The sequence below is a fragment of the Leucopleurus acutus genome, assembly GCF_964270905.1.
Source record: "Leucopleurus acutus genome assembly, chromosome: 11".
Classification (NCBI taxonomy): Eukaryota; Metazoa; Chordata; class Mammalia; order Artiodactyla; family Delphinidae; genus Leucopleurus; species Leucopleurus acutus.
Window position 1 is genome coordinate 46,143,354 of NC_139152.1, and position 281,743 is coordinate 46,425,096.

At 45.2% G+C, this 281,743-nt stretch overlaps 14 protein-coding genes across 33 annotated transcripts; 7 read left to right on the forward strand and 7 right to left on the reverse strand.

Annotated features, from left to right (window-relative positions):
• Window positions 1–1,342: 1,342 nt before the first annotated feature.
• Window positions 1,343–9,007, reverse strand: STAC3 (SH3 and cysteine rich domain 3). Its single transcript, XM_082850411.1, has 13 exons — window positions 8,983–9,007; window positions 7,346–7,547; window positions 6,537–6,597; window positions 6,013–6,274; window positions 5,672–5,769; window positions 5,386–5,458; window positions 4,407–4,504; window positions 2,975–3,041; window positions 2,743–2,792; window positions 2,373–2,458; window positions 2,137–2,188; window positions 1,910–2,047; window positions 1,343–1,731 (listed from the first exon to the last, which is right to left on the reverse strand). Exons 3-13 carry the CDS (start codon window positions 6,594–6,596, stop codon window positions 1,633–1,635), a joined length of 1,083 nt encoding a protein of 360 aa, XP_082706537.1. The 5' UTR covers window position 6,597; window positions 7,346–7,547; window positions 8,983–9,007; the 3' UTR covers window positions 1,343–1,632.
• An 86-nt stretch (window positions 9,008–9,093) lies between these two features.
• Window positions 9,094–158,577, reverse strand: R3HDM2 (R3H domain containing 2). Of its 16 annotated transcripts, none has more exons than XM_082850402.1 (26): window positions 158,523–158,577; window positions 116,308–116,370; window positions 54,068–54,267; window positions 51,184–51,207; window positions 49,332–49,373; window positions 47,185–47,271; window positions 46,577–46,703; window positions 45,228–45,306; window positions 44,514–44,573; window positions 43,820–43,960; window positions 43,280–43,388; window positions 40,420–40,515; window positions 37,496–37,527; window positions 33,017–33,249; window positions 30,547–30,713; window positions 26,208–26,309; window positions 23,512–23,754; window positions 22,839–22,965; window positions 21,785–21,945; window positions 21,163–21,317; window positions 19,855–19,955; window positions 14,422–14,591; window positions 13,278–13,425; window positions 11,979–12,076; window positions 11,544–11,628; window positions 9,094–10,641 (listed from the first exon to the last, which is right to left on the reverse strand). In XM_082850402.1, the coding sequence occupies exons 3-26, from the start codon at window positions 54,230–54,232 to the stop codon at window positions 10,301–10,303; spliced, it is 3,093 nt and encodes a 1,030-aa protein (XP_082706528.1). In that variant the 5' UTR covers window positions 54,233–54,267; window positions 116,308–116,370; window positions 158,523–158,577; the 3' UTR covers window positions 9,094–10,300. The 16 variants fall into 16 exon arrangements, with proteins under 16 accessions (XP_082706528.1, XP_082706529.1, XP_082706530.1 ...); XM_082850403.1 differs by lacking the exon at window positions 158,523–158,577 and adding an exon at window positions 157,944–158,211 and having other exon boundaries at window positions 116,308–116,375; XM_082850404.1 differs by lacking the exon at window positions 158,523–158,577 and adding an exon at window positions 101,308–101,363 and having other exon boundaries at window positions 116,308–116,820.
• LOC309968898 (BOLA class I histocompatibility antigen, alpha chain BL3-7-like) lies at window positions 113,323–114,245 on the reverse strand. The gene has a single exon (XM_082850412.1). The coding sequence runs from the start codon at window positions 113,822–113,824 to the stop codon at window positions 113,345–113,347; it is 480 nt and encodes a 159-aa protein (XP_082706538.1). The 5' UTR covers window positions 113,825–114,245; the 3' UTR covers window positions 113,323–113,344.
• LOC309968939 (putative hydrolase RBBP9) lies at window positions 120,589–121,152 on the forward strand (the record flags this gene model as incomplete). Its single annotated transcript, XM_082850450.1, is given in 3 exon segments — window positions 120,589–120,609; window positions 120,612–120,629; window positions 120,631–121,152. Coding segments are annotated over 3 exon segments (561 nt in total).
• Window positions 158,578–162,185: 3,608 nt separating the features above from the next.
• INHBC (inhibin subunit beta C) lies at window positions 162,186–172,445 on the forward strand. Its single transcript, XM_082849728.1, has 2 exons — window positions 162,186–162,691; window positions 170,442–172,445. The coding sequence occupies exons 1-2, from the start codon at window positions 162,379–162,381 to the stop codon at window positions 171,185–171,187; spliced, it is 1,059 nt and encodes a 352-aa protein (XP_082705854.1). The 5' UTR covers window positions 162,186–162,378; the 3' UTR covers window positions 171,188–172,445.
• A 3,577-nt stretch (window positions 172,446–176,022) lies between these two features.
• On the forward strand, window positions 176,023–177,763 carry INHBE (inhibin subunit beta E). Its single transcript, XM_082849963.1, has 2 exons — window positions 176,023–176,526; window positions 176,775–177,763. The coding sequence occupies exons 1-2, from the start codon at window positions 176,229–176,231 to the stop codon at window positions 177,530–177,532; spliced, it is 1,056 nt and encodes a 351-aa protein (XP_082706089.1). The 5' UTR covers window positions 176,023–176,228; the 3' UTR covers window positions 177,533–177,763.
• Window positions 177,764–183,738: 5,975 nt separating this feature from the next.
• Window positions 183,739–190,617, forward strand: GLI1 (GLI family zinc finger 1; the record flags this gene model as incomplete). Of its 3 annotated transcripts, none has more annotated exons than XM_082850338.1 (11): window positions 183,739–183,838; window positions 184,069–184,161; window positions 184,425–184,620; window positions 184,875–185,019; window positions 185,372–185,461; window positions 185,552–185,689; window positions 186,003–186,152; window positions 186,773–186,937; window positions 187,441–187,671; window positions 188,184–188,451; window positions 188,873–190,617. In XM_082850338.1, the coding sequence occupies 11 exons, from the start codon at window positions 183,739–183,741 to the stop codon at window positions 190,615–190,617; spliced, it is 3,321 nt and encodes a 1,106-aa protein (XP_082706464.1). The 3 variants fall into 3 exon arrangements, with proteins under 3 accessions (XP_082706464.1, XP_082706465.1, XP_082706466.1); XM_082850339.1 differs by having other exon boundaries at window positions 188,187–188,451; XM_082850340.1 differs by lacking the exon at window positions 184,069–184,161 and having other exon boundaries at window positions 184,455–184,620.
• Window positions 190,618–190,968: 351 nt separating this feature from the next.
• On the reverse strand, window positions 190,969–196,458 carry ARHGAP9 (Rho GTPase activating protein 9). The gene is made up of 16 exons (XM_082850295.1): window positions 196,187–196,458; window positions 195,859–196,083; window positions 195,558–195,671; window positions 195,243–195,347; window positions 194,951–195,012; window positions 194,732–194,822; window positions 194,386–194,526; window positions 194,190–194,288; window positions 193,820–193,961; window positions 193,610–193,717; window positions 193,167–193,265; window positions 192,917–192,994; window positions 192,716–192,769; window positions 192,334–192,468; window positions 191,873–191,978; window positions 190,969–191,238 (listed from the first exon to the last, which is right to left on the reverse strand). Exons 2-16 carry the CDS (start codon window positions 196,063–196,065, stop codon window positions 191,067–191,069), a joined length of 1,713 nt encoding a protein of 570 aa, XP_082706421.1. The 5' UTR covers window positions 196,066–196,083; window positions 196,187–196,458; the 3' UTR covers window positions 190,969–191,066.
• Window positions 196,459–202,128: 5,670 nt separating this feature from the next.
• MARS1 (methionyl-tRNA synthetase 1) lies at window positions 202,129–220,242 on the forward strand. Of its 2 annotated transcripts, XM_082850951.1 has the most exons (21): window positions 202,129–202,269; window positions 203,083–203,173; window positions 203,334–203,412; window positions 203,491–203,625; window positions 203,973–204,048; window positions 204,296–204,468; window positions 204,648–204,754; window positions 208,748–208,864; window positions 209,007–209,210; window positions 209,960–210,161; window positions 212,184–212,258; window positions 216,068–216,238; window positions 216,409–216,504; window positions 216,643–216,760; window positions 217,451–217,664; window positions 218,404–218,535; window positions 218,643–218,747; window positions 218,839–219,025; window positions 219,574–219,645; window positions 219,883–219,975; window positions 220,075–220,242. In XM_082850951.1, exons 1-21 carry the CDS (start codon window positions 202,161–202,163, stop codon window positions 220,219–220,221), a joined length of 2,703 nt encoding a protein of 900 aa, XP_082707077.1. In that variant the 5' UTR covers window positions 202,129–202,160; the 3' UTR covers window positions 220,222–220,242. The 2 variants fall into 2 exon arrangements, with proteins under 2 accessions (XP_082707077.1, XP_082707078.1); XM_082850952.1 differs by lacking the exon at window positions 208,748–208,864.
• A 213-nt stretch (window positions 220,243–220,455) lies between these two features.
• Window positions 220,456–221,052, reverse strand: DDIT3 (DNA damage inducible transcript 3; the record flags this gene model as incomplete). Its single annotated transcript, XM_082850953.1, has 2 exons — window positions 220,456–220,824; window positions 220,915–221,052. 2 exons carry the CDS (start codon window positions 221,050–221,052, stop codon window positions 220,456–220,458), a joined length of 507 nt encoding a protein of 168 aa, XP_082707079.1.
• Window positions 221,018–224,480, reverse strand: LOC309969257 (DDIT3 upstream open reading frame protein; the record flags this gene model as incomplete). Its single annotated transcript, XM_082850954.1, has 3 exons — window positions 221,018–221,072; window positions 221,819–221,866; window positions 224,418–224,480. The coding sequence occupies 2 exons, from the start codon at window positions 224,478–224,480 to the stop codon at window positions 221,825–221,827; spliced, it is 105 nt and encodes a 34-aa protein (XP_082707080.1). The 3' UTR covers window positions 221,018–221,072; window positions 221,819–221,824.
• A 1,974-nt stretch (window positions 224,481–226,454) lies between these two features.
• MBD6 (methyl-CpG binding domain protein 6) lies at window positions 226,455–233,890 on the forward strand. The gene is made up of 13 exons (XM_082850594.1): window positions 226,455–226,786; window positions 227,813–227,876; window positions 228,055–228,191; window positions 228,485–228,587; window positions 228,717–228,879; window positions 229,109–230,164; window positions 230,339–231,000; window positions 231,280–231,433; window positions 231,617–231,786; window positions 231,917–232,330; window positions 232,437–232,489; window positions 232,713–232,776; window positions 232,922–233,890. The coding sequence occupies exons 3-13, from the start codon at window positions 228,079–228,081 to the stop codon at window positions 232,994–232,996; spliced, it is 3,027 nt and encodes a 1,008-aa protein (XP_082706720.1). The 5' UTR covers window positions 226,455–226,786; window positions 227,813–227,876; window positions 228,055–228,078; the 3' UTR covers window positions 232,997–233,890.
• A 165-nt stretch (window positions 233,891–234,055) lies between these two features.
• Window positions 234,056–248,622, reverse strand: DCTN2 (dynactin subunit 2). The gene is made up of 14 exons (XM_082850595.1): window positions 248,480–248,622; window positions 247,513–247,581; window positions 238,984–239,080; window positions 238,768–238,829; window positions 238,338–238,436; window positions 237,554–237,714; window positions 237,212–237,362; window positions 236,796–236,861; window positions 236,542–236,580; window positions 236,286–236,363; window positions 236,125–236,196; window positions 235,787–235,889; window positions 235,579–235,670; window positions 234,056–234,498 (listed from the first exon to the last, which is right to left on the reverse strand). The coding sequence occupies exons 1-14, from the start codon at window positions 248,513–248,515 to the stop codon at window positions 234,412–234,414; spliced, it is 1,212 nt and encodes a 403-aa protein (XP_082706721.1). The 5' UTR covers window positions 248,516–248,622; the 3' UTR covers window positions 234,056–234,411.
• Window positions 248,623–251,501: 2,879 nt separating this feature from the next.
• Window positions 251,502–276,611, forward strand: KIF5A (kinesin family member 5A; the record flags this gene model as incomplete). 2 transcript variants are annotated; one of them, XM_082849805.1, is made up of 28 exons in its annotated part: window positions 251,502–251,630; window positions 262,513–262,600; window positions 262,695–262,768; window positions 263,165–263,269; window positions 263,522–263,570; window positions 264,009–264,064; window positions 264,313–264,400; window positions 264,689–264,813; window positions 265,321–265,425; window positions 265,750–265,898; window positions 266,005–266,153; window positions 266,426–266,601; window positions 267,380–267,448; window positions 267,810–268,016; window positions 268,321–268,467; window positions 269,078–269,266; window positions 269,632–269,749; window positions 270,124–270,188; window positions 270,298–270,407; window positions 270,765–270,866; window positions 271,373–271,433; window positions 271,683–271,754; window positions 271,917–272,021; window positions 274,640–274,856; window positions 275,088–275,241; window positions 275,558–275,640; window positions 276,049–276,076; window positions 276,533–276,611. In XM_082849805.1, the coding sequence occupies 28 exons, from the start codon at window positions 251,502–251,504 to the stop codon at window positions 276,609–276,611; spliced, it is 3,099 nt and encodes a 1,032-aa protein (XP_082705931.1). The 2 variants fall into 2 exon arrangements, with proteins under 2 accessions (XP_082705931.1, XP_082705932.1); XM_082849806.1 differs by lacking the exons at window positions 262,513–262,600; window positions 262,695–262,768; window positions 263,165–263,269.
• Between the last annotated feature and the right edge of the window lie 5,132 nt (window positions 276,612–281,743).

Below are 281,743 nucleotides of genomic sequence, written 5' to 3' on the forward strand. Positions count from 1 at the left end.
GCGACCCAAGCCCTATCCGTCCCTGTCCCCCGCTTTGGTGGTAGGTGGATCGTGAGGAGGGATGGGGGCAAAGGTTTGATTTGTGTGCAGCGGTGGAGGGGGGCCTGCGATCTGATATTCCAGCCCAAGCGTGATTCGAGGGGGCTGCCTGATCTTCCCTTTATGACCCCGCCGCCGCCCCGAGGCGTCCGGATCAGTCAAGGGCAAAGGGAACAGGAAACCGAACCAGGTTCTGAGGCGAGTCTTCTCGAGTCTTCTCGTGTGCTTCCCTACCCCCAACACACCTCAGCTTTCTGGAAGGAAGGGGGGCGCTCCCGTCCCGGGCCCTCCTCTTCCCCAGCCCAGCTGAGACTCTGCCCTCCCCCCGCCAGCAGCAGATGGTGCCCGGGCTCCCGCTGCCAACCTTGCTAGGCGGTGCCAACCTCAGGCCTGGCTGACAACCGGCAGAAGAGAAGAGGATCTCTTGACTGGCCAGGCTGACCCTCCCCCACCCGCCATCTAGCTCAAGACCCTCAGCCAGCCCCATTCCAGCGGCCACCCCAGGCTGCCGCTCCCTGGTCCGCTCCCAGGTCCCTAAACTCCTCGTCTCCTCCAGCTCCCTTTCCTACACCTTCCCGCTCCCCGCCACCTGCCACCGCGACCTGGGCTGGTACATTTGCATATTTGCATATGCAAATATAATTTACATACGGCGCACCGCAGGGGGGGTCTCCGCTTGAGCTGCTTAGCTGTCTGCCCCGCGCCCTCTCACTTGGTACCTGTCGCAAAGGGCTGGGGCGGGCGCCGCGCGGGAGGGGTCAGGCCCCCACCGCCCCCCCCCCCCGTCTCGCTCGCTCAGTTCCCGGAGGACTTGAGGAAGTGTTGCCATGGAGACGGCACGCACCCCACCCCCTTACAGGACCAGGGTCTCAGGCTTGGTGTCTCCGGTTCTCTCCCCCCGCCCCCCCACCCCTGTCCCTCGCACTTCAACCGAGATCTTGCATCGCCCTCTGGCGGCCTAGCTCGGAACTGAGCCAGGTTCGGAAATGCAAGGGGCTGCCCACGGCGAAATCACTAAGAGCTAGTGGGACCTACCCTGCTACCCGATCCTGCTCCCAGCAGCAGGGGCGCGGGGGACGTGACCCCAGTCCAGCTCCCCTTTCTTCATTGACGACAGAGGCCTTGCCTGGCGGACGCATCTGTCTCCCCACCTCGCACCATGGTAGTGAGGGGAGAGCTGGGGAAGATTCGCCACCCCTTCCCAGGCCCTCTCTCCTCCCTCTCCCCTCGGCCCCCAGTTAAACGGTAAACTTTTCTAACTTTTGTCAAAACTTTAATAAATTCGCAACATTCGATGGTTCGCCTCAATGCCCCCTCCCGTCTCCCTAGTGGAGACGCGTTCTTTTTCCAGATCTCAAAGGCTGGACCTGAGGGGTTGCGAGTGAGGCTGCTCCCGGCACCAAGTATCCGACGCCCTCGGCGGGGGAGGGGGACGGGAACCAGTCCCTTCCCGGAAGCACCGTCACGTTCCGGCGGGTCTTCCCATCTCCCCCACCCAGCAGTATAGTTGCTTTCGCCCCTTTTCTCCCCAACCTCCACTGGGCCTGCCCAGAATGGGGTTTGGTTATCTCCCGCCAGCAGGCGTCTTCACGCCTAAATCTCCTCCAGGAAGTCGGTGGGAAACAGCCCCACCTTGCGGCCGGTGTAGACCTTGACGTAGCCACCGGCTTCATCTCCTTTCTGCACCACAATCTAAAGGATTAAGGGACGAGGGAGGAGGGGAATCAAGAGAAAACAGTAGAAGAGCTGAGTAGGGGAGTCCAGAGTTATGGAGGCCCAATCTAGCCCCATTAATGGGTTAAGATCTGCAAGGAGTGTAGTTTGCAGAGAAGCCTCTGGGCCTGGGGTTGAGTTGGGGCACCAGAGCTACCTGGTCCTTCTTGAGAGTGATCTGCCCTATCTCGCGGTTCCCCACGAAGGATCTCGTTACGCGGTGCACACGCTCTCCAGACCGGACCCGAATGATGAAGTTTGGAGGGAAAAATCCGACCTTCTCCCCTATTTTCCCCTAAAGGAGATGGTAGGCATAATTAATCTCACAATCTCTGGTTCTAAACTCAACCCATGTCCCACCCGAGTCTCAGACATTTCTCTTACCCGCCACCACTCCTCATTGGAGTCATCAATGACTGTGATCTTCTCTCCAGGCCTGGGAGAGGAAGGAAGGGGCCTCTGAGATTTAGGAACCTTACACATTCAGTCCCTTGGCTGTGCCCAGGTCCAGCCCCAAATAGGCTCCATGCCTGAGTCCCCCCTTTTCCTTTCCCATAGGGAGCTGGGCTCTCCCCTCTCCACTCCCAGTACACCGCCACCCCAATCCTAAGGCCTCTCACGGGAAATCCAGATCGTCCTTCTCCAGGGCTTTGAATCGATAGAGAGCCACAAAGTAATGAGACTGCTGGAAGCCAGGCTGCTTGTGCTGGGGGTGAAAGGGGGTGATGAGTCTCAGGGCACCTCTGTCCCAGACTGAGAGGCAGGAGGCAAGGCCAGGGGTATTTTCTAGACACACTACATTCCACCTCTCTTTCATGTCCCTGAACTAAGACGAATGTGTTGGCTGTGTGAGGTGGTGGAGAAGACAGGTTAATGATTGGAACCCATGGAATAAGTGTGAGCTTCTGCTGAGGCCGTGAGTGGCGTGAGTGGTGTCAGACCTAGGTTGGGGAGAGGACTGGGGTCCCCACAGGGAGAAAATATTCTCACTTTGTCATCAGGTGTCTTCTTTTCAGCTTTCTTATCCCCTTCAGGGTTTCCTGGAATGGGAAACACCGACAAATTGTCTCTGGCTTCTGGAGTGTAGCCCTCAATCCCTTACCTTTCTGTTCCAGGGCCTCTTACCTCCAAACCTGGCATGCTCTTTGGCCCTCCATCTCCTGTGCCACAGCTGAGCCCTGACCCTCCTCCATCTCTATGGATGGAGGTGGGTGTTACTCACCATCCTGGGGTTTGCCTTCCTGTAGTCTGGCAGACTCTGGCTCCTCTTCCATCATGGCTGCTAGAGACTGGAGAGGGCACTAGAGTTAGGAAGATGCTGTCTTGGAAACCCATGCTTGCCCTGGCTCTCAAGTCAGGCCAGAGAACTAGAGAATAGGATCTCAGTGTTGGAAGGAGCCTTGGAAGAAGTATCTAGTCAACCACCTGCCTAATGGAGGGACTTCCTCTGAAACAACATGGCAGGTGACCACCCACTTTGTGCTTGAATGTAGTTGACAGGAAGCTCACTACCTTGCAAAATCCATGTCCTTTACTATAATGTCTGCCCTTAAAAATACTACAGTGTGTAAGAGAAAAATGGGCAGCACAATTTTTAGAATTCCCTTAAGAGAACAGAACCCGAGTGGGCTAGCCTTTCTGGAAGCAGTCAGATCACATTGATAGTGCCTTATAAGTCACAGCTCACTCCAAGAAATCCCTAATTTACACCCAACTTTCATATCAACTACTTTGAGGCCAGATCTCTAGTTCTGTTTTTGTGCAGTTGATTTTCATTTTTTGATCCAAGAACAGTTAGGTATTTTTCCTTACACAATTTTGGATGATTAGTTCTTGGTCTTTCTTCTAGTCTGTAAGATTTTTGAATATATTATTCAGTGTATGAGTTTTCCCTCCTAGGTTTCCCACAAACTTAATGGGATATATCATTTATATCTTCATTTGTATCAGTGAGAAAAATGTCCATAGGTGAGGACTAAGGACTAAATCATGTCATAAAGCATCAGAAATCTCCCTCTAGTTGGAAACTCCCTAAAGGACCAGAATCCTTTGGGTGCTGTCATTCAACCAATTTTAGGAATCCATCTAACTGTAACCATTATCCACATTAGTCCATCCTTGTTGTCCAGAAAGATATAAGGATATGCTAACAAATTCCTTGCTGAACTGAATACGTCTATTGTATTACCAATCTAGTAACCTATTACAAAAGGAAATGAAGGTGCTCTTGGCCACAAGCTTTGTGCCTCAGTTTCCTCATCTATAGGATAAATGGGTCAGATGAGATTATCTTCATGGACCCTTGGGGGGGCTCTAGAATTCTCTGATTAGTTGGCATGACAAGCTCTCCTCTCCAAATCCAAAAGCATAGCTTTTCCTCTGTTGCCTGGCAATGCCAGGGCCCTGGGGCCTAGCCTTTAGTTAGTTATGGTGGTTTATCTGACAATTTCAGAAGGGAGTTCCTGGAGTAAACACATGCTATGGCAGGAGTTGTTAAACTGAGGCCTTTTAAAATTGCGTGCAAAAATTTGTCTGTTGGGTTATGTGCAATTTTAGGGGAAGAGGATTCCTACTTCTGTCAGCTTTCCAGAGAGGAGACAGGACCTGCTCCATGGGGTCTCTGGAAGGCCTCAGTAGGAAAACTGGGTGCTCACATTTTTTTTATCTGCCTGTCCCTTCTTCCGTTCCTTGTTTGCCATGATCACCCCACTGCGAAGGGTTTCAAACACAGGGTCATTGCGATTGGCAGCAGCTAGTTGGAATGGGAGAAGAAAGGAGACATTACTGGGGAGGGAGAAAAAGGCTTAGAGGAAAGAGAGACCTCTTAAGTAAGGGAGAGATGGGACTGAGTAGGTGCGTGTGTGTTTAGAATTAGCAAAATGTCAGCTGGGTATACCTAGGGTCATCAATTTATAAAGAGCTCTAAAGACATCACTGGAAATGTGATGGAGAAAAATATTTACCAGCACTCCTTCCAGGCAGAGCATTATATGATGTTGGAAAGACAACTCTGCTAATGAGTTGCTTGGGAGTTGGGGAATGCTCAGAATCACTATTTTCCTTTTAAGGAGAGTGGTCCTTTAACTGCTGGCTTTTGTTCCGCTGAGTGCCATGTGCAAGCTGGGGTACTACCACCAGTGGGTTCTTCTTTCTCCATCCATGCTCCTCACAGAGTTCAGCCTCTCCTCCAAATAAATGTTGAGCAAATTGTCAACAAATACACTTTTAAGGGTTGCCAAATTATGAATCTGCCCAGGATGCCCACAGCTCTTGGTCTGGCCCTGAGTCTGGCACTATGCTCTAACAAGGATGAGGACAGTCTGCTTCATGCTTAGAAATGGTTTTGCATATGAAGAGCAGAGTTTGAAGTCAGGCAGATGAAGGTTTCAGTCTTGGTTCTGTCTCTTTCTTATCTGTCTCTTTCTTACTGTACAAAACCCGTGCTAAATCTTATCTCCCTCTGTTATAAAACAGGGGAATACTGACTCTGCATCCAAGATGGCTAAAATATTAGATTGAGCGAAAACCATGGGAAATAGAGTCTGTTTCAGAATTTGGCTTCCCAATCTGGAGATCGTGCTGAAACCATCTCTAGGCTTGCCCATTCCCTCAGGTCCCGTATGGGGCACTTACAGAGATCTTTGACACAAGCGTACTGCTGGTTGCTGTAGAGAGGGGAGCTATAGGCCCGACGGAAACCAGGGGGCTGTAGGATTGGATGGGAGAAAGCATTAGAGATAACAAGGTAGGGCCCAGAACCCATCTCTCCCGTGAGTATTCACCCCTTCTTGGAGTAAGAGATGGGTTGAGGGAAAAAAAGCGGGGAAATGGGTGGGATGATTTGAGGAGGGACTGGCAAGGAGGTAGCTGGCAACGCGTCCCCTCCCTTCTACTTTCTTGCTCCCCAGAGCCTACTCACGATCTTGCCGAAGCATCTCTGCATCTCCACATAGGACTGACAGTGTTCGTGGATGTTAGTTTTGCAGTTCTTACAGCGAAGCCCAAATTTGTTGTTGACTTGGGAGATGGGGAGAACATCTGGGTGAGGTTCCTGATTTCCCTTCCCCTTTGTACCATTGCTGCTACTCTAGCTCTTAGGTCCTTTTTCTGTCTGGGACCCAACACTCTCAGTCTGGAATAGTATTTTCTTAAAGCCAAATCTTACCACAGCCTGTCTGATATACAAATACTCCTTTCCTAAACCCTTTCCCCCACCCCCTGCCTTCGACATCACACTCTCCACTTCCCTTCATGACTCACGCACAATCATCCGGGCACAGACATCACAGAACTTGGGCTTCTTGAAGAAATGATCTTTGAATTTGTGGGGCTTATCATTAACAAGCTTAGGAGGTTCTGGGGGTGGCTCCTCCTCCTCTTCTTCCTCCTCTTCCTCATAGATGTAGTAGATGGGCCCACCCCCAGCTCCCACTGCCTCCCCATTGGCCTGGGGCTCTGGGGGAAGCTCCATCTCCTTTGTCCCTGTAGACTCCTTCCTGAATAATTGCTTCAGCCGCTGTAGCTGAGGGAGGGAGTGAAGGAGACCCAATGTTAAAAGAACTGTCTTGCTTTCTAGAGTAGGTAAGGCTGAAGCTAACTACATTTTTCTAGCCTGGGGCAAGGGGCACACCCCAGGATTAGGGGGTGTCAGGGGCTGTGGGTGCTAGCTAGCGTTTTAACAATAAATGAGTCATATACAAGTGAGATCAATTCAAGCACTTTTCTTCAAGGGCTGCAGCGGTTTCCCAGCTCCCCCCACCCAGTGGTCAGAAGCCCAGACTCACCCCACTTTGCCGAGTCTCTGCTGGGAAGGAGGAGGACTCCAGCACCTCCTTTTCTGTCATCCTGCAAGAGGTTGGACCCCAATGTGAAATCTAATCCCTGACTGCCATTCTTCCCTCCCATATTCCTGTCCCTTGCAGTGGGGTGGTCCTTGGAGGGGAGGCTTTGGGAGAAATTTGGTTAAACAGAGATCCTTCCATAAGGCTTATGAGCAGAAAGATTCTATGCAAGTCCAGAGAAAAGCCCAACAGACTAAAGACCTTCCCAACCAGTTCCTCAAACCAATAACCATACTTCTACCATGAGGGGCAACCCCAGAGTTTACACCCCCAAGACAGTGCACAAGGCTGTGTGGTTTAGGGATTTTCCTACAGGTACTTTGTTTCTCTTGGGAATCTGTGGGCAATAGAAATGTGACACACACCTTCCCAGATCCCCTTTCAAGAGGTTTAATGTGTGTGTCCACAAGCATGCAAGGAGGGATGGGCTGGGGACATTTGTTCTCCTCTACCTCTCTCTTGAGCCCTGGGGGCCCAGTGCCTAGTTCCCAGCCTGCCTCAGGCCTCAGCTATTTTAAGTTTTCAGAGTAATATGAGCCTTTCCTTCCCTTACTACTCCATTCCCCTGATCCCACCCCCACCCCACCCTCTAATCCTAGCTCTTGTCCTGGAGTAGAATAATAATAATTTTATTCCTAAAACCCAAACTACTCACAGACAAGCAGAGAAATGAAGAAGCGGAATAGACTATGGATTGGGGAAGCTTGGGTGAGCAGTCCTGGAAATGGAAAGAGGATGAAGAGGCAACTTACGTTTGGAATTCCCTAAGTCAGTCCACAGCCTGTGGAGGAAAGAGGGAGCCCCTGGGATCTTGACGGTGGTGCTGGGGGAGGGCTGGTCTTCTTCCTTGGGGGCTAAGCCCCCCCAGTACTCTCTGTACTCACACCAGCTACCCAGACGGTGTTTGTAGACCTCCTAGCCTCTCGCCTTGGTGTCAGAGCTGAAATGACAGGGCTGGAGGAAAGTGGACAGCTGAGCGACAACAGCTGACACAGAGAAATTGGACACGGGGAGGGCTGGACCCTAACTCCTCCCATCCCCCCAGAGCTGCTGTTGCCTGGTTTTTCATCTATGGTGTGCAGGTCAGAACTGGCTAAATTCAGGAAGGGACATACCGCATACTCATATGGGTGATTTTTTTTTTTTTTGGTCACACTCTGTGTGTGTGGCTTGTGGGATCTTAGTTCCCCGTCCAGGGATGGAACCTGGGCCCTTGGCAGTGAAAACGCGGAGCCCTAACCACAGGACCGCCAGGGCATTCCTTCATGTGGGTGATTTTAAATGACTAAAGGTGAAGATGAATTATAAACAGGCTTCTCCATCCTTTTCCCAAGGTCCAAACATCTCTCCAATTCTACCTTCCCTGGATCTACTTTAGGAACTAGCCTTCGATTTCTCAGCCACCATCTTCTTGTGGCCATGTTTTTTTTTTTTTTTTTTTACCCTCAAGCATCGATCTAGCCTCCAATCTTTAGGAAGGAAAGGGCTTGGAAACTGGTGAAGAAAGGAACATTCGAATTTTCAGAGCTCTCCTAACAGCCAAACTAGATTGCTTTCTTATCCATGGGTAGTTAGAAGGGTACCTTGCTGCTATCCTGTAAAGGAGTGAAGAACATGTAGTACTGCTTTGTTCCCTCCAGCTGCCCCCAGAGATATCTTTCCCCTATTCCTCTAAGATTTTGTCCGCAGGGTGAAAGGAACTCTAAGAGCTATTAAAAAAGGCCAGGCTGGGACTTCCATCTGAGGGGTTCTGGGGGAGTGAGGGTCTAATGATCACGTACAGATTGTTTTGTTAATATTGGACAGAAGGCAATAGCTGTCACACATGGAGTTTTTATCATCTGTAAGTAATGTCCCCTTTCCCATGGGAACTGCAGACTCTTGGAGGTAGGATGGCCAAGCCTCAAGCTTCCTTTATCATTCTGATTCCCTGATTCCATCTCTTTCTTCTGATGCATATGATCTGATGGGTCAATGAGGTATCTGGCATTATCTCACAGGGATGCAGCCTTTTCCTAGTCTGAGCTGTGACATGGCTGAAAAAGGAGATACTCCCATCTCAGAGCAGAGCAATTTGGAGGTGGTAATGTCGTGCTGCTTTATCCCTTGTATCTGTAAGAAGTAAAGGATTATGTTGGAGGTTGGGCCAGACAAGCTTCAGGGGAGGCTGGCTAGAGAGATACTGCTACCCACACACAAGGGATTTCCAGGGCAATGTGCTATGTCATTTCTGCCTACTGTTCTTTTTTCCTTAAGGGGTGGGTGACATTTTTCAGCAGGGGCTGCTGGATGGTTCTGGGTCAACAGGCTCTTTAATGGCCCTCGTCTGACAGGCTGCACAACAACAGGGCTAGCTTTGGGAAGACAGAGGAAAGCTCTATTATCTTACAGGCAAGTGACTTCTGCTCTTCACCTTTCTTCAGCTGCACAGGACAGGGACTGCTAAGCACACCTGGATAGTATGACATCTTGGCACAGCAAGTTCAATTGATGTAGCTTTTATTGTAAGAAACATGCGGTTCTGTTCCTGCCAGGTAGAACCCAATCCTCTGGCTTTGGGATTAAAGAAAGGCCCAAGTCCTCCATCCCTGAAGAGTTTTCAGAATATGAGATGGACAGGTATGAAGCAAGCATCTCGACCCAGTTTTGGACGTCACTCACACTCCTCTGGCTTAGCTACCAGGGCCCTAAATGTGTATCACAGAATTAACAGGGTGGAAGGAACCTCGGAGGTCGCCTAGTCAGTCCAAGTCTCTTATTTTACTGGTAAGAACTCAGAGGTCCAGAGTTGAGAGTGATGTGCTTGATAAACCACCACAGTTAGTGGCAGAGTCCCATTACAGACCCAGCCATTTATCAGAATTATTTGTAAGGAGTAGGACAGGATGCAGGGAATAGTGTTAGGAAGATATGTGTGCATATGCCAGAGAAAGCCATCCCAGCCCGCATCAAATCCCTCCGACCCCACCCATACCAGGGTGGCAACAGAAAACGGACTGATGTCCAGTGACAGATTTTCTTTTTATATTTAAAAACAAAATCAACCCCCCCCGAAGAACCCCCCAACAAACAAAAAATCAGATTAAATAAAATTTACAGTGACTATACCCAGCAAACATCTGTATGTGCAATTAAATACTGTGTCTGTTACTGCAGCACAAACCTCAAACAAACAATATACAAGTGTTCTGGGGGGTGGAGGGAGGCCCAAGTTTTAACTCTGTGGGGTTTGGGGAGATAAGATGGGGTGGGAGAAAGGGGAAATCAATTTCATTTTTCTTAATTCTGTCCATATAAATATATTCATAAGGACCAAAAAAGAAAAGGGAGCTTGGGATGGTGAGGAAATAGGAGAACATGGGAGTGTGGGACCCTCCCAATTCTACCTGACCAAAAAATATGAAAGAATTAATTGCATGGTGAGAGAAGAGATAAAAAATCATAGAAGAGGATGGGAAGGAGAGGGAAGCAGACATGGGGCCAACCAGGGAAAAAGAGAGACCCTTGGCAGGGGAGTGAGAAAGAGTTCAGTGCCAGTGTGAGTGTCTGTCTCTGTTTCCGTCTTCATCCCTACTGTCTTAGGCTCCAGTTTAGTGTCTGTCTGTGGACCTTACCTTACCTTCTGCCTCTGTCTGTGGTCTGACAGGACCCCTTGACCCCTCTACCCTGCCCCACCCCTGCCATGCTGGTCCCTTCTTCTCCTCCATTTATTGGGAGCTGGCTCGCTCCAGGATCCTCAGGTCATAGTTCTTTTTGGCCACTCGAAGTTTGAAGCGACTCACAGAGTTGTTGAGGCGAAGGGAGGCATTTTGGGCAGCCAGAGGGCTGGGGAACACAGCCACGATGGTGTACAAGGCAGCAAGGTCCGAGTGGCGGCCATTCTCAGCAGTCCCACCGTTGTCCCCCACACCCCCACCAGGCAGCCCCTGAGCATCCTTGAGCCACTGGATCTTGGCGCCAGACATGGCAAGCTGAGTGAAGAGTTTGTCCGCCTCGGTACGGGTGATGCCCTCAGGGAGATCTGTCACCTCCAGCACCCGTCCCAGGACTGGAAGGGGAGGAGACAGGACATGGTTGTAAGAGGTATAGAGTAGGAAGGACTGGCCAGCAGCCCAGCAGAGGAGCATCCAGCTGACCAAGTCTGTATACAATGTCCTCAAAAGCCCAGCCTTTCTCACTTAGTCCTTTCCTCCCTCCCCAAATCAACCCAACTCCCTACCATCCAGACTCTGATCAGGGCAACTAGGAGACACAAAGGAAACTTTCTCTTCTCCTAGCCTAGAGATGTAGGCAAGAGGAGACTGGGAATCAGAATCCCAGATTTAAGATCTGGAAACCTATACCTCAGTTCTCTCACAGGGTGCAATTACTGTGAAGGAAGTGTGGCTTTTGGTTATGTTATTTCACAAAGTTAATAGCTCAGTCTGAAATATGTTCCATTCCCTTCCCAGAGGCTGGTCCAGGTAGATTCCTCTTTCTTATCATCTAGGGAAGTCAGTTTCCCTTCCTTACCTTGTTTAGCAAACTGCTCCAGTAGGCGAAACCCCAAGAGATCTTGTTATGCCTAGTATGGAAGGTCTGCAGGAGGAAAGTTACTCCCCCATATTCTCTTATCAAGCCTCTCCTAAACTGGGTCTAGAACTACCAAAGGTAGACATCCTAGATCAGCGTCAGGACCACTTCCACAAGGTTGTCTGTTAATAGCAGGCTCAACAAGCCCCATCATTGTGTTATTCCAAATTTTCACCCTCATCTTCCCTAGGACTTGGAATGGCTTGGTAAGGAGGACTGAGACACCTCACTTCTCCAGCTTCTCCTTGCTTTTGAGTACGAAAAGGTCCTCTTTCGACTCCCTACCCTAAGCTGGCTTTTCTCACCATCCTGGGCTGGTAATGCAAGGCTGGAGGGGTTAAGCACCTTCTTTTGGGAATTCAGCATCCTGTCACTCACCAACGTCTGTTGTCCCCAGGTCAGTGGAGGCAGATTTGAGTGCTTGTCTCTTGCTCCGGTTTCCATGCTTCAATCCACTCTGTCCCTTCAACATTCGAAAGATAACTCTCATTCCAGGTAAACAATGACTGCCTTACATCCCAGTCTGTCTGAGAGATTAAGGAGCAGTACCCAACCCTGAGAACCCCATCCCACCAGGCAGTCAGATTGGCCAGAGAGTGGCCACTGAGAAACAAAGAGCCTCTCCCTCTTGGCAGTGGGGAAGGGGTGAGAGGAATGCGTACAGGAGTGGGGTAAAGGCTCTTCCCACTTCGTCCATTCTCTCTGTGTTGTCTCTCTTGTCCACCCAGCTAGTTGAGGTGGATGGCTCAGAAGCAGGGGCCTGGATGAGAAGGGGACTCTGATGGCCCTAAGGCTGATAGGAGACACCCTTACCTGGTGCACCGTGTAAGTTGACTGGCCATGGAGCAAGGGAGGGCAGATGGACAGATTGTACTGTAATGGCTGGCCCAAGAGGGAGTAGTGACCATCACCTAGGGAGGAAGAGCAGATGGTTTTCTGGGAGTTTGAACTACATGGTATTACTTTTATGAGACTTCATGGGGCTTTGGAGATGGACAGCAACAATGCATACTATTCCTACTTCATCTATGATAGGAGTGCCCATGTCACTGATTTAAGAGTTGTCTCTCTTCCTAAACCCCTTGGCTTTCAGCTGTAGCTCAGACAGAAGGAGTTATTAGGTTCCTTCACCTTTGAAGAAGGGCTCTGTCCATTGAAGACAAAAGGCCCTGGAGGAAACCTACAGACCCTTATGACTGTCTTTTATTTCTCATATAGTTTCTTCTCACCTTAAACCCAGGGCTCAAGTTTCTGACTCACATGAGAGGCAATACAATGCAGTGGAGAAGAACACAGACTTACAGCCGGACTGCCTAGGTTCAAATCCTGGCTCTGTTACTGAAAATGGGATGTTGGGTATGTTTTCCTCTCATTAGCACTGCTGAGGTTAAATGACTGTAAGACACTTATAGCACCTATAAAGTAAAGTACTTATAAGTAAAGCACTTATAGCAATGCTTGATACATATTAAGTACCATGTGTTACCTACTATTGGTGATAAATACTATATTTCAGAGCACTCTGAAGTTTTAAACCATATTTTCATGTTATTTTTATACTGCTTTTGATAGCCACGGCAGAAAGCAGATAAGATTATTTCCATCTTATGTGTGATTAACCTCATTTTATATATTAGGAAACTGAGGTCCCATTTTAAGTTTAAGTAACATGTTCAACATCACAAAGCTAGTTAGTTGTAGAACTAGAATTTGAACCCAAGTCTTTTAACTCAAATCCAGTATTCCCTCTTCTAAAACCATAACGTTTCTGACAAATACCGTTTCTGACACCACCCCATATTCCCAACCCTCAGACTCAGTACTGATGGATTAAACTCTTGGTTGTTCATTAGAAAGTTCAGTGAACTTCTTTTCCCTGGCTCATAGTCACCAGGGACTTGGAAGTAAATACTAAAAATCTAATGGAGATCTAGAGTAAATTAACTATGGGCAGCACTAAAGAGGGGCAGGTGTCTTTGGCCTGAACAGGGCCAGAGTTGGATGACCAGCCACACCGCTTCCCTGCCTGTTGCTGCCCTCTCGATCTCCCCACTTGGGAATGGGATGCGAATGGTGAATTTGACAGCAACCAGCCCTTATCTAACCCCTTACCCTGTGCTGGACCCGCAGGACGGGGGAACTGTGTGAGGACAGGAAGGGGACTGAGTCCTGTGCAGACGTTGCTGAGGCTGGTGACAGGAGAGGGTGCTGGAGACTGAGTAGGAGATGTGACAGGGCTGCTGCTCATTTGTGTGTTGGCCTGTGGGAGAGAGAAGAGTACACATCATACATACCCCAAACATTACCCTCTGGATATTCCTGTGGCTTGGCTTAAAAGTCACCTCTCTCATGGGCTTCCCTGGTGGCGCAGTGGTTGAGAGTCCACCTGCTGATGCAGGGGACACGGGTTTGTGCCCCGGTCTGGGAAGATCCCACATGCCGCGGAGCAGCTAGGCCCGTGAGCCATGGCCGCTGAGCCTGCGCGTCCGGAGCCTGTGCTCCACAACGGGAGAGGCCACAACAGTGAGAGGCCCGCGTACCACAAAAAACAAAGTCACCTCTCTCAAAACAACAAAAAAAGTCACCTCTCTCAGGAAACTTCTCTTGCTGAACTCTGTCAAAGTCAGACTGCTCCTTCAAACTAGCCCTAGTCCCTAATTAGTTTGTGTTATTATTATTTTAAAATTTATTTTATTTTTGGCTGCATTGGGTCTTCACTGCTGCGCAGGGGCTTTCTCTAGTTGCGGCGAGCGGGGGCTACTCTTCATTGCGGTGCGCAGGCTTCTCATGGCGGGGGCTCTAGGCGCGTAGGCTTCAGGAGTTGTGGCACGTGTGCTCCATAGTTGTGGCTCACGGCTCTAGAGCGCAGGCTCAGTACTTGTGGCGCACAGGCTTAGTTGCTCCGTGGCATGTGGGATCTTCCTGGACCAGGGCTCGAACCCGTGTCCCCTGCACTGGCAGGCGGATTCTTAACCACTGCGCCACCAGGGAAGCCCAGTTTGTATTATTTTAACATCCACTTTTTGACATACTGTTTTAAGTATTCCCTTAGCATTTTCAAGCATGTGTCCCATCTGCTACCTTAAATCTTAGGTTCCTTGAAAGAAGATGCTCTCCTCTATTTCTTGTGTTTCTTCCCAAAAAGTGCCCAGGGAAAGATAAGTAACAGAGGTTGCTCAGTCAATGGCAAAGATTACTTCCTGAGAAGAATCTGGTTACCTCCCTGCTAAGACAAAGCTGGGTTGCAGGGACTCACCTGGGGGCTACTGTCAGGACTGTACAGGTCTCCAGGTTTCTGCCCCCGCTGGTCCATGCTGTAATATTTACAGTGACTCCACTGGACCATGGATGGGTTCTGGGGGGGCTGGGGTCCATTAGGGACATTCAGCTGCATGACCACCACACCTGGTCCAGAAGGTGACACTCCTGGGTGGCAGGAAAAAAGCAGTTGGTTGTGCATTCAAACTACATTTTAGGCCTGTCAGCTAACCCTAAGTGCGAAAGCCAGTAAGCAAATCCACCTACGGGCTTCAGGGTCACTTAAACTGTGTCCTGCCAGGAATCTGAGATAGTTGCTGATTTGGTCTCTGACTCTCTCTCAGACCAGCGGAAACTTCGAACCAGTGGAAGTTTGAGTGGAAGATGCCAATGCCCTCCTGGCCTTCACCTGGTGGGGGGTACTTTGGTATGCTTGGCAGAAAACTACTTCATTTCTGTCAAAGTTCCCAGGTCAGACTGCTCAAATGTCTGGGCATGGTACAGGTCCCAGTCTGGGGCCTGGGCCAGGGCTGCAGGCACGTGCAGGCTTTTCTGGTAATGGCTGCAGATAAGTCAGCGATCTCTGGTTGTTCTGGAGAAGATAAATGTGCAGGATATAATTCTTGGGCAAGGGTTGGGTGAACTGGGAACATTTCAAGTAGAGGGAATGGCATAGAGATGTATGTCATGCTCAGGAAATGACAAATAATTCAAGGTGCTAAGGCACAGGGGCTATGTAGGGGAAGTAGCAGGAGATGAGATACATTTATTCATTTATTCAACAAATGTTTATTGAACATTTGTCTATGTGCCAGTTCCTATGCTGGGCACTGGGTATACAAAACAAACAAACAAAAAAGACTGGTCTCTACCCCATGGAATGAACAGTCTATTAGGGAGTCAGACATTAAACAAATAGCTGGTGTCAGAGTTTGAAGCACATTCTGGTAAGGGTTGTATCCTGTAGGTGTTGGGAACAGGACTTGTGTTTCAGAGAGCTAACCCAAGTGGCCGAATGTAAGATGGCTAAAGGGAGGGAGAGACTAGTGACCAGAAGACTAGTTAGGAGGCTACTGAAACAAAACAAAGTGATTATGAATTAGAGCAGTGACAGCAGAAATGGAGTGGGAGGGTGAGACTCTCTGAAGGTTTTACTGACAGGTTCAAGGTGACTGACTGGATGCAGCCCTGAGGTTTTAGCCCAGGCAACCATAGATATGGTCTTACCCTCTCACAGTCTGGGGGAAGGAAAGGGCTCAATGGGAGGAACATTAAGTCCTGACTCTTCCTCATGGTGAAAAGCAAGGTAAGGGGTCAGGGAGAAGCAGTTTGATAGACAGTTTCTGCTGGGAGAGATGAGCAGGAGCTCTGCTTCCCCACGGGGGACTGTCCAGCATGAGGCTTTGCCCTTGACCCTCCAGACTATATTTCTGTGGATGGACAGGCTGAGTTCATGTGTGTGTCTGGTGGTAGAGAAATGGGACTGAGGGTCGCTAGCTTGAAAACCTGCTGCAATGCTGCTGCCTTCATGGCTCAGTGCTCTGGGGCTGCCACTGCTGCCGCCATCGCACTGCTTCCTGTGCTGGGAAATGTTGCAGCCTCTGCCCTGGGCACCAGTCATGCTGGGAAGTGAGCGTGATTGCTTTTCTCAGGTAGCATCGGTCAAAGGAAAGGAAAAGAAACAGTGGGAGGTCTGAGAGAATAGCTCAGTAGACACAGCATCTGTTGTACCCTATTCCCCAGTTTGTGCCCACCCCCATCCTCTAGGGCTCATATAATCAGACAGCACAAATACTCAGAGTGACAGGCTCGACAGGCTCACCTCTCCCCTTCCCCTGCCAAAGAGGACAGGGTATTCATCAGCATGGCTTGTAAAAGGGCCACAGGAAAATTGTACAGTTGTGAGGTGTTATGCATTTAACAACTCCCCCTTTACTATAGTTGCTCTGGGCATTGTACTTCCCCACCCTAAGAGCTGCACCTGCTCCCATATTCTTTACCCACAAAACTGCGACTGATCTTATTCAGACAACTCACTGCTACCTGAGGGGGCCAACGTAAAAATAATCAAATGTATAGCTTTTCTGGAAGGCAGCTTATAACCTGAGCCTATTGCCCTGGGCCAGGAAAAGGTAGAGGATGTGTGAGTATGTAGGGTGTGCGCATAAGCAAGGCAGTAGAAGTTCTTTCTAATACCAACATGTAGCTGTAAGGAGCTATTAGGGGGCTAAAGTGGAGGGGGAAAGAGAACAAAGTCCTCATAGTATTTTCTCTGATCGCAAGGAAAGCAAAGGCAGGGTTCCTAGTTGCAGCCTCATTCCTGAGCTCCTCCCCTCACTGAGTCCTCTCCGGCTGGCCTGGAGTGTTGTACCTTCACTCAGCTGAGGACAGAGAGCACTACTCTGCTGATGAGATGACTTTTATGCTTCTCTTCCTCAAGCCAGAAGCTGGTGGCATCCATTAGCAGCTGAACTGTGGCTACTTAATGCATGTGGCAAAAAAACCCCCAAATCTCCCAAAACAAAAACCCCCCACAGCACTGCCCAGTGACAGCGCTTCCACATAATCACGTTGGGGGAAGGAGCCTGGGTTGGAGTGGGAAGGGGGAGAAGGGAGTTGAATAAGGAAATCAATTTCAGCTTGAAAGCTCTGAAAGGAGAGGGAACGTGTGAATGGCTTTTTAAGTGGCATCATTAAACCTGGGCAGAAAGGTCGATTGGGCAGAGCAAACCGCATAAATATAAACAGATGACATTTATGTCTGGCAGAATTGCTTTTGTTTAGTTTTTGCTTTTTTTTTAAATCGCTGAGGTAGAAAACTGATAAGGCTTCTTCCTTACCATCTGAAATCAAATCTATGGAAAGGAATGTCCAGAGAAATAAAATCCCACAGGCATCTTTCCCAAATTACAGGACAGAATCCTACAGTATCTTCGTAGTTTTCCATTTTTTTGGTGGGGGAGAGGGTTATCTTCAGGGAGTGGGGATTGAAAAGAGTTAGTCTCAGCTTTGGAAAGCCCTCAGCTACAAAATGAGCCAGTAAATAGGTGAGAAGCTATTTCTGTATGTACCTCACTCTGGCCCTGCTGCTGTGTCACTGTGAGTTGAGAGTCTGTGCATAGGTTTCACTGCCATTTCATGTCTGTGTGCCTCTTCCCCAGACAAGCATCCCTGTAAAAACCTCAAGGGACCTGCAAGTCACTATTTTAGTGGGAAGAAAAGTATTTCCTGAGGTTATGGTTATATCTAATATCATAGTGGAGGAATTAACGTCCAGGCCTGGGGGTAAACTGGGCAACTACAAAACTGTATTAATAAACTGGAACAATTGCTCTAGGAACAGCCAATCCTAATCCCTACCTTTATTTTTGGAAAAGTGACCATGTTGCTACATGGGAGAAGGGCGGGTGACTGTCCTCTGAAGGTGACATAGCAGCCCTTGTGGGGAGTGCCAGCCTTCTATCTTTCCAGTAAAGGGAAAACTGGAAAGGAAGGTGTAAGAAGCACTTTTTCTTTTCTTCCATTTCCTCTTAAATTCCCATGAGCAGGGATTGAAGACTTTTAAGATTGATGCTATGGTGAATAGGTCTCTTAGATGATGTGGGTGGAAGAGAGGGTCCCATCATCTAGGAAAAGTACAAGGGGTCAGTCAGAAGCCTAGGGTCAATCAGGGTAGCCAGAAGGAAAGGAAATAAAACAGAAAATTCTAAAGCAGCAAGGAAATCAGATGATGGAGAGGGTTTTGTCTATTTCTATTAATTTGGGAAAAGCCTAGATTATCTCCTTCCAATCCCAGTCCAGATCTCTAGTGCTGCCAACTTTCAGAACAATAGCTGTTTCAGTTTACTTAATTAACCCAGCACTAGGTCCAGAGTAGGTACTGAAAAATTATTCTCACTTGATTTGTTTCTAATTCATCTTGTATTTGCAGATGAAGAGACATAACTGCGGAGACCCAACAGATATACTGATATACCACTAAGGATATATACAAAAATTCACATACAAGTATACCCATATGCACACACACACACTTATTTTAACAAACAGGAGAGAAAATGCCCTGAGGTGCCAAGCACCACCACAGGCTACAGCAGTTCTTGGAGCTGGTTTCTATAATTTCCATACCCCGCTGGGAATTTCAAGGTCAAGTGCCCCTGGCGGACACTAGGAGAAACAGCTAGAGAGACCAATAATGTAATGAAGAGTAGTAAAGGTTGGTGAATTTTAAAACCTCATCCTGTAAGAGATCCATGGTTGGTCTGGATAAAGGAAGAAGTCGTTACATTGAAGGTAAGAACTAATCATGTCTTGTAAGCAAGCTTAATTCTGGAATCTACTCCAGAGCACCTAACATAGAGTACAGAAAATCTTATGTGAAAAATATTCCATTTCTAAAATGAGAAAAATTGGCAAAATACCTCCTTCTCACCAGAAGAGGGAACCCTGACATTCCCACAATAGAGCTGCATGGGGATGGCTGGAGGCTACCTTAACCTCCTCCCCTCCAGAACCCGTGAAGTCTACTTAACTACAGCGTAATGATATGTCAGGGTTGGGTGAAAGGGAAACAAACAGGAGCAGTTGTACTTGGTGTATTGGGGGAGTTCTTGGCAAAGACAGATAGTGAGAGGCTGCAAGGCATAAGTCTATTCACCTGGGATAACTGGCCCCTCCAAAGAAGGCCTTTAGCTATTTAACATGATATCCATTTATTTCCTACTGGAGGGAAAGGAATAGAGTACAGAAACCTGTTGAAAATGTGTTACTGAGGATGCAGCATGGGTTATAGAAAGTGAAAAGACCCAAGTTCAAGCTCTAGGACTGTGATCTTAGGCAAGTCATTTATTCTCTTTGAGTCTTAAATTTCCTCTTCACTAAGTTGTAGTGAGAATGAAAATGACACAGTATATCCGAGCACATATGAAAAACCACTAAACAAATCTAAGATATGATTTTAAAAGCATTTTATGATAAAATGCTGATTTTATCAGCATTTTAAAAGCATTTTATCAGCCTCCTTCCTTGTTTTCTCCCAAGAGAAAAGAAAAGCTGTTTACAGGAAGAATGAGTGCAACAGACAGAAGTAAGCACTCTGTGTTTCAAAGGCATGTGAGTGGTGAGTGTAGTGCTGGATTCAGCAAAGAGGGAGAGGGAGAGGGAGAGGGAGAGAAAACAAGGAACTCAATCGACATGTGACTCCCCAGGGATAGGGATCAGGCAACCAACCTCACCTCTTGAGGGGTCAATTTCAGCACCTCTGGAAAACACCAGCCAGCTAGGACTTTGGTCTTCCCTCATGATGGGGTCACAGCTGGGGACAGAGCCAATCCCTGAACTCTCTTTGTCCTTCCCAGCTCTAAAGCACAAGTCCTTCAGCAGTGTTTGCTCTCACCAGTGCCCAAGACCCCTCAATTCTTTATCCTCTTACCTGAGTACTGCTGTGGCATCTGTGGTGGACTGCAGGGAGAGGGAGACTGAGGCATCTGGTACTGCTCAGAGCCAGGAGGTTGCAGAAACCCCACAGAAGGGCTGGGGAGATGGAGAAGAGAAGAGTGGTGAAGCGGTAGAGGGAGGAACGCAACTCCTGGCAGACAGCTGTTGCTTCCTGAGCTTCCCCTGTGGGAAGTCAAGGCAGCTCCAAGCCATTCCCAGACCAATTTGCCATGCAATTTCTAAAATCACTCATCAGTTCAAAGTTAATTATATATATTTGTACTTGATCATCTTTCAATTAGGAAGCTGTTAATCAGTGCTACAGATGGAATGTTAGTAACACATGCTCTTCCCAACAGTGTAGAAACACCAAACATATACACGTGTGCGTACACACACACTACACACACACACATACACACACACACATACACACACGCTCTGAGAAACACAGCAGAAACACGAAGAGAATGCCAGAGACAGACACACAGGGCTAAAGTGCTAGAGAGAGATGGGCAAAAATAACTAAGGAGATTTAGGATATTTTCTCAATGGCAAACACATATAGTCAACTAAAGACAAATGGGGAAAAATCTCACAAAACTCAAGACAACGTGGAGACATACACATAAAAAGACAGAAATGTGGACACTGAGAGAGATACAGAAATACATCGAGGTAGGCCCAGACTTGAGTTCTAGTCCCAGCTCTGCTTCTACTAACTACTTCTGTGACTTTGGGTAAGTTTCTTAACATCCTTAGTTGGAATTTCCTCATTTATAAAAGAAGGGAGAAAAATAAAACAAGGGGAGTGGACTATTAGACACTTAGAAATGTCTAAATATTTAGACATTTCTAAGGTAACTTCTACCTCTAAAATTCTATTAGCTATGAGCTATACTAAGATATATATAAATAGACATATAGAAAGAGGCTATCTCAGATTCATCCATGGATATAGAGGTACACAGAGAAATTTACATATGTATACTCCAAATTGCTTTTTTAAGATAATAAGCTGTCTCTATCTCATAGTTCTGAATCCCACTGATTAAAAAAACAAAAAATGGGGGAAATTATAAAGCCTCTGTCTCCGAAGCAGGAATTTTTCCTGCTGATGAATTCTTACGCAAATATCGAAATGACAAGGAGAAAAGGAGAATGAACTCCCTCATGTTCTACCTGCTTTAGGGTATCACTGGGATCTTTACCCCTGCCTTTCTTTCCCAGTGCAAACAAAACCATGGTGCAACAGTTGCTAAGGTCTGTGGGAGATGCACCCCAACTCTCTGGGAGTTCTCACCTTGTACCGTTCTGCTGAGCTGGAGGGATCATGCTGTAATACACTGGTACGCCCCCTGCTGGGAGGCCCCCTTGCACAGATTGGCTCGCAGGGACCAGCATGGGTTGCTGGAAAGGCGGCTGGACCACATTTTGCGAGTCATTACCCACTGTGACCTGGGTGGAGACAAGAAGAGAATGACCACTCTTACTCCCAAAGAGTTCATCCAAAGAACAGCCTCTAGTCATCACTAGACCAGGACACTCTAACCTCCTTCCCTACCTTTAGAGACTCCTATTCTCCTTACCTGAGTAAAGGAAATGCTTAGAGCTACCTCCATTGCCTTCCTCTCCAAACCTCACCCATGGGCATGTGATGTACAGGAAGGAGCCTAATTTCCTCTAGATCCTACTTTTCTGGGCATATACTCGTTTGCATGGCTATATAAAAACCAAACAATTTAAATAAAGACTGTTCTCAGACTCTCTGGGCCTTCTCTCAGAGGAAGAAAACCTAAAAATTCCAGGGGTAAAGTGAACAATGTTTTAGTGTTTGAGTTGTCAGACTGGAGGATGTGGGAAACTGTCCTCCTTTTCCTCATCCCAAGGACTGGGTGATCTTTCCTAGTACAAAATGCACCCACTTGGTAAGAAGGCAGTGGAGTGTACTGAACCACCAGGCCTTGCATCTGGCCCCCCATGCTGCTCCTCTGGCTGCTGAGCAGGCCCTGGTTCTGTGGCTGCTGGACCCCAATCATGCCTTGGTAAGCCGCCTGCTGCTGGTTAGGCATCATGGGCTGTAAACCTAGGGATGGGCAAAGCAGAGGAGACATTAGCATAGTATCAACAATGTTTAGGAGGTCACACTCTCTCAGTAATTTTCCTTCTATTTTACTTTTTCTTTTTCTGGAGATCACGGGTTCCTCTTCAGGACCCTAATCATTCCTGCCGCCCCCGCCCCCTGCACCCCCTGCTTTTTACTTTATTTATTTATTTTATTTTTTTATTTTTTTACTTTATTTATTTTTAAAAATAAATCTATTTTTTTTTTTTTTTTGGCTGCATTGGGTCTTTGTTGCTGCGCACGGGCTTTCTCTAATTGCAGCAAGCGGGAGCTACTCTCTGTTGCGGTGCGCAGGCTTCTCACTGCAGTGGCTTCTCTTGTTGCGGAGCACGGGCTCTAGGTGCACGGGCTTCAGTAGTTGTGGCACGCAGGCTCAGTAGTTGTGGCTCATGGGCTCTAGAGTGCAGGCTCAGTAGTTGTGGCACACGGGCTTAGTTGCTCCATGGCATGTGGGATCTTCCCAGACTAGGGCTCGAACCCGTGTCCCCTGCATTGGTAGGTAGATTCTTAACCACTGTGCCACCAGGGAAGTCCCTCCTGCTCTTTGATGAGTTTTTTTTTTTTTTTTTGGCAGTACGCGGGCCTCTCACTGTTGTGGCCTCTCCCGTTGCGGAGCGCAGGCTCCGGACGCGCAAGCTCAATAGCCATGGCTCATGGGCCCAGCCGCTCCGCGGCATGTGGGATCTTCCTGGACCGGGCCATGAACCCATGTCCCCTGCATCGGCAGGCGGACTCTCAACCACTGCGCCACCAGGGAAGCCCCCCCCTGCTTTTTAAACAGCGAAGGTAATTCTCTTTCCCAGTCTCCCCCCTTCCCTTACTCACTACCTTCATACATCAGCGGTTCCTCTTACCAGGTTGCTGGGATGGCTGAGGCAGCTGTTGACCACGTTGGGGGCTGTAGGCCACCGGGTGAGAGAGAGGTCGATATTGCTGGTTGGAGTTAGGATACTGTCCAGGGGGATAGTAAGAAACCTGGATCTATGGTAAGAGGAAACAGATGTATCAGAAAGTCCCTCAAATTCAGCCTCAACATCCCCAAACTATTAAATACATCACGGTTAATTCCCAGAAATCTGTAAACGGAGCTATTTTGGGCCTGCAATTGCAGCATTCGTATACAAGTTTGAAACAGAACAGGAAGGACTTGTGTTATTTGAAAGATGGCCTTCTGACTAGAAAGAAAATTCTCAAGTCAAGGTGGGGAAATGGAGGTAGGTAGGGGACAGTTATCCCCTCTGATCTGTCTAAACTAGAGGAAGAAAGAAGGATTATAATACTGGACAAACTGAATTAGTGATTTATTTTTTTTTAAATATTTATTTATTTGGCTGCGCCGGGTCTTAGTTGTGGCATGTGGGATCTTTTAGTTGCAGCATGGGGGCTGTAGGTGCAGCATGTGGGACCTAGCTCCCCGACCAAGGATCGAACCTGGGCCCCCTGCATTGGGAGCACGGAATCTTAACCACTGGACCACCAGGGAAGTCCCTGAATTAGTGATTTAAACTGGGAACCCAAGCCACTCACCTGCTGAGGGGGCTGCATGTAGCCCTGGGGTGGCAGGACTTGCTGAGTAGGTGGTGCATGGTTAGAGGTGGAATAGCTGGAAGTAGGGAGGGGCTGTCCTGTAGAAGCCATGATGAAGCTAGTCTGCTGAGGGTGCTGGGAGATAAGTGGGGGCTGGAACAGAGCTGAGGATGGGTCAGCTGCTTCGGTAGAACCTTGGCGGCTAAGGCTCATTTGTCCAAAGGGGTTGCTGAGATCATCTGTCTGTTGAGAGAGTGAGGGAGACCCAAAGACTGAGGTCATATCAAACCCCAGGTCTTTGGTTTTATCACAGACAGACAGAAATAGTAGCCCTCTCTACAGCCTTCCTTCCTTACACCAATTTGGGACACTCCTGCATGTGTGCCCTAGGAGACGCTTTTTAGCCCTAAGCCTCTGTCATATGGTGTTTTATTTATTTATTTTTTTCACAAGTGTTTTTTTAAAAATTTATTTATTTTTGGCTGTGTTGCGTCTTGTTGCTGCGCGCGGGCCTTCTCTAGTTGTGGCGAGGGGGGGCTACTCTTTGTTGCGGTGCGCAGGCTTCTCATTGCAGTGGCTTCTCTTGTTGTAGACCATGGGCTCTAGGTGTGTGGGCTTCAGTAGTTGTGGCACGCAGCTCAGTAGTTGTGGCTCACAGGCTCAGTAGTTGTGGCGCATGGGCTTAGTTGCTTCACGGCATGTGGGATCTTCCCGGACCAGGGCTCGAACCCGTGTCCCCTGAATTGGCAGGTGGATTCTTAACCACTGAGCCATCAGGGAAGCCCTCATAGGGTGTTTTAAATTGTCATGAATTGAACAGCTGTTTGAAGCCCAACTCCAGACCCAGTCTCCCTACCACATATGGGGTAACAATGGTCACTCTGATTATGATCTTTATTAGAATTAGTCCTGGGGAGATGGGAGCAATGACACAACTTCTATATATAGAGAAAACAGGACAAATTAGTAGGGAAAAAACCCTACAAAATCTTTCCATTTCCTGTCTTCCTCATGCCTCCAACCATACAAAGGGCCCCTACATTGTCATAAATCTCGTTTTTATAATAAAGGACCCAGACAACACCTTGCGTGGATTATGGGTGGGTTCATGTGGCTCCCCAGCTCTGCCTATGCAGTGGAAAGACTGGTGGGCTCCCAACGCCTGCTGCTCATCTCCTTACTCCCTCTTGCAATCATTTCCACCCCTGTTCTCTGACACTTGCCTAGAGTTCTCCTGCCCTTCAGAAACCACTTCCAATTCTCACCTCTGCAAGGAGGCCAGGGTGAGTGGCCAGCTGGAGGGCGAGACTGACTGGCTGGTCTGTAATTGCCTTCTCTCTCAGCCCTCTTCTCTAAGCAGAAAGAGTGAGGGTGTTCCATCCCTCACTTGTATGGTGATAGGTTAGTCTTTTAACTTCCTCATCTTTTTTGCTCCATGGACAGTAATCAAAATACACATATACATACACACGCAGAGCAGAAGTTCTTTTGCAAATGAAACTAGTAGAAACAAAAGATAATGCTTTCCTGTGGTTTCACTCACTTTTCAGGGATATGATCTTAGCTATTTTGCTACCTTAGTGGGCAGGAATAGATGACAGGAGGACTGGACTGCAGTTACTATTTTGAGGTTCATATTCTAGAACTTTTCAGAATGGAGATAAGAGATGGGAGGAAAGAGGGGTTTCTAGTAAAAAAAAAAGCAGACAGGTGTGATTAACACAAAATTAAAAAAAAATCAGGGCTCCTATAACCATGATAGAAGTTATCAACTATGAGACAAATCAGATCTTCAGAGGATTTGTAGTCAGGGTACGAACAATTTAAACAGCATGTGCTATTCAACAGAAGAGGATATTTTTCATGTAAAATAATATAGTAAAATAGGGGAACATTTTAAGTTTTTACCAGTCGTGCCAGAGAAATCTGCAACTATTTTAAAAATAAATTTATTTATTTATTTATTTATGGCTGCGTTGGGTCTTCATTGCTGCGCACGGGCTTTCTCTAGTTGTGGTGAGTGGGGGCTACTCTTCGTTGTGGTGCGCAGGCTTCTCATTGCAGTGGCTTCTCTTGTTGCAGAGCACGGGCTCTAGGCACGAAGGCTTCAGTAGTTGTGGCACGCAGCTCAGTAGTTGTGGCTCTCAGGCTCTAGAGCACAGGCTCAGTAGTTCTGGTGCACGGTCTTAATTGCTCTGCGGCATGTGGGATCTTCCCGGACCAGGGCTCAAACCTGTGTTCCCTGCATTGGCAGGTGGATTCTTAACCACTGTGCCACCAGGGAAGTCCCTGTGTTTTTATTTTTAAAGGAAACTATAAAGAATCATTCTGTACAGAATAAACTGGGTTCCTCAGACATGTCCTGGGAGCAGATGAGATGAAGGATGCACATGGTAGAGAGGATGAGGAGCCCAGGTTAGACCAACATCTGATTTTGTTCCCTGTCCTGAAACTCAGGGGAATTCAGTGTTCTTCTCTGTCTTACATTTAGGCATCTTTTGATGCCTAAAGTACTGTTATGAGGTCACTAGAATGAAGTATAGTTCAGCCTGTGCTGGCCCCTCAAGAAGAAATACCTTCTAACAATGGTCCTCTAAACAGCACAACTGTTTTGCACGGTTGTCACAGACTGACCCAGACATGCCCAGACACAGGCCACACACGGACAAGACAAAAAGGGGGAATGGAGTTTATACCATGTTGTACTGCTGGGGCGGAGAGACTGGCAGAAGGACTTGGGGACAGGAGCCTGGAGAGAACTGAACAGGCTGTGGAGAGGGCTGCAGAGCCGGGACTGGCTGTGGACCAGCAGAGAGACATGTGGAAAGGGAAGAGAAAAGGGAGGTACAGGGAGAGGCATAGGCAGGGGTGGGGGTGGGGCAGAGATGGGGAGGGAAAGGGAAGGAACAACAAGGTTAATCATAAAAGAAATTTCACATGAAAAGTAAAGCTTCTGAGCAGACTGGAGACCAAGTCCAGGACAGCTCATGGTTTTCACATCTCTGACAAATAAGCAATCTCTCCTGTAAGTACAGACGCACTGCGCACTCTGCCCCATTAGCCACTCAGAACTCTGCAGCTGTTGTGAGCATCTCAGAGCCAGGGTCTGCCGCCTGATCCCAAACACAGCTTTTTCCCCAAGCATTTTTCCTGAGCATAGGATTCCTGGGGCGCATAACCCTCCCTGAATGCCCACGTGAGAAGGGATTCCCGCTTCTGTAGGGTCATCCAAGGTCTGGCTCGGCTCTCCCAGGCATGCTCCTGATTTCACACCACAGCTTTCCTGAAGGAAGTGCTCATTCACAAGGATCATCAGCCTCCCAAGGGCAGAGAAGGAAAAATAAGCCAGTTCACACCTACTTCCTCCTGCTCCAGTGATTGTTCTATGCTCCTCCAGGCTGTGAGGGCAGTATGAAAAATGCTCCCATAAGCAAACATGGAGGGATTTAAGAATAAAATATAAATAGCCTAGTTTTAGCTTTTGTTCCTTCAGTCCCTTCACTAGCCTCAAGCAGGAGGACTTGCTTATTAGGAACATGGTGTGTTCTAAACCAACTAATGGGGAGTTATTTTTTTCTCTCTCGTCTTCCCCTCTAGCTATTTCAATCACCTCATCGGTTCTCCAGTCATAGCCTCTGGAGAAGCTATGAAGAGAAGGGGAAATAACACTGATATACATTGTCTCACTTACATACATTATCTCATTACAACCTCACAATAATCCTATAGGGAGATAAGATAACTTGTATCTGCAGTTAAGATAGTAAGGCTCAGGGAAATTAAATCATACACCCAGGATCACACAGCTAATGCAGCAGAGCAGGGATGGGAACCTAGTTCTGCCTGACATATGTTCTTTCCACTCTAGCAGTAGGGAGGAGGTAAAGGAAGAAGTCAAACAAAATTACATAAACATCTTTTTGTTTGTGTAACTCTCCTTCCTCTTTCCAAAGCAGAGTATTAAGAGTTGTGGGGGACCAAGGTATCAATACTCTCCTGCCACATATCTCCTGGGACAGGCTTTCACAGAGGGGACTAACAGTTCCAGAGGCAGAGAGTCCAGGAATTAGAAGACATCCAAGATGGAGAATACTCCTGATATCTGCATTAAATAAAATGTAAGTCATCTTGGCTAGGAAAAAGTTACTGAGAATCCACTGTGTGACGTGGGAGAGAGAATGCTACAGCCTTGAAATAAGCTCTCGGCTCTCCTGGCACACCTATTTTCTGTAAGCCAGTGGCATTCCAAATATAACTGCTGGCCAAGCTGCTCAGCCTGAGCTACTTGTGCTGGTAACTTTTAGACCCATTTTCTATTATCCTAATCCACTTCTTTCTTCGGGGAGGGCCTGCCATACTTCAGGCCTTACATTCTCTGGGGGACAAGGGGAGGTCTTAGGGACAGGGAAGTGGTAAAACAACTCTGCCTGTTCTTCCTCCCATTTGTGAGTTCTGAGTAAAAAGTGAAGAGAGAAGAAAGGATGCTCCTCTGTTAGTCCTCTCCCAACTGAGGAAGGGTAGTGGTAAAGGCAGGCGTCTCAGTGCTATTTTTAAGTTATTCTACCACTACTCTCAGCTACAGTTCTCTTCTTAGAGAGTCTCGAACACCAGTTAGGGAACTTCAAAAAACCACGGGGAAGCCAAAGACTGGCCCTGAGGGATGTGACTGCCACCTACTGGTGACTTCTGGGCTAGATCACTGGCTCTTTGATCCTGACTGGACTCCATGGAGAGGCTCAGCGGACTCCTTCTCAAGAGGTCTACTCTAAGTTAATTGTGCAAAAGGTAGCCACTGGTCCTTTAATCCTCAGTCTCACCCCTTGGCTTCAAATGTTCTACTGATATGTGATATGGAGGCCTACTCTGACGGCAGAGGCCTTCCAAGAAGAGAAAGAGCATAGTTTAGCCAGCACTGACCCCAGGCCTGGAGCAAATGCTTTTTGCTACAGAGCTAAAGGTTTTTCTTCAAAAGGAAAACCTTTAGAGTAAGCACAGTAGTATATGTGTGTGTGTGGTCACTTCCTCCATCTCTTCACTGTTACGTACCATTTGAGAAACTAAACAGTAAGTATTCTGGGGCTCAGCAACTTGAGTTTGGAGAGCTACCAGTGCTGAGAGACAGGGAAAAAGAGAAAGGAAGGAAGAAAGAAAAAGGCAGTAGGAAGAGGAAGAAAGGGATAAAGAGAATATAAAGGGATAAAGAGAATACCATTATATAATAATATAATGGTATTATATTAGCAGCTACCATAAGTGCTTCAAAGACACCAAAACTTAACCAAGCATAAGATTTTTTAGTTTGGCATTTGTGATCACAATTAATTGCAAGAATAAATTTCTGAGATCTCTGTACCAAATAATTTTCCCCTGTCCCCAGTCTATAGGACCTAACCTAGCACTGTACTGCCTGTGGATGATCAATCAATACCAAGAACTGACCCACTGACCCTCATGATTCAGAAGCAGGGACAGAATCTGAGTAAAAGTTTGGGATTTAGGGCCGGTTACCGGAACATTCTATCTAAAAGCTTTTCAGTCCCCACTGGTTAGTCTCTTTACTTATCTCTTTATCCCCCTCCCACTCTTGCTGTCTGTTTCTAGATATGGATGGAAGGAGGAGACAGATGGAAGACTAAGAGGGAGAAAAGGGAACAGAACTGTATTAAAATACACACATTTCAGAAAACTCAAAAAAACACTGGAACCTTAAAAAAGTGAGACACTCACACAGAAACAGTAGGGGATGACTGGAGGGAGAAGTTCAGAGTTTACTCACAGGTCTGAATTAAGACACAGACAGGGAAAAAAGCACACACACATGCTATGCTTCAGTATGGAGCGAGGTAAGCTAATGTGAATGAGACTTAATGAGGTGGTAGACAGATGGTGGTAGAATAAGAAAGAAAGTCAGGACTACAGAGAAACTGATTTAGGGACTGAGATGAAGGACTTGCAATGATCGACATGTGTGTTACGTTAAGCCACAAAGCAGAGTTTCCTACATCTTCACTGTTCTTTACTTTAGCTTCATTTCCCAATGTATGAATGGGGTCGTAATGGGCCATTCTGGGGTGTTTCCACTCCCTGGGGTATCAGGGCTTAGGACTTGCTTCTTGTACCTATGGAAGAGATATATCTGAGGCCAAGCTGGACTAACTGAGCAGGGAGATGAGGGAGCCTGGGAGGTGAAATGAGAACTTAAACTGCAGCAGAAAAGAATATGGACATATTGGCTTCCTGACTACCAGAGAATAAATACTTCAGGATAAAGTACAGGCTCTATTCATAAAGCGCTCTATTCATGGAAGAAAAGAGTAAGTGAAGATCTCAGCATCTCTCCTCAGAGTATTAAGGAGACTTTAAACCTAAAACACCGAGGAGGTTCCAGCTTAGAATAGGATCTGATTCTTATGCTGATGACTTGCATGGTCTCCACAGAAGCAAAACTTAAACCCTAGTTGGTACCAACATCTAACAGGCCAGCAACAGAAGGAGAAAGAGAGAGCTCTTTTTCTCTCAGGAAACAAAGACAACATTGGGGGGTTTTGTGCTTTATGGCAGGGGTTTTAATGAGTGCTATTTCCTTTCCCCCAAACGCCAACATATAAATATTTGTTTATGGGCCAACAGCCATATGAATACACTCAGCTAGACTATGGTAGGAGCTGTGATGTTTTCAAGCTCCATGTATGGATATAGGGAGCAAAATCGCTTTGCTAATTACACAGGATAGAGGGAGACGGAGTACAGTAGAAATGTGGAATAGGGTAGAAGGTCCCACTGACAGTTCTCAGGAGGAAGAGAAGGAAATATAAAGCAAAACAACTCCCAGGGTGACGCTACTAAGAACACTTTGGCCAAACCTCTGCCCTTCCTCTTCTCTCCCCACAACTCACATACAAGAGGTGGGGGAGGGAGTGGCATATCTCCAAAAACAGATCTTTCCTGCCACCCACAGCACAAGAGACATGACTGTACCTCCAGAGCTTGCTTGAATCAGAGCGGAGGGGGCTCTGGCACCGAGTGGTGACTCACCTGTGAGATCATGTGATTATTCAAGGGTGGCTGCTGCTGAGGCGTGGGTGGGAGAGCAGGAAGTTGCTGTTGCGGCTGCTGCTGCTGGGCAGTACAAGGGAGAAGGCCCCGGACAGACTGGGATGAGGTGACCTGGCTGCACACTTCTGGGGCACCTAGCACCATACCTAAGGCAAAGAGGAGACCCAGCAAGAGTTGTAAGCACAAGCCATGAACATACCCTCCCCTGGGGGAGGGGAGAGGGCTTTCCTCTTTCCTTGCTGTTTTCCTTGTCATCCCTCTTCTGTCCACTCCCCCACTGTCTTGGGCAGATCCATGCATGAGCACAGATGCATTTCAACAGTCCTGCTGACGGGAGTCCTCATCTTAGCAGGTTTCTACTCCCCGGGGACAGTAACCACCTTGACTGTTAATGTTTGGTTCTGGAAATAAACAAAATGTGAAGCTGCTGAGGTACCTTCCCTGGAGTGCCTAGAATCTATCCATCATGATTAGACAGCTGAAAACAGGAATGTTTGCTTCCTGGGAAAATATAGATTCCTAGTCCCTTAAGAAACTTGTCTTCTCTTTGATTTCTTCTCAACTTGCAGCATCTCATAAAAGTTGCTGAAGGCAACCTTCAAGCACATGACTGTGCACACAGCCCCACACACGTTCATCCAACTATTTTCATTTCCAGGCTCTCCAAGTCATGTATGCATTTACACAAAATACTTTTACTGAATATCTACTATGTGCAGGCATTGTATGATGAACTGAGGACACAAAGGTAAAGGGAACGCAGTCCTTGCCCTTGAGCAGCACAGGATCTTCCGACAGGAGATGGACATCCACACAACGATTAAATTTGGTAAGGGATGCATCAGTGATATGAATAAAGTTGTATGAAAGCAAAGATGAGGAAGCATAACTCTTGGGAGGATTAGAGGGAAGAATTTAAAGAGGACGTGGCAGGAGTGATGGGTTTGAAGGATGAATAGAAGGCCTGTCAGACCAAGAGGAGACAAAGCTAATGCCATATTCAAAAAATGGTTGGGAACTCCCCTGGTGGTCCAGTGGTTAAGAATCCACCTTCCAATGCAGGGGACGCGGGTTCAATCCCTGGTTGGGGAACTAAGATCCCACATGCCGCGGGGCAACTAAACCCATGTGCCGCAACTACTGAGCCGGTGTACCACAACTAGAGAGGCCGTGTGCCACAACTACAGAGCCCATGTGCTCTGGGGCCCGTGCACCAGAACTAGAGAGAAGCCCGCACACCAGAACTAGAGAGAAGCCCGCGTGCCACAACGAAAGATCCTGTATGCCGCAGCTAAGACCTGACATGCAGCCAAAAATAATAAATAAATAAATATATAAATAAATAAAAAGAAATGGTTGGAGGGTCAGAGGAGGATGGACGTCTGGAAATGAGACTGAGATGGCAAACTGGAGTCAGGAAGTTATGCTACACTAAGTAATTTGGATTTTATTATGCAGGGAATGCAGAAACATGAATATTTTTAAGAGAGGACTGACATGGTTAGATCTATGTTTTAGATTGGTAAACTGGCTCTAAAAAGGGCTGAGAATAGGGAATTCCCTGGCGGTCCAGTGGTTAGGACTCCACGCTTTCACTGCTAAGGGCCCAGGTTCAATCCCTGGTCAGGGAACTAAGATCCCTGCAAGCCGCACAGTATGCCCTGCCCCCCACCCCGAAAGAAAAAAAGGGCTGAGGATAAAGCAGGGAAACCGGCATGGATAAAGGCAGAGGCAGTGGGGTTAGAAAGGAGGTAACAGAGAAGGGCAACAGAAACCTAACAGAGGCAAAATCTTTACCACTACTGATGTCTTTTGAGGACAAGACCTACAGAACTTCTAGGACGAAAGTCAAGCAATTCTTCAGAGGCAGAAGGATGGTGAAATAGAGGCTCGCTGGGTAAAAAGAACTAAATACTCCTCTGCTAAGAGCACAGCAGAAATATATGGAGAAGGTTACACAGTAGCTCAGGAGAGCTGAAGGGTGGTTACCAGGCTGGCATGTGGAACATATGTTCCTTCTCAGTGACTGGGCTCCAGAGAAGCAACTGCAGCAGTGTCTCTTAAAGTTCTAGCCTATTGGCTGCTACCAGTTAATTACAGTATTACAAACTCTAAGGTTCCCTCTGCTCTACAAACCCTCTTTATAATCTCAGGGGCCACAGAATGAAAGCAGCCATCATCCTTATTTTAGTACATAACCTGAACCTGGGTTGATAGGGATGTCCCACCTCGGTCAGAAATCAGATAAAATAACCTAATCCCAATCTGTTTTTTTTCTATTAGGAAAGAAGGTTTGAAAGAAAATCAGAGAAGGGACTCAAAAGGACAATGGATCCAAGAAATCAAATTTCCCGTCATCTGGCTGTGTTAGTGTTTTGTTAAAAGGAAATATCAGTGATGTTTTGCAGAAGATAAGCAAGAAATGATGGAAGGAGAGAAGCTGTGTTACCTGGCCTGGAGATCCTTCCTGCACTGCCACCTTTACTGCTCCCGATGCTGTCACCCCGGGTGAGGATAGAGATTCCACTGAAGCTGCTGGCTTTGGTGACAGGGGGCCGCATGCTCCGGACAGAGCCATCAGAGTCCGTGCTGCTCCAAGGCCGTGGCTCCAGGGATTTGAGTTCGCTGTCTGTGCTGCTCTGGCGGCTGCTTGAGGTGCGGCTCAGCCCCTCACGGTTCCCCCTGCATGCAGAGATCGCAGTTGTCAGAGCACCCCTCACCTACCACTTCAGCAGAAGGGCTACGAGAGAGTTCATTTCTATTCTCTCAGTGACAAAGGAGGGGTGAGGGTTGGGGGAGGATGGACACTAACTTCTTGTTAGTTGGCTGGCCAACCAAGACTTGATGGGAGCAGACACAACAAGATCCAGTACAGTAACAAAGAGCACAGAGGCAAATCTGGAAGACAGTGAACTGGCAACTAATTCAATACATCAGACCAGAGGTGGACGGGAAACCACGTACATGATGCTGAGATTGGCTGTGGTCTCTTCCCCTGGCCCTTCAGGGATCCCACACATGCAGTAAATAGTGGGGAGCAGAGGGGTACCAGTTCCTTCCGAGAGTTCTTAAAACAAAAGGACTCCTAGAAGTTACTATCGCTGGAAGGCAGGAGTAGCCAATGACATGGATAAATCCTACAATAGGTCTTCCATATAACACATATCTGAGCCAGCAGAGGTGCTGCTTACGGTCACTTTTTCAGGATTGGGAAGAAGAGTACAGTGGACTAAAGGGGCACTCAGTCTGATAAAGAGAACTCGGTCTAAGAGTCTGGAATCAACCCAACCTGTTTTGTGGAAGTTTTGTGTTAGTATCTGAGAACAATTGGTTCCAGGGTCTCTAAAGGCTGACATCCTCAGCAAGATCAAGCAAACATGCCCTTAGGAGTCAGGATGGCAAAGAGCAGGGGGCTGACTGCGCCTAGATGCTTCCATATTAATAACCCTATTGCCCTAGGCAAGGCACAAGGCTATTGAGAAAAGTGATTCATCCTCTCTTTCTTTACTCTGGAAACATCAGGGTTATCCTGATGCTAAAATCACTGTTTGTGATTCTAAACAGCTGTACTCCTCAAGATATAAGAGGCTAGCCTGAAAACCCTAAGTCTTGTTGAACTCTTACTGCTTCTTAATCAATAAGCACACAAGAACCAGGAATTCTCCTTTCAGATCCCCCACCCTCCAACAACTAATGACCTAAGAAAACCAAATGACAATTATAAAGATTTTGGTATGTATACTGGGGGGCAACTGAGCAACAATCATAGTAGCTTGGGTTCCCTCCTTTCCACCACCATCCCACCCAAAGCAAATAGAAAACCCTATCCCAACCCTGGTAGCTTCCAAGACATTAGGCTCAGAGTTATTCTACTAAAGAAAGGTATTTTTCTTAAGGGACTAATGTTAAAGAAAATACCTTTCTTTATTAGAATATCTATTCCAAAGGTACTGTAGGGAAAATGGGCAAAATATATGCTAGGATCACTATTTTAGTTTTTAGCCAATCACGGTGGGCTAAGAACACACTGTCATAGCTGGTTAGGGACATGCTAATTCTCTGAATCCCAAGTAGATGTATATATAATCTCATTGCTTCTCTATGTATAGTTAGAATAGAGGACTGGAAAATACTTTACCCCTTTCTCTTGGGGATGTCAAAAGTAGAATGCGAAACAAGAAATAAGTATAAATCAGGGACTCTCCAGTTGTAGAACCGACCTGAAGTGAGAGCCAATGGCTCAAGTTTACTGAGCGGACTCAGTAAAGATGTGTGGGTTTGTGTGATATGGGGATACAGCAGTAGCAATGAATGAGGCTGCTCATTAGACATTAGAACTTGAATTTTGCAAGACAAGCCCTAATGGCCTTTTATACCTAAATCAAACATTTGGACAATTCTGCCATTTACTTTCTTCTTCTACCAGGGATAGACAGGGAATGAGTCAACTTTAAACCACTCTGGGAAACTTGAGCCAAAGTACTGATCCAATTCCCCGAAGACAGTAATGGCCAAGTGCTCAAATGTGGATTGCCTGATGATCCTGTGACTTACCTGGGTTAGTACACTACACCCCTGAGAATTAGAGAATCTGAGTCTGGGCTAGGAAGAGAGATCAGTTCTCTTTCTCTTGCTCTACAACTAAACCTAATCTCTAGTCATGGTTTTGTACTTCACTAAAAATAAGGCAATTAGGGAAAGTTTACCAGATTTAATTCTGAGCAGTGGATTGGGTTGTGTTATGGAGGTGAAGGACAGAGGACATTCACACTTCACAGTCCTATGAAATCAGGAGCTGACTTTGTTTCTACAAGTGAATTTAGTGCTGGTGAAAAGTCCCATTTATTGGGTCTGGGGTAGACAGGCCTGTGGAAGAGGTGACAATAAATATCAGTAAGCCTCGGTGTGGCTTATTTATCAGTGGAGTAGAATCTTCCAAAGAATAGGGAAGTTGCCATAGTTACTGCCAATGTGGATGATGGAATCTGGTGTTATGAGCGTTTGTTTCACACACCTGGGAAGAAAGGTTTAAAGCAGTTAGAGAAGATCTGCTTCTAATCATTTGAATTCTGGACTAGTACCCAAATAGAGGAAGAAGTTACCCCCTTAAGAGTCAATGGAGCTACAGTTTAGATGACCTAGATCTTTAATCAAAACTCAGTATGGAAAGCAGCCACTTAAAAGGAGGTCTGCATAGGAGAGGACTGCACCTGCTCACTAGATCCTTCAAGCTATTGTCTGCACAGTTTGATGTAGTTTGATGCTCCATGGCACTAATAAGGCCATCATTCTCAGCAGTGAATTAATTAGGGGTGATGTTTGTAGGGAGCTGGTGTAGTGTGGCGAAAAGAACACGGGACAAAGAGTCAGTCTCAGTTTTGCCATTAATAGCCATGTAAACTTGGGTTAGCTACTTAATCTCTCTGCTTTTGTTTTCTTACATGTAAACCAGCTTACCAAATCAGGATACTGAGAGAATTCAATCAGATACAGTATACTTCGGCAACCGTAAAGCACTGTGCATTGTCACACGCAGGAGTTAATTTAAAACTTCTGTTTACTATAGGTATTCTGGGATGTTTATGGAATATGATTGTTTTTTTTAAGGGGGACTCCACTATCTATCTTGACCACCACCAACAATGCAGAGCCCTTCTGCCTGGGCTTTCAGATGGACCTCAGGGCAGCCTGCTCCAGGAAAAAGAGTTCAGAGATGTGGAAAGGGAGATAAATCCTCCATCCCAAGAAGGGGAAATCTTGCTATCCCAATTTCCACATGATTTAACTAGCTTTAGAAAGGACAACAGGGAAAGGACTACTAAAGTACTGGGAATGAGAGCTCTAATATGTGTTAGTCAGCTCCTACCAAGCTTAGGATTGAAAAAGAGATAAACCCTTTGAAAAGGGTGAGACCTGAATCCTAGTATTAAATACTCAGGTTTCCTGTACTCTATAGTTTTTCTATTGGTAACATGGAAAGAATATACTTAAAATGAGTTAGTGCCAGGATGCGGTCCTAAAATGCTTCTCTCACCACTGCCTTGTGTAATTGTCTGGGGTGGGACTGAGAGACTGAGAGGAAAGGGTGATTCTCATGACTGCTTTGTGGAAAATGGAGAATATGAGGCACTGGAGAGGTTAGTACAGCAGTCTTCACCAACATTAAGGATAAACCATAGACAATCATATAAAAGACATGCTCTAAGTCCATTCTAAGGCAGACAAGTTCTTTCTGAGATCATCTTACACATTACATTGTCCCAAAGAGAAAACTACATAGACAGAGGTGTTTGTATGTTCTTTTATATGGATGTGTGTATTATTCTTTCTTAAGGATACAAAACATTCCCTATGCCGGGTCAGGGATAAACTCTTCACATCTTTCCATAGATTCGGAAAAGGTAGCCAGAAGACACCCGTTCTTTTACCTCAATATATATATATATGTTGAAATCCTCCAGAAATGCCCAATTCCAGCAAACTTCTGGGATAGAGCAGTACCTATCCTAGACATACTTATTTGGTCCCCTTCACCACCTATCCAGGACTTACAATGAAATCAGCAACAATAAAAATAAAGTCATTGAGCAATAGCCATTTCTTTTCTAATGGGGAAAAATATCCAATGTTGCAAATACCACAAATTGACTTATTCCACAAGCAGCCATGCATGGAGCAAACTCACTCCGCTGAAAAGATTAGAGCAAAACAAAATAAAATTAAAAAAACAAAACAAAACAAAAAAACAAGGAGAGATATAGACCAAACAGAGGTACCTAAAAATTTGCCTTCTCTTGTGAGAGCTAGAAGAAAAGGCTTCTTTGGAGAGTCTGTTGGTTAACATCAAAGAAAAGCATCATTACAGGATTATATTAACCTCACTGACAAAGCTCAATGAGAAGCAGGGAACATGCTAAGTGGTACTAACCTGATGTCATTTAGATATCCGTTCTGGCCAGTCTAGGTGAAGGGGAGAAAACGGAAAATAACTTATAAGAAAACAGCATGGCATAACCAAAAAGTGTGTCCATGATGCTATGAATACCCAAGGTCCTCAAACCAAGCTCAACCCCAACAGGGAGAGAGGGAACAGCGACAGGATGACCCACACCCACACACCCAGTCTGACTTCTCACCTTTAATGGAAAAGAGCATTCGGCATTTTTAGCCTTCCCACAGAGTGTTTAAAAAGAGAGGTCAATAAAGGTAGGAGTATGGAAAGGAGAAAGGAAAGTATTAACCTAACTATTATTTCTTTTTTAGCTCTAAATTTACTCTCTCTAGAGGTAAGTTGAGCATAATAATTGGTGTGCTTGGTCCTAAAGAGTGTATTCAAAGGAAGGGAAACGGGACACAAGAGAAAGAAATTTAGTTTTTTTGGAAACCATCCTCAATGACTATCCCACTTCTGTCCTCTACACTGGCCAAAATGAAAGACATTCTGACCTGAGACCCAAGGGGAGTAAGAAATTGGGGAAGCAGGTACTTTTCAGAGCCTAGAAAAAATGAGAAAATTAAAAGCCTGAAACATTCCTTTTGGGGATCATTTCCTGACAAGGCCATTGAGCTGCTGAGTGAAGTGAGCATTATGGTGGACTCCTGAGCCTTAGAAAAAGGTAACAAGAGTATTCAGCTGCTGAGCACAGGGGGCTCCATGCAGAGCAGAGCCTATGTGGGGCAGCTTTCCCAATATACAGCTCAGGCTCCAGAGGAGGCTGCAGCAGCAGCATTTCCATCCAAACACCCTTCTTGCCACTCCCCTTTTATTTGGACCGCCTCTTCCTCCCCTCTGCTGCAACCTACAACTCCACCCTTAAGCAGTTCCCTTTGACTGGCCAGGTTCTTTCCTCTCCACATGAGAATCTTTGGCATATAGTGGGCTTTGGCCATTTTTCCTTGCCTCGACCTTTTGAGATTCCTGATACCTCTACCACAGCAAGGGTTAGGAAGTGCTGAAATGAAAGTGATAAATCCATAAGGACTTAACAAAGAATACATATATTAGTAGAGGCTTGAGAGACTAGATATCAGAGAAAAAAGGAGAGAAGAGCTAACTTTGACTTTGTTATGGTTGTAGATAGATATATTCCAGTGTTGTTCATAACAAGCACTAATATCCTATTAAAAGTTGCTTGTGCTTTCAGAATGGCTTTGCTAATGGCTGGCATGGTGGGAAAGTCATTTTCCATGTGTCAGTGAAGCAGAGGAGCATATCACAGATAGCTATGCTATGATGTCACTGGAACTTCTTAATCTAAAGAGCCCAGAGCAGAGCAAGCTATTAAGAGGTGGTTTACTTTAGGGGTTAAGAGCGTGGACTCTGGAGCCAGGCTGCCTGAATTCAAATACCAGCTCTTTCACTAACTAGTGGTGTGATCTTAGGTTACTTAACCTCTCCATGCCTCAGTCCCTCATTTATAAAATGAGGAAAATAATGTAACCTATCTCACAGGCCTAGTGTGAGGATTAAATAAATTAATGTGCACAAAGTGCTAAGAACAGGGTCTGAAAGATAAAAAGCACTATATAAGTGTTTGCTATTAACATCCACCATCCTGCCCTGTCCACAGTTTAGGGTCATCACCAGCCGTAGTCATGTACAAATGACCTCTCTCCTCTCATTCCACTCAACTGATTTGCAGATAAAGTTAGAAAACCGTCTTTGGGCTATAGCTGGATAATTTGGAGGATGGATTTTTCTGACTCAGAATGGAAGACTACAAAACATAAGATAAGAAGATTCCTTCTCCTTGGACTTTGGGCCAGAAGGTTTGTTGTGTATCTGTCCACAGTGAGGCTCCTTGGAACACCTGGGTCTCCTGAGACAATGGAACAAGTTCACAGAGGAGTTCAGTTTTCTAGAAGTTAGAGACAATATTTTTCTGAACTAGGTGATGATGAGAAGATATATATATTTTTGTCTTGATGAGGGAGGGGAGAGTGGGAAAATGGGAGGAGAGTAGTGTCTATCTAAGTATATTGATTAGAACTGGCCATCTTTTGATGACAAAGGGAGGCTGGCTCTTCTTCCTCTGTTTGCTACTTTGACTCTAAGATAGTGCTGCTATCTGGATCATACATTTTCCGGAGATTTGTTTCTCTCTTGACCTTCCTGAGTTTCTCCTATACTTCTGTTCAGTCTGGTAGGCAAAGGCCACCAGATACAGGGGTACCAAGTATATCTGATATGGCCCACAATTCTTAAGAATAAAGTTGCCTATAATAATCCATGTTGCCTTTTGGCCCACGGAGCAGTCCTACTCTAAGAAACAAGGTAAGAAATATAGGAAGGAAGAGACTTCCTATTCAGGTCGAGACTGTAGGCAATAGTGAGTGGTACCCTCTGTGCATGTGGAATGTGGAGCTCAGAGAATGGATGCCACATCTGTGCTCTGATAATCACCAACATAGCCTAAAAATGAGCCTGGCCAAACAAGATGAATGTATAGGCTGTGTGGACACTAAGTCTTCCACTTAGAAGCAAAGATGCCTAAAATGGACAGCGGAAGTGAACGAGGGTAAGCAGGAGGGTTTGACGGGCAAGATTCAGGGCCCTTCCATAAGCCCTGCCAAAACCATTTCTATTGTCAGTCTAATCATATCTACCAAATTCAGCCACTCCATTTGTTCTCTTTATATGCCACATGCATTAAAAATAGTAAGAATAAAAATCTGCAGCTTCCTAATAAGCCACATTTAATTTTAGAGATCAAATATGGGACTGGCTGATGTTGGTTAAAAACAAAAGCAGAAAAAAACAACAAAGCATTTATGGAGGTTTCATTCCATTCACAGTTCCAAAGATTAAGAGCTAAAAGCTAGGGGCTGACAACTCTCAGAAGCTACACTTACCTCTCGGGCAAATATTCTCTCTCGGACCCTTTGATATTCCTCCTCTCTCTCTTCTATTGACTTGCTCCTCCTTCCATCCTGCAATGGAACTCTGATCTAGATCGATGAGCAGAATTAAGCTAGTTAAGTTCTCCTCGTACTGCAAGCTCACTGCACACCAGCAAGGAAGAGAAACCGGGAGAGTTTATAGTTGCCATCAAAAAAATGGAAAAAAAAAAAGAAATAAAATTTCCAGTGTTGGACAGGTTTCACTGGGTACATCTGACCATGCAGTTTGGGAGATCAGGTTTTCTGGATGGTTGGGGCCTCTCCATCTCCCCCCCCCCCAACCAACCAGAGTATCAAGAACAATAACTTTTTATAAGGATTGGGTTGCTTCCTTGTGTAATCAGGTACTCTCCAATCAGTAAGGATGAAGAGAATAGCCCAGGGAATAAACAACATTGCTTTGGAGGGAAAGCAAGGGATAGGAGGAAGCTAGAGAGGGAGAAGAAACAGGTATTTAGCAGAGCTAAATTTAGAAGAGTTTTTACAGAACTAGCACCTGACATTATCCCTTTTTTAGTCACTAACGCCATGGCCTGTAGAACCAAGTCACACACAGCTCAGCAAAGAGGGCCTTGGAAGTGAAATCCCAAGGGCGAAGCTAAACTCAGAGCTTAAGCATTTTTCCTCATCTTAACTATAGCTACTGGAGGGAGGGAAAGAGAGAGAGTTTACAGAAATAGAGAAGAAAGAGAACAGAGCAACACAAAGAAGAAAAGAGAAAGAAAAGGAGAATAGAACAGAAAGAAGGATGGACAGAGAAAGGACCAGACAAATGAGATACGGTAGAGAAAGGGGAGAGGTAGAACGACAGAAAGGGATAAGAAGTAAATGGAGGACAGAGAACCTTACACTCTCTGAAAAATGCAGTGAGGTGACTAGAGGGGATGGCTGGCCAGACCACCACCTCTGGCTAGCCTACGACCCAACTCTCCACCACTGTCTTTTCCTCTTAGCCTGTGAGTTGTGAGCACTGTCCTGGTTAGGATGTTATAGTGTCCTTTTCCATACTGCTCTTTAAGGCAAGGTGCTCTGAGGGAGATAAGTCATTAAATGCATGTCATCAGGTTATAAAAGATTCTGACCTTCCATCCAGAGGCTTTCAAAGTTTCAGATGAAGCAACCAAGGAGACTGCTCCTCTAGGCTGATCTTCCTGGACTTCACCACTCTCCAGAGGAAAGCATAACTTCAGGAGTATCAACTTTTGACTAGATGTAGTTCTCACTAGCCTAAATAACCTAAATTCTGCTAAACGTCCTTTTACAAATCCCATTCCAAGAAGACATAGGACCTCGAGGTGCTTTACTGTCCTTAGCCCCTAGCACTGGTAAACCAATGGCAGAATAGGAAGAGCGTTGGGCTTTGAGGTCAGGCAGAATCTAAGCTCTGCTACCTCTGAGTAATGTCACTTAAGGCAAGTAACTTAACATCTCCTAGCTCAGTTTTCTTATATTTAAAGTGGGGCTAATAACCCCCATCTGAATTGGGTTGTGTGGAGGATTAAAAGAGATAATGCATATAATGTGTTTAGAACAGAGGCTAGTTCAGGGAAAACACTCAATAAAATAGCAGTTACTGTGTTTATTATTAATATTATCGACAGACAGTGCATAGAGCCTATCCTATTATGGATCAAGCCTGAAGCTGAGAGATGAAAAGTTCACAATAGGGAGAGTTTCCATTCCACCCCAATATGCCTCTAGGCCTGAATAATTCCTGATCCACAGAAAAAGGGTTTTGGGAAAATGGAGAGAAGGGCATCAGGATGGAAAGGCTCTTTCTTGTTTTTTAAATTTTATTTGTCTTTTTGTATGTTTCATTGTTTCCAATCTGACCCAGCATGTTTGTCCACGATAGATAATGGCACTTTTCTCAAAAGGACTCCCTCAAATACTCAAGTAGCAAGCAGGAAAAGTCCTGGTCTCAAGACCATACAATATCCAGAGAAAACTAATTTTGACTCTAGAGGTAAGATATTATTATAGTTATTATTAATTAGCAAGACTAATTATTGGCTTTACCCAACCATATTCTTTAAACCTTAATCCTGGTTCTCTACCTAACCTCCTTTGGAGGCTAAGCAGAAGCAGGCTGGATCTTAACCCCATGAAGCTAGGAAAACTAACCCCCAAACATCACTATCTGAAGGATGGGCTAGAAACCAGGGCAAAAGCCAGGCCCATAAATGAAGGGATGGGGCAGACTTTTCACTTCTTATTCCCACAGGAGTGGATCAAAAACCTGCCTGAGGTTCCCAGCATCAAAAGCCAAATTAACTCACTCACCTTGGTGGAAGAAGTTGGGAAAAGAATAAGGAGTTTGCAGAAAGGGATCAGAAACACCTTTACAAGTGGGTAAATTAGATAACAATTTTGCAAGTTCAAGGCTAGCCCTGAGATAGGAAGAGTGGAACTGGGATAAAGTAGCTTTGGGTGGTTCCCAAAGAAATCCAGAACTATTAAAGAAAAAAAGAAGGGAGCCATCAGCTGAATCAAGGCTGAAGCAGGGAGGGACCTTGCTTTGTCCCAAAATGAAGTGGAGTTAGAAGTCAGTGGCAGAACCAGGGAGTTCCAGGCCAAATGAGAAAACCCAGCAAACCTCAGCACCATGTCTCTCTGGGGCTAAGAGGGTGGCATTTAGCTCAACAAGTGCAGTTAGTCCTCAACATTAAGCCAAAGCCAACTCAGTATAGCTCAACACTTTTTTCCACACTGAGATATTACGAGTTTTCTCCATCCCACAAAAATTCTTCTCCCCTCCCAGTTTCTCTTACTGCAATCTCTCTGTATAGACCCAACCCTTTCCATTCTTCACCTGGTTATCATCTCGGTCCATACTGGCATCATCTCTCTTGAGAATGAATCTCTGCTGAAATTCTGTATTCTTCTCATCCTTTATATGTTCTGAGAATCTCTGTTCAGGGCTGGGATTGGGAGAGAAATGTGGAAGGAAGGGAAGAAAGACTCTTGTCAGGAAGCAGACCTCCTAGTATAGTTCTCTTAAATTCTACAACCCCCACCCAGGGGATTTCTGAAGTCAAGGATCCAAAAAGTCACATGAAAGTTTTAAAGAAATCCTCTGGGACTGTTCTTTACACATCTATAACTTATCTTCTTCCAAAATTTTACCTGTCCTATCACTAAAGGTGAAGAGAGGCCAGAGCCAGTCTTCACAAAACGCTAGTGCCTCTAGCATCTGTTTCCAAGGCCTCACAAAGAGTAGAAATTGATAATATAACCCACCCTCCCTCCACTGTCCCCTCTCCAGAAAGAGAAATCTTGATCCTACACCTTCCTCTTCCATCCCAGAGGCTATCCCAGGAAAGTCTTCCCAATCTGTGGTTTCCTCCCTTACATTCTTGTGTTACTGGTTTTGTTGATGATGACAGCTTTTCCAGTTTGGTCAACATTGTGGTCCATCCCAAAATAGGCAGCTACCCGATGTAATAGCATCCGGTGATATGAGGTCATCTGAGGGAACTTCTTGAACTGGTTGCTGCAGGGAAACCCAGGGGGAAAAAGTGAAATAAGGACAAGTAACAGCAATAACAGCCAATTGTAATTTTTCTTACAAGTGTTGAAAGTGGGGAATTTCTTAGGAGAAAGAGACATTATTATAAGGAAGATGATGGTAACCAAAAAGGTTCTCTCAACTTTATCTACAGTATTTTGTAGATCCCTCTGACCCACTATCCTCATTAAGACTACTCCTTATGCAATAAGCCCTAGGTCTCACCCACCTAGATGATATTCTACAAAGAAAAAAGGGAAAAACTTAAGAATAGTGAAATATGGGATAAGGGCTAGCTGCTAAATTTTTTTCAACTCAAGTCTAAGCAATAACTTAAAAACTTCATTTAGTTTCCACACATACACTTTTTGATCCATTCTGATTACTTCTCCCCAACTCCTTTTGGTTCCCAGTGAGTTATTACTTCCAAATTCAGACTTTTAAGGGAACGATGAAAGAGGGATATCCTAAAATTTTACCTGAATTTCTTTCCAGTACCCCTCCCACCTCTAATGTGTATTTCATTCAAGTAACTTACTTGTTGTCATTAATAAAGTCCAGAATCTCCTGTTCTAATTTTAGCAGCATCATTCTGTCCCTGTTTAAAAAAGATTAAAACAAAACAAAACAAAAGGCAGCCCTCCCATAGACATTGAAAGCAAGGATTGAAAACACAGCCTGCTCACTATACAAGCTGAAGGGAGGGATAGATCCAAACCCCGAGAGTGGATCAAAAATGCAAAGGCTGCTGAGCCTCACTGCCCTGTCTTATGTTACTTTAAAAAAGAAAAACAATCAAGCCTCCTAATAATGTACTTTATTTTCCTTGTCAGAAACCTAATTCTGTTGCCAGTCATATTCCTATAAACACATACTTTATACTTATAAATCTAATCATTGTTCTATACTCCATCTGGTTATTTATAGAATTTTTAAACAAGTATGATTTAGCTTTGGTACAAATCAATTATTTTTTCTTCTGTGCTTTTTAATTGTATTCTCAAGCCTTCATATTTCTTTGTCTGCATTCTTCTTCCAAATAATTTTTCTCAACTCTTCTGGAAGCAGGAACCTCAATATGAGGGTATTCTGAATCTCCAACAGAATATAAAACTACTCTGGAGAGAAATGGTGTGTCAGGGGCTAGGCATCCTGGATTCTAATAATGGAAAAATTCTGAGAAGCTATTTGGCCTCTTGGGTATTCTGCTGGTCCTGGCCCCTTTCCCCCTTCCATCAAATCATGTTATTACCTTGGGTTCTTTTTCAGTGTATTTACAAGAAATTCATGTAGGTCTATTCCAGTGGAGTCCGTATATTCTTGACTGGAGTCTAGAACACCACAGTGAAATAAATTAAAAATAAATGAAACTGTCTTGCATGATCTCTAACCCCAAGCAGAAGCCCACAACCTGATCAGGAGACATGAGAACAGGAAAGGAGAATCAGACTTCAGGATTTTTAGCTTAAAAATCAGAATGACCTTGATTTGCCAGCCCCTCAAAATTCCCCATGACAGTGATATAAGGTGGAATCTGGGTCACAGTGTTACATTCGTATTACACTGAAAAGCCACCTTGCCATCAATAAGTATTTATTGAATGTCCAGACACAAACAAAGGTTTTATTCTAGTTAAGGAAAATAAATTCTAGGTACGGACAAACAGGGCTGAATTTTCCAGAATCTCAGCATCATATAAAGAATCATATAAAGAATCAACAATCAAATGTTGATTATTTATATGATTATTTATATTTATTTATAAAATTTTAATCCTAAGATTGCCTTTTTCCTCTTAATTATCATTAAAATTTTTTAGGGGGGGCTTCCCTGGTGGTGCAGTGGTTGAGAGTCCGCCTGCCGATGCAGGGGACACGGGTTCGTGCCCCGGTCCGGGAAGATCCCACCTGCTGCGGAGCGGCTGGGCTCGTGAGCCATGGCCGCTGGGCCTGCACATCCGGAGCCTGTGCTCCGCAACGGGAGAGGCCACAACACTGAGAGGCCCGCGTACCGCAAAAAAGAAAACAAAAAAAAATTTGAGGGGGGGCCGTACCGCACGGCTTGTGGGATCCTAGTTCCCCGACCAGGGATCAAACCTGGGTCCCCAGAAGTGAAAGCGTTGAGCCCTAACCACTGGACCGCCAGGGAATTCCCTTAATTATCATTTTTATGGACCATGTCTTTTGGCTACCAGCCCAAGAATTTAAATCCAAAGAGGGCTTAATAATTACATTCAAATTTACATTATTAAAAAAAAATCACTCCAAGCATCCCCAAACCAAAATATAAATATTATCTAGAGAATCTGCTACCAGTGATGATCCATCACTATTTATTCCAGAGCAAAAATAAAATCAGAATTGACTACAATGTCCTCCCCTATGGGTAGCCCAGTGTTAATGGAATAGCTCTCTGTCAGCCCTTAAGGCAGGGCTGGATAAAGCAGCAAAGAAAGTAACTTAGTTAGGCACCTCCCCAAACAACGATGAAGTCAGCAGGACACTAGGAACTGTTGGGCCGATAAGGTCAGTGGGAAGATGGAAGGAAAAGGCACTGCAGAGCCAGGCCCCAGGAGAGATGAGAAAGGGGGAAAGTCTTCACCTCTAGACAGCATCTTCCTTGGGACCTTTTCTTTGTTTTTGTCCTTGTCTTCCTTTTCAGAGACATCCTTTGTGGACTTTTCTTCCTCCTTGTCAGAGGGGCAGCTGATGTGCAACTGAATTATATCCTTGGACAAGGGGAAAGAGAAATATAATCAAAGGGGAAAACAACTCTCCTGCAGCCCTTTGAAATCTCAAAGAAGGCACATCTTAGGGTGGCAGCATTCTCTTATGAAAGAGAATATTTTGTTAATTAAATTGTTTTAGCTTTTGTTCTACCAAAAGGGTAGAGGCTAAGCTTTTTCTGTCAACAATCACAGCCTACTGTATGGAAAGCTCAAGTTATGCTTGCTGTTCCTGCCATAAGAATTGGAATGGAAATGGTTCTAACCACCAGAGGGAAAGGTGTGGGTCTGCATCATCCTGGGTGGTCCAGGTGTGAAGACCTATACTTCATGCTCTCACCCATGCCCTTATTTTACTGCAGCAGCCTGTTTTGAAGCTCCTCTACCCTGATTTCCAAGCCTAATGTTGATGCCGTGGATGCTACACCAGTTTAGCAAACAACTGCCAAACTCAAAGCTACACTTACTCTTATAAAGGACCTACCTGGGTTTCTAGTGGCCCGTCAGCAAACGGGGCAGAAGACTCCTCACACACTGCAAGGCTGCGCACCAACTTCAGCTTGGAATTAGACTGAAAAAAATAAATACACGTACATATTCCCTTGGTGGACACTGGGAAAGCTTTTGGCTGAATAAAGGGCATTCTCTTTTGCTCTGTTAGTTGCTTCTTCCATAAATAGGGTTTTTTTTTTTTGCCCCCTTCAAACAGGTCCTACTCATTCATTCCTGATTCACTTGAAAGATAATTCTCTTGCTCACAACAGTAGATATATAAAAACAAAACAACTACTTTGGACAGATGATAGGAAAACCACTTTGCTTAGCTCTCCTCTCTCTCTAGCTCAGTGCTCCAATATCACACTCAGAAGTTTACTGAGAATACACAGCAGCAGAGCTTAGTAGAAAGACTGGATTTAAGAACCAGAAGTCCTAGCTTCAACTCCTGGTTTGAGGTATGAGATATTGAGCAAATTACTTGACCTCTCTGGGTCTCTTTTTGGTCCTCAATAAAAGCGGGATAAAAATGCTTAAGGGGTTGGTGTGAGAATTAGATTATATAAGGCATGTAAACATATGTATCATAAATAGTGCCTAGTATAAAGTAGACGATAAATGCTAAGTGACTCTAAACCTGAGGTGGCAAGGGTATGGAAAGAAGTGTCTAAGAAAAAAGTAGAAAGAAAGAAAACTTTCTAACATTTGGGATTCAATGTGACAACTAATCCACTTGGTTTACTTATGCTGGCTGGAGAATCCCCAAAAGATCTGAATTCCACTTTATAAATCACTGCTCTCCTAGGTATCTCCAAAGTCAAAAATTATAGTGACTCATTAGAAATCTACCTATAAACATTTATTGAGAGTTCTTACAATAAAATCAAAGTTTACAGTAAATACAAAAGCACAAAACATGGTATGTGTGGTCCAGGTAGCACAGTATAGTGAAAAGAATTTGCAAGTCTGAAGAACTGACTTCAAGCCTAGTTTTGCCGCTTTCTAATAAATGTCCTCTGTCAAACTCACTCAAACTCTATAAGCTCAAGCTTCCTCCTCTGTAAAATGGAAATAATAACGATAATAACTGTCTTACTTATTTCTAAGGTTTGGGGGGAAGCGAAGTAGCAGAGAACACCCTCTGTTTTTTTTCTTTTTGGCCGTGCCCCACAGCATGCGGGATCCTAGTTCTCTGACCAGGAATCGAACCTGCACCCCCTGCGTTGAGTGGAGTCTTAACCACTGGACCGTCATGGAAATCCTGAACACCTCTGTTTTAAACTTTACTGTCAAGCCCATCACTGTGGATTAGGCCATGTAAGGCAAGCCACAGAGCCAATTTATCATACATCATAGTCTTCTTCAAACCCAAGCCACATACTGGCTGGGACACTCCCAAATTCTGCCATTATTTTTCAAGGGGAAAGGGGTGGACACCCTTAATTATTACTTCGATGTACAATTCTTCCCAATGTAAGAAAAGTTTAATATTTTACTGTTCCCTAATTAAAATTAAAAAGCTATCACACACTAACACCTATAGTCCTACCTGATAACACTGCTTAAAATAATCTGTGATGTACTAATTTTATCATACAATGATTAAAAACAAAATCTTCCTCTTTGCCCCAACCTAAAAAGTGAATCAAAACAAAACAAAACGAAACAAAACAAAGCCTGTATTTTTAGGATGTCCAAAAATGTTGAATCATTTTACTAATGGTAGAGGATTTATCTTAAAGAAAATTCACATGGCGAAAAACCCCAAAACTGCTGGGAGGCAAAATAAGAGAGCCAGAGATGAGCAGAGAAACTGGCATTACAGCAGAACCAGTACCAGTGTGCTCAGGCTTTGTTTGTGGGAGGCTCTGGCTGGGTATCCTTTCAGGTATCAGAAATAGACTGTGACTGAACTAAAGATAATGGAGAAAAATAAAGCCAGACATTCCAATAGGACATATGTATATGTACGTGCATGTTTGTGCGTGTGTGTATGCATGTTCACAATCAGGGTACAAGGGACAGGCAAACTTTGCCTATATATAATCCAAATAAACTAGTTATTAGTGATAAGTCCATTTGTGCAATGCTCTACTAATAACACTAGAAAAGAAGCTATAGAGGAAGGGCTCTCACCTTGGCTCTTTTCCTGGCATGACCGTGGTTGGATGTCCGCCTCTGTTAGAAGGGGATTAGAAAATATTAAAGGTGGGGGAAATAAACACTTAAGTTAAAAGCAATACAAGCTTACAGAGAAAAAGCACTAACTTTAAAACCATTATAATAGCCAAACTATGATGAGACCCAGTTGTTGTGGTTGTCCCCTATGCTACAACTCTAGCAGCTGTGACATGGAAGGGACCACAGGCCACCTACAGACAAACCACCACTCACCATGAAGATAAAGAATAGAAAGACATTGACTGGTTGGCCTATTTCACAGATTGATAAAAATTACTTTTGGATAAACCAGGGAATCCTCTCCTGATTAGGATGCTTCTGGAAATGTCACTACCATAGCACAACAGAGTGTTTTTTTCCCAAGCTTGCTAACAGGAGCCTATTTAGCCCATAGTGGGTGTGAAATATGGCTCCTAACCATCACTTAAAATAACACCTTTATAGGACAACACATTGAGAGTTCTAACTTGAGATACTCAAAAGACCTGTCCCTGTGGCTGCAGAAATGGAATGAAGGCTCTCATTGCCAACTGCCTACCTCCCTGAATATGAGAATTCTCCCAGTTCTAAGCTCCTGGTGCAGGCTCTTATAGCCTGTCTGGGTCATGGATATAAGATGGGACAGGATAAAAAGAAGGGAGCATGGAAGATGTGGATAAGACCTCCAGAGCAAAGGGAGGTAAGGAGAGCGAGTAAAGAGCAGGATAGAAGCTGAGGAAGATGAAGAATGAGGGCCTGAGGTGGGATGAGGGAAAGAATGACTAATTAATTGGTAAGGTTTCGAATAGCTGAGAAGTCAAAATGAGGACTTTCGGGAAGAGGCTGGGTGACACTTAGGGCTTCTAAGATGTTTGGAATAGAACTCACTGCCACTGAGGTGTGGAAAAAACTGAGGCTGGTGGGTGGAGGAGGGGAAACAGATGGAGGCAGAGTACCAGCATGGTCCTGGGTAGGTGAGGATTTCTTTCCTTTGTCCTCTTCACTAGTTACCAAACAACACTGCTACAATGCAAAATGGAGAACCGGAAATGTGGATGGAAAAAGTGAGAAATGATGGTGAATCTGGTCAGTGGCAAGATCTGTTATAATAAAGGAAGAATCACAGTCCAGGAATATGAAGCAGTATTTGTCACTATTTTTTTCAAATAAGTTATAACATACATACGACACAAACATTCAAGAGTTATAATGAAGGTATGCAGAATAGTAAGTCTCCTTTCACATCTGTCCCCCAGCTACCTGGATCCCTCCTAAAGGATCAACTAGTACTGCATTTCTTGTAATCTTTTACAAGAGATCTTTTATGCATCTATAAGATTATTGTACATGTGTACACACACTTTTTTTTAAACCAAATAGACGGATATTGTACACACTGCCCTAAACCTTACTTTTAAACTTTTTTCAAGGATACCTCCATAGAAGAGACACTGTTTTTCTTAATGGCTACATGGTATTCCATCGTGTGGCCATACCATAACTTATTTTACCAGTCCCTTAAACTGCACCATTTAGGATGTTTCTGATCTTTGTTAGTATAAACAATGCTTCAATGACCATATCATTGAGTATATCTACAAATATGGTATAGTCCATTTAAAAATTTTATATTTAAAAATTTTATAAAGTATTGCTAAATTGCCCTTCAAAGAAGTTATACAAATTTATAACCCTACAAACAATGTATAAATCTGCTTATTTCTCAGAATGCATAATTTTCATTAAATAGTCAAACACATACTGAAAGCCTAATATGTATCAGGCACCATGCTAACTACTGGAGGATACAGAGATAAAAGACACAAACCTTGTCAAAAAGGAACTCATAATCCTGTTGGAGAAGACAGACAAATAGAGAATTACAATACAGGACATTAAGTGCATTACAGAGGTACTCATGGAGTGCTAGAGGAGCACAAGTGTCTAACTCAAACCTAGGAATTCACAAATTCACATGTTCACAAATATTGAGTGCCTGCAAGGAACTGTGTTGGGCCCTGGAGGTACAAATGATGAGCCTAAACTGACCTGGAGGAGGCCAGAGAAAGAATACCAAGGAGGGCATTCTAGGCAGAGAAAACATGTGTAAAAGCATGCTTTCTCCAAACTTTTCAGGGGCCAGCGAATCAGTTAATGCTGGAGCATAGGATTCCAGGGGTGGATGGATGGCAGGCAAGGGCTAGGTCACAATATGCCATGCTGACAAATCTGGGACTTAGCCTAGGGCAAGGAGACACACAGAAACTCTGGAGAGAATTAACACAATCAGATCTTTATTTCACAGCCATCTTTCTAAAGCAGTATGGTAGCTGAATCAGAGGGGATTACAAGTATAAAGGCAGAAAGCCCGGCTAGGTTATTTAAAGGACCCACCTAAGTTCAGTATGTGTTAAGTCAGGACTTGCCCATTCTAAACTGAATCTCAGAACCTGCCCTTTATAGCACTGTTTCCATGCCAAAGATGTTCTGAGTTCCAACTGCTGATTCCAAGAATATGTCTCACACAGTACGAGTAATGAAAGTCCCCTTTCCTCAAACTTTCCAGCTCCAATTCGTAAAAGGCACTCTCTTGACAGAGTCAGTAAGATTCTTGTGGAGACTTACCAGGTGTGAGTTGGGGGGAAGGTAAGAGAAAGAGCAGAATTTTTAGTGCTGTTGAAGGGGAACACTAGTAGAGGGGAGAGGGCTTCTGTAGGGTGGCCAAGACTTTGTAAAAGGAGCAGGAGTTCCAGTAGATGGCAGTAGCAACTCCACCTGCTCCAGCAGCAACAAAAGGAGTCTGAGGGGAGGCAGGTTCCCCACCCAGCCTCCCACACAATCTATCTGTATATCCAGGTGAAGACATTCTTAAACCAAGTGAGTATCCATAAGGCATATAAAACCTATAGTCACCCTTTCTTTTCTACCTATCTTCAAGAAGAACACACAACAGGAGTTCAGAACACCACTTAAAATTGTCTCCTGAGAATAGAGTAACTTGGACCAAAAAGTTCATTTAATTATTATCTTCCATGTAACATGACAGCACATAATTAAACATTCAACACTTATTTGTCCTGAGGATTTAAAATTCATTATTGGGATCAGTGGAAGCTAGAAGTATAGCTGGAACAGTGGCAGACTGTCTCCATAAACTCTGGAAGGATGGGCTGGGAATGACAATTCACATGCAAAAGATAATGGAAAGAAAAGCAGCCATGACAGAGATCTGGCAAATTGTAAGAGGAAATATAGTAGAAAAGCAGGCAGCTAGAGAACAAAATACTTCAGAGAGTTATCTGATTTTAATTCATCCCTTTATGTTGTTGCTGTCTTAATCTTTACGTAAGACAAGGCCTAGGTGAATTGGGTTGTCAAGAGAAATCCTGCTTCAAGTTTCTAGACCCTCCAAAATGTCATTGCTACTGCTCTTTAAACTAACTTACTACAATTAACTGTCTATCTCCTAAGCATATAATAAAGACCAGTCTCACCCCTGGGCAAGAAGGAAAGGATTTATATAATTTGGGCTTGGGTAACAGAGGAAACTAGTAGTGACCACAGGGAAGAGAACTGGAACAGGTAAGCTAGAGGAGGCCCAGAGTCTGGCTGGGTACCAAAGAGGAGCCCTGGAAAAAGCTCGGCTGGCCATCGACTGCCATCATATCTGCACTGTAGTATGAATTCGGATGGAAAACAATAGGCAACCAAAGAATAAAATTCCTCTCACTCACATTTACCAAGTGGCAAGTTCAGAGACTATTTCTGCCCAGAAAATGCTGACTGCTTTAACACAACCAGGATATGAATTTAAAACTGTGTGTAAAGCCAGGCAGCTCTAGTTTTAAGAGTTTATTGTAGGGACTTCCCTGGTGGCACAACGGTTAAGAATCTGCCTGCCAATGCAGGGAACAAGGGTTCGAGCCCTGGTCCAGGAAGATCCCACAGGCCGTGGGAGCAACTAAGCCCATGTGCCACCACTACTGAAGCCTGCGTGCCTAGAGCCCATGCTCCGCAAGAGAAGCCACCGCAATGAGAAGTCCGCACACCGCAACGAAGAGTAGCCTCTGCTCTCTGCAACTAGAGGATGCCCATGCGCAGCAATGAAGACCCAACGCAGCCAAAAATAAAAAAAAAATTTTTAATTAAAAATATGGTTTATTGTATAAGCCATATTATGACTTGTCAAATATGTGTTTGTATATAGTTTGTTTTTTGATAGTTAAAAAATATCAGGGGGCTTCCCTGGTGGCGCAGTGGTTGGGAGTCCGCCTGCCGATGCAGGGGACACGGGTTCGTGCCCCGGTCCGGGAGGATCCCACGTGCCGCGGAGCGGCTGGGCCCGTGAGCCATGGCCGCTGAGCCTGCGCGTCCGGAGCCTGTGCTCCGCAATGGGAGAGGCCACAACAGTGAGAGGCCCGCGTACCACCAAAAAAAAAAAAAAAAAAAAAAAAAAAAAAAATCAAAATGTAGCAAAAACCAGTGTTATTCAGGTCCTAACAGATTAGGGATTTCATTCTGTTTTCTTTAGACTTCATTGTGGACTCTGACAAAAAGGGAAGGAGATATTTCTTGAGAGCTGAAGTTGGGTTTTTAGGGAGAATCAAATGTTTGTGTAAGTGACTGGCTTCCTATAGATTTCCAAAGCCACCTCTAATGACGTTTCTATTTTGCTATAAAGAGTGCGCATATGATGCACTTCTAATCCTTACCTGTGTCTCCTGACGCAAACTGGTATCTTCACTCTCTTTCTCAATTTCTTCCTTGCTTGGAGTCTTAGATATAAACTTGTTTTTGTTTACAGATTCTTCCACCAGTTTTTTTTCCGATTCTTTCATTATTTCCAGAGTCTCTTGAGTAGTGTTACTGTTAGACATCTTCTTCAATAGAATACAGCAGCCTCTATGGACTCCTAAAGAAACATGAAATGCATTAAACAGGAGCTGTGTATCTAAACTTAACACACCTGTAAGACTTGTATTTCATACAGAAGCCTGAAATAGCCTTCCTGTAACCCAGTATAGGGTCCTTTGATAAATGTTACCCCTAGATTAATTTCATTTCTTTAAAGAAAAAAAAAAAGCTTTACTGAGGTAAAATTGACAGAAACTGCATATATTTAAAATGCACTAGGAATTCTCCAGCAGTCCAGTGGTTAGGACTCCCTTGGCGCTTTCATTGCCAAGGGCCCAGGTTCAATTCCTGGTCAGGGAACTAAGATCCTGTAAGCCACGTGGCGCGGCCAAAAAAGTATATATATATACAATTTGATGAATTATGAAACACACATACACCTGTGAAACATCATTACAATCAAGATCGTGAGCACATTCATGACCTCCAAAAGTTTCCTCCTGCTCCTTTAAAAGTCCTTCCTCCCCTTTGCCACCACCCCCAGCCAACCACTGTCGCTACAGATTAGTCTCCATTTTCTAGAATTTTACATCATACAGTATATGGATTCTTTTACTCAGCATAATTATCTTGAGATTCACCAGGATTCAGTTCTAAAGCAATGTAGTTTAAGCCCCCTTGGCACTTTATTTGCCCTCCCTTGTTCCCTACAGAAATCTGCTCACATCTTCAGCTTGAGCACTCCACAGAGTTATCTCACTAGACTCTCTCCAGAAAGAAGATATAAAGCTCTATTCAGTACCAGAGAGGATCACTCTCCTTTCCCAAGGAGAATTTCCACAGCTGCCACAAACCACAACACTGTTACCAACTTCAAGTATCTCCTCCATCAAAAAGCAGCAAAATCAGACAATGCTTATAGAATCTTAAATTCTTTCCTTTATCTTAAGCAAGCTGAAAAGGCAAGAAGAGAGTTTTGTAGTCATCTGTCCTTCGGAAAGACTGGGTCTCTCCCTGGAGGAAGAGAGAATCTTTGCTTTGCTATTCACTATTTGGGTTCAGTCACTTTACTGCCTCCCAAAGATGCAGAGATTTGTAGTGCAGGGGTGGTAGCTCTTTATCACTTGCTATCACTACCTGGGAAATCCTGTAGTGAGGTCAATACAGTAATCCAAGCACCCACTCAGTAACAGAAATTGATGCTCTATACAGAGATTCATGTCCTCAACAACTGTTGAAGTCAAAAATGCTTAGCTCCAACAATGGTTTATAATAGAGGTTTCTCTTTCATGGATTACTGACTGTACTTGAATCCTAAATATTTCTTTCCTTTCTTTAAAAAGATAAGACTGGAAACCTTCCCATATGTCCTGTCTATTCCATGTGACTCTAGAAACCAAGCTAAACAAACAGCAATGCTTCAAGAAAATTGTCATGCCAGACATTTTTTCCTCCTTTCAATCAGTTTCAAGGATAAGACCCAGACGGCTCTTAAGAAGCATGCGTAATCTCATCCTGGCATAAGTTAGTCTGCAAAGATTATTGCTTTGTTCACCTTTTGGTGGCTACTGAGAAGCTGCCTGGAGACTTAAGTTTAAAAGGCTAGAGTCATTCATACAATCATAGTCATACAGCTGAATTTAAATTCTTTTTATTGATTGATTGATTGATTGATTGGCTGTGTTGGGTCTCCGTTGCTGCGCACAGGGTTTCTCTAGTTGCAGCAAGCGGGGATTACTCTTCATTGCAGTGCACGGGCTTCTCATTGCAGGGGCTTCTCTTGTTGTGGAGCACGGGCTCTAGACGCACAGGCTTCAGCAGCTGCAGCATGCAGGCTCAGTAGTTGTGGCATGAGGGCCCTAGAGCATGTGGGCTTCAGTGGTTGCAGCACATGGTCTCAGTAGTTGCAGGAGGCGGGCCCTAGGGCATGCGGGCTTCAGTAGTTGTGGCATGCAGGCTCAGTAGTTGTGGCACATGGGCATAGTTGCTCCACGGCATGTGGGATCTTCCTGGACCAGGGATCGAACCCGTGTCCCCTGTATTGGCAGGTGGATTCTTAACCACTGTGCCACCAGGGAAGTCACATACAGCTGAATTTAAAGATAAGAAATAGGGACCTCCCTGGTGGCGCAGTGGTTAAGAATCCGCCTGCCAATGCAGGGGACACGGGTTCGAACCGTGGGGTCCAGGAAGATCCCACATGCCGTGGAGCAACTATGCCCGTGTGCCACAACTACTGAGCCTGCGCTCTAGAACCCGCGTACCGCAACTGCTGAGCCTGCATGCTGCAACTACTGAAGCCCGTGCACCTAGAGCCCGTGCACCACAACGAAGAGTAGCCCTGCTCACTGCAACTAGAGAAAGCCCGCACACAGCAATGAAGACCCAACGCAGCCAAAAATAAATAAGTAAACAAACAAACAAATAAATAATAAAATAAAGATGAGAAATACTGGAAGAAACTGACTACAATAGAAAATGGCTGATATTTTGTTTTTTAATTAATTGATTCAGGACCTGGAGGCTTCTATAAAAAACGTTACAACCTACAGAGCTTACGTTTTTTATTTTTATTATTTTTTAATTTATTTTTGGCTGCGTTGGGTCTTCGTTGCTGCACGTGGGCTTTCTCTAGTTGTGGTGAGCAGGGGCTACTCTTCGTTGCGGTGCACGGGCTTCTCATTGCAGTGGCTTCTCTTGTTATGGAGCACGGGCTCTAGGCGTGTGGGCTACAGTGGTTGCAGCATGCGGGCTCAGCAGTTGTGGTACGCGGGTCCTAGAGTGCGCGGGCTTCAGTAGTTGCTGCACATGGGCTCAGTTGTGGCGTGCAGGCTCAGTAGTTGTGGCTTGCGGGCCCTAGAGCACAGGCTCGCAGTTGTGGCGCATGGGCTTAGCTGCTCTGCAGCATGTGGGATCTTCCCGGACCAGGGGTTGAACCTGTGTCCCCTGCACTGGCAGGCGGATTCTTAACCACTGCGCCACCAGGGAAGTCCCTACAGAGCTACAGATCATTGGCTGTACGTGGGAACTGCATATACACATATATGTTTTTTTCCCCCATGGGTAAATCAAGGCTCCATTCTCTTCAGTTTGAAATACAGTAAAACTCAGCACATGCCTTCTCTATTATCTCTTAGCTGGGAAACATCAATAAAGATCAGAATTGGAAGGGTTCTTAGATACAGCCTCATGCAATCTTCCCCATCCTCCCCAAAGAAGAGTCCCTTTGTGTAAGTTCCTGAGAGGAACTTTCTTTCTCCTAGAAAACTCCTGGGACAGGATCAACTCACTATTTCATAAACAGTCTTAACTGTTATATAGTTTCTCCCTATAAAAAGCTATGAACTGTTTCAATCTTGATCCTAAATCTGCCTTAGAGTCAAACAAGATTAAGTTTACTTCTTTTACCACATGACAGATCTTCAATATTTCTTTTTCAGGCTTAAACAACTTTAAAAAGATTACTCTGTCAGAAAGAAAAGGTGAGAGGTGGGGAATGAGGGAACTGGATAAAGGTGGTCAAAAGGTACAAACTTCTGGTTATAAGATAAATAAGTACTGGAGAGGTAATGTACAACCTGATGACTATAGTTAACTGTATGGTATATTTAAAAGTTAATAAGAGAGTACATCCTAAAAGTTCTCATAAGAAAATAAAATTTTTTTTGGCCTGAAATTTAATTGAATTTTTAAAATTCATACAACATAAAGTTAACCATTTTAAAGTGAACAATTCAGTGCATTTAGTACATTCAGTGTTGTGTAACCATCACCTCTATGTAGTCCCAGTACATTTTCATCACCCCAGAAGGAAACCTATGAGGAAACGGATACTAACTAAACTTATTGTGGTAATCATTTCATAGTACATGTATGTTAAGTCATTAAGCAGTACACCTTAAACTTATACAGAGCTATATATCAATTATATTTCAATAAAACTGGAAAAAAAAAAGGTGGTGATAGGGACAAATATAAAGCAGCTGGTTGTTTCTTTTTCCAGGATGGGCCTCAATTACCAAATAGGTATATTTGTCAATCAGAATGATAACTTTGCAGCTCCTCTTTACATATAAGGCAGAAAAGGCTCAACCATCTGGACACCTGGACTAACTTCACGGTGTCCAAGCACTGCTACTCAGTCAAAGCACTAATGAAAAAACCCAACTAAACCAAAAAACGGTCTTTCATAATAGCCACCTGTGGAATATGGTCACGCATTCCAACTTAAGTTGTAGGGAGCCACATGGTTTCCTTTGTTCACTGGGAAACAGGAAAACTTGAACTTTAGATTGTTTAAGACGTCCATAAAACAGTTATTAATGCAAACACTTTAAACAATTTTGACAGTCATTTCCACTGAGACTACTGGCCTCTTATAGAGGTGTGTAAAACAAAGCAATTCCTTTTTTAAAAATTAATTAATTAATTAATTTTTTGGCTGTGTTGGGTCTTCGTTGCTCTGCACGGGCTTTATCTAGTTGTGGTGAGTGGGGGCTACTCTTTGTTGTGGTGCACGGGCGTCTCATTGTGGTGGCTTCTCTTGTTGCGGAGCACGGGCTCTAGATGCGCGGGCTTCAGTAGTTGTGGCACACGGGCTCAGTAGTTGTGGCTCGTGGCCTCTAGAGTGCAGGCTCAGTAGTTGTGGCACATGGGCTTAGTTGCTCTGCAGCATGTAGGAGCTTCCCAGACTAGGGATCGAACCCATGTCCCCTGCACTGGCAGATTCTTAACCACTGCACCACCAGGGAAGTCCCCAAAGTAACTTGTACTCTGAGGAAAAAGGAAGCAGCAGAGAAAGGGTACGGTAGACACTATACTGGCTACCTATCCAAATCTCCCCTTTCTCCCACACTCAATCTAGCCCAGATTTCCTTTTGGTGTTTGCCTTCCTCTGAGGACACATGATCAGGGAAGGTAATCCTATCCCTAAGCCCTAGGAAGTGGATCTTTCTTCTTTTTTTAATTTTATTTGGTTGTGTTGGGTCTTAGTTGCGACACGTGGGATCTTCGTTGCGGCATGTGGAATCTTTTGTTGCGCTGGCGGGCTCTTCGTTGTGGCACACAGGCTTCTCTCTAGTTGTGGCGCTCAGGCTCTAGAGCACGTGGGCTCAGTAGTTGCAGTGAGCAGGCTCTCCAGTTGTGGCGTGCCAGCTCCAAAGTGCACAGGCTCAGTAGTTGCAGCATGTGGGCTCTCCAGTTGTGGCACGTGGGCTCCAGAGCATGCGGGCTCAGTAGTTGTGGCATGCAGGCTCTCTAGTTGTGGCGTGTAGGCTCCAGAGCACACGGGCTCAGTAGTTGCGGCACACGGGCTTAGTTGCCCTGTGGCATGTGGGATCTTAGTTCCCCAACCAGGGATCGAACCTGCGTTCCCTGCATTGGAAGACGGATTCTTAACCACTGGACCACAGGGAAGTCCCTAGGAGGTGGATCTTAATTAGCTAGACTATTCGTGGTAAGTCTGTTTCCTTTTTGTGTCTGGGTTCGGAAGGGACAAGTGACTCAACTATCACCAGTGAGACATGAGAGGATTTTGCTAGGTGGGTGGCTTTAAAGAAAGGCTTCTCACTGTATTAAAAAAAGAAAAAAAAGCCACTAGAAAAATGGTTATCTTCTGCTGAAGGTTTGTCTTTTGTGCAGATGATGCCTGGACTGCAACAACCTGCCAACACATGGAGAAGGGTGGATCAGAGAGAGTAAGATAGTAATGAGGGGTCAGAGTTTTAACTCTAGAGTTAAGATCCATCAGAAGATACACCAAGCTCAAATCTGTATTTCTTGAGCGGAGGGTCTCTTTTGTTCTCCAAAATAACCTTTAACTACACTCATTTCCATAATCCTATACAGAAGGCTCTCCTTTCTCTTGGGGCATAAGGATTTCTGGAAACAATTTTTTCTGGGCCGAAACAAAAGCAAAAGTTGCAGCCAAGGGACAAGATAATTTATTAGCAGGAAAAAGAAAGAAAGAAAGAAAAAGCTTTAAAGAGGAAGAATAAAGCCAGTAGACAAGGGTTAAAAGGCAGAGAAGTAATTTCCACTGTGAATGGCTTATTCAATGGAGAAAGGAACTATTTCATATATAACTTGACTAGAACAAAGCAAGACATTAAGCTCCCAGGAGAGCCTAGGTGTGTGCTTCCCTGCAACCTATCTGTGTACGTTGTACATTTCACCCAGGCAAATAGCACAATTTTAAGGCAGAGTGTCTCCTGAGGACACTCAGTGGCTCAAGCCGCACAGAGGGGACTGTCAGAAGTCGAGGGCAAGGAGAGGGAGTGAGGAAATAGGATGATACAGAGGAGGATGATTGGGAGCCAAGATTTGGCAATTTTTTCAGGAAGAATACTGCATATTCCCCATAAATTTTTTGACTGCTGAGGTAAGTACCTTCCAGAGCACAGTGAGATTATATATCCTTCCATCAACTCTATAAACAACCTTCTAGGCATTGTGCCAAAAAGAATATATTATATAGGGGACACTCAGAGAAAGAAGGGCAGTTTCATTTTCTCCCTTTTAATCCATGGCCAAGTAGAGAGAATTAAGAAAGAACAAAATAGCTAGAGGCTAAAAATTCTGACATACCCTGTGGCAAAATCCCTGTAAACTTTCCAGTCCTTTTCTCATTCATATATCAAGAATAAATTACTCCCAGTTGATACTCATACTGAAAAAATATTTAGAATCTAGGGGTTCAGGAGAATGTATAAACAAATTGTGGTATATTCATATAATAGAATACTATTCAACAATTAAAAAAATGAACTTTTGGTGTTTGTTTTCCTCTGAGGACACATGATCAGGGAAGGTGACCCTATCCCTAAACCCTAGAAGGTGGATCAATCATGGTAATTCTTTTTTGTGACTCGTTTGAGAAGAAGCAAGTGATTCAATCATCACCCATGAGACATGAGGCAACTTTGCTGGGTGTATACTGACATACACAAAAACATGATGGATCTCAAAACTATATAGTAAGTAGAAGAAAGTGCATCTCCTTCCCCAAAAATACATACTATATAAGTCCATTTATATGAAATTCAAGAACAGGCAAAACTACCCTACAGTGGTTTAAATCAGAAAGGTTTGGGGGTAAAACACTGATTGGAAAGAGATATAAGGGATTCTTTAGGAGTGATGGAAATATTCCATCTTGTTAGAGGTAATGGTTACATGGGTGTATATAATTGTCAAAACTTATTAGCTGAATGCTTAAGATCTGTGCATTTTATTGTATGTTATTTAAACACAGAGAGCGAAAATAATGCCCTTAGTAGTCAAAACATTGGGGACAAAACATTCATAGGGTTAAAATGGTAGGTTAAAAACAAAACAAAACTGTCTAGATGCCCATGATGGCTAGCCTATTTATACACTCTTTGACATTGGAGTTAGGAGAAAAGGAAAAGCCATTAATGTTTATTGAGTGCAATTATGAACTTGGTGCTTTATGCACTTCCACTCATACCGCCAAGAGTAGTTAAGGCATTTACCCAATGTCTGCTGACCTTGGGCAAATTCCTTAACTACTGTCATACTAAATGACAGAATCAGACCCAAACTCTAGTGCTGATGCCAAAGTCTGCATTCTTTCTATGACTTTGCTTATTGTTTCTATACATTACTTTAATCCTAACAAAACTCTTTGTTAGGGCATTTCTAAGATGAAGAAGCCAAAGCTCAGAGGAATTAAATAACTTTCCCAAGTTACGAGGGGCAAAGGCAAGATTCCAGCCTGTGTCTGATCCCAAAGCCAAAGTTCTAGGTATCCCAAGGTAGACATTCAGGAGTGTTCTGGGATGTGAAGTAAGGTATGGGAGGAGTGCCTAGATGCAAGGCCTCTCTTCAGAGAGTGTCAGTGGGGGACATATTTGGGGGCTTGTAAACTCTCCCATCTTTCCCCTCAATCTGGGTCACCTCTCATGACTTAAAATTTTTTATAGTTTATAGAAAATATCTTATTTGATCTTCTCAAGGTATAAAATATCACCATTTTATTTATAAATGAAATACATTGTTCAGGGCCATACAGTCTATATAAGAAGCCAGAATTCAAACCCAGGTCTTCTTGATTCCAAAATCCCATGTTCTTTTCACTACAGTGCCCAAACGATGAAAAACAAAAAGAGTATGATAACTGCATACCTGAAAAGGAAAACTGGTTCAACCGCCCTTGGGAGAAGGACAAGAAAGAAGGCCCTACTGAGTTATGAGAGATATGGGTCCAACACTCCCTTCTCTTCAGAGAGAGAAAGCAGAATGTGGGGGAATAGAGTATAAAGTACTTATGGAACATGTAAAGCTATAGTTATGTGACAGTCACCAAGTCCTTTAAGGATTTCAGAAGTCAAATGTCATAGGTTTCACTAGTACTAGGCCAATAAAAATAACAACAACAATAATAACAATTATGCCAATTTTCTAAAATCAGGGAAGCATGAGAAAATCATTCTGCTCTGTAAATGCAAAAGGATTCACTGGTGTGTAAGGGAGGCCACAGGAGTTGGCTGATGTCCAGAGCAATTCCTTAGGCAAAGTAAACAGAGAAACAAGATTAAAATGTTCTGGACATGTACTCTCTTTGTTCAATATCTGTGATAGTTGTACTTGCCCTGAAATGAGAACTACAGGTGCTTTGATCGATGGACTGAAGTGTTGGTTGGGTTTCGTTTCAGTTTCTAACGGCTTCTCTACATTCTTGGCCCAAAATGCCCATTTTACTTCCTTGAGCGAAACGGAACAAATCATATTTCCTCCTCTTTCAGACAAAAAGCAGCAGTGCTCAAACAATGGAGCACCTCTGCTGTTTCTATTTTATTTAGTTTTATCATAGTAATGCCACTATGTAGAAAATATCACAGAATCTTAGGGATGGAAAAGATCTTGAAAGTTCACACTGTCCTTTCCCACGCCCTGGCAAAACTGCTCCTATCTAAACCCAGACAAGACATTCTGGGAAAGAAAAATAAAAATCACAATTTATCTACTGTTCATGGCATTTCAAGATGCCTTCTATTGCTTAACTTAAACACCATGCAACTAAGTCTGTATTGCCCTACTGTGATGAACTTAGAGATGAATGTTACCACCTATTAGGTGGAAAGGACATCTAAGCCAACAATTTAGTATTAAAAGAATCTTTCAAAATCTAAAATTGAATGTGAGGGGCTTCCCTGGTGGCACAGTGGTTAAGAATCCGCCTGCCAGTGCAGGGGACACAGGTTCAAGCCCTGGTCCAGGAAGATCCCACATGACGCAGAGCAAGTAAGCCCGTGCGCCACAGCTACTGAGCCTGTACTCTAGAGCCCGCGAGCCACAACTACTGAGCCCATGTACCACAACTACTGAAGCCCACGCACCTAGAAACCATGCTCCGCAACAAGAGAAGCCACCACAATGAGAAGCCAGCGCACCAAAACAAAGAGTAGGCTCCGCTCTCAGCAACTAGAGAAAACTCACGTGCAGCAGTGGAGATCCAATGCAGCCAAAAATTAAATAAATATAAAAAATAAATAAAATAAAATAAAATTGAATGTGAGTTCGGCCAGAGAAATAAGATAAGAACAATTTAATTTCACATGAAGGAATTGGAAAACTTTAAGAATCATTACTCCTTAAGCCTCTGCTGCAAAGGAGAGCCTGCTATTTATTCCCCAATAGCCAATCACCTCTTCCTCAATACAACTACTGATTTAAAAAATTTTTTTTGTTTATTTATTTTATTTATTTTTGGCTGCATTGGGTCTTAGTTGCAGCACGCTGGATCTTCATTGAAGCATGCGGTGCGTGGGCTTCTGTCTAGTTGCAACGTGTGGGTTTTCTCTAGTTGTGGTGTGCAGGCTCCAGAGCACGTGGGCTGTGTAGTTTGCGGCATGCAGGCTCTCTAGTTGAGACACGCGAGCTCAGTAGTTGTGGCACGTGGGCTTAGCTGCCCCGCGGCATGTGGGATCTTAGTTTCCTGACCAGGGATCGAACCTGTGTCCCTTGCATTGTAAGGTGGATTCTTTACCACTGGACCGCTAGGGAAGTCCCCAACTACTGATTTTCAGTTGGGCACATGGCTGCCTATAAAAATGCTTCACATATCCCAACCTCCATTATAGCTAAAAATGAGTGTGTGACTAGGTTCTAGTCCATGGGATGTAAGGAGAAAGAAGTATTGTTGTAGGTTGGATTATGTCCCCTCAAAATTCATATGTTGAAGCCCTAACACCACACAACCCCGACCCCCCACCCCCGCCCAATACCTCAGAATCTGACTGTATTTGGAGATAGGGCCTTTAAAGAGGTGATTAAATTAAAACAAGGCCTAATCTGGCTGGTATCCCTATAAGAAGAGGAAATTGAGACACACAAAGAGACACTAGAGGTGTGTAGGCACAGAGAAAAGACCATGTGAGGACACAGTAAAAAGGAGGCCATTTGAAAATCCAGAAGAGAGACTTCAGGAAAATCCAAATCTGCTGACACCTTGATCTTGAGACTTCTAGCCTCCAGAACTGTGAGAAAATAAATTTCTGTTGTTTACGCCATCCAGTTTGTGGTATTTTGTTACAGCGGCCCTAGGAAACTAATACAAGTAGTAAATACAACTTCTATGAAGTATCCTTAATGGAAGTGAATGGTCCTTCTTTACTCATCCCTAATTCTTTTTTTTTTTAACATCTTTATTGGAGTATAATTGCTTTACAATCGTGTGTTAGTTTCTGCTTTATAACAAAGTGAATCAGTTATACATATACATACGTTCCCACATCTCTTCCCTCTTGCGTCTCCCTCCCTCCCACCCTCCCTATCCCACCCCTCTAGGTGGTCACAAAGCACCGAGCTGATCTCCCTGTGCTATGTGGCTGCTTCCCACTAGCTATCTATTTTACGTTTTGTAGTGTATATATGCCCATGCCACTCTCTCACTTTGTCACAGCTTACCCTTCCCCCTCCCCATATCCTCAAGTCCATTCTCTAGTAGGTCTGTGTCTTTATTCCCGTCTTGCACCTAGGTTCTTCATGACCTTTTTTTCCCTTAGATTCTATATACATGTGTTAGCATACAGTATCTGTTTTTCTCTTTCTGACTTACTTCACTCTGTATGACAGACTCTAGGTCCATCCACCTCACTACAAATAACTCAATTTCGTTTCTTTTTATGGCTGAGTAATATTCCATTGTATATATGTGCCACATCTTCTTTATCCATTCATCTGTTGATGGACACTTAGGTTGTTTCCATGTCCTGGCTATTATAAATAGAGCTGCAATGAACATTTTGGTACGGACTCTTTTTGAATTATGGTTTTCTCAGGGTATATGCCCAGTAGCGGGATTGCTGGGTCATATGGCAGTTCTATTTTTAGTTTTTTAAGGAACCTCCATACTGTTCTCCATAGTGGCTGTATCAATTTACATTCCTAACAACAGTGCAAGAGTGTTCCCTTTTCTCCACACTCTCTCCAGCATTTATTGTTTCTAGATTTTTGATGATGGCCATTCTGACTGGTGTGAGATGATATCTCATTGCAGTTTTTTTTTGAGGTACGCAGGCCTCTCACTGTTGTGTCCTCTCCCGTTGCGAAGCACAGGCTCTGGACGCACAGCGGCCATGGCTCACGGGCCTAGCCGCTCCGCGGCATGTGGCATCTTCCCGGACTGGGGCACGAACCCGTGTCCCCTGCATCGGCAGGCGGACTCTCAACCATTGTGCCACCAGGGAAGCCCCTCATTGTAGTTTTGATTTGCATTTCTCTAATGATTAGTGATGTTGAGCATCTTTTCATGTGTTTGTTGGCAATCTGTATACCTTCTTTGGAGAAATGTCTATTTAGGTCTTCTGCCCATTTTTGGATTGGTTTGTTTTTTTGATATTGAGCTGTATGAGCTGCTTGTAAATTTTGGAGATTAATCCTTTGTCAGTTACTTCATTTGCAAATATTTTCTCCCATTCTGAGGGTTGTCTTTTGGTCTTGTTTATGGTTTCCTTTGCTGTGCAAAAGCTTTTAAGTTTCATTAGGTTCCATTTGTTTATTTTTGTTTTTATTTCCATTTCTCTAGGAGGTGGGTCAAAAAGGATCTTGCTGTGATTTATGTCAGAGTGTTCTGCCTATGTTTTCCTCTAAGAGTTTGATAGTGTCTGGCCTTACACTAGGTCTTTAATCCATTTTGAGTTTATTTTTGTGTATGGTGTTAGGGAGTGTTCTAATTTCATACTTTTACATGTACCTGTCCAGTTTTCCCAGCACCACTTATTGAAGAGGCTGTCTTTTCTCCACTGTATATTCTTGCCTCCTTTATCAAAGATAAGGTGAGGTGACCATATGTGCGTGGGTTTATCTCTGTCATCCCTAATTCTTGCTGGCCTGAATGTAGAAGTAAAGGCTGGCACTTCAGCAGCCATCTGAGACTGTGAGGTGATAGTAGGATTGAAAACCATAGACAGTGGGGCAACAGAAGAAACCTGAGTCCTTGACTAGACCAACCCTGGACTGCACTGGCTCCCTCTGGATTTCCTAAGTGTGACAGAAAAATACACTTCTGTCTTGTTTAAGATATTATTTAAGTTTTGCTGTAATATATATTCACAGCACGCACACACTCAAAATAATAATAATGATGAAAATAACAGTACACAATTAGTCAATTCCTATAAGCAAGGAATCCTGTAGCAACAACCTGGAGCTTATATGTACTTGGGAGGCAAGAGGTAAAATAAGGAAAATTTGGTACTTTTACAGAGGATATAAAAGCATCACCCTCGTGCTCCAATACTACCTCTGCTACAAGGAAAAGGCTGAGCATGATTAAAGGGCGAGTTAGGGGCGGCACCCATCAAAATAAAGAACATTCAATCTCTAGAGCATAAAGGGCAGTAAGCATGTTATAGTGGATAAGTTTATGGACTTTGTAGTTTGACATGATTTGGCTATAAGACTAATGTTTCTACAACTTATTAACCATGTAAGTAAGCCTCAGCCTCCTTATCTGTAAGATTAGACATGATATATATCTCATAGAGTCATTGGAAAATCACATAGCAAATGTAATGTGCCTACACACAGTATGCTCAAGTAAATGTTAGTTCCTCCTAATCCTATTTTACAGTAAGAAGGTAAAGAAAGATATTTGAGAGACCCCTCTTCCTGGCTGTTCAGTGGTACTGTTTTTCTCTTATGAGCACACATATTTCCACTTGGAATTGGCACCTTGTATACACCCATTTCCCAATCAGTATTGAACCCACATTATTCTGCATAGGTGAGATCCTTGCCTATTTTAATGAGAATTAGAATTCTTATCTTTTTTCTTGCTTGCAGTCTTTTACTGCCTATTTACCACTTACTGTACTTGGTTTCCTACTTTTCTTGATACTTTGGTATTTTAAGAATTGTTTTTAAAAAGTCGATTTAGGTAAATGCTTCTTTCAAAAGGAAGAGCTCCAATGTTTGATATAGCTGTAAGCATACACCTAAGGCAAGAGATGAATCAATGAAGAGTAGCTGGTTCCTTCAGACATGTTACTCATGATGTTTAAAGAACACACAACATTTGATGGCTCAGATCCTAAAGAGGCCTCACTTCTAGAAAGTTTATCATTGATCACTCTATTGTGTGTACAGGGCTAGACATTTTACAAGTAGATATCACCATTCTCTTTATAGAAGAGTAAACTGAAGACCAAAATGATCAAGGAGCAAATCGTGTTGACTCTAACTTCAAAATATAACCAAAATCTGGTGACTTCCTACATTTCCACTGCTACCACCCTGGTCCAAGCCACCATCTCTCTTGGCTGATAGCCTTCTAACTGGTCTCCTGATTCCAATCTTGCTCCCCTACAGTATTTTCTAAACATAGCAACCAGAGTAATTGTGTAAAAACAGTTTCAGATCATGTTATAGCTTTGCTCAAAACTCTCCAATGGATCCCCATCTCACTCAGAGCAAAACCTGAGTTCTTAAAATAACCTATAAGACCTTAAATAATCTGACCACTAATTTGCCCTCTGATCCCATCTCTTACTATTTCTCCAATATATGCAGTTTCAATCACATTGGCTCCTCCTTGTGCCCTAAACCCACTTTATAGTGATTGCTTTTACTGTTCCTTCCTTCTGCCTGGAATGGTCTTCTCCCAGATAACAGCATGGCTTGCTTACTCAGTCTTTTCAGATCTTTACTCAGATGCCATCTCAGGAAGCCTTTTTCTGGTCAAATAACTAAAATTACAAAACCCCAAACACTTCCTATGCTACTTTTCTAAGGCCTCCCCACAAAAAGTTAGCCAGATACCAAACAGATTTTTTGCTCCTCTTTGCTTAACAGGTAAATCTGAAGTTTGGTTTTATTCCTCTGAGACAGAAAGTGATGGTATAATGAGAAGTTCGCATCTCACTAATAGAGACTTGAATAGTTCAAAAGAGGGGAACAAACTCATGGATCTCTTGAAGCCTCTTTCAATCCTTCAAATCTGTAAATAGCCAAGCATGGAAACACTGGAGGAGAGGAGAACAAGACACACCATAATTTCTCAAGTATCCCTGACATAAAATGTAAGAAGAAAAACAATACTCTTGACTTCTTTCATTTACAAGATCTACAAGGGGTATTTTCTTTGTATGAATGAATCACTCTCAGTCTCTAAAGCAATAAGGTACAGGAGAAGATACATGCCATGATCTGCTATGACAAGGAACTAACACTGAGTTAAGTGAAACCTCCCAGATGTATGTCAATAAATATGAACAAGCTAGAGAAGTGAAGATGGAGAATACAGAAGCTAATCCCAGCTGATCCTCTAACTCCAGACCCAATAGTGTGCAAATATAACATTTACAGGGACTACCATATCAGAGTGAAAGAGAAAAAAGGAAAAACAAGTAAGAAAAAAGCTGCCGATTTCTGACTCAGCTCTAAAGCTACCAAAATAAGCAAGGCAGCTTCAGATATCAAGACAAATCTCCTCTGGTCTAGAGGCCAGGGTTTGACTTAGACTTGGCATAAGCCCAACTGACTGCAGCAGCAACTCAATTCACAGACAGGTGATAGGTATTTCCCACCATATCTTTTCTCAATCAAATCAAAGTAAGAAGATATGTATTATTACATTGTTTATATTAAGCAGCAAAATTTGAAAAGTAAGAGAAAACCACCTTATACCATTCTTGAAACATTTTATTTCACAGCTTTATATACAGTTATGGTATTAATGTCATATATCACTGAGTAAATGAATTCTGCAAGGTTAAATGATGATGTGTTTATGTTCTAACTGCTCATTGGCCCCCAGGTCAGCCAATCTGATCCAGGACTCCATGGCAACAGGCTCTATCACTAAGAGCTACAAGATGATATTCCCCTTGCCTCCTCCTCTTTTTTTTTTTTTTTAATAAAACACTTTCCACAGAAACTGCTGCAAATATTATCAAAGAATAGTCTGTACAGACAAGTAAGCAATGCTGCCATTCTGATATACTAAAAATGAATAGTAGGGGGAAAGAGTGAATAGCAATGACAATGAATCTATGCAAATAACAAGGGATCCTCCAAACTCCAGCAATCTTCCCTTGTTTAATTTCAAAGGAGAAATTCAGGAATCCTTGCACCGTGAAAAACCATCACTAGGATAAATTGTGGGATTAGTATAAGTAAAGTGCTGCCCAGCTGAAATCCCAATATTGAAGCTTCCCATGCTACAGTATATGGAAAAAGCTAAACGTTCTAAGACTGCTAACCTTTGTAAGTTTCCCATAACTTTCTTTGAAATGTTAAAATCATCATCAAAACTCACAGATTTCAGGCTCTTATTTTCCATATTCTCAAATCACAATCAGCTCATACAGTTCCTGTAATTCTATGATATCAGTCCTCTTTTCTATACCCCCCTCCCCCATCATGCTCCACTGTGCTTAGAGAAAAAATTGCTATGTCTAAATGAGGAAATACGGTAGTGCCCCCCCCCACCCCAATTCTGCAGCTTTGCTTTCCTTGGTTTCAGTTACCCACAGTCAACTGAAGTCCAAAAATACTGAATGGAAAATTCCAGAAATAATTCATAAGCGCTGTTCTGAATAGCATGACGAAATCTTGTGCCATCCCACTCAGTCCCGCCCAAGACAGGTATCATTCCTTTGTCCCTCCGTATCCCTCCGTATCCCACCTGTCAGTTAATTAGTAGCCTTCTCAGTTATCAGATCAACTGTCATGGCATCAAAAGTGCTAGTGTTCAAGTAAGCCTTATTTTACTTAATAATGGCCCCAAAGCACAAGTAGTGATGCTGGCAATTTGGATACGCTAAAGAGAAGCCGTAAAGTGCTTCCTTTACGTGAAAAGGTGAAAGTTCTCAACTTAATAAGGAAAGAAAAAAATCATATGCTGAGGTTGCTAAGAATGAATCTTCTGTGAAATTGTGAAAAAGAAAAAAATCTGTGCTAATTTTGCGGTCACACCTCAAACTGTAAAACTTATGGCCACTAGTGCTTAGTTAAGATGGAAAAGGTATTAAATTTGTACAATAAGATATTCTGAGAGAGAGACCATATTCACAAAACTTTCATTAATATATTGTTATAATTGTTCTATTTTATTATTGTTGTTGTTAATCTCTTACTGTGCCTAATTTATAAATTAAACTTTGTCATAGGTATGTATGCATAGGAAAAAGTATAGTATATACAGGGCTTGGTACTATCCAGGTTTCAGGCATCCACTGGGGGTCTTGGAACATATCCCCCGTGGACAGGGAAGAGCCACTGTAATACCTTTGCTCTTCACATTCAATTCCCAATTCCTTCTCCCTCAGCTACAGATCTTCTTGAAGCGAAGAGGATTCAAGATAATTATAAACTAGATGAGGAGACTACACCAAAAAGTCCATCCTTCTCCTCAGTGGTGCTCATTAACATTCTAAAATCCACCTGATGTATTACAAGGTACTCCCCTTTCCTTGCATGCTTTTTGCCAGTAACTGATATATCTCTGGCTGTAACAAGTAACTTTGGTCCCCATCTCCTGGTATATGGTAGTAAGTGAATGCTGAGAAGTAGACAGAATCTGAGGTGTCAGGGTCATAATTAGCTTGGAAACTGCACGTTTTCATCTGGCTCACACTGTTGTGTTTTTTAACAGTGGTAAAATACATATAACATAAAAATTATCATTTCAATAATTTTTAAGTGTGAATTTCCATAGTATTAAGTACATTCACATTATTTTGCATTCTGGAAGAGAAAATGGTCTCAGGCACAAAAGTCATGGTGTTAAGAGTATATATAGTCTTTTTTGTCTATGCCTACTTACTAAACATGTATTTACTGTACAAGTCACATATTAAGAACTATAGTGATTATGAAGAATAAACTGTCAAATATTAAAAACATTTGACACGGGGGGAAGGCTGGGAGGAAGGGATAGTTAGGGAATTTGGGATCGACATGTACACACTGCTATATTTAAAATGGATAACCAACGAGGACCTACTGTACAGCACAGGGAACTCTGCTCAATGTTATGTGGCAGCCTGGATGGGAGGGGAGTTTGGGGGAGAATGGATACATGTATACGTATGGCTGAGTCCCTTTGCTGTGCACCTGAAACTATCACAACGTTGTAAATCGGCTATACTCCAATATAAAATAAAAAGTTAAAAAAATAATATCTGACACTACTGCTCAGTAAAAATAGCCACTGACGTGTATTTCCAGTATGTTTTTCGCGTGTTGAAAGTATTGATAGTTTCTTACATGCACAACTCAGTTCCCAAGCAAGTCCAAAGTAGATGGAAATCTACCTTTCTTTTTTATCAGCACTGAGTTCCAAGGGGCCCATATAGTTAGACTAACTTGAGAAGGAACAGAAATTCCTAGAACAAAGAAAATCTTTTCTGTTATACTGTTTCAAATTTCCCAAGAATTCTTAAGGAGGCAACCCAGAAAGGGGGATAAAAGCAACTTACAGTGGGAGTCATAAATTATATCAAAGCTAGGAACTTCCCTGGTGGTGCAGTGGTTAAGAATCCACCTGCCAATACAGGTGACAGGGCTTTGACCCGTGGTCCGGGAAGATCCCACATGCCATGGAGCAACGAAGCCCACGCGCCAAAACAACTGAGTCGCCACTCTAGAGCCTGTGAGCCACAACTACTGACGCCCCCATGCCTAGAGCCTGTGCTCTGCAACAAGAGAAGCTACCACAATGAGAAGCCTGCGCACCACAACGAAGAGTAGCCCCTGCTCGCCACAACTAGAGAAAGCCCGTGTACAGCAACGAAGACCCAATGTAGCCAAAAATAAATTAATTAATTAAAAAAATAAATTATATCAAAGCTAAAAAATTTTTTTTAAGTCACTGCAGAAAATCACTACTAGGCCCCCTCTACATCAGTTTCCTTTATACCTTCAGAAGAGAACACCAAAACATTTCACTCTGGTCCTACAACTTTTTTTTTTTTTTAATATCCTGGGCCAGTACATATAGAAGAACAACATATTTATCGACCTCAGAAAGACAGAAAGCTGCATGAATAGGATACTATCTCAGTGATGTTGCCTCCCAATATGAAAGGGCTCTCTGATCATAGGAGGCGATCTTCCTCAGTACGCAGGAGCTATCATTTATTAAGCATTTACTGTGATCCAAACACTATGCTTAGGAATTTATATGTCATCACATTCGTTTTCACTTTAACACATTTTGAAATTTTACTTTCAGATACTAACATAAAGGCTTTTATGATTAGAGAAGTACTATAGGCTTCTTTATACTTACAGAAAACACACACAAGTAGAAGTAGAAAAGAAAAATTACCCATACTCTGTAACTCAGAGATAATTGCTATTAATAACACCAATGTTCTGAGATATGTTTTTCTAAGCTTTGCTTCCATATTCGAATGGAAATTGTATCCATTTGGATGTTTCCATACCTAATAATTTTTATGTAATTCACATTATACAGAACATTTTTATACCATGCTTTTTTCTACTACTAGAACTGTGACCATTTCCCCCATTAATTACTTCTACCAAAGTCATTTTAATAACTATCTAATATTCTACTACATATATGTACCACAATTTATTTAACCATTTCCCTCTTACTGGATATTCAGGAAGCTGTTCATTTTTATAATAAAATAATGCTGTAATGAGTATCTTTGTACCTAAACCTTTATTCACATTTCTCATCAACTTCCTAGGATAAATATGTTCAAGAGTTTTGGAGATAAAAAATTTCCCCCTTAGTTCACTCCAGAAGCAAGGCCAGTCGCATTATCTAATCATAGTGTTTCTCAACGTTCCCCCACCAACACATAATGTCCACTTAGCACATCCCTTGGCAGTGCCTACCTAGACTTTAAGGACATTCACCTGCATAGTGCTTCTTACTTTTTATTTTTCTTCAATTTATGCTCTCCTTTTTAATAATATTAACTCTCTTTCCCCATATATTCCACGGGAAAAGATATGTAACCAGTATTCCTTAAAACTCACTGGCTTAAGAAAATTAATAGGGAGGAAAGAATAAAACTTTACACAGAAAGGTATTTTCTTCACTATAAATGTTACACACATTACTAGCTCTTGTCAGTGTACCTTCATAGTTTAGACAGCAATCCAAAAGGCGAAGCCTCAAAAACCACACAAGAGTAACACTCTACGTCTTTAATACGAAATTAAAAGAAGGTAAAAGGGCATGGAGATACTGGATATTTAAATATTTGTGATTTGATATTTGGTCCATTTAAGATCCTAGATTTTTTTAACATGGGAAAGGAAACAGTCACCTAAGTCCAGGAAGTGCAGAGAGTCCCATACAGGATTAACCCAAGGAGGGACACACCAAGACACATAGTAATCAAACTGACAAAAATTAAAGAGCCTAGATCTTTTAAGCAAGTTGATTTAAGGAGTCTTGATACATAGGACTTCATATAAATCTTATACTCTCATAAATATATGGAGAAAGAACACCACCACATCAACGTACATAGAGAAAAGCAGAACACAAAGTTTCAGAGGTAGACACCAAAGGCAAGTGTCCTAAGATTTTTTTTTTTTTTTTTTTTTGCGGTATGCAGGCCTCTCACTGCTGTGGTCTCTCCCGTTGCGGAGCACAGGCTCCGGATGCGCAGGCTCAGAGGCCATGGCTCATGGGCCTAGCCGCTCCGCGGGATGTGGGATCTTCCCGGACCGGGGCAGGAACCCGTGTCCCCTGCATCAGCAGGCGGACTCTCAACCACTGTGCCACCAGGGAAGCCCAAGTGTCCTAAGATTTTAAAGTAGATCAGAACCAATGGAAGAAAGTAAAAAACAACAAACAAACAATAAAAAAAACAGTCATCATCTACACAAGTCAAAAGATCAATGATGGCCAAAGAAAGAAAAACAGAGCTGTTAATCTGAGGGAAGGTGTTTACAATTTGGCCTATGAGCATCAAATTAGAAAAGATACTTCCTAAGAGGATCAACTTTGGGGCTTCCCTGGTGGCACAGTGGTTGAGAATCTGCCTGCCAATGTAGGAGACACGGATTCGAGCCCTGGTCTGGGAGGATCCCACATGCCGCAGAGCAACTAGGCCCGTGAGCCACAGCTACTGAGCCTGCGTGTCCGGAGCCTGTGCTCCGCAACGAGAGGCCGCGACAGTGAGAGGCCTGCGCACTGCAATGAAGAGTGCCCCCACTCGCCGCAACTAGAGAAAGCCCTCGCACAGAAACGAAGACCCAACACAGCCAAAACTAAATAAATAAATTTATTAAAAAAAAAGTGTCAATTTTAATCTTAAATATTTAGATTATACTTATATTCATTTTAAACATGCAACATCCTACACGGCTTGAAAATCTCTTCTGGCTTTCTCAAAAATTACAGGTGATCTGAAGATACAAATCGTATACTCCTGTTTAATTTCTAAATATTAACAATAGCTAATGCTAAGTAAGCCTTTAAGATAACCAGGAACTATCTTAAAGGCTTTACATGTATTAACTCTTTTAATCCTCAAAACAATCCTAGGAAGTGGATACTATTATTATCTTCATTTCATACATTTTACATATGAAGAAATGGAGAGGTTAAGTAATTTGTCCAAGGTCACAGAACCAGCAATTGGCATAGCTAGGATTTGAACTCAGGGAGCCTAAATCCAGAGTCCAAACATTTATTAGCTACTATATGTGCTTTTCCAAAAAAGAAGCTCCTAAACAGGCTATAAATCAGTGAGAGTAGGTGGGCTAGGAGAGGAGCACTTTGGAGAAAAGTACTTATGGTAACTTTTAGGCACAGAAATAGTCCCCATCAATTTTGCCAGAAAGTTCTTCCAACATCATCACATTTTTAATTATCCCAAACAAGGTGATGCTAAACATCTGCAAAAGCAGTCCTTGATCTTTTCTTTTTCCTTTAAAAAAAAAAGTGAAAAAAAAGGAAGGATAAAAAGAAACAAATCTTACTTCTCCAACATCTTTCAACAGCTTTTCTTTCCTTGACCTTTTCTAAAACCTTGATGGTTAGAAACTGAAGATTAAAAAACGTACTTTCAGCTGAAACAAAAAGACCTCTTAATAATTTTTCCATTGCTAATGACTGAAACATTTAAGAAGTCTTTAGGTCTATCCCACCCACTCCCAAATGGAAGGAAAACCAAGTTAACAAAACCATCATCTTTTAACTTCACAGCAGTTTTCTTCCCCCTCAAAGGCTATTCCTGTCCTCGTTGCAGATGGGGAACTGCTCCCAGTGACGTCAGAGCAGTTTCCCAGCAACAATTAATGAGGGTTGTCCACGACAGGGGTTTCCTGAAAAGCTAGCAAGAAATTATCCACATGTTTGCTGCAATATTGAGATGCAAGGATGCAGTAGAATTTCTATTAACCTTTATAGCCCTGGTTTCTGGCAACCTTCTAAATAGGTTATTCTTCCAGAATGCTCTTGGTTTACCCTAAGATTGTCTTTCTTTTTCTTCCCCCTCCTTCTCCCCAGATAAAACTAGAATTTGTTAGTTGGAAATATTTATGGCTGTAATAAATATTAATTGAACTACCATAACAATAGGACTGCATAATGTAAGCTAAAAAACAGACATTACTCTTTTCACTTAACACAGAGAACTTAGAATAAATGAGAGCACAGAAAAGAGTATCAGGACAGAAAATAAACCAGCAAGTTCTTAAAGGCACTTTTCAACATATGTTATCCAAACACATCCACAGGCAAACCTAAAATATTCCTAGGCTCTCGTCTACTGAATTTTTCACACTGGCCTCTGCAGGCAGTCCTCCAGAGATCAGATTCTTAATATGGAGTTGCATAAAAAGGAACTGGAAGCCCAAACTCCTAATCCAAAAAAGATAAGTTAAGTCCACACCTAAGAATATAACAATTTCTTCCTAAGCTTTACTTTAGCTTCATACATTCAAAAATGAGGGTTTCACTCTAACTACAGTGGCAAGGAATTTTATATAGCTACCTATTTTTGAGGTCTGAGAAAGAGCGTACAAACTGCCTGCTCAGGACCAGTGCAAACAAGGTAGAAAAATTCCAAATTCCAAAACCCAACCTAGAATTACTCGTGTTTGCTAGGTTCCAGAAACCTGCTAAGAGCTCTTTTTCATTCCATATTTACAAAAAGCAATTAAGTAAAATTCATTAGCAGCAGGATATACAGGGTTAATTCAGGCACTCTGTTTCAGCAATCCTGACTTTGGCCTCAGCCTATTCAAAAAGGAAACAAACAAAAGAGCATCCCTATCATTAACAACATCCCACTCTGGCTTCAGCTCTGTTCAACAGTACCCAGTTAGGCATAGATGGGAGAATGCACCACTTCGGATGGATTTTTCTTCTTCCTTCTCTCTGTTCCCTCCCTCTCAGAAGAAAAAGACTGCAAACAAAATCACTACGTCACTGGAGGCAGAGGGAATCCCATCTCTGCACTCTTTAGAAACCAAGGCCAGCAAACAAAAACAAACCAATTATAAGAAACAAACAAGTAATTCAAAATAAGCAGTAAACCCACAGGAAATTCTTATGACAACCTCAACGTCAAAAGGCATGTTTCAGTAAAAAGGCTGAATAAATTCCTCCTAAGATGTTCATAATCAAAAAAGCTTCCTAGACACAGCAAAGGTGACATGTTTCTTAACACATTTAAAGACTAGGGGACAGTTACGTAAAGACATAGGACAGAGAGACATATTCACCAACCGGGTGTGGAATGACACAGTGAAGGATATTTATAGGGGATTCCCTGCTTCCTGCAATGTGTGTCAACAGCATCACCAAAAAGAACAGAAATCACCACTATTCTTATAAGCTAAATCTGAATGAAGCATCACTTGAAATAGCCATAGAAGAGGTAGAATCTGCCTAGAGTAAAAGTTCTAGCACACCTAATTTTAAAAATATTTTAAAGATAAAAAACAAAAATGCCCACAAAATCCTCACACCTGAAAATTATCTAATTTCCCAAATGTGTATTATACAGTTAAATTGGCCAAGATACAAAAGATATCTATCTTTCTAGCTTCTTCCCTACCCAGTCTGTGGAGTTCAAGGACTTTTATATAAAGAAAGAAAATTATCCAAAACTCACCCCAGATGGATCTGCACTTAAACCAACAGCGAGCTCACATTATTAATGGAGACTTCATTGTAAGAATCTGTTCTGCAGGAATTTTGCCGGAAGAAATTCCTTCTGGGAAACCTGTGCCTCTTCCCCCGCCCACAGTCCCCTCCCGCCCCCATCACCCTTGAATGAAACGCTACTGATCCTTGCTGCTGCGTCTCTAGCAAGCTAACTGCTCTGACAAGCAGCTCTGAAGCAGACCATGGTCCAGCTGTTCAGAAGGATGCCACCTAGAGCTCTGCCAACAGTCACACTCACATGTGTGAATGCGCGTGTGCGGGAACACACACACGCTACAAGAGCACCCCCTTCCACCTCCTCTTCTCGCTCTCATTCAAGCACTTCAGTGACAAGCCTGCCTCCACACTGCTTTGGATAGTTTTTAAAGACACAGCACCAGCTCTTTTCTGCTATATATGTTGAGATGCCAAAATAGAGTCTTATTAGAGAAGAATAACGAGCTGTGGATGTGTATTGAATTAAAAGTTCACGTTTAAATTTACTTTTGCCTTTTTCTCTCCTGCAAAATAATTGAGGCCAGAGAAATGGTCTTTGCCTAAAAGCTACTGGGCTGAACTTTAGAAACTAAGGGCAAATCTAGTTACAGAGAATTCTTTCCAGCAAGCTATTTATATTTAATAGAATCATTTTTCATTTTGAACACAGGATACCAGTAGCTATCTGTTCCTCCTCCCATATCTGCCCCCAGAATGATGGGGAAAACACTTTAGTTATAAAACAGGATAATGAGGAAACCATGAAGGTACCTTACTGATAGAACTGATGAAAAAGAATGAGAATAGAGCATATGGATGGGGATGAGGATAAACAGATTAAAATGAAGAAAGTGGTACAAAGGACACCAGGAAAGGAGAGTAATAGTTCTTCAAAGTATGCATGGCTCTGGGACTTAAAAATGACTTTCAGGTCCTAATTTTTAAGAGCCTAAGGAGAGGCAGTAATGATCTCTATTGCTACAGCAAGTAATAGACATTACAGGTGGTACAAGGCCTGCAATAACACAAAATAACATACAGGTGGGGTTCAGACATCCTGAGGAAAATAATAAAACCCATCACAAAGACAACCAGTCATTCATTCAAACACGTTTGTTGTGTGCTTGTGTTCTTACTATTGGCCAAACACTACAATAAGTTCTAGGAATATAAGATAAATAAATTAAGGGTCATATAGAAGAATGAAAGAAAAAGGAATTCTGGCTTTTACTCTGAATGAGACGAAAAGCCAATAGGGGGTATGAAAGCTGATCCTGAAGGGCCAAACGACCACTAAAAGGAATCTGGCTTTTACTTAGTGAGATGAGAGACCACCGGGAGTTTTTAAGCAGAAGAATGGCATGTTTCTGACCTATATATATATTTTTGGCCTCCAAATTTTTGTTTGAGAAAGTTTTAATATACAGAGAATTTGCAAAACTAGTACAACAGTCACCCAGATTCACATACAGATTTAGTACACACATGCAGGCATGTATGTATACATTTTTTTCAGAACTATTTGAGATGTTCTCATAATGACCTCTCATACCTAAAACAATTCACCATGTATCTCCTAATAGTAGGTCACTTTGAACTATGAGAATAGCCACCAGCCAAGTCCCATATGAGTTAATGGGTAATGCACATGCAAAGCAGATCTAAATAGCACTGTAAAAGCTAAGAAAACTGAAATAACTTTGGAATCACCATCCACTGAAGGCTGGACAGAATTTGCAAGCTGAACCCAACCATGTCAAGTGTCTGCTAAAATAAAAGTCAACATTCACCATGGCATTTAACAAGACCCAGACCCTAATAATATTCAAAAATTTCAGGATATAATCCAAAATTACTTAGCATCCAAAATACCAAGATAATCTCAATCTGCAGGAAGAGAGATGAACAGATACAACATGGAGGTGACACATATGTAGAAATTATCTGACAGCTATTAAAAAAGCTATTATAAAATATGCTCCCAAAATGTAGGGAAAACACTCCTGAAACTAACAGAAAGACAGAATGTCTCAAGAAAGAAATAGAGGCTGTAAAAAGGAACCAAATGGAAATTTTAGAACTAAAAAATACAGCAACAAAAACATAACACTCACTTGATGGGTCCAACAGCAGAACAGAAATGAGAGAAGAGTCAGTGAATTTGAAGACTGATCAAGTTCAAATTGAAGACAAATCAAATTTCAGTAGAAGCATCAAATATGAATCAATATCAAATCTGAACAATAGGGCTTCCCTGGTGGTGCAGTGGTTGAGAGTCCGCCTGCCGATGCAGGGGACACAGGTTCATGTCCCGGTCCGGGAAGATCCCACATGCTGCGGAGCGGCTAGGCCCGTGAGCCATGGACGCTGAGCCTGTGCGTCCGGAGCCTGTGCTCCACAACGGGAGAGGCCACAACAGTGAGAGGCCCGCGTACCGCAAAAAAAAAAAAAAAATCTGAACAATAAAAAGAAAAAAGACGGGGAGGGGGAGAACAGATTATCAAGGGCCTGTAAAAAATATCAGAAAGTCTAATATTTGGGCCATCAGTATCCCAGAAGGAGGGGAGAAAGAGTGTGGTGCAACATGTTAAGAAATAATGGCTGAAAGCTTCACAAACTTGACAAAAGACATAAACCTAGAGTTAAGAAGCTCAGAAATTCCCAAACAGGATAAACACAACAAAATCCACTCCTAGATTCGTTACAATGTAACAGGTAAAAACTAAACACAAAGAACAAATCTTAAAAGTAACAAGTCAAAAATGATGCTGGACTTATTAAGGGAACAGTGATTTGAATCACTTCATATTGCTCATCAGAAAACTATGAAGACTAGAAGGAATCAGAATAACATGTTTAAAGTGCTTAAAGGAAAGATCCATAAACACAGAATTCTGTGTGCAGAGAAAATAACCTTTAGGAATAAAGATGACATAAAGACATCCTCAGATGAAGAAAAACTAAAAGAACTCATTGTCAGCAGACCTTTCTAAAAGAATGACCAAAGAAAGTTGTTCAAAAAGGTGGGAAACAATACAACAAAACCTGGAATACCAGGAATGAGGGAAGAAAAACAAAAATGCTAAATATCTGGTTACATATAACATTCTTCTCCTATTGAGTTCTTTAAAATATGTTTTGATGTTTGAAAGCAAAAATTGTAAGATTATCTCATGAAATTTTCAATGTATATAGATAAATGTAATGGACAGGACAACTATAATATTAAGGGGGGAAAAGGAAAGGAACCTATATGATGTAAAGGTTTTGACATTACACCTGAAATGGCAAAATAGTAACTCTAAGTAGACTGTAAATACAAGTTAGGTGAGTGTATATGCACATACACATATGTATATTTGTGTTTGTCTGTATATGCTGAGAGAAAGAAAAAAGAGAAAAAGAAAGAGAGAGAGACCCCTAGAGCAACCAGTTAAAAAACTATACAAAAAGACAGTCAAAACCTTAAAGATAAATTTAAATGAGTAAAATGAAATACTACAAAATGTTCAAATGACTCAAAAGGCAGGAAGAGGGAATCATCAGTTTAAAAATAGAAACAGCAAAGAAAAAACAAGTTAGATGTAGATCTAAATCTAAAATATCAATAATTATATTAAATGTAAATAGTCTAAAAATGCCAATTAAAAGAGAGAGATTGTCCAAATAACTTAGAAAGTCACTTCAAATATAATGATAGAGGTGAATTAAAAGCAAACAGAATAAACTATTCTGTATGATACTTTAATAGTGGATACATGACATACATTTGTCAAAACCCAGAGAACTATACAAGACGAAGAGTGAAACCTAACTTAAACTACAGACTTTAGTTAATAATAATGCATCAATATTGGCTCATCAATTGCAACACATGTACCACAGTAATGTAAAATGTTAAGTAACAGGGGGAACTGTATGTGTACTGGTGAAGGGTGGCATATGGGAACTCTGTGTACCCTCTGCTCAATTTTTCTGTAAACCTAAAACTGTTCTAAATAATAGTCTATTAGTTTAAATTTTAAAAGATTGAAAAAGATACACTATACAAACACTAGCCAAAAAAAAGCTGGAAGGACTAAATTAATATTAGACAAAGTAGACTTCTGAGCAAAGAAATTACCAGGGATAAAGAAGAGCATTATATAATGATAAAAAGGGACAATTCACCAAGACGACAGCAATTCTAAATGTCTATGCACCTAACAACAGAACTTCATAATACACAAAACAAAAACTAAGAACTGAAATGAAAAATAGACATGCACAATTACAATTGTATATTTCAACACCCCTCTTTTAGGAATAGATAAAACCATTAGGCCAAAAATTAGCAAGGATATAGAAGAACTGAACAACAATGTCAAACAACAGGATCTAGTTGACATTTATAGAACACTCCAACTAAAAACATTAATGCACATTCTTTTCAAGTGCTCATGGAACATTCACGAAGAGAGACCATATATGCTGAATCATAAAACAACTTGAACAAATTTTTAAAAACTGATATAATCCAAAGTATCTCCTCTGACCATAATGGAAATTAGAAATCAATAATAAATATATGACACGTTCATCTACAAACACTTGGAAATTAGACAACACACTTTAAATAATCCATGGGTCAAAGAGGTAGTCTCTAGAGAAACTGGAAAATATTCTGAACTGAACAAAAATGTAAATAAAACATATCAAAATGTGTGGGATGCAAACTTAAGAAGTACTTAGAGGGAAATATATATGTAGCACTAATTGTTATATTAGAAAAGTAGTGTAATGTGTCAAATATTTGTGTCCCTCCAAAATTCAAATGCTGAAACCCTAACCCAGTGTAGCTATATATGGAATGAGGCCTCTAAGGAAGGAATTAGGGTTAAACAAGATCATACAGATGGGACCCTGATCCAAAAGGATCAGTGCCCTTATAGAAGAGACATTAGAGGGTTTGCTCTTTCTCTGCTGGCATGCACAAGAAGAGGTCATGTGAGCACACAGCTAGAGGGCAGCTGCCCACAAACCACGACTAGAGGCCCCAGAATGAAACCTACCTTGCTAGTATATTGATCTTGGACTTTCCAGCCTCCAGAACGGTGAGAAATAATTTTTTGTTGTTTAAGCCACCCATTCTGTGGTATTTTGTTATGGCAGCCTGAGCTGACTAATACAAGTAGAAAGGTCTCATATCAATAATCTAACTTTCTACCTTAAGAAACTAAAAAACAAACAAACAAACAAAAAGCAAAATAAACTCAATGTAATCAGAATGAAGTTAATAATAAAAAGCACAAATCAACTACACTGAAAACGGGGGCGGGGGGGAAATCAATGAAACCAAAAGCTGGTTCTTTGAAAGGATCAGTAAAATTGACAAATCTCTAGCAACACTGACAAAAAAGAAAAGGAAGAAAACACACATAATAATAACAGGAATGAAAAAAAAAAGATATCACTACAGATCCTGCAGACATTAAAAAGATAATATGGGAGTATACACACAACTCTAAACACAATAAATTCAATTGCTTAGTTGAAACAGACCACTTCCTTGGAAACCACAAATTATCACAAGTCACCCAAGATGAATTAGATAACTTGAATAACCCCATAACTATTAAAGAAATCTACAGGTCCAGATATTTTCTCTGGTAAATTTTAACACACTTGCAGAAGAAACTACCAATTCTATATAATCTCTTTAGAAAACAGAAGAGAAGGAAACAACTCCCAACTTACTTTACGAGGCCAATGTTACCCTGATATCCAAACCAGGCAAAAATATTACAAGAAAATGATGTAGAGACATACAGAACAGACTTGTGGTTGCCATGAGGGAGAGGGCTGGGGGACGGATGGAGTGGGAGGTTGGGGTTAGCAGATGTAAGCTATTACATATAGAATGGATAAACAACAAGGTCCTACTGTATACCACAGAGAACCATTTTCAATATCCTATGATAAACCATAATGGAAAAGAATATTAAAAAAAGAATGTGTATGTGTGTGTGTATATATATGTGTGTATATATATATATATATACCTGAATCACTTTGCTGTACAGCAGAAATAAACACAACATTGTAAATCAACTATACTTCAATTAAAAGAATTTTTTTAATATTAAAAAAATTACGGGCTTCCCTGGTGGCGCAGTGGTTGAGAGTCCGCCTGCTGATGCAGGGGACACGGGTTCATGCCCCGGTCCGGGAGGATCCCACATGTCGCGGAGCAGCTGGGCCCGTGAGCCATGGCCGCTGAGCCTGCGCGTCCGGAGCCTGTGCTCCACAACGGGAGAGGCCACAACAGTGGGAGGTCCGCGTACCGCAAAAAAAAAAAAAAATTACAAGAAAGCTATAGACCAATATCTTCACAAAGATGCTAAATATCTCCGTAAAATATGAGCAAATGAAATTCAGTGAAACATAAAAAGGGCAATGCCTGACAACCAAGTGGAGTTTATTCTGAGAATGCAAAGCTGGCTCAGTTTTGTTTTGTTTTTTTTATTTGGCTGCACTGGGTCTTAGTTATGACACGCAGGATCTTTGCTGTGGCGTGTGGGATCTTTTTTTTTTTTTTTTTTTAGTTGCGTCATGAGGGATCTTTTAGTTGCAGCATGCAGGATCTAGTACCTTGACCAGGGATCAAACCCAGCCCCCCTGCATTGGGAGCATGGAATTTTAACCGGTGGACCACCAGGGAAGTCCTGCTGGTTCAATTTTTGAAAAGCAGTCAATGTAATCCACTTTATATTGAGTCAAAAGAAGAAAAAACATGATCATTTCAACCAATGCAGAAAAGCATTTGACAAAATTCAATACCCACTCATAATAAAAACTCTTAACAAACTAGGAATAGAAGGAAATTTCCTCAGCCTGATAAAGGGCACCCATAACAAACCTACAGACTGACGCCTTCTTCCTAAGATCAGAAAAAAGGCAAGGTTGTCCACTACCACCACTACTATTCAAAATCATACTGAAAGTCCCAGCTAGTACAATAAGGCAAGAAAAAGAAATAAAAGGCACACAGATTGGCAAGGAGGAAATAAAAACTGCTTCACAGACAACATACAAGTAATCTACCAAAAAGAAAAAAAACCCCAACTAGAAGTAGTAAATGTGTTTAGAAGGATCACAGGACATAAAGTCAACACTGTCAAATCAATGAAATTTCCATATACTAGCAATGAATGACTGAAAACCAAAACTTAAAAAACAATATCATTTATGATTGCTGTCACCCCAAATTAAATACTTAGGTATATAATTAACCAAACATGGCCAGGGTTTGTATACTGAAAACTACAAAACACTGAAGAAACAAACAAAGACCTAAATAAATGGGGAGATACACCATTTTCACAAACTGGAAGATTCAACACAGCAAAGATGTCAATTCTTCCCAAACTGATCTATGGATTTAGTACAGGTCTACTCAAAATCCCAGCAAGATTCTTTGTAGATACAGACAAACTAATTCTAACATGTATATGGAAAGGCAAAGAAGCAAAATAGCCAAAACAATTTTGAAGAACAAATTTGTAGGAATTATATTACCAATCTTAAGACTTACTATAAAGTTACAGTAATCAAGATAGTATAGAATTGGTGAAGGGAAGAACACGCGATGAATAGAAAAAGAAAGTCCAGAAACAGATCCATACAAACATACCAACTGGTTTTTAACAAAGATGCAAAGGCAGTTTAACGGAGCAAGGACAGTCTTTTCAACAAATGGTATAGAAGCCACTGGACATCCGTATGCAAAAAATGAATATTGACCTAAACTGTATACTTACACACAAAAATGAACCCAAAATGGATTGTTGATCAAAATGTAAAATGCAAAACTTTAAATGTTTAGAAGAACACATAGGAGCAGTAAATCTTTGTGACCTGAGATTAGGCAAAGGGTTCTTAAATAAGATACCAAAAGCACAATCCAAAAAAGAAAAAAACTGACAAGTCGGACTTTATCAAAATTAAAAACTTTTTTTCTGCAAAAGACACTGCTAAAATAAAGACAAGCTACCAGATGGAAGAAAACATATGCAAATTATGTATCCAACAAATGATTTGTATTCAGAATATATAAAGAACTCTCAAAACTCAATGATAAGAAAATAACCCAACTTTAAAATGAGTAAAGGTTTTCAATATAAAATACTGATACTCCTGGTGAAGATATGGGGCATCTGAACTCTCATACACTGGTATAGCCACTCTGGATAACAGTTTGGTAGTCTCTTATACAGTTAAAATAAACCTACCATATGACTCAGCAATCCTACTCCTAGCTGTTTAACTTAGAGAAAAGAAAACTTACATTCATACAAAACCTGTATAAGAATTTTTTTTGTTCTTTTAAAAATTTTTGGCTGCGTCGGGTCTTAGCTGCGGTACGTGGGATCTTTTGTTGCGGCATGCGGGATCTTTTGTTGTGGCACGCGGGATGCAACGCTCCAGCGCGCACACTTCTCTCTAGTTGTGGGCTCAGGCTCCAGAGCGCATGGTCTCAGTAGTTGCAGTGCACGGGCTTAGTTGCCCCACGGCATGTGGGATCTTAGTTCCCTGACCAGGGATCGAACCAGCGTCCCCTGCATTGTAAAATGGATTCTTAACCACTGGACCACCAGGGAAGTCTCTAGTCCAACTTCAATAATAACAACAACAAAAAAAGTGTGTTGACTGGGTACTGAAATCATGGTGGTTCATTAGACCATTCTCTAGTTTTTTGTTTATTTATTTTTGTATCTTCTTTGTTTTGACACACTCCCCTTTGCTTTTTTTTTAAATAAATTTATTTTTGGCTGCATTGGGTCTTCGTTGCTGCACACGGGCTTTCTCTAGTTGCAGAAAGTGGGGGCTACTCTTTCCTGTGGCATGTAGGTTTCTCATTGCGGTGGCTTCTCTTTGTTGCGGAGCACAGGCTCCAGGCATACAGGCTTCAGTAGTTGTGGCACACGGGCTTCAGTAGTTGTGGCACCACGGGCTTCAGTAGTTGTGGCTCGCGGGCTTAGTTGCTCCACTGCATGTGGGATCTTCCCGGACCAGGGCTCAAACCCGTGTCCCCTGCATTGGCAGGTGGATTCTTAACCACTGCACCACCAGGGAAGCCCCCTTTTTAAAAATTTATTTATTTTTTGGCTGTGTTGGGTCTTCATTGCTGCGTGTGGGTTTTTCTCTCTTGTTGCGGCGAGTGGGGGCTACTCTTGGCTGTGGTGCGCGGGCTTCTCATTGTGGTGACGTCTCTTTTTGTGGAGCATGGGCACTAGGCACGCAGGCTTCAGCAATTGCAGCACGCGGGCTCAGCAGTTGTGGCGCATGGGTTTAGTTGCTCCAAGGCATGTGGGATCTTCCCAGACCAGGGCTCGAACCTGTGTCCCCTGCACTGGCAGGCGGATCCTTATCCACTGTGGCGCCAGGGAAGTCCCCAGTCATACTTTTTTAAGATTAGTCATGCTAACAATAGTTATGTGGTGGTATCTTGTGATTTTAATTTGCATTTCCCTCATGACTCTTGTTGAACTTTTTTTGATTTATTTATTTTTATTTTTGGCTGTGTTGGGTCTTTGTTGTTGTGCGCAGGCTTTCTCTGGTTGCGGTGAGTGGGGGCTACTCTTCGCTGCAGTGCGCGGGCTTCTCATTGCAGTGGCTTCTCTTGAGCATGGGCTCTAGGCGCGTGGGATTCAGTAGTTGTGGCATGCAGGCTCAGTAGTTGTGGTGCAAGGGCTTAGTTGCTCCATGGCATGTGGGATCTTCCCGGGCCAGGGCTTGAACCCATGTCCCCTGCATTGGCAGGTGGATTCTTAACCACTGCCCCACCAGGGAAGCCCTCATGTTGAACATCTTTCCTTGGGCTTATTTGCCAACCCCGTAACTTCTACGGCAAAGTGTTCACATCTCTTGCCTGTTTTTTAATTGGGTTCTCTTACTGTTGAGTTATGAGAGCTCTTCATATATTCTATATACAAATACTTTCTTATAGATAAGATCGATGCGTTCAGGGTGGTATGGCTGTAGACAAGTACTTTCCTTTTGTTTTTGTTTTTGGCTGCATTGGGCCTTAGTCGCAGCACGCAGGATCTTTGTTGCGGCATGTGGGAGTTGCAGTCTGTGGGCTTCTCTCTAGTTGCGGCGTACGGGTTTTTCTCTCTCTAGTTGTGACGCGTGGGCTCCAGGGCGTGTGGGCTGTGTAGTTTTCGGCACGCAGGCTCTCTAGTTGAGGTGCGCGGGCTCAGTAGTTGTGGCGTGCAGGCTTAGTTGCCCCACAGCATGTGAGATCTTCCCGGATTAGGGCTCAAGCCCGCGTCCCCTGCATTGGAAAGTGGATTTTTACCACTGGACCACCAGGGAAGTCCCAGTACTTTCTTAAACTTATATTTACTGTCAGTCTGTGACTTGTCCTTTCATTTTCTTCACCATTGTCTTTAAAAGAGAAATTTTATTTTGATGAAATAAAACTTACCAAATTTTTTTTTTTTTTTTTGTGGTACGCAGGCCTCTCACTGTTGTGGCCTCTCCCGTTGCGGAGCACAGGCTCCGGATGCGCAGGCTCAGCGGCCATGGCTCACGGGCCCAGCCGCTCCACGGCATGTGGGATCCTCCCGGACCAGGGCACGAACCCGTGTCCCCTGCATCAGCAGGCGGACTCTCAACCACTGCGCCACCAGGGAAGCCCAAACTTACCAAATTTTTAATACTTTGTGTTCATCTTATGAAATCTTTGCCTAATCTATGAAAACAATGATTTTCTCAGATGTTTTCTTCTAGAATTTAATAGTTTTAGCCCTTACATATAAGTCTATAATCCATTTTGAGTTAATTTTTTGATGGTGTCAATTAAGGTTAGAATTTTTTGTATGTTTTTTTGTTTTTTTTTAATGTGGTGAAAGGTAGCAGAATTTGCCACCCCTCAATGTGCCACTTCTAAGGATTATTTTGAGGAGAAGGCAATTGAAAAACAGATGCAAGAAAAGCTCTCCGCCCTCCCTGTATTTGCCTAAAAGCAGGAGTTAAATTTACAAAGGTGTCCTCCTCCCCTCTCTACCAGGGAAGACAAAAGTTAATCACATGAGACAACCCTTACCAGTCTGGAGATGGCACCAGAGGACTCTACAAAACAATCTTCACTAACTAGTGTTTGCTTTCCCACAATTTGCCACCCCCAGAGACTCAAGGTCCTTTTCTTTGTCTTGTCACATCTCTAAAAATTTATTGTTCCTTTGTTAAGTTATATAAACCTAAGTTCTAACTGAGCCTTTTAGTTACTGATTCAAGAGCTTCTCCCACATATATATGAGATACACATGTTAATGAACGTATTTTTCTCTTGTTAATATGTCTTTTGTGAGAACCAACTGAGAACCTAGAAGAGTAGAAGGAAAAAAGATTTTTCCTCCCTTACAATGGTTATCTAATTATTTAAGGACTACTTACTAAAAAGATACCTTTTCCCCACTGAAATGCTTTGGGAACTATCAAAACTCAACTGACCATAGAAGTGTGGATCTATTTCTGGACTTCTATATTCTTCCATTGATCTATATGTTTACTTTCACGCCAGTACCACACTATCTTAATTACTAAACCTTTATAATAAGTCTTGAGATCAGGTAGTAAAAGTCCTCCAATTTGGATTTTAATTTTCCAATTTCTTTTGTCTATTTTAGACCCTTTGTGTTTCCAGTTAAGTTTTAGAGTCAGCCTATCAATTGACTGGGATTGTGTTGAATCTATAGATCTGGGAAGAACTGAAATCTTAACAATATTGAGTCTGATCCATAAGCAATGTTTTGTATTTTTCAGTATACAGCTATCACATGTGTCTTGTTAAATTGAGCCCTAAGAATTTCATATTTTTATGTTATTTGTAAATGGTATGTTTCATTCAATTCAGATTGCTCTTCCAAGTATATAAAGATACAATTTTCATATACTGACTTTGTATCCTACAACCATCCTAAATTTAATTTAATTCCTTATGATTTCCTATATACATGATGATGTCCTCTGCAGTGGGAAAACAGTTTTATTGCACTGGCGAGAATCACCAGTACTATATTGAAAAGAAGTGGTGAAAGCAAACATTCACACCTTGTTCTTGTTCTTAGGAGCAAAGAATTCAGTATTTCATCATTAAGTATAGTATTAACTGTAGGTTCTTCAAAGATGCCTTCCCTGGTGGTCCACTGGTTAAGAACCTGCCTTCCAATGCAGGGGACGCGGGTTCAATCCCTGGTCAGGGAACTAAGATCCCACATGCCACGAGGCAACTGACCCTGCACACTCTGGAGCCCGTGCACCACAACTAGAGAGAAGCCCGCATACTGCCGCAACTAGAGAGAAGCCCGCACACTGCCGCAACTAAGATCCTGCATGCCGCAACTAAGATCCAACACAGCCACATGAGTAAATTAAAAAAAAATTTTTTTTTAAAAGATGCCGTCTATCATATTGAGGAAGTTCCCTTCTAATCTGTTGAATTTTTAACACAAATGGAAGTTGAATTTTCTCAAATGCTTTTCCTATTTCTTTTCAGATAAGCGTATGTTATTTTCTTTTTTGGTCTATTAATACAGTGAATGACATCGTTTGAATTTTGAATGCAAAACCAACCTTTAATTGCTGGGATAAACCCTACTTGGTCATACTGTATTGTCATTTTTATAAATTGTTGGCTTCAATTTACTAAAATTTTGTTCATCTATGTTCATAACAGATGTTGGTCTGTGGTTTTCTTATGTGTTTGGTTTTGGTATCAGGGTAAAGTTTGGCTCAAAAAATGAGCTGGGAGGTATTCCCTCCTCATCTGAGTTTTTCAAAGGTTTATGTAGAAATGGTACATAAATTCTTCCTTAAATTGTTGGTAGACCTCAGCAGTGAAGCCCTCTCCTCCTGGAGCTTACTCTGTGGAAAAGTTTTAAACTACAATTCAATTTCTCTAATAGATATCAGGTTATCTGTTTCTTTTTGATTGAGCTTTAGCAATTTATGTCTTTTAAGGAACTTGTCCATTTAATCTAAATTGTCAAATTTACTGGCATAGAATGATTTGTGGTATTCATTATTATCTTTATGACGGCTGTAGAAACATCAGTAATGTCCCATTTCTCATTTGTGATATTGGTAATGTGCTCTCTCTTCCTTTTCTAAGTCTGGCTAAAAGTTTATCAATTTTGTTAATTGTTTTAAAAAAACAGCTTTTGAATTCGTTGATATTCTCTATTTGTTTTCGGATTTTTTCTTTTTTTTTTTTTTGGCTGCGTTGGGTCTTCATTGCTGTACACGGGCTTTCTCTAGTTGCAGTGAGCAGGGGCTACTCTTCATTGCGGTGCGTTTCTCTTGCTACAGAGCACGGGCTCTAGGCACGCAGGCTTCAGTAGTTGCAGCATGGGCTCTAGAGCGTGTGGGCTTCAGTAGTTGCAGCACATGGGCTTCAGTAGTTGTGGCTCACGGGCTCGGCGGCATGTGGGATCTTCCCTGACCAGGGATCGAACTTGTGACCCCTGCATTGGCAGGCAGATCCTCAACCACTGCGCCACCAGGGAAGTCCCTGTTTCCTGATTTTTCGCTATGATCTTTACAATTTCCTTTCCTCTGTTTAATTGGAATTAAGTTTGCTTTTCTAATTTCTTAAAGTGGAAGTTTCGGTCAGTGATTTTAGATCTTTTTACTTTCTAATATAAGCATTTAATGCTATAAATTTCCTTTTAAGTCCTGCATCCCACAAATTTTGCTATGTCGTGTTCTCACTTTCACTCTTTAAAATTTTTTTTCTAATTTCTCTTGTTCTTCTTTGAACTATATCTAATTCAGTGTCTAATTTCCAAATATTTGGGAATTTGCCAGATATTTTTCTATTACTGTTGTCTAATTTACTCCCTTTATGATAAAGAATGTATTTTGTATTATTTATTTATTTATTTATTGTATGTGGGCCTCTCACTGTTGTGGCCTCTCCCGTTGCGGAGCATAGGCTCCGGACGCTCAGGCTCAGCGGCCATGGATCACGGGCCCAGCCACTCTGCGGCATATGGGATCTTCCCGGACCGGGGCACGAACCTGCGTCCCCTGCATCGGCAGGCAGACTCTCAACCACTGCGCCACCAGGGAAGCCCAATTTTGTATAATTTAAATCATAAATTTATTGAAACTACTTTTATGGCCCAGAATATGGTCTACCTTAGTAAACATTATGTGAACACTAGAAAACATGTATCATGATGTTGTTGAGTGGAGTGTTCTATAAATGTCAACTAGGTCAAGTTATTTACTGATTTTTTGTCTTACTGTTCTATCAATTATTGAGAGAGTAGTGTTGAAATACCCAACTATACCAGTGGATTCTCTATTTTTCCTTTCAGTTTTATTACTTTTGCTTTATGTATTTTGAAGTTGTTATTGAATGCATAAATATTTGCAATTGTTAGTCCTCTTGAAGAACTGATCCTCTTTCCATCATGAAATACCTCTCTATATCTATGGTAATATCCTTGTTCTGAAACCTACTTTGTCTAATATTAATATAGTAACTCCTGCTTTCTTCTGATTACTGTATGCATAATATATCTTCTCCCATCCCTGTACTTTTAGTCTGTGTCTTTAAATATATTTAAAGTGGGTTTCTTGTAGATAGCACCCAATCAGGTCTTGCTTTTAAATGAAATCTAATAATTTCCACCTATTAATTATAGTGTTTAGGTCATTTGCATTTAATGTGATTATTGATATTGTTGGATTAAAATCAACCATCTTGCTTTTTGTATTCTATTTGTCCAGTCTGTTCATCTTCCCCTTTTGGACATCCTTTATATTAATTAAGCATTTTTATGATTCAGTTTTATCTCCTTTACTGGCTTATTAACTATACCTCTCTGCTTTCTTTTTAAAAGTGTTTTTTTTAGGATTTAGGGTATACATCTTCAACTTATCACAGTGTACCATCAAGTAATATACCACTTTGCATGCTGTAAGAACCTTAGAACAGTATACTTCTATTTCACTTCTCCCAATCTTTTGGGCAATTGCTGTCACACGTTTTATTTCTATATGTCATAAATCCCACAACACAGTTTTATTATTTGTTTTAAATAGCCAATTATCTTTTAAGTGACCTTTTTCAAATATGAGAACTCTAATATTTTCTACATAGATTTCTGATCCTCTTCATTCTCTCACATAGATCTAAATTTCCAACTGGCATATTTTTCTCCTGCCTTTAACATTTCTTATACTGGTAGTTTGATGGTGATTACTTCTATCAGCTCTTGCATATTTTTAAAAGGCTTTATTTCATCTTCATTATTTGTATTTTGTATAATTCATATAGCATACAATTCACCCATTTAAAGTGCACAATTCAACGACTTTTAGTATATTTAGAGTTGTGCTTCCATCGTCAAATCAATTTTAGAACATTTCACCACCCCAAAAAGAAACCCCTATATGCATCATTAATAACTTCCCATTTTCTCCCAATACTTGGCCCCAAGCAACCATGAATGTATCTTCTGACTCTGGAGATTTGCCCATTCTGCACATATTCCTCTTCAATTTTTTTTTTAAATTTATTATTTATTTATTTATTTTTGGCTGCATTGGGTCTTTGTTGCTGCGCGCGGGCTTTCTCTAGTTGTGGTGAGTGGGGGCTACTCACTTTGTTGCGGTGTGCAGGCTTCTCATTGCGGTGGCTTCTCTTGTTGTGGAGCATGGGCTCTAGGCGCGCGGGCTTTAGTAGTTGTGTCATGCAGGCTCAGTAGTTGTGGCTCACGGGCTCTAGAGTGCAGGCTCAGTAGTTTGCGGCACACGGGCTTAGTTGCTCCGCGGCATGTGGGATCTTCCTGGACCAGGGCTCAAACCCGTGTCCCCTGCATTGGCAGGCGGATTCTTAAACACTGCGCCACCAGGGAAGTCCATCCTCTTCAATTTTGAAAGGTATTTTCGCTGCATATACAATTTAAGGTATACAGGTTTTTTTCATTTAGGAATTTGTTATCACTCCAAAGGTTTACAGATATTTTTCATTTAGAAATTTGTTATCACTCCCATATCTTATAGCGTGCAATGGTTCTGATGAAAACTTTGCCGTATTTCTTACCTTATTAGTCTGCTAGAGCTGCCATAACAAAACACCACAGACTAGGAGGCTTAAACAACAGAAATCTGTTTTCCCACAGTTCCGGAAGCTAGAACTCCAAAATCAAGATGTCAGCAGGTTTGGTTTCTCCTAAGGCCTCTCTCTCTTTGGCTTGCAGATGGCCACCTTCTCACTGTGTCCTCGGACGGTCTTTCCTCTGTGCCTCCATGCCCCTGGTGTCCCTCTGAGTGCCCATATTTCCTCTTCTTATAAGGACACCAGTCAGACTGGATTAGGGCCCTTTCTTTAAAGGTCCTTTCTCCAAATACAGTCACATTCTGAGGTGCTGTGGTTAGAGCGTCAACATACAAATTTGGGGGGATATAATTCAGCCCATAACACCTCTGTATATAGTGTTTTGGGAGGGGTTTGTCTTTAGTTTTGTTCCTGTCTGCTTTGAAGACTCTCTCTTCACTAGTTTTGAGCAATTTGATTAAGGTGTGCCTTGGTACAGCTCTCTTCGTGATTCTTCTGTTTTGGGTTCTCATAGAACCAAGCAGCTCAAAGAACCCAAAACAAAAAGATCATGAAGAAAGCTATATCAAAGCATATCATAATCAAACTGCTTAAAATCAGTGAAGAGAAAACCTTAAATGAGCTTTTGGATCTGTGAGTTTATAGTTTTCAATAAATTTAGAAAACATACAGCCATTATTTTTCAAATATTTTTTCTGTGCCCACTCCCACATTCCTGAGACTCCAATTATATGTATTCTTAGGCTCTCTGATGTTGTCCCACCACTCATTATTCTCTTAACCCTGTATATTTATACTTTCAATCTTTTTCTTATATTTCATTTTGGATGCTTCTATTGCTATGCCTTCAAGTTCACTAATTTTTTTCTTCTGCAATGCCTATCTGTTATTAATCCTGTCCACTATATTTTTCATTTCTGCCATTACAATTTTCATCTTCAGGAGTTTTATTTGAGTTATTTTTATATCTTCCATGTCTCTACTTAACATGTGCAATCTTTCCTCTAGCTTTTTGAACCTATGGAATAAAGTGGCTACAGTATCCTTGTCTAAGTCTGTCATCTATTATTTCTATTGACAGGTTTTTTTCCTCAATATTTACTATACTCTCTGCTTCTTTGTACGGCCTGACAATTTGTGATTGGATGCCAAACATTGTAAATTTTGCATTGTTAGCTGCTAGAGTTTTTCTTTAAATTTCTTTAACTTTGAACTTTGTTCTACCAATAAGTGACTTGAAAACAATTTGATCCTTCTGAAGCTTGCTCTTCTGCTTTGTTAGGAAAATCCTTTAAACTGTGGCTAATTTGGCACCATTACTAAGGCAATACCCTTCTAAGGACTCCACTCAATGTCCCAGATGTCAGAGTGGCTTCTGTGCTGGCTAGTGGAAACAAAATACTCATGGCCCTGTATTCCAGTTCCGACTAATGCTTTCTAATGATCTTTTTCTGGCCTTGGGTTAGTTTCCTCATTAATCATGAACTGACAGCTAAAGAGTCTAAGGCAGTTAAAATCCAATAGAACTTTCGGTGGTGATGAAATCACGGCTACTGAGCATTTGAAATGTGGTTACTGTACCTGAGGAACTGAATTTTTATTTAAATATCCACATGTGGTTAGTAGCTACTGTACTGGACCATGAAGGTTCAGGGGAAACCTCGGGAAATCTCTGTTGCTCTCTTTCCTATGAAGCCCTCTGCCCACAAATTCTAGCTGCCTTGGCTTCCCCGAACTTTTACCCCTGTCTCCTCAATTCAGGGAGACTGCCAGCTCTGCTTGGGTATCCTTTCCCAATCTAGCTGCTGTAGCCTGGAAACTTTCTTTAGGTGGAATGTGGGGCCATGATAGGGCTCAACTTGTTTGTTTTTCCCTTCTTTCAGGTGTCACTGTTCTCTGCTACCCTTTGTCCAATATCTGAAAGCAGTTTCTAAAATACATTTTGTACAGTTATTTGTTTAAGGCAGGGGCATAAATCAACTTCTTGTTATTCCACCATGACCAGAAGTACAAGTTCTTTTGCACTGAGTTTTTAACTTTGAATTATATTTTTTTACTTCTAAAATATTTAATGGCTTATTTTACAAACGAACCAGTGTTGCTTTTTTCCTCTTCTTTGTTCATTATGGTTTTTAGTCACACTCCTATTTCATTAAAAATACTTATTTTGCATTGGATAGCAAATAATCCCAATATCTGAAGTTCCTGTGGGTCTGGATCAATTGCTTCTGCTGACACTTGCTCACAGTGACTTGTTTACTTGTGATATTATTATTATTAGCTCATATTTGTTGGCAATCTATCTCTGGGAATTCTTTGAAGCTAGGGTTGAGGTACGTTCCACCAGAGATGATCTGAATTTACTTCTCTCAGGTGCCTGGGAGCTCTATCAACTTGCACCTACTTTTTAAAAAAATTCAATTTATATATATCTAACTTTTTGACCAGAAAATAAATCTACGTGGTTCAAAAAATTTAAACTAGGGACTTCCATGGCGGTCCAGTGGTTAGGACTCCACGCTTCCATTGCAAGGGGCATGGCTTGATCCCTGGTCGGGGAACTAAGATCCCACGTGCCATGCAGCCAAAAAAAAAAATTAAAAATTTAACTAGTTCCCTTCCCCTTTTTCTTGGTTGGGCCTAAGGCACAGTATGTCGTAAAGAATTTAACCTTGCCCAAAAGAACTCTGGTTTTTGCCTTTAGAACTCTGGAAGTAATCCTAAGCTGCTGCAATATCCTGCTTGATAAGAATCTTTGTTCACTGGGGGGCCTTGAGCTGTGCCAGATAGCCTAACAATGTGATTTATGGTGGGGACTTTGTACAATACTTTGTCACATAGTATTAACTCCATCTGAGGAGGGGCTGGAGACTGAGGTTGACTACATAGGCCATCAACCACATCTATGGGATGATGGAGTCCCAGTAAAAACTCTGGACACCAAGGCTTGGGTGAGCTTCTTGGATCGGCAGTAGTTTATGTGTATTGTCACGCATCATTGCCAGGAAGAGTTAATGCTGTCCATGACTCCACTGGGAGAGGACAACCAGAAGCTCAGCATTTTGAACCCTCCTGGACTCTGCATCATGCGTCTCTTTTATTGGCTGATTTTAATCTTCATCCTTCTGCTGAAATAAACCATAACTTTGAGTGGAACACCTTTTAGTGAGTTCTGCGAGTTCTTCTAGCAAATTATTGAACCCAAGAGTGGTCCTGGGGACCCCCAAACTCTGAAATTGGTGCCAGAAGTAAGGGCAGGCTTGGAGACCATTCCCTAACTCTGCACACAGTTAGCAGCACTGGGAATGAGAACTCAGCTGATGTGGCTGTGGTGGGGCTAAGAAGGCAGGATAAGTGGTCAGGAAATTGATTTCATATAGAAGGGTTAAGCAAATAAGTATCCTCAAGTAGCTTTCCTCCTAGTCTTCACCCAGGAACTTTCAAGCTACCAAATCTCACTCTCCTACCCCCTACCCCTACCCTAGCACCTTAACACCATCAAATGATCTAAGAAGCGTCAGGAAAATGAAACATAGCTCCATTTCTTGAAAGGTCAGGGACCCTAGATCTGAAATAAGATTTCTAAGGTAAACTCAACTCTCATGCAAAGTGTCAAGGGGGGGTTGGAAATGAGGTTAACAGCCCTGCAGATAATATGCAATTCTGGGTTTGAATGTCACCTAAAAGACTTTCACAGTAAACTAATACAAACTCAAATCTATTAAGAATGCACAGCTATACCATAGGACTGTCAGGGATAGACTTTTTGCTCAGGTAAGCCACCCTTCTAGCACGCCAGTAATAAGTAGGCTCTAACTTTGTTATGCAGACAAAACTTGGATGGCTATTTCAGAAACCAAGCATGTCTTTTGGACATTCAGTCTGTAATCTGTGTCATTTAAGTCTCCAAAATATAATTCCAAGTAAGACTGTAAAGTCTTAGTATTCTTACCATTATAAAAGATTCAAAAGAGAGAATATCCAATACTTAGGATCCCTCTTTCCCTATATTGATACCTATTATCTAATGAGACTGCCTCATGTTAAGGCAGGTGGCTGTCTACTACATGCTGAGAGCAGTAGGAACAGTTCATCAGATTTCTTCTATGGAAAACAAGACACTTGCTCTTGCTCTTACAATTGGAATCTGGAATTTAAAAATATATATGTGAAATTTAAAACCAAAGGAATTCAAAATAATTAGAAAAATAAGTCCATTCATCTCTGATTCCCCCCTAAGATTAGACCTCCTAGAGTTCAGGGACTATACTTTACATCATCAGTAACTTGAAAATAGAAGCCCCAATAACTACAAAAACTAGGAGTACATACAAATTAATAAGAGTTGGGTAGTTTGAACCATGGAAAGTTTCCTAAAGGACATAGTTTTGCACTGGATTTTTCAAGAAATCTTGGAAATGTATTGCTAAAGAAGAGCGTCAGGATAACTTGGAGGAGAGCAAAAGCACAAGGGGAAAGACAGTAAATTTAGTTTAGTTCAACTTGGCTGACAAAGTCCAAAGAAAGTTTAGTGAAATGTCAGGAAAACAGTCAGTGAGTGGGGCTGTCCTTAGGTTCTGCTGAGATATGTGGGATTTATGTAACTGAGAACCACTATCACAGGGTAGTGAAATGATAATGATAAAAACTGGAATCACTGAGCAGTGAGATACCAGTTTCTCAGCCAGTAGCACTGACCAAAAGCAGCAACAGAAGGCCAAAATGCTTGTTCTGGTTCAAAATATAAAAGCATTTCATCATTACTCCAAGAATGGAAACCAAATCTATACCATTACTTTTTTTAAAAAGGTACAAGCAAACTCAGAGATGGACAACAGGGCAGTGGGGACAAACAAGATTACTCTTCTGCCCAAGTGAGTGACAGCCACCTACTTCTGCCTACAATGATATGAAAGGGGAAAACATTTTTACAAGTAAAGAATATACATATAGTAGTGTGCTCATACATCAGAGAAAAAAAAAAGATGCAGGAAAAAACACTGGATGGAGACAAAAGATAAACATCAGTTCTGATGCACTGGAAAATAGAAAAGGGAAGAAATATTCAAAATAATTGCCTCACTCTTAGATTTGCCATCCTTCTTCCAAGCCTACAATCTGTAAGACGGTGAAAGAATAGGCAATGAAAAGAAATATTCCCAAACAAAACAAACAAATTCCCCAAAACCCATACCCCAAGACCAGAGAATTTCAAAGTGCCCCTAAGTATCTGGGTCATATTTATAACTAAATTTGAATCTTGATTTAATGCTGTGCTTTTTGTAGGGATTCCTCCCTCATCTTTCCTGAAAATACAACTATAAAAACATAAAATAGAGGGAAGGAGGGAGGGATGACGGGCGGGGAAAAAGAAAAAAAAACATAAAATAAGCTTCATCACAAAAATCAGCATAACAATCTCTACCTTTGAGCAGAGACTAAGGAAAGAACATTGCATAGCTTCTATCTTTCCCACTGCTGCCAAAACAAAATAACAATAATCTAAAAGCCTGAATGATCTTACAATGTATCACAGATTGTGGCCTGTTCCCACACTGCCTTGCAGCCTTGCGAGGATGGACCAGTGGGATTTAACATGAACCAAATCTGTCAACCAAGTTGAAGACAGACACACGGGTTCTAATGAGCAGTGGTGAAACAACATACTGCTCCATTCAGCTCCACACAATGATAAATAATTCAGGAAAAGAGCTCCCGCAATATAGAGCACAGCAGCAAGACTTAAAAATAGACTATAAAGCCTAGATGGAGGAGTTGGGAGTCAGAGAAAATAGACGTATGTCAACAAATTCCCAAGCCCTTTGCAATACAGGATGCTGCTGAAACTGTCACTCAAAAGAGATCCAGAATTCTAATTTGTTTTTTCAAAAAACAAGTATTTTTCAGGAACTTGGCAAATTTGGTAACAAGAAAGGTAATAAACAATAGTACTATTTGGCAACAGTAGGTACCATAAAAAAAGCAAATCCAAATGACATAGGGAAGACATGTTTTTTAGAAAAAAATTAGAAGGGGTGTTAAAATTCTGTTTTTCACACCATTATATTCTAGGTCTAACATCAATTTAGACTTACTAATTATGCCCCTAGTACTGAGGGTACATAGCACTCAAGATTTTACTATTCAGTTTTCCACCCCTAACAGAGCTGATCACGCAACACATGCAAACATAAGACTCTCACCTGTTAACAAAAAGGGTACCTTGAAAACTGAACAGAAGCCATGATTATGTTCTTTCCATATTTAAATTAAACTCCAAGTCTGATAAAATCGATGAATTTGGGACTTCCCTGGCGGTCCAGTGGTTAGGACACAGCACTTTCACTGCTGAGGCCCGGGGTTCCATCACTGGTGGGGGAACTAAGACCCCGCGGCCAAAAATTAAAAAAACAAAAAACAAAAAAAAATTTATAATTAGATGAGGATAGTTAAGGTCATGGGTTCATGTGGACTGTGCAGGTTTCAACCTACTCAAGAATGCTTCAAGTATGGGGTCTGATGAATAGTATGGCTGGACAGTCATCCTTAAAACTGGTGTCCTGGGCTTCCCTGGTGGCGCAGTGGTTGAGGGTCCGCCTGCCGATGCAGGGGACGCGGGTTTGTGCCCCGGTCCGGGAGGATCCCGCGTGCCGCGGAGCGGCTGGGCCCGTGAGCCATGGCCGCTGAGCCTGCGCTCCGCAACGGGAGAGGCCACAACAGTGAGAGGCCCGCGTACCGCAAAAAAAAAAAAAAAAAAAAAAAAAAAAAAGAAAGACACAAAAGCCAAAAAGTTCCAACACATCCTATTCTAGACCAAAAATACAAACCTATAAATGTCTAGACATGACTCAAGGCGTGTAATTACTAAAGCTAATTAGCATTCTCAAAATTAAACATCCACAGCAATGCTTAAGGGATGGGGGGAGGGCAGATGTATCTAACAAATAAAGAAAACAGGATTCTGGAATTAACCAATGTAACTTGCTAGGAGAATAAAAATGATTATCAGCTTCCTAAGTCTCAACTAAAATGTGAAACTTTTTGTTGCTATTATTCACTGGGAAAGTAGGAATTAATTGGGCAGGAAGCTCAGAACTATGATATTAATTTCGTAATAAGGATAACATTGAAAGATCCTTTCATTCGTACTAAAAAGATGGTGTTTTAAAAGAAAATACATTTTAAAAAATCTATAGTAAATCATCTTTTTCTATAAGATCACAACACTAGAGTTGTGCCATATAATTTTACCTCTAATCCTCACTTACCTTTATCCTAACAAAGACTATAAATATGGGATCCTGGGTAAAAAAAGATTCAGTATTCTGCACAGTATAGTTTTTAGAGATTTGATTTCCCCACCTGCCACTTACAAGCTGTGTGATCTTGGATAAGTTACTTAACCTCTTGGTGCCTCAGTTTCCCTTATCTGTAAAACAAAGGTTAATAATAACTATCTCATGGGGTTGTAAATATTAAATTGAGTTAATATACAGGTAAAATGCTTAGATACATGGAAAATATTTTAAATAAATGTTAGCTATTATTTTGTTGTTGTTATTTAGTCTCCTCTAAACCAATACAAGATCAGGGATACTATTTTTTAAATTTGGAAGAATTAATATACAAATATTATTATCTGTTTTATAGTTTCTCTGAAACTGAGGGCTTTGCTTACATAGAATGAACAGAATAAGTAGGTCCAGAGTGACATTAGGTTTTAAGGCCCTCAACATGCATTTTCCTTTTAGAAATAAATATTCTGGGATGCAGACTAATTTTCCTGTGCCAGAGGAATGAAGTTCCCTTCCTGTACCTACCAGGAAAATCAATGGTGCAGGAGACAAGTAAGTAAATTCTAATACGTAAATGCTAGCTAGAGCTGCTCACAAGGTTAAATGGAAATAGAAGGAACAGTCATCTAAATCACACTGGAGGAAATGCTTCCAGAAGGAGGGGATGCTTAAGCCTAATAATCCTCAAGGACAAACAGTATTTAGCCAAATAGAGAAGTGGAGAAACAGACTTAGATTCCATATATAACAAGTGGATGATTTGAGGAAAGTTACTTCATCTCTTTAAATCCCAGTTTCCTCATCTACAAAAGAAAATGGTAAAAGTACTTCTTTTGGAAGACTGTGTAAAGATTAAATGAGATAATATATGTAAAGTACTTAGAACAGTGTCAGGAACATAGTGTGAACCCAACAGTATCACTAACACAGATGTATGGGTCACCATGATGCTTTCTCAGAACTGCAAATATTGCGTAAAGAAAGCTATAGTATAAGGTACTCACAGAAAAGTGTTTGAAGAAGAAACTAGAGGTTAGTGGAAACAGGATCATAAAACATCTTGTGTACTAACTAAAGCAATGGGAAACTTGTAAAGGACTTTCAGAAAGTAGTTACATGATCATATTTCTATTTTAGAAAGATTACTTTTGCTACAATGTGGATGGGTTAGAAAGAAGATAAAATAGAGGCAGAGATACCAAGTAGGGAAAATATGAGATAAGCATCCTGGCTGTAGAATGAGGGGACTCTGACCCAAGAGGCATTAAGGAGGTAGAATCATTAAGACTTGGTGACACAGGAGATATGTGTGATGGTTGGGAGAAGAGAAGTCTAAGAGAACACCCAGGCAACCAGAGAGAAAAGGAGTTAACCAAAGTGTGGCCTGGGACCCCTGGGAATTTCCAAGACTTTTTCATGGGATATGCAAGGTCAAAACCATTTTTATAATAATGCTAAGACCTTATTCACCCTTTTCACTCTCATGCCCTCAAAGATACACAAGAGCATTTTCCAGAAGCTACATGACATGTAATATCACAACTAACTGAATGAAAGGCAGATACGAGAATTCATCTGTATTCTATTAACCCCAACACTAAATTATTTGCAAAAATTAAAAACAATGACACATTTCTCATAAATTTTGTTGCTGTTGCTATGGGAAATAAGTTTTTTTAAATTCACTTTTACGTTAACATATAATGGATTTATTATCATTTTTAAATGAATTAATGTTTTTTAAATTTCTCAGTTTTAATTTCTAACACATTAATATTGATAGTTATAACCTACATAAAACAAAAGCTCTTTTGGAGGCCTCAGTAATTTTTAAGAGTACAAAGAGATTATGATACCAAAAAGTTTGAGAACAATTGGGGTAGACATTTCCACCACTGAGATACGAATACTAAAGGAGAAACCAGTTTGGAAAAAGAAAAGATAATAAAGTTCTGTTTAAAACATGGTAAATGTGATGTGCCCACAAGCTGACATAATCAAAGTGCCCAACAGGCAGTTACACTGATGGAACTGGATATCTAGACCAAACTGTCACCAAACTGTCACCAAACTGTGACAGAAGTCAAAACCTTGGATTTTAAAAGGAGAGTGCATGGTGAGAACAATGTCAGATTAACCGCAGAAAAGACTAGAGAGGTAAGCATAGGCCTCAGGACACACCAATATTTAAGGAATAAAGAAGAAGAAGAGAACTCCATACAGAGGGAAAGTAAGAAAAATTAGAAATAAAAATGAAAACTAAAGGAGCATATCACTAGCTATATAATTGAAGAGAAAGCTGTTCAGGGCTTTGAAGAAAAGCAGAACACCAATCCATCATTAGTAATGCCAGGAAAAGACAGAAAAGATAAATGAAATCCAGTATTAACTCAAAACTCTCATTTTAGCCAGGAGTTTCAATTTCTTCTCATACAATACTTTTTTCTTATCCGAGTTACTCATAAAGAATGAAATGATTTCAGGTTCATCTTCTTCGCCTTCTTTGTTTACCCTCTGGAGGAAATGCAAACAAAAAAATAACCAAAAGGATAGAGATGGAAAGAAAAGAGAGATCCTGGATGAAATATATGAAGGGAACTGACTGAAGCAGTGACTCAAGGAAGAGGCATTCATTCATTCACGCAACAAATACTCTGTGAGTAACCATTCTGTGCGAGGCATCATGATACACACTGCTGAAAAACAGCTGACTAATAATATACCAAGCTATGCCCTTGTTCATCAGCAGAAACAATAGACTGGGAATAGAAATAAAACTTTCCTGATGAGACTAGCATAAGCAGAGGCAGCTCTATTCTAAAGGTGGCTCTAGCAGATTCCCAGAGCTCAGTTACCTAATTACTGAAATGTGTCCTAATTCCACAAAATAACTCCAAAGAAATATTTTCTTCAAGTGTTTGACAGCTACTAGCCACGTGATCCTGTGGCAATACTTATCTCTCTAAATTTTTACATAGATGAGCACAGCTTTGAAATGCAGAGAGAAATCTTTAAGAAACACTTGTATACATATTAAATCACCATTAACTCTGAGATAAGCTCCAAAACTAATAATAAAGGTCAAAGGAGAATTACCTAGCTAGATGTACCTAGGCTGGAAAAGGCTGCTTTAACTGGTTAACTCTACCCTTTAAATAAAGGAAAATGTAATTTTAAAAATATGGTTATTCTTTTAAGGAAAGGACTATAAAGATAAGAATAGAGAAAAGGCATTTGAAAACACCCAGAATCTAGCCTTAAATTCAAAGAGAATCCTGAACAGGAAAGGATATATCATCACACACAAGCTGTCACAAAAATCTTTTCCCACCATCATTGTGTGCTATGGTAGCTGACCTATTTCTAGCTCTAAGCCTGTATCTATCTGATTGATTGGCAAACCTCCGAAAGTAGCAGGGCTTCAAGAGACACTGAAGGACATCAGAAGTATCTTTTTGTCTGAGTTATATTTAGCCTCCATTCCCACCTCACCCCCCACCCCACCCTTTTTTTAAAACAACTTAAGAAAGGAAGGAATTTTGGGACAGTAGTTAATAACAGTGGATGTTTCTAATGTTATTGAAAACTCTGGGGGTTGGGGTGGGGATCTCACTTCTGACTAACTTGGAATAACAGGGATGATATTTATCTTCCTGGAAGAAACAATAAAAAAAACCAGACAAATGTGTGAAACACCGGTGTTTAAGACACTGGACAACATGCAATGAAGGACAATGATTCCTCAGAGATGGGAAACAAATAAGGTAAGCTCTATGATTACCAAAGTTTAATGCCTAGGGAGAGTTTCCAAAAAATGTCAAAAGAGGGAGTCTAAGGGGAACCTAGGCATGCTCCAACATGCTCCCTAACTGGAGAACACAGGAGTGAAAGTCTGAGAGAGCAAAGGAGTCTAGAGCTCATAGAAGAGAGTAAGCCACAGAATGGAGAAATATCTGCAAATCACATATCCAACAAAAGACTTGTATACAGAATATATAAAGAATTCTCAAAACTCAACAGTAAAGAAACAAACAATCCAAATAGAAAATAGGCAGAGCAGGGCTTCCCTGGTGGCACAGTGGGTTAAGAATCCGCCTGCCAATTCAGGGGACATGGGTTTGAGCCCTGGTCCGGGAAGATTCCACATGCCGCGGAGCAACTAAGCCCGTGCGCCACAACTACTGAGCCTGCGCTCTAGAGCCTTCAAGCCACAGCTACTGAAGCCCGTGCACCACAACTACTGAAGCCCGCGCACCTAGAGCCCGTGCTCCACAACAAGAGAAGCCACAGCAGTGAGAAGCCCACACACCGCAACAAAGAGTATCCCCCGCTCAACGCAACAGAGAAAGCCCGCGCGCAGCAACAAAGACCCAACACAGCCAAAAATAAAATAAATTAAATAAATAAATTTTAAAAAAAAAGGCAGTGCAGCTTCTCTGGTGGCGCAGTGGTTAAGAATACACCTGTCAATGCAGGGGACATGGGTTCGAGCCCTGGTCCAGGAAGATCCCACATGCCGCGGAGCAACGAAGCCCATGCGCCACAACTACTGAGCCTGCGTGCGCGCCTAGAGCTGGTGCTCCACAACAAGAGAAGTCACCACAATGAGCAGGAGCCCACGCACCACAGCGAAGAGTAGCTCCTGCTTGCCGCAACTAGAGAAAGCCCGTGCCGCAACTAGAGAAAGCCCGTGCAGCAACGAAGACCCAACGTAGCCAAAAATTAATTAATTAATTAATTAAATAAATAAAAAGAAAATGGGCAAAAGACATGAACAGACATATTCAAAATCATTAGTCATTACAGAAATACAAATAAAAACCACAATGAGCTATCACTGCATACCTATCATAATGGCTAAAATAAAAAATACTGTTTGGAATTCCCTGGTGGTCCAGTGGTTAGGATTCCGTGCTCTCACTGGCAAGGGCCTGGGTTCATTCACTGGTCAGGGAACTAAAATCCCACAAGCTGCACAGCATGGCCAGAAAAACCGAAAAAAAACAAAAAAACTGTCGATACCAAATGTTGGCAAGGATGCAAAGAAACTAAATCACTCATACATAGCTGGTAGGAATGTAACATGGCAAAGCCACTCTAGAAGAAAGTCTGGCAGTTTCTTATAAAATGAAATATTCAATTACCATGCCACACAGCAACTGTACTCTTGGACCTTTATTCCAGAGAAACAAAAACTTATGTTTACACAAAAACCTGTATGTGAATATTCACAGTAGCTTTACTCATAATAGCCCCAAACTGGAACCAATACAGAAGTCCTTCAACAGGTGAATGCTTAAACAGACTTGGGATAGCCATACCATGGAACACTACTCAGCAATAAAAGGGTACAAACTATTGATACACACACACACATATACAACTTATATGAACCTCAAGGGAATTATGCTCAGTGGGGGCAAAAAAAAGTCAACCTTAAAGGGTTATATACTGTATGATTCCATTTAAATAACATTTTGAAATGACAATATTATAGAGCTAGAGAACAGATTAGTGGTTGCCAGGGTTACAAGTTTATGAGTGGGGTGGAGGGAGGTAGGATAGGAGTGGTTATAAAAGGGCAACAAGGACTTTGCTGGTGGTCCAGTGGTTAAGACTCCACGCTCCCAATGCAGGGGGCACGGGTTTGATCCTTGGTCAGGGAACTAAGATCCCAGATGCTGCGTGGTGCAGCCAAAAGAAAAAAAAGGTCAACAGGAAAAATTCTTGTTTGAATAGAACTGTTCGGTACTTTGATGGTGGCTGTAGATATACAAATTCACACATGATGAAATTCCATAGAACCACACACACACACACACAGGAGTAGATGTAAAACTGGTCAGATATGAATAAACTCTGAAGACTGTACCAATATCAATTTCCTAGTTTTGATATTGTCCTATAATTATACAAGCATTACCACTGGGAGAAAATGGGTGAAAAACACATGGAACATGTGCAGCTTCTTATAAATTATACTTATTTCCTAATGAAAAGTTAAGATAAATGACTGAGAAACAATCAGATTATAGAAATAGTAAAGAAAGATGTTTAGAAAGTTATTATAACTGTATTCCATATATGCAAAAATCTGAAGGAAAAAGTAGGCATGTTAGAAGAAGTAAAAAAATCTCTGATATGTTAGAGATAAAACTACACTATGTAAGACTAACAGCAGATTAAACAGAATACATCAGGGGAAAAAACTAAATAAAATGAACAAATTACCAGTGAACTGTGGAATAATTTCAAATTACCTAATACATGTGTCAGTGGTATCTCCAAAGAAGAGATAGGAAAAAAATATTACAGAACCAATAACTTAAAAGTTTCCAAATTGGAATAAAACTATAAATACACAGATCCAAGAAGCTCAAAGAACAAAACACCTTATTACCAAACTACCTAAAATGAGTAATACAGAGTAAATCTTAAAAGTAGCCAGAGAAGGGGCTTCCCTGGTGGTGCAGTGGTTAAGAGTCTGCCTGCCAATGCAGGGAACCTGGGCTCGAGCCCTGGTCCGGGAAGATCTCACATGCCGTGGAGCAACTAAGCCCGTGTGCCACCACTACTAAGCCTGTGCTCTAGAGCCCACGAGCCACAACTACTGAGCCCACATGCCACAACTACTGAAGCCCGAGCACCTAGAGCTTGTGCTCTGCAACAAGAGAAGCCACCGCAATGAGAAGCCGGCGCACTGCAACAAAGAGTAGCCCCTGCTCGCCGCAACTAGAGAAAATCCGTGTGCAGCAACAAAGACGCAATGCAGCCAAAAATAAACAAATAAAATAAATTAATAATTTAAAAAAAGAAGCCAGAGAAAAAGAACTTATTATCTATAGAGGAACAAAGATGAAGATAACAACAGAATTCTCGCTGGAAACTATTCAAGTCAGAAGACAATGGAGTGGTATCTTAAAGGACTGAAAGAAAAAAAAAACTGTCAACCAAAAATTCTATACTCACAGAAAATATCTTTCAAAAATGAAGGCAAGGGCTTCCCTGGTGGCACAGTGGTTGAGAATCCGCCTGCCAATGCAGGGGACACGGGTTTGTGCCCCGGTCCGGGACGATCCCACATGCCACAGAGCGATTGAGCCCGTGAGCCATGGCCACTGGGTCTGCACGTCCGGAGCCTGTGCTCCGCAACGGGAGAGGCCACAGCAGTGAAAGGCCCACGTACCGTAAGAAAAAAAAAAAAAGAAGGCAAAATAAAGTAAATAAAATAAAACTTTTTTATTTAAAATAAATAAAACTTTTCAGACATACAAAAGCTGAAAGAATTCATCACCAGCACACCTGTACTAGTCCTTCAAGATGAATGAATATGATAACAGATGAAAATCTGGATCTACATAAAGGATTTAAGAGCATAAGTGGTAACAATGTGGGTAAATAGAAAAAACTCTTTCTTCGTTATTTAAATATCTTTTAAAAATACTCAACTATTCAAAGCAAGAATAATGTATTATTGTACAATTTATATATACAAGTAAATGTATGACCAGGAGGGAAGAAACAGAAGTATAGTATTGTAAAATCTTATACTATACAAGAAGCAATATAACATTTCCTTGAAGCAGAATGTATGGCCCAGGGAAAAATGGCAGTCAACAGAAACTCACTTAGGGAGCCCAAACATTGGATTTAGACAGACTTTTAAAATAAGATCAGCCATTTTAAATAAGATCAAAAAAGGAAAGAGGGAGGGAGGAAAAAAAATCAAAAAAGTTAAGATAACTATGACTAAAGTACTAAAGAAAAAGTATGAGAAAAATATCTCATCAAAAATAGAATATTAATAGAAAGACAGAAATTACAAAAAGGAGCCACAAATGGAAATTCTGGAGTTGGAAACTACAATAATGGAAATGAAAAACATCAGTAGAGAGTTCAACACAAGACCTGAGCAGGAAGAAGGAATAATCAACAAACTTGAAGCTAGGTCAATTAGGCTAGATCTGTCTGAGGAACAGAAAGAAAAAAGAATAAAGAAAAATAAACAAAGCCTCAGAACAAAGCCTAACAATTCATATTGGAATTGACAGGACAGAAAGGGAAAGAAAGGATATTTAATGAAATAATGGCCAAATTTTTCTCAAACACTAAATCTGCAAATCCAGGAAGCTCATCAAAAACCATGGAGGTCAGAAGGCAATGGGAAGATTTATTCAAAGTGCTGAAAGAAAAAGACTATCAACCAAGAATTCTATCTCCAGCAAAACTATCCTTCAAAAACAAAGGAGAAATTAAGACATTCCAAGATAAAAATGAAAGAACTCATCACTAGCAGATCTAGTCTATAAGAAATACTAAAGAGAGTCACTCAGGCTGAAATAAAAGGACTCTAAGGCAGTATCTCAAATCCAAACAAAAAAATTAAAAGTACTGGTAAAAGCAACTATATAGGTAAATGTAAAAGATAGTATAAATAAATGTTTTGTTTGTAACTCTTTTTGTTTATCTGATTTAAAAGACAACTAAATAAAGCTATGATTATAAACCTGTGTTGATGGGCACACAATGTAAAAAGATGTAATTTGTACGTAATAGAACAAAAGAGAGAAGAGGGAACAGAGCTATACAGGCACAAAGTTTTGCACACAACTGTAACTGAGTTGGTATTAAATTAAACTACATTGTTATAAATTAAGATGTCAATTGTAATCCCCAGGACCACTAAGGAAATAACTCAATTTCATAAAAGGGATCTGCAAAAGCCCATAAATAACATCCTACTTAAAGACTGAATGCATTTATCCTAAGTTCAGTAACAAGACAAAGACACAACTTTTGCACTGGAGATTCTAGCTAAGGCAATGAAGCACTAAGAAGAAAGAAAAGGCATCCAGACTGGAAAAGAAAAAGTAAAAAAGATCTCTATTTGCAGATGACAAGATCTTGTATCTAGACAATCCTAAGGAATCCACTAAAAACTAATAAACAAGTTCAACAAGGTTGCAAGATACAAGGTCAATATACAAAAATTGATTGTATTTCTATACACAAGCAATGAACAACTCAAAAGTGATGTTAAGGGGGGAAAAATTTACAATAGTAACAAAAATAATAGTTATAAATTTAACAAAAGAAGTGTAATGGGGTAGGGTTAAAAAATGTAACTTGTATATTGAAAATCACAAACTATTATTGATAGAAATGAAATAATATCTAAATAAGAGTAAATCCATCCTATGTGCATCAATTGGAAGACTTATTGCTAAGATGGTAACACTCCCAAAACTGATCTACAGATTCAAAGTAATCCCTATCAAAATCCCGCTGGCTTTTTTTTTTGCATAAAATGACAAACTGATCCTAAAATTCACATGGAAATGCAAGGGACCTAGAATAAACAACATAATCTTAAAAAAGAACAACAAAATTGGAGGACTCACATTTCCCGAGTTCAACTAAACTACACAAAACTATAGTAATCAAAACAGTATTGTAGTGGAATAGCATTGAAAGTCCAGAAATAAATCCTTACATTTATGGTCAACTGATTTTTGACAAGGGTGCCAAGACAATCAAATAGGCCAAAGACAGTCTTTTCAACATGCAGTAATGAGACAAGTGGATATTTATACATAAAAGAAAAAGTTGGAACCATACCTCACACCATACACAAAAATTAACTCAAAATGGATCATAGACCTATGTAAGATCTAAAACCATAAAACTCTTAAATAAAAAAATAGATCAAGTGGACTTAATCAAATTTAAAACTTTTGTCTGTAAACAATACCATCAAAAAAGTGAAAAAACAACCCATGGAAGAAATATTTGCAAAGCATACATCTGATAAGGAACTTGTACCCAGAACTCTTACAACTCAATAATAAAAAGATAAGTTATCCAACTTTTTAAAAGGCAAAGGATTTAAATATACATTTTTCCAAAAAAGATATACAAATGGCCAATTTGTACGTGACAAGATGCTCAACATCACTAGTCACCAGGAAAATGCAAATCAAAACCATAATGAGATACTATTTCACATCCACTAGGATGGCTGGACTCAAAAAGACAGACAATAAGACGTTTGATGATGATAGACAAATTGGTGCTCTCAAACACTGTCGGTGGGAATGTAAAATCATGCAACCACTTTGAAAACAGTTTGACAGTTCCTCAGAAAGTTAAACATAGTTACCATATGATCCAGCAATTAGACTTCTAGGTTTATAGCCAAGAGAAATGAAAACATATTTCCACACAAAAACTTGTACATAATTGTTTGTAGCAGCATTATTCACAGTACCCCAAAGTGGAAACAACCTAAAAGTCCACTAACTGACAAATCGATAAAAATGATATATCCACCACACAACAGAATATTATTCAGCCATAAAAAAGAACAAAGTACTGGGAGTTGCCTGGTGGCCTAGTGGTCAGGATTCCAGGTTTTCACTGTCATGGCCCAGGTTCAATTCCTGGAGGGGGAACTGAGATCCTGCAAGCCACTTGGCGCACCCAAAAAGAAGAACAAAGTACTAATACATGCTAAAACTTGGATGAACCATGAAAACATTATGCTAAATGAAAGAAGCCAGTCACAAAAGTTCACATATTGTCCGATTCCTTTTATATTATATATCCAGACTAGGCAAATCCATAGAGACAGAAAGCAGATTAGAAGTTACCAAGGGATGGGGGAAAGAGAGAATGGGGAATGATTAGTTAATGGACATGGGGTGGTTTATGGAATAATGAAAAAGTTTTGGATCTAGAAAGTGCTAGTGATTGCAGAACACTGTAAGTATACTAAATACTAATGAACTGTACACTTTAAAATTGTTAATTGTATGCTACGTGAATTCACATCAAAAAAAAAGAAAAAAATAAAGAAAGAAATTAACTTGGAGGGAAAAATAAAGTATATGTCCATACAAAGATTTGTACACAAATATTCATAGCATAACTTTATCTGTAACTGCCGAAAACCGGAATAAACCCAAATGTCCATCAGTAAGTGAATGAATGAACAAATTGTGTTATAGCTATACAAAAGATCACTACTCAGCAATAAAAAGGAATGAACTATTGATACATGCAACAACACAGATGAATCTCAAAATAATTAGCTTGATAAAAAAAGCCAAATCAAACATAAGTAAACATGAGAGTATACACTTTATGATTCCCTTTATATAAAATTCTAGACAATGCAAACTATTCTATAGTGACAGAAAATTGATCAGTGGTTGCCAGGAGACCACAGAGGTTGGGAGAAGGATAACAAATGGGGATGGGAAAACTTGTGGAGATGATAAATATGTTCATTATGTCTTTTTTTTTTTTTTTGTATTCCATTGTTTATACCAAGGAATGAGTGAGAAATCCATCCAGGGAATAGTTTCAGAGAGCAAGGATTCATAGTTTTTCATCTTGAGCTGATAACACTTCGTCAGTCTTCCACCTGGCTACATACCCCAGGGTAGAAAAACCAACATGTGTCTCCAGCATACGTCTTGCCCTTTTCTTCCCAGGAAAAAACAAGGTTTAAGTGTGGATTTAAGGCTCCTCCCCAACCTGAGCGCTCTCTGATCACTGACCTCAGTCGTTCCCTAACTGGCTAAATCCCAAGATTGCTTCTAAGGATTGCTGCAAAATACTCAGGCTTCTTCCCAGACCCACCATCTCAGAATGCTGGGCACAGAGCCCAAGACTTGCTTATTCAACAAGCCCTACAGGTGAGGCTGGTGCAGAGCCATGTGGGAATCCTGGTCTACGTTCTTGCTACTAAATGTGATCTGAAAGTCCGCAGAATCAGCACCAACCTTGTTTTAATACAGAATCCCATGCCCTACTACAGACCTTCTGAATCTTACCAAGATGTCCCGATGATTCTTATGCAAATTAAAGTTTAGGACTCCCTGGTCTCTGTGCTGTCTAGACGCAGTGCCAAAACTCTGCAGTCTGCTCAGGTGTGTGGTCTGATCAGATCACGTAGCACTGGGACTTCCAGGGGTTAATCCTTGTTCCTTTCCAGTTTTTGGTTCTTTGGAAAAGATGGAAAGAATAATCCAGGAAACAGCCCTTTAGGACTGGTGAAAGAGAACATCACATCCCTGGGCACTGTCGCTCCCTGAGTGCTTCTTCCACCAGATCACAGCTCCAGCCACCACAGCTCCAGTGACCACCAAGAGAACCAGGCCAACAATGATGCCATGAGGACAGTGGGCTGAAGAGGTTCGGCCTCACTCTGGTTGTAGTAGCCGCACAGGGTGTTCAGGTTCACTCGGAAAGTCTGTGCGTGGTGCTTGTAGATCCGCGGGTTCCGATCCCAATACTCCGGCCCCTCCTGCTCCACCCATGGCGCCCACGGCTCCATCCTCGGATTCGGGGCGTCGCTGTCGAACCGCACGAAATGCGTGTCGTCCACGTAGCCGACAGAGATGAAGGGGGGCTCCCCGCGGCCAGGCTGAGACACCCCGGTGTAGAAATTCCTCAGGGAGTGGGAGCCTGGGGGCAGGGAGGGGTGAGACTCGGCCCGACACTCGGCCCGACTCTCCTCCCGGAGCGGGTCTGGGTCCCAGGTGTTGGGGCCGGGAGGGGGGAGGGGGCGAGGGGCTTGTGAGACCTTCATTATGTCTTGATTGGGGCAACAGTTTTACAGTGAACACATGTCAAAACTTAACAAAGTGTACGTTTTAATATGTAAAGTTTACTGTATCTCAATTATTAAAAGCCTCAATTAAGCTCTTTTTTGAAAAATATGATAGGGCAATGTACGCATGCTGGCAACTCAGTAATTGATAAGGTAGTAATAAAGCGGTTTTACTTTACCTTGCTGAGTGTACAGGCAACTCTTGGCAACATTAAACATGGAGAACCACTCAAAGTAGCATATAAATTTGAATTTTTGTAAACTTAAAAATACTCCCATGACTTCCCTGGTGGCGCAGTGGTTAAGAATCTGCCTGCCAATGCAAGGGACACGGGTTCGATCCCTGGTCCGGGAAGATCCCACATGCCGCGGAATGACTAAGCCTGTGCACCACAACTATTGAGCCTGTGCTCTAGAGCCCACGGGACACAACTACTGAGCCCACTTGCCACAGTTACTGAAGCCTGCGTGCCTAGAGCCTGTGCTCCGCAACAAGAGAAGCCACCGCAATGAGAAGCCCACACACCGCAAGGAAGAGTAGCCCCTGCTCGCTGCAACTAAAGAAAAGCCCATATGCAGCAACGAAGACCCAACGCAGTCAGAAATAATAAATAAATTTTTAAAAATTAAACAAAAATACTTCCAAGGGGGACTTCCCTGGGGTCCAGTAGTTAAGAATTCGCCTTCCAATGCAGGGGACATGGGTTCGATCCCTGGTCAGGGAACTAAGATCCCATATGTCACGGGGCAACTAAGGCTACGCACCACAACTACTGAGCCCACGCGCTGTGCAGCCTGCACACCACAGCTAGAGAGAAGCCCGCACGCTGCAACGAAGAGCCTGCACGCTGCAACTAAGACCCAATGCAGCCAAATAAATAAATAGATAAAATGAAAAAAAAAAAGAAACTTCCATTAACCTACAGTATAATTTCAGAGATGCTCAATCTTCATTTTTGACTGATTTTCAGTCGGTACTGCTAGACACCCTGCCAGTTCCGGCAAGTACTACAATTAATGTAATCTGTAAACAAGCATTTAGATACACCAAAAAAGCTCCTACAAGAAACCCTAATAAGGTTCCTTAAACGTGAAAATACTTGTAAATAGTATCTCAAGCGTGATGAAATCAACAAAAAAACCTCTATTATCTATATTAATCGCCTCTTAAGAATTCCCCAATTATAGATATCTACCTTTTGTAGATATTTACTCAAAAAATATAAACTATTGCAAAACTTTTTATCTACTTTCTAAAAGGTTCAAAAAACTTTAAGGTTAAAAACCCTAAGCTGGGGCTTCCCTCGTGGCGCAGTGGTTAAGAATCTGCCTGCCAATGCACAGGACATGGGTTCGAGCCCTGGTCTGGGAAGATCCCACACGCTGCAGAGCAACTAAGCCCATGCACCACAACTACTGAGCCTGCACTCTAGAGCCCGCGAGCCACAACTACTGAGCCCACATGGCACAACTACTGAAGCCCACTCACCTAGAGCCCGTGCTCTGCAACAAAAGAAGCCACTGCAATGAGAAGCCCGCACACCGCAACAAAGAGTAGCCCCCGCTCGCCGCAACTAGAGAAAGCCCGCACACAGCAACAAAGACCTAACACAGCCAAAAATAAATAAAATTTTTTTAAAAAAACCCTAAGCTGAATTTTTCTTTACCAAAAGATATTTCCACTGTTTTAAAGACAAACTAAAAGGACTTGCCTGGTGGTGCAGTGGTCAAGAATCCTCCTGCCAATGCAGGGGACAAGGGTTCGATCCCTGGTTCGGGAGGATCCCACATGCTGTGGAGCAGCTAAGCCCATGCGCCACAACTACTGAGCCTGTGCTCTAGAGCCCACGCGACATAACTACTGAGCCCACGTGCCACAACTACTGAAGCCTGCACGCTCTAGGGCCCGCCTGCCGCAACTACTGAGCCCATGTGCTGCAACTATTGAAGCCCACATGCCTAGAGCCCGTGCTCCGCAATGAGAAGGCACCACAATGAGAAGCCCGCCACACCACAACGAAGAGTAGCCCCTGCTCACCGCAACTAGAGAAAGCCCATGTACAACAATGAAGACCCAACACAGCCAAAAAAAAAAAAAAAAAAGACAAACTAAAAGCATGATGTATTCAGCAATGAGGAAAAGTTATGGAAATGAGGGTGAAGTACAGCCAATCAAAACCATTTTACATTCATGATATTTATGCCAGGTAAGAAATGACATCACCTAACCCAAGCTACCATCATCTCTCACTTTGACTATTACAGTAGCCTTTTTCCATTTTCTAATTCAGATGAATTCAATCTTGATATACTGTGAGTCTCAATCTCCTCATCTATTAAATGGGTGCAGTAACACTCCCAACCTTATGAGATTGTGTGAGGATTAAATGAGATCAAGGGTAAAGCACTTAGTTTGTTGCCTGGCACATAAGAAGTATTCCATAAATGTTACCTATTATTACCTGAATAAATGTTCAGCCTCCATGAGTCCAGTGCTGGAATGACGTCACATATAAGTAACAAGTCTAACCTCCAAAAAAAAAAAAAAAAACAGGTAAGTTAAAAGCAATTTCAATCTTAATATATTGAGACTCTCAAAGAAAATAAAAAGAGATCTATTTCAAATCAGCTTCTTAATATCTTCTTTCCCAATTCCTTTTGCTCACAATATTTCTTATAACCCTACATCTTGTGCTGAACCCTCTATATCCATCCCTACTCTCAATTCACAATAAAACACTATTCATTTGGCTCTTTTCCCCTCTGTTGATCCCCTCTACTTATAAGCAGTTCCCGGTCCACTTTCTAATACAAACAAATCATCCAGTCTTACTCCTTGAAATTCTTCAGCTGTTTTTTACCCATTATTCTTCCACACAAAACAAATCTAGAAACTGAGCTAGCAGATCTAGAATATCTCTTCGTAGGTGCAAAGCAAAAGTCGAGAGGCCAGAGACTTATTTCTACTCATAGAAGAAAATTCTGTATCACAAACACATAATTTAATATCTCCTCACTCCAACTGCAATATTTATTATTATTGGTCTTACGGGACTCTGAGGGCTGGCTGCTGCTTAATCCACTTCAGCAACCCAGAGTGCTACCACCGGAACCCTTAATATGCGCAAGTCAGCCTGTGTTCTTGGAAGCCCTCAAAAACCTAAGCTTCACTACGTTCTACACAGTGAGGAGTATCCCTAACTTATAATTTTGTCTTATAACTCTATCCTGTGGATATCACATCAGAAGTCCACCTTCCCAATATCTTAAACAGATTTCTATGAAAAAGCTCTTCTAGTTTTTTTATGGCCCCTTCCTCTCAGGGTTTTGGCATTAGAGACATATGGTAGTTTGGTTAGGATTGGGAGGCATGACCAAAGGATATTGCCCTTCCCCTTTTCACTGCCAATCTTGGTCCTGAAACATGGCTGCATGGTGAATTTTTTCCCCAGGAAATGCCTTGTTCTCCCTCATGCAAAGAAATTACTGGCTGGGCTGCCTTTCCCTACAGGCCCTCAAGTCATGCCCAGATGTGTGGGATTTTTAAGCGAGCAAAGTAGGTTCAGGCTGAGAGCCTTGCCACACCAAAAAGTCACTCTCCAGCTCTGAGTCAGAGAATCAAGAACAATGTAATTCAAAGCACACACTAGTACTTATTGCTATAATGGTTTTCTTGCCCTATCTGCAATCTTATCCAAATTAAAAGTGAAATGCTTTCTGAAAGAAGTTGAATTCCCTTCTGCCGTCCATCCTCTTTTACCTCCATATAATTGCAGTTTTTTAATGAAATGCAATAGCCTCTTAACTAATCATTCTACTTCTGCTCTAGGCACTCTGCTATCTGTTCTCCCCAGAGAATCAACAGTGATTCCCCCCCCCCCAACCGGTACGTGGGCCTCTGACTGTTGCGGCCTCTCCCGCTGCGGAGCACAGGCTCCGGACACGCAGGCCCAGCGGCCACGGCTCACGGGCCCAGCCGCTCCGCGTCACGTGGGATCCTCCCGGACCAGGACACGAACCCGTGTCTCCTGCATCGGCAGGCGGACTCCCAACCACTGCGCCACCAGGGAAGCCCGATTTTTTAATTGAAGTATAGTCGATTTACAATGTTATGTTATGAGTGATCTTTTTAACATGTAATTCCGATCACTTAGCTTCCTTGCTCAACCAGCTTCCTTCCACCAGTGGCTTCCATCATCCCAAGCAAGGTCTATAGAGCCTTATAAAATCTGGCCCCTGCCTACTCTTGAACATCCCAAACCACATACTTCCCACAAGTCCTTTGTGTTTGTTTTTCCTCCTGCCCAGAACAGTTGTCTTTCATCAGGAAATGCTGGTTCTGCCTCCCTTCAATTAAGAGTTCGTATGTCACTATGAAGAGGTCTGACCAACCAATGCGAAGTATCCCCTTCTCCCTTACTCTCAAATCACATCATCATATCAATTTTCTTCATAGCACTACACTCTATAATTATCTTATTTATTTATTTGAAAATTGTCTATCTTCTCAAGCAAGAATGTAAGCTCTTTGAGGGCAGAAATCTTATGTGTCTTGTTCATATGTGCCTCCAATGCCAAATAGTGTCTGACACATAGTAAGCACTGTAACAGTTTTCTAATTGTTTACTTCATTTACAAAGCCAAGTAATACCTCTAAGGTGTTACGTTTTTAAAAACTTATTTCTAGGGCTTCCCTGGTGGCACAGTGGTTGAGGGTCCGCCTGCCGATGCAGGGGACACAGGTTCGTGCCCCGGTCTGGGAAGATCCCACATGCCGCGGAGCTGAGCCTGCGCGTCCAGAGCCTGTGCTCCGCAACGGGAGAGGCCACAACAGTGAGAGGCCCGCGTACGGCAAAAACAAAAAAAAACAAAAAAAAAAGAAAACTTATTTCTAGGGACTTCCCTGGTGGTGCAGTGGTTAAGAATCCACCTACCAACGTAGGGGACAAGGGTTCAATCCCTGGCCCGGAAAGATCCCACATGCCGCGGAGCAACTAAGCCCGTGCACCACAACTACTGAGCCTGCGCCCTAGAGCCCATGAGCCACAACTGCTGAGCCCGTGTGCTGCAACTACTGAAGTCCGCGTGCCTAGAGGCCATGCTCCACAACAAGAGAAGCCACCGCAATGAGAAGCCCCCACACCACAACAAAGAGTAGCCCCCGCTCTCTGAAACTAGAGAAAGCCTGCACGCAGCAACGAAGACCCAACGCAGCCAAACAAACAAACAAACAAACAAAAAACCCAAAAAACTTATTTCTACAGCCAATAAAATGGCCAGGCTTCAAAACCCTATGGTCTCTTCCTCATTCTAACAATCTGCCTTGTATTCTCAGAAAGCTCCCTTCCTTTCTCTGAAGGTAAAATTTGCCCTCAGAAAATTAAGATGGCAATCTTATCTGGCAACACTTCTCTAGGTCTGTGGGTTTCAGATCCAATGTTCTCAGGCAGCAGCAATTACCAGAACTCTGGCTACTAGTATTGCACTGAGGAGTGCCTCACGTACCAGAACCACCAGGCTAATCTGACGAAGCTGCAAACACCTGTGAGAGTACCATAGTTAATAAGAGTTCTGTGAGGCACTCCCAACGCCTTAAAGATTACCTCACAGGAGTAGGAAGGTTTAGTTCAGTCATCTGACTAGTGGCACATTCTACAAAGCCTTAATGACCCTGTCACCAGAAAAACAAATACTTTGTCCTAGCCTTCTAATCAACTGCATTTAGCAACCAACATCCATCTTTTGCAATAAAATGACACCTCTGAGTTCCTATTCCTATCAAATTATCACTGGTTTGAGCAATAGATAAATCAGAAACTACAGTTAACAAATCTACTTGTCTGGCACCCAAGACAATTAATTAAACTTACTTAGAGACGCAGAATAGCCTCAGGTCACCTGGAGACAAGTTTTAAGATGCTAACAACTGTAACACTTCGGCACATCAAAATGGCTATAATGTGAAAAACGGCCACATGCCACTTCCAATGGTGCACCTATACTGAAAGTGACTTTCCCCCTCCAAAATAAATAATGTTTAAAGTCAGCTGAACGTTGAAGAATGACTCTGACTTTTCTCTAAAATAAGGGCTATGACAGCTACCTTAAGAGAGGCCCAATAAACTCAGGGCAAGGGGCTCATTGTGCTGACGTTGCCACCTCATCTAGGACTTGAGCTGATTCATCCTGATGGGCTGACAGGTCACTAAGATCTGCACCTTGCCCAAGATTCTTATTTACTTCACATATAAAAATACTGTCTACTCAAGACAACTGCAATACAGACACCTTCTCCTGATAGGGAGGCTTTCCCTTCCTGACTTCACTGAGCACCCTGGAAAAAAAGTTGTCATTTCAGGCCCACTTTAGTAACTGTGGATGACTAACAAGGCATTGAAGGGCCAGGAAGAGAGCCCATAAAAGGACCAGAACGTTAAGTCTCAGCAATTACAAAAAAAAAAAAGGATTTAAAAAAAAGACCAAAATCTCCTGGAGAAGACACTAATCTCTCCAGCATTTACAGATGTTTGGTACTATTAACATAATTTGAAAAGCAGTAACAAAGTCAAGACCTGAAAACATCTGGTCCTTGGCCATACCAAGAAATCACAGAAGACATCCTTTAACCAAGTAAGCTGTGTTCTAACATGAATTTCAAGAAGAAAGACAAGGAGAGGCAATTTTTAAAAATCCACAAACTATCCCCTTAATTTAAAAGGAAGGAAGGGAGATCGGCTGCACTCATGGCGGCGCCCTGCAAGGCAGTGTGATCATCCCCGGGAACGGGGGGCGGGGATGTGGCCACCCACGGCTGGTACAGCTGGGTGAAGAGGGGGCTGGAGCAGATACCTGGTTTCCAGTGTTTGGCTAAAAACATGCCTGACCCAATCACAGCTCGAGAGAGCAGCTGGCTGCCCTTCATGCAGACGGGGCTGCACTGTGACGAGGAGACCATCGTCATAGGCCACAGTTCTGGGGCCACTGCAGCCATGAGGTACGCAGAGACCCACCGGGTGTGTGCTATTGTGTTAGTGTCTGAGTACACGTCTGACCTGGGGGATGACAATGAACGGGCAAGCGGATACTTCAGCCGCCCCTGGCAGTGGGAGAAGATCAAAGCCAACTGCCCTCACATTGTGCAGTTTGGCTCCACTGACAATCCTTTCCTTCCTTGGAAGGAACAACAAGAAGTGGCCAACAGGTTGGAAGCCAAATTGTACAGATTCACTGACCATGGCCATTTCCAGAGCACGGAGTTTGATGAACTGGTTAGTGTGGTCAAGTCCATGCTGGAAGTGCCAGGATAGCCAGGGTGGTTACTGCTGTTCTGCGTAACAACATGGGAGTAGGGCAACGATCAGATTATTAACAGATGACAATCATCTATCATCAGATGAACAGCGGGCATGCAAACCAGATCAAATTAAGGTCCAAAACACACACAAGTTTCAATGTTCAAACTAAATTACAAACAGTATTTTCATTTTCCATAGAATCTACATCTCCTCCAATTACTCTGACCTAAAACAGTATTTTTCCCATTTGATAAGGGACATGGGACAGCTTAACCACCCTTAACTATCCAAAGTGAATAAGACAGAAACAAAACCCAGGTTTCCTGATCCCTAGTCCAGATTAAAACTAAACAGGTTTCATGTTATGCTGTAGGAGTTGCAGCATAACATGTCCTTAAACATGTTGAGAGAGTGACACACAAGGAGGCTGAGGCAGGGGTCTGCAGGGTCAGGCAGGGATCGGTCTAAGACCAGACTGGCGAGGATTAGGGCGACGGGGAGAACTCCTGCTGGGTCCTGTCTGGATTGTTGCCATGTGGGAATTTGGCAAGGCATTGCCAGTTTTCTGATTTTCAAGGAAAGAAATTCATACACTTTTGTATTTAGGGACCATAATTGTATGTATATATAATCCACATGTACATGAATTACGTTCAGTCCACAGACATATGGGTTATGTTAGCTGGCAACTACAGCGTAAATAAAAAATCTGCAAACATGGCAAGACACAAAGTCCAAGCCATCCATGTGTGACCTCTGCTGTAAGTATTCACTTAGCCAGTGCTTTAGATCTTGAGAAAAGCCTGAGAAATAGACATGACGTCAAAGGATGAAATCATGGGAACAGTTTGGATTTTGTTATAGTCTTAAATATTTTAAAAAATGATCTTTCCATATGTCAAATTTTGTTCTGTCAAGTGTTCTACCTTTTAATTTCCATGGTCCTTTAGATCTCTTTCAGCATCATTCCATGATTTTTCTTCTAATCATACTCCCCCAAAAAAACCCTTTTCATTTTCCAACATTTTTTGGCTATTATGATCCCCAAGTAACATCTCAAAACAATTTCCAGTAAATTCACACCTGATATTTCCTGCAATAATGTGAATTCCCACACTGTTCATACCTAATGAAAATTCAAAGCCATCATTTGAACCTGAAAAGGCTTTTGATTTCTAAATGTGCTCAAAAAATGTCAGGAGAGATTCTCTAAATTTTTAGCAGCAATTATCTTAGGGGATGGGAATTTTGGTAGTTATGGTGTGGTGGACGTCTCCTTTTTACATTATACACCTGGGGATTATTTGAGTTTGTGTACTGTCTTACTTTTATAATTAAAAATAAAGATTAAAAACAGTTTATTTGACAAGTTAGTGAAAAGCAAAGTAGATAAATCAATTGAATACTTTGCTTAGAGAAGCTGTTTAGCACTGATTTCACAAGCCTATAATCAAAGCTTGATTCTATTTGAATTATTTGGAAGTAGTCATTGTTCTACGTATTCTCTGCCTTGTTTTCTGAAGTCCTTTCTTAAAAAAATTTACAAACTTATACAAATAACAGTTCATAATACCTTATTGTCCTCTTCCTCTGTAGAAAAATATATATACAATTGAGAAATAAAAAATAAAAATAAATAAATATATAAATAAATAAATAAATAAAAGGAAGGAAGGGAGAGAGGGGAGGGAAGGAGGGAGAAAGAGAGAAACAAGGAGAGAGAAAGAAGAAAGGAACAAGGAAGCGTAGTGCCCAGTGTTGTAGATTAAACATGGCCACAGATTATTTGCAGCAATTCCCATCAAGAAGTGGAGCTGGGACTTTCCTGGTGGTCCAGTGGCTAAGACTCCACGCTCCCAATGCAGGGGAACCGGGTTCGATCCCTGGTCAGGGAACTAGATCCCACATGCCACAACTAAAAGATCCCACATGCCGCAAAGACGGTCCCTCAAGGGCAATGAAGATCCCGTGTGCCGCGAGTAAGACCCTGGGCAGCCAAATAAATATTAAAAAAAAAAAAAAAGAAGTGGAGCTCATTTCCCCTCGTTGTCTCAAAGACAATGCTGAGCAAAAAAAGACACAAAGCGTATCACTATATTCTATTAATATGAAATTCAAAAACAGATAAAACTAATGTATGGGAATAGAAGTTAGAACAGTGATTATCTTTTTTTTAAATTAATTAATTTATTATTATTATTTTTTTTTTTGGCTGTGTTGGGTCTTCGTTGCTGTGCACGGGCTTTCTCTAGTTGCTGCAAGCAGGGGCTACTCTTTGTTGCGGTGCGCGGGCTTCTCATTGCAGTGGCTTCTCTTGTTGTGGAGCACGGCCTCTAGGCGTGTGGGCTTCAGTAGTTGTGGCGCATGGGCTCAGTAGTCGTGGCTCACGGGCTTAGCTGCTCCGCAGCATGTGGGATCTTCCCGGACCAGCGCTCAAACCCGCATCCCCTGCACTGGCAGGCAGATTCTTAACCACTGTACCACCAGGGAAGTCCCCAGTGATTATCTTTGAAGTCATTTTTGCAAAAGAGATTCTAGAGCATATTCAGTGTTTCCAGAGAAAACTGTCTATACAAGAGTATTTGAGGGGACAGCTTATAACTGATACGGTGATGGAAGCAGCAAATTGTGCTCCTGCCCATCCAGCCAACAGATGCTGCCAAACAGAGGCTTACCTCTACTTTAGGAAGGACATGCTCTAACCCCTGCACTGGTTTGTACAGCCTGGCCCTCTGTGGCTGCATGACCAAGTGAGTGCCTTTAGTTTAGAATCTCATCATTTCCCACTGCACTTACCACAAAACACACTGTGACAAGGGTGATCTTTGAAAAATACAAATGTGACAGCATCACTCTCCCACACCCATACCATACATACACACCCCTCTTCCTCCTTAAAATCCTTCAAAGACTCCCCAGTGCCTATAAATTCTGCACTCCCTATCAGGGTACTTAAGTTCGTTTATAATCTAGTCCCTGACTACCTTTTTTTTTTCTCTCTCTCTCTCTCTATATATATATCCTGTGTTCCATAACGAATTACTTATAGTTGAACTGTAAAGCACCTCATCTCAGTATGTTTGGGTATACAGTTGACCCTTGAACAATGAGCAGGTTAAGGATGCCAACGCTCCCCACAGTTGAAAATCCGAGTATAATTTATAATCAGCCCTCAGTATCCGCAGTCCCCCCTGTATCTGGGATTCTATAGATTTGACCAACCACAGATCATGTAACACTGTAGTATTTACTATTGAAAAACCTCCATGTTGTTCAAGGCTCAACCATGTAATGCATCCTCTATCTAAAACAGCAGTTCTCAAAATGTGGTATCAGGAGGTCTATGAGGTGAAAGTATTTTCATAATAACAAGATGTTATTTGCCTTTTCCACAACGGTGATAAAAGCAATATAGGTATAACTGCTAGTGCCTTAGCATAAATCAAGGCAGGGGCATCAAACTATACTAGTAATATCATCTTCTCCACCACTCCACATTTGGAGTTTAAAAAGGAAAAGACAAATTTTACTTGTGAATATCCTTGATAAACCAGTAAAATTTAATAATTTTATTAAATTTCCAACTTTGAGTATGTCTTTTTAATATTCTAAGTGTCAAAATGGGAAGTATAAAGCACTTCTCCCGCTTTATAATAATCATACAATAATTGTCTCAAGGAAAAGCAACTGAGCTACAAGCTGAACTAGCTGCTTTTTTCATAGAATACTATTATTTCTTTTTTTTAAATTAATTTTTATCGGAGTATGGTTGTTTACAATGTTGTGTTACAATTATTCCTTTTTTTTTTTTTTTTTTGCGGTACGCGGGCCTCTCACTGTTGTGGCCTCTCCTGTTGCGGAGCACAGGCTCCGGACGCACAGGCTCAGCGGCCATGGCTCACGGGTCCAGCCGCTCCGCGGCATGTGGGATCTTCCCAGACCGGGGCACAAACCCGTGTCCCCTGCATCGGCAGGCAGACTCTCAACCACTGCGCCACCAGGGAAGCCCTATTATTTCTTAAGCAAACAACTGACAGGCAAACTATGGTTATTCAGACTTGAGTATGTACAATATTTTCACGAAAAGGAACAAAGTGAGCCTATGACTTCAAAGAAAACAAATGAAAGTATTTGTTGCAAATGATAAAATTCAAACTTTAGCTAAAGTCAGAATTTTGAAAACATGTATCCCCTATGAGCTTGATGGCTTCTCAATACTTTAAGACTTTCCTGATGAAATGGTAGTGGTATTAATGAATGTGATTTTTAAAAACTGTATAATTAACTGTATCAAACACTTGGAAGATCTGAATAACCAAATGAGACAATATTTTCCAACTGATTAATTTATGATGTTTCAAAATCATACATGGGTAAAAGATCCATTCAACATACTAGACAAACGAATTTTAATGTCATCAAGTACAAAAGCTCATTAATATAGTTTCATATTAATGAAACCATACAACTAACCTACACTGCAACTAACCTTTAAGAAACGACCACTTATTGAGTTTGGGTATAATATCAAAGAATACCCACAATTACCTAAAGAAGATATTAAAATACTTCTGTCTTTTTCAACTACATATATCCAAGCCTGGATTTTCTTCATATACTTCAACCAAAATGACATATTGCAACAGACTGAATGCAGATGGAGATACAAGAATACAGCTATCTTCCAATAAGCTAGACATCAGAGACTTGTAAAAATATAAAACAATGTCCCTCCTTCTTCTCACTAAATCTTTTCTGTTTTAAAAATTAGTTTTTTCGGGCTTCCCTGGTGGCGCAGTGGTTGAGAGTCCACCTGCCGATGCAGGGGACACGGGTTCGTGCCCCGGTCCGGGAAGATCCCACATGCCGCGGAGCGACTGGGCCCGTGAGCCATGGCCGCTGAGCCTGCGCGTCCAGAGCCTGTGAGGCCACAACAGTAAGAGGGCTGCGTACCGCAAAAAAAAAAAAAATGCTGGAGAGGGTGTGGAGAAAAGGAAATCCTTCTATCCTATTGGTGGGAATGTAAATTGGTACAGCCACTACAGAAAACAGTATAGAGGTTCCTCATAAAACTAAAAATAGAGTTGCATTATGATCTAGCAATTCCATTCCTGGGCATATACCTGGAAAAAACTATAGTCCAAAAATATACATGCACCCCTATATTCATAGCAGCATCATTTACAATAGTCAAGACATGGAAACAACTTAAATGTCCACTGACAGATGAATGGATAAAGAAGATGTGGCATACACACACACACACACACACACACACACACACACACACACACAAATGGAATACTACTCAGCCATAAAAAAGAATGAAAAAAATGCCCTTTGCAGCAACGTAGATGGACCTAGAGATTATCGTACTAAGTGAAGTACAAATACCATAAGATATCACTGGTATGTGGAATCTAAAATATGACACAATGAACTTATCTACAAAACAGAAAAAGACTCATAGAGAACAAACTTGTTGTTGCCAAGGTGGAGGAGAGATGGACTGGGAGCCTGGGATTAACAGATGCAAACTATTATATAAAGAATGGATAAACAACAGGGTCCTAGTGTACAGTACAGGGAACTCTATTCAATATCCTGTAATAAACCATAATAGAAAAGAATATGAAAAAGTATATATGTGTGTGTGTATATAACTGAGTCACTTCGCTGTACAGCAGAAATTAACACAACATTGTAAATCAACTATACTTCAATAAATTTTTTTACAAATTAGTTTTTTTAGGACTTCCCTGGTGGTCCAGTGGTAAACAGTCCACCTTCCAATGCAGGGGATGTGGGTTCAATCCCTGGCTGGGGAACTAGGATCCCACATGCCACAGGGCAACTAAGCCTGTGTGCCACAACTACTGAGCTCGCAAGCCTCAACTAGAGAACCTGTGTGCCACAAACTATTAGCGCCCACGTGCTCTGGAACCCACGCACCACAACTACAGAGCCCATGTGCCCTGGAGCCTGTGTGCCACAACTAGAAAAGAGAAGACCTGCATGCCACAACTACAGAGAAGCCCACGTGCTGCAATGAAAAGATCCTACATGCCTCAACAAAGATCCCACGTACCGCAACTAAGACCCGACACAGCCATAAATAAATAAGAAATAACAGAACTATTAAAAAATTAGTTTTTTCAGTAAAAAGTACATTATAAAAAATTGCGGGGGCTCCCTTGGTGGCTCAGTGGTTGAGAGTCCGCCTGCCGATGCAGGGGACATGGGTTTGTGCCCCAGACCGGGAAGATCCCACATGCCGCGGAGCGGCTAGGCCCGTGAGCCATGGCCGCTGAGCCTGCGCGTCCGGAGCCTGTGCTCTGCAACAGGAGAGGCCACAACAGTGAGAGGCCCGCATACCGCAAAAAAAAAAAAAAAAAAAAATTGGTCAGAAGAACTGAATAGGCAATTTTCCAAAGAGGAAATGTAAATGGCCAACAGGCACATGAAAAGATGCTCAACAGCGCTAGTCATCAGAGAAATTAAAATCAAAACCACAATGAGATATCACCTCACACCTGTCAAAATGGCTATCATCAAAAAGAACACAAATAACAAATGTTGGCAAGGATGTGGAGAAAAGGGAACCCTTGTACATTGTTGCTGGGAATGTAAATTGGTGTAGCCACTGTGGAAAAACAGTATGGAGGTTCCTCAAAAAACTAAAAACAGAACTACCATATGACCCAGCTATTCCACTCCTGGGTACACATACAGAAAAAACAAAAACACTAATTTGAAAAGATACATGCACCCCAATGTTCATAGCAGCATTATTTACAACTGCCAAGACATGGGAGCAACCTAAGTGTCCATCAAATGATGAATGGATAAAGTGTGTCTGTGTGAATGTATATATATATACACACACACACACGCACACACACACAATGGAATACTACTCAGACATAAAAAAGAACAAAAATTTGCCATTTGCAGCAAAGTGGATGGACTTGGAGGGCATTATGCTAAGTGAAATAAGTCAGACAAAAAAAGAATGGCAAATACTATATTAAATCACTTATATGTGGAACCTAAAAAATACAACAAACTAGTGCACATAAAAAAGAAGCAGACTCACAGATATAGAGAACAAACCAGTGGTTACCAGTAGGGGGGATGGGGGTGGGCAAGAGCAGGCAATATAGGGGTGGGAGAGCAGGAGGTAGGAACTATTGGGTGTAAGATACGCTACAAGGACGTATCGTACAATACAGAGAATACAGCCAATATTTTGTAGTAACTGTAAATGGAGTGTAACCTTTAAAAAATGTATAAAAAATTAGTGTGTTATATATACTAATATGTAAGGAGTTTATTATTTTTAATAAACATTTAAATATTTTCTTAGTTTTCATTTCTAACACAGTAAATACTGGCAAATATAACCCCACATAAATAAAAGTTCTTTAGAGTCTGTAATAACTTTTTGAAGAGTTAAAAGGTCAGACACCCAAAATTTGAGAACTACTCATCTAGAATTTCCCCTGCCCCATTTGTCCTTCAAGGCTCTGCTCCTCCAGAAAGCCTTCCCTGAGAGCTTAGGTAAAGTTAATCTGCTACAGTTGCTTACAGTGGAACACAAAAGACTATACTGGTTCATAGGCACTCAGTTAACTGTTGAATGAACAAGGCTAGGCTGAGTGCACCTGCTGCCAAATATACATGTACGAAAACATTTCAAAGTTGTTATTTTGTATATATCCACCACGACTAAAACCTCACTCTCAAATCTTGAAACAACTGCTGGTGGAAATGTAAACTTCATATATCTTTGGAAGGCATTTTTACAATGTCTATAAAAATTCCAAAGTATACACCTTTAGAAAATTATCTTACTGATATTACAAATATGCAAAATGACATATGTACAAGGTTATTCATGCTGCACTATTTGTAACTGAGAAAAAATCAAAATGCCCTTTAATAGAAGAATGATAAACAATACATACATAGCCCATATTATACTGTACAGACATAAACAAGAATAAGGAAATTCAACTTACAACAACACATATAACTTGATGTATGTGTAAGAAAAGAGTAAGACAGAACCATTTCTGTAAAAAGGAAGAAAAGAAGATACATACATATTTACATGTATGTGTATATTTTATGCTTATAAGCACACAGGATGCACAAAAACTGGTAATACTAGTTGCCCCTGGAATGAGGAACTGACTGGTTTTCATTGTAGGAACAAGAAGAAAACTTCACTCTACTTTTTTCTATACTTAGAATTTTGTACCATGTAAATGTGACACCAAACCAAAAAGTAAATCTAAAAATATGTAAGAATCTTCATTTCACATAAAGGATAACTTCTCATCTTTCTTTTTCTAGCCTCAAAAAAGTCAATCCCCAATTTTCAAAATTTTTTTAAAATTTATTTTATTCAAGTGTAGTTGATTTACATTGTTTTGTTAATTTCTGTTGTACAGCAAAGTGATTCAGTTATATACATACAATACATTCTGTTTTTTTATTATTTACCTTTATTATAATTATTTTTTACAATACATTCTTTTTCATATTCTTTTCCATTATGGTTTATTGCAAGATATTAAATATAGTTCCCTGTGCTATACAGTAGGACCTTGCTGTTTATCCATCCTATATATAACAGTTTGCATCTGCTAATCCCAAACTCCCAATCCATCCCTCCCCCTGGCCCTTGGCAACCACAAGTCTGTTCTCTATGTCTATGAGTCTATTTCTGTCCTGTAGATAGGTTCATTTGTGCCATATTTTAGATTCCACATATAAGTGATATCATATGGTATTTGTCTTTCCCTTTCTGACTTACTTCACTTAGGATGATAATCTCTAGCTGCATTCATGTTACTGCAAATGGCATTATTTTGTTCTTTTTTTTTTTTTTTTGCAGTACGTGGGCCTCCCACCGCTGCGGCCTCTCCCGTTGTGGAGCACAGGCTCCGGACGCGCAGGCCCAGCGGCCATGGCTCACGGGCCCAGCAGCTCCGCGGCCTGCGGGATCCTCCCTGACCAGGGCACGAACCTGTGTCCCCTGCGCCGGCAGGCGGACCCCCAACCACTGCGCCACCAGGGAAGCCCTATTTTGTTCTTTGTTATGGTTGTGTAGTATTCCATTATACACGTGTACCACATCTCCTTTATACATTCACCTGTCAATGGACATTTAGGTTGTTTCCATGTTTTGGCTATTGTGAATAGTGCTGCTATGAACATAGAGGTGCACGTATCTTTCTGAATTATAGCTTTGGCAGGGTATATTCCTAGGAGTGGGACTGCTGGATCATATCACCATACACACAATGGAATATTACTCAGCCATAAAAAAGAACGAAATCCTGCCATCTGCAGCAACATGGATGGACCTAGAGAATATTGTTAGTGAAATAAGTCAAAGAGAGAAAGACAAATACTGTATGATATCACTTATATGTGGGCTCTAAAAAATAATACAAATGGGGGGGTGGGGGAGGGTTCGATTGGAAGTTTGGGACTAGGAGATGCAAACTATTATATAGAATGGATAAACAACAAGGTCCTATTGTATAGCACAAGTAACTATATTTAATATCCTATAATAAACCATAATGGAAAAGAGTATGAAAAAGAATATATATTCATGTATACTTGAATCACTTTGCTGTACACCAGAAACTAACATAATATTGTAAATCAACTATACTCCGATTAAAAATAAAAAATTAAAAATAAATAAAAATAATAGAAATAAATGTATATGCAAAACAGAAACAGACTCACAGATATAGAAAACAAACTAGTGGTTACCAAAGGGGAGAGGAGGAAATTAAGGGTAGGGAATTAAGAGATACAAACTACTATGTATAAAATAGATAAGCAACAAGGATATATTGTATAACACAGGGAATTATAGCTGTTATGTTGTAATAACTTTTAATTGAGTATAATCTGTAAAAATACTGAATCACTATGCTGTACACATGAAACTAATAAAATACTGTAAGTCAACTATATGACAACAACAACAAAAAAAGGACTTCCCCAGTGGTCCACTGGTTAAGAATCCACCTTCTAATGCAGGGGACGCAGGTTTGATCCCTGGTTGGGGAACTGAGATTCCACATGCTGTGGGGCAACTAAGCCTGTGCGCCACAACTACTAAGCCCGCACACCTCAACTAGAGAGCCCACGTGCTGCAAACTACAGAACCCACATGCTCTGGAGCCCACATGCCACAACTACAGAGCCCGTGCGCCACAACTAGAGAAGTTTGTGTGCCACAATGAAGAGCCCACGTGTTGCAAAGAAAGATCCCGCATACTGCAACAAAGAAGATCCCATGTGCCGCGACAAAAGACCCAACGCAGCCAAAAAAAAAAAAGAAAGAAGATACCCACTAAGAAGCCTTTAAATTAACTGTGTTAAGTGGTTAACTAGTGATTCTAGGGTAGGGTCAGTATCTTCACCTTTTACCTTGTATACTTTTGAATTATTTAAATTTCTTACAATGATTACATATTACTTTTGCAATTTGAAAAATGTAAATCTATAAGATTGAAGATATGGAACTTAAAAATCTACAGTCCTGACTTTGAATTAGACATGTTGATATGAACTTGTGATACACTTTCTTTCAAAAAAAAGATACCATTTTCCTAGCCTTGTTCATTAAAAACAGCAAGAAACAAAGAACAACCCACTAATCAATGAGTACCTCTTGCACCCAGACTGAGGCCTCTAAACATCATTTCCCAACAAAGGGGCAACGGCTGTTAGATGCCCAGGAATGGAAATGTAAAAGAGGATCTCAGAATATCAGGTCAGACCAGAAAACAAAGAAACAATCAAAGACTAGGAGGATCATACCAAGAGGACACTGCAGGGAATTACCTGGTAGTCCAATGGTTAGGACTCCATGCTCTCACTGCCAAGGGCCCGGGTTCAATCCCTGGTTGGGAACTAAGATCCCACAAGCCACGTAGCATGGCCAATAAATAAATATATTAATTATTTACTTTTTTAAAAAAAGGACATTGGAGCCAACTTGAAGAGGTCCCCATTTGCCATTATCAGTTAATCAGTGAGATATCAATAAGAATAAAAAAAGAAATTGACTGAAACCCATAAATATATTTAAATTGGTGAGTTCATAATGACAATTTAAAAAAAAACTAATCAGCCACCTTTGCAGGATGTTAGTGAACAAATTCATTATTTTGAAAATGGCAATGACTGTTAATTAAAATAAAGACTCAAAGCATTTGTCTCACCTTTTCTGTGCAAGATATACCTGAAAGTAACCAAGTAAGTGATGAGGGAAGTATCTCTTTATAAAAGTATTCCACCTAAAATAAATTTTAAAATAATACAACTTCCATATCACCATTTTGTAATCACTAATGAAATTCAATAAAGGATGTAGACAATGATCATTAATGACTGCTGACATCATGAAAATTAGACTAACAGACATCACACACTTCCTCCTAATGGAAGTACACTATAAAGTATTCAAGCCAAAAACACTGAATCTGAATCTGATCAAGTCTCTAGATATAACTGCCCATTTGAAGGAAATACAAAGTACAGGGAAATATGTTAAATGACACCACTATGATGTCAATCACCAAATCCACTAGTGGGAAACTACTGGACAGATGACCCAGATTCTTCAACAAATACACCGGGAGAAGAAAAAAAGGAGAGAGGAGAAATTTTTCAGATTAAATGATTTTTAAAGCTATATCGACCAACTACAAGGTACAGATTTTATTTGGATCCTATTTTAAACAAACAGGCTGTTCAAGAAATATGATACAATCAGGGAAATATGAACACCAGATATTTAATATTAAGGAATTATTGTTAATTGTTTTAGAAGTGTAAATGGTACTGAGGGACTTCCCTGGTGGCACAGTGGTTAAGAATCCATCTGCCAATGCAGGGGACACAGGTTCAAGCCCTGGTCTGGGAAGATCCCACATGCTGCGGAGCAACTAAGCCTATGTGCCACAACTACTCAGCCTGTGCTCTAGAGCCCACGAGTCACAACTACTGAGCCCACGCACTGCAACTACTGAAGCCCACGCACTGCAACTACTGAAGCCCGCGCACCTAGAGCCTGTGCTACACAACAAGAGAAGCCACCACAATGAGAAGCCCGCACACCGCAATGAAGAGTAGTCCCCGCTCGCCATAACTAGAGAAAGCCCGCGCGGAGCAACGAAGACCCAACACAGCCAAAATAAATAAATAAATAAATAAAAATTTAAAAATAAATCATATTGATATTATGTTTTTTTAAAGTCCTTATTATTCAGGGTATATACTGAAATATTTAGTGATGAAATATTACATCAGATTTCCTTCAAGATAATCAGGAAAGGGGAGCCCAGTTCAATTCCTACCTCATCCCTACCTTTCTATATTGATTTCTCTCTTTTCTTTTACATTTGTTTGTGCTGCACAATTAAATGTAACTAAGTTTTACAGCATTCCATCTATAATACAGAATCTAATCCATTATATCTACTGTTGTTTTGTTCAAGTTTTATCTCCACCACTAGCCAGTAAGGTCTTTTAATGCACACAAAATATTTTTGATCCCACAACCCACAATGGTGCTAAGCCTTCTAATGGTCCCAAGTACCTAATCTGACACTCAAGGTGTCTCTGAAAAACCCTGGGACCTACGGAAAAATGCATTATTCTTCCTTGTCACCCAAAGGGCTACTTTGTGCTAAAATTTAAGTTTTAACCATAGTAAAAGAATATAATATTATCTTATTCAAATTTAACAGGGGTTCCTTTTATAACATCAAAATGCTAAGTCTTCAGCAAGTTAGGGCAAGCTAATAAGCACAAGCTTTTCCTCCCAGAGTTCAAATGGGAACTTGAGTATTTATACTCTTTCGCAGAAACAAACTTAAATAGAAATTTTATTATCTTAGTGATTGATTAAATACACTGAAGTTATTTAATAAAAGCTTCAGCTGTAATGTAAAAAGAGAGCTTACCAAAAGGAAGAGTCACAAAGCCCCGGAAGAAAAGAACTCACTACCTAACTGGCGACCAATAGCACTGGAGAACAAGTCTACTGGAGTACTTACAAGTTTTCAGAGTTGATTTATAGCCCCTTTATCCTTTTTAAAAAAAAATTTTTTTTAATAAATAAATTTATTTATTTATTACTGCATTGGGTCTTCGTTGCTGCGTGCAGGCTTTCTCTAATTGCGGCACGCAGGCTTTCTCTAATTGAGGCGAGCAGGGGCTACTCTTCATTGCAGTGCATGGGCTTCTCACTGCGGTGGCTTCTCTTGTTCATAGGCACTAGGCACATGGGCTTCAGTAGTTGGGGCACACAGGCTCAGTAGTTGTGGCTCACAGGCTCTAGAGCTCAGGCTCTGTAGTTGTGGCGCACAGGCTTAGTTGCTCCGTGGCATGTGGGATCTTCCTGCACCGGGGATTGAACCCATGTACCCTGCATTGGCAGGCAAACTCTTAACCACTGGGTCACCAGGGAAGCCCCAAAAATGTTTTAAAATAATTGATTTTTTCCCTCTAATCATAAAAGAAATCCATGTTATTTATAAATAGAGATAAACAAAAAAGAAAATAAAAACCATCCCATTACCTCCTTCATAACATTTTGTTTTACTAAACAGTAAGTCCTTTGAGGGCAGCTCATTTCCCCAAGCAACACAGGAAATTGTGTTCTACAGCTCTCTATGGAAGCCCTAAGGGGAAGGAAAGAGGAAAAATTCATGGGCTTTAATTCAATGAGAGTAACACGTAGATTTGTCTTTCAAGTTTTTTTACATTTCACCATTTATATAAGTCCAGGGTCAGAAAAAAAAATTACATTCCACTCTTATGGAATTTTCTTGGTTTATAATAATTTGGGGGGCATTTTTTCCAGTGTCCTCAAAATTTCTTACTATAGCAGCAGCAAAGTCTTACACTTCGAATTGGCAAGTCGGGTAGTAAACATTTCATATTCACTCTATGTAAAGTCTGTCTCTATTTTAACTTATATTTAAATTAGTTACTCAAAGTACCATTCCATTTATCTGTTATTTCTTATGTTGAGGTCCTACCCAACTCCATCAACAGATTTTTCTTATTTCATGTAGTTAAGTGTACACTGAATAACTAAGTTTCTCCTCAAAATATCCTACACTAGTCTGAATCTACACATATGCAAAACAATTCTAGTGTCATGAAATTCACCCACAAGTACCCAACTGTAATGCTCACTGGATCTCTAACTCAGATGTACTGCCTCATCGATCCAGGCGAAGTATAATAACTGTACTTATCAAGTATAATTTGAAGAGACATTGGAGAAAGCAGAGTAGATAGCCTCCAGCAATTCACCTAGGAGGGGAAAAAAATTATCCCTTTCACCACCCAGAGTCTAGGCTCTAACAAGTTTTCAGCAACAGTCAAATAAAATTCTCAGAACAGTTTTGACTTTTCACTGGACTCTGTGTCTTAATTAAGCAGTCTGAGTGACAGCGCAAAAATTAATTTGAAGCTACTTTTCTTCTTCCTTACTCCAAAAAGCCAAATACTGTCTGTCTTAACTATTCAAATCCCCAGAGATTTCAATTCTGCAGGAGCTCTACATGGTTCTAAATTTAGCCAAGTAATAGAAATAGTTGGAAGGCATGCAATTCATTTTAATATCTGCACCTTTATGTTGCCAGGCAGCTAATTTTTAAAGTAGTCTTAGAGCAGTCCTCCACATAAAAGAACAAATATATAAGCCATGTAATCAACTGATAGGTTAGTAATTGTGTTAAAATATTACCTATAACTTCTGTAAGTGACCAACATCACCCCTCCAAAAATATATTCTATATTTCTTACACAGGGATAGAGTTTTAAATATTTCAACAAAACATGGGACTTCCCTAGCAGTCCAGTGGTTAAAACTCTGTGCTTCCAAAGCAGGGGGCATGGGTTTGATCCCTGTCGGGGAACTAAGATCCTGCATGCCGTGCGGTGTAGCCAACAACAACAACAATACCATGTTAATAGCAAATCACTTTCCTTACAGCTTATTTATGTTTCTACTTCAAAGGAACATATAGATAGGTTTAAGGAGTTTCACCTTCAATGCAAAATGTTTTTGTACACTTTGCTATACAGCACAAATCAGCACAACATTGTAAATCAACTATACTTCAATAAAAAAAAAAAAAACAAGAGGAAAAAAAGTTTTTGTAGAAAGGACTGACATGTCTCATTTCACGTAGAGTCCCAGAGCGGGACATTCTCAAGCTGTTGGACCATAAGTGACCAGGGTATACCAGATCCCAATTCTAAGGATCTAGTTTGCATTTTCTAAAACATCAGACCTCATAAGGAGCCATAAAACCATACTCCAGCATAAATGTTCAATACAATAAACACCTTAATTTCATGTCAGTTTCCTAGACTGCGTTTATAGATCAATGTGTAAAACATATGTGCAGATGAATACAAGATGCAGGTTCAAAGCACGAAGTATAAAAGACCTGGATTAGAACTTTCCCTATCTAAGGAGATTTTAATTCACAGAGCTGAAAATAACAAAGAGGGAAACAACTCAAGTGACTATACCACAGAAAGAAAAAGCCTGGATTACATAAGAGTAATAAGAAGAATACGAATACTTATTTTCACCTTCACATGTCACCACTAAGTTAGGAGAAGAAAAAACAATACAATGCCAGTTTTCTGCAAAACATCCCATTTCCTATGGCAAGTCATCAGCACTGCCTATATATAACTCACTTCATTCTGAGAAGTAATTCAATTTAGACACTTTATCAAATAATTCTGGGAAGACATAGAAGGGTCTTAGATCTGGAATCCATTCTTATTTTTTGTACTGGAAATAACTGATCCCATAAAGATAGCGAAGGATAGATAAGTAAGAATGAGAAGCAGTTCCCCTTTAAAGGAACCATTCCCCACCAAAGGTATCAGGGTTCCTTGCAGAAGTGACTGATTCCAGGTTTGTAAAGTACAAAGCGAGCCCAAAATACCTTGTTGTGCCAGGATGTAAGGAAGTCCTCAAAACTTGACTGAGACAAGTCAAAAAGACATAGGAGTTAGTTTGAAGGGGCTCCCACTGACCAAAGTGACAATTGTTGTATGTATAATACTAAGTATTGTCAGTATTTTTTAAGTGCTTTTCCTTACTGAAAAAAAAAAAAAAATGGAAAAGAACAAAAATACACATACACACAAACCCCAAAGCTCTGAAATTAAACATTAACAAACCAGGTTCATGATATATGATCAGCATCCAAAAACCCAACTATAAACAATGCCAAGCAGTGCTCCTCAGTATTATTTTTGCAATTGTTAGTCATGTTAAGCATCAAGAAAAAGAAAACACATCATTGCACATTACAGCCACCCCCCCAAAAAAAGGTTAAAATTTTGACACTAGAGAATTGAATAATGTTTGATGCTATACCACAAACAGCTTCTGATGTATATCCCATGTGAAAAAGTCTTTACACATATATGACATATTTTTAATATTGATAAAGGATTGTAACATATTGAATTTTTTAAAATACCAAACCTATAGTGATCCTCAAAAACAAAAAACGGGAGAAATAAAGTTCTTCTTTGTAGAATAACGCCAACTAGTAAATGTAGAAGGAATGACAGACTCAACATTTTGCAACCACCAATGTAATAACTAATTCAGACAAGGATCATCAACGAATGTTACCACCACTGGGCAAAACGCAGAGGAAGAGTCATACCATCTTAACAGTATCATCCCACAGATTGTTTCCTAATTACAAAGGGAAAAAGGCACCTTTACAAAGAAGAAATGTAGCCTATATCAACTTATCTAAGTGACCAAACTTATATCACAATAAGCACACAATACCTAAATAGTATTCTTGCCAAAAATATTTAATCTGAACCTAATCATGACAAATCCAAATTGTGAAACATTCTTCAACATAACTGGCCTGAACTCTTCAAAAGTATCAATGACACGAAAAACAAAAATAGAAAGAACTGCTCTGAATTAAAAGGCTAAAACAATATGAAAATTAAATGTAATTCATGATACTTGAATAAATTCAGGATTGGAAGGACAGCTATAAAGCAATATCTCAATTATTGAGATGATGGAGGAAATTTGATTATAGACTGTAAATAATTATATATATCACTGTAAAATATTTAAATGTGATAATGAGTTTGATAACAATATTATACTAATATAGGAAAATACCTTGTTCTTAGGTGATATATACTTAACAAATTCTAGGTGAAGTTTCCTGATGTGTGTAATTTCCTAATACAAATTCCTAATACACAATAAAAAATAATGTATATATGTATAGGGAGGGAAGGGAGAGAGGTGGAAAGTGAGAGAGAGAGAATGAGAGAGAGGGAGGGAAGGGGTAAAGAAAGAGTGTGAGAGCACAAATGTGACAAAATATTCAATAAATATTAGGTAAAAGTCATATTGATGCTCACTGTATCACTCTTTCAACTTTTCTATAGGTTTGGAATTCTTCCACATAAAAACATGGGGGTGAAAAATAACAAGCAGCAACATTAACCCAAGCTCTTGGCTATCCAGTATAAATTTTGCTGTGTCCTAAAAGCAATTCCAGGTGATGATTACAAGTGCAGACTTCAGTACGAAACTGGGTTATGTTCTGGCTGCACAATGATGGACAAATAACCTAACCTAACCTCTCTGCAGTGGTCTGAATGTGTCCTCTCAAAATTTATATGTTGAATCCTAACCCCCAAACATGATATTAAGAGGTGAGGCCTTTGGGGTGGTTAAGTCATGAGCTTACTGCCTTATAAAAAAGGTTCTAGAGAGATCCCTAGCTCCTTTCACCATGTGAGGACACAGTAAGATGCTGGCTATTAACCAGGACAAGAGCCCTCAGCAGAATCTGACCATGCTTGATCTTGGACTATTCAGCTTCCAGAACTGTGAGAAATAAATTTTTGTTGATGAGCCACCCAGTATTTTGTTATAGCAGTCTGAACAGATTAAGTCACTCCCTAAACCTCAACTGTAAATAGGGATAACACAGTACTACTCCATAGGGACTATCTTCTGAGAATTAAATGATCTAATATGTCCTGTTATTATACTTCTGTGATATCACATTCTTTGTTCACTTAACTACCCTGTAAGTATATGGGGAGACTGGACCAATTTTTAGCCTTTGTCTGACTTGGCAACTAGTTTATAAGCTATAATAACTTTATTAAAATTTTGTGAATTGCCAAATATATCCAAATTCAAATAAAAGAATTAAAATGCATTCCATCTAAGGACCAAAAAAAATAAATCCACCATTAGCACAAATGACAGAGCTAACATACTCTAAAGTACCCGTCAAAGCAGTAGCTTTTCACAGCTTACATTTGCTCCTTCTTCAAAATACTAGAGGGTCACCTGTCAGGAACAGACACAGGCTGCCTTGGTCCCAAAAATGTCAGTCTTTACATTAAAATCCAATGCCCTCAGGCTAGAAGTGCCTCTTACATTCTGGAATATCCTGGGGCTTCATGTCAGCTCTTTTATCACTCTGCAAGTTTGCCCTGCATGATCCCATTTCCTATCATGGCTTGAACACGCTTCATGTACAGAGTACTCCAAAAACCTAAATACCCCCGCTTCTCTGTAGAGCTCCAGATTCATTTAGACAACTAGCTGCTATACATTTCCAAAAGTGAACTTTACCAACACTCCTCTAAGCCAAAACCTGCCCCCCCTTTTTTAGTGATATAATTGACATATATTAGCTACAGGTATACAACATGATTCAATACATGTATATACTGTGAAATAATCACAAGTCTAATTAACATCCATCACCAGACATATTCACAATTTTTTCCTTGTAATAAGAATGTCTAAGATCTTCTCTGCTAGAAACTTTCAAATATACAATACAGTATTAACTATAGTCCCCATGCTGTACATTTCATGCCCAAGACTTATTTATATATATGTGTGTGTATATAAACATACATATGTAACTGGAAATTTGTACCCTTTTGTCTACCTTCACCCATTTCAGCCATCCCCCACTCCCTGCCTTTGGCAACCACCAATCTGTTCTCTTGTAGCTGTGAGATTCCACATAAGTGAGCTCATACAGTACTTGTCCTTCTCTGACTTATTTCACTTAGCATAATGCCCTCAAGGTGCGTCTATCTAATCTATACTGTCACAAATAGCAGGAGTTCCTTCTTTTTCCTGTGTGTGTGTGTGTGTGTGTGTGTGTGTGTGTGTGTGTGTGTGTGTGTGTCTGTATACAGCCACATTTTCTTTATCCATTAATTCGTTGCTGGACACTTAGGTTGTTTCCATGTCTTAGCTACTGGGAACAATGCTGCAATGACATCAGGGTGCAGGTATCTCTTCAAGATAATGATTTCATTTCCTTCAAATATATATCCAGAAGTAGGACTGCTGGGTCACATGGTAGTTCTATTTTTTAATGTCTTGAGGAACCTCCATACTGCTTTCCATAGTGGCTATCCCAATTTACATTCTCACCAACAGTGCACTAGGGTTCCCTTTTCTCCATATTGTCACCAACACTTACTATTGCTTATCTTTTTGATAATAGCCACTCTAACAGGTGTAAGCTAACATCTCATTGAGGTTTTCATTTGCATTTTCCTGATGATTAGCGATGATGAGCACATTTCCATGTACCTGTTAGCCATCTCGTTATCTTTTTTGGAAAAATGTCTATTCAGTTCCTCTATCCATTTTTTAATCAGATTGGTTTTTTTCCTATTGAGGTGTATGAGCTCTTTATACATTCCAGATATTAACCCTTTTACAAATATATGATATTTTGGAAGTATAGTTTATGTACAATATTATGCAAGTTATAGATGTACAGTATAGTGATTCATAATTTTTCAAGGTTATACTCCATTTAGTTATTATAAAATATTGGCTATATGCCATGTTGTAGCATATATCCTTGTAGCTTTTTTTATATATAATAGTTTGCACCTCTTTCAAATATATGATTAGTAAATATTTTCTCCCATATAGGAGGCTTTTTCATTTTGTTGATGGTTTCCCTTGCTGTGCAGAGATTTTTAGTTTGATATAGTCCCATTTATTCATTTGTGCTTTCGCTGTCTTTGCTTCTGGTGTCAAATCCAAAGAATCCCCAAGACTGATGTCAAGGAGCTTACTCCCTATGTTTCTTTCTACAAGTTTTATGGTTTTAGGTCTTATGTTCAAGGCTTTAATCCATTTTGAGCCATTTTTTTGTGTTTGGTGTAATATAGTAGTCCAGTTTTCCCAACACCGTTCATTGAAGAGATTATCCTTTGCCTATTGTTTATTCTTGGCTCCTCTGTCATAAGTTAATTGACCATGTGTGCATGGGTTTATTTCTGGGCTCTCTATTCTGTTCCATTAATCTATGTATCTGTTTCTATGCCAATACCATACTGTTCTGATTATTATGGCTTTGTAATATAGTTTGAAATCAGAAAGTATCATACCTTCAGTTTTGTTCTTCTTTCTCAAGATTTCTTTGGCTATTTGGTGTCTTTTGTGGTTCCACACAAATTTTAGGATTGTTTGTTCCCTGTGAAAAATGCGACTGGAATTCTGATAGTGATTGCAATGAATCTGTAGATTGCTTTGGGTGGTATGGACATTTTAACAATATTAATTCTTCCAATCCATGAGCGGAGAGTATCTTTCTACTTATTGTGTCTTCTTCAATTCCTTTCACTGATGTCTTATAGTTTTCAGTGTACGTGTCTTTCACCTCCTTGGTTAAACTTATTCCTAGATATTTTATTCTTTATGCTACAATCGAAAGTGGAATCTTTTTTTTTTTTTTTTTTTTTGCAGTACGCGGGCCTCTCACTGTTGTGGCCTCTCCCATCGGAGAATAGGCTCCGGACGCGCAGGCTCAGCAGCCAATGGCTCACGGGCCCAGCCACTCCGCCGCATGTGGGATCTTCCCAGACCGAGGCACAAACCCGTATCCCCTGCATCGGCAGGCAGACTCTCAGCCACTGCGCCACCAGGGAAGCCCTGGAATCATTTTTTAAATTTCTCTTTTTGATAAGTGATTAATGTACAAAAACACAACTGATTTCTGTATATTGATTTTATATCCTGCAACTTTACTGAATTCATTCATTAGTTCTAACCATTTTTGGTGTAGTGTTTAGGATCTTCTATATATAATATCATGTCATGTCATCTGCAAATCTTCTTCCTTTCTGATCTGAATGCCCCTTATTTCTTTTTTTGCCAACTGCAGTGACTAGGACTACCAATATTATGTTGAATAAAAGTGGCAAGGAAAAGCTTTCAGCTTCAGTTGAGTTTAATGTTAGATGAGGGCTTGTAACATATGGCTTTTATGGTGTTGAGGTACATTCCTTCTATACCCACTTTTGTTGAGAGTTTGTTTGTAATCCTTTTTCTGCACCATTGAGATGACCGTATGATTTTTATCCTTCATTTTGTTAATGGGGTGTATCACAACTGATTGACTTGCAGATGTTTAACCACCCTTGCATCCCTGAAATAAATCCCATTTGACTATGGTGTATGATCCGTTTAATGTATTGTTGAATTCAGTTTGCTAATATTTTGTTGAGGATTTCTGCATGTATATTCATCAGGGACACTGGCCTGTAATTTTCTTTACTTGTAGTGTGTCCTTGTCTGGTTTTTGTATCAAGGTTATGCTAGCCTCATAAAATGAATTTGGAGTTTGAGAAGGATTGGTATTAGTTCTTCTTTAAATGTTTGGTAGAATTCACCAGTGAAGCCACCTGGCCCTGGACTTTTGTCTGTTGGAAGGTTTTTGATTACAGATTCAATCTCTTTACTAGTACAGGCATACCTTAGAGATACTGCAGGATCAGTTCCAGACCACTGTAATAAATCAAATATCGAAATAAAGCAAGTCACAAATTTTCTGGCTTCCCAGTGCATATGAAAGTTATGTTTAGACTATATTGTAGTCTATTAAGTGTAAAATAGCATTATGTCTAAAAAAAAATGTACATACCTTAATTTTAAAATATTTTATTGCTAAAAAATGCCAAAACAACATAATAGTAACATGAAAGATCACTGATCACAGATCACTGTAACAAATAATGAAGAAATTTGAAAAATTACAAGAATTACCAAAACATGACATGGAGACACAAAGTAAGCAAATGCTGTTAGAAAAATAGGGCTGATAGACTTGATCAATGCAGGGTTGCCACAAACCTTCAATTTGTAAAAATCACAGCATCTGTGAAGCGCAATAAAGCCAAGCTCAGTAAAATGAGGTATGCTTCTAATGGGATTCCTCAGATTTTCTATTTCCTCATGACTTAGTCCTGGTAGGTTGTATATGTCTAGGAATTTATCCATTTCTTCTAGGTTGTCCAACTTGTTGGCATATAATTGTTCACAGTAGTCTCTTGAGGTACCAGGTGTTAACATCTCTTTCATTTCTGATTTTATTTAAGTCCTCTTTTTTCCTTGGTGAGTCTAAGCTACAGGTTTGTCTATTTTATCTATTTTTATTTTATTTTTTATTATTATTTTTTTTTTTGCAGTACACAGGCCTCTCACTGATGTGACCTCTCCCGTTGCGGAGCACAGCCTCCGGACGCACAGGCCTAGCAGCCATGGCTCACGGGCCCAGCCGCTCTACAGCATGTGGGATCTTCCCGGACAGGGGCACGAACCCGTGTCCCCTGCATCGGCAGGACTCTCAGCCACCAGGGAAGCCCTATTTTATCTTCTTTTAAAAAATAAAAACTAGCTCCTAGTTTCACTGTTCTTTTCTATTGTTTCTCTATTTCATTTATTTCTACTCTGATATTTATTTCCTTCCTTCTACTTACATTAGGTAGCTTGTTCTTCTTTTTCTAGTTCCTGGAGGTGTAAAGTTAGGTTATTTGCAATCTTTCTCATTCCTTAATGTAGGCATTTGTCACTATGAACTTCCCTTTTAGAAGTACTTTCACTGCATCCCATAGGTTTTGTATTTAGTATATTGTATTTCCATTTTCATTCGTCTCTGGGTATTTTTTATTTTCTCTTTTTATTTCTTCTTTGACTCGTTGATTATTCAGTAGCATATGTTTAAGCTCTACATGTTTATGAATTTTCCAGTTTTCCTCTTATCATTGATTTCTAGTTTCATACCACTGTGGTCAGAAAAGATTCTTGATATGATTCAATCTCCTTAAATTTATTAAGACTTGTTTCATGCCTGACATATACTCTATCTTAGAGAATGTTCCGTGTGCACTTGAGAAGAATGTGTATTCTGTTACTTTTGGATGGAATGTTCTATACATGTCTGTTAAGTCTATCTGGTCTAACTTGTCATTTAAGGCCAATGTTTCCTTACTGATTTTCTGTCTGCATGATTTATCCATTGATGAAAGTGGGGAATTAAGGTCCCCTATTATTGTATTGCTGTCTATTTCTCCCTTTAGGTCGGTTAATATTTACTTTAAGTGCTCCTAAAACCTGCCCCCTTTCTTATCTCTGTTAGCAACACCACCCAGTCACCCAAAACAGAAACTGAGAATCACCTATTCACAATTACTTCCCTCTCCTCTCATATTTAGCCAATTTCCAAACTCTGGCACCATCTCCTGGATCCACTTGATCTTCTCAGCTCCTGTCCTCTCTTCTCCACTCCCATCACTGATAGGCAGAGAATTTAGTTAATGGAACAAGACCTCCAGAGTTCTTTTAGGCCTCCAGCAGAGCAACTGGCTATGTTCCCATGATGACTGCTCTGTTGGCCTATCAGCCTTTATCCCTGAATAAATAAAATCTCTAACCTATCCTTGATGAACACGTAGTGTGAGTGAGAAATAAACCGTTGTTTCAAGATATTAAGGGGGTTGTTTCTTACCCATCTCTATCCTGATTTCAGCATCTTCTGCACTACTACAACAGCCCCCTAACAAGTGTCTCTCCCTCCACTCTAAATCCCCTATATTTTTCCAAAGTGCTACCAGAGTTACCTTTATAAAACAATCATTCCATTCCTCTGATGAAAATCTTCAGAGGTTCCTTTTTGCCTCAAAATAGTCCAGAAATATTCCAAAGTCCTTAATATACCTCTTAAAGCCTACCGCAAAATTAGGCTCTATATACATTGTCTCCAGCATTCAAAATAATACTACCTCTCCATACATACCATAGTTTTTAATACTCCTGAGTCTTTGCCCAGGCTAGTCTATCTGCTTGAAATGCATTCCCACCCTATACCACCCCACCCTACCTCTGCCTGCCTAGCCAAACAAACCATTTAGCAACCGTTCCTCCCATTTTCTCAACAGCTATTCAAATTTCTGTCTCTTCTCAATGACCCTATTTTGCCAATGCTCTTTATTGGAACACACTAGCCCCCTAACCCAAAAGGATAAGTCTCCTAGATCACAAGGAATATCAGGGCTTTAAGGTAGGAGCTCCCTCAAATTCCTTTGTTCAGTTACCAAACATCTGTCCCCACTCCTTTCTTGACCTTTTCCTCTATCTTAATAAAGGAGATAATAATTCTACCTCTGCTCTGGATTTCATCTTCTCTTCATGCTCAAGGACTTCACTCCATTATCACCACTCTCTAATGTCTTTTGCTAATTCCCCGAACATATAAATATGCTCAAGTCTCTCATCTTCAAAAACTCTTGGGACTTCTTGGGATTTCTCTGGCGGTCCAGTGGTTAAGACTCTGCGCTTCCAATGCAGGGGACATGGGTTTGATCCCTGGTCCAGGAAGATCCCACATGCTGTGGAGCAACTAAGCCTGTGCACCCCAACTACTGAGCCTGAGCTCTAGAGCACACGAGCCACAACTACTGAGCACGCGCGCCACAACTACTGAAGCCCGCGCGCCCTAGAGTCTGTGCACCGCAACTATCAAGCCTGCGCGTCACAACTACTAAAGCCCGTGCGCCTACAGCCCATGTTCCACAACGAGAAGCCACCGCAACGAAGAGTAGCCCCTGCTCGCCACAACTAGAGAAAGCCCGTGCACAGCAACAAAGACCCAAAACAGCCATAAATTAATTTTTTTAAATTCAATATATTAAAAAAAAATCAAGCCCCTACCTACCTTTCTAGCCTTTTCTATAAATAATCCCCATAAACATCCCATGTGTAGGCATATCCTGTCCTTGAAGTTTGTCAAAGGCATCATGCTGCTCTGCTCTACACCTCCACCGTTTATGTAGGTAGTTCCTCCCCTAGAGCTCTCTTCCTTATACCTGTCTACCTGGTTAACTCCTGTCGGCCCTTCAAGATTCATAATTCCCTGACAGAAAGTCTTTCCAGATCTCCACTGTACTTCCAAAGCACTTTGTGCATTCCTCTAGCTCAGAGTTCATCAGCCTGCAGTATCCTGACTGACTTCTCGGTCTAAGTTCTTTGAAGGTAAGGACTATGTCTTGTTTTTTTACACCCCCAGCACCTAATACTTTGTAACTATTCATATGCTAGTTGAATTAATGAATCCACTGAGACTCAATTCAAACTTTACCTTCTCTGAAAAGTTGAAACTGTCATTTAGAATTAAGCACTCTTCCTCCTGCTTTCATATTACATTTTATTACCACCTTGTAACACTCATGACCTTGTAATTTATTTACTCTTTTGTAATGTATAAAAATAAAACATGAGCTCCTTGACAATAGGGACAATGTCGCATCTACCTTGGTATCTTTAGCATATAACACAATATCTAACCAAGAAACGGGCACCTATTAAATGTTTGAGTAAATGAGTAAGTTGCTCTTTTCATAAATTTTCTTGAGGTATTACCTGTCTTGAAGATCACTTTGTATTGTAAAAATAAAGAAGAACCAGAAACTAAGAGAAGACCTTCTAACAAAGAACTGTCCTGGAAAGAAAACATATAGGTGATGTTTATTTTAACAAAGACTAATAATAAACTGAGTTTCTCTGCTAGTACTATATGACAGGCTCATAGTGCACCAAAGCAAAAGCTGGGTTGGTAAGATGAAACAGTGGCAAGTGAATGCCTATAATTCTTAATAGAAAATCTATAATCTTTTCAGAGGGCCTCAGGTGGCAGACTGCGTGTGTGCGTGTGTACGTATGGCTAAATTTGTGTCCCCTACTGCGGGAAATGAGCAAAGCACAAGTCAACAATAAAGTACAGGACAGAACAGCGAGAACAGAAGAGACTCATGGCCTAAAACACATTATGGATCTGAACAGATCCTATAGCTGAATCCAGTCAGACTGCTAAACTGAAAAGACAATTGCTATTTCCCAACCTATAAGAAACTAATAGGCAGAAAAACAGTTATGAAAACAATGTTAATTCCAAAGAGAAAAAGAAAGAAAAAGAGAAAAAGAAAGCACACAGAAATAAAGCACCATTTTATCTCTGCCAATATAACTTCAACGCTGTTCTGTTATCTAACAGCACTAGAGAACATTATCTAGAGACTAGTAATTTGATCATGTTTAATATAGACTGTCCTTCTGTGAGGTAGGCTATGTTGCTGACTGTGGCCACCAAATCTATGTAAATACATCCCAGCTACATGGAAAGTGTGCTCATTAATATCTGTAGATACCTTTTTGTCTCTCTTCTGTATCATCTACTAACTATAGGTGAAGTAAAATATTGAAGCTCGCCTAAGAATTCATTAAGTGCAGCTTCAATCTCAAGTGTTTACATTTTAAATGAGTAAATGTATCAGGAGGTATTATTGTATTTAACCTTGAGATACCTCCAAAAGTCAATTTTCCTGTACCCTAAAAGGAAACAGACCAACAACTCTATTTTACATATAAAGACACTGATTCAGCAGAGTTCATGAGGGTAAACTCAGCACAGCCTCAGAGAACTTCAAACAGGGTTAAAAATTCAAGTCTCAAGCACTGGCTCTGATTTTACTCCCTCACAAAACCTACACAGAAACTAAACAGGTTTGATTCCTTTCAGTAGTCCTATCTTACCAGTCAATCACACTTCATTTTTCAGCCATCATACTCATTCAGTTAAAAAGAAAGAAAAAATATTTCTGCACTATCATATAGGGAAAATACTCCAAGCGCAAACCCTCTTCGTCTTCCTCTTCTTTTTGTCAAAAATACTGCTAGGGCAACTAAGCCCGTGCACCACAACTACTGAGCCTGTGCTCTAAAGGCTGTGAGCTACAACTACTGAGCCCGAGTGCCACAACTACTGAAGCCCACGCGCCTAGAGCCCATGCTCTGCAACAAGAGAAGCCAGTGCACCACAACAAAGAGTAGTCCCCACTCGCCGCAACTAGAGAAAGCCCACGTGCAGAAAGGAAGACCCAAGGCAGCCATAAATTTAAAAAAAATTTTTTAATTAAAAAAAAATACTGCTAGGATAGAGAGTAAAACACAAAGAATAAATTTTAAACCAAATAACTCTGAAGGGAAAATAAGGAGAACTGGAAAGGGGGATAACTAATTTAAGGCTGAAGATACCATGATAAAGGTGAAACTTTGGTAGTACAGGCACAACTTAGTTCAGGATTTCAGTTGTTGGCCTTAGTATAGCTCTGCCCCAAATCAAGATTCTAACAATGATCTCTCTTGGGTACAGTGTTAGCTAGGAGGGGCAAAACAACTGGCAAAGGGAATTCCCTGGTGGTCCAATAGTTAGGGCTCTGTGCTTCCACTGCAGGGTGCACGGGTTCAATCCCTTGTCGGGGAACTAAGATCCCGCGTGGTGCACCCAAAAAAAAAAAAAACTGAGAAAATCACTATCTAGACACAGACCTCTAGAACATATGCCTCAAATTATCTAATTATTTTTCTTTCCTTCTCTTTTCCTTACAGCTAGTAGAGGAATAAGACAAAAATCACATGCTCTAGAGCTCTTTTGGCACTGGAGAGATCAAGATCCTAGCAAATTTAACTTCACTGTGAGCAGAAAACTTAGAATGGAATGTACAGAGGGAAACATGGTAAAGACAAAGAGGAACCCAGCTTTGTGGAACTGGTCCAAAAGAGGCAGACAAAATGAGAGTTTGGGGGATGCTCTGAAGGGTTCCAGAACATTACACCTAAACGAAGGAAGGTTTCTGTGGTTTTCCAGAGGAGAGGTGTCCAGTTGAAACAATGGTATACTCCAGGGCAGCAAGGTGTGACAACAGGGAAGGTGAAAGAACAAGTAATTTATCTGTAGCTAAAGTCTAACCCTGAAAGCAAAGGGAAAACAGCAAAATGTAAGGCAGGTGAGATAAAGCAGCCAGATTTTAAAACTATATATGGGCTTCCCTGGTGGCACAGTGGTTAAGAATCTGCCTGCCAATGCAGGGGACACAGGTTCGAGCCCTGGTCTGGGAAGATCCCACATGCCATGGAGCAACAAAGCCTGTGTGCCACAACTACTGAGCCTGTGCTCTAGAGCCCGCAAGCCACAACTACTGAGTTCACGTGCCACAACTGAAGCCCGTGTACCTAGAACCCGTGCTCCACAAGAGAAGACACCACAGTGAGAAGCCCACGCACCGCAACGAAGAGTAGGCCCCGCTCGCCACAACCAGAGAAAGCCCACGCACAGCAATGAAGACCCAACGCAGCCAAAAATAAATAAATAAATAAATAAAATAAATTAAAAAAAAAAAAAGAGGGCTTCCCTGGTGGCGCAGTAGTTGAGAGTCCGCCTGCTGATGCAGGGGACACGGGTTCGTGCCCCGGTCCGGGAAGATCTCACGTGCCGCGGAGCGGCTAGGCCCATGAGCCATGGCCGCTGAGCCTGTGCGTCCGGAGCCACAACAGCGAGAGGCCCGCACAGCGAGAGGCCCGCGTACCGCAAAAAAAAAAAAAAAAAGAAAGAAAGAGAAAGATTCAAGAGAAACTGCGGAGATAAGAGGCTACTTAACTTATGATTACTGGATATTAAAGAGTAAGAAGGATTCAAGTATGACATCAGGTTTCTGGCTTATGCAACTAGGTAGTATGATTCAAAGAAAAAAGAACTCAGAAAGAACAGATTTCCATGGAAAAATTATTTCTGCTTTGGGCATGTTGAGTCTGAGGTGCTGTGTAACAGTCAAATGGAGATGTTCAAGAGACCACTGAATAAATGAGCCTAGAGCTCAGGTAAGAGATCAGAACTGGAGACAGAGACTCACAAATTGCCAGCTTGTAACAGATGCCAAGTGAAGCCATCAGGGTGGATGAGACTGACAAATAGAACAATGTTCTTCTAAATGTCATCCAAGACAACTGACCAGAGACATCACAAACACCTGGAATGTTTGTTAAAATACAAACTCCTGGGCTCCATCCCAAGCCTACCAAGTCAAAAATCTCTGGGGATAAGCCCAGGAACACACATTTCATTCATTCATTCCATAAATGTGTACTGAGGGACTATTCTAGGCATTAGGAATATAACAGATATAAAATAAACAAGGTACCTGTCCCATAGGTTTTGGGTTCTAGGCATGGCCAGACTACAGGCAAGAAAACAAACAAGATAACTTAAGATAGTGGTAAGTGCTATGGAGAAAATAAAACAGAGAAATTTAGTGAAGCAATAGTAAGAACAGGGAAGTGTGGTACAAGGTAAGTCAGAGCAGCTGGCAGAGGCGAGATCATGAAGGCTTTTGTAAGCCACATTCTTTAATTCTCCAAGAGATGTTTATGCCTTTAAGGTTTAAGAATCAGAGGTAAAGAGGAAGAATACGACAGTAACCTTAAGGAAAACACATATTTAAGGGATGAGCAGGAGAAAAAGAGCCAGGAATGCAAGTGGAAAAGAAAGTAGTATCACTGAACATTTCAAGAAAGAGAAGGGTCAACATGACAAACACTCCAGAAAACCTGAATTAAGATAAGGATGAAAAGGAGTCCGTTAGATTAACAAGGCCCACCATGTTCTTCCCATTGATTCTGATGGCTGCTGGGAGCTGCTCCACCAATAGTATTAGAAACACTAAGTGACCACTTCTTGTAGATGTGTATATTCACCTGCTACCCATCCATAGCACATTGTTTCCTGGAAGTTATCAGCTGGTTACTAGTCCTAGATCTTCTTCTTCCCTTCTCCCACAGAATCAAAAAGGAGAAAATAGGGCTTCCTGGTGGCGCAGTGGTTGAGAGTCCGCCTGCCGATGCAGGGGACACGGGTTCGTGCCCCGGTCCGGGAAGATCCCACATGCCACGGAGCGGCTAGGCCCGTGAGCCATGGCCGCTGAGCCTGCGGGTCGGAGCCTGTGCTCCGCAACGGGAGAGGCCACAACAGTGAGAGGCCCGCGTACCACACACACACACACACACAAATATATATATATATATATAATTTGTGAGTATAGGGAGGAAAAATGTATTTCCAATGTATCCCTTATTAAGTTTGGATTGTCAATGCCTTGATCACTTTCCTCCTAGTTCTGTTATAAAGCTTACACAAGTTTGAACCACCCTTCTCCAAGGAAGCATTCCCCATAATGCTGCTCACGTGCCAAAACCACGCACAAATTCTTACAACTGGCACATCCAACAAAAACACAGCCCCCACAAAAATATGAACTGCATACCTGGAAAATCTAGTCTTTTAATATGAATGTTGACCACTTTAAGGTCCGATCAGCTTTTAGGAAAGAGAAAAGTGCTTTGCAGATATGAAATACGGTTTTGATCATTATTAATAATAAACACTGAAGCACAAATGTTGTTATCAACATGGAATATACCAAAAACATCCATACAAGGAAGATAATGAATCAAGTGGCAAAGGAAACTAGCTAATAATGTTAAAAGTCTATCTCTATTCTGTACACTAGACAAGAATTGTATGGAAGACTAACAGTGGGAGCAAAATTACCTCCAAAAGATCAAGACAGCACTTGACTAGTCTGCAAACCAGCTTTTTCTCTTTCTTTTCCCACTACAGACTCACAACCAATAAATATCAATTAGAAATAAGCTAAGTTATTTTATTAAACTTAGAAGGTTTTGCACAGAAAAGGAAACCATAAACAAAACAGACAACCCTCAGAATGGGAGAAAATATTTGCAAATGAGGCAGCCAACAAGGGATTAATCTCCAAAATATGTAAACAGCTCATGCAGCTCAATATCAAAAAAACAAACAACCCAATCAAAAAATAGGCAGAAGAGGGACTTCCCTGGTGGCGCAGAGGTTAAGAATCCACCTGCCAATGCGGGGGACACGGGTTCGAGCCCTGGTCTGGGAAGATTCCCACATGCCACAGAGCAACCAAGCCCTTGAGCCACAACTACTGAGCCTGTGCTCTAGAGCCCGCGAGCCACAACTACTGAGCGCGCTCGCCTAGAGCCCGTGCTCCGCAACAAGAGAAGGCACTGCAATGAGAAGCCCGCACACCACAACGAAGAGTAGCCTCTGCCCACCGCAACTAAAGAAAGCCCACACGCAGCAACAAAGACCCAAAACAGCCAAAAATAAATAAATAAATAAATAATTTTTAAAAAATGGGCAGAAGATCTAAACACATTTCTCCAAAGAAGACATACAGATGGCTAAAAAGCACATGAAAAGATGCTCAACGTCATCTAATTATTAGAGAAATGCAAATCAAAACTACAATGAAGTATCACCTCATACCGGTCAGAATGGCCATCATGAAAAAATCTACAAACAATAAATGCTGGAGAGGGTGCGGAAAAGAGGGAACCCTCCTACACTGTAGGTGGGAATGTAAATTGGTACAGCCACTACGGAAAACAGTATGGAGGTTCCTTAAAAAACTAAAATAAACCCAGCAATCCCACTCCTGGGCATATACCTGGAGAAAACCATAAGTCAAAAAGATACATGCACCCCAATGTTCACTGCAGCACTATTAACAATAGCCAAGACATGGAAGCAATCTAAATGTCCATCATCAGAGGAATGGATAAAGAAGATGTGGTACACATATACAATGGAATATTACTCAGCCATAAAAAAGAACAAAATAATGCCATTTGCAGCAACATGGATGGACCCAGAGATTGTCATATTGAGTGAAGTAAGTCAGACACAGAAAGACAAATATCATATGTTTATATGTAGAATCTAAAAAAAGGGTCCAATGAACTTATTTACAAAACAGAAATAGAGTCACAGATGTAGAAAACAAACTTATGGTTACCAAGTGGGAAAGAGGGGGTAGGGATAAATTGGGAGGCTGGGATTGACATACACACACTTACATAAAATAGATAACTCATAAGAACCTACTATATAGCACAGGGAACTCTACCTAATACTCTGTAATGACCTATATGGGAAAAGAATCTAAACAAGAGTGGATGTATGTATATGTATAACTAATTCACTCTGCTGTACAGCAGAAACTAACACAACACTGTAAATCAACTATACTTCAATAAAAAATAATTTTTTAAAAAAGAGAAAGAAACTGAGTTATTTTAAACCCTGCTGATTACCTCACTTATCTTTACACTTCTAGCTCTACAGGATAAGGACTTAAGCTGAGATCTTTTGGGACCTGAGTAATTGTGTGGGTGCAAACCTATAGTTTTTATTTGCCTGCAAAAGATTTTGAGGTCTTCGATGAAAAACAAAAACAAGCTGCAAAACAATCTATTAACGCCTTTAGAGCATTGGGCTAAGTCAGGGAAGAGACCTTACAAGAGCATTTAACCACTAGTTTCATTTTTTCCCCCAAGAAAATACCGGGAAAGGCCTGAAAAGTATCTCCCAGGAAAAATCAAAGTCTTTGACAATTTAGAAAAGCAAGCAAGCAGTTAAAGGAACTGAAAAGATTTTTTATTTTCTTGTGGTATACAAACTAAGGAGGAATAGAATAAAATGATTCCCTTAAAAATACCAAAAGTGTTTTGACTATTGGGAGACATGACTGCCTGAGGCTTTTTTACCTTTTCTCCTTATTCTCTCTCATCTCGAGGCTGGGGTTCCCAATTTGATCAGTTTTTTTTTTTAAAGCACAGTTAAGTACTCTGGGAAACTTACTGTCAAAACTATAAAACAGCTTTCCCAGTATAGGTTCAAACAACTGGACTGAACAACTCATAAGAGATCTTGCAGAAAAGCAAAACGAGTGGACTTCCCTGGTGGTCCAGTGGTTAAGACTCCAGGCCCCCAATGCAAGGGGGCTGGGTTGTATCCCTAGTCAGGGAACTAGCTCCCACATGCATGCCACAATTAAGAGTCCACATGCCGCAACTAAGAGCCCACATGCCACAACTAAGGGATCCCGCATGCCGCAACAAAGTTCCCACATGCCGCACCTGAGACCCAGTGCAGCCAAATAAATAAATATTAAAAAAAAAAAAAGAAGAAAAGCAAAAAGAACACCTGGATTTAGGAAACATCCCAGAATCTTTCCTTTCATACCGCCTAAGTAAAAATGATGAAACCACTGCAGATTATTGTAATTAGGGCTTTCAACACCAATTTTTTTTAAGTGTTAGAGAAAACAGATACACACTAAGGAAATCTAAGGGAACTCAAAGAGGAGTTAAAACAGATCAAGGTTAAGAAATCTTTCCTATCTATATCTGTTTTCAGAAATAAACTCAAACTTAAGAAGGAATGGACAGAGTAACTTTATTGGAGAGATGGAACAAGCGCTACACTGCTAAAGTGACAATCATGGTAAGAACGAAAGGTAACCACTAAAAGACAATTAAGTGGCATATTTTCTACAGACAGTGAAAAGGATACAGCTGGAGGAAAATACTAAAGCCACTGTGTATGAAGAATATCTCTAAAATTAGACCCACCAACTGTATTCATGCACACATATTCAAGCCATGAGTCCACTTATTTTTCCTACTTGTAAGTTGGCAGCACATTCCACAGAGGGCCACTCAGAGTCCTTTATCCCATCTTACAAGTAGGCATAGGGAAACAAAACAAAACAAAACACACACACACACAGACAACTACACACACACAATTCCACAAAATTCTCTCCTCTGTACTTCCTGGGACCATGTAACAAAAATGCAACACTTTTTATCCCTTCCTCAAAATCTGCTTTTTCCTGAAAGCTTTCGTTGAGTTCATGAAGAGAGGAATAAGCAATGCATCATTCAGAAACCATTACCTGTACTGAAACATTGTCAGTACTCAGTACAGTATTTATCTCTAAGAGGTGAGAAAATGGCATAGAGATGTTTGAATGTCTCTGGGTCCTGAGAAAGACTTCCTAGAAACTTCGTGAAAGGATTTTAAAAGAGACAAGAGAAATGAGGTAGAAGCCTTATTAATGTGCCAAAATTATGTCACAAATTATTCACAAAACGAGAATATACCTTTTTACAATAATAATAACAGAACCAGATCCAGTCCAATAGATACAAGTTCCCCAATTCTCCCACTCCCACTTCCCACTCAAACCATTCTCTCATGGGCCTGGAAGCTTTCAATGTCCTGGCAAAAGTTTAAACAAAAACCTAGCTTTGCAACCAGCATTCCTACAAAGTGTTAAAAGCACTACCTCGCCTGCTTTGCCTTCCTAAGCTGGAACAGTTGCCGGGACTGCCCCAAAGAGAAATCTCATCCAGGCCACTCTAGCCAGAAGATCAATGAAGGTAACAAATATACCAATTAAGAAATGAGAAAGGAAAAAATAAATGAGGGATAAACCACACAACTCAGGGGGCCTGCTCCTTTTACCCTCAGACTTAATATAATTTAGTTGCTAAAAACGACCCCACAAATGGATTGGTAGAAAAAAGGATAAGATGTTCCCCAAAACCAAACATTCCACCATTGTTAAAGAAAGCTATTCTTACAAGTTTTCAAGCTCAACTGTCTCCACATGAATGGGGGAAAAAAATCTAACCCATACAGCCCAGACCATAAATATTAACGTCTTCAGTGTACTAAAAAATTCAAAGTGGAACCAGCCTACTCAGTTCTCTGAGGCCAAAGAGGTAAGGATGGTGATGTTTGTCTCATCAGGGATGTGAACAAACCTCAAGGCAAGAGCCTGCAACAGTAAAAATTCTAGCCACATGAAATCTGAGATAATCTTCCGCGGAGACCACCAACACCACACTCCATCCTCTCTGCCTTCAAAGTGCTTTCACTCAATGACCTGAAAGCACAAGACTTCTGTCAAAACAGAAACGTGGCAAGAACTGACAAAAAAAAAATCTCAAGTTCTTCCAGTAAGTGCCTTACAAAATCCTAGTGGAAATACATGTCTCTCATTTATGGCAATGAGAGAATTCAAGAATAAAACTCCTCTTCTCGGGGACTTCCCTGGTGGTTCAGTGGTAAAGAATCTGCCTTACAACACAGGGGACGCGGGTTTGTATCCCTGGTCAGGGAACTAAGATCTCACATGCCACGGGGCAACTAACCCTGTGTGCCACAGCTACCAAGTTCGCACGCCTCAACTAGAGCCCACACACTCTGGAAGCTGTGCGCCACAACTACAGAGCCCACGCACCCTGGAGCCCGCACGCCACAACTAGAGAGAAGCCCACACACCACAACCAAGAGCCCGCATACCTCAACAAAGATTCCCCACCCCGTGCCGCAACTAGGACTCGACACAGACAAAAATAAAAATAAAATAAATAAATCTTTAAAAAAAGAAACTCTTCTTTACCTATTCAATCAATAAATTTGTTGAGCACCTACTGCATATCAAGGGCTATACTAAGGGCTGAGGATACAGCAACTAACAAAACAAGACCATCTAAACCTCATGAAACTTACACTCTAATGCGGGAGACTAAATATGTACAGTATGTTATAGGTTGATAAGGGGTAAGGAGGAATATACAGCAAAATGGGATAGGAATTTATTTAAGTATATGTGGAGGAATGGCTTTGGAATTTAGATAGCCCAGGAAATGTCACTGTTAGAGTGACATTTGAGTAAAGCCCTGAAGGTGAGGGTAGAAGGCTATGCAGCTTTACACGGAAAAGGTGATCCATGAAGATCCAAGTGCCAGCTGCTGAGGCAGAAGTGTACCTGATGTACTCAAGGAACAGAGAGGAGACCAGTGAACATGTTTGCAGCGTGGTGGTCGGGGGAGGTTGCTACATATCTTGGACTTTAAAGACGACTGTAAAGTCTCTGATTTTTATTCTGATAGAGGAAGGTAACCAACTCCTCTTCAGACTTCTTTCAATTAAAAAAAATCAGGCACCCTATTCTTATATGTGCAAGTTTTAAAATTTTTGTTTTAAATTGAAGATCTACAGTGTAGATCCTAGAGTGGACGCGAAACTGGAACTTAAACTCTGAAATACAATTTTCGCTGACAGTTATCAGACCTTCAATAAAGATTCTCTGTTCTCTCAACTTTGTGGAGAACTGCAACAGGGAGGAAAATTACAACTAAAAGTGAACTGAATGGACTAACTACTACCACTTTCCACCACTATTTAAGCCGTTTTAGTTTTGATGTCCCAGACTCCAAAAAGGGGGGAAAAATAGAAATAAAAAGAGAGGTGAAAAAAAAAGCATTAGGAAGAAAGAGGAGCCACAAACAACTGATCCAAGTGCCAATTTGACTATCCAAAAATACAATAAAAAGGCAAGGAATGTGTGACATTCCTGAAGTGGAACCTGTCACCTCCCTCCTCCCGTCTCCATGCTGCCTACCAACACAGGGCTCAGGCTTCTCAATTTTGGTTGTCTATTTGAAAATATATATATAAAAGGACATTCATCCAACTGAGAGCTGAATTTAAATTTTCCCACACCTCTTTGATTTAATGAACCTCTGGAACTGTTATTCGATCATTTCTCATCATTATCCAAGAACAATTCACTTCGGGTGAATAAATATTCTGAAGACTTACTAGGCTAATGGTCGCAAACGTTGAAATTTTGGGTTCCACAGGTAACCGAAATCGAGAAGAGTTTTCAGAGTAACTAGCCTCAAGAGTTAGTTACGAGCTTAGCGTAGGCCCAACTTTTAAGCTCCAGAACCATCTCCCTGTGCGTTCCAACTCAAATCTCTGTCCCTGTAATGAACTCGGACACCAGCATAATCTGAAACACTCCAACACCTTTCCCTCCCATTTTTCCAAGGCTCAAAGGAAAACGGAGACCCAAGAAACACATGGAGCTAGTCACCCCCGAGCACCACAAGGGCGCAACAGTTTTTAGGTCCCACCGCACAGGCCACAGGTGGCGCCAGCCCCACACCCTCCGCCCCGCGCCCCTCGCTTCTCGCCTGAGCTCCCCGAACACACTTGGGGCGTCTCTGGCCTCGGGGCCGTCCTTCACGGGAAGCTCGGGCCCTGACCCACAGCCCGCGGGTCCGTGAAGTGCCAGCGCGGGGACCCAGACCGGGGGCCTCCGCCCGCCCGGCCGCCACGCCCCCTCCCCACAGGCCGCCCGCGCTGCCCGCCCCCTTGGCCGGGAGGTGGCCTCACCTCACGCGGGCCGTAGCCGGGAGGGCGCCCGCGTTTCCGCCCGCCGCCCGGGCTCACGGCCGCTCGGCTGCGGCTCGGCCCCGACGGCCGGCGGCGGCGCGCTTCTGGGGGCGGACTCTTCTCGGCCGGGGTTTCCCCGGGGCCCAGGGCGGGGGAGTAGGGGGGACTGGGGCGGGGGAGGGGAAAGGGGCTTGGGAAGGAGGGGGAAGAGGGGGAGAAAAGGGGGGAACCAAACCCGGAAAGGGAGAAAAGGGGGGAGGGGGAAAATCAGAAGGGGAAGAAAGGCCCAGAGTCCGCCCCCCGCTGCGGCCTGCGCGCTACGTCACCACGTCCGGCGTAATCGTCACCGCGTCTTGCGCCCGGAGCGTCCCTGCTTCCTGTGCCTGTCTCCACGCCTGCAGACGCCCCTTGCCTACTCACGCACTTCCCCAGCCCGCACGCACACGCTGTCCTGTCCAACACACGCGCTTTCTCTGTCGCCCCCGCGTTACCTGGGTCTTCAGCCGCCAATACAGATCCACTGCGACCCTCAGGTCACCTGAAGCCCATCAAGCCTGTCAGATTCACCCTTGATTTAAACATAATACTAATAACTGTAATTTAAGTTTACAGAGCACTTTCAAAGTAGCCTTTCACTTAGGACAGTGACTCCTGCTCCCGAAACAGCATATATGCAGTAAATATTTGTGGTATAAATGGATAAAGATCATGTGGTAGGTAAATGTCCATTTTTTCCAGATGTAAAAATTTAACTCTAAATAAAGTAGGTTTAAGTACATCCTATTTAAAATCACTTCTTCCCGCCACCACCCTCTAACCTACAGTTCTTTTTTAAAAAGTCATCTTAAATTTGCAACCTCCCTGACGAAGTGAGAGAGTGGCAAGGACATATATACACTACCAAATGTAAAATAGATAGCTAGTGGGAAGCAGCAGCATAGCACAAGGAGATCACCTCTGTGCTTTGTGACCACCTAGAGGGGTGGGATAGGGAGGGTGGGAGGGAGTCGCAAGAGGGAGGAGATATGGGGATATATGTATATGTATAGCTGATTCACTTTGTTACAAAGCAGAAACTCACACACCATTGTAAAGCAATTATACTCCAATAAAGATGTTAAAAAAAAAAGAGAAAAATTTGCAACCTCCCCACACTGACCATTCTAGGCAGAATCAATCTAACTACTAATTACATGTATTTGCATCGTTTCTTGACCAACTCCCTCAAAGAAGCATTGTATTAAATAGTAATACAATGTATTAATACATTGTATTAACTATTTAAGCATTATATATTTACTATGTGACAGGAACTGCAGTAGGAAACAAAAAAATTATAGTATAATGTAAGTGCTATAATAGAGAGGTGTTCAATGTGCTATGGAAACACAAGCAGGAGCAATTAGTTCCTAGATGTAAGAGAGATTGAGTAGGCTACAGAGAAGCTAAAGGTGAAATTTCAGTTAACCTTGAAGAATATAAGTAGGAGTTCATCAGAAAGGCAAGAACGAAGATTCCAGAAAGGTCATAGAGGTAAGAACTTCTCCTTTCCTTCAAGAATCAGGAAGTTTTAGGTTTTCAAGTTGGAGGCAGGAGACAATGACAGCCAGGAGGAAATAATGGCTAATATTTGTGTTATGTATGTATGTATATAGAATATGTAGCATTCTACATCTATTATTTCTGTTTAATCCTCAAAACAATAGGTATTACTGTTATGCTCATTTTGTAAGATAAGGAACCCTGAGGCACCAAAGTCCCAGATTTTGAACTGAGACAGTTTATCTTCGAAGCCTGCTCTCAATCACTGCATTATTAGAAATGTAACTGGAAAGGGCAGGTTTCAAAGGACCTGTGTGTCATAATGCAGAGTGAAACAGTTGGGTCTTTTAGGGACAAATGCAGTAACTGAAGAACAGCTAAGGCAGAAACATGAGGCATCCAGACCTAAGAGAAGCCCTCCTCTGTTTCCCCCGCTTTTGCTAACCTCTTATTCCCCAACTATTTGCCAGGGAGAAGGGGAGCAACTGAAGTCTTCAGATGTGAGGGGGTCTGGGAACTACGTACTGTAGTTAAGACATGAAACAAATAGCAGTATAACTACCTCCCCCAACCTCAAGATAAGGTTATATCCATGAATGAAATTAGGAATATTAAAATGTTAGATATAAGATCAGTCCCTGTAGGCTGGGAAACTATTAGACAGTGACTACTAATAGGTACAGAGTTTCTTTTGGGGATCATGAAAATATTCTTAGTGGTGATGGTTGCACAACTCTGTGAATGTATAAAAACCGCTGAATTATATACTCTAAAGGGTGAATGTTATGTTCTGTGAATTATATCTCAATAAAACCCCTATGTTATAAATAAATAAATTTATACTAGAAACTGAATAATAAATCTACTTCTATCACAGTGCTTAAAAAAAAAGACGGGCTTCCCTGGCGGTCCAGTGGTTAAGACTCTGTGCTTCCAATGCAGGGGGCTCTGGTTCGATCCCTCATTGGGGAACTAAGATCCCACATGCCACTCGGCAGAAAAAAAGAAAAAAGATCAGCCCTTGTTGAAGAGAGCTAAGAAACTGTGACACACAAAAATACAATCAAGGTGACCTGAGTGTAACTTCTTATAACCAGCCTGTAAGCCTGTATTCTAGAACTTATTCACTCAATAAATATGTTTTAAACACTTATATTATATTGTAGGTCCTATGTGCAATGCTAGGAATATAGTGGTAAGCAGCAGAGATGAGTTAAGTAACTGCACTACAGATGGTGATTGGGGGTATGGCCTCTAAGAAAGGAGAGTCCAGAAGGGCAAATATTGGCAGAATTTGTTCAGCACATCTAGAGGTGAGGGTACTCTGGCCCGCAAACAAACCTATGTAACAAGAATAATAATATACTTTTATTAAGCCACTTAACTCTGTTCCAGCCACCGTAAAGCGCTTTACAAAATTATTTAAATCTCAAAACTCTCAGATAATCATTACAGATCTATAATTACACATTAAAAATCCATAGGGCCAGACACGTTTCAGAATTCAGAAATTTTCAACTTTTAGAAAGGAAAAATGGAGAATTCCCTGGTGGTCCGGTGGTTACGACTCTGCGCTTTCACTGCCGAGGGCCCAGTTTCAATGCCTGGTCGAGGAACTAAGATCCCACAAGCCGAGGGGAAGGTCCCGCAAGACGCGCAGCACGGCCAAAAGAAAAGAAAAAGAAAGGTAAAATGGTACGTATACTGTATATCATATAACACCCCTAGGGGTAGCATCCCATAATCAAGTAATGAAGACCCAACACAGCCAAAAATAAATTAAAAACAAAAAACAACAACCTGCATGACAATGACCTAAAAGTGTCCTGCCAATGACCCCCCTCTTGTTTGAAAGTCATTCTTTAACATTCTATCTTAAAACCTCTGATCTCCGCACCCTACCTCCACCCCCCACTGCCAGGCTTCGGAGCAAGGCTGTTGATCTGAAGAGGAATTTCATCTCTAACCTTTGTTCCCAGGCCTGGAAGCTAACATGGGTAACCCACTATCTCCCAAAGTTGGCCCAGGGACATTTCTTTCCCCAAACAAACCAACCTCCCCTCACATCCCCCACTCTGTAGTTTCACTGACTATATGGCTTCTGCCAAGTTCTACCTGTAACTGGCTTCATCTCTCAAGTTGGATGTTTGACTGCTCTATATCCTGCAACCAGGAGTAATGCCAGCTGGACACACTCTCCTTCCGGGGCCCCTGGCGGCTGGGAGGGAGCTGAGACCACAGCTGTGGAGACCCTGAGCCCCGGGGTTTGCGGCTCTATCTCAACTGTGTTGCTCAAGGAAGGCCTCCCCCAGCAATGACCTCCTCATTGCTCCTGGCCTTCCTGTTCCTGGCTCCAGACGCAGTGGCCACTCCCAGAGCTGACAGTCAGTGCCTGGCATGTGGGGGGCCCGCCTTGGACCTGGAAAGCCAGCGGGAGCTGCTTCTTAATCTGGCCAAGAGAAGCATCTTGGACAAGCTGCACCTCAGCCAGCGCCCGACACTGAGCCGGCCTGTGTCCCGAGCTGCTCTGAGGACTGCGCTGCAGCGCCTCCATGGGTCCCCACAAGGGGCGCTTCCAGAAGCAGACAGGGGACAGGAGTATGACATCATCAGCTTTGCTGAGACAGGTGGGTTCTTGGTCTGTAGATCTTCCCCCAAACCCGATCTCTTAAGGAAGGGAAAAACTTCCTCCCCAATCTAACGCCTGACTTTTTCCCCAAAACCATCCCAACTCTTGCCTCCCACAGCATGTAATCTCCCAATCCCAGGCTCCCCCCACACCCCCACCGCCAGGCTCTCTCTTTGTAGTTTAGACTTGACCAATGGGCACCTGGGAAGTGGGTACGTTTCATTTCTTTTGAGACTGCCTGCCCCTATCTCCCATGGCTCCTCTATCTGCAGGCCCACACACTTCCACAGACTATGATGTGAGCCCAGACACTTCCTGGGCTTGGACCAGGGTCTGGGAGCTAGAGAGTCTGTCCTCCCTCTGGCCCTGGGATCCAGCCTCTCTGTACCCCACTCCCCCAGATACATCATTTGGGTAAAAGGGAGAAAAGTAAAACGCTGGCATTACAATACCTCTCCACCCTACTCCTGTCCTCTTGCCTTGATTACCTCGGGTTCCCGCGTGAGAACAGGGCCAAAATGGGACTCAGAAAGGTATTTAAAGGATAGAGGATAAAGACGAGAAAGTTCCTTCCATAGAGGGCAGAGGGGTTAGAGAATTTAGTGGGCAGCTGGAAAGAAGATCAAGAATTCAGAGACAGGGGAATTCCCTGGTGGGCCAGTCATTAGGACTCCACACTCTCACTGCCGTGGGCAGTGCCAGGTTCAATCCCTAGTCGGAGAACTAAGATCCCACAAGCTGTGAGGCGCGGCCCCCCCAAAAAAAGAGACAGAATTCAGAGACAGGATCTGAGAACCAGAACACAAACAAGTGATCTCTCTGGCCTCTGAGCTTCTTGCAAGTTCTTCTCTCTTAGGTTTAGAAGGCCTTTCCCATTCCTGGCCCCTTTCCCTTGGTCAGCATCTACTCCCTTCAAGATCTAACACTCCCATCCTGATAAAACCCACCCTGACCTGAAGGTGAGGGGCTCACTCTCTGGTGGCCCCCACATGCTCACCCTGAACCTGGATAATGGTCAAGGAATTGCCTGTTTCCAGGTTTTCTATGAAGTCTGTCTTCCCATAGAATGCAACCCCTTGAGGTCAGGAACTGTCATTTATTCCTCACCTTATCATCAGAGGCTAGTGTATAGTAGAAATAGATAACACTTATATAGTGTTTACTGTGTTCTAAGCCTTTTAAATATACTAACTCCTTGAGAGCCTCACAACAAGCCAGTGAGGCAAATACTATTGTTACCCCATTTTAGAGGTGATGAAACTGAGGCACAAAGAGGTTAAGTAACTAGCTCAAGGTCACATGACCAGTAGGTGGTACAGCCAGACAGCCTGGGTCTGGAATCCATGACCTTGACCACTCTACCACTCTGCCTCTTGCAAACATAGTAGATGCTCAATAAACAGCTAAACCATTCTGTAGTTCAGCTCGACCATGTCTAGAGTCCCCAGTGATGGATGAGACCCTATTCTAGTTCAAAAGGGGGTTTCTGGGCTTCCCTGGTGGCGCATTGGTTGAGAGTCTGCCTGCTGATGCAGGGGACACAGGTTCGTGCCTGGGTCCGGGAAGATCCCACATGCCGCAGAGCAGCTGGGCCCGTGAGTCATAGCTGCTGAGCCTGCGCATCCGGAGCCTGTGCTCCGCAACAGGAGAGGCCACAACAGTGAGAGGCCCACGTACCGCAAAAAAAAAAAAAAAAAAAAGGGGGTTTCTGCTTATGATTAAGAACACAAACTCTGGAGCCAGATAAACTGGGCTCAACTCCCTGCTCAGCCACTTATTACTATGTGTCCTGGGTTGTTAATAGTCAGTTTTCTCATTTGCAAAACAGAGATAATGAGAGGATAGTTGAGAGAATTAAGTGAGCTAATACAGGTAATGTACTTAGAAAGGATAAGGTGGGAGGGAACTGAAAGTAGAAAACTCAGCTCCTGCCCATGAGGGGTTTAGTTGTTGCTGCTGGGAATAAATTACTTAGAATATAAGGCAGAGTGAAATAAATGCTAGATGAGGGCACAAGTGCTTAATGGGCCAGAAGTAATTCACTGGGACCTGGTAAGTCAGGGAAGTCTTTCAGAAGAAGTTTGCAAATTGGCTGGCATTGTAGAGTAAGTTTGACTTCAGTGGGTAGAAAATGGTAAACAACATCCTAAATGGAAAAACATGAGTAAAAGTGTAAAGAAACGGACTGCATTTAGAGTTAAAAAGTAGTCTGGAGTGGATGAGCACAAGGTGGACAAATGACCGTGAACACCAAAATCCTGGTTGGTTTTTTTTTTTCACCTTTGTATCCCTGATACTTAGCCCAGTTTCCTGGCACATTGTGACAGTAACAACAGTTACCAGGTATTTAGTGTACCTGCCTCCTCTCAGTTCATCCTTACAATCACTCCATAAAGTAGACTTTATCATTCCCATCTTAAGAATGCAGAAACTGAGACTCGAAGATAATTTACATGGTCAAGGTCATACAGCTTACAAGGGGCAGAATTCAAACACAGTTCTCTCTGACTTCAAAGTCTATATACTTTCCACATATTTGCTAATCAATGAATGAATACAACATTTAGGCTGCAGGGGCCGTGACCTGAAATGAACTTGGAGGTGAGAATGATGCCTGGATTCTATCTTTTACATTTAAATATTTCAGTTTGAAGTTTTCATTCCAATTTAAGCTATCATCTCCACCATCGTGTGAAAGAAAGATCTGAGAATTGTTCTTGCTGGAGGTATGAAGAGAGAGAGAGCTGGGGCCCTGGGGAAACTAGGGTAGGAGCCTTCAATGGTGTCCTGAAGCTGGCTCATACTGACTCATGAGAGCTGATGGTGAACATCTCCCAACTGTGCATCCAATGGCATCACATTGATAGTTTGAAATTGGCCGGGATGGGAGAATTTATACCGCAGAAATTGGCAAACTACAAATCAGGGCCTTTTTTTTCCCCCTCTGGAATCCAGTTGTGAAATATTTACCAACACAACACTGCCTACGACCTACAAATTCAAGTTATCTGCCTCCCACATACCTAACACACAATGCTGATTCAGGGACGGAATAAATAGATACTTTTGTTCCAAATGGCGGACGGGGAAGGGAGACGCAGAGCAGTCACTGGTCCATGAAAATTCTGACATCCAGCCAGGCACATATCTCAGTCTACCCCAAATCCAGAATTCCTTTGGTTAGGGCCTGGTTCTGCCCACTGGTAGGATTTTCCTCTCCTCTTAAGGAGAGCCTACCATTGCTCCCCTAGACTTCTAGATTCATTCTCTCAGCTCTTCGTGCCACCCTCTGAGATGTCTTTCCTTTTAAATAGGAAATCACCTGTGTTTGCGGATAAGTAGTTTTCTCGGCCTGCATGCTGCCCAAAGAAGTTGGGAGCCCGGAGACTTCTTTTCATTTTGAATCATCTCTGTCCCTTTTAGTCCCAACTGGTGCCGCTTTCACTATTAAAATTCTCTTTAACACTCTGTGAGCCTTCTAAATGATAAATTACAGTCTACTGACTCAGACAAAAGGCACTCCACTCTCATCAAGACAGACCCTCGTCTTTAGGTTACAAGTCAGGATACCCTCTTACAAGTGGGATAACACTCTTAAGATTCTGAGAAGCCCTCTGTCTAGTTGAGAGGGTCTACAGAACATCTTACATTTTAGATCTTAACAAAGATGTTAGATCTTAACAAAGGGTCTTACAGTTCCCCCTTTATTATTTTGATCTTCGCTCTGAAACTATGTTTTACTGGCAGTGCCCTGGATTTGGGTTTTGCCCTGAGACCATTTCTTAGTTTGATAAACTTTTTGCCAGATAGAGAGTTGAGGGATGAAAAAAAATATTTTATTGTTCCATCTAGCAAGTCCTATTGGAAATGTTTTCTCTAAATTCTGCTTGAAAATTGAACAGTTCGTTCTTTAGTTCATCTCACTCCTGAAACGCCTTATCATAGGCAGCTAAAATAAACCAAATGGCGCTTTCAGCATTCTGCCTGGAAATATCTTTAGCTAAATGCACAATTCTGTTAGTTACCGTTTCTAGCTTCCAGTTACCAGAGACAATAGCCAATACATAACACAGGTTTCCCATTGTCCAGCTTCCAGTAGCAATTTCCTCACTGTCCTTCCAGACTTCACTAACAGTCTCCCTGCTGTCCTTCCATCCTCTGGCTGTCACCCAGTCCCAAAGCCAATGCTAGGTATTTTAGGTCTTTGCTATGGAGTACCCCACTTCTGATACTAATTTCTGTTTTAGTTATCCATTAATATGGCAAATCAGCTCAAACATTGAGTCTTAAAACAAAAAAATTCAATAGTTTCTGTGATTTTGTAATTTGACTGGACTTATTCTGGACAGTTCTCTCACTCCATGTGGTGTAACTGAGTTCATTCAAGCAACTGTGTTCAGCTAGGAACTCAGATGGGGCTAGAACATCTAAGATTGTCTCTCCAAAGTCTCTCTCCATATGACTTCTCATCATTCAGTAGTCTAGCCCAAGTTTCTTTAAAGCATTAAAGTTTTCCTACCTCAAAGTGTAAGTACTTACTAAGTTTCTGCTTGCGTCATGCTTGCTTACATCTCATTGGCCAAATCAAGTCACACGCCAAGCCCAGAATTAATATGGGAAGGGACTGCACAAGACCATGAATATTGGGAGGTGTTGTTCCCTGGGGGTCAACACTGTAATGGTCTATCACAGCCCCTGCTGGTCCTGTGTCTGCCTACCATAACTGGGGTGACTTATGAGGTTCTAAATGTTAGGTGCTAGTGACCTAGCAAGAAAAGATTAGCTGGGTCAATCAGACTCTTCTTTTAGGATTTTGGAGTTGGAACACTGAAAGATCAGTTCACTTAGCTAGGAAGAGCTAAGTTAAAGGTTCTGTAGACTCAGGAGCTAGGGCCACCGTTTTGGGACCTGAGGAAGGTGACAGGGAAACAAAAGAGGTTGATCCACAGAAAGAGAAGAATGGAGTAGACTTACATAGGGAGAGTGAGATGAGAGAGATTTCGTTGGCTCTGAGAGCTGTCAAGGGCAACCTTATTCCAGACCTTACAATTCACACCAAGTCTAGATGAACTTTATTTTCTGCTCTTTTATGCCCATGAGAGTATCAGTGGCATTCCCACAATAAAGCATCCTTTACTTAAAATAAATAAATAAATAAGGGTTGCTAAGGCCAAAGCATAATGACATTTAATTGCCTCCTAAAAGAGTTTAGCTTTGGGCTTCCCTGGTGGCGCAGTGGTTGAGAGTCCGCCTGCCAATGCGGCCGACACGGGTTCGTGCCCCGATCTTCCGCGGCTGGGCCTGTGAGCCATGGCCACTGAGCCTGTGCGTCCAGAGCCTGGGCTCTGCAACGGGAGAGGCCACAACAGTGAGAGGCCCCCCCAAAAAAGAGTTTGGCTTTATTCATCAATAGGTTTTTTGAAACCATGAATTTTATGATCTAGCCTTTTTGGAAAATAATTCTTATATCAGTGTAAAATAAGAATTAAAGAATGAAAGACCATTCACTCACCAAATGTTAACTGAATGCCTATTATGTACTAGGTACTAGGGATACAGTGGTAAACCATACAGGCACAGTCTCTACCTTCATGGAGTTTACATTCTAGCTGGGAGCAGAGAGGGGTAGAAGGGGAGGGGAGGAGAAGCAAATGAACAAAAAACCAAGATGATTACAAAGAGTGATAGTGGCTATAAAGACAATTAAGCAGGACAATGTATTAAAGACATGAGGGTAGAGTTGAAGGCTGCTTTAGCTAAGTTAGTCTGGGAAGCCTCTCTGAAGAGGTGAATTTGCGCTGAATGCCAAAAAGGAGCCAGTCATTCAAAGAGCTTGGAAAGATATTCTAGGCAGGGGAAATAGCAAGTGCAAAGGCCATGAGGCGGATCCATGTTTGGTGAGTTCAAGGAACAGAAGAAAGCCAGTATAGGTAGACTATAGTCATTAAATGGCAGAATGCCTAATCATACGTGTTTCCTATGTTAAGGGGTTTAGCTTTTATTCCATTCAAATAGCAATGGGGAGCCTTTGAAGGGTTTTAAGCTTGAGAGGATTAAGCTGATCAGATTTATGTTATAAAAAGATCACTCTGGGACCTCCCTGGCGGTCCAGTGGTTAAGACTCTGCGCTTCCACTGCAGTGGGCACTGGTTCGATCCCTGGTTGGGGAACTAAGATCCGACAGGCCATGAGGCACAGCAAAAAAAAAGAGGTCACTCTGGCTGATATGTGAAGAATGGTTTTGGGTGCAAGAGTGGACCACTTGGCAAGCTATTGCCATAGTTCAAGAAAAAGATGATTGCAGGTTGAACTAATGTATGGTAGAGGAGGTGGGGATAAGTGAAATTATATTATGAACTGGAGATAGAGTTGACAGGTCTGCAGATAATTTCAAAGAAGGGAATAACAGCAAGCAAGACTTGGTTTGAGCAGTGCATTTACAGGGAAGGGGAAGATTGAAGAAGGAACAGATTTGGGTTGCAGGGGATAAATCTAGAGTTCTTCTCTGAACATGAAAAGTCTGAGATAGCATTGGATATCCAAGTGGAATATCAGATCAGCAGCTGGATACACAAGCCTAGGCTCAGGGCCATGGATATAGATATCTGGGAGTCATCAGCATATAGATGAAATTGAAAGCCAGGGGAATTGATGGGTTCTTTCTGGGAAAGAGTATAGATAGAGAAGAGAAGGGAGCTTAGGACCTCCAACATTTAGAGGTCAGGCAGAGGAAGAGGAGCTGTCAGCAAAAGAGACCAAGATGGAGTGGCCAGAGTCATGAAAGCCAAGAGAAGGAAGTATTTCTAGAAGGAAGGGATGGTTAACTGTGTCATCTTACCTGCTTAGAGGTCAGGTAAGACGAACATAAAGAGATGAAACCATTGGATTTGGCAATGTGGAAGGTGTTAGTGATCCTGACAAGAGCAGGAGTGGAGGGAACAGAAACCCAGTTAATGTGTTTCAATAGGTCAGGTGAGGGATGAAGAGGGGAAACTGGGCAACAGTAACTGGTACAGGAAGAAATGCATAGCCGTTAGAACCACTGTGATGAGGAACTGGATGTGGGGAGTTTCTAAAGGTGATAAGGAAGGTAATGATGCCACCAGTTCTAAGAACGGAAAGAGAGGTACATAGGGAGGAAATAATGATTTCTACTTGGGATAAATTGATTTTAATATGCTGGCAGGACGTGGCAAAATTAAGCAGTTAGAAGTTTAGGCGTGAAGCTTGGTGATTCCCAAGGTGCAAAATGATCTGGACTGGACATACAGACTTGGGAATCACCAGCACAAAATTTGTGTTGGCTGACTGTGATTGTGGGTCAGAGCTCCTCTCAGTGTAGAGTAAGAGGAAATGGGACTTCCCTGGCGGTCCAGTGGTTAGGACTCCTCGCTTCCACCTCAGGGGTCACAGGTTCTATCCCTGGTCGGGGAACTAAGATCCTACATGCTGCACGGCAAAAAAAAAAAAAGGAAATGAAGGTTAAGGACAGACCCTGGAGAACTCTTGCATTGGAGGGATGGAGGGATGGTGAGAGAAAGAAAAGCCAGCAAAGAAAATCAAGGAAGAATCATGAGAGTTGTGTCATGGAAACCAAGAGAGAAAAGATTTTTAAGAAGGAAGGGGTAGTTAATGCCAACAGTGTGGTCGAGAAAGAACAAAGGGAATTCAAGCATGCTGAGAATAGATATGTAGTTGGTAGAATTGACTCAGAAAGCCACACTGACTGGGGCTTCTTGTATCCACAGGTCTCTCCAGCATCGACCAGATTCGTCTTGATTTCCACTTCTCCTCTGATAGAACTGTTGGCGGCCTGGAGGTCCAGCAGGCCAGCCTCATGTTCTTTGTGCAGCTCCCTCCCAATACCACGTGGACTTTGAAGGTGAGGGTCCTCGTGCTCAGCCCACGTGCCACCAACCTCACCTTGGCCACTCAGCACCTGCTGGAGGTGGATGACAGTGGTTGGCACCAGCTCCTCCTGGGGCCTGAAGCTCAGGCTGCCTGCAGTCAGGGGCACCTGATCCTGGAGCTGGTCCCTGAAGGCCAAGTAGCCTGGAGCCCAGTCATCCTGGGTGGGGCTGCCCATAGGCCTTTTGTGACAGCCCGTGTAAGAGTTGGGGGCAAGCACCGCATTCGCCGGCGAGGCATCGACTGCCAGGGTAGGTCCAGGATGTGCTGTCGACAAGAGTTCTTTGTGGACTTCCGTGAGATTGGCTGGCACGACTGGATCATCCAGCCTGAGGGCTACGCAATGAACTTCTGCACAGGGCAGTGCCCCCTGCACGTGGCAGGCATGCCTGGCATTGCCGCCTCCTTTCACACCGCGGTGCTCAATCTTCTCAAGGCCAACACCGCTGCGGGCACTGCCGGAGGGGGGTCATGCTGCGTGCCCACTGCCCGGCGCCCCCTGTCTCTGCTCTACTATGACAGGAACAGCAACATTGTCAAGACTGACATACCTGACATGGTGGTAGAGGCGTGTGGGTGCAGTTAGTCTGTGTGTGGTACCAGCAGCCCGAGGTGGGGTAGGCAAACATGCCCTGACGGAGGCGCTCTTCCTTGAGAGGAGGGGGTGGCCCCGTTACTGCCTCTCTCCAGAAGATGGACTCCCTCTTCCTGAGCAACTTATGAGAATTATCCCAACTTTGACGTGAGGAGATCTTCATCAAAGCACTGTCATCTAAGGAGAGTCACTGTACCATCTTCACAACGACCAGCCCCTCTCCCAGAGTACAGTCCCTCCAGCAAGCTCCACGTGCTCAACCACCAACCTAGGGACTCTCAGCCACCTCCAACCATGAGCAGTGCCATCTGGTTCCCAGACAGATACACATAGCCCAACTTTTTCTTTTTTTTTTTTTTTTTTTTTTGCGGTACGCGGGCCTCTCAATGTTGTGGCCTCTCCCGTTGCGGAGCACAGGCTCCGGACGCGCAGGCTCAGCGGCCATGGCTCACGGGCCCAGCCGCTCCGCGGCATGTGGGATCTTCCCGGACCAGGGCACGAACCCGTGTCCCCTGCACTGGCAGGCGGACTCTCAACCACTGTGCCACCAGGGAAGCCCTCCATAGCCCAACTTTAATCCAGCCCACAACCCACTATGCATCCCTGCCCCTTCTACTCAATGTCCCCCACTCCAGGATGAGTTGACCCAGCCCCTTCCTCTGCTTTTCTGGATCTCCAGAGAGGCCCTTCCTTAGATTCACCAAACATTCGATCCTCTCCATGTCTTGAGCCCTTTTCCTCTCACTTGCCCAATGGGCTGCTAAAGGCTCTCTTGGCACACTCTCATCCACTCTTTGTCCTTCTCCGTCCTGCTCCGTACCCTTGGGGTCTGACTCCTGAGTTCCCTTGGCCTCTGGCTTCCTGCTGAGTTTGACTAAGAGGAGACAGAGGCAGAAGATCAAAGGATAGGAGGAGACAGAGGTCAGGGTGTTTCTTATTCCTCCTCCTTCTGCCTAGGTTCCATGGTTCTGTGTGACTGTGGCTGCGTCCATGTCCCTACAGCTCCTGTCTAGCTCCCCACCCCCTCCATGGCTCCGGCTCTGCCTAAGTTCTGATCTCACTGCTTCCATGCTATGGGCTTATAATGGCTTTCCATTCTTGCCGGTCCCTGGGTGCTTCAATATCCCTCCTTGGTTCCCTTAACCCTGCTCATACCTCTGTAAAGAAGTCCTTCATTAAGTCTTCTTAGTGATGCAAACACAGACAGCTGAGTGGGTCTTTTATGTCCTGCCAGGACCCTGACTGACACCCCAGATGACACAGAGCCTGCCTGCCCTGCCCACTTTTCTCTCCTCACAGCCTCCTTAGGGCCGAGCTATTACGTCCATCCCACACATCATGACTCTTCCTTCGCCAGGCTGCTTCCTCTTCTTTCTTAGTCCCCCTCCTCCCTCCCAGAACCATCTTTGCTTGTCTTATGGCTAATAAAGACCTGGGTTTTACCTGCCCCTCTCCTCTCTCTGTCCTCGCTCCAAGAAATGAGACAGATCACTGCTCAGTCAGCAAGTAGGTGACACCCTGAGGGCACACACATGGGGGGAGGCAGAGGCATGGCTCCCAGCTGGCTGCCTTCCCTTCACTCACCCCCAGGGCTCCAGCCAGGAGTCCTGTCTGGAAGCTGGAACTGGCCAAGGGCCATTTGAGTGGGACAAGGAGAAGAAAAGGAAGGCCTGGGGTGAGGAGAGGGGGGCATTTGCTCTGAGATTGGGTCCTCTCTAGACCTTTGCCCTCTTCCCCCACCATCTCCTCCCTTTGGTTGGACAGCCCTGAACCATGGGGTCAATATTGTCTGCAGCCCAAGGCCGAGTTTGCGCAAAACCCATGTGTCCTTTGGGAAACGTGATGTCAGTGTTTGCTCAGCATATAACCCCCTCCTATCTAGGTCTGAGGTCCTTGGAAATGGAACCCTAAAAGGAGAAAGTCTGAAAGAGACCTCCTGGGGGGCTGCAAATCTGAGCTGTGGGGCTTCAGGACCAAACTCATGGAAGTTATCCCAACTTTGACTTGAGGAAATCTTCATCTAAGCAGAGAATCTAAGGAAGTCTTCTGGTGGCTCTGCCTCCCCCTTCCACCGCTGTCTCCCACCCCCAATCCACCCGTCCCCCAGATCTAACCTCCCTCCCTCCAACTATAGCTTCAGTCCCCAGGGCCAAGACTAAGGTGAGGAGAAATGAGGCTCTTGCCTTGGGGGCAGAATTTTAAGGGGATGCCAAAAAATTCATCAGTCAAGATAAATAGGATCTTAATGCAATATTTTAAAAAATCAAACTCAATGCAAAAAAATACAAGATGAACAAAATAGCAAATTTTAAAATAAACTAAATTTAGAAGGATCAGTATTATTCCTTTTCCTTTTTGGCTCTGTCTTTGACAAAAAGGAGGAGTGGAATTGTCTTCTTCCAAACCTTTTCTTCCGGAGCTCCCTGGCCCCTAACTCTAGACTTGGTCAGGCTTTTCTCTTTCGGGCAAGATAATCGCTCAGGCTCCTTCTACTTCCTTACCCACCCTCATTCTACTTCCTTACCCACCCTCAAGCCTGTCGCTACCCCCCAGCCCCCAACCAGGTTGGTGGTAGGGCGGGCCTGGGAGGCAGATGGCTGGGGTATTTATAACCTGGGAGCACTTCTTGAGAAAAGTGACTAAGATGCTAAGAGCATATTTATAGCTGGGTTCTGACGTAAGTGTCAGTAGGGAGGTAGGGGCAGGCCAGGCACAGCAGAAAGAGGGTAGGAAGAGCTGGAAATTGGGGGCATCTGACACAGAGGGAAGGGGAGAGATGGGGTCAATGACTCCTGCAGCCACTTCCTCTTGCTTTGCTTGACTCAGGCTCACCCACAGGTAAGCCCTCTGAGACACCATGGGCAGAAACCTCTGCTTTGCAGTTCTGTGGTCCAGACCCCAGGGGGTAGAGGGCTGTCACTCAGGATAGAGAGGGAGCTGGGGAGAGCCCGGGACAGATGGGCTTGAATATGACTCAAGACCTAGGGTGACGAGGAGCATCTAAAAGTCTCATTGGCCCCCTCCCCACCACAGGTGCCCTAAGTTTCTAGGAAGAGCCTGGCACCCATCACCACTCTCCATTGCCACGTGTCAGCAGCGATGAGATCCAAAACCAAATGGAAGTTAGCAGTGATGTGGTCCTGACGACAGCTTCTGCTCTCCAGCAGTGGCGAGGGGAGAGAGCTGAGGGACCAGCTTCTCTGTCTTCTGGTGTAGAGGCAGGGTCCCCAGAGTAAGAAGTTGGGAAGTGCTCTGAATCTCTCCACTCCCCAGAGCAGCCCCTTCCCTGGGAAGCTGGTCAGCGCCAAGCCTGCTGCTGTCCAGTGGCTCAGCACTGCCACATGGTGGACACTGGTGGTACTGAGCCCTAGCCCACAAGGCACCACCTCTCCCCCTGTGCCAGATCTAGCAGTCTCTCTTGAGAGCCCCCACTGGCTGAATAGTGGGGAGACTAATAAATTGGAATAGGGGCACATTTCCAAATCACACTCACTTCCTCCCAGCTTCTTGAAGAGACTTGAGCACAAGGAGAAAGGCTGGCATGAGGCCTTGGTTAGGCCATTTAAAGCCAGCGAGCAGTGTGGTAAGGAGGGCTGGGGCTGGGACTAAGGTTGCTGTACTGGTCATGCTTTGTTCTTAAAAGTCCATAAACCTGGGCTTCCTGGTGGCACGGTGGTTGAGAATCCGCCTGCCAGTGCAGGGGACACGGGTTCAATCCCTGGTCCGGGAAGATGCCACATGCCGCCGAGCAACTAAGCCCGTGCGCCACAACTACGAAGCCCGCGTGCCTAGAGCCCGTGCTTGGCGACAAGAGAAGCCACTGCAATGGGAAGCCCGTGCACTGCAATGAAGAGTAGCCTCCTCACGCAGCAATGAAGACCTAATGCAGCCAAAAATAAATTAATTAACTAAAAAGAAAAAGTCCATAAACCTTCCATTTCCCACCACCATGAACAGAGGCTGGCAGCACTTCTAGGATATCCCAAATCTGGGCAGTTCTTACAGTGCCCTGAAAGAGAACCAGCAGCTGGGGACAGGCCCTTCCAACTCCCATGCCCCTCTGCCATCCTTGATGGACTCTGCCCTGCTGTAAGATTGCATCACCACTACCCCCACCTCTCTAGGTTTCCCCAGACATCACAGTAACATGCTACTCCCCCCCACACACCAATGCTCCAGCCCTCGTCCACACTGTGCTCCAGTCCAACTGGACTCTGGGCGGTCAGCACAGGCAAGGTCAGGGGGTGACTTCTATGCCCCGTGGCACTGCCACCTTGGCCTGGGCAAGAGGACTCCGTTCCTCCTACCCCCAGCCTCTCACCACTGTCCCAGCCCCATTGCTAGAAATAAAAAGACCAGAGTTCACCTTCCAGCCCAGAGAAATAACCACTGGGATTCCCAGCTGCCTCATGGAAACTGCTGCAGCAGGGGTGGATGGGCAAGCTAGACAGACTGTAGGTATGGGGGAAACTGCCCTTCCCACCTTGCTCGTATGGAGTTCCCTCCCCCGAGTCCCAGACCTTGGGGACTGAGCATGTGAAATCATCCTCCTTCTTGCATCATGCGTGTCCACATAGCCCCCCCACCCCCATACCCCTGCCTCAAGCTCCGTGACCAGGGCCAGATGGTGAAACCTGAGCTCCAGGGGGGAACCTCCACCCCCTGCAGGGACCTGATGGGCAGCACAGTTGGCCAATCCTGGGGCTCAGAGGGTAGGTCTGCCTGCTGACCACTAGGTGAGGGAGCCCTAGGCTGCTGGCTCTAGAGAGGCCCCAGTCAGTAGCCAGACATGAGCTGTGAGGGTCAAACTGGCAGACTACACTGAACACAGCTACCCATCGGACCGTCCACTGTCTGCCTTCCTGAGTCCCAGGCAACAGAAGACAGGTGGCTCTACCCTTGGCCAAGGGTAGGTGTGGCACTGCTGTCTGCTGCCGCCGTGCCCTCATTGGCCTCCACGCAACCAGACTCAACAGAAGGAGCTACAGCCATCCGAGGCTCCCGACCTGACCCAGGGCCATTCACCAGGAGCATGGGACTCTCTGATGTCCAGCTCCAGCTGGTGCTGCTGTGGGCACTGGTGTGGGCACAGAGGGCAGGGTCTGTGTGTCCCTCCTGTGGAGGCCCCACACTGGCACCCCAAGCAGAACGAGCTCTGGTCCTTGAGCTAGCCAAGCAGCAGATCCTCGAAGGGCTACACCTGACCGGTCGTCCCATAATAACTCATCCTCTACCCCAGGCAGCGCTGACCAGAGCCCTCCGGAGACTGCAGCGGGGAAGTGTGGTTCCAGCGAATGGGGAGCAAGTCATCAGCTTTGCTGCCATCACAGGTGGGTGAGGGAGAGACAGGCAGAGACAGGCGGGGAAAGGGAGAAGGGAGGGGAGAATGACAGCGACAGCAGAAGCAGAGGGAGCGTGGCACAGGAGGAAGAGGAAGAGTTGGAGCAGGACTGGCCTCGGAGTCCCTGCTTCCTCTAAAGGTGGGAGCTGGGGGAGCAGCTGGCAGGGCTTGCGGGAGCGTCAGGGGACAGCACATCTCCGATTGCAGTCCTCAATCCCTTCTCCATCTTCCCGGCAGACTCCTCCGCCTCCACCTGCAGCTCCACGCTCACCTTCTACCTGTCCACGCCTCGGTCCCACCACCTGTACCACGCTCGCCTCTGGCTGCACGTGCTCCCCACCCTTCCCGGCACTCTTTCCTTGAAGATTTTCCGATGGGGCCCTAGGAGGAGACGCCGAGGGTCCCACGTCCTCCTGGCTGAGCACCAACTGACGGCCCCGGGCTGGCACGCCCTGACTCTGCCCTCTAGTGGCTTGAGGCATGAGGAGTCTGGTGTCTTGAAACTCCAACTGGACTGCAGACCGCTAGAAGGCAACAGCACAGCTGCCCCCCAAACTCAGCAGCTCCTGGACACAGCGGGAGAGCAGCGGCCCTTCCTGGAGCTGAAGACCCGGCCCAAAGAGCCTGGAGCAGGCCGGGCCAGGAGGAGGACCCCCAGCTGTGAGCCTGAGACCCCCTTATGCTGTAGGCGAGACCATTATGTAGACTTCCAGGAACTGGGATGGCGGGACTGGATCCTGCAGCCTGAGGGGTACCAGCTGAATTACTGCAGTGGGCAGTGTCCCCCGCACCTGGCTGGCAGCCCAGGCATTGCTGCCTCCTTCCATTCTGCTGTCTTCAGCCTCCTCAAGGCCAACAACCCTTGGCCCTTGGGTACTTCCTGTTGTGTCCCTACTGCCCGAAGGCCTCTCTCTCTCCTCTACCTTGACCGTGATGGCAACGTGGTCAAGACAGATGTGCCAGATATGGTGGTAGAGGCCTGTGGCTGCAGCTAGCGAGAGGACCTGGGGGTTTGGAGTGAAGAGATCAAACTAGGGGTTCCTAGGCAAAGGGCATCTGTGTCTGGAGGCATCAGATTCCTGACCCATACCTTCATCCAGTGGGTCACCTGGCAATATGAATGGGTTGACCCCTCTGGGACCCAAATGGGCACTTTCTTGTCCAGACTCTGGCACATCCCAGGCTGGCTGATGTGTGGGGAGATGGGGAAAGTGTGTCCTCTAAAGGAGTCTCCCCAGAAAGTATGATTTCCTACCCTAAGGCATCTGAGAAGATGGCAGAGGTGAGGGAGGGAGGGTGGGAAGGAGAAGGCAGAGAAAAATCACTTAGTCTCTCCAGAGGAAAGTCCTCAAGTGAGGGAAGGAAGAAGCAGACCAAGGGCCCACTGGGCTTGGGATTGGGGGAAACAGGCTGGCCAAGTGTAAGGGCTGTGGAAGTGCTTGAAGGGAGGCTCAAGAGGGAGCTGGGAAAGGGGCTGACGGGAGGTGTTTGGGAGAGCCCCGGAAATGGGAGTCCAGAGAGAGGAGTGCTGAGCCTGAAAAGTTCTCTGGTTTTTCTTGGGGGGGGCAGGACCCATCAGGGAGGCAAATGTTTATACTTTCCTAATAAAAATGAGGAAAAAAAAATCAACAAGTGTGAGTCATAAAGAAGGGCTGGGATGATGGTCCAGAGCAATTGTTCTCAGAGTGTGGCCTGGGAACCTCCAGGAGGTCTCTGAGCCCCTTTCATGTAGTCAAAACTATTTTCATAATAAAACTAAGATGTTATATGCCCTTTTAATTTTCAATATCTCCACAGCCTACGGTGGAGTTTTCCAGAGACTGTAGGACATGAGATTACATCACATTCCTGACATCTTTGTTAATGGGATGTGTGCTTGTGTATTCTTGTGTTACAAACTTCTTTTTCAGTTTTAATTTCTAATATGGTAAATTGATATAAATCACATAAACAAAAGCTCAGTAATTTTTCAGAATGTAAAGGGACATTGAAGCCAAATTGTTTGAGAATTGCTGATCTAGAGTCCTGGGTGGGGAGGAGAAAGCAATGCGCTCTAAAGAGCTCCCCTGTGACTTCCCTGGTGGCGCAGTGGTTAAGAATCCACCTGCCAATGCAGGGGACACGGGTTTGATACCGTGGGGTCCGGGAAGATCCCACATGCCGCAGAGCAGCTAAGCCCATGCGCCACAACTACTGATCCTGTGCTCTAGAGCCCGCGTGCCACAACTACTGAGCCCGTGTGCCACAACTACTGAGCCCGTGTGCTACAACTACTGAAGCCTGCGCTTTTAGAGCATGTGTTCCGCAACAAGAGAAGCCACTGCAATGAGAAGCCCGCGCACTGCAACGAAGAGTAGCCCCTGCTTGCTGCAACTAGAGAAAGCCTGAGAGCAGCAATAAAGACACAACACAGCCAAAAATAAATTAAAAAAAAAGAGCTCCCTGGAAGGGGCATGTGTAAGGTCTCTTCTCCAGTTATCATTGATCTTGCCTGACCCTCTGGGTATAACTGTCTGGGTCAAAGTCATGTGGGGGAGGGAGGCTAAAATAGGGCTCCTTATCTGTCCTCCCACAGTTAATACATATATTTGTCAGGCCTCAGACCTCTTCCTAGCTTCACCTTTCCCCTTGACCCTCACACTGAACAGTTAACTGACTGACCCTCCAGACCCAAGGAGGCGTGGTTCTTGGAAGCAGAGCTAGGATGTGGGAGGGCTATCTGAGGGGTGACAGAAAAAGAAGGGGCTCCTTTCCCCCACCATGCCTTCTCCCCTTTCTCATAAAGAAAGTTCAGAGAGATTAAAATAGCTGCCCCTTCCCCTGCATCTGGTAACCATGGCAACACAAGTCCAAAGGGACAGGGCACTCCCCTATCAGACACTACCACTCTGCAGTAGCAGCCTCTGCCGGTGTGCCCCTCTGTTTCTTTGGGCTTATGCAACCCCTGCATGGGCTCCCAGCTGGGCTTTGGTGGGGGGACCTAAGCCTCCTACTCCTTCACTTCCCCAGTCTCCCCTGCCTCCAGTCAGACTCGAAGAAGGTGTCATGTGCCAGAAAGACCAGCAGAGGGAGCAGACAGCCTTGAAGAGCAGAAAGAGAGAGTGCCGCGTAGAGGTGCAGAGGTGGCCCCAGTCTCCAGAACTCCGAGATGAAGGAAAGTAGGAGTTCTCCGGGAACAGTGCTTCAGTCTCAGGGCTCCTTAGCACCTTTGTGAACACAGGCCCTGCGCTGTACCCAGAGCCTCAGCCGCTGCTCCTCCCTTTTATGCTCCATGGACCCCTCACCTTCCGCCCAGGGCTCCCAACCCAACTTTATCCCAATCCTGTTTCCACCCCAAATCTGTCCCAACCCCTTCATGTTCTATCCAAAGGGTGAGGCCGGCAGAAAAACTACAGGGTAGTTATGGAATGCTCAGTTAGCACCAACTAAAGTCGACGACCCTACTTCCAATATTATTTTTCTCGGGTGAGTTTTTTCGTCACCCCTCCGCCCCCCAATATATTTCTCAATTTGTTTTTTCTGGCTCTGATTCAGGGCCTCTTCGTAGGCAGCCGATCCAGGGATCCACGCCGGGATTTACTGCCCACTACCAGCAGCATGTTCAGCGCGGGGGGGGGGGTGTTAGGCAGTATAGGGTGCCTCAAGGGAGGGGGAGGATCCTGGGGGTCCTGGGGGTGCAATAAGCCCGGCACCCCCTCTCTTGCTTCCAGCTACCCCGCCTCATCCTCCGGAACGGCAAGAGGGAGGGAAATAGGAGGGAGGTGAGGGGCGAGCGGGAAGAGCGGCGGCGCGCCAGCGGCTAGAGAAAAAGTTTTTGCAAAAGGGAAAAAAAGTTTGCGCTTCTCGCGGGTGGTCCCGGCTCGCGGCCCGGCGGGCTGGGCCGGCTGGAGGGCTGGGGGCCAGGTTGGGGGGTGGGGGTGGCCCTGAGGCTGCGCTGCTGTAGCCCTGTCCGCCCCCCCCTCCCCACCGCACACCCCCCAGCCCAGACTCCAGCCCTGGACCGCGCATCCCGAGCCCTGCGCCCAGACGGAGGTGAGAAGGGGGGCAGGAGGGGGACCACCTGGGAGCGGTGGGGGAAGGGACCTGAGGGGATGCTCTACTTGCAAGGGACACTGCCCAGCCAAGGCGGGAGACCTAGGGCATAGAGGCAAAATAAGAGTGGGAGAGCCTGGGATAAGATATTAGAAAGTTTGGAGAGTTTTTTCAAATGTATCTCCCTTTCTCTGTATTTTTTTTCTTCTGACAGTCTGTGTGTCTCTGTCTCAGGCAACCGTGGATCTCTTTGTTTGTCTCCGCCTCTCCCACATGTTAGGAACATCTCACTTTAATGAGGTTGGGATGAAGAGGTTGGAAGGACGGTTAGCTGGAGGTCTGCGTGGTAGAGAGGGGACTCCAGGTGTGATTGTGAGCGCAGGGCAGGAAGACATCAGTGTTTCTGAAAGGAGGGAACAGCTACGGAGAGTCTCCTAGATAGGGTGTGTGAGGTGACAAAACCACTGGGGGGCGGCTGGGCTTAAAGCTCTGACCTGTCTTGTGACAGATGTGCTTGCTGGTGCATGTATTTGGGGGAAAAAGAATTGTCTTCTGTAGTAGGAAGGGGGCTGGTGGAGTCAGTCTCTAGTTTAGGCCCTAGAAAGTCTCCCCAAGGAATCTGGACTCCTGGGTCCCAATGGCTGTGGGCAGGGTGCTAAGGAGGAGCTGAGGAGACCTTGTCTTGACCCTCTGACCTCAGGACCACCAGGGCAGCTGGGGCCAGCCACAGGGAGACCCCTACTGGGATGGGGCGGGACCACTGGCCACTGCCTGCCTGTGCATCACCGTTGGCCCCCCTCCCGAACGGGAGCTGGGGACCGAGGCCCCTCCTCTGGCTCAGACCACCCTGCCTGCCCTTGCTCCCCGCTCTGAAGCCTCTTTCAGGCCCCATGACCCCGAAACAATCCGTCCTGGGCAGCTAGCTTTGGGGACAGGATTAGGGAAAGGGGATCCTATAGACACTGGGGACTGAAGGTTTTAGGGCGCTGGAGAACTGCGGTCTTCGTAGGATAGGTCTTTACGGTCCAATAGAGGGAGAAGGCAGCGCAGTTTCCCGGGGGGGAGTTGTAAGGGCCGGAATAAGGGTGGGTTTTCCTTGGGGGGCGGGGTCCAGAGACACCCCCCTATTATCTCCCAGGCATCCCCTGCCAGGCAGCACAGACCCCGCCTTTGACGTCACTAGGGGGTTCCCGGGGGTCTGGAGGGGTTAACCCTTGGGAAGCTAGCTGGGATACCCGGGAACCTAAGGTGTCCTGGCCCCTCCCCCTCCCCGACACACCTTATTTTATTTACCCTAGTCACTTTCTCTCCCTGTAGTTTCTGGATTCTTCTTTTTCACCCCACCAAGGGGACTCCCACTCTCCAACAGTGCCCCCCCCCCACGGGCGCCAATGCCAGCTCTCTGGATGCACTGAGGGGACGAGGGAAGAATGTGTCCCGCCTCTCAGTCCACCCTCCCTCCACTCCGCTGCAGCTCGCTCGACTGGGCTCCCGGGTCGGGCGGGGGAAGCGGAGCCGTCTGCAGCCAGAGCCTGCGGCGGCGACTTGGGTGGGCCGAGGAGGCACGGGGGCGGGGAAGGCGGGACCGGGAGAAGGGGGGCGGGGCCGACTCCTGGGAGTTGGGGAGCGGGGGTGCGAGGGGGGACTCTGGAAAATTGGGAGACACAGAGGATGATTCAGGGCTCCAGCAAGGGAACCCTGGAGCTCCCTGCCCCATCCTGCGCTCTCATCCACACCCCAGAAAAACTTAATTTTCTGAAGCTGGAAAAGTTGGCGAAATCTTCCTTTCACTAATGTGAAGGGGAGACGTGGGTGGGCTGTGGCACGCGTGGGTGAGGAGGGATGTCGCCCAATTTCCATCTCGGCCTCCCCTATGGCTGGGCACTGGGGCAGGAAGATGTCTGAGTAGGCATGTTTGGGGGAGTCTCTTTAGTTTTGGGGGGGTCGTTTGCTAGCCCCCGCCTCCTTCCCCTGGGTGAGTCATAGAGGAAAGAGGCGGGAGAAGTGTCCCCCCATCCAGCTGCCAGCCAGCTGTGCCCCCCCCCCCAAAGTAGTGCCAAGGTCGAGTTGGGAGGTCTTGGTTGCAGGATCCGGATCTCCGCTGGTAAAGGAGGAGTTAGGAAGAGTACAGCCCAGGCTGCGGGGCTCGGGCTGGGTCATGGGGTCCGGGTTCCGCTCCCCATCTTACCCCCGCCCTCACCCTAAATCCCAGCATCCTGGGATCACCCACCGCGCCGGCCGGCCCGCTCCCTGTCGCTCTCCACCCTACCCCGCCCCACCCCACCCTCAGTCCTGGGAGACCGGAAAACCCGGGGTGGAGTGAAAACTGGAGTTTGAGGAGAAAAGCGGACAGCGGCACCCTCTTCTCCCTCACTACTCCTCTCCAATGGATGACTTGTGTGTGTGTGTGTCTGTGTGTCTGTGTGTCTGTGTATTCTCCCAAAGTTTTCCCTCACAGCCCCTTTCCTGTTCCCGCAAAACAGACCAAAAGAGTTAGGCGGGCGCCCAGATTCAAACCACCCCTGAATAACACCAGCTTCCATCCTTTGTACCCAACAGACCCTGGAGGCTCTCCTTAGAAACTTTATCCCCTTCCACCCAGTTTTCTGCCTTAGAAAGGAAAGGACAGATCTTCTGGGCTCCCTCCTGGCCCCGTCAGCCTCTCTGGGCTGTGGCGAGGGCTCCCTCTGCTGGACACTGGAGAGGTTGTAGACGGGCTGTCCCTAGGCAGCGAGCAACAAATGAAGAAAGGGAGAGGGGCTCAGGCTGAGCAGCCAGCCCAGTGCCTGAGGTCAGTCACTCCTCCTCCTGAGTTCCCCCATCCCACCCCCTCAAAGCTGGCCCATGGTCAGAACAAGATGAAACAGAGGGCCCATGGTATAAAACACACACACACACACACACACACCACCCAGGCAAAGCTCCCACCTGGTTGCCACAAAGATCCCCAAGACTGCCTCTACCTCTATGGGACTTCTCTCCTTACCCTCCCCTGGCTGAGTGAAGCTCATTTCAACTTGATTTCCCATGGCAGATGTCTTGGAGGTGCTCTGCCCAGGGTTCGGCACCTGACTTAGTTACCTGACCTTCCATATTTCTCTCCTGCCTTTATAACTTGCAGATCTCCCTTCCCCTCCTGCAGTGTCCCCACACTCTCCTCTGAGACACCATGTTCAACTCGATGACCCCACCGCCAGTCAGTAGCTATGGCGAGCCCTGCTGTCTCCGGCCCCTCCCCAGTCAGGGGGCCCCCAGCATGGGGACAGAAGGTCAGTGCATACACCGATCCCCGGACCTTGATGACTGGCAGATCTCTCACCCAGTCCCAGGGATCCCTCGTCTATTGCCGGCCCCATGCCAGTTTCCCATATACAAAAAGATCTGAGGCCCCATGTCATTGGTGCTTGGAATATGGGATCGGGCCTTACCTGGGGTTTCAAGGTGAGACCTTATGTGTCCTCCATTCCCAACCCCCATTCCAGCTGTATCTCTTTTCTAGGACTGCCTGGTCTGCCCTTCTGCCACCAGGCCACCCTCATGTCCGGCCCCCACAGTTACGGGCCAGCCAGAGAGACCAGCAGCTGCACGGAGGGTGAGGCTTCGGGCAACATCTCTTTCCTTTCTGCCTCTTTGGGACTTGTCCTGAGGGAGAAAGTTGGAGGGCAGGGCATCTACTTTGGAAGAGGAAATGCTTGGAGATGGGATCAAGGAATCAGAGCATGATCAAGAGGTCACAGATGGGGTCAACAGGGCAGTCTGGTGTCATTTCTTCTGGCTGAGAGTCAGGACCCATGGGCTGCATGCATGGGGGACATGCTCCTTTACCGTATCTATCTCCCCTGTTTCCTGCCCCAGCCCCACTGTTTCCTCCTCCCCGGAGTGCAGTCAAATTGACCAAGAAGCGGGCTCTCTCCATCTCACCTCTGTCAGACGCCAGCCTGGACCTGCAGACAGTTATCCGCACCTCACCCAGCTCCCTCGTGGCCTTCATCAACTCACGCTGTGCATCTCCGGGGGGCTCCTATGGTCACCTCTCCATCGGCACCATGAGGTGCAGACAGCCTCGGGCTAAGAGGCCCCTAAAGGCCCTACCAAACCCCATTAAAAGCCTCAAGCCCTCCAAACCACCTGACCCTATTTGAATCCTTATCACTTCAAAGGCGTGGAAGCCCTGCTCAGTACTTCCCTGGGACTGCCTCAACCACTTCCCATACCGTCTTCCAGAAACCCTCCAAAGAGCTCAAGCACTCCTGAGGCTTTCTGAGATGATAGTCATAAGTAACTGCCTCTCCTCCTCCTCCTCAGCCCATCTCTGGGATTCTCACCCCAGATGAATCACCAAAAAGGGACCTCGCCTTCCTTCGGGGTCCAGCCCTGTGGTCCCCATGAGCCCACCCAGGGTGGGATGATGCCACATCCTCAGTCCCGGGGACCCCTCTCAACTTGCCAGGTGAGAGTCCTCATATTGTCACCTGATTTCCCTCAGTTCCTGGTGGGCGGGTGGTAGACTTTTTAGAGGAAAGGTGAATGAAGAACAGAGGATGTAAAAGTTTTCAGTGCCAAAAAAATTAAGGGGTATGGGTGCCGGGATTCGCTCCTTGGGGTTGAATCAGTCTCTTCCAAATGAGATCCCACCTTTCACCCATCCCACTCACCAGTGCAGTCTAAGGAGGAAGTCTCTTCCAAACCCAGGGGTTCCAGATGCTTGGGTGGGGGCACTCAGGGCAGGAAGACCTGGCTGGGCTCTCCCTTCTTCCTGCTCACTTCTCCCCTCACCATCCTCACCTCTGCCCTCGGGGAAGCTGAAGTCTGAGCTGGATGCGCTGCTTAGCAAGCGCCCAGAGGAGCCCTTGGAAGGCGATATGTGCAGCCCCAACTCCACGGGCACACAGGTAAGGGGGAGCAGGGAGCTTCACCTCTGCAACCTGAGCGAAACAAAAGCTGTCACCCAGGTGACACTAGGATTTTCTCTCCTACCCTAGGATCCCCTGCTGGGGATGCTGGATGGGCGGGAAGACCTGGAGAGAGAGGAGAAGCCTGAGCACGATTCTGTGTATGAGACTGACTGCCGCTGGGATGGCTGCAGTCAGGAATTTGACTCCCAGGAGCAGCTGGTGCATGTGAGCCACAGGGGGTAACAGGAGTGCTGGCTGGAGCCTGTAGGACGTTCTGGGTGGGACATGGTGGAATCAGGCTAAGGGCAGGAGGTCAGAGGTTGGGTGCCCAGTGGGTAGGCAGAAATTCAGGGGGTGTAGCTTTGTTTTAGAAACTTGGAAGAACGGAGCTGTGGGCTATGATGTTCTTCCTGCCTCTTCTTCCCCCATGATGGGAAGCCATGGAGGGATATGGTGGGGTGGGGAGGTCCAGGGAAGGTCTGTTGTGGATCTCAGGGGCATAGGGAACCACAGAGAACCTCTGCATCTTCTCCCTCAGCACATCAACAGCGAGCACATCCACGGAGAGCGGAAGGAGTTTGTGTGCCACTGGGGGGGCTGCTCCAGGGAGCTGAGGCCCTTCAAAGCCCAGTACATGCTGGTGGTGCACATGCGCAGACACACAGGCGAGAAGCCACATAAGTGCACGGTGAGGCACCCCCTCCCCAAGCTCAGGGCTCCTTTCTAAATCGGGGCTCCCCACCAAGGCAGGGCCCAGTCTGACTTTTGCCTCCATAGGTCCCTTCCTCCATAAACAAATATTCAAAAATTGTATTTTATGACTAGGTTGGTATGAAGATGAACATATTGATATTATATATTAGAACACTTTCTTGCACCTAAAAGCTAATTTTTCCCCTTGTTTTTAAAAGAAATTAAAACATTTTTGTGGGCCCCTAGAAGTACAGTGGGCCCTAGGCACCGGGTCTGGAACTCTGCCTAATGGGGAAGCCCTGCACTGAGGACGCACACTCCCCGGATGACCCCTCCTAAGACAGTCTGGGCTCCCCATGCAGGAGACGTGCCCTGGTTCGACCAGGGGCTGCTCGCTGCCTCAGCTCCATGTCCCTGCAGGCCGAGTTCCTCCAGCTACTTCTGTTCCCCCAGCTCTTGCCTGCCCTTGTCCCTGAATTTTGGGAATTCTGAGGCCCCAGTGCTCTCCCATCCTGAGTTATATTCTCTGATGTATGTCCCTTTTGAGATTCAGGGTTCCACTAATCTCCATGTCCTTCTGTCTGAGAGCGATCCTTTGACCCCCATGTCCCCTAGTTTGAGGGGTGCCGGAAGTCATACTCACGCCTGGAAAATCTGAAGACACATCTGCGGTCACACACGGGTGAGAAGCCATACATGTGTGAACACGAGGGCTGCAGTAAAGCCTTCAGCAACGCCAGTGACCGAGCCAAGCACCAGAATCGGACCCACTCCAATGAGGTGAATGCCCCACTCAGGAGACCCTCCCCACTTAAAGAAGCCACCTACTGGGGAGGTTCCCCCATAAGAAATCCCTTAGCCCAGCACCCACTCCACAGAGGTGAGTTCCCCCTACCCCCAACCCATATAATTCACCTGAAGAAGGTCTTTCTGAAACCAAGAATTTCCACTTACCACCCCTCCTCTAACCAGCCAAAGGGCTAAACTAAAATAGACACATTCTAACTAGAAGAGACCCCCTGGTCCCTTCAGCCCCTGAATTTATGAGGCCTCACAGACCTGGGCTCACCCCCTCATCTTTCCCAGCCCTGCGCTGTCAGTTTTCCTCATCTTCCCCTTGATTCTTTCATCCTTGACTCCAAGGGCCCTACTCTCCTATTTCCTTGGGTGCTATGCATTCTCCCTGACCCCCCTCGTCCTCACTTACCACCACTTTTTCCCATTTCTTCTGAATTCTCCCGCTTTGATCCTTTTGCCTGCTGTCTTCACTCTCCATTCAACAGAAGCCCTATGTGTGTAAGCTCCCTGGCTGCACCAAACGTTACACAGATCCCAGCTCACTCCGGAAACATGTCAAGACAGTGCACGGTCCTGACGCCCACGTGACCAAGCGGCACCGAGGAGATGGCCCCCTGCCCCGGGCACCGGCTCTTTCCACAGTGGAGCCCAAGAGGGAGCGGGACGGAGGCCCCATCAGGGAGGAGAGCAGACTGGCTGTGCCGGAGGGTGCCATGGTGAGGCAACCCCCTGCCTCTATACCCCCACCTGCCCTGCCGACATCTTTCTAGTCCCCTCCCAACTGTGCAAATCTCTCTTCTGTGGCTGGTCCCCCAGTCTCTTATCCAAGTTTTGCTCCTTGGGCTACCTCAACTCTAGGGATTTTAGTGTAATTAACTACTTCATGGGTTCAACAAACTCATATATAGGAATTAGTATATTATTTTAGGCCTTGTGCCTGTATAATTTCACGTACTCCTCACAACAACTTCATGAGAAAGGAACTTACTCTCCCCATTTTCAGATAAGGAAACTCAGGCATAGAGAAATTGTTCAAGGTCATAGAGCCCAAATTTGAGTCAAGGTAGTCTAGGCTCTTCTCATCACCTTTTGCCCTCGTCTTTCACTTGCTCAGCCCTCTCTATACCCTCAAGCAGTCACTGGGACACAGGCTTTAGCCACTCACCAAGTTCAGGGAACTGTGGGGAAGGGGGATGGGTGCCACCCTCAGCCCTCATCTTCCCCACAGAAGCCACAGCCAAGCCCTGGGGCCCAGTCGTCCTGCAGCAGTGACCACTCCCCAGCAGGCAGCGCAGCCAACACAGACAGTGGTGTGGAAATGACTGGAAATGCAGGGGGCAGCACTGAGGACCTGTCTAGCTTGGACGAGGGGCCTTGCATTGCTGGCACTGGTCTGTCTACTCTTCGCCGCCTTGAGAACCTTAGGCTGGACCAACTACACCAATTCCGACCAGTAGGGCCCCGGGGCCTCAAACTGCCCAGCTTGACCCACACCGGTGAGAGATGGGTGTTGGGGGTGGTTGCTAGGCTGGGACCTGGACCTTCCCTGGGGTTGGAAGGAGGACTTCACCCTTCAGGGCTGCTATACAGCTCCTTTGTACAATTAGAAAAACGTCCTCCTTCCTCAAGATGCTTTCCTTCCATCTATCAGAAAATTGTTGTGACATACAAAGTCTACGATGCAAATGCTGTCCCCTATGATTGTGCAGTGTACAACCTGTAGGACTGTTCACAGCGACCCTGAATCCCTGGTGACCCAGAAGCAGAAAGGGCATGGGTGAAGGAGGAGACAAAACTGAGTGGTTAGAGTTAAGGAGCCTTCCTTGGGATTCCAGGACAAGGCTATCCCTTGGGGGAGGCAGGGTGAGACTCAGAGGGCTCCCTGGCCCCCCTGCCTTTTCTACCTATCACTTGCAGGCACTCCTGGGTCTCGCCGTCTGGGCCCCCCAGTATCTCTTGACCGCCGCAGCAGCAGCTCCAGCAGCGTCAGCTCAGCCTATACTGTCAGCCGCCGCTCCTCCCTGGCTTCCCCTTTCCCCCCTGGTTCCCCACCAGAGAACGGGGCATCCTCTCTGCCTGGCCTCACGCCTGCCCAGCACTACCTGCTCCGGGCAAGATATGCTTCAGCCAGGGGAGGTGGTACCCCACCCACTGCAGCACCCAGCCTGGATCGGATGGGGGGTCTTCCTGCACCTCCCTGGAGAAGCCGAGCTGAGTATCCAGGATACAGTCCCAATGTAGGGGTCACCCGGAGGGCTAGTGACCCGGCCCGGGCTGCAGACCGCCCTGCGCCAGCCAGAGTCCAGCGGTTCAAGAGCTTGGGTTGTGTCCACACACCCCCCACAGTGGCAGGAGGAGGACGGAACTTTGATCCCCAACTCCCAACCTCTGTCTACTCACCACAGCCCCCCAGCATCACTGAGAATGTCACCATGGATACCCGAGGGCTACGGGAGGAGCCAGAGGTTGGGACCTCCATGATGGGCAGTGGTCTGAACCCCTATATGGACTTCCCACCTGCTGATACTCTGGGATATGGGGGACCTGAGGGGGCAGCAGCTGAGCCTTATGGAGCTAGAGGTCCAGGCTCCCTGCCTCTTGGGCCTGGTCCGCCTACCAACTACGGCCCCAACCCCTGTCCCCAGCAGGTCTCCTATCCTGAACCCACCCCAGAAACATGGGGTGAGTTCCCTTCCCACTCTGGGCTGTACCCAGGCCCCAAGCCTCCAGCTGCAGCCTACGGCCAGTGTCCTCGTCTCGAACATTATGGACAAGTGCAGGTGAAGCCGGAACAGGGGTGTCCAGTGGGTTCTGACTCCACAGGACTGGCACCCTGCCTCAATGCCCACCCCGGTGAGGGGCCTCCACGCTCACAGCCTCTATTCTCCCACTTCCCCCAGCCTCCCCCTCCCCAGTATCCCCAGTCAGGCACCTATACCCAGCCACCTCCTGATTATCTTCCTTCAGAACCCAGGCCCAGCCTGGATTTTGCGTCCCCTACTCATTCTACAGGACAGCTCAAGGCGCAGCTTGTGTGTAATTATGTTCAGTCTCAACAGGAGCTGCTGTGGGAGGGAGGGGGCAGGGGAGATCCCCCAGTCCAGGACCCTCTCTACCAGAGTCCCAAGTTTCTGGGGGGTTCCCAGGTTAGCCTGAGCCCTGCCAAGGCACAAGTGGCCACATATGGACCTGGCTTTGTACCTAACTTGCCCAATCACAAGTCAGGCTCCTATCCTACCCTTTCACCATGCCATGAAAATTTTGCAGTAGGGGCAAACAAGGCTTCCCAGAGGGCAGCAGCACCACCCCGACTTCTGCCCCCACTGCCCACTTGCTATGGGCCCCTCAAGGCAGGGGGCACCAACCCCAGCTGTGGCCATCCTGAGGTGGGCAGGCTGGGAGGGGGCCCAGCCTTGTACCCTCCTCCTGAGGGGCAGGTGTGTAACCCTCTGGACTCTCTTGATCTCGACAACACTCAGCTGGACTTTGTGGCTATTCTGGATGAGCCCCAGGGGCTGAGTCCTCCCCCCTCCCACGATCAGAGGGACAGCTCTGAACATACCCCACCTCCTTCTGGGACCCCCAACATGGCTGTGGGCAACATGAGTGTCTTACTGGGATCCCTGCCTGGGGAGACCCAGTTCCTCAACTCTAGTGCTTAAGGAGTGGGGAAGTACAGATCCACATTTCCTAAGGGGTTTCCATCCCCACAAAGGAGTCAGGAGGAGGAGCCATAGCCCCTGGAATACCCCAGGGATGGGAGGTATGGGCTGGGGCTGTACACAGTCTAACCATATTTGGGGAGGAATTTGATAATGACACTGTTTCCTGATAATAAAGGAACTGCATCAGAAAGAGCCCTACTTTATATGTTATCTTGGGGGAGGGGTAATGACAGGGAACTAGAGAAGCAGGGTTTAATCCATCCACTTCCCTCTTTAGAGAAGCTTCCTCACCCTTTCCCAACCCCTCAGGTCAGACTCACAAAGATGGAGACAGTCATCTGGTAGACACAGGATTTAAAGGGATATCCTCAAAGCAGAACAACCCCCACCAAAGGCTATCCAACAGAAATCACCGGAAACACATTTTCTCTTCTACCTTGCCCCAGTCAGCGGAAGAGGCTGGTGTAGCCAGTGAGCATCAGCTGGACGAGCTGCCCAGGGTAGAGGGCATGGGCCGCTGGGTCAGATGTCTCCTGCTCCGGTCGAAATAGGGTTGGTCCAAACACAATTCCCAGGTTGTGGGAGGTCATGCGGTTCTTGTCTGAGTGTGCTATCACCCTGTGGGCAAAGGCCAAGAGACAGGGCCATAGGGCAGCAGCCTTGCCACTGCAAACAAATCTAACCCTTCAGAGGTTTGAGGAAGAGTTCACTTTGGGATCCCTCCATGCCGTGGCTGAAGAAAATCAAGGAGAGAGCCTCCAGGGGGACGGAGATGAAACCAATGGAGAAGCCTTCAGGATACAACTTGAAGATACAACCTAGGATACACCCACCTCTTCCCAACTTCAGAGACTGCCCCTAGAGTCCTCTCTGCTCACAATTTGGGAGGCTTTAATTCAAATGGCTATGCTCTCTCAGAGGTCACTGCCCAGGTCCAACTCCACCAAATAAGTCATCCCTACTGTCCCAGTGAAAGACAAAGAAGCAGAGGGAAGGGAGAGGGTGAGATTTTCCTTATTTCTCTCACAGCATCCCTGGGCTTGTCTTGGTCCCCAGTTCCCCATTTGATGCTGACTGAGCAAAAAGGCTTTGACTCTGGTAATATGTGCTCTGCACAGAGGTTGCTTATTTCCTCCATCACCCACTAAACTTAGGTGTTTCCCTACCTTCACCCCATCTGAACACAGAGTCCCAGCTGCAGGCCCCATCCCACCCTCTCCCAACATGAACAAAGATGTTCAGTCTTCCTGACCTGCATAAATGCTCCAGGAGGTACTGTAGAGTGTCATGGTTGGGCTTCGGCATTGAGCTTATTAATTCTTGTATTTGAGAGAGGCGCTGTTCTGATTCAGAGAGTGCTAGAGAGAGAGTGATGGGAAGGGCATGGGAGTGAGGTTAGGGAAGGTGCTAGGGCAGGGTGGGTAAACTCACTACTCTTTCCCATGCTCGGTGAAGACATCATTAATCTATCACAGCTTTCTTTTTTGCTGAGCCCAACTGCAACCTTAGAATTCTTTTAAACTCAGCCCTCGAAACACTCAGCAAAACAACAACTGGAGTTGGCACATTAGTTGAAAGTTATTTTCCATCTCTGTGCTCAGGATGGGACAGAAGAGTATAAGGGAACCTCTACTCTATTCTTTATCACTCATGCTCCCCCCACTTCCCCTCCACCCCATATCAAGGGTATTGCCCAAGGCTCCCATCCTTTACCAAGGGCAGCACGAAAATGGGGCAGCAGCAGTGGGGGCACCAGAGGCTGGGGTAGCTCCCTGAGAAAAAGCTTCAGGGCTCCAGTGATCACATGAATGTCATCCCACTCAGCACTGTCCAAATCTAATCGGCCTTCTGGAAGGAGAAGGAGGTACAGAGGGGCTCAGAAATGGCCAGAAGGACCCAGAAACTGAGAGATCAGGAGTTTGGGAAAAGATTCAGTTAAGGCAGACCACAGGAATGCCTAAGGGGTCCACAGTGGGGCAAGACGGCAGAAATCAGGATGGGGACAACCCCCCAGAAGCAGGACACGGGGGAATCCACGGGGAGCAGGGATGATGTGGGTGACTTTTAAGGGTCTGAAGGGCCCCCATGTAAGTACCTTGTCCTGGCTGTTCTGGGAACACGTATCTCCCATCGGAGGTGATCGCCCGCTCTGCAACATGTATAAGAAGAGATCAAGCACTAAGACATGTAGCTCAAGACAGAAGACGTCCCTTTTCTGCCAGCTCCCTCACTCAGAACCACCTGTGATTCTGATACATGAAGTTCTTAGTACCACACCTGCCCAGAGCCACCTCACCTCTGTCCACCAAGAAGCGAAGTTTCTGGACCACTGCCAAGTTCCCGCTCACCCGGTAAATGCCATCCACATTTAGACCTAGGAGATAAGGCAGGGAGCAGATAAGGATTCTTGCTCTAAAGTGTGTGCTGGTGAGGGATCTGAGGGTAGAGTGAAAAAAGGGCAGAAGGAAGACTAGGATGGGGGAGGTGGGGAGTTCTGGGCCTTGGCCTGTTAGAAGGGGAGATTCTGGGGTCTCTGGGAAAGTGACCTCTCTTATCCACAGCAGCAACGCAGAGCCGCACAAAGCTGGGCACAGTGTCCCCTTCCCGCTGGCACAGTGATTCCAACTGGCAGCCGAACACCTGGTCTGGGGAGGCACAGAGTGAGGTGGGAAGCCAGTGACAGCGTCACCCATGAAAGCTCTTTCTAGCACGGGTCTTCACCCCAAAGTTGGGCTGGCTCTCCTGCCTGCCTGTTCCAGGTCTGGGCAAGGAAGTATACCCCCTCCCCCCAACAATCAGCTGCAGGGGGGAAAAGCAGTGGTCTCAGAAGTCTGCTGATCTAGTTCTGGGAAGCTCTACTCTGAGCCTCGCTGAAGTTTTCTCATCCATGAAATGGGCTGATGCCGAGATCCGGAATGTAAATAAAAGTGCTTGCAAAAACACTAAAGCAGGCACGAAGAAGGGCGTTAGGTGGCCCAGCCCATCTCACCTCGGAGCAGACCCCGCTCCTGCAGGGTTTGCAAGGGCGGTCTCTTTGCGATAAGCCGCTTTAGTTTGTTTCGTACCCGGTTCTGCTCAGCTCCTTCCAGACACCGACCTGCGGAAGCAAGTGGAATCTGAGCATGAGAGCAGCCGCGACTGTGGCTCCGAGGAGCAGGGAGAAGCCCCCAGACCCCGCCCACCAGGCCTGCCCCTTAACTGGAGCTCCGACGGCTGCTGATCCGCAGCAGTGGCTTGGACACCGGCTCGGACTCCACTTCTTCGTCCTCCCCCGCGCTCAGTTCGCCCAGCTCCGCAGGTCCCGAACCGGACAGACGCAGCTCCAGGGGGTTCTCTCGATCCTATATCAGCACAGCAAGATGGGCCGAATCAGAGGTTGGAAGAGAGCTAGGAGAGAAATCTGCACCCCCCTTGTCAGCTGCTGGGGTCCCACACATCCCAGGCCCACCCCAGGGCTCTACCTGCCACCTTGTCCCTCACCACCCCACATCCTACAGTTCCTTCTCCACTCCTTCTGCCCGCCCAAGCCTCTCCCGGGACACTGTCCCGCCACCTCCCACCCATCTCACCAGGCGCTCGATGACCGCCCGCAGTGCACAGTGCCAAGCGCGTAGCTCGGCCTCGTGGTCTGACTGCAGCAGGAACTCGTGGCCAGGGACCGTGCGGATCTGAGGGGCCCGCGGGGAAAGGGCTTGAGTTAGCGGGAAGGAGCATAAAGAGCAGGGAGGCCCAGCGGGAGACCCGTGAGGGAAACTGGGGGCGCACCCTCGGGCCGGGCGGGGCTTCGGGGATGAGCGGGAGAGCGCTCACGTGTAGGACGTTGCGGCGGCTGGACAGCTGGCGGCCATGGGCCAGGGCGGCCCCGCGCAGGTCGACGCTGCTTTCGGGTCGGCTACCCGCTGGTCCCTGGCGATCCGGGGAGAAACTGAGGCCACGGCGCTGTTCCCCTCACGGCCTCCCTCTCACCCGGTGGACTGCGAGGACACGGGAGGCTGCGCTCCTTCCTCTCGACGTGCCCTCCCCCTCCCCCCCCCCCTCGGTAGGCCTGAGGCCTGTAGAAGTTGTGCCGGAACCCCTCGTGCCCCGCGCCGCTCCCCTCCCTCACACTCACCCAGACGGTGCAGGGGGCGGTCGGCGGTGGCTCTCGGTAGAACACCAGGCTGTTACCCGCTAGTACTACCCAAGATGGGCCCCAGTTCTTCCTGCAGGGGCGGCGGGGTCAGTGATAATAGTGCAGAGGTCATTTACATTCGCGTCCGCGAGGGCCCAACACTTGGCGCTACCCGCGGAATCCGACAGTCCCCGCCCCTGCTGTGTTCCCAGTTCTCACCGGAGCTTGCGGCCGCCCTGGGCGATCTTCGTCATGTTGAGCATGCCCGACCTTTCCACCTCCTGGCAAGAGGAAGGAAAGGTATCAATAAGCCCCCCAGAGCCCCCCACAGTCACCATGGCTTTCCCCAGGGGATCTCCCAGGAGTGAGGTCCTTTAAAGTTGAGCGGGCGGTGCTCGGTAAGAGAAGATACCCAGAGAACGCTCAGAAAGAGGAAGACTTTTCTGAAGGGGCAAGAACTGGGGGCTGGGCAGGGAGGATCTTCGCGTTCACAAGGAAACGGGAGACTTACATGGGGGTCGTCCAGGACCTGCGGCAGCGGCCGAGGGGACTGCAGAGCCGAAGGCTGGTCTGAGGGGTCGAGCTGGGAGGCGAGTCTGCAGAGGGAGGGTGAACCCTGGGGGAGGGGATTGGAGAAACAGGTGGAGGAAACTTTAACTTCGGAGTCCCTGGCTGTAGGGGGAAGAGGGGTGCGGATGTGGGGGTGTGAGTCAGGGGGTGTGGTGGGGTACTGAAGAAGAATGTCTTGCATAAAAGACAAAGTCTAAAACGATGGCTTTTCCTGCATGTGATCAGGAGGGCGGGGGCGGGGGGGGGGGAATCTCACCTGGGAGTCGAAAAGTCCTGGCGTCCCTGTGCCAGATTCTGAGTCCTTTGCCTGAGGTTGCAGGACACCGTTGTCCTTATTCATGGTCTGTGGCCCCTCCATGGAGCCAGGGTTCTGGGGAGAGGGAAAGGCAAAACTCCATCCAGATGCCACCTCAATCGGCTCTCGACACCCTTCTTAACAATTTTTTGATTTGTCTGATCTTCTGAGAGTCCCAGTGAGAAAACATACTACTTTGGGGATCAGTAGGGGAAAGAAGGAGATTGAAGGGACAAGGGACCAGCAGGAGGGAAGGTCTCACCATCTCTCGGGTGCGAGTGTGGCGTGGAGGCTTCCAGGATTTGCAGCCAGTCAGCGAATTTATGTAGAAGCAGCGTCCAAAGTTGGGGTCCAAGTGCTGCTCCCAGGCGTCCAGCCTCTGCAGCGGGGGACATGCAGGGCTTGTGGGTGGGGACCGGGGACAGCGGCGAAGGTCCACCAGGTTGCAGTACACAGGGGGCTCTGACATGAAGGTCTGGGGTCTTGCCTGCAAGGAAAGGGGGAAGAAAGAGGTAGTTATTCTACCTGTGCCCCTCCCCGATCTTCTCTCTCCTAACCATGTCCTCCTCTCTCCCCCACCATTTTCTCACCACCACCTCCTGGCTGGGGTGACCCAGGTACTGAGGAAGAAACCCTAGTCTCCTGCAGCTGTTTTTTTTCTGTTTTTTTTTTTTTTTTTTGACTCCCTCCCTCACAGTCTTTGCTTTTCTCCTCACTTCCTGTTGCCAACTTCCCTCCTCCCCCACCCCACCCCCACCAGAGGACCTCAGGAAAGGGGAACAGGCTTTCCGTGTGTATGGAGGGAGGGGTCGAGAGGAGCGTCCCACCCTCACATCCTCCAGAGTAAAAGGAGACAGAGAGGGGTCAGAGGCCCCTGCTAGCGGAGTGTGAGAGAGGAGGGGCCATTTTTCACCCACTAGTAAGTAAGAGAGAGGGGAGGGGCTGAATCTTCAGGAAGATCAAGGGAGTTCCATCTCTAGAGGAAACTTGCTGGTGACCTGAGCTAGCAAGACAGGACACAGCAAAAAACCCTGCCCTGGGCCAGGAGTCAAGAGGCTGAGAGACAAAAGCAAAGCTAAGCTGGCCTTTCAGTCCCTCTATCATTTTGCAGGTTCCACGTACCCTCAGGATCTTTGCTACTTGCTGTCCCTCAGCTAGGATTCCTTCTCATCTCCTCATTTGTTTCAGGGCTGTCTCTCCTTATGCAGATTCAACTAAATGTCATTTCCTCAGAGATGCATTCCTAGACCACTGCATTCATCCTCCACCACATTTAGCTTCTTGGTAGTGCTTTTTAGTACCAAGGACTATCTTATTTATGTGTTCATTATCCCCATGGGAATCCCTTGAGGGCAGAGATTCTGTCTGTCCTGTTTGCTAATGTGCCTAGAACTAAGCCCAGCAGTAAATGTCTGTTGACTGACTGCTCAGAAGAAGCACTATGACTCACCAAGTTCGCATCGGCGTCTGTCAGCAAGTCTTCCTGGGAAAGGGATCTTCTACTTGGTCCTTCCTGGAAGGGCTTCAGGGGGCTTGGCCTCAAGTTGCTAACACTGATACTTCTACACATTTTAGGGGGAAGAGGAGGAGGCTGCTCAGATGTAGCCTGGGCTCTGCCTGGGGTTTCCTGACACAGGTGCATCTCCTCCAGGGAGCCAGGAAGTAACTTTGGCCCTGGAAACAGAAAAATGGGAAGAGTTGGGGGGCAGGGTCCCCCCCCATGGGTCTTGGCTGGGTCCCTGATCTTGGGGGCTCACAGGGAAGACAAGAGCAGGTAGAAAATTACATGAGATGTAGAAGGCTTGAGACTAGGAAGGAGAGGCAATAGGGACACCATGGTGGGGATGAGGGGTAGGAGTAGAGGATTAGCAAAAGCTTCGGGGAAGGGGATCTTTCCAATAATTCCCAGAAGCCAGGGAGGTAGGAAGGTGACGGGGGAGGACTTACTCACCAGGAGTCCAGAGGGATTGGCTGGGGGTGATGGTTGTTGGGCTCTGGGAAGGGCTGAATTCCTCTGTCATGTAGGCAGCTGGGATGAAGATGGGGCGAGAGGTGGAGGGTGTTCCCAGGCGCCTTACCAACCACCAGTCTGAGTTGGTCTTTTGAAGCAGTAGGAACCTGTCCCCTTCAGCCAGAGACACCTGCCGGCCATCTGTCCCAGTGTAAGTGAAGGCGTGCAGGGCACAGAGCTGGGATCCCTGAGAAGGGCTCCGGGTCCCCAGCCCTAGGTTTCCCCAGGTACTTGGCCACCACCCGCTCGATAGCACTGTCGTCGGTACTGTCACCTATGGGAAAAAGGGGTGAGGGAGATCCAGAAAAGGATAGGAGTGGCTGCTTGCAGGCAGAGAGACATGGTTCTAAGAGCAGTGTGGGGTAGAGGGGAAGAATAGAAAGCCTGGGGTAAGAGGAGAGGGTAAGGCAGAGGGCCTGAGTGGGGGTCAGTAAGAGGTTTTGGGGGCTGAGAAGTCCTGGCTGATGTGACTAATGAGGAAGTATGTAAGTAAGGTGAGAGAGGATGTGGTCAGCAGGGCTTCGAGACCAGCAAGGCAGGAAATCAGAGGAGGGGGTCTAGCTGGGTGATTTTCCTCCAAGTACCTTCTGGGGCCAATCAGAAGATCCAGGGACAAGAGGAGCTGGTCCTGGGTGGTGGTGGGACTCTTGAGCTGGACACAAGAAGATGAGGAGAAAGAATCAGGTCTGAGACAGAACACAGGCAAAGAGACAGGAGTTAATGAATGACAAAGATACAAAAATGTGTGATTCTTTATTAAATTTACACAAGCACCAATGTTTCTATTGCCAATCACCTCAGACCTAAAACTGCATACTTCCTGTGCAGATTCAGAAAAACACAAAGACAGAGAAACAGAGTGCCAGAGAAATACTAAGACCAAGTTGGAGAGAAAGAGAAAGTGGCTGGGAGAAACACAGAGGGGTTCAGAGTTTGAGGAAGAGGTGAAAATACCATCCTCTCAATTTAGGATGTGTTTTGGGGAGCTGAGCAGCCTTGATATGATCCTCTGTACATAAGCCTCTTGGGTGGGACCATACTTTAGTGTGTGGGTTCATTCATTCATGCTCTTAGCAAGGATCGGCTGAGCACCTCCTGCGTAAAAAGAACAGTGTCAGCTACTGGAGATAAGAGAAGGGAAGGAGATAGACATAGCCCTTGCCTTCTTGAAGCTTAAAGACAGATCTTAACTGATGACATAATAAATTTATTAATTACAATTGAATCAGGGACTATGGACAAGTAGTACAGGATGCTTTGACAGCTTATGGGGGTGAATGGGGGACTAATGTTAGCTTCTCCCTGGTGGAAGGTGGGAACTGACCTCCGCTGTCGGTTGCCAGAGCTTTAAACCCCACGCCTGTGCTTCCTCCTTACCTGACCACGCCTCTTTCCCCCTTCTCTCAGTCTCTCCACTGTGAGATGTGAGGATTTCTGTCTGGCTTTGGAGATGTTGGGTAGGGAGTGCCCCACCCCCTTGGTGACATCAGAGAGCCAGCTCTCTTCCCGACACATGATTTGAGGCCTTGAGGCCCGGGCTGCCAGTATTGGGATTCTGTCTCGGTGATGTCTTCCTTAGTTTGCTCTGTTTTCAACTTGTGGAGAACCTTACCTCTCAACTCTCCCTTTCCACTTCCAAAATAGTGACCAACTTTATTCATTTATCCATTCATCTGGTGGTTGTTAAGTGCTCAAATCTCATCCTCTTCTGCCTTCTCTGCCATCTCTCCTGCACTTTATCCTTTTCCTCTTTATTGGCTCCTTACCGTTAGCTTTTAAACATATCCAAGTCTCTCCCATCTTTAGACGAACTTCCTTTTACTGTACTCTCCACCCTATCTCTGTCTTCCTTCTTACAGTCAAACTTCATGAGAAAGTTGCCTAAATGGGGGTCTCCATTTCCTTTCCCCTCACTCCCTCACCTTTGCAAGCTCACTCCTCATAGGGCCACCCCTAACTTTGCAGGGACACTCTGCAGTCCTTATGTTGCTTGACATCTCAGCAACAGCCAACACAGTTGACCTTTTCAGCAGTTCCTTCTCTGTTGCATAAGGAAGGACTTTGCTTGCTTCTTAAACTCCAGAGGTCTGTCTGAGATCCTGTACCCTTTGCATTCTATACACCATAGGTGATCTTATTCTCTCCCCAGCTCAAATGACCTCCATACGTTGCTGGCACCATATCTCTGGTCCAGATCTTTCTCTGGAGCTCCAGTCTAATCCACTGTCCACTGAAAAACTCCATTTGGGTTTTTCATAGGTACTACAAACATAGTATGTTCTGAACTGAACTTGTCAGCTTCCCCCCCAAATCTGTTTCTCTTCTAGTACAACTATTAAGTTAAATATACTTATTTATTTTTGGCTGCGTTGGGTCTTCGTTGCAGTGCACAGGCTTCTCATTGCAGTGGCTTCTCTTTGTTGCGGAGCATGGGCTCTAGGCACACGGGCTTCAGTAGTTGTGGCTTGCGGGCTGTAGAGCGCAGGCTCAGTAGTTGTGGCGCACGGGCTTAGTTGCTCCACAGCATGTGGGATCTTCCCGGACCAGGGCTGGGACCCGTGTCCCCTGCATTGGCAGGTAGATTCTTAACCACTGTGCCCCCAGGGAAGCCCCTATTTATTTATTTTCTTTTTTGGCTGCACCATGCTGCTTGACGGATCTCAGTTCCCCAACCAGGGACTGAACCCGGCCGGGCCATGGCAGTGAAAGCCCGGAATCCTAAAATCTAGGCCACCAGGGAACTCCCAAGTTAAATTTAAATTTATAAATATTTATTGCATGCTTACTACCATACGTGCCAGGGCAAGGACCATGTGCTAGGCATTGTCAATTAAGAGGCCCTCTCTTGGGGAATTCCCTGGCGGTCCAGTGGTTAGGACTCAGCTCTTCCACTGCAGGGGGCATGGGTTCCATCCCTGGTTTGGGAGCTAAGATTTCTCATTTTTTGGCGTGGCCAAAAAAAAAAAAAAAAACAAACAGATGCCCTCTCATAACAATTAAAATACAGTGTGATAATCACTATGATAGGGGATATACTATCATCTGTTGAGTACATAGAGGATGTACCCAATTGCCCATGCCAGAAACCTGGCAGCCAACCTTAATTTCTCGTTTCCTCACCACTCACATTTAATTGATTACTAAATCTTTCCAACCTGTCTACTTCCTTTAATCCCTACAACTACCGCCCTTTTCAGCCCAGATAATATGACCTTTGAACTAGTCTCCTTGCATATAGTTCTACTCCTCTCCAGTCCATTCTTGGCACAGCAGCCAGAGTGATGCTTCTAAAACATAAAAATGGCCTGCCACTCCCCTGACTTAACCATTCAAAGGCTTCCCATTTTCCTCAGAGTAAAGTCCAAATTTTACAGTGTGGTTTACAGAGACTTTCTCCTTTTAGCCCAGTGTTTTCACACTCCCCACCACAAACTCCATACTCCAGCCACACACTACTTCCTCACATTCCTAAACAGCATTGGGGTCTCTGGTCCTTTGCATAAGTTGTTTCCTCTGCCTGAAACACTTCCTCTCCCCACTCCTACCAACCTCCACCAGGCTAACTCTTTCTCATCAGCTAGGTCTCAGTTGAAAGGCCATTTGCACAAGAAGGCCTCTCTTAACCCCTTAGAGTCGGGTAGGGGTCCTAACTAGGAGACCCTACAGCAGATTTCACATTCCCACATTATAACTTTCATGACACGTTAAAGGTTATTTGGCTTTCTGACTTCCCAGGAAGTCTGCGAGCTCCGCTAAGGCAGAAGCCTATATCTATTTTGTGAATAATCGTATCTTCAATGCATTGTATAGCACAAAGCAACCTCTCTGTACCTCAGCTCATAAGGACAATTAAGTATTAATTAATCTTAAAGGTATACAAAGATGATTAAGAAGGGCCCCTTTCTCAATTACTGATACGTGCTTCCTTGAATAACGTATACTTATTGACAAACTCTTAGCCTTCTTACTCCGCCTCAACTTACCTTTTTCCTTTACATGCTCCCTTCCCTTTAAATGAGATTGCCTGGCTGCATATGCGCTTTAGAATGGTATTAAATCAATATTTAATAGTCACATTCTTTTTTGTTAATAGGATATGTACCCTAATTTTTATTGTGTCACTAACGTAAGTTTATCATAACTCTCAACTCTAAAACTGATTCTTATGAACTCGAATCGAGAGTCAGCCATTGCGAACAGCCGCTATCATGACATCGCCACTTCAGCAAGATGACTGGGGGCCTCGGTTTCCGTCACCGCCCGCGGGCTGCGTTACAGGATTAAAGCGCGCCGAGCCCCACACGTAAAGGTCTCCTCGGCCCTCCCACCAAAAAAGTGCTGCTCTGGCACAGTATCTACTGCCTCTCCGTCTCTATGACACTCTTTTCCTGTTTCCTAGTGTTGCATGATGGGAGAAATAGTCTACTTTCCGGGAGTCTGGCCGGGGGAAAGGCCACATTCGGAACTCCATTTCCCGGCGTGCTTCTCGGCGGTCGCTCATCCCACTGGCGGGAGACCGGTTCCGGTTGCATCAGCGTGGGATCCGCGGCGAAATGAGGTTGTTCGTGAGCGAGGGCGCCCCGGGGAGCCTGCCCGTGCTGGCCGCCGCCGGGAGGGCCCAGGGCAGAGCGGAGCTGCTTATCAGCACTGTAGGCCCGGAAGGTAGTCTGCTGGTGCTGGTGGGCGGTGGATGAGCCGGGCGGGACTGAAAACACGCCGACGACCACCCTACAGTTGTCTTCGTCAACCCCGCGCCCGTCACGCACTCCCGTCAACCTCCCGCATTATCCTTGGGCGCCCCATCCCCTCTTTCTTCCCAGTCGTACCTTTCATCCGTCACTTCCCTTAATTACCCTCAGTGTACCCTTCTCTTGCCTCCCCTCCTTCCTCTTCCAGGACCTCGCCTCACTCTAGTGAACCTCTTTCCCTTTTCCAACCTTCTCCCACCCCTATCAGGCAACCCCCCCACCACACGTCACTCACATGATAACCACCAGGTTCTCCTTTGTCGTTCTTAGGAAACCCTGCTTTCCTCTCCTAAGCACACAGAGGCACACATACTCTCTTCGGTTTACCTCTTCTCATTCCCAGCCATCTGTTTGGGTGACTCTTAAGTGGTTCTCTTGTCAATCCTCCCAGTTCTCTTAATTTTGTTCTCCCACTGTAGCTCAGATCAGTCTCAGATATCCTGATTACTTTCAGTTGTTCCACTTCTTGGCTGCAGCACTACCCCAGTACCACCACCTCCTCGCTGCAGTCCCCATCTGTTGTTTCCAGCTGGCTGTCACAGCTGAACACCTGCTGGTCTCTCCAGTTCATTCTGGACCCACCCCCTTTCAGTGCTCCTATCCTGGACCCTCTCCGTGAGACTGCCCATCCCCCCCTGCCCCCCCCCCCCGCCCGTGAAGTTGTCCCTCTAATTTGACAAAGCATTTCTTTTCTCTGTTTTTCACGCATCTTCCTCTCCCGGGTCAGAGTGTGTGGTCCCGTTCCTGACCCGGCCTAAGATTCCTGTCTTGCAACTGGATAGTGGCAACTACCTCTTCTCCACCAGTGCAATCTGTCGGTCAGTACTGGTTCTTGATGCAGGGAGGTGGCTGAATAGAATCAGGGATTATTGTCCTCTGTGTAGCCTTGTTTACAACCACTGTTTCACTGGGGGGTGAGAAATGGGCTAGACAAATGGGCCCCTTTAATTCTACCTCTGTTGCTCTCTTTCTGGGTAGATACTTCTTTCTGTTATCTGGCTGGGAGCAAGATGACCTCACCAACCAGTGGCTGGAGTGGGAAGCGACAGAGCTGCAGGTAGGACTGAGATGTGGGGAATGGCAGGCAGGCTCTTGCTCTGCATGGCTGCCCTGACCCGTGTCTCCTGCATTTTAGCCAGCTTTGTCCGCTGCCCTGTACTATTTAGTGGTCCAAGGGAAGAAGGGAGAAGATGTTTTTAGCCCGGTCCGGAGAGCCCTGACTCATATTGACCACAGCTTGAGTCGTCGGAGCTGTCCGTTCCTGGCTGGGGTGAGTTGGGCCTTGAGATGGGTACTGGGAAAAGCTGTATGATATACGAATTAAGAGGGAAGACTGTATTCAGAGTTCAGAACTTCCAAACTGCCACTTACTAGCAGTGTAAACTTTAAAACTCACAAAAACACTTTAAACTTCATTTTTTTCACCTTTGAAGTGAGGGTAATGTATTACTGTCTGCCTCAGTGGGTTATTGTGAAGATTAAGAGAGGTAATTTAAAATGCTTAGCACAGTGCTTGACACATAGTAAGTGCTTAGGAAATGTACGATACTGTTATGTCAATTGGGAAGAACCTGAGTGTCTCACCTGTGTACTTCTTCCTTTCTTTCCTCAACAAAGGAGACAGAATCTCTAGCTGACATTGTTTTGTGGGGAGCACTATATCCATTACTCCAAGACCCGGCATACCTCCCTGGTGAGAACTGTGCATATCACTTCTCCACCAGCCCCAACCCCAGGAGCTTGGTGTCGGGGTTACAGAGTGGGCAATAGAATATTGAGGACCCATTTTGATGTGTAGCTTGACAGGGCAGCTATAGCAGAAAGATGGCTGAGGGAACTGGGAAAGGCAGCTGGAGAAACTTTGTGAAGAAGGGGAGGAGGTCCCTTCCCGCCTGCCCATTCTTGGTCTTACTGATTGCCTCTTTTCTTCCATGCCACAGAGGAGCTGGGTGCCCTGCACAGCTGGTTCCAGACACTGAGTTCTCAGGAGCCATGTCAGCGAGCTGCAGAGACTGTGCTGAAGCAGCAGGGTGCCCTGGCCCTCCGGCCCTACCTCCAAAAGCAGCCCCAGCCCAGCTTCCTTGAGGGGAGGGCTGTCAGCAATGAGCCTGAGGTTTGGAACAGAGCAGAGGGGTCCCCACAGAGCCTCAGTGCGTGAGGTGGTGGGTGGCTTGGAGAGGGACTTTGAGCATGACTGCTAACTTTTTCAGTTCATGGAGAGCAAGGAGAAGAGTTCTTTACTCTACGCACCCCCCCCCTCACCTGGTGAGGGATACTGTCCACTCTTCATAGGAGGAGGAGCTGGCTACCCTATCTGAGGAGGAGATTGCTATGGCTGTAGCTGCTTGGGAGAAGGGCCTGGAAAGCTTGCCCCCTGTTCAGCCACAGCAGAATCCAGTGTGAGTAGGCACACATGAGTGGGGCTTGGTTTCTTACGTGGAAATTGTTGATAGAGCCAATACCTGCCTGTCGAATTCTCTTTGCTGACCTTTGATTTTCTGTCCTCTCAACCTCTTGGCTAATACTTTGGATATACTGTCCATCAGTCCCATCTGCACCCATGTTTTCAGCTACTTTCTGTCTACTGATTGCACCTAAATCTGTTTTTTCCAGTTCACATCTCTATTCTGAGCTCCAGACATAGTTGTCAGACTATCTTCTAGATTCCTCCACCTCCACTGGCATTGCAAACTCAATGTGTACAAAACCAAACCTATTACCTTCCCTGCCAGCTTCTCTTTCTCCTTCATTCACTTGTCTTAGTGAATGACTCCCACCTTCCACCTAAAAATCCAAGCCAGAAATCTTGGTGTCATCTATCTATACCCTTCTCTCATCTCTGCTTGTATCATTTGTTTCATTACCAGGTTATTGATTCTAACTCCTAAAGAGTCCTTGTATCCATCTCTTCTCCCTGTCCTCACTGCTGCTACCTGAGACTGGGCCTCACCATCTCTTACCTTCTTCTTCCGTGCCATCCCATGCTCCACACTGCCACCAGAATGGCTGCTTAAAACTGCCTATGTTATCCTCTCACCTTCCTTTTCAGAATTCTACAGATGGTTTCTCTGTGTAGTTCACAAGGCCTTTCATGATCTGGCCCCTGCCTGCATGCTTAGCATCATATTCTGTTACTCTCCTGATAGCTAAGATAATATTCACACACATACGTAGATTTTTCCATTGAAATGAAATGTCTGTAGTTCTGAACATGTTGTTCAATAAAGATTTAAGTGTCCACTCCTTGTCAGGCCCTGTGTGCTGGGAACTGGGTCTACAGAGGTGAACGAAACAGATAAGACTGTGCTCTCATACCACTTTGAGTCTAGTGGTATAGACAGGTGTTTAAAAAAAACTGTCACTCATGAAACTAACACAACGTTGTTAATCAACTATACTCCAAAATAAAATTAAAAGTTAAATAAAACCTGTCACACAAAGGTATAATTATAAATTTTTGTAAGTACTATGAAGGAAAAGAACAGGATGCTATGAGAACATATCACAGGAGATTAACTTAGAAAAATGGCATTTGACCTAAGACTTGCAGGAATTCCCTGGTGGTTCAGTGGTTAGGACTCCACGCTTTCACTGCTGAGGTCCCAGGTTCGGTCCCCGGGTGGGAAACTAAGATACCGAAAGCCACGCAGCATGGCCAAAAAAAAAAAAAAAAAATAGGGAACTAAGACTTGCAAGATGAGTAGAGTTAGGCAAGGGTAAGTCTGGGGGAAGGGTGTCTCAGATAGAGCAAGCATCGTGTTTGGTTCTTTATAAGGAATTTCTAAAAGGCTAGTGGCTGGAGACTGGTCAGTCAAGGGGCAATTGGGTCAAGATGAGTTTTAAGAGGAAGGCAGGCTGAGATCATATACTCTCACACCTTGGTGTTTTTGCCCATGCTCTTCCTTCTCCCTGGAATGCCTGCATCTTACCTACCTGCTGTACAGTTGTTCAAGAGACCAGTTCTATCATTTCTTTCTCTGTAGAGCTTGTGAGAGTCTTAAGTGCTTCATCTTCTGGGAGCTTCCATTGTCATATTACGTTGTAATTGTCTCTTTTTAAACTTTTTTTTTTTTTTTTTTTAATTTTTGGCTGCGTTGGGTCTTCATTGCTGCACGCAGGCTTTCTTCTAGTTGTGGCGAGCGGGGGCGGCTCTTCATTGCGGTGCGCGGGCTTCTCATTGCGGTGGCTTCTCTTGCTGTGGAGCACGGGCTCTAGGCACGCAGGCTTCAGTAGTTGCGGCGCATGGGCTCTAGAGCCCAGGATCAGTAGTTGTGGCGTACAGGCTTAGTTGCTCCGCGGCATGTGGGATCTTCCCGGGCCAGGGCTCAAACCTGTGTCTCCTGCGTTGGCAGGCGGATTCTTAACCACTGTGCCACCAGGGAAGCCCTATAATTGTCTCCTTACATGTCTGTCTCCTCGCTAATCTGTAAGCTTATTGAAGGCAGGGCCTCTCTCTTCTTTTATGGTACACATTTTCTAGCACAGGGCCAAGCATTTGGTAGATTATGATAAAATTTGAATGAATTAATGAAAGTTTGTTCATTCACTGATTTTGAGTATTTCTTATGAGTACCTGTTGAGGATTGTTTTAAAGGTAATAAAGAATAGGAGATAGATTTTTCTCAGGTGTTTATACAGGCTAACATGTTTAAATGTGTACTTAGAGAAGGAGACAATTGACTAAAGACCCTAGAGCCAAACCAGGCTATCTTCTGTGCTTTTCCTTCTGACTGAAGGACATCCCCAGTGTCTTTTTTTTTTAAATTTTTTTTAAAATTAAACTTTTTATTTTGAGATAATTGTAGATTCACATGCAGTTGTAAGAAATTATACGGCGCATCCCCAGTGTCTTGATCAGGCAAATTCCCACCCATTCTCGAGGGCCAACTCAAGTAGTTCTGCCTCTGTGAAGTCTTAGTCTTAGGCTGGAGATACTTGCCTTCCTTCGAGCTCCTTGGGCACTTTGTACCCCTCATCGCACTGATCCAGTTAGAAGTTGTCTGATAGAACGTAACCCTCTTGAGGGCAGAACCCTGGGCGTACTCTGTGGTGGTGCATATCTGCCACCGTAGTAAGCACACTCAAGATGAGAGAGACGTTACAAGGTGACAGAAAAGGAGCACCACAGAATGTGTGGTACAAGATGCTTATGGACTCGGGATACAAGGATGACTGGGTGGAAGGCCGGTTACCAGTAAAGAAAGGCTTTCCTGAAGGAGCTGATTTCTAAGCTGGATTTCAGAGAAAACTATGGTATTCAGTCATGGGGAGAAAAGCCAATTAATCCAGGAGAAAACAGTGAGATCTTTCTCAAGGAAATGAGCTGTAAAATGTTCCAGGAAGTAGATGGAACATCTAACTGGATATATAGCATGCAGCTGGGAAGAAGGGTAAGGTTAACATGAGGGGATTATTGGAGTCTCTATTAGCAGAAATTATGGGACTTGGTGAGGTCGCAGGATGCCCAGGGTTGAAGGACACGGTAAGTGATTGTAGTCAGCAATTGTAGATTAAGAATGGTTGGAAGTAACGCAACATTGTAAATCAACTATACTTCAATAAAAAAAAATATTAAAACTGAAAAAAGAAAAGAATGATTGGAAAGATGAAAGGAAACCTGGTGAGGTGTCAGTGCCAGGGAGGGGGGTGAATACAAGACGTGTGCAGCTGAGCTTTCACTGGTGATGAAGCGTGAAAAGAGAAGAGCAGACTGAGTGACTTCCGACAGCAGATTGAGTGACATGACTAGGAATGATCCTGGGAAAGTGGGGAGGAGAGGGTGGCTATGAAGGCAATGGCTGGTTCCTGCTGGTTTGAGTCAGGCCGTGAGGAAGTGACAGATACGGGTTAGGGAGGGAAGAGTCAAGGGATATGAGAGGACTTGGGAAGGCTTGTGTATGGGCTGGCGAGCTGTAAGCATTTCAGGTAGTGAGTAGAGGTAATGTTAACATAGCACTTGGGAAGAAGGGAAGAGGTCAGTGCTGGGAACGCGTTTTTGGGTGGCACTGGTGTCTAGGAAGTCAGCAAATGATGGTGGTTGGACAGATCCTGGGGAGAGTTGTCAATATCCCAGAGTTTGGAGCCTGGGAATGAGCTAAAGGAAAAGGAGTACTTAGGGTAGTAAAGAGAGACAGAGCTCAGCGTCAGAATGAGGCTTCTTAGGAGCAGTACACGAGGCTTGCTTGCTGTGGGCAGGGCCCTGTATTTGCAACCGTAGGGATCTCATGGCTTTTGGGGGAGTTTATGCTCCAGTGGATTCATGCGAGGAAAGACTTCAGATGGACGTGAGCCTGTTACAGTAGAACAGATGCATCTGGGTGTTCTGTGCACTTTGGGTCCCTCTTGACCCTCTCTTCTCCTCCCTGGACTGTTCTCTTCCTCTTCCCTACCAGGTTGCCTGTGGCTGGGGAGAGGAATGTGCTCATCACCAGCGCCCTCCCTTATGTCAACAATGTCCCCCATCTTGGAAACATCATCGGTTGTGTGCTCAGTGCTGACGTCTTTGCCAGGTGGAGCCAGCTGCTGGGGGAAAGCCCTGAGGGAGCAGTGGGCCCCAAGGGAATCGGAGGCCTCAAGGGGGGAAGCCGGAGGGATCCTGGGTACATGGGAGGGGCTGAGATGGGGCCTCATGATCACCACATTCCTTCCCAGGTACTCCCGGCTCCGCCAGTGGAACACCCTCTATCTGTGTGGGACAGATGAGTATGGTACAGCGACAGAGACCAAGGCTATGGAGGAGGGTCTAACCCCCCAGGAGATCTGTGACAAGTACCATGCTATCCACGCCGACATCTACCGCTGGTTTAATATCTCGTTTGACATTTTTGGTCGGACAACCACTCCGCAGCAGACCAAGTAGGTTTCCTCTAATCAGGCAGAAATGGAGAGAGGGAGCAGTGGGAATATGTAGGAGACAGAAAGAAGGAACCAAGATTGTTCCCCGCCCCCCACCCCCAAATATCCGGATATTGTCCTGAAATGTGTCCCAGGCATTATTACGGGGATTCATTGTGTGCAGAAGCCTGACCAGGGCTGAAGGTGCAGCTGAGGGAGGGAAGAGACAGGACTTAGGCTCATGGGAAGGACCTGCCTTCCCTCTACCGCCTCCCTTCTCTTCCTGGCCGCCACTGTCTCAGGACAGCCCCTCTCACTCCTGTGTTTATAGCAAATACACTCATTTTCCTCTGCCTGATTATCGTCCTTATAAAAACTGCATAGTAGACAGGCTGCCAGCTGAGAGTTCTGTGCAGTTTAGCAGCACTCTGATTTAATTTTAATTTTTAGGACATATCAAAGAACTAAACAGTCCTATTATCCTTTTGGAGATTTTTGTTAATGAAGAATACAAAACAGATCTGTATTTTACAAAAGTAAATTCTAGAGCCGTGAGGAAAGAGATCGTGTGGGGAGTTGGGCAATTTATGTGAGGTGTTTGGGCTCATCAGTAAACTCCCTACAGATGACTAAGTGGTCTCTGACTGATTTCTTTGGCACTTGGACTGAATGGGTTTGGATCCTGGGTGGAGTGGCAGGAGGGAGGGGCGCACCACTTCCTCTGACTTCCCCCGGTCCACCCCTCCCCTGTCCCTTGCTCACCTCATCAGAATTACCCAGGATATCTTCCAGCGGTTGGTGGCCCGAGGTTTTGTGCTGCAAGATACTGTGGAGCAACTGCGGTGTGAGCACTGTGCCCGCTTCCTGGCTGACCGCTTTGTGGAGGGCATGTGTCCCTTCTGTGGCTATGAGGAGGCCCGGGGTGACCAGTGTGACAAGTGTGGCAAGCTCATCAATGCCATCGAGCTCAAGGTGAGAGGAGGGTCTCCTGGGAGCCCGGAAGGAGACAGTCTCTAATCTTAAGGGACTCCCAGTCTGGTCCGCCTCAGGTTCTTTTTCTTCTTCCTTTTTTTTTTTTTTTTAATTGAAGTATAGTTGATTTACAGTGTTGTGTTAATTTCTGCTGTACAGCAAAGTGACTCAGTTATACAAATATATACATTCTTTTTTATATTTTCCATTATGGTTTATTCCAGCTTATTGAATATAGTTCCCTGTGCTATACAGTAGGACCTTGTTGTCCATAGGATTTTTGTTTTAGCATTCAAGACCTTTCACCAGTGGCTCTTCCTACTCTGTCTTGGCAATTCATCACTCAGTTCACTGCATAAATACTTACTGAGCATTTACTATGTGCTTGGCGTTGTGCTGGAAAATCGACAAGTTGAGTTCATATTACCCTACCTTTGCTCCTGCTTCATACCACCTGATCTGCATTTGTTTAGTTCTTTCTCTCTTCCATATATACCACCTTTACTTCTACTCCATGTTTATTCATTTGGTAGTTCATTCATTCATTCATTTATTCAACAAACTTTTTTGAGTCTTTAGGGTAGTCACAGTTCTAGGTGTTGAGGATGTAGCAGTGAACAAGACAGATTTTTATCTAGTGCGGGAGGAAACCAACACTAAAGATAGAATAGAGTTACTCCAGGGTAAACTGCCCGGAAGATGTGGTGGAGGGTGACTTCTGGGGGAAGAGTTGAGCTGGGTGATTAGAGAAGGCCTCTCAGAAGTAACATTTGAATTGAGAGTTTAACTGAAGAACGAGAAGGAGCCAGGAGGTGATGAGTGGGGTTAAGAGTGTTCCAAGCAGAAGGACCAGGAAATGCGAAGACCCGAGGCAGCAAAGCGCTGAAAAGGGGAATTGAAAAGGCCAGTGTGGCTCATAGTGAGTCGAGTCAGAGACAAGGTCAAAGAGGTAGGCAGTGACCCGATTTCCAGGGCCCAGTCGGCCATCTGGGAGTGGAATGGCACGCTGCTCTGTGGATAATGGGTAGGAGGGAAGCGAGAGAGGAGGTGGGGAAACCAGTCTGGAGGCCAGTGGTAGCTCAGAAATGGGATGACGATAGCTTGGACTAGGCTAATAGCAGTAGAAATAGCGGGGTGGGAGGGGGGAAGGATTTGAGATATGTTTTGGAGGCAGACTCTATAGAACTGGATAGACTGCAATTCGGGGTGATAGAGAAGTCAAGAGAATGACGACTTGTGTGCTTTTAGCTTGAGCAGCTTGGGCGGATGGTAGTACTATCTATGAACACAGGCAAGATTGGGTGAAGAAGAGCTTTCCTGTGGAATTCAGTGATGCTATTTGGGTTTGTTAAGTTTGAGGTGCCTCCTTAGACATCCAAGGAGGGATGTTAGGTAGGCAGTTGATAGAGGCATGTGGAGTTCAGGAGAGAGGTACTGAGCGTTATAATTTCTCACCTTCAAAAACCCAGATCAGAACTCATTCAGAAGCTTTCATTGGTTAGCTCCACCTGTTTACTCCTTTCACCATCATCCTTCAATGTTTGTATAGTCAGGTTGTGCCGTGAAAATGAGTATTTCTTGACATTTTGCCGTGTGAAAGCCTGTGCTCGTTTCTCACGCAAGCCCTCTCTCCCTGATTCATTGTAACTTCCTCAAGGAGAGGAACCGTGTGTCTTCTCTTCGTTGCTCTTTCTGCTCCTCACACAGCTGCGTACAGTGCAGGGCTCTGGGTCTAGCCTGTGCTCAGAGAATGCTTTTTCCTATTCTTTGGAGTGAAAGGACACAGATGTGAAACTCTGAGTAGCAAATGTTGTGCTATGCAAACCTGAGTCTGCAAGTTCAGAGAAGACCCAAGTAAGTAGTTCGTGAGTTGGCGGGGTGTGAGCGTGAGGCTAAGCTCGGTGCCAGAGGGGGGACCTCATCTCTCTGTGCCTCCCCCCTCTCCTGGACAGCTCCTGGCATGCAGCCTGATCCTGACTGTCCTACCTTGGGTCACCCCTTCTCTTGACTTTCCCTTCACAGAAGCCTCAGTGTAAAGTCTGCCGGTCGTGCCCTGTGGTGAAATCCTCTCGGCACCTGTTTCTGGACCTGCCTAAGGTGAGTGGGCCTTTCCCTCAACCAGTCTGCATGGCCTCCTCTGCCCCCTCTGCCTCAGGCACAGGCAGAGGCAAATTTGTACCAAATCACCCTCATATATTTTTAATTTCCATTTTAAAATTATACTTAACATGCTTAAGGTTAAAAGATGTAACAGGAAAAGGGCACAAAGTGAAAGGCCCAGGCCCATCTGCCAAGAGATATTTACTACTGCTGATTTTCCTCTGTAGCACTTGCACATGAAAGTATTCTTATGCCTTTTTTTTCTCCTTAATACAAATTAGATCATGGCATTCATATTCTTCAGTCTACTTTCTTTCTTTTACTTCACAATGTGTCTTAACCGATTTTTCACTTTAGTGGATTTGCTGCTTTTTTTTTTTCCTTTTAAACTTTTTATTTGGAAATAATTTCAAGCTTGCAAAAAGAGTTGCAAGAATAAGCTGTTGCTAGAACAAAGAACCTCATGTTCTTTACCCAGAAGAACCTCATGTACCCATTACCCAGATTCATGGCTGTTAAGATTTTGCTCCATTTGGTTTAGCTTATTCTCTCTCTCATACATGTATGCATCTGTATTTATATAACCTCTTTACTCTTGAATGCTGCCCGGTGTGTTTCCTAAGAAAAAAGACATATTCCTGCATAAACACAGTATGGTTAACAACTTCAAGAAATTTAAAATTGATATAGTTGTGTGATCTACCAGCCATATTCCAGTTTTGCCAACTATTCCATTAACATCCTTTCTAGCATCATTTTTCCTGTAGTGTAGAATCTGGTTCTGGATCATGTATTGCATTTAGTTTTTCTGTCTCTTTAGTTTCCCTTAATCTGAAACAGTTCCTCAGCCTTTCTTTATCTTTTATGACATTAACAGTTTTTAATAATTATAGGCCCTGATTCCCCCTTTTAAAATAGAGTATTCATTTTGGATTTGTTGGCTGTTTTCCTCATGGCTAGATTCAGGTTATGCATCCTCAGCTGGAATACTACATAAATGATACTTTGTTCTTTCCAGATGATACTTAGTTCTTTCCAGATGATACTTTGTTCTTTCCAAAATGATACTTTGTTCTTTCACATCATGGCCATTTCCCCCTCATTGGTGATGTTAATTTTGCTCAGTCAGGGTGTTACCCAGCTTCTCCACTGTACAATTAATATTTTCCCCTTTGCAACTTATAAGCAGTCTGTGGGAATACACTTTAAGACCATGCAAGTACTTTGTTCTTCATTGAAAGGTTCCCTCTAAATTTAGCATCCATTTATTTAATCATTCTTACCTGAACCAGTTTTTGTTAAGATTTGCCAACTCTGCCACTCCCTCCACATTTACCCTTCTCCTTCATTCATTTATTTCATTTATTATCAGTGTCAACTCATGGATGCCAGTTTTTTTCAGTGGTTTATAATTGATTCCTGTCCTAAATAATTTTCATATTCGAATTGTCCCTTATTTGGCCAATGGGAGTCTATTCAAGGTTGTTTCTCTGGGTGTTTCTGAGGTCTCCCATCATTTTTTAAGCACTTCCTTATTTTCTAGCATAGCAGGATATTCTAGATTCATCTTGTTCCAGTCTGGGATTCAACCATTTCTCTACCAAGCCCTGTTTCTTTTTTTTTAAGTAGGTAACAGTGTTAGAGACCAAGATTTAAGTGTGCTCATTGCTACTGAGATGTCTTTGCTTCTAGGCCCTGTCAGCAGAGAGTTAGGCATTTGTTTTGGGTTCACACTGACACCTGAAATACCAGGCCAGCCCCATGGGGTTCTTCCTCACTTTCCCTCATTTCCCTTCTTCCAAACAGTAAGTACTCTGGTTCCCAACAACATTATTTACTCATTTGCTCGATTCTACAATACACCTAAAAATTTCAGAATTGCTTCACCCATACCACTATCAAAAAACCTACTAAGATGAGTTTAGGGTTTATTGGCAGTCCTGCCCCTTCCCCCCCAAGCGCGGGTATATAATCAAATATGTTCAAAATTGTCCTGGCTTAGTTTTTTCCCCCTTTAGTGTGGTTGTGTTACTGAAGTAAGCCAATAAGTTTGGTTCATTTGCTTCTAGTTCTTTTTCTCTCCTCATACTTACTAACTTAATTTTTTGAAAATGTAGAACATCAGTATGCTTCTAAAACATCAAAACCATGCAAAAAGGTATACGCAGAGAAGTGTCATTCCCTTATTCCCTTTCCTGTCCAGGCTACCTTGTTCTCCCATCTCCTGTAGGTGATTGGCTTTGTTTTCCGATTTTGTCTTAGTGTGTTTATTTTTGTAAAGATAAGCCTGTGTGTGTGTGTGTGTGTGTGTGTGTGTGTGTGTGTGTGTGTGTGTGTTATTTCCTCTTATACAAAATACAGCATACTGTATATACTCTTTTGCGTTTTGTCTTTTCCATCTAACAGTATGTTCTAGAAATGACTCCATATCAGGATTACTCCATATCAGATGATAGAGATCCTTCTTACTCAGGCTTGTTTGTTTTATTTAAACAGCTGCATAGTACTCCATTTTGTGTGGGTACCATGGTTTTTTGTTTTGTTTTTTAAAAATATTTATTTATTTGCACCAGGTCTTAGTTGCGGCATGCGGGATCTTTAGTTGTGGCATGTGGGATCTTTTTTTTTAGTTGTGGCATGAGGGATCTAGTTCCCTGACCAGCGATTGAACCCGGGCCCCCTGCATTGAGAGCACAGAGTCTTAACCACTGGACCACCAGGGAAGTCCTGTGGGTACCATAGTTTAACCAGTTTCTTGTGTTTGCCATTTAGGTAGTTTCCAGTATTTTGCAGTTAAAAATACTATTGCAGTGACTAACCTTGTGCATGTGTATTTTTGTATTGTGGGAAGTGTATCTTCAGGATAAATTCCTTAACAGGGATCACTTGCTGTGTCCAGGAGAAATGCATATGTAGGTTATTGCCAAATTTTTCTCAATAGGTGTTATTCCATTTTACATTCCTCCCAGTAGTGTGTGTGTGCACTTGTTTGCCCAGAGCCTCACCAGTAGAGTGTGTTGTCAGGTTTTGGATGCTACAGTATTTATGTGGATGAATCACATGAACCGTCCCTTACAAAAGATTTATCTTTGTTTTTCTGCTTACAGAAGTGATAAACACTTGTTTTTAAAATTTCAGAATGAGGGAATTCCCTGGCAGTCCAGTGGTTGGGACTCTGCACTTCCACTGCAGGGGGCACAGGTTTGATCCCTGGTCGGGGAACTAGGATCCCACAAGCCGTGCAGTGCGGCCCAAAAAAAAAATGTTCAGAATGAAATACATGGTGTAAAGGTGGATGTTCCCCTTAATCTCATGTGAGAATAAAGCACTGAGATATAATTTTCCTCAAAAATTTTTTGGCCTTATGTTAATCTGTGTATTACTATTCTTTATTTTTATAAATAGGATTATATCATATGTTACTGTTTAGCAGTTTATTTAATGTATTTCTGAGATCTTTACATATCAATACATACAGGTCTTCCTCACTCTTTTTAAAGGGCTTATAAGTATTTCATTATGTTGATATACCATATTTCTTTAAATTCTACAGAACCAAGTGAATTAGTTTTAATTTTTGCTGTGGTGAACTGTGCACTTCTTTATAAACACATCTGTACACACTTATGTGAATATTTCTGTTGAAAAAAATCCCTAGAAGTGGAATTGCTATGGCAAAGTCATGAATCCTTAATTTTAATTATATATCACCAAACTACTCCAAAATGGTTGTACGTATTTATCCTTATGGTGACCACACATGCGACTGTCCTAAACCAGCTCTCTGTGCTTCTCTGCTGTCTCAGTTGGGAAAGCCGCTGGAGGAGTGGTTGGAGAAGACGTTGCCTGGCAGTGACTGGACACCTAACGCCCGGTTCATCATTCGTTCTTGGCTTCGGGATGGCCTCAAGCCACGCTGCATAACCCGAGACCTCAAGTGGGGAACCCCTGTGCCCTTAGTAGGTTTTGAGGACAAGGTAAAAACGCTATGCTTTATTCATATCTCATATTATTCAGCCTTGGGATTGAAACCCTGGGCTAGCAGAACAGACTTGATTGTGTCTTGATTCAGTCTGAGGCTTTGGGTTGGCAAGGTTTTCCCAGTGTTCTTGCATCTTACTGTGTCTCCTCCCTCCTGACCCTCCAGGTATTCTATGTCTGGTTTGATGCCACCATTGGCTACCTGTCCATCACAGCCAACTACACAGACCAGTGGGAGAAATGGTGGAAGAACCCAGAACAAGTGAGCAGTTCTTTGTTAGCCTGTCAAAGACCTGGGGAGGGTGCGTGTATAGTGGGGGTGGTTAGGGGTGGGTAGCTGATCTTTCTTGGGCCTTTGAAGAGGATGTCAGGAGCTCTGTCTCCCAATTATATTCCATAGGTGAGCCTGTATCAGTTCATGGCCAAAGACAATGTTCCCTTCCACGGCTTAGTCTTTCCTTGTTCAGCCCTAGGAGCTGAGGACAACTACACTTTGGTCAGCCACCTCATTGCTACAGGTACCCTGGGAGATTGGAGAGGGGGATGTTCTTAGAGAATGAGGGCCAAGACAGTACTTGGAAGAAACTCCTGGAGAGGTGCTAGGTCTTGAGTTAGGAGTTGAGATGGAATAGGAAACAATTAGAACATGGAAGCTCAATGCAGGAAAAGGAAACAAGGGCTTCCCTGGTGGCGCAGTGGTTGAGAGTCCGCCTGGCAATGCAGGGGATGCAGGTCCGTGCCCTGGTCCAGGAGATCCCACATGCCGCGGAGCGGCTGGGCCCGTGAGCCATGGCCTATGAGCCTGCGTGTCCGGAGCCTGTGCTCCGCAACGGGAGAGGCCACAACAGTGAGAGGCCCGCGTACTGCAAAAAAAAAAAAAAAGAAAAAGGAAACAAGAACCTGAAGAGAGCAAAAGTCCAAAGCTAAATTTTGTAATGGGTAGAAGTAAACAGAAGACCAGAATGCAGAGGAAGGATCTCCCAAGTTCTGTGCAGGCCAGCTACTCTAGAACTGAGGTTGAGGGAGAGGAAAGAAGAGTTAGTGGGTCAGAGAGGAAGGACATGATTTTTTTTTTTTATACAGCAGGTTCTTATTAGTTATCTGTTTTATACATATTAGTGTATATTTGTCAATCCCAATCTCCCAGTTCATCCCACGAAGAAGGACATGATTTGAACAGATGGTTCTCATTCTCCTTCTCTGTCCAGAATACCTGAATTACGAGGATGGGAAATTCTCTAAGAGCCGGGGTGTAGGAGTGTTTGGGGACATGGCCCAGGACACAGGGATCCCTGCTGACATCTGGCGCTTCTATCTGCTGTACATTCGGCCTGAGGGTCAGGACAGTGCCTTTTCCTGGACAGACATGTTGCTCAAGAATAATTCTGAGCTGCTTAACAATCTGGGCAACTTCATCAACAGGTGAGACCTGGGGAGGGGTGAGAGTCAGCAGATGAGCCTGGGGTGGGGCTACTAGGCCACGTGTGCTTGGTGCGAGTTAGTTGTAGAGATGTGATTTAGCAGAGTTGGGCACAAAGTGAATTTTTGTGAATTATTTTCATATTAATGTTCTTTGTAGAATTGGAAATGTGTTTTTTCCTAGCAAAAAGGTTCACTTGCAGACCACTGAAAAGTTCGGCTGAAGAAGGGGGTTATTTTAGCATAGGGGTAGGAGACTTCTGCCGTACTTTTCAGTTTTGTTACTTCAGGCTCACATTCCATTATCGGTCCCTATCTCAGCTACTCTGCAACCTAAAGAAATATCCTCCATGGCTACACACGCTTTCAGGTTTGCTCATTAACCACATTGAACAGATAGTCCCTACTAGAGGATTTATTTGTTTGGTAGCAATTAATGCATATTTCAGCGTGATCATTCTGAGTTTTTAACTTCTTAAAAATAAACGGTTGCTTAACTTTATTAGTTCCCTTTATATAAGGGATATCTGTATATAAAACGTCTGTTATGTGTAGACTCATATTCTTACGGGAGAGGGAGAATAAGGAATTAATTTGTTAAGTTTTGCCTTCCAGCTTGAGGGAGCCAGGTGGTTTCAGTTCTGAGAAAATGCAGAATTATGAAAATCGTGTCAAATTTCTCTAAGGAGACTGGGCAGTAACTTCTCTTTTCTCTCCCCTCTCCTGCCCTCCTCCCATCCAGAGCTGGGATGTTTGTGTCTAAGTTTTTTGGGGGTTTTGTGCCTGAGATGGTGCTCACCTCTGATGATCGGCGCCTGCTGGCCCATGTCACCCTGGAGCTCCAGCATTATCACCAGCTGCTAGAGAAGGTTCGGTAAGTAGCTATACCTCTGTCTCAACTCAGTGATCTGCTGGCATGTTGAGAGCCCCATAGTGGTCCCCCCAGAACCTTACACCTTGGCCTGCATCCTTCCTTCCCAGGATCCGGGATGCCTTACGCAGTATCCTCACCATCTCTCGCCATGGCAACCAGTACATTCAGGTGAACGAGCCCTGGAAGCGGATTAAAGGCAGCGAGGCTGACAGGTAGGTAAGGAGGTACGGTTGGCTCTAGGAATAAAGTGGCTGGTAGGCTACGTCCTCCTGGGGGTCGTGACTAATATCTTTTCTTCCTCAGACAGCGGGCAGGGACAGTGACAGGCTTGGCAGTGAATATAGCTGCCTTGCTGTCCATCATGCTCCAGCCTTACATGCCCACGGTTAGTGCTACCATCCAGGCCCAGCTGCAGCTCCCACCTCCAGCCTGCAGCATCCTGCTCACAAACTTCCTGTGCACCTTACCAGCAGGACACCAGATTGGCACAGTAGGTCTCTAGATTTGAAAGAGCCAGCTTCTCTCAAAATTCCTGCTTTTGCCAAGCAGCCTCTGGGGAGGGGTCAGGGAAGAACTTAACTTTGGGCATGAGACTCTCATAGCTATTCGAACCCCTTCCCCACTCATCCCCACTCTTCACTTAGGCTTGTTTCTAATATAAAGTCCTTAGTATTGGTTTACGAGCCCAATGTTTTCTGTAGCTCACGTATCCTCACTAAATGCCAGGACCCAAGGGGCAGGGAGAATACAAAGTAACCACTTCCTCAACACAAGGGGATAAAAGTATGTACACCTCTAAGCTTTTGCATCAACCTAGCATCATTAAATAGTTTAAATAACTTTTGACCCTAGTGAATGCTTTTTCTGGATTCTTTACTGAAATCAGCAGGTATTTGCTCAGTGTTACACTCTTACAGAGTGTTTTTTCTAGACCACTGAGTTCCTAAATGTCAGAAGTTGGGGTGGAGAGGCCCTCTATATAGTCTGGTAGAGTTTATACCTAATCAGTGAATGATTCTGGAATTCTTTTTTTCACAGGTCAGTCCCTTGTTCCAAAAACTGGAAAATGACCAGATTGAAAGTCTGAGGCAGCGCTTCAGCGGGGGCCAGGTGAGAAAGCTAAAGACTCTGCCTCACCCACCAACAGTTAGTATCCTCCAGTAGCCCTCACTCATCCCTCTTTCCATCTATTGGCCCTGCTGCTTCCTCACTTCATTTTTCTTTCCTGTCTTAGCTAGAAGAGTCCTTGTCATTAAAGGTAATCACTTTCCCCCTGAGATGTTATATAAAACTTGAGGTCGGGGGATGTATGTGGTAGCAGGTGCTAACTCTGTTGTTGATCTCAAGGCAAAAGCATCCCCCAAGCCAGCAGCTGTAGAGACTATGACAACAGCTGGACCACAGCAGATACAAGTGCTGATGGATGAAGTGACCAAGCAGGTATGGAGCTTAAGCCCTATGGGAGGCTGGAAAAGCTGAATCCTAAATAGGTCGTTTCTGGTCTCACTGTTGTGATTCCCCCATCCCCTCTTCTCTTAGGGCAACATTGTCCGGGAATTGAAAGCACAAAAGGCAGACAAGAACCAGGTTGCTGCAGAGGTGGCTAAACTCTTGGATCTGAAGAAACAGTTGGCTCTAGCTGAGGGGAAACCCCTTGAAACCCCTAAAGGCAAGAAGAAAAAGTGAAAGTGAGAACTTGGCTCCTAGAAAGTCACTTTAATGGATGTGGACAGTAATAAATAAATGTACAATCTCTATATACATGCCGAGACCCTCTCCTGTCATCTACCCTAAGTTTTCCCCCTACTGAATAGATGGGGGTGGGAGGGGTCCATCGTTGGCACTGGTGAGAAGGTGGTCAGTAGATACTTCCAGGAAGGGTCGGAAGTGGCCCGAGGGGGAAGCGCTGGTCCCAGCCGTTCATGCTTGGTGCACATTAACCATCCGGTCAATCAGGGCTCGGCGAGTCGCCTCCACTTCCCTGGTCAGGCGCTCGATTTCCTGCTTGAGCCGTTCGTTCTCTTCAGCTAGCTGTGCCACTTTTCTTTCGTTCTCTTGTTCTTTCTCCTTCATGCGTTGCTTTCCAGCCCGTGCCGGGGACTGGCCACTGTGTTTCCGTTTCCTGGGTCTTTCTTGGTCTTCCTCTTCTTCCTCCTGAGCCGGGGAGCTCTGACTGGAATCCGGAGAGCTGGGGCTCTGGGAGGTGCGCGTGACCGCTGCTCGTCCTGGCTCCTCGGTCAGCCAAGCCAGGGAGGCGGGGTCAAGAGTGGTGAAGGTTTTTGGTTCTTCCTTCAAAGGAATGAGGAAAGGCAGAGTAGGTGTTAATTAGCTGAGAAGGGACGGGCAGCCCCTGACCAGCGTTAGGCCTAGCATTCTTACCTCCTCGTTTCCAGGGGGTGAGACATAGGTACCCCCATTTTCATCTGAGGACAGCACCTCCTGCAAGTCCTCATACCAGGCTTCCAGCTCCCAGCTGGACAGTGTCCCAAAGGAGAAAGGCAGTGACTCAGCTGCCATCTCTGTGGCTGGATCAGGCTCTGGGAAAGGACATAGTCAGGATAGTGGGTGGGGGAAGAAGCTCCACAAAGCCGTCAGTCTACGGGTTGGCACACTGGCCTGCTGCCTGTCTGTTTTGGTAGATAAAAGTTTATTGGAACACAGCCACATCGATTTATTTACATATTGTTTACGGCTGCTTTCATGAGACAACAGCAGAGATGCATAGTTGTGACAGAGACTATTCTGTGTGGCCCTCAACGTCTAAAGTACTTACTGTCTGACCCTTTAAAATTTACCAACCCCTGATCTAGAATGATACTCCATCTTTGCTTTTGCCCAGCACATGAAGAAGCAAGTGCCTGGATGTGCATTCTTACGGGTTCCTGGTAAAAGTCTTCGGCCCCCCTTGGGGAACTCCACTGGTTGTGTCCAGGGGCGGTCACCAGACCATCTGTGCTCCTTCCTCCTCCTGTGTGGGGAGCTTGGGCAAACAGTCCTTGGGTCAGTCTAACCTTGGTGGGGACGGAGGTGTGGTGAGACCTCACCTGACTGCTCACTCAGGGCCAGCTTTCAATTAGGACATGCTCTAAGAATAGTGATTTGGTCACCTTGTTAGGGGCAGGTCAGGAGGATGGATGTGGCCTAACAGCAAAAGCCTGCCCAGATTCAAACCGTCCTCTCCCACCTTCTCTAGGTGTTTTCATAATTTCTTAGGGCCCCAGTAAAGGGGGCCTAAGCAGCAATTCTTAGGAGCTGGTTTTGGGAAAGGGTTGGTTAAGTTTACCTGCTTTCAGGTGTGGTGATGTATGAAGATACACTTCCTTCTGGAACACTGTGGGGATCAAAGATAAATGTTAGCCATTTCTGGAAGGGGGGAGACAGGCACGTTCTTTTATCTCCAGCTTCCTACTGCTCCTTCCTTACTTCTTGTCTTATAGAGTATAGTTAGTTATTGGTCCCTGTAGCCATTTCTAAGGACAGAGAAGAGCCTGACTTCCTTTATTTTTAGTTGCTGACATTTGTAGTCCTGATTACATAATAACAAAATCCTGGCCAACTCAGCTTTCTCTAAATTTAAGGCAGTCCTCAAATCTGCCAGGGTAAGGACTGGACTACAGGGAAGGGAAAAAATCAAGTGGCATTTTCCTATTTCCATTCCCACACTGACATCCTCCAAATGTGTATTTCCAGTCTAGACCTCTCCTGGGACCTCCAGCTCTAACTGCTTACTTGCCATTCTCTTTTTGGATATCTAATAGGCATCACAGACTGAACGTGTCCAAAGACCAACTCCTGCTAATCTTCTCCTTCCAAGGTCTTTCCCATCTCGGTATACAGCAACTTTAGTTGCTTGAGCCAAAAACCTTGGTATCATCCTTGATTCCTCTCCTCTCACACCCCACAATCCAATCCAAACCACCAGCAAAACTTCTTGAGTCATTCTTCAAAACCCCAGAATCTAAACACGTCTCACCAATTCCACTGTTTCTAATCTAGATCAAGTTACTATCATCTCTTGGGTGACTGCAGAAACCTCTTGACTGCAGGTCTCCCAGTTTCTGCTTCTGCAACCCCTCCCAGAGTCTATTCACAACAGCCCCCAAAGTGAGTCTTTTAAAACTTAAGTCAAGGGCTTCCCTGGTGGCGCAGTGGTTGAGAGTCTGCCCGCCGATGCAGGGGACACGGGTTCGTGCCCTGGTCTGGGAAGATCCCACGTGCCGCGGAGCGGCTGGGCCCGTGAGCCATGGTCGCTGAGCCTGCGCGTCCGGAGCCTGTGCTCCGCAACAGGAGAGGCCACAACAGTGAGAGGCCGCAAAAAAAAAAAAAAAAAAAACTTAAGTCAGGCTGTGTCATTCCTCTATTCAAAACCTTCTCATTTCACACATATTAAAAGCTAAAGTCCTTAAAATGGCTTAGGAGGCCCTCCACAATCTGCTCTTTCCTTGCTCTGTTTTTCTCATTGACCACTCTCCGTCTTGCTCACTCTAGTCCAGCCAACTGGCCTCCTGTTCCCTAAAGATACTATGCATGCTCCCACCTTAGGACCTCTGCTCTTGCTATTCCTTCTCCTGGAAAGCTCTTCCTTCCACATACCACATGGCTTACTGCCTTGCCTATTTTTAGGTCTTTCATTTAAATATCACCTCAGTGGGGGAATCCCTGACCACCCAGTGTAAACTGTAACCTCCACTCAGCATTCTCTACCCTTCCATGCTTTAGTTTTTTTCTATGGCACATGTTTGCTTACTGTATGCCTCTTCCCACTGAAATGTAAGCTCTGTGAGAGGAGAGATTTTTTTCTCTCTTGTTCACGGATAAATGCTGGGTCCCAAACTTAACCAGCATAGTAGGTGCTGGTTAAGTATTTGTTAGGAATCAATGGATAAATGTCCCCAATCTCTCATAGGGAAAGGACGACAAAGTCCAGAGGCAGAGCAGCAGCTGCCTATCCCTGGGGACTGTAGATGCAATATCGTCCTCAGTGCTTCTGTACAGGGCTGTCGTCCCTGGGGAGCCCTCCTTGCTTTCCAGTGTGTGGGACATAGCTTTCATCATCAGTGGAGCCCCGGGCCAGAGGGCTGCAGAGCCAAGCAGGGGGCTGACCTGATGCAATGGTTACACAGAGATTAGCTGGAGACAGGACAAGGGGAAAGAGGCAAGGACCAATCCCAGGGGAAGGACAATCCACTGGGGAGACCTCCAAATGGCTTCCTACACTTAAAAGATCCAGGATGCTCTCTTCTGCAGAAGGCTTAGGGACCTCTGGGGAAAAGGAAAACTCATCTCTGCTCCCCGTCCATCGACATTCCTCTTCCCAAAAGCTTGTGTCGGTCTCTTTTAAGATTCTCTCCTCTGCAAGGGTGCAGAAAGAATGTCCTGTGGAGGGTCCAAAAGCCCCATCTACTGACGTGGCTATGCTGGCCCTGAGACGCTGCGGCTAAGACAGGATTGGGGGTGGGGGTGGGGGAGGACGCTAGTGGCAAAGTGGCGGCAGCGGCCTGAACCACTGTCAACCAGCCTTCTCGGCGCGGGGATGTGTCCTGTTGCCCCGCCTCCCACCCGGCAGGCCTAACGAGGAGGCCTGGGGTCTGCAACGGGAGAGAAAAAATCTTCCTAGGGCAGCTGGGGCCCCTTCCCTGAACAGCACAGAGTAAGGCCTATGCTCCGGGCAGTGGTGGGATGCTGCTGTCGTGCGAAGGAAGAGGAGTCTGTAAGCACTACTTCTGAATGAAGACTTCTCATCCCTCCCCCGGACGGTCACTTCACTTCATTGCGGAGGGTGTGGGACCACATCCTTAAGAGCGGATGCCCTAACTTTAAGGTGACAACTGGTGTTCACGAGGATGGGAGGGTAAAAGGTAGATGGGGGAATCAGTACTCGCCTCTCTCCTCAGGTTCCGGCTCTGACTTTGGCTCTGTCGCTGCCACCCGCTCATCTTCAACATGATACACTCTATGCCTTAGACTCAAGCCTCTGACCCGGATAGCGCGGAGCTGAGATCTTTTAATAGGGCCTTGCCCTCCTCTCCGGGGGCGGATCCAGAAGCCTACCAATCATAAAGCGGCACGCCGGCATTGGCCCCGCCTCATACCTTACATCCGCCACTCAGGAGCCCCAAGGCACCGCCCCCATCGCTCCCTCCCGCTTGGGGGTCGACTTAGTGTTGGACCCGGAAGTGGCTTTGGGTCACGAGGCTTTGCGGAGGAGGTGAGTCATGCGCGCGCGCGGAGGGGAGAGCTGGCGGGGGAGGGGAGGAAAGGGGGGCGGGGATGATGCAATGTTTGGCAACCGGTGTCTGCGCGCGCACGCGCAGGGCACTACAAGGGTGGTGGGAGGTGCGGGGGGGGGTGGGGGAGAGGAAAGAGGGCGGGGCGCCAGCTCGCGGCACCCAACGGCCCCAACAGCGCTCAACCGTGGTTGCCCCTAGGCTGCGGTGTGAAGCCTTACTGCGGCTAGTCTCCCTCAAGAGCTCTTGTTCTGCCCACCTGACTTGAGCCCCGGTTTTACCTCCTCCACAAGAGACTCCCATTTTCTTTGCCCCTCATCCCCTCCCAGCAATGGACACAAGGTCTTTTAAACCTCCGTCCTTTGAAAATTTGCATCCAACCACCAGGGTTGTTTGCATCTTCTTGAGTCTTCCTAAAGGGGTCCTCTCTTTTAGCTCCCTGGCTCCCTCAAAAGAGGCCAAGTAACTTGAATCCCCTTGGTAGTCATTTTCAGCTCCTCCTCGCTGAAGAGCACCCTTAAACTCTTATCTTTATAAAGTTTTTGATGAGCCCTTGGCATGCCAGAATTCATGTTCTTTGCCGGGTGGCCCCGATTCCCACTCTTTCCCTTATCACCTTCCCCCGTGGTGCTCTGGTGCCCTTCACCAAAGATCAGGCCCGCCCTTTTCAGTGTACCAGACCTGCAAGTCCTGTGACTCCCTGCTGTGAGGAGCTGGGCATAGGCCTCCTGCTTTCTAGGTGTTTGGGCTACAGTAGGGCTGTATTGCCTGGAACACTGCGTGCACGTGAGCGCACGACTGCCTTGGACTAGGTTGTCAGGAGCCCAGATGCTAGACTCAGCGGTCCCTCACTTGCCCAGGGATCCCAGGCCTGCCTGCCACCTAATCTCCCCGTGCTTCACCGTTCTTGTTAGTAAATAAAAGATAACGAGTTATGGAAGTAAAATGAGAGAATTATGAACTTGGAGGCAGCTTGAACAAAAGTGAAAAGCACCGTGGAAAATGCAAAGTATTTTTCTAGTGCCATTAGGTAGAAAACAGAGGCCATATGGTGGCCTGTTACATATCCTGTCATACCCTCATGGGGGCAGCCGGAGTTTGTCCTAAGTAGAAACTGTCAACAAGGCTGGTTGTGGCTGGGTGGCAGCTTCAGGCGGTGGTGTGACGGTGACAGGTCTTTGGCCAGGCCTGCACCATTGCTCCAGCGCTCCATTTCTCCTTCTGTAAATGGGGGTGGGGGTGGGTTGGAGCAGATGGTCTCTCCTGGCCCGAAGACATGACCAGGTTGTCAGTGACAGGCAGAGGTCATGTGACTTGAGAGGCCGGGGTCGTGTTGTGACTTGTTGACCTGGGGAGGCGGGTCAAGTCCCAGCACACTACCCGGGAAGCCTTTGGGGGCGGGGCAGGGCAAGTCGCGACTTTCATCTTTTGGGGCCGGTTCCTCCCGGACCTGGCATTCCTGGCTACCCCAACAGATTGTGGCTTCGGAAGGGGCCCCTCCCGGGGGAGGGCTGGGATTGGCCACCAGCGGCCTGGGAAGAGGCTCGGATCCTTCCGCTGAGGCCGGGTGGGGGGGGCGCGGGGGGGTGGGGCCCGCGTGGGGTGTTTGTTCTCTTGGGGATTAATGGGGGGTTGTGGGGGAGGGGTAGGCGCGCTCCCGCATGCGCACTGCGGCCCCTCCAGTTGGCTCGTCCTTGTCCGCTGGGCGGGGGCCCGGCCCCGCCCCTCTCCCGTCCGGGCAGCGGCGGCGGCAGCGGCGGCTGTGGCGGCGGCAGCGACGGCGGCGGCGGTAGCAGCCTGCGCGGTGCCTTCTGGGAACGGAATCCCCAGGGCTGCCCCTGGCCCCCATGGCGCATGCGCGGGAGGCCGCTCGGTGATCCGCGGCGGCGGCAGCGGCGCTTCCTGCTAGGACCGGCCGGGGCCGTACCGGAGGCTCGGGCTCCACCGACCCTCCTCCCACTCCCTCCCACTCACCCTCTGGGCCGCGACTGCGCAGGGCGGGGCCGGCCGAACCATGGGCCGCGGTGAGTGCAGGGCCCGGCCCCCCCACCCCGCCCCTCCCCCTCCCCTCCCCCTCCCCCTCCCCTCCCCTCCCCTCCCGTCCCTACCCTCTGCCCCCTCCGCGTCCTCTCGGCCCCTTTCCCTGGCCCCATCCCCATTCCCCCGCCCTCACCTGCCCCCACCGTTTTTCCCTCTCACTGCTTGACTTTTGCCTTCTTCACCTCCTTCCCCTCAGTGCTTCGCCCACCCTCCGCCCGCCCTCTCCCCAAGTTCCTTCCTACTTCGTGCGCCTTCCCCTCCTCCCCAAGCCGAGGGAAGCAGGCTGGGTGACAGGCGCCTTGTTATGAGAGGGAAAGTTTAGAAGCCGCCAGTGTGGGGTGGGAGCGATGGTAACGTTGGAGAGGATACTTGCAGGTTTGGGGGGCGTCCCCATGTACATCAGAGGAGAATTCTTCTTGGAGGTAATTTGAAGCCAGTGGGACAGGAGGTGCTGAATCCCCTTGCCTTAGGCTTGGGGGAAAATTGGGAGTTTCTGAGAATCGTGGGAGAAGACCCAAATGAACTAGATCAGTGATTGTCTAGTGGAGCCAGGCATGGGGGGAGTTATGCTGGTACCACCCCAGCGGGCAGTTGGGCAATTGCCTGGTGACCTGTGGGGCAATCTACTTTTTATATGATCTTCCTGAGGGGGAGGGAACAGCAGGGGCCAGACTCTCTGGGAAACTTCCTAGTGGCCTGGTATTATAGGAATTAGCCCACACTCTTGGCTGAAGGTTTCTCTCCTTGGTGGGACAAAGGGGCCTTACCCTTTATATGCCTAGGGATTGGGCTGTGATTCCTTGGTCCCTGGAAGCTGAGGCTTTGACCCTCTGGTCCCTAGGGACCGGACATGGAAAGGATGGTTGTGGACTCAACCAGCAGATCTCTGAGATCTTTATGGGTACTTACCTCATATTATTAAGGATCTTTCCCTTGAGAGTTTCCTGGGCTGTGGTACTTTCCTAGCTTGGGCAGATTCCTGACGGTCCCTCCTCTCTCCTGTGTTGCAGGTGTGGGCTAAGCCGGCGGCCCCGGCTTTAGACTGGACCCCACAATGTTTGCAGAGATGTTCAGGTAGCCATGGTGGGATGGCAGAGGGTTCCCCCTCATTCTCTCTCCCAGCTCTCCGAGGGTTTCCCCTTGCCTCCGAGTCCTCTTGAGTCTCCCCACACCTTTGCTTTTCTTAAGTACTCCCTCAGGTACCCAGCCCAGTTTAATCCTCCTAATGCCACATGGATGTCTGTGTTATCAGGCACGTGGGAGCTGATTACACACAATGAATGGGGGCAATGAGAGCAGTGGAGCAGACAGAGCTGGGGGCCCTGTGGCCACATCTGTCCCCATCGGCTGGCAGCGCTGTGTTCGAGAGGGTGCTGTGCTCTATATCAGGTATGACTCCCCAAAATTCCCCAGTTTCTATCCCCAGGCCCTTCAATTGCCTGAGTTTTCTCCCATCCCTCCTCTCAAAGCCCAGATTGCTGGTGCCCTGTTGCCCTCCTCTGTTCCTCCTCCTTCCTCAGCCTTTTTGCTCTCTTTGTCTCTGGCCCTTTGCGTTTCTTCTCTCTGTCTCTTCCTTACTCTGCCCTTCCTAGGAAGGTCTTTGACTAATGAACTGTTCTTTAAGAGTCTCTCCCAATTCAGTGTCAACTAATCCCATACTCTCTGACCCTGTCCTCTCCCAGCCCAAGTGGCACAGAGCTGTCTTCCTTGGAGCAAACCCGGAGCTACCTCCTCAGCGATGGGACCTGCAAGTGCGGTCTGGAGTGTCCACTCAATGTCCCCAAGGTCAGAGTGGTGAGGGGAGCCAGAGAGTATAGGGATAAGCCGAGAGACTTAATGCAAATCACTGACTGTGGTAGCTCTTCTCACAGATTCTGTTCCCTCAGGGTCCCTGTCCATGCTTCCACCTTGCAGGTTTTCAACTTTGACCCTTTGGCCCCGGTGACCCCGGGTGGGGCTGGGGTGGGGCCAGCATCAGAGGAGGACATGACCAAGCTGTGCAACCACCGGCGGAAAGCCGTTGCCATGGCAACTCTGTACCGCAGCATGGAGACCACCTGCTCACACTCTTCTCCTGGTGAATCTTTTCCACTTTACAGAGACTGAGGAAAACTTAAGGGCCTGGAAGAGGGATGGTGGGAGGAGCTTTGTGAGAGGGAAGCAAGGAGAAGGGTGGAGTGGGGAGCTGCTTGGTGAGAGGAGGGTACAGGGAAGCTGGGAATTTATGGGAGAAGGGATGGAGAAGACAAAAGAAAGTTCTTGGAAGGGGAGCCACAAGTTGATCCTTTGTTTCTCATTTATTGCAGGAGAGGGAGCGAGCCCCCAAATGTTCCACACTGTGTCCCCAGGGCCTCCCTCTTCCCGCCCTCCCTGTCGAGTTCCTCCTACAACTCCGCTTAATGGGGCTCCTGGCTCCCTTCCCCCAGAACCACCTTCAGTTCCACAGGCTTTCCCCCCTCTAGCGGGCCCTGGGGGGCTCTTCCCACAGCCAAGGCTTCCCGACCCAGTCCCCTCTGGAGGCAGCAGCAGCCCTTGTTTCCTGCCAAGGGGCAATGCCCCCTCTCCAGCTCCACCTCCTCCACCTGCTATCAGCCTCAATGCCCCCTCATATAGCTGGGGAGCTGCTCTCCGATCCAGCCTGGTGCCCCCTGACTTGGGCTCTCCTCCAGCCCCCCATGCCTCCTCCTCACCACCTTCTGACCCTCCTCTCTTCCACTGTAGTGATGCCTTAACACCCCCTCCCCTGCCCCCAAGCAATAATCTCCCTGGTCCCCCTGGCCCCCCTGGTCCTGCCACTCAGCCACCAGTGTCTTCAGCCACTATGCACCTGCCCCTGGTCCTGGGGCCCCTAGGAGGGGCCCCCACGGTGGAGGGGCCTGGGGCACCCCCCTTCCTTGCTAGCAGCCTACTCTCTGCAGCGGCCAAGGCACAGCACCCCCCTCTCCCCCTTCCCAGCACTTTACAGGGCCGAAGGCCCCGTGCCCAGGCGCCCTCAGCTTCCCACTCCTCATCATCACCCCGCCCCTCTCAGCGTCGTCCCCGCCGCCCCCCAACTGTACTGCGATTGCTAGAAGGGGGAGGTCCTCAAGCCCCTAGACGGAGCCGCCCTCGGGCCCCCGCTCCCGCCCCACAGCCTTTTCCTCTCCCTGAGCCCTCCCAACCGATTCTTCCTTCTGTGCTGTCCCTGCTGGGACTCCCCACCCCTGGCCCTCCCCACTCTGATGGAAGCTTTAACCTTTTGGGGTCAGACGCACACCTTCCTCCTCCCCCAACCCTCTCCTCAGGGAGCCCTCCCCAGCCCAGGCACCCCATCCCGCCCTCCCTGCCTGGGACCACCAGTGGCAGCCTCAGCAGTGTGCCAGGTATGTGAGTGTGATGGAGCCCTTCCTCCCTTCGGGTGGAGAGACAGCCAAGGCATTTACGGGGAATTGAGAGAGCTCTGTGGTGGTTTTCTGGGTTGGGGGCAGGGAGGTTGGATTCTTTGGACGCTGGGAGGAAGGACCTCCCTTGAGCTGAACCTCTCTTTTTCTTTGCAGGTGCCCCTGCCCCACCAGCTGCCTCCAAAGCCCCCCTAGTCCCTAGCCCTGTGCTTCAAAGCCCATCCGAAGCGCTCGGGATGGGATCGGGCCCAGCCTGCCCTCTGCCTCCCCTGGCTGGTGGGGAGGCTTTCCCGTTCCCCAGCCCCGAGCAGGGCCTGGCACTGAGTGGAGCCGGCTTCCCGGGGATGCTAGGGACCTTGCCTCTCCCTCTGAGTCTGGGGCAACCTCCGCCTTCTCCATTGCTCAGCCACAGTTTATTTGGCGTGCTGGCTGGGGGAGGGGGACAACCTCCCCCGGAGCCCCTGCTACCCCCACCAGGGGGACCTGGCCCTCCCCTAGCCCCAGGCGAGCCCGAAGGGCCTTCGCTTTTGGTGGCTTCCCTGCTTCCACCACCCCCCTCAGACCTTCTTCCACCCCCTTCCGCACCCCCTAGCAACCTCCTTGCCTCCTTCCTGCCCCTGTTGGCCCTGGGCCCCACAGCTGGGGATGGAGAGGGATCTGCAGAGGGAGCCGGGGGTCCGAGTGGGGAGACATTTTCAGGTTTGGGAGACCTGCCCCCCTTGCTGTTCCCCCCACTTTCAGCACCCCCCACCCTCATAGCTTTAAATTCTGCGCTGCTGGCTGCCAGCCTGGATCCCCCGTCAGGGGCGCCCCCCCAGGTGAGGATGAGGATGAGTGGGTGGGACAGAACCAGAGGTAGAATCAGAGATAGGAGCTGGGAATCAAAGGCTTTCAGTTTCATGTCTGAGCTCTTCCTCAGGGTCTTTGGGGAGGACTTAATTCTTGGCTGGGGGTAGGATGGCTGCAACAGCTGGGTCTGTATTTAATAAACATGGCCTACTTCATGTGAGGCTTCAGTGGGATTGTACATATGAAAGTACTCTAAACTTATTGAATACTTTACACATGTAAATGTAATAACTATTCTTTCTCCTTAGCCCTGTGTCCTGAGTGCCCCCCAACCTGGACCACCTACCTCCAGTGTCACCACGGCAACTACTGACCCGGGGGCCTCCTCTCTGGGCAAGGCCCCCTCCAACTCAGGGAGACCCCCCCAACTCCTTAGCCCTCTGCTGAGTGCCAGCCTGCTGGGTGAGTCTGAGGGAAGACTCTGGTGTGGGAGAGAAGAAAGGAAGCAGAAAAATTGAGAGTAGAGGCTGGATGAATTAGGGAAGAAAGTCTCTGACCACCGGGTAAAGGCTAAAAGAATAATAGGGTCTGCTCAGCCTAGCTGGTTGGCCTAGGGAGACCCTTGACTTTACAATTCCTCAACAGGTGACCTGTCTTCGCTGACCAGCAGCCCTGGAACCCTCCCCAGTCTGCTGCAGCCTCCTGGCCCTCTTCTCTCTGGCCAGTTGGGGCTGCAGCTCCTCCCTGTGGGGGGAGCTCCTCCACCCCTCTCAGAGGCTTCTAGTCCCCTAGCCTGCCTGCTACAGAGTCTCCAGGTGAGGGTATGGCTGTGGGTGTGTTTGTTAGGGAGAGAAGTTTTTCCCAAACTGGAAGTATAGACATTTTGAGTTAACAGTAGCAGAGGGACTGCATTTGAGACTGACTGAGATTTTGTTTTGTCTGCAGATCCCTCCAGAGCAGCCAGAAGCCCCCTGTCTGCCCCCTGAGAGCCCCACCTCAGCCCTTGAACCGGAGCCTGCCCGGCCTCCCCTCAGTGCCTTAGCCCCACCCCACGGTTCTCCCGACCCCCCAGTCCCTGAGCTGCTCACTGGGAGGGGGTCAGGGAAACGGGGCCGGAGGGGAGGAGGGGGACTTAGGGGCATTAATGGTGAGGCCAGGCCAGGCCGGGGCCGAAAGCCTGGCAGCCGGCGGGAGCCTGGCCGACTGGCCCTCAAGTGGGGGGCACGTGGTGGCTTCAATGGACAAATGGAACGGTCCCCAAGAAGGACCCACCACTGGCAGCATAATGGGGAGCTGGCTGAAGGGGGTGCTGAGCCCAAGGATCCATCCCCTTCTGGGCCCCATTCTGAGGACCTTAAGGTGAATGCAGAGTGATGGTGGTCTGGGCACAAAGACTCTGAGAAAAGGTTGAGGCCAAGGCGCCTTCTCCTAACTTTTCCTACACACACAGTTTGTCTTTTCTCAGGTGCCCCCAGGGGTAGTCAGAAAGTCTCGTCGTGGCCGGAGGAGAAAATACAAGTGAGTGTTGGGCCCACCACAATACCAGCCTTTCCCCACATCTTCTTGGGTTTATAGAAATAGCTCAAGAGTGACTTGGCTTTCAAAAAGGCAGATACTTGCTTGAATATGAATAAGGATATTACGCCTTTACTATCCAAACGTAGAAAGTTTCCCACCCAAACTCTGAAATTCACCTGGTGCTTGGGGAGGTGTTCCTGATCATCTGTGCTCCTTATTGCAGCCCTACCCGGAACAGCAACAGCTCCCGCCAAGACGTTACCTTGGACCCCAGCCCCACAACCCGCGTAAGTGTGCGTCCCTGTGTGGGTGGGTGCGAGTGCGTGTACGGGGTGAGGCAGGAGGAGAAGGTCAGTGGGAGTAGGGAGAAAATAAAGGACTTCCTGATACCTAGCTGTTTGATCACTTTTTTCAACTTCCCCTCTTGTATAGGCGGCTGTCCCTCTGCCTCCCCGGGCCCGCCCTGGCCGTCCTGCCAAAAACAAGAGGAGGAAACTGGCCCCATAGCAGCCATACCTGGAGCTGGATCTGACCCTGACTGGGGAGAGCTGAGTGCTGAGCCTTGGGAGCCCCTGCCAGCCACGTGCACCTGTGGACAGTGGGTGGGGGCACTACTCCCCACTGAGAGCACAAATGCAACCCCTTCCCCACAATCCCATCCTGAGCCATTGCAGGGGGTAGGGAGGTCACCCCCTCCCCCCCAAAGCCATGTCACTGAAAAGGCCTGGGGGGGGGGTATATGGCCCTCTCCCCACCAGGCTAAGGGGAACACCCCTTTCCCCAGGTCTTTTATTTGTTTAAGTTATTTTTGCACAAATGACTCTTTTATATTTAATTCGACTTCATTGCCTCCCTTCTCGAAGCCAGCAGGCTCAGTTTACAAACCTGTGAGCTACTGTTGGCTGCTGCCCTCCTTCCCAGTGAAAGGTACAAAGCAATAAGCATCATGCACCCTCCCCTCACCCCTACAACACCCCTCTGCCTCTGGCTCAGGTTGCTCAAAGCACAGATCCCTTCTTACCCCTGTCCCCAGGTTTGAAACACATAGCCTCATTTCAAGGTGTAGCCAGCTTCCCTCTACTTTCCTCTGGGATATAAAAAGGGGGTAAGGGGGCAAAGAGAGCCGTCTGGGTCTCTCCTCCCATACACACTACACTGCCCCTTCTCCCCCCATCAAAACGCTCAGAGACGTTGTGATGATGCGACTGAGGATTATGCAACGTGGTCCAACCGGAGCGGCCAGCATGACCAGCTGTCCAGGGGCTGCCTCCTGCCTTTTCTTTTGTAAAGACAAGACCTTTGGGAGTTTTAATTCTGTTTTGTACTTGCCCTTTGGGGCCTCCACTGCTTTTCTATGGGAGACACTCTTAATTTAACAGATGAGAATATTTTGAAACTCTGGCTCTGACTCTGTCCTCATTTTTTCCTTAGTTCTTTTGTAAGAACAGGTTACAATTTAAATCCTTCTCTTGTAGTGGAGAGTGGCTTAGACTGTCTATTACACTGTGAATGTCTCTCTCTCTAGTGCTGCCTCTTCCCCAGGAAACAGCAGAGGCCACACAGAGTACAACAGCATTTAATGGTCAGAAACAGTTGTACAGTATTACAATCAGTCACAGAAGCTGTGCTGGAGGACAGGATCCAATCCTTCCCCACACCAGGCAAAGCAGTATTGGACAGGAGCTGGCATGTGTCTGGGCCCACGTCCTCATCCCCGTGGCCTGAGGGGAGACCACCATCTAATATCCCCCAGGTTCCACTACTCTTCAGAGGAGGGGTGTAAGCCCCACATGCAAGAAGAACCCCTTGCCCCCAGTGTCAGATGGGATGTGAGAGTTATGATTAAGGGGAAACCCTGTGTAAGGTGTTAACGGAGTTCAAAGGGGTAGGGATTACCCCTGTTCTCCATCTCCCAGAGGTGCTCACTTTCCCAGTTTCTTCATCCGTTCATCAATGTTGGCAAAGTTCCGCTCAACTGTGGACAGGTTATCACGCATCGTTGTCTGCACCTAGAAAAGTGACAGAGCTATTTTACTCTTTGTCAGGTTCGGGTGCTTACCTGAATAAGGACCTAAAGAAATTCTCTTACAGAAGGCAAAAAAGATATGGAGGGGGATTCCCTGGTGGTCCAGTGGTTAGGACTCAGCACTTTCACTGCCAGGGCCCTGGTTTGATCCCTGGTTGGGGAACTAAGATCCCACAAGCCACACGGTGTGGCCAAATTAAAAAAAAGAAAAAAGAAACGGAAACAAGTTGATGGGCCCCAGAGTGGGAAGGTTATTGCACCAGTTTCCAGGCTGCCCTGGAATACCGTGGACCTAGCACAGGGTCTGCCAAGCAGGCAGGCTTCTTAAGAATTCCCATCCTGACTTTAACCAGAACAGCTCTTTTATCTGTTTTATGTAATGAGGAACAAGTAAGATTTTGTTGATATGAGGGTTTCACAGGTCCAGTTTTAGAAAACTGCTCTGGAGGAAGAACATATACCAAGCACTTTTAATTTATCTTGATGGTCCTACGATACAAGACAACTTTAGTGCTTCTCCCAGCTCTGAGAACAGTGCCCCCAACAGAAACCGAGGACTCGCTATGTGCTGGGCACTGCTAAGAGAATGAAGGAAGAGGGGAGGCTCACTGCCCAGCATCAGGAAGGAAGTGGCAGAATCAGGTGGGAGCCCAGCTCCTGATTTCAAAGCCCATGTTCTATCCGATGTGCTGTGCCCAGAAGCATCTGGTTGAGGACCCAGGGCGGGTAAAACTAAGCTGTGACTACAAAGTGAAGGGGTAGGTTTTATAGGAAAAACTGAGGTTTACTGAACTCTTAACAATTCACTCATATTATTTCACGTAATCCATAAAACTCTGAGGTAGGTATAAGTTTCCAGATGGTAAGATGGAGGTTCATAGATTAAATAAGTTGTCAAATGTCTCACAACCATTGAGAAACAGTATGGAGACTCAAACCAAGCCCCTGCCATACCACCATGCCACCAAATGGGCTAAGGCAGAACCCTATGGAGATGAAGCTGGAGAACCTAGCCTGTGTGTGCTGGGGAAGGGAAGTAGCTGACCAGTAAAGGGGCACACACCTGCGTCAAGAGGGTGGCGCTGTCCTTGAGGGAACAAGCGATCATCTGCTGTGTGGTATCCAAGTGTGTCATAAGCTGACCAAACTGCACGGCTATGAAAGAAGGTCAGAACGGTATGTGTGGCGTTAGAATCCAAGACCAGAGGGAAGGGAACAAAAGCTGCCCACTTTCTCATTCTTCTTAGCACCCCTGGCAGCTGGCCTCCCACCTTGTTCATGCAGCTGCCTGATGGTGACAAGTCTCTGCACCAGCTCAGGAAGGGTGGAGGCGAGGGGGCTCCAGCGCTGTATGGTTTCATACAGCTGGTGCACCTGGACGGACAAGACAGTGGCCAACCTTCAGCGAAGTACACACTGACCATTCACTAGGGTGGGAAAGGTCAACTTGGTGGGGCAAGAGGGAAGCACTGCCTTTTCTCCGCTATTAAGAGCATATGAAGACAGGGACCTGAGGATTCAGTGCCCTCATGCTTTGCTCTTAACCACCAGAAGAGTACATAAGGGAGCAGGAAAGGGTATGAAGATGGAGGAAAGGTAACTTCCTGACCTTGCTTTGTGCATCTGCATCCTCTACAGAAGCTTTATGCTTGGCAATCTCATTCACTTTTCCCAGGACGCTCTGAAAGCACAGGTTTTAAGGTTTATAGGGCATCTAGGGCTTCCAGAGTCCCAAGCTACCTGTAATCCAATTTGCCCCCCACTTAATACCTGTAGCCGAGCCTCCACTTGGTCCAGAACTGCAAGGTCCAGGGCGCTCACCTTTGCTTGCAACAGCTCTACAGTCTCCTGGGGGCGGGATTTAGGACAAGCTTCATGAAGGGGAAGAATCAGACTAGAAAAGGCCACCCCATATTCCACTGGAGGTAATTAATAAATAGCTACAGATCCAAAACCAATGTTCCAAGCAAACCCAATCCCGATATCCCCTCTGTAATCCAAACACTCCAGTTCCTTTTACACTCACCATAAGGCAGGCTCCCTGCAGACCTGCAGAAAGGGGATTCTGATGGGGAAAAGCAGGAAAGAAGTCAGTGGTTCTTATCTCTCCATGCGATTACCACCTTCTCCCATCCTTTCTGGTTCTAGCGGGCAACCCCTGGCTGATCCTGTAACTGGAGCCCTTTCCTGACTCCTCCCAGGATTCTGTGGAATGCTGTGGACCTCAGGGCTCAGGGCGCAGGATATGCGGGTTAGACTAAGTATAGGAGAGCACCTGACCTGAGCATCCTGATCACAGCGTACAGCTGCTTCCAGCTCCGCCAGGCGCTTCTCGAGTTCTGCCACCTAGGGGGAGGAAGGAGGGGAGATTTGCCATCCACCTCCCTGCTGCTGCAGTGGGAGGTAAGATCCTGCTCTTTGCTTGTCTGCTTACCACTCCCCTACCCTCTCCCCACCGCTCTGCCAAGGGACTTCTTTCCCTGGAACACATCCCTAGTCAAAGTCTTCACTGAAAGTAGATGGTGAGGCAAACACGGAGAATGAGACATCAAGAGGAATCAAGCATTCCCAGCACCCTCTCCCCAGATGTGATCCCTTGGAGGGAGGGAGGCAAGTCTCTAGAGCCACATCTCCCTGGCCCCTCAACCAACATTACATACATACATACATACATACACACATACATACATACATACTTTGGCAGCTTGAGAGAACTTGTCCTGCTCAGGCCGAGAATGTAGTTCATAAGTGACAAGGCTGCTATCTGGGGGTGTCCCACTAGTGGTCTTTCCCCCTGAACCAGTCCCTTTGCTGTTCTTTGTTGCTTCCAGCTGCAGCAGTAGGCGCCTAGGTCAGGAAACCAGAAACAATGTCATGACTTGAAGGATGTGGGTCAGCCCAGTCACTCTCGTTTCTGCCTCACAGTCAGCATTAAGGAACAGCTAGGCCACTTCTCCCCTTCGTATCCCTGTCAGTACCTGGCTGAGTCCCTCTACACCCCAGTCACCAATGATTTCCCAACGAAGTCTGGCACCCACTTAGCCAGAGCTCCATCGGGGTCAGTAAGGTTGATTGCGGCATCTGGTCCCAGCAGCTTCTCCAGATGGGAAGCAACCAGCTGCTGCTTCAGGGCTGCCAGCTGTTTGGCCAGCACCACGGGGGTCAGCTTCTCCTCAGTGGCTGACTCCTTCACTGTCGTCTGGTATGAAAACAAACAGACAGTGAGGGGTGGCAAGAGTGAGTCAAGGAAAAAAAATAGATCAAGACCCTTAAAAATAGCTGCGGCTGAGGACTTCCCTGGTGGCGCAGTGGTTAAGAATCCGCCTGCCAATGCAGGGGATCCTCCAGGTTCGAGCCCTGGTCCAGGGAGATCCCACATGCCGCGGAGCAACTAAGCCCATGCGCCACAACTACTGAGCCTCTGCTCTAGAGCCCACGAGCCACAACTACTGAAGCCTGGGCACCTAGAGCCCATGCTCCGCAACAAGAGAAGCCACCTCAATGAGAAGCCTGAGCACCGCAACGAAGAGTAGCCCCTGCTCACTGTAACTAGAGAAAGCCTGTGTGCAGCAACGAAGACCCAACGCAGCCAAAAATAAATAAATAAAAATAAATTTATATTAAAAAAAATAGCTGTGGCTGAAACTCACTGGGATGGTCCTTACCCACCTATAGTACCGAATATAAATTCACGTGCATTTCTAAACTCTGAAAACCTCAGCCCCTTATCCAGGAGCTTAGGGAAGCTTTCTCCTCCTGCTGGGAGGTCTTCCTCTGCTACGTAAGTCATAGCAGAGAGGGGAGAAGAGAGTTTATAGTTACCTTGATTTTCTCAACTTCAGTCGTCAGCTCTTGGACCTCATGCAGCAGTCTCTGGTACTTTTGCTGGGGTGTCTCCTTCACTCCCAGACCCTCTCCAAGCTAGACAGCAAGCACAGATGGTGATGTTACACCTCCCAGTAGAGGGAACCTCAAGAATTTGTCCAAACCCCAGGCCTAGTTTGTAAGTGTATCATGCCCAACTCAGAATCCACACCACCCTAGTCCAGGAGGACTGGAGATGGCTGGAGGCCTGGAGATGCTCCAGAGCAAAGAGCAGGGGGACAAAGCATCCTCAACTGCATCCTGCTGGCCTCCTCAGGGCCCCAACCACAGAGAAACTTGGAATCCCAACTATGTCCCTTGATCTCCCTCCTAAATGCCCGCTGGGTAGGACTGCTGCACCATTCCCATCAACACACACACAACAAACCATCTCGTATTCTCCAGATTCATATCCCGTTCTTTTGGTTTTTCCAATTCGATCTGAGAAATCTGCCAAGAAAAGAAGACGGAATTGAGGGCCTGATCAAGACACACGGCAGTCATGGTCTCAGATGACTGTGAGGGCTTCCATAAGACAGCCCAAAGCAAAAGTCAGTAAGGCCTGAGGTCAGGCTTCCCCATCCAATTTCCAACCGGGTCTCACCAAGTCCCTTTGTTCCCACTCTCTTGTCTTTGAACTTGTCATAGGCAGCATTGGGATTGACAATGATGTGCTCCACACTTGTACTCGTCAGCTCCTCCTGCAGGAACAGGTAGTTCAGACCAGGGGCAGACTCATTCCCACCCTCGAACTTCCCCGACCCCACAAAATCTCCAAACCACTGGGAGACTGGGCTGTACTTTCCCAAGGGGAAAGAAGGGCGGCTCCATTCCAAGCTACAGACCCAGGTTCAACCTAGGAAATGAAAGCTTCCTGGTAAATTTGGAGTCTCAGTTGTATAAATATTAACACCCTGATTCAACTGGGAACAGAGGCAGCATAACTTCCCCGCCCATTCTGTACATAAGCCTCCCTATCCCCTCCCCTTCCCCAATCCAACTGGGCCCTCCCAGTTATCTGGCACACACCATGCATTCAGGGCAAGAAATCAACTTGACTTCTTTTAACCACCCCCTCCTAAAAGTAAATTTCCTTGCTGCTGAGGAAGTCTATTTTCAAGCTAACTTCCCATCCTTGCTGGAGGGAAAGAGGAGACAATCAAGCTACTAACTCTGAGAGTGAATATCAGGACTTTCATAGCTGCTGAAGGGAAGATACCAGCTCTTAGATACAAAGGGAAGGTTGGCAGAAGGCCTGACCAGAAGCCTTGTTTCCAGGCTGCCGTGAAGTCAGGGAATTCAGGGGATACAGAGAAGAGGCAAATGCTTTTTAATTTTTTGGCCACGCCGCGCGGCACATGGGATCTTAGTCCCCCAACCAGGGATCGAACCCATGTCCCCTGCATTGGAAGCGTGGAGTCTTAACCACTAGAGTGCCAGGGAAGTTTCTTGCTGTATTATTATTATTATTTGCGGTATGCGGGCCTCTCACTGTTGTGGCCTCTCCCGTTGCGGAGCACAGGCTCCGGATGTGCAGGCTCAGCGGCCATGGCTCACGGGCACAGCCGCTCCGCAGCATGTGGGATCTTCCCGGACCAGGGCACGAACCCGTGTCCCCTGCATCGGCAGGCAGACTCTCAACTACTGCGCCACCAGGGAAGCCCACTGTATTATTTTTTAAGGGACATCTTAGAAGCAACAAGCATAAGCTGTATCTGTTTGCCAAGAGTACCCATGGGCAAAGGCCACGTTTAAGTCCTGAAATGGAGATAGCCCGGATCTTTTCAGAGAAGCTGCAGTACCTGCCTCTTCTCCCTGACCCTTCTGCTGTTTCTCAAGCACTGAAGCTCTTCCATAAAGAGGGGAGGTGGTAAAGAAAGTGAAAGAGATTTCACCCTAAAAATTGATGCAGAAAGGTTCCCTCCTTACTAGGTATCTATTAGCTGTTCAGATTCTAATAACTGCACCAAGACCATGCCCTCCAGACTGCATGTCTCTCCTTCAATTGTCAGCAGTCTGACAGGTCTCATTATGTTACTGAAGGAAGTGGAAGGAGACCAGAAATCCTTTTCTGTTGGGGTGGACATCTCCACCTTCCACAGGAAGAAGGTAAAGAGAGTCTTCCCTCCTTTAGCCAGAGCAATGATTCTCAGCCCTGGCTGCACAACAGAATCACTTAGAAAAGGGGTGGGGGGCGGGGGAGAGACCTGGGTTCACCTCTGTAGATTCTGATTTAATTGTTCTGGGGTAGGGCCAGGGTAGTGGGCCAGTTTAAAAGCTACCCAGGTCATTCTAACATGTATCCACGACTGAGTCTCTGTCTGTGTGTGTGTAGTAGGGGTTGATTGGTGGGGGAGCAGTTATGATGGAGAGACATGGAGAAAGAGCAGCAGACACGAGCTCCGTCCTTCATCTCTGCTCTGCTATTACAGAAGGAACCAGTGTGAGTGGCAGCTTTATAAATAGGGAGGAGGGGGGTAAGGAGAAAATATCAACTTCGACCTTTACCTCTTCTTCAGGGAAGTGCTAGGCAGAGGGGCAAGAGCTAAAGATTAAGGGAAAATAAAAGGGTTCAATGTCCCATATGCAAGTGCCTAGGGGAAGAAACAACTGAGTCCCAAATTATTCTCTCCTTAATTTTCTCTGAAATGTTATGGCCAGAGCACACACTGGCCAAATAATTGTGTGGTCTCTGGCCTCTAAAAAGTGTTTGTCTGAGAAGGACTCAAGTTCAGGAGAAGGACTCATGTTCAGGAAAGAACATCACCCTCTCTCAAGTTCCCCCTCAAGAATATGCCTCTCCTCCTGTGAGTGCCCCGATCAAGGCCAATGAGGTAGAAAAAAAAACCTCTTTGGGAGGCAGAGTCTACAGACCAAGGCAAGAAATTAATCACAGTTACCATTTTGTTAAGCCCTTATTATAAGCCAGGCACTATGCAGATGAGAACCTGCTTTCCTAAATAGGGAAGGTGTGGAATAAGAAAGGGTCAACAAACAGAGCATGAGTCTCAGAGGTTCTGGGATGGTAGCAGAGATGGTCAGTGCTTTCATCTCACTATTCCTGCTGCAGGAGCACATCCTGAGGCAGAAGGGCTGCCCGACGCTGGCATCCTCTTGGAGCCTCTCCGAGGGTGTGGCCCCGGAGACTCAGGTCGACAGCATACTTTAGCCCTCCGGTGGCACCTACTCCGCCAGTGACTCGGAGATCTGGGGGCATGGGCTGGAGGTAATGTCATTACAGTGATTCGTGAGATGGGAAAAGGTCAGCTGGGGCTGGGGCTGAATAGAGGGACAAAAGATTTAGTAGAGATAAAAGGACAGAGAAACAACTGCCCATCATAGCACACCCCGTTAAAAAGCACATGAAAGGTCAGGCTTCTTACCAGCTCCTTGTGGTTTCCCCAGAGGTGAGAAAATCAAAAGAGTTAAAAGGAAAGGGAGTGGGGACATGGGGGTGAGGGAGGGAAAAAAAAGACAAAATTGTTATTAGCAAATTGTCACATGCACTACATGATAGTCTTCAAACATACTGCACCACAGGGCCCAGGGGAGCCTAGCAAAATTTGGGGGTCAAGAAATTTCAGCTGGGGTCACCACATACCCCAAGAGAAAGAAGAGCTTGGGACCCTTTCCTCTCTGATGGTGAGGATGTCATGGAGCTTTGCCATTAACAGCAGCAATTCAGGATCATCTGAGAACTAGTAGTTAGATGTTGCAAGCTGGTGGCATGGAAGAGGACAGTGGGGGGAGAGAAGGCTGAGATGGAGGGGAAGCTGTAGAAATGGCAGAATGTGAAGCAGAGGCTGTGAAGACATTCTGAGAACGTGTAGCTGATTGAAGGTCCATGATTCTCAAGGGGGAGTTCATGGCTCAAGTCTTCTTATCTCTCGGTTTCTCTAGTTTTGAAGAATTAGGCATTTGGATGGCAGAATCAGTCATAATGAGGGTGCTCATGTGGGTGGTTTGATATGACTTTATGTTAAGCAGAACAAAATATGTCAGGTACAGATGGTGAGTTTAAGGAAATCCGAAGTACCTAATTGAAGCCCCATCCTCATTCTCTGTTGCCAGAGGAGAGGCAGGGCAAATCCTGGTCCCTTGCGTAGTCTGGTGTATTATTTACATCCATCTTGAGTGGTTGGGAACTCACCCTACAGCTCTGAGGGATCCAGAGCAATTCTGCCATGATGTGCTAGCACAAAGAGTCCAAAAGACACCAAGATTCACAGCTACCAGACATGTGCAGAACATATTTCTTCAACCCTCTGTTCACAAGGTTCACAGGGGTTGGAGGGTACACAAGGGGGAAAGGTGAGAGTATCTCAAAGAGGCTGTATTTTAGTTCAGGCCACGTAGACAAGGCTCCACTTCCAGGCAAGACTGGTAAAGAACTGCCAGGAGAGGAAATCCAGCTGTATGCACAGCCTTTCCAGGATCTCTACTGATGGGCACACAGAAGTGTGGGAAGTCGAGGATGGTTATATGTATATGAAAACACACGATGGGACAAAAACAACTGCATCCTCTCCCAGAGATTTCAGCTAGATACATCTGAACTTCAACCTCGCCATTCCCCTGTCTCATGCCAGAGTCCAGCCCAGCCGAGACTCCTCTTTCAGCTCAGGGTAGAGGTGGACCCAGGTCCTGTGGTCTAGGCTGGGATGTCTCTGCAGAGTGGGTGTAAGCACTCACAGGTGCACACATGCAAACACACAAGAGGAGGCACACACACTATACCTTTCTCTTACTTGCCTCACCAAGCTAAAACCAGCTTGAGAAAAACTCAAGGATAAAGAGAGGACAATGGGCCATAAGTTCAAGTTCAAATCATGAGGAACAAGCAGAATGGGGGAGGAAAGAAAATCAAAAAAAGGAAAAGTGGTATATTTGTTTGTAAATAGTATATACCACCTCCAGGTCTGACCTATGCGTGGGTTGGGAAATGAGATTTTAGGGATAATTTCTGTAACCTGGAGTAGTAATAGTCACCATGGGAACCTATTATACCAGCCAACTTGATTAGAAAATTCTAAGTGCCCTGATGCCAGGTACCAGTTTACCTGGTACAGGACTCTCAGTCCCTCTCACTAATAACCTCCCAGACGCCCCAGGGTTGTTTGGCTAAGTGGCTATGCCTCAGAGGGCAAGACCTGAGGTTCCAGATCAGACACGGGAAGAGGTCACTGCTGCTCTCTGAGCCTGTTAGGCTCTGTGCCAACACCGCAGCCAGGGGCACTTCGGAACCATGATGACAAGGAAGATGGATAGTGCTGTAGAATAAAACTGTCCAGGATGGACCAACATAGTGCTGACCATCCAACCATTTCTAAAGGAAGGGTACAGAAACAGAAAGACTCACGAAAGCACAAAGAACCCAAGCTAGTACCTTAAAAATGTATATAACACCCCTTTCCTATCCCATTTACTTTTCTCTAAAGGCTTAGCATAGGGGAATATTAAAATGAGGTTTTTACCAGGTATAATCCACATACAGTCAAGAAGTGAGGACTGTTGCTGTCCCCCTTGTTCTCCACCCTTGTCCAGAATGGCTAAAAGTCACTCCCTTTCTCTTAACTCCATTTCAGTCTGTGGAGGAGAAAGGCAACCCCCTTCCAACTCCAGCTCTTAAATGCCTTATGTCCAGAAGCATTCTTAGTCTCCATGCTTCTATCCCATCCTCCATTGGACAGTTGTATTCTGCACACCTCACAAGGGGAAGAGACAATGATCCATGAATCATAGCTGTGCTTCTAAACCTTGATTAAGGATCTTTAACCATGAGGCCAGCAGGCCCCTTAGTGATCCAGCTAGAGATGCATTAGAATTTAAAACAATTAGCTGCAACAATAGCACAGTGACAGAGCATTGCATGCGAGATGGCAAATGAAAAAACATGCAGAGAAGAAGCATCGAATGGTCTTACTTGTGCAAACTAGTGTCCAGGCAAGGTGGTGAGGAGGGAGGATGGGGGAAGCATTAGGAAAAACTCAGATAAGTTCAAGTGCGCCAATAGTCAATGAACACAATCAAGCATACTCTGTGATATCCTAAACTGTAAGGAAAAGAATCTACTATTTCACATCTCAGGCTGGTGGAGTTCTCAGCATTATCTACCCTTTGGAGAACTGAAGCCTCTGCCACAGACCCACGAAACTAAGGCTAGGTCACTTTTTCCCTTTCACATGCATCAGGGATAGTTACAGCATAAAGGGAGGAACTAAATCCTATTTCTAGTGAGTTTTCTAAATTTACTCCCCTTGTTCCGGCAGTTCAAAAGCCATGAGCAGAATGCCACACAGACCCAAAGGTAGGCTGTGGGCCCAGGGGGGAAGAAATTCCAATTGGGAATTAGCTTTCCTGACAAGACATTTTAAGAAAAGTTTCCAAAAAGCCCATCACCCCAATCAACCCAGGAGTGTCTGAAATGCAAAGGGGATCCTCCTAGATTGAGGAGTTAAGAGCTAGACTGTGCGGTTTTCTGGCCCATTCACTTTAGAATATTTCAGTTCCTGCTAAAATTGTTTTGAAGGGATAGCAGGAAAATCAGGATTATGTTTACCAAAAATAAAACCTTCTACTACTTTCCTCCCCCATCCTCCCCACTACGGGAATCGCAAACTTTAATGTTTAAGTTAAACTAGCAATTACAATCTTTAGGGGCTATTATAGGATATTATTTCCTTCAGCAGCCCAATTTCTTCCACAGTGGAGCAATGAGAAAGGAAGTGAAAAGACAGTGAAGGTCAATACCCCTTGACTATTTCTTTAAATAAAATCTGGAGACCGCCCTGAAAGGTTCCATACGAAGCCGGTCGTACTGGCTGTCTCCAGGGAGTGGAACTACGCAGTGGCAGGCAGCGGTGGGAAGAGACACTTTTTGTTCTACGTGCATATATTACCTACTTCAAAAACTAATAAAATTAAAGTTGAAAATAATCTGGAAACTAAGGCAGAACATGCTCTCGCCAGGAGTGAAGAAGGTGACTGAAATCTCATGGTTCAGCCACAATAGTGGTGATGTGCACTGTTACCTGTACTAGGTCTTGGGAAGGTAAGTGAGAAGGGGACAGGCTGCTAGTGAGAATCCAGGCCTCACAGAAATGAGGTTTCTGGATTGTCTAAGTACAACCCACTGCTCCTCAAGTTGCACATATACGTCAGTATTAAGAGTAGTGGCAGAACCATTACTCAGCTGACTTCCTGAAAGCTGCCCTCCTAAGGCCCACAGGGACATGCAGGGGCCAGAGACATTAGCTGACATCAGGAAACATCTCAGGCCTCTCCCACTCCCGCCAGGGCTCTTGAAGTAGCTGAAGGTCTCCCCACCCCATTTACTCCTCCCTAGTGATGGAGAGTCATTTAGCTGAGCCTTAGGTGATGGAGGCAACTTAGCTCCTCTTATATTTACCATCCAGTTCCTATATACTTCTATACTGGCATTCTGGGCTACATGCTGCAGGAAATGAACACTTACGGTGTGCTCTCCCCATCAGCCACCCCACTAGATGCTACTAAAATAGGCTGCTCAGGCTCAGCAGGGAGGAACAGCCAATCAGGGATGCACATTCAGTTCTTCCATGCCTGGGATGAGGGTCATGTTCTTTTTATTAAGAGATAGCCCATAACTTCAAAAGGAGAATTACAATGTATTTTTTCGTTTGGAAAGGGGACTGCTATGTTACCTGTCTGTATCACAGCCAGCGACAAAGGGACAAAGTTCCACTCATTATCTCACCATGAAGGCTTGATATTTTATAGGCAGAGGCCTAGGCCAGAGTTGAACAGTCTCTGAACTATGGTAGTAGAATGGAGTCCTCGGTATACATACTCCTGCCCTTTGAGGTCAGAGACTGCTCCCTAGTAAGATACCTCTTAGAGTGACAGGTCTACACCTAGGTCCTGAGCAATGACAACATCTGCATTATCTCCAGATACTCAAGTTTGGGGGACAGACTGACATGCCAGCAAGTACAGAAGCAACAAGGAACACACCACTCTGAGAGGGGACAGGGAAGGTGTTCCCCACAAAGTAGGAACCACTTCCACATGGGGGAAATCAAATAAGGAATAAGTGAGTACGCCAAGCCATACATTATAAGCCAGCCACCAGCATTCTCCAGAACTAACCAGCCCCACAGACATAACCACAGGACTTACAGACACACATACTGAGCCTGTTCCCACTGACTCTTGGTCACAACTTTATTGAGATCTCACACCATCAGTGTGACCCTAGTCCAGCTCTCCTTGGAAATTACAGAACCTAAAACACATCCTATAAGACATGTTAACAGATCTTTGCTCCTCTTGGCACTTACATATAGAATTTTTACTATGTTGATTTCATTCACTCAATTTTTTCTTTCATGTTTCCTACATGTATCCTAACGCCCCCATTAGTCTGGGTGATTTTTGAGGGCAGGGACATTTCTTCCTCTGCATTGCACAAAAATCAACAGAGAATGAACACATTCAATAAATAATGCTAAGTGGTTTCCCTTATGGTTAAAATGTGTCCATAACTAATTCCTTCCCCTTGAGTTCTTCTTGAATCTGAAAGTGCTACCAGGGCCTCTCCTCTGCTGATATGAAAGATTTATGTGCTTCCTCAAATTTGTTTTGCTCTAACCAGGTTGCTTATCTTCCTAAAATCTCGAATTCATTTTCCTGCTCCTTGGCCAATGGATACTGTATATTCACATAAAAGAGTATTCCTCAATACTTCAAAGTCTAGCTCTTGTTAGGATAATAACAAACATGTACTGAGCAATATATTTTATGAAATAGAAGGCCTAGGTCTTAACCTCAAGCAGTTTGTAAGTGCTCAGGATTCATGAATCATTACCATGGACTAGTACCCAGAGCCCTAACTAAGTCACTAGCCCCCAACCTGTTTTAAGATATTTCAATTGTATTTAAAAGGCCCAAGTACCAGGCCTCTTAGCTGTAATTCCACTGACGTGACTCTCCTTCCTGGCATTGCTCATTTGCAAGCCCTGCGACATACATACCACCCAGGCTGGGTTGGCATACCCGCTTATTGCTGTGGGTGGCTCACCAGAAAAGGGAAAGGGCCTGCCTGGGGGAGAGAGATCAGAGTCCAGAGGAGTCCTGAGGCAGCACACAGTCTTACCGCATCAAACTCCGCTTGATCATCCTCAGGCAGGTCGCTGGTTTCATAAACATCTGGCTCGTTCCTGGCCTGCAGGTAGAAGCAGTGACCACCCAACCTCACTACCCAGCATCCACCAACACCCCTGACCCCACTCCATTTGAACAAGTTAACAGAGAAAGCAGGCTGTGACGCCACGATTCTGCCCCTTCTTTCACCTGCCCCGTGACCTGCCTGTCAGTTCCCATGTCTCAGAGGGGTGGGGATAACAGTGGGGACATCTGATGGTTAATGGTGAATGTTAAGTGATGACAAAGATGTCACCCTGAATCTGAAGGGGGGCGGGTCCTCGGCACTCATGTCAGGAGGAGAGGAGCTATCATTAGGCCCTGTACACACTACCCTGGCACAAGGGCTGAGAGTGACTCAGGACCTTAGTACCCAAGGTCCTATCCCAACCCCCACCCCGAGAATGCAGGCAGGGCAGCACAAAGGGAGGGTACATGCCGGCCTGTGCGGGGGTGGTTCGGGAAGGAGGTTCCCCAGAGGACATAGTTCTCCATCTGGCACAAGAGGGGTTCTGTCACGGTAACCTCGTCACTCTTGCCAGGGTGAAGGCCATCACCAAATGGTCTGGTATGTGTGTCTCGGGAGGGGGTGGGGGGCTCATGGGAAGATTTGGGGAGACACGGGTGGTGTTGACACGGATGGCAGAAGCACTCGAGCACAGTGCTAAGTGCCTGGAGATAATTTCTGAGCCGAGAAACCGGCGACTGCCGGAAAGGGGCCTTGTAGGCCGTCCCACGGCCCAGCCCAGTCGGGTAGAAGGAGTCCGGAGGGTGCAGCGGCCGGTCGGGGAGCTAGCGGCGGGAGCCCTCGGGGCGGAGGAGGGGTTTCAGGCGGGAAGGGTCACGGGTTGCTGTCTGTTGGGGGTCCTTAGGAGGTCGGGGGCGAGGTCTTGGGGAGCCAGGGCCGGCCGTGTACTCACAATGCCGGGAAGGTCGGCGTATTTAGGGTCCGCCATGGCGGCGGCGAGGCGGGGTTGGGGGACCGGGGCCTCGGTGGAGCCGGGGCCGGTGTTCGGGTAGGGGAGAGGCTGGGTCCGGGTCCCGGATAAGGCGGCCGCAAAGGGAGCGGCGGAGGAGGCGGAGGAGTAGGAAGTCTCGCGACAGGAGTAGTACAGGGGAAGGGTGAAGCAAAAGTCGCGAGAACAACCCGCTACCACACCCCTGGAGTGACAGGGATTGGCGAGAACAAGACCTGGGAATGACGTAGTGGCGGGGAAGCGTCGCCTAGGATTGTGGGATATGTAGTCTTGGATGATCCGGCTTGGGCGGGTGACGGACAATAACGCGCCTTGGGAGTTACCTCGTACGACTTATTTTCTTTCGTTTTTACGTCGAGTCTGTGAAAGAGCTTTTATAATTCCTGTTTCTCGAATAAATTTGGACTCCCAGAAATTAAATGACTAGGTAAAAATAACACAACTAGGCATGCTATGGCACAGCCAGGGCTTCGAAACAACAATAACAACAAGTAAAATTTAGTAAAGATTTAGTCATGTTAGGAATGAGAAAGTTAAGTAAACTTCTCAGGTTAGGGCTGTCAGGTAAAATACAGAGCACCTAGTTAAATGTGAATTTCGGATAAACAACTAATAGTCTTTTCAGTATAAGTACGTCCCATACGGTATGGGACATACTAACACACACAAATTATTAGTGTTTCATCTGAAATTCAAATTTAACTGGGCTTCCTGTTTTTGTTTTTCAAATCTGGCAATTCTACCTCAAATAGAATAGGCACTTGGTAGCACCATGTCTGTCTGAATACCTTCTGTGCTCTTAATCCCTTCACTAATGGTTTTCAGACTTTTGAATTTCACAGTTCAATACAATTAAAACAACAAAAAACCTTTTTGAAGATAGGCATAGTATTGCTACCTTTTTATTTTGCCAAGTAAGTACATTAAAAAGAAAAACCTACTCTCTACTATTACCATCATTACTTAGTAGAAAAGTATGGAAGGACATGCAGTACTCTCAGAATAAAAGTCCTTTGAAACAACAAATCCAGCTTTATTAAAAATAACACATTCCACATTGTGTGGTGGCTTTTGGGGGGAGGGATGCATACACATGAACTTTTTTCTCTGACCAGTGACCCTCTATGGACTAGCATTTTGAAACTCCTTCACTAAGAATGCCATCCTGGAACCCTTGGGCGCCTGAGGTTGGGCTATTTCCTGAGCTTGCAGGATGCTGCAACAATTAGAAATAGTGCCAGACCAAGTGACTGAAGAGATGCCTATATTTCTGAGTTTATAGGAACTCATTGTCATTCTATGTGTCCTCTCTTGGCTCCTCCCCAAGCCTCTTTCTCCATAGTCCTACTGCCTACCCATCCAGCTTCTTATGCTGAACCCTTTTCCTTCAGTTTCCTTAAGATTCAAGGTGAGTTAGGGGTATATGTCCAACTTGGAGACCCCTTCAGCTGCCTTCCGAGTGGTTAGGTCTTGTCTGGCCAGGCCATCTTTCTCTCCTCCTTGCCTCATAGTATAGTATCTAAGTGACCCTAGACACTTACCAGGCAATTGCTAGGCAGAACCTCCATCCCCTCCTCCCTTCTTCTCCCATCACCCTGCTCCTCCCCTTGGCCTAGAGCCTCAACTCCTGCAGTCTAACTCTGTTGGCCAGCAGAGGCCCTGTGACGTGGAGAAAAATCTATCTGGCCAGTTTCTAGGTGGTTCTGTCCAGGGGCTGCAGCAGGAGTCTGACCTGAGGGGAGGAAGGACACAGAATCTCTAGCCTTGGCTCTTTTTTTCCCAGGGAAGGGAGAGAAACAGAAGAAGGGCCTGAGAAAGGGGCTGGTGTGTTGGGACTCTGTCCAACAGTACTGAGACAGAAAACACTCACGTAGGTGCCTAAACCTGCCTGAAGCCCAAATGCAGATGTCTGCTCTAGAGGTCCTTTCTCAAATCCCCTCTGGCCTTACCCACCGCCATCATCACCCCTCCATCACTGCTTTCTGACTCCCTTTCTCTTGCAAAATTACTCTTGCCCACCTCCATCCCAGCCCCAACCTATGAGGCAAAAATAAGAATTTTACCTGCTTTTGAATTCTAATAGGCCAGAATAGGAGTTTTTCTTCCTTCCAACTGGGGACCTATTGTGTATGTTGGGGAGAGAGTAGAGTGCACCTTTGGATGTAGAAGGGGAAGGGAAGACCCAGACCTCCCTTGACCCTCCTCTCTGAAAAAATGGGACCTGGACACCCACCTCCATAGGGGTACAGGCAGCTGCCCTTGAAGGCTGAGTGGTGGGCTGGGAATCTTTGCGAGGGTTGTGGGGAGAGGGGAGGAGAGGTGTGCTCCCACTTTGGAGAGAGGATTGTGATGGGGGTGAAGGATGCCTTGGAATAAAGGTGTAAGCACTACTGACTCTCTTCCCCGGGCAGTAGACAGGCCCACCTCGGATCCCTTAGCCCTTCCAGGGGGGTGGAGTCCGAGCGAGGGACAGACAGGTCCGGGATGCAGGGGGTGGGACGCAGTGAGTGACTGGGGTGGGGAAGGGGTGAGGACCAGATACTCTCCGAGGGTTAGGGGTGGGGAGAGGAGGCGAGAAAAGAGCAGAGGCGCCGCGGTTCGGCGGTGGGCGCCGCGGAGTGGCATCCCTCCGCGAAGTGGCATCCCTCCGCGAAGGAAGCCCCGCCCCGCTCCTCCATCGCCGCCCCGCCCAGGCCCGCAGCGCCGCGCTGCAGCGCAAGGGGCGGAGAGGCAGAGCGCCGAAAGAGGACCAGACGCCCAGGTCTCCCGCATCCCGGTGCCGCAGGAGCGAGGAAGCGCGCCTCGGCCCTGTTCCCCAGCCTTCGTCCAGGCGCCCGCCGCGCCTTTCTGAGCCCCAGAGACCGAGCGCCTGTCCTCCGCCTGGGCCTCAGCTGAGCCCCTCTCCCCCGGAGCACATACGCCCCTGCAGCAGCAGAAGTGCCCCAGCCCCACACCGGCGACCACCATGGCCGAGACCAACAACGAATGTAGCATCAAGGTGCTCTGCCGATTTCGGCCCCTAAACCAGGCCGAGATTCTGCGGGGGGACAAGTTCATCCCCATTTTCCAAGGGGACGACAGCGTCGTTATTGGGGTGAGTGCCGCCCCTGGAGGGAATTTCGGAGAGGGGGCGGGAGGCTGAATCTTTTCCCCTGCCGAGCCTCAGCCCCGGCCTGTCTCTGCGCCCTCTCTCCACCGCTCATCCTCCATCCTTTTCGCCGCAGCCCCTCCTCTCCCTGCATCAGGATGGCTGGGTGTGGCCTGGCCAGGCCGGCGGCCGAGTCTCTGCAGAGCGAGAGGGGGCTACTTTCCCGCGATCAGGGGACCGGATTCCCCTTTGCTGCGCTCTGCAGCGTCCCCACCCCTAGAGCCAGTCCCATGTTTTTCTGATGTTTTCCTTCTTCCCTAGGGAAAGCGCATCTTCCCTTTGTTATTGGCTCAGATCTCTACCCCCACCTCCCAGGAAGGGGGAGACTAGTGGATGGGCTAGATGAGAGGTGGGCAGTCCAGGGTCTCTGCGGAGGTATAAATGAGAGTGGACTCTAGGATCAAGGCCTCCATCATTCCCTGAAGTAGTTACAGCCTGGACTTGGGGGGAGGGCACAGGTCTGATGAAGGGTTTTCAGAGAAAGAAATATGTTGGTGCCACACCCAGTTTGGTGGGGGAGCCTCTGGGTCCTAAGCAAATGTCTGCCTTTCTCTCCCAGGTACAGTAGGAGGAGGATTTCAGACCCCCCAGCTCACCCTAACAAATAAAAATAACCAAACCCTGAGATCCTAACAAGTAGTTGCGTATTCATCCTTTCTCTTGATGATCCAATAAAAAGTAGTAAGCCATCTCCTCTACCTCGTCATGACAGCCCCTACCCATGGAAGAGGCCTTGTTAAGAAGGAGAACTAGTATTTACTGTGTGCTTGTTACTCTACATATATTATTTAATCTTCAAAACAACACTCTGAAGAAGGTATTAATATTTCCACTTTACAGATGAGGAAATTGAGGCCCAAAGAAGTTGAATGACTTTCTCAAGGTCACACTGTTAATTCACGGATCTGAACCTAAATCTGTGACTCCAAAGCTCACGTCTTTCCTTCTGTATCACATTGCCTCCACGGTTTTCTGTTCTGGACTTTTATCTGTGATGGCTCCAAAGGAATTCCTAGGGAATTCCTCACCTACCCCTCCTTTCCTGGATTGGTTGGGACTGTCAGGCTATGGGGTGAAAAGATCTGGGGTTCAGTCCAATAGGGAGTCGGGCTTAAGGGGTGCTGGGCCAGGAAACTGTAGCCAGTTTGAGAAGGGAGAGGCCCATATAAGGACCATCCTCAAGGTCAGGGGCACTTCTTATGTGTCTTTGATCCACAGTGCTTGGCACAGGGCATGCTTGTTAAAAGAATGAAGGGAAAAAAAGGGAGGGAGCCTGGGCCTTCTGAATCAGTGAGATTGGGACTTCGAGTAAACATGCCTTAGGAAGAGACTTGCTTACATGTCCTGTCCCTAAGGGCCCTAGTCCATCACCAGGCTCTCTCACCCACACTATGGACTCAAGTGGGTGCTTTCGCCCTGTGTGTGTGCTTATGTATGTGTGTGTTTGCCACATAGAGAGGGCCCCTGCTTCTCTTTGTCTCAGGGACGTTAGACCTTGCAGTCTGGTCAGTCTGGCCAGGCTAAAATAATGCCTGGATCAACCCTCGGAGCCTCTTCTCTGAATAGTCTGGACAGTGGGCGTTAGCTGTGAGAGTTAGAGCTTGAGGGCCCCCTGAGACATAAAGGCTGAGAAATAGGAGAAAGGTAGTTACAGAGGAACAAATCCACAAAAGGCTTCCACTTTTAAGGCTAGCTTCCTTGCTCTGGGTTTTTTAGGTAAATCTGAACCAACTCCTTTAGGCTCTCTGGGCCATCCATCCTGGCACGGTGGGCGCAGGGCATGGGGTGATGTTGGGAGGAGTTGTGTTGATCTGTCCGATTTGCCTAGCTAAACAGGAGAGACGTGGTGGAGGTTGGGAGGGAGGAGAGATGAAGAGAGGCCCAGGGCCCCCTGCCAATTCAGATTCTATCTTACTCCACAGCTGTTCCTTCCTTATCTGTTTTGCCTGATGTTTGCAGGCCTGTACCTTTGTCTCGCTCTGTATCTTCCCTTGCCCTAGCCCTTCCTGTCAATCTCTCCTGCCAAGATAAGTGCTTATGGGGGGGCCATTTTGTCTCAGGCAGCATCCTTGGAGCTTGCCTTCCCAGCCTTTCTATTCATTCCTCATTCCGGAGGATGAGGGCTATAGGAGAAGTGATTTTGAGGAGGGCCTTGAGGGTCCCAACAAGGGAAAGAAATCTCCCGTTCCCTTTCTTCTCTCTCCCTCTAGCTCCCTTTGGGGACCAGTGTGTGGGAAACTGAGGAATTCATGGAGCAAGCAGCTTCAGGATGTCTGGGAAGGTGAGGGAAGGATGAAGGTGGGAGAGGCTAATCTCTCCAAGCCCAACCCCTGCTCCTTTCTCTGACAGCTCTCCTCTCTGCACTGCGGCTATCTCTGGGCTACAGAGTCCCTAATGTTCATGGGCTTTTTCTGCTTGGCAAAATGTAGGAGAATAAGCTGGGAAGACAGCCCTGTGAGCCATATCCACACCAGCCCCCCATGACTTCTCCCAGGAATCTGGGGGATGGAGCTTTGCCCAAGTTAATGGCCTGAGTCATAGTAGAAGGATGTCTGGGTCACTGTCTGTGTGTGCTATGTACCTTGTTTTGCTCTTTGGGTCACTCAGAATCCACTGTGACTTTTTAAGTGGACCCCTTCTCTGCCTTGGTCTTGGTGGGCAGAGTGCCTGCTGTCTGAGCTGTTGCATCTATACCAGACACGGGAGGGATGACAGCAGGGAAACACATAGCCTCTCCGCTCCCCCCACTAACTTCCTCTGTCCCTCCCCTTCCCTCCCTCATTCAAGTATCTACCACATTCTACCTCCCTTAGGTCTCCTGATGGTTAAGTGGGTTCTTAAGGAGGCAGAAAAGCAGGGTCACCAAGTACCTCATTTGGAAAAGCCAGGTTGGGACCGGCAGGATTATTGGAACAGGGTCAGTATTGTTTGAGGTGGCTCAGGATTCCTTTGATGTCTGAAGAGAGGGAGTAGTCTCCCCTTAGCCTTGGGCGAGTCTGTAAAGGAAAATGGAGAGGGGAGGTAATGTTCACTGTGGCCAGTGTCTCTCCAGCATTACCATGGCAACAATCCCCAGGGGTGTCACTATGGAAATCAGTCCTGGTGCTCTGAAGTTCAGCCTCTACCAAGTGCTTTAGCAAAGGTTGAAAAGGTTGGTCATCTTTGGACCCCTGATCTTAGGCCCTCCCATCAGCACACACAGTGGAAAACTCCAGAAAGTGCTGAGAAACACAGTTGGACAGGAGACAAGGTAGCTTAGAGTGGGTCAGAGGAGAACAGAGTCCTGGGTTGGGGGACTCTGAAGAGAAGCCCTCTGGAATAGGCACTGAGGAGCGCTTAGACTGCTGTGGGTGGAGACATAGTGGAGCTCAGAGGCATTCCTCGAAGGTGGAGGGTCTCCCTGAGTGTTTCTGACCTAACAGTCTTCTAGTCCCTGACGCTGTACTGAGTCACAGAGCCTTGGATTATTACCTGGAGGTAGAGATGGTGAGGGAGGCTCCTTGGAGAGGGTGGGTGGGAGAACTGCATTCTTCTGAAAAAGGGGGTGAGGTTGCCAAAAGGGAGTGATGAAGGGCTTTAGCTCTGTCCAGAAACATTTGGAGAAATGCCCACATGGAGGGGGGCGGGTGGGGTAGGGGAAGGAAAAGCCACGATAAGTATCTGACGCAGTGTTGGTACGTCAGTTCTGGGATCCCTTTGGCAGTGTGGGTCTGGAATCAGATTGCTTGGGTTTGAAACCTTGCTCTACCATTTCTCAGCTGTTTGACTTTGGGAAAGCTACCTTACCTCTCTGAACCTCAGTTTTCGCATCTATAAAATGTAATAATAATTGTACCTACTTCCTACGATTGCAGTGAGCACTAAATGAGATAATGCATATAAACTGCTCAGCACAGTGACAGGCACATAATAAACTCCCAATAAGAGTTAGATGTTATTATCATTTTATATGTGCTGTCTCCCCACAAGCTAGCCTTTGGCACAACTGGGCGGTGGTTAACGTTTACCCCTCTTACTGGTTGTTTCATCCAAACATCCAGGTCCCTAGTATCTTCTTGCTCTCTTCTTCCATCAATATCTGTGCTTCTTTAACAAATATTTACGAAGAGCATCCTGTGGGCCAGGGACTATGCTTGATGTTGGGGATTTAGAGGGAATCCCTGCTCTCAGGAAACACTTGGTCTACACAGTGATCCAGGCTGAAAAGTGGCCTGGGCAGAGTCCTGGGAGGGAGCATCAGAAATGGCTTTTGCTAACTGTACGTACACTTCCCCAGATTCTGATAAGAAATCTCCCACAATGTACTACAGTCTGACTTAGAATAAATATGTCATGAAAGATGTGAATAATGGTGATGCTTCCCATGTGAGCAGTCTAGAAGTGGAAAAAGTGGAAAACCACTGGTCTAGTTATTCTCATAAAAAGATCTGACAAAACGAGTTCACCGTGGCTGTAATCAATAGAAAATTAAAAGACATTTGTACTTCAACAGGTATAAAAATCTTAAGAAATGAACCAGATTTGGGACTCCAGGGCTCAACCAAGAGGAGGGAAGTGGTAGAAGGCCTTCCCAGAAACCCTAGAATTGTATCCATGGCTTTCTCTGCTCACGAGATTACTAAGTGCACCCATTTTTAGCTCTTGGATATTTTTTATCCTCATGGTTCCGAGAATGCCACCCTTCCTCCCTCTCTGGTCTCTTCCTTCCTCCCAGCCTAGGCTGAGGAAAAGGAGTTCCTCGGGCAATAATTACCTTCAGCACTTGGAGAGCGCCCTCCATTTCATTGAGTCCGCAGCACCCTCTGGAATCCTGTAACTGGGAGTGTTAGAGAAGAGAGAGAGAGAGAGTTAATCCCCACGTTCCCAGAAGGGAAGAAGGGAGGGCGAGGTTGGCTTGAGAGTTATGTTTAATCCCCTTTGGCTGCATGCCTGGCTTCAAGAAGCACGGATAGACATCATTGGTGGAGAAGAGGTGAGAGTCACTGGCCTGAGATGGACATGTTTTGTTTGTTTCTATTTCTTGGCCACTGGATGGGAGAAATATTGAGTTAGATTACAATTCAAGAATCAAGGATCAATTATAGAATAAAACAAATTGAAAGAAAGATATTACCACTTAGAAGGAGAGGCGTCAAGGCCACTTAAAATCTGTTTATTGTAACACTGTATGATTTTATTCTGTGTAATAAGAATTTTATTCTTTGTAATGAAGTGTAATGACGAACGGTATAGATAAAAAGGGTGAAAAATTCACAAAAGTCCTATGAACAATTCCTAAACTCACTCAAATCTTTAAAAAAATCAAGGTAGATTTTTCTTTAATAATTCTAAACATAATCATAATCTGATTATAACACTAATATATTTTAATTGTTGACAAAGTTAAAAACAAAGAAAATCACATAGAAGAAACTAAAACTCACTCAAAATCCCACCCCCCCAAGAAATACTGTTAACAATTTGATGTATTTGTTTCCAGTAGTTTTTTCCTGCATATATACATATAATAATTTTAATAAAAGTGTATCATAAACTATATTGTTTTGTAACCTGTTTTTTCACCAACAAAATATGACTATTTCACCATCGTTAAATATTTTACATAATTTTATTTATTAAAAAAACTAAGTTAATTTTTTAATGTCTTACATGCACATGTGACAAAATTCAAATGATATAAAAAGATATACAATGAAAAGTAAGCCTCCTTCCTACTCCTCTTTCCTAGCCACCCAGTTCCCCTTTCAGAAGGCAGCCTTATTGCCAGTTTCTTGTGGATCCTTCTAAAAGAATATCATACATTTACAAGCAAATACATATATACATGCATGCACTTTGTTTTAACACAAATGATAGCATACTATACATTTTGTTCTGTACCTTGCTTTTTTTTTTACTTAACAATGAGTCTTGGAGATCCTTCTATATCAGCACAGAAATATCTATCTCATTCTTTTTAACAACTGTATAATTTATTGTAGGGACATGCCATAATTTATTTAGCCAGGTCTCTATTGGTGGATGTGGATATCTAGGGTTGTTCTAGTCATCTGCTCTTACAAACAATTGAACGACCATATGTATATTTAAGGGCCCAGCCAGTGCAATGCATCATCAAACTATTTTTGGCCACTGCATGCATGTGGGATCTTAAGTCCCTGACCAGGGATCGAACCCATGCTCCCTGCAGTGGAAGCATGGAGCCTTAACCACTGGACCACCATGGAAGTCCCATCGTCAAACTATTTTATTTTGGCCACTTTGATAGGTTAAAATGCTACTTCATAGTCTTAATATTCATTTCTCTTATAAACAATGCGGTTGTGCATAATTCATATTTTAAGAGCCATTATCACGTCATTTTGTGATGTGATATTTTATGATAGCACTTACTGAGGTATAATTTACATACAGTGAGTGCACAAATCTTATGCAAACAGCTGGATGAATTTTATAACATATTTTGACACCTATGTGACCACCACCCAGATTGAAATCTAGAGCATTTTGATTGCCCCTGAAAGCTCCCTTTTGCCCTCGTCCTGTCAATATCACCCCAAGGCAACCGCTACTTTGACTTCTATCACTACAAATAAGTGTTGTTTATTCTTGAACTTGATATAAAAGGAATAATACAGTATGTGCTCTTTGAGTTTCAGTTCTTTCACTCAACTCCTTTTTGAGATTTATTGGTGTTCTATTATGACATCATTTTATTTTTTAAGTAAAAAAATTTTTTTTGGAGTATAGTTGCTTTACACTGCTGTGTCAGTTTCTGCTGTACAGCAAAGTGAATCAGCCGTATGTATCCCCTCTTTTTTGGATTTCCTTTCCATTTAGGTCACCACAGAGCACCGAGTAGAGTTCCCTGTGCTATACAGTAGGTTCTCATTAGTTATCTATTTTAGACATAGTAGTGTATATATGTATGACATCATTTTAAATAGCAGCAAAGAATAAAATATATGTACATGCCATAGTGTAATCAATTCCTTGTATTAACCAGTCCCCTAAATGTAACTCCTTTCAGTTGTCTTCAATTTCTCATTATTATAAGCAGTGTTGATAATAAACATCCTTGTAGCTAAATATTTGCTACAAATATTTCCCTAGTACAAATTCTTAGGATTAGAATATCTGGGTCCATGGATATGTACAATCCAAGGATTTTGATTATGCGTTTTTGAATTGCCCCTTAGAAGTATGGATGTACTGTCCTACCAGAAAAGAATGAGCATGCTCCTTTCGAAGAAGTTATACCCCCTTGAACCCTCATCTACACTGCATATTACAATTAAGTTTTTGTTTTCTAGTTTGATAGGAGAAAAATGATGTTACTGTTTTTTTCTTCAAAAATGTTGATCATCTTTATGTTTATTGAACATTTGTATTTCTTCTTCTGTTGTTAGTACCTAACTCTTGTCTATATTTTTCTGGTTAGTTTTGTCCTTTGTTACTAATTTATGAGAGTTCTTTATGTAGTAAGAATATTAACATCTTTGTTTAAAATTTTTTCTTATTTAAAAATTATGTATTTTCATTTTGGAATAGTTTTAATCTAAATCAAAAAGAACAACAACAAAAAAAAACTCGTAAAATCCCACTGTCCAAGGATAGATACTGTTAATACGTTTTTCTGTGCAAGCTATACATATATACATATATATAATTTTTTTTACAGACATGGAATAATCCTTCATATACTCTTTTGTGTGTGTTTTTTTTATAATGCATACTATTTTAAAAACCACTTTTTTCTTAAAATTATTTTGTGTGTACCTTGTCATTACACATTTTTCTGTAACATCACCTATTCTATTTTCTTTTTTTAATTTCAAAGTAATACATTGTCATTGTAAAATATTTACATATCACAGAAAAAATGTAGTAAGCATAAGTTCCTGTCATTCTGCTCTCCAGTCATAACCACCATTAACAGATCTATATACAGTCTTACGTGTCTTTTTTCTAAGACTGTTCTATCCATATGCTTTTTAAAAATGTATAATCACATTATACAAATTGTTTTTATTTTTTCACATGATCAGTCTTGGACATGTCAATATATGTAAACCAACCTTGCTCATTTTTTTTTTTGCGGTACGCGGGCCTCTCACTGTTGTGGCCTCTCCCGTTGCGGAGCACAGACTCTGGACACGCAGGCTCAGCGGCCATGGCTCATGGGCCCAGCCGCTCCGCGGCATGTGGGATCTTCCCGGACCGGGGCACGAACCCGTGTCCCCTGCATCGGCGGACTCTCAACCACTGCGCCACCAGGGAAGCCCCAACCTTGCTCATTTTAATGGGGGTAGATTATGGAGGTATCATAACCGATATCTTCTTGATGGATGTTTGAACTGTTTCTAGTTTTTCTTGGATACAAACGGCTGCAGTGAACATCCTTCTACACACATCTTTAAGTGCTTAAGCAAGTGTGCTACACACATAAAATAAATTCCTAGCATTGAAATCGCTGGGACAGAGTATGACCAGCATGGACTTTTAAATATTTAATAGAATTGTCCTCCAGAAAGCCTCTATCAGTTTACAGTACTCCCTTAGTTGTAGAGAGCACCTTCACAATTTCTTTCTCTTTGTGGATTCTGTTTTTTGGGCTTCAGAATCTTTCACCACAGAGACCAGATAAATATTCCAGGTAGATATTTTTCATAAGCCAGATTTAAAAAAAAAATCTTAATGTTAAAAAATATTTATTAGTATAAATAATATTTTCCTTTTTGCAGAGAAGTAAAAAGAAGGAAACAAAATAATACACTATCGTCTCACTCTCTTTGGCATTAATAAAACAAGACAAAACAAAACACTTGTACATGGTTTAAAAATGTAAACTTTCCGGGATACAGACTGAGAAATGAAAGCCTCCTCTCTCCCAGTTTCTCTCCCCCAAATAATCACTGTTAATACTTTTATATAATTCCTTCTGGAAAAAAATTCTCCACATGTTGATGCAATATTGTAGATATACCTAGACCCACATCTTCAGCTTTAGCCAACTTTTATGATTTCTTTTTTTTTTTGAACCGCAAAGACTGTTTATTTGACACCAATAGCATACATCATAGTAAAAAGGAAACCAGTGATCCCAATTTAATGTTGTTTGGGGGACTCTAAGATAAAATAATAAAATAAGTGGTATTAACAGTGGAAAGAAAGAGACAAAACTATTACATGCATATGATTTCATACTTGGTAACTCAAAAGACTGAACAAAGAAGCTAATAACATTAATAAGATATTTTATAATGTGATTGGATAGAAAATGAATAAATTGAAGGACCTATTATGTCCCAGGATCCAAAAATACACCTTATAATAAAGTATGACTTTTCTTAATCAGTTAAAACGTGTCTCCCAAACTCTGGTGTCCATAGATCTGAAGGTTTACATATCAGTTGAAGAAAGATGGACTCTAGTAAAATAATTTGACAACTAAGTCATAGTCTCTTTATACCGAATGATGGGAAAACACGACTGAGTAGTTTGTCACTTATGATGGAGAACAAGCATAGTCGCATTTAATCTTACCAGAGATCTTCCCTTTAATATGACTAGATAGCAGATATATTCTGTTTGGCTCCCTGGGTTGTAAATATTTTGTATCTTTAGCATTCTTATCAGCACATGTGATTTATAACATATTATCTGAATTAAACAAAGTACTTGGAGGTCTGAGTGACTTGCTTCACAGTTTCTCTTTACTTAAAGCTGCTTCCCTAAAGGGAGATCTATATTTCTTTTTTTTTTTAATTAATTAATTATTTTATTTTTGGCTGCATTGGGTCTTCATTGCAGTGCGCGGGCTTCTCATTGCGGTGGCTTCTCTTGTTGCGGAGCACAGGCTCTAGGCGCGCGGGCTTCAGTAGTTGTGGCTCACGGGCTCTGGAGCGCAGGCTCAGTAGTTGTGGCGCACAGGCTTAGCTGCTCCGTAGCATACGGGATCTTCCCGGACCAGGGATCGAACCTGTGTACCCTGCATTGGCAGGTGTATCCTTAACCACTGTGCCACCAGGGAAGTCAGAAACCTAATATTTCTGATTTCATATATTCTTTTCACAAAGAGAGAGCTTGTGTTAATACTTCCACAACAGCTCAGTAGTTCAGTATTTGTGTATTTCATTTACACAATAGGCAACATACTATACATCTGTCCCTAACTTTGCATCTTTCACTTAATACATCTTCAACACCTTTTCATATCAGGACATATGGATCTATTGAGGAAGATATTTTTTAACTTAGTGGTAGATTTTTTTTTTTTTTTTTGCGGTACACGTGCCTCTCACTGCTGTGCCCTCTCCCGTTGTGGAGCACAGGCTCCAGATGCGCAGGCTCAGCGGCCATGGCTCACGGGCCCAGCCGCTCCGGGGCATGTGGGACCCTCCCAGACCGGGGCACGAACCCGTGTCCCCTGCATCGGCAGGCGGACTCTCAACCACTGCGCCACCAAGGAAGCCCCCAGTGGTAGATTTTTTAATGTTAATATATTGTTCTTCACTCTCCACAGCCTGTGGCCCTCTTGTCTTTTCCCATTTGGCTTCCCAGGCTGGGGGTCTGGGATGGTGAGTGCTAAATCATCACACCAAGACTGAGATCCACTCATGCAGTCTCGCTGTGTGACACTCCTCAGTGACATTCTACCCCACAGACACAACTCCTGATGTCAGTACTAAATGTTGCCTCTCGTTGGTTTCCCTCATCCCCATAATTGTCCATGTGTACAGAAGGTTGAAGAACGGGTGCCTTTTCGGGTGTTTCTCCTCCCTCACACCTGCCTGCTGATGTCTGCCATCTGTTATTTCCATTCCAGGGGAAGCCGTATATCTTCGACCGTGTATTCCCTCCAAACACGACTCAGGAGCAAGTTTATCATGCGTGTGCCATGCAGATTGTCAAAGGTAATGAACGTATTTTTAGAATGTACTTTTTTCAGGCTCCTCATTCCCTACCCCACTTCTCTCTACCAGTGTTCTTTCTCTGCCATCTCTTCAGATGTCCTTGCTGGCTACAATGGCACCATTTTTGCTTATGGACAGACATCCTCAGGGAAGACACATACTATGGAGGTGAGGGTTCTGACTTTTATGGGAATGAGGGGCTGGGAGTGTTAATAGGAGGCCAAGGAATCTCAGTAGGGAAAGATCTAGAAATTGAGGGCTGCCTGGTACAGAGGATGAACGGAGGGCAGCGTTATAGTGGAAGTTTAATGGAATCCCTTCAGCCTGCTGCAGTTCACCCTCCTTTCTACTACTCCAGTTTTCTTCTTTTCACCTGGAAAAGCAGCAGCAATGAAAGTCCAGAGAGCTGCTCACATCCCTCCTCCTTCCACTAAAAGGTAGTGACCATCCCCTAAGTTAGGATAGTCTCCTCAGCAGCTGTTATCTCTGTGTTCATCTGCATACCTCCAAGTTGTCTGATCCCTCCTGAGCCCAGCCTCATTCCAGAATACCCTTACTCCCCAGGGAAAGCTGCATGACCCTCAGCTGATGGGAATCATTCCTCGAATTGCCCAAGACATCTTCAACCACATCTACTCCATGGATGAGAACCTTGAGTTCCACATCAAGGTGATCAGGGCATGACTGCTGGGCATCCTCTTATGGGACTGGGAGGGGAAGATCTAGTATGAACCCACTGAGATCCTGGCGCCCCAACTTATTCTCCACCGTGGTTACCTAAGTTCTTCTCTGCCAACATAGTCTCTTCTGCCCTTTCCCTCCCACCACCACCATTTGAATGGGTTGCATTAGCCTGAGATCCCTGTATCAGATTTAAGATAGGCCCTCTTCACTTCATACTTCTCCTTTCTCCCCAACCAGGTTTCCTACTTTGAGATTTACCTGGACAAAATCCGCGACCTTCTGGATGGTGAGTGGTGTTTAACCCCAGTGGGTGGGTAGGGGTGAGGAGGGCAAGGAAGAGAAAGATCACATTGCTTTTGGGCTCTTGGGTTTTGGTACTGTTTGGTGAGTGATGCAGCAGGCACACAAGGACACACACACTTGTACTCATGTCCCTTGCCTCCACTCACCAAGAATTTCCCAAAACCAAAAGGATCAGAAAATGAGCTTAGATGCCCAGGCCCACATATAAACAGCCTGAGTCTAGCTACAGCCCTGGGGCTGGAATCCTGCAGGAGGAAAAACAGCCTTCAGCGCGTGCAGGGGGTTTAATCTTCACAGGGGAGTCTTCCTCCCTCTTGCACATAGAAGAATCCACCATCCGAGTAGACTGCAGCGTGCAGGGGTTGGGGAGGTGGGGGGCTGGAAGTGCTGGCCTTGCTCACCCTGAATTGTCTTGATTCAGTGACCAAGACAAATCTGTCTGTGCACGAGGACAAGAACCGAGTGCCGTTTGTCAAGGTGAGAGTGGGGATGGGACACCCAGGTGGGGCCAGTGTATTGAGAGTGCAGGTGTAGGAGGACGGTAGACCAAAGGCCCACCCAGAAGTTGGAGGGCGGACATCCTGGTGGGGTGAGGCATGCCAAGGGGCTGGGGAGAGTCCGGAGCCCGGGAAGAGGCACCATCTTGAGAGGTCATTTGGTTACTGTGCAGGTAATTTAATTTGCAGATCAAAGTGCATGGGTCACTGTCCATTTGCCCCCTACAGGGTTGTACTGAGCGCTTTGTGTCCAGCCCAGAAGAAATTTTAGATGTGATTGATGAAGGGAAATCAAATCGTCATGTGGCTGTCACCAGTGAGTGGGGAGATAAGGGGATCTTGACTGTGGGGTCTGCCTCTCCTCTGTGCCCTCTGGGGCTGAGGGACGCGAAAGTGAGCAAGGGAAGGCTGTGTCCTCCAGAGGAGGAGGGACGCTTGTCTGTGTGACCCTGAGACCTGCTGCCGGGGTGACGTAGGGGCTAGGCTAGTCCCGACGGACACCCCCTCTCTTGGCGGGTGGAGGCAGTGGTCCGTGGAAGCCGGGGCTGAGGGCTTCCGTTATGCAGGGGGTGGTACAGGGACTGTTTCACCCTCCCTCCTACAGACATGAATGAACACAGCTCTCGAAGCCATAGCATCTTCCTCATCAACATCAAGCAGGAGAACATGGAGACCGAGCAGAAGCTCAGTGGGAAGCTGTATCTAGTGGACCTGGCAGGGAGCGAGAAGGTTGGGGGTCCTGTCGGGGTGGGGTGGGCAAGGAAGGAAGCCTTGGAGGGGGGTGGCCTTTCTGTAAATCAAAATAACTTTCTTACTGAGCTAGAATTCACATACCATAAAGTTCACCCTTTTAAAGCGTATAATTCAGTGACTTTCAGTATGTTTGGCAGGTTGTGCGTCATCACCACTAATTCCAGAACATTTTCACCACCTGTTGACAGTCATGCCCTCTTCTCCCCTCCCCCATCCCCTGGCAACCACTAATCTACTTTCTGACTCTGGATTTGACTTTCTGGACATTGCACATAAATGGAATCGTATAATGTGTGTGTGTGTGTGTGGGGGGGGGTGAGGTCTGTAGCAAGAGCGTTTAGGGGAACAGAGGAAGGGCCTTCTCTGTCCTCTTTCCCTCTCCCCGTCTCCTTGGACTAAGCCACCTTACGTGGAGAAGAGGTGGGGAGAGCCCACTCACTCTGCAGCCGCTCATGACATACTCACCCCTTCGTGCCCTGGTAGGTCAGCAAGACTGGAGCAGAGGGAGCCGTGCTGGACGAGGCCAAGAATATCAACAAGTCCCTGTCAGCCCTGGGGAACGTGATCTCTGCGCTGGCTGAGGGCACAGTGAGTGCTCCTTAGGTGTCCGCAGCCCTCAAGCCCCACCCCGTCTTCTGCCTTCTCCTAATGCCCCACCTCATCATGCCAATTCATGGGTTGCTCCGCCCCTAGTCAGCACCACCGTCCCTTCTTTATTTTTATTTTTTAAATTTTTTTGGCTGTGCCATGCAGCTTACAGGATCTCAGTTCCCTGACCAGGGATTGAACCCGGGCCACAGCAGTGAAAGCCCGGAAGCCTAACCACTAGGCAACCAGGGAACTCCCCCACCATCCTTTCTGATTCCCCCGTTGAATTTTTTTTTCTGATTTGCGGCCTCTCTCTTCCCCCAGAAAAGCTACGTTCCATATCGTGACAGCAAAATGACACGGATTCTCCAGGACTCCTTGGGAGGAAACTGCCGGACAACCATGTTCATCTGCTGCTCACCGTCCAACTACAATGATGCGGAGACCAAGTCCACCCTGATGTTTGGACAGCGGTCGGTGGCAGGGTCCCCTAACTCCCTGCCGCAGCCCCTGCAGCGCTCTCGCCTCAGGGTCTTGTGAGCCTTAATGGAGGTCTCATCTCTTCGTTCTCCTCTCCAGGGCAAAGACCATTAAGAACACTGCCTCCGTGAATCTGGAGTTGACTGCCGAGCAGTGGAAGAAGAAATATGAGAAGGAGAAGGAGAAGACAAAGGCTCAGAAGGAGACGATTGCAAAGCTGGAGACAGAGCTGAGCCGGTGGCGCAGTGGTTAGCAACGGGTCCAGTGGGTGCACGGAGCCAGAGAGGGCTCCTGCGATCTCCAAGGGGGGCTGCGTTTCCGGAGGGGTGCAGTAGAGCAGTCATGAGAGAAAGCGAGAGCGGCTTGACTGCCTTTACCCCCACCCCCCGAAAGGTTGACGGTCCATTTGGCAAGAGAGATGGAGGCCTGGAGGTCTCCGCATTGTACAGTGAGGGAGGAAGGACCCTCGGATGCAGCTGTCCCTTCTCCCATCCCTCACCTTGTTCCACCCCTTTGCAAGGAGAGGACGTGCCAGAGACGGAGCGCCTGGCTGGGGAGGATGCTGCCCTGGGAGCTGAGCTCTGTGAGGAAACGCCCGTGAACGACAACTCATCCATCGTGGTGCGCATCGCGCCTGAGGAGCGGCAGAAGTACGAGGAGGAGATCCGCCGCCTCTACAAGCAGCTTGATGACAAGGTAAGGACAGTCGGGCAGGGCACAGAGGTGAGGGCCCAGTGGGATGGTAAGTGAGGGATTAAAGAAGTAGATTATCCTGCCGTTTTTCTGATTTTAAAAGAGATGAATGTTCATTATTGAAAATGTGGAAGATAAATAAAAATACATAGAAGAAAATTTAAATCATCTCCTCCCACCATTCAGAAATAAAGCCACGCAATTGAGATGATACTGTATATGTAACTTTGCATCCGATTTTTCCATTCCTCATTATATAATGAGAAATTTCCTACTTTGTTAACAACTCTTCATAAAAGTGTTTTAAAACAGCTGCCTAACAGTCCATTTATCAGAATGTATTTAACCATTTACTTAGTTACAGGCCTTCTAGGGTTTTTTGTTTGCTTTTTGTTGGTTGGTTGTTTTTGCTATTATAAATCGCTCTGAAATGACTATCTTTGTCTCTTGTGCGTAAGACTTTGCTTTGGAATGATTTGATTAGAATGGAGCGCTAGAGTGGGATTTCTCAGTTAAAGGATATGAACATTTAAAGGCTTTTGCTGTGCATTGTCAAGGTTATACCAACTTCTAGGAAGAAAGGGATTAAAAAAATTAGGGCAGGGGTCAAGGAAAGAAGCCGAGGGAAAGACCCCTTTCTTTTTTTAGGATGTGGAGTTTCTAAATCAAAGCCTAAACTAGCTGGATTTGTATCAGGATCCACGTGTACCCCAACCCTGTAAGTCTACACTGGAAAGAGTAGCTCCCTTCACCCCGCCTTTACCCCTTTTGCCTCCAACAGGATGATGAGATCAACCAGCAGAGCCAACTCATAGAGAAGCTCAAGCAGCAGATGCTGGACCAGGAAGAGGTAACGGGAAGGAGGGCAAGACACGAGAGGAGAGGGGTGTGTTCACCCCTGAAAGGCATCAAAAAGACCTTTTCCTGATAAGATGGAAGAAGGGGCATTCTGCTTAGGGCTGAGTCACCCTCCAAGACTCTAGAAATCTGGAAACTTAATTGGGGTTTTGCTTAAAGCACGGATGCCGGAGTCTGGGTCCTTCTTCATTCTGTTGCCCTACTTCTGTGAAGCGGAAAGCCCACTTCCTCTTGACTCTTGCTTCTCTCCTAGACCTATACCTGGGTGGGGGGCTCAGCTTCCCCAGACCAAGGGGCCGTCGAAGTGGTCGCCGGCAGAGGACTTCCTCACGTGGCTCGCCCCTCCCTTGCAGCTGCTGGTGTCCACTCGAGGAGACAATGAGAAGGTCCAGCAGGAGCTGAGCCACCTGCAGTCGGAGAACGACGCCGCGAAGGACGAGGTGAAGGAGGTGCTGCAGGCCCTGGAGGAGCTGGCCATGAACTACGACCAAAAGTCCCAGGAGGTGGAGGAGAAGAGCCAGCAGAACCAGCTTCTGGTGGATGAGCTGTCTCAGAAGGTGGTGAGTAGCCGGCTCGGAGCTCCCTGGCCTCAGAACATCCTCCACATCCAAAGGGACCTCTGCTTCCTGATGGGGCAGGATCACGTTTGCACCTTTGCGCTGCCGTTCAGTGTGTCGTGGGACACTCCCCCATCCCGCCACTGCACTTGGCCCTTCTGACCCCTCTCTCTTCCAGACCCTTCTGCAGGGCTTGTGTTCTCTTCATCGCAGCCATCAGGGTCATGCATGAAGGGAGAGGCCTCCGCCTGGGCTGGGGAGGGGAGCAGGAAGATGGCGATGGGATGACCTGAAGGGCTGTCCCCAGGCCACCATGCTGTCCCTGGAGTCTGAGTTGCAGCGGCTACAGGAGGTCAGTGGACACCAGCGAAAACGAATTGCTGAGGTGCTGAACGGGCTGATGAAGGACCTGAGTGAGTTCAGTGTCATCGTGGGCAACGGGGAGATTAAGCTGGTGAGTGGAGAAAGAGGCGGCAGCCTTGTTCAGGTCATTCTCGTTCTGGGCACTGGTGGGAGGTGCCGGTGAGACAACCCAGGCCCTCAGGGATACTGGAAAGGCGGGGTGCCAAAGATCCAGGAAACACGCCTGCAAACTAGACACAGGAAAGCAGGTAGAGGTTTGCATAGACTCAACTGAAATACACATTCTAAATCCACACACCAACTGAAATTCACATTGCTGAATAAAGAAGCAGTGGAGATGTGCTTACAGCAGGATTTGGAGATGGGAGCACCCAGTTAGGAATGACATATGCAGATCTGTGGCAGTGACAGTGACCCGTCTGGGTGACCAAGCAGGTCAGTTTGACTACAGACTATCCTATTGCTCTACAGGATGAAAGAAGGTGACTGTCAGAATTGGATCTTTAAGCACAGAGAGAGGGATTTAGTGTGAAATGACAGGTGATACAGAGCTGCTAGAAGTCATCTGGAACATACCCGTCCCACCCGAGTCCCTGTGTCTCTGGGTGTGTGTGCCTGGGGGCTAGGCCGAGTAGAAGGAAATGGATGAAGGGCTTCCCGGCAGCAGAGAGGCACCTCCTCCCTCCCTTGCTCTCCCACAGCCGGTGGAGATCAGCGGGGCCATCGAGGAGGAGTTCACTGTGGCCCGACTCTACATCAGCAAAATCAAATCCGAAGTCAAGTCTGTGGTTAAACGGTGCCGGCAGCTGGAGAACCTCCAGGTCGAATGTCACCGCAAGATGGAAGTGACTGGGCGGGAGCTCTCATCCTGCCAGCTTCTCATCTCCCAGGTGAGTGCAGAGGTCCAGAGCCTTTGGGTGCCGTGGGAGAGGACGGGCAACTCTGTGCTTATGGGATAACTCCTAGCACCCATGTTTATGTCAAGAGCCTAGGGTCAACTGAAGTCAAGGACAGAAGAGCTGGGGGGAAGCATGAGAGGGTCCAGGCTAGAGAAGTGAAGGATCGGGGGATACTGCCCTCTGATCCAAGAGGGTCTAAAGGAAGGGTCTCCAGAGGAATGTCCCTCGACCCTGCATCCCCATGGGAGGTGTAGCAGGAAGGGAGGAGAGCTGGAGCTTATGGAGGTCTGCACTGCCTGGAGTTGGGTCCTTTGCTGCATCCATCTTCTTCCTCTCATGAACCCTCACCCCACCAGCATGAGGCCAAGATCCGCTCCCTGACGGAATACATGCAGAGCGTGGAGCTCAAGAAGCGGCACCTGGAAGAGTCCTATGACTCCCTGAGTGATGAGCTGGCCAAGCTCCAAGCCCAGGGTGAGGCCCTCTTAAACGTCCAACCCCCCCATCCTGGGATCTAAGATCGCAGAGGGGACAGGGAGGGAAAGTGACAAACATCACAGGAAACCACCCAACAGCACACTCACCAAAGCATTAGACTGAAATCGTGGAGTCCAACTCACATGCCGCTTAGCACGCTCTTGCGCGTAGCTCAGCTTCCATGAACCATAAACCCTGCATTGTTCTGTGTCCCTGCTGTATGAAATTGGACCATCCTCACCCAGAAGAACATCCCTGTGGGCCCATTCTGGGTAGACGTGCCTTGCTCTGCCTGGAGCTCTGGTCACAATGTGAAGTTCTGTCCGGAGGAGGTAGGTCTGACGTAAGCTGTCTTCCCCTCTCTCCCTCAGAAACTGTGCATGAAGTGGCCCTGAAGGATAAGGAGCCAGACACACAGGACTCAGAAGATGTGAAGGTGAGGGGGGAAGGCGTGGGGAGGACTGGAGCCCAGCAGGGCTGTGCTGGTCCTCACTGAGCGGGTGTCTGGGAGTCTAGCTTTGAGCTTGGGGTGGGGTTGTTTGCAGAAGGCCCTGGAGCTGCAGATGGACAGCCACCGGGAGGCCCATCACCGGCAGCTGGCCCGGCTCCGGGACGAGATCAATGAGAAGCAGAAGACCATTGATGAGCTCAAAGAGTAAGAGTTCCCCAGGGAGGCTCGTCTCCACCCGGTCCCCTCCCCTTGCTGTGCCTACTCAGATGCTCCCTCTTGCACCAGGATCCGGTTCTTTACCTTCCATGTGTCATTCCCCTGACAATGACACGACTTTGCAGCCCAACTCCAGGAGGTACAAGGAGTGAGGACTAGTCCCTATCCGCAAGGCTATTCTGATTAGATAGCTCAGGGCCCCTCACCCTGTCATGGAAGCAGTGGCCTGAGTCTGCCTCTGATACCCGAAGGTATAGAAGAAGGAAAGTGTTTGAGGAGCTGGGCTTCCCTTTGCCTCTTGCTGACGTCTTTTTGTTCTCCCCAATACCTCCTTGCCTCCCGCAGCCTGAATCAGAAGCTCCAGTTAGAGCTGGAGAAGCTTCAGGCTGACTATGAGAAGCTGAAGAATGAAGAACATGAGAAAAGCACCAAACTCCAGGAGCTGACGTGAGTGACGGGTCTGCCTGCAGACCCTACTCAGACATGCTGCAGAGGCAAGACACAATCTAGATGTGAATATGGTGACCACAGGAAGCAAGTGCCTCAGAAGAACAGTTCGATGGGGTGGGGAAGGGGGAAAAAGGGAGGCTTCTGTTCAATATTAGCAGACATGGAAGGATGTGGGGGATGTTTTGTGACGTGTAAAGAGCAGGTTACAAACAGTAGGAATGGTGTAATCCCATAACAGTTATGTGGGATATGCATGCATGGAAGAGTCTGGAAAGATGGACACCAGAATGTTCCCGGTGGTTTGATCTGTAAGTAGTAGAATCGTGGGCTTTTTATGGAACTCGTTTACTTATCTTTGTTTTTTCTTTTCTAATTTCTGCACTGTGAACATGGGTAACTTGTGTAATATATAATAATAAAATATAGATCAAAGGAATGGAGGAGGGAGGAGAGAGGGAGGCAGGGAGGCCCTGAGGGATTCTTCTGTTTCCCTCTTCCTCCAGATTTCTGTATGAGCGACACGAGCAGTCCAAGCAGGACCTCAAGGGTCTGGAGGAGACAGTTGTGAGTGGTTTCCTTCTCTGCCAGGTTAACAGGGTATGGGTGGAGGGCTTCAGTTCTTCCTCCCGATTTCTTCCTAACCCCATTCCTCCTTGCCTTTCTGCAAAGTCAGTCTGTGGCATGATCAGGACGCACCTTTTCCTAAAGGATGAGTGACTCATTTGTCTAGAGAGACTGAAGGGTCCAGTAATTTTGGAGGGGGAACGGTGACCGGGTATTTGGAGGACCCCAATTTTTCATCATTGTTTCCAGGCCCGGGAACTCCAGACCCTCCACAACCTTCGCAAGCTGTTCGTTCAAGACGTCACGACTCGAGTCAAGAAAGTGAGTGCCGTCTCGGGGTCTTCCCAGCCCCCGTATCCTCCCCCTTTCCCCAGGCTTCTCCAGACCCTGTGGCCTTCAGTGGGGCTGGCTGGACCTGGTCTGGGTGGGACCTGATTGGCTTCAGGACAGCCACACCTTTCCCCTGCCTCTGTCTCTCATCAGAGTGCAGAAATGGAGCCCGAAGACAGTGGGGGGATTCACTCCCAAAAGCAGAAGATTTCCTTTCTTGAGAACAACCTGGAACAGCTTACAAAGGTTCACAAACAGGTAAGAGTGAGGGTAAGGGGTGAAGAGAACTCTTGAGGCCGGGAGCCTAGGGTACCTAAATCTTTGGAGGCCCTTGGATTTAGGAAAATCTACTGGCATGTTTTCCTTACTTTTCCCTTTTCCCTTTTCCTACAAATCTCTTCTTTATCCCGTATTTGGTTCCACTTTTACCTTGTTCTTGGTTCTATGCCTGTTTTCCCTTTCCCAAAGCTCCCAGCCTGCCTCTGCTCAAAGTGGAATTCCCCAGGCCTACGCTGTTGGAGGGAAAGGTTGAAACTGATAGAGGTTTCAGAGGCATGGGGCCGTGACCGTACACAAGGGATACTGGTCAGACGTTAGCCAGAGACGGAGAGCAGAGAGACAAGAAGTCAGGAAGCTGGGCTTTCTCTCATGGAGAGGACTCCCTCTGCCTAGGCCTGGGGCAGGCACACAGGGCAATTACATGATGTCCTCAGACAGCCCAACTGGCCCCTGGTCAGGGCCAGTGAAAACTCCTGTGTATTAAGTTGCTGCCTCTCTATCCCCCTCCTTGCTGCTGCGGTTCCTTAGGTGGAAGACTGGGTTTCAAAGGTATGGGGTGGGGAGGTGGAAGGGGCAGTCCAAAGGAGTCAGGACAGGAAATGTTTGGGGCATACATAGAAGGAGCACCCTGGCTAGCGCCAAACAGCTGAGCCTTGAAGACAGATGCAACAGACTGTCAACGGGCTCTTTTAACTGATTCGTAAAATAAACCCTAACCTATGCTTCATTCCCTTCTTTTCGAATCCACCTTAAAATTCGTTTTAAACACACGTTCTCATTAAACTACAGCTTAAACTTCTTTTCTTCCCAGTGCCATACCCAGCCTATATAGTAAATACCCAGTACATCTTTTTATTTTTTTAAATAATGAAGAAAATCCTAGAACTGTGGCCCAATGGTAGTCCACAGGGTTTATTTATTTTATTTCGACCTGCAGAGGGCTTTAGTACCATCTTTCCCCCTTTACCTATTATAAAACAGCGTGAACAACATTATAGAAAAGTTGAAAGGGAAGAAACTTTTGTAATCGGTTTTGTCATTCTTTTTCATTTCTGTGTTCATTTTCCTTCTTAATCCAAATGCATATTACATTGCTTTTTTTCCCCAATTTTTTTCATTGTAGTAAAGTACACATAACATAAAATGTATGACCTTTAATCATTTTAAGTGCACCATTCGGTGGCCTTAAATCCATTTGTAATGTTGTGCAGCCATCACCACCATCCCTCTCCAGAGATAAGTCTTTTCATCCTGTAGAACTGAAACTCCATCCCCATTAAATAATAACTCCTCATTCCCTGCTCCTCCACCCCCTGGCAACCCCCATTCTACTTTGTCTCTATAACTTTGACTACTCTAAGAATCTCACCTAAGTGGAATCATCTGGGATTTGTCCTTTTGTGACTTGTTCATTTCACTTAGCATAATGTCCTCCAGGTTCATCCACATTGTGGCACATTTCAGGACATCACAGGCTGTTTTCCTTTTCCCCCATGAAGGCTCTGCCTCTGTTCTAAGTCTCAAAGACCAAAAGCTACTCACCTATAGGAGAGAGGACTCCTAATATCCTACCTCAGGGGACACAAGACTAGAAAGGAAAACATGAGTGATGTAGAAACCTCTCAGTCAACAGAATCTTAAAATAGCCAGGGCCATAACCCTATTACAAATTAAGCTAAGTTATTGTCACAGCAAAACATTGTTTATAACCTGTAGATTGTCCAAAATTAAAGGGACAATTCTCCCAGTGTTCCCTGCTGCACTGATTTACCTGATACCTTCCAAGGCCGGCTCCTTCTGCAATCTGTAGGGCCCTAGTCATTGTGTGAAACCTTGTAAAAAGATCAGGAAGTCTTTTCTGGAGGCAAGGTGGTTAATACCACGCTGTAGCTTAATTTAAATGGGGAGAGGAAAAAAAAAAATGGGGAGAGGGACAGCCCAGGAAATCCTTGAACATGAAGGTAATGAGCACAAATGTTTGTGAGACTTCAAAACATTTTCTTTCCTTCCTATGGGGCGGCCATGTGTGTGTGTGTATCTGTGTCTGTGTGTGTGTGCGTGTGTGTGTGTGGTGCGTGGGCTCCTGTATTCCAGCTTCTGCTCCTGCTCTACACTGCACCTAACCTGCACTCAACACCATCTCCACCCTCCAAACTGCTACTGTGCTCTTGCTGCCTCGCCCTGTGCATGCCCACAGAGCCATCTCTGGGGGAGGGGGAGGGGCCTCATTCCCATGGTTGCCCTGGGGCTGTTGGTCTGGCACCAGCTGTGAGATATTGGGCGGTTGGTGGTGTTTAGGCCAGGAGGAGACTGGAACTCTTGCTCTCCCAAGCGTTCTGGGCTACAGAGGAGTTGGCATGTTTTTGCTGCCTGGAAAATAATGGAACTTTTTAATGCCTGACCACCGTTTGCTAAAGGGAGAAGGAAAGAACTGGCCAGAACAGCAATTAGGTAAAGGGAATGAGGCCTTTGGAGGAAACCACATGGTCTCTACCTTCCCTGACATGACTTTTCCTTATTCTCTCTCCCACCCGCACCCCTGACTCCGCTGCCTTGTTCGCCTCTCTCCCCGCCTCTTTGCTGGGCTCGTCCCACAGCTGGTACGTGACAATGCAGATCTGCGTTGTGAGCTTCCTAAGTTGGAAAAACGACTTAGGGCTACGGCTGAGAGAGTTAAGGCCCTGGAGGGTGCACTGAAGGAGGCCAAGGAGGGCGCCATGAAGGACAAGCGCCGGTACCAGCAGGAGGTGGACCGCATCAAGGAGGCCGTTCGGTACAAGAGCTCCAGCAAACGGGGCCATTCTGCCCAGATTGGTGAGTGGGGAGTGGGCGTCAGCAGGCGTACGGGAGGGATCACCACCTGGGGGAACCCAGCAAATTCCTCAGTGTAACCCCACCCCAGCCTCACCCCACCACCACTACAAAACAGTAGAAAAGTGAATTACCTTACTTGCAACTCAGTTCAGCTCTAGCTAAATGACGTTGCAGGGCAACTGCAAGGTAACCAGGAGCCTCTTCACGGTCATTTTCCTTTCTTTGCCGCAGCCAAACCCGTCCGGCCTGGCCACTACCCAGCATCTTCACCCACCAACGCCTATGGCACCCGGAGCCCTGAGTGCATCAGTTACACCAACAGCCTCTTCCAGAACTACCAGAATTTGTACCTGCAGGCGGCACCTAGCTCCACCTCAGACATGTAGTGAGTGACCGTGGGCGGGCTGAAGTCCCAACCCAAGGCTCTCTGCACCCTATAAGGCATAAGACTGGGTTAATTATTGGGTGAGACTTAATTCTTTTCCTGAGTAGCTTCATGTCTAACCCTTTCTCAACTTCACACCTTTGATTAGAAGGTGGGCATCTGCCCTCCCAGCCTGAGGCCATGTTTGTTGTCCTCTGGTCTCTGGGGATGGGAGGGGTGGATGGCTTCATCCCTGAGGGTGAGTGTGGATCAGTGGTCCTCGGAATAGTGGAAGGTGGGTGCCAGAGGTTGCATCTCTCTCCTCTGCTCCATCCAGCTTTGCAAACTCCTGTACCAGCAGTGGGGCCACATCTTCTGGAGCCCCCTTGGCTTCCTACCAGAAGGCCAACATGGACAATGGTGAGTGAAAAAGATGGGTAACCAGCCTGTGGGATCCCAAGGGCAAGTTGAAAAGTATCAGAAAAGTAAGTGACCCTGCACCTACAGCTCAAACACTGCATCCCTTCAGGGTCTTGGACGCTTAGAAGTGGATTCCTCTGGTCACGTGCCTGTCCCAACCCTTCCCTTCCCTTCCCCTTCTCCTCTCCTCTGTGAGGGCTCAGGGAGGCTTTTTCTCAAACAAAATAATGATGCAGCTTGGGGTAGTTGAAGACGAGTGCCACAGACCCAGATGGCAGCTATGTTGCCAAGACACTTACCTTTTTCTCCAAGGGATTAGGATGAGAGAGGGTTTGAGGAGACCGTTAGTAACACCCGATCTCTTTTTTCCTTCTTCCAATCTTGTGTTCTCCATGATGTTCTCTTCAGGAAATGCCACAGATATCAATGACAATAGGTACGCCGGTTGCCACTACTCTTGGGTGCTCTGGGTGGGACCAGAAGAAATGGTTACATTTCCCTTATGCCTTACTTAGAGGTTCGCTGGAGACTTTGGGGAAAGGAGGAGGAAATGAGAACCATTCTCGCCATCACTGTGTTGTCCAGGAGGTCCAGTCACCCCCAGCCTTGGTGTAGAACACTGTCCCCTCCTCCAATTCTCCCTGTGGTTCCTCCCCATGCCAGCTATGGGGGCTGGGAGAAAACGCCATGGACGTCTGATGACCTGGGTTTCCTTCCTACTTTGGGGAACTTTGTGACCTTGGGCAAGTCAGCTCTATCTCTCTGGCCTTGATTTGCCCTGTATTCCTGCCCTTCATTATCTCACAGGGATGCTGAGAGAGCAAAGTGACAGGAATGCTGTCATTTATACGGAGCTGACAATGCTGTGATTATGCTGGGTCTCTTCTTCCAGGAGTGACCTGCCATGCGGCTACGAGGCTGAAGACCAGGCCAAGCTGTTCCCTCTCCACCAAGAGACGGCAGCCAGCTAATCTCCCACACGGGCTGCTGCATACCTGCACTTTCAGGTAGTTTCAGGCCGCTTCCTCTGACCAGCCTCAGGTTGCCTCCTTTCTTGCCCTCAGCTTCTTTGTTTCTCCTGCTTTTTTTTAAATCATCTCAAAACTTTTACTATATAGTTGTCCCTCAACTCCTGCTGTCCCCTCCCAGGGGCTACATCAGAACTGCCCGGTGTCCCCTAGGCACTGGCCTCCCCTCCCGCCTTGTGCTTGGCCGTAGTGGGAACCACAGTACCGCCTTTATGCCACTAGGGGTCGCTGCAACATGTCAAAAGCAGTGGGCAAGGGCAGTGTCCATCTAGAGCCACAACACAGGTCACAGAACCTAGTGGTTATTAGGAGACCTTGGGAGATCTCTGTGTCCTATACTCCTCATATCTGTATATGTCACCAATGAGCTTTAGCAAATGCCCCAGGAAGTCTAACTTTTTGTTCGTCTAGCTGCTGTATCAGCACTCCCCTCCAATCTTGCTAGTGGAGGTGGAAAACAGCTGTGTGCCCACCTCCAAGCCCCACCTTCACCTCTGTCCTGGGTCCTCTCCCCTGTTCCCTGTGCTCTCCTAGCAGCACAGGCACCTTCCTGGTTCTTGTGTGTCACCAGGCTTCTCGCCAGGTTGTTTTATGGCTCAAAACGGGCACTGGGATCCTGTTTTATTGTCCACCTTGGATCCTTGGAGAACGAGAAACGAGAGAACATGGCCAGTGTCCTAGCGGGCGGCATCCAAGCTGAGCCCTCTCCAGGGGTTTTCCAGAGTAATAGGCCAGGTGCACGTAGGCAGAAAGGCATGAGAAGCAAGCAGTGGGAATGGGGGAGGGAGAGTTAGGGAAGGCCTGTGGGTGGAGGAGCAGGAGATGGCAGGGTGGCGTCTGGCTGTTGATATCAAAGGAACAGGACTGTAAACCCAAGTTGGCACAGATGCCACCCTGTTCCTCTTCAGTGACCGGGCTGCAAGGTGGTTCCTCACAACCTCTTTCTCTTTCTTCCCCAGTTTCTAAGAGGGACTGAGGCCTCTTCTCTCAGCATGCTGCAAACCTGTGGTCTCTGATACTAACTCCCTTCCCCAATCCTTGTTGTCCGACTGTACTATGTATGATGTCTTCTCTTACTCTGTATCTCTTTGTACTCTGTATCTATATATCAAAAGCTGCTGCTATGTCTCTCTCTTCTCTCTGTCATACTCTCTAGTATCTAATGATGTATTTAGCAATTTCTAAGCATAGTATACCCTCCTCATTTGGGGCCATAGGGAGGAGGGTCAGTGTTTCTTCTTCCTCTCCTGTATGCATCTCTCACACTGAATGGTGTTAGTCACGGAGATGATAAAAGGAAAATGGGAGCTAGAGGGCTGTGATCCTTCACAAACACACACACACATGCACGCACACAAAGCCTTAAGCAGAAGAATGTCTTGGCGTCATGAGAAGATACAGAAATAGACTCTTCCTCCCTCCTCTTCCACATTTAGCACAGGGGAGGGTGAAATGGAAGGACTGCTTAAATTATACGGTGAATTTTCTTCAGACACCCCTCACCCCAACGGAGGGGTTCTGGGTGTGCACCTCTGCCCCCCGAAGTCTGCCTTTTGCCTCCCTCTTCCTGTGCCCCCTGGACAACCAAGAACATGGATTGCTCAAGGGACCACTTCCCTTTCTCCTCAAAACTCCTTTTGATATTCTCTACCCCAGAGCTCATGACCAGAACCCAAAGCTGCTTAAAATTATTTTGAAACATTGAGGAGGCCAACCCATTTCCAACAATCTGTCAAATGGTTGCTCATCTGTCCACGGTGAAAGTTATAGCCAAGCGTAAGCAAAATGAGTCCTTCTTTGGCTTTGGGGGTAAACAGACTGGAAAATTCCTAAGTATTTTTTTTGCCACAGCGATGGGCTGGATTCCTTTCTCTGTCCCATATTGGGCTGCATGTTCTTCCCGTCTCCACCTTTTGGTTTGGGGGCTTCCAGTTCATTGGCAAAATAGGTATCTCGAAATGCCTTCCTTTCAAGCTGGAGCCTGACTTTTCCCCGATGATACACATTAAAAAATGTTTTTTTCCAAAAAGAATTCCCTCTGTAATGTCCTCATCTGGTATTAAGTGCACTTTAAAGAAAAGGGCAGGGCAGATTTTCCAGAGGTGGAGGAGCCCAAGGGCTTGACCCAGGGGGCACCCCCACTCCCTATGGAATTGACAGGACTATTGTTTTGTTTTCATATCCTGTCCTACCACGTGGTGCTAAGGTGGCTTTCCAGGTAACTGCAGGGATGGAGAGTGGAGGTCACAAGCCAGTCCAAATCAAGAAATATAACCTGGTGTCCAGATAGCCAGTCTTATCTGGGTTGGAAGAACAGGGTAGCAGGGCAACCCATCACCTAGTTTCTAAGTCAGGAAAGAAAGTTCAGTGTGAGTGTCAGCTGGTAAATACAGCCTGTATTGGCCTGTGACTCCTTCAAGCGAAAAAGTCCTTTCTCCCTTTACCTGTTAGGCCCTTTTTAGCAATTAAGGAGAAATGCAGGGAAAAAAAAAAAAATACCAGAGGGGTGTAGAATAAATCCAAGGTGGTGATATTCAGACATTTTTCAGAACCAATCTTATATAGAACCCTGACATAAAGAATAGCTAAAAGTGACGCAGACCTGGGCAGTTTGCATTTTTGTTGTTTGGTGGAAAATGCTTCACTAATTGAGGAGCCCTTGAACAGTCCTTAAGAGACCCCAAGGATTCTGTAGAGTAGATTGAAAACCACTGCTCTGAGGAAACGGGTTCAATCTGGCTCCCCTGCCCCAAGCAAAGAGGGAAAGGGTGGGGTTGGTGAGCCACGCTGTCTCCAGACGCAAGTGGAGAGGAAGGAAGATACCTGTGCACCTGGAGACTTGTGCTAATGTCGGCCAGCAGGGCACCCAAGAATCCAGTGAGCTTTATGTAATCTTGCCACCAAATGACTCTTAAAACACAGAAGAAAGTGTGAAGGTGTAGGGCAGATGAGGAGAGAGGTGACAGAGGGAACAGCCTTCTCTTTAGCAAGATGTAAGGGAAATGTAATTCACTTACATAAACAAGAAACGACACACACACAAAGCCTTCACCAGAAGCTTCACTCCACATCCCCCTCCTCCCACCCCCTCACCACATTCCTTTCAGAGAGCCAGGGTCTCCACGAGGGGCACCTGGCCTGCCCCCTCACATCTGCCAAAATGTTGCATGCCAGCGTGAAAGACAAACCAAACTGCACCAACCCCAGTGTGTATTTACTTGATGTACATAGATACCTTTAAAATAAAATAAATTCAATGATGGCTCTCCGGTGTTGTAAGTCTTTATCCCTCCCCAGTCTCACTCCCTTCCCTGCATGTAATGGCATTATGACAGCGTGGGATATATCCTTCCAGGTGTTTTTCCATATATTTACACACAGGCTTTTTTCCCCCACTTGACAATATGTCCTAGAGATCTTTTCATGTCAAGATACATATTTACCTCATTTAAAAAATACATGATTTTTCATAAACGTATCCTATAATATTTTCAACCATTCCACTATTGGTGGACATCCATCTAGGTTGTTCGTAATTTTTAACAAAAAATGGTATCCTGTTTTCTTCACTGCTTTCCCCAGACCACCCTCAGCCCCAGTATCAGTTCCATCCCTCTAGTGTGTCTGCAACCCTCCCTCGCCAAGAGCTCAGCTCTCTTGTCCCAAGATTGTTTGCCACAATCACCCTTCTAACCCCCATTTTAGAGCATAGCCCTACCTGTCTTCTCTGCTCTTACTTCAGAGTTTCTGAGATAAGTGGAGAAAACCATACGACCAAAACACTAGGGCAATTAAAAACAAAGAGCCCCAGAGGTAACTTGACCTTTGGTGCTGATTTAACGTTCCTTCTGTGTGTCCCCGCTGTTTTCTCTCCCACTCTCCAGAGCAACTGGTCTAAACCCTCACTCCTCAAGATCCCTTCTCACCGTCCTGTCTTAGGCAACAACTCTGTCTGTTTTAAAGGGTAAATTAAGGTGACTGAGTGTGTGAAATTCTTCACCTCCCCCCCCCACCTACACACTTAACCTCTGTCTATATAGATCCCTTTGCTTTCTCCCATCTGACAAGTGATAAATCTCCCTTCTCTGGACTAAATCAAGGCCCTTCCAGATCTTCATTCCTGAGGTACTTACAAAGACTCAATATATAAAATAACTAATGAGAGCACTCTACTCAGTGCTCTGTGGTGACCTAAATGGGAAGGAAATCCAAAAAAGAGGGGATATATGTATATGTACAGCTGTACAGTAGAAACTAACACAACATTGTAAAGCAACTATACTCCAATAAAAATTAAGAAACTAAAACAAAAAATATATAAAATAACTAAAAGTGATGCAGACTTGGGCAGTTTGCATTTTCTTTGTTAACTTCTGTCTCAGTGATTTCTTCCCTTGTCCTTGGTAAGGTCTCCCTTAAAAGTGTGTTTTACTCTGTTTCTCTATAAGCCACTCCCCACCTTGTTTTCTCACAGCCAAATTTCCTGATGAAGTCCCAGGCTTCCCTTCCCCACTTCCTCACCTCCTAGTCATCCCGCAGCCCACCTGATCTGGCTCTTGTTCTGCTGAAAGTGCTTTCCAAAGATCACTAGTTGCCAAAGACAATGGGCACTGCTCCTTCCATGTCTTGCCTCACCTTTCCATGACATTTGACACTGCTCTCCATTCCTTCCTTCTCGAAATTCAACTCCCTTGGCTTTTGTGACCCTGCTCTCCTGGCCCCTTTTACTTCTCTGGCCACCCCTTCTCAGTCTTCTCCCACTAGCCTCTCACATGGTGGCCTATACCAGGGTTCAGCCTTTCCTTGCCCTCCCCGGGAGCTGTCATCCTCACCTACGGATTCTTCGCAAAAATTAAACTTTTATCCCCAGCCCAGATCATTCTGCTGAACTCTGGGCCCATATGTCCGGCTGCCCTCAGGTGCCTCAAACACGGTCCAAATTGAACTCTTGTTTTCAACCAAAACTGCTCCTTTTCATGTCACCACCATCTCTCTACACCTTAGCCAGAAGCCTAGGATTCATTCTCAATGTCTCCCTTTCCCTCAAATCCCACATCCACTAAGGATTTTACAAA

What these genes read in the sequence shown, in the direction of transcription:
- STAC3 (XM_082850411.1), bottom strand. Translation starts at nt 6,596, where the DNA reads ATGACAGAAAAGGAGGTGCTGGAGTCCTCCTCCTTCCCAGCAGAGACT. An exon ending in CTGTGCCCGGATGATTGTGC is followed by an intron (nt 5,770 to 6,012) that starts GTGAGTCATGAA and finishes CCATCTCCCAAG; the next exon opens with TCAACAACAAATTTGGGCTT. An exon ending in TCACTCTCAAGAAGGACCAG is followed by an intron (nt 1,732 to 1,909) that starts GTAGCTCTGGTG and finishes TTAATCCTTTAG; the next exon opens with ATTGTGGTGCAGAAAGGAGA.
- R3HDM2 (XM_082850402.1), bottom strand. Translation starts at nt 54,232, where the DNA reads ATGTCTAACAGTAACACTACTCAAGAGACTCTGGAAATAATGAAAGAA. An exon ending in AGAGAATATTTGCCCGAGAG is followed by an intron (nt 37,528 to 40,419) that starts GTAAGTGTAGCT and finishes CCCTTCACCTAG; the next exon opens with ACTGGCCAGAACGGATATCT. An exon ending in TCCTGCGGGTCCAGCACAGG is followed by an intron (nt 12,077 to 13,277) that starts GTAAGGGGTTAG and finishes CTTCCTCCCTAG; the next exon opens with GTGATGGTCACTACTCCCTC.
- LOC309968898 (XM_082850412.1), bottom strand. Translation starts at nt 113,824, where the DNA reads ATGAAGGTCTCACAAGCCCCTCGCCCCCTCCCCCCTCCCGGCCCCAAC.
- INHBC (XM_082849728.1), top strand. Translation starts at nt 162,379, where the DNA reads ATGACCTCCTCATTGCTCCTGGCCTTCCTGTTCCTGGCTCCAGACGCA. An exon ending in CATCAGCTTTGCTGAGACAG is followed by an intron (nt 162,692 to 170,441) that starts GTGGGTTCTTGG and finishes TTGTATCCACAG; the next exon opens with GTCTCTCCAGCATCGACCAG.
- INHBE (XM_082849963.1), top strand. Translation starts at nt 176,229, where the DNA reads ATGGGACTCTCTGATGTCCAGCTCCAGCTGGTGCTGCTGTGGGCACTG. An exon ending in CAGCTTTGCTGCCATCACAG is followed by an intron (nt 176,527 to 176,774) that starts GTGGGTGAGGGA and finishes TCTTCCCGGCAG; the next exon opens with ACTCCTCCGCCTCCACCTGC.
- ARHGAP9 (XM_082850295.1), bottom strand. Translation starts at nt 196,065, where the DNA reads ATGTCAGAGCCCCCTGTGTACTGCAACCTGGTGGACCTTCGCCGCTGT. An exon ending in AAGCCCCGCCCGGCCCGAGG is followed by an intron (nt 194,289 to 194,385) that starts GTGCGCCCCCAG and finishes CGGGCCCCTCAG; the next exon opens with ATCCGCACGGTCCCTGGCCA. An exon ending in CTCCTGGAGCATTTATGCAG is followed by an intron (nt 191,239 to 191,872) that starts GTCAGGAAGACT and finishes CTTTGCCCACAG; the next exon opens with GGTGATAGCACACTCAGACA.
- MARS1 (XM_082850951.1), top strand. Translation starts at nt 202,161, where the DNA reads ATGAGGTTGTTCGTGAGCGAGGGCGCCCCGGGGAGCCTGCCCGTGCTG. An exon ending in TCCACCAGTGCAATCTGTCG is followed by an intron (nt 203,174 to 203,333) that starts GTCAGTACTGGT and finishes CTTTCTGGGTAG; the next exon opens with ATACTTCTTTCTGTTATCTG. An exon ending in CTGTCAGCAATGAGCCTGAG is followed by an intron (nt 204,469 to 204,647) that starts GTTTGGAACAGA and finishes CACTCTTCATAG; the next exon opens with GAGGAGGAGCTGGCTACCCT.
- MBD6 (XM_082850594.1), top strand. Translation starts at nt 228,079, where the DNA reads ATGAATGGGGGCAATGAGAGCAGTGGAGCAGACAGAGCTGGGGGCCCT. An exon ending in GGTGCTGTGCTCTATATCAG is followed by an intron (nt 228,192 to 228,484) that starts GTATGACTCCCC and finishes GTCCTCTCCCAG; the next exon opens with CCCAAGTGGCACAGAGCTGT. An exon ending in GCTGAGTGCCAGCCTGCTGG is followed by an intron (nt 231,434 to 231,616) that starts GTGAGTCTGAGG and finishes ATTCCTCAACAG; the next exon opens with GTGACCTGTCTTCGCTGACC.
- DCTN2 (XM_082850595.1), bottom strand. Translation starts at nt 248,515, where the DNA reads ATGGCGGACCCTAAATACGCCGACCTTCCCGGCATT. An exon ending in AATCTGGAGAATACGAGATG is followed by an intron (nt 238,437 to 238,767) that starts GTTTGTTGTGTG and finishes CTTGCTGTCTAG; the next exon opens with CTTGGAGAGGGTCTGGGAGT. An exon ending in ATGCAGATGCACAAAGCAAG is followed by an intron (nt 235,890 to 236,124) that starts GTCAGGAAGTTA and finishes TTGTCCGTCCAG; the next exon opens with GTGCACCAGCTGTATGAAAC.